Genomic DNA, 243,793 nt, shown 5'->3' with positions numbered 1-243,793 from the left:
TTTGGGTTGAAACTCAAGTTACCAACAGCATTATAGATCCTGCTGGTTTCCAGTTTTCTGTGTTCTCTGGTCACTCTGGGTCAGAGCCCGTTGCTGATGTGGAAAGCAGCATCTACAGCAGGTAGGTAAGAGAGAACTGTAAAACTTCCCATACCAGATTCCCCAAGTGTGTTTTGATTTCCCCCATAGCCAAGTGTTTTGTGGGCTTAACTCTGGACTCAGACAGGGGCTGAGGGGGATCTTTGTTACATGCATGCCATGGTGAGTCCTTACAGCTGAGCATCCATCTGGGGTCAGCAAGTCTTTATTGACGTCTTTTTAACCAACAGAACCAGGATTAAACATCTAAAATGTTTTTAGTCCAGTTTCACACTTTCTGAAATCTGAACAACTTTATTGTTAGCACTATGAACCACCAATCATTTGGGTTTTTTTCCCCTCAAGCCTTTTCTAAGAGACACAAATGGTTGGTTGGGTTTTGCAAGGAAACTTCACTGAAAATAACGTGGGCTATAAAATCCTTTGTGTGTGGGTTTTAAATAATCTTTATATCTGCTTCATTTCAGAGGTAAGGAGTTGCATTCTAAGAAATCATAATTTTTTCCCTCTGTGATCCATCTCTCTTTGTTTCCCACACTGTTCTAACATTGCTAAGATAATGGTCTGTAATGCTTTTCCTAGAAATTCTGCTGTTACCGACTCGGATAATGGAGGGACGTGGATGAAAGCAGCTCTTCCCTTGCCATAATACAGAGAAATGTAGTAGGTGTAATCACAAAGGTACCTGCAATATTAAGAACAAAACAAAACCAGAAACCTGAATTAAGGCTCAGTAAACCTTGATTAAATTTAAATATTCTAAGTAGCCAAACCAGATCTGGTTTATGAAATTATTAAGAACATATTTGCTAAGTGAATAAAGGAAATGCTGGAATAAACCAAGTTTGAGAAACAAATGTTGCTTATCTGATGGTTTGATTTCTCAGACACCCACCCACAAAGAACTTTAAGTAAAAAAAAAATATCACAAGGCAGGCATTCTTGTGGAGTGGGAAAAGTAACACACCCTGCTGGAAATTACAACCATGTAACACAGTTTTTGTCTAAGCCATAAAATCTCTCTGTCTAAAGATATTTTTCTAATCATTCTACCTTTTAAAATTCGGGTGAAAATCTTGAATTTAAGGGCCAATATTATCTGATTTTTATTTAAAATAAAATAAAAATTACTGGTTTGTTTTCCTTTCCAATGAAGACTAGCATAGTAGAAAATTGCTTCAGTGCTACTAGAATACATAATGAGATCACAGGCCTGGTTCTAACAGTACCTGTAATTGCTGTTCTCCAGTGTATGTATTTACATTTTGTATCCCTCCCGGTTGAGAAAAACAGATTAAAATCTGCTACTAGTCTGTATTGCCTTCAGACTCTCTTAATAGCTGAGGTTTACGGGAGTTGCTCATCACAGTGTGTTCTATGTTGGAACTTGTTTCTTTTGGAATTTATAAATCTAAGGAAAAATATCTACTGCCTGTAGCTTTTCATGGAGGCTGCTTTACAGAAAATTTAAAATCATCCCAGTTTCATATTTGTGCCTCTCTGAAGATTTTGCTTCTGAATGATTTTTGTTGGAGGAGAGCTCATGGCAAAGATTCTCCAGGGTTACATGAGCTGATTGAGTTGTTTTTGTGAGGCCCTGATACATGACATTTACCTTCCTGCATCTCTGGAAAGGATGATATCAATCCCTTCCACTGAGATGTTCTTCCAGAGAGTCTTCATGTTAATTGTAGATTCAATCTTTTCTGGGCCATCTAGCACGCAGCAGGAACCTTCTGGGTGAAAACCACAAGCATCCCTCTCCCGGTAGCCTTTGTTCTTCCCACACTGCTCCAGGATGATGAGTGCTGTGGTGGACGAAGCCAGCCCAACGTGAACTGTAAGCTGGTTTTTCCCACCAGAGTGAATAATAGGAAATCAGAAATGAGACCTGCTTTTTAAAAACATGTGATGCAAAAGTGCCAAGCATTATGTGAATTACTGGCTTCAAGGTGGGGAGCCTTGCTCATGTCTAAAGAAAATTTTGATAAGGTATTATAAATAAAAACCAAATTAGGCTGTAGTTTTTGTTGCGTTTAGTCAGGACTGCAGAGCAGCAGTACTTGTTTTGCAGTTTATGGTAGATATTTTCTTTTCCTTTGTTCAGCATCAGTTATGCTGTTTAACTGACACGGGGTTAAACCAGCATACTGATTAGTGTGTGCTCCGAATTTCAGCTTGGAACCTTGATCACAGTTTCAATAGTCACTTTCCAGAGTTGTTTGATGTTTTGCAATACTCTCTTGGAGAATTTTTCTTTGTATTCAGGGGAGGGGAAGAAATTGTTTAACTTCATCATTACCCACCAGTGGCTGAAGAGCTGTCCAGATCTTGCAGACTTGCTCCTTTGCTTTTTGGTAAACCACTGGCAGCTGCATGATCCGGAGATTGATGTTTTCTCCAAGACCCCTCTTGGACAGCTCCTGTGTTTACAAAAAAGCCATTGAGGACTTGAAGGAGTGTGGAGGGCAAGGACGCAGCAAAGAAGCATTGGATTTCTGACTGTGAAACTGGGCTGATTCAACTGAGAAAACACCTGAAAGGGCTACACCTTAGCCCATGGTTTCTGAATGAGATTTGTTTTATTGTTGCTGCCTCTCTTTTAGCTGGAAGAGGCTAAAATGTGCTAAGCAATTTCCTAATGTCACATCCGTCCATGTGGAGCCATTGTGGTCTTTTCCAAGGAGATGCTGTCTTCAGTGGGTGGGAGGGGTTATTGCCCTGGGGAGCCATGAGACAGCGTCTCAGAAAAGCTCCACCCTTGAAAGCATCTAAATAGGCTTTGCTGTAGGTAAGAGCTGGTAGAAAAACTGCACTGCCAAGAGACAAAACCAAGGAGAATTCACCTTAAGCATAACTTTTTCACTCCAGGGTCATGAGATCTGCTGGCTTGACCAGGTTCAGGTAAGCTGTGCTGAACGTCACTGTCAACACGAGGATGTCACATTTAGAATGAGTTTAATTTATTTTTCGGTCTAGAATGTTTCTCTGGTAAAAGGAAATGTCACTGAGATGTTACTTCTGTTAATTATGTACAGTTGAATCTCCACACAGGACCAAATTTCCCAAAGAAATAATTATGCCCAGAATTCAGGTGAATGGAACAAAGGCACCCTTCAAAGCAGCAGGTTGGCTAGGTGGTTGGAAGATGGTCTGGAGAATAAATGTCACATGGAAGTGACTTGAAAGGATTTTGTCAGCGGAACAGGGCTAACAAACCAGGCCTAGGCCTCAGCAGAAGGTAAGCAGCTGCAGTGGCAGGATGCAGAAGGAATTCATCTGAGGTGGGAAGCTTTGTCCCAGAAAATAGAATGGTGGTTGAAAATCCCTGTTCCACTACCAAAGGAGGGCACAGGTTAAGTTTTTAAGGGGGCACAGGCAAAAGTAGAGGTGTCTGATTAGCCCAGGAGACCTGTAACTGCAATCAGTGTCTTTGTCTTCTTAGGTTTTTGTTTCTCACTCAGGATACCCATGCAGAGAGGCCCAGAGTTCTGGGAAATTTGCCCTTCAACACTTGCTTCCTATATAAACTGTTCCAATTTTCTTGTCAGCGGAAGCATTGATTAGCTGTGCTCAATAAACTATTTGACAAAAGCAAGGAAACAATGCCTGCAGGGAAGTAAACACATTTGGAGAACAGTGCCAGCCTTTTTTCCTGTGGGCGCTGACAGTCTTTGAGAGCCCATTGCATCATCTTGCTGAAGAATGCTGTACTGTGCCTGAGCCTCCACACAAGAAAACCCCAGCTGGTTCACAATTAGCATTTTCTTTTCCAAAGCATTTCAAATTTTTACATTTAATGAGAGTCTTTCTCTTAAACTATAAGGCTTAGAGGACTTGACTACCCCAAACTTTGGTGCAGAACATGGAGACCCAAAGCCAGCTGTAATGCTGTTCTCCTCTCGTGCTCTCTGGGTCGAGGCATTCTGTTGTCACCAGCTGTCACAGCAGAAACATACAGAAATACTTTTGTGCAGGACCAAACTGAAGCTGGCCAATAGCAAATGGCTGAGGATTTGTGTCAAAGGAAGATGGTTCTCTATGTCCTAAGCAATTTCAGCGTGTTGTCAATAATGTGTATTACTGTGTTGTCTAACAATCCCAGCCATGGGCTTACACCCCATTAGACCAGATGTGTAAACATGGAGCAAAATGAAAAAAGGCTCCATGTCTCAGACTTAACCAGAACCAATTTTGCTTTTAAGGTGGGAGACTGAAGATGGTTAGAGGAGGGTGACTGCACCTGGAAACCAGAGCTCACACTGGTGAGTAAACAGGTGCCTGTTTTTTGTAGTTGAAACAGGAAAGGAAATTTCAAAGAAAGAGAAAAAATTTGGAGGTCTGTTTTGTGGGAAAAGTGATTGAAAAGAAAACATGAAAATTTTCTCTTTGGGAAGTTCTAGAAAGGAGAAGAAATCCAGCATTATCACTGCTGACCTTGAGCTGTTGTGAGTTGTGGTCATAGTTCAAGTCCATTGGTGTTCTGGTCCAATGAGAAGTGATTTGCACAGCACTGTCCTCAGGTTGGAAACTGTGTGTTAGAAATAGCTTGAACTTCTAGAAAACACTGGAAAACATCACTGATTTTGCCTGAGTTTTCACTGTTTGGGTTGCTGGGAAGGTGGTTGCATGTGTTAATTTTGTGAACTGCTTGTGCTGGTGCAGAAAGGAAACCAGAAGGTTTCAATTGGCCCAGCCAGACTGCAAGTACATTGCAAACAAAGTGTTTTGTGTGGCTGGTTAGTGGGGTTTTGTTTATGTGTTTGTTTTGGGTTTTTGGTTGTTTTAAGTTGTTGGGTTTTTTTCTAATCCTGTAGATAACCTTCTTAAAATTTCAGGGATGTAAGAAAGTTCCAACACAGAAATGAAGGCACTAAATAGCAATGTCTTAGTTTCACAGATGATGAAACTAAAGCAGAGAGGGAGAGAGATTAAATGACAGATTTCCAAAGATCACATGGTCAGTGGCAGGATGAAAAACTGTGCTGGGAGATCTGATCCTCATCTCCTGATAGCAGACATAGTTCCCAGAAGCAGTTGGAAATGTGACCTGTTTTTTGCACTAACAGTTTAATTACTATGAATGTTGTCACTCAACTTACATTTGTGCCCTATTAACTGGGGACTCTGACCTTGATGGTGGAGTGGCCTGATAGGTCATCTTGCTGCCAAGCTGCAGACAGGACTTTCTGGAGGAGACACTGCAACAGGGTTGGACCAAGGGTTATTAGGTGGGACCATTAATCTGTAGCTTGGTATAAATAAATCAGGGGATCTGGGATTCTGAAGGTCCCATGTGGTGCTGCAGCACTAACACATTGTGGTAACTCTTTGATTTGTCAAAAAATGCAGAGTAAATACCTGGTGGTGTTTTCCTTTAGTGAGAATGTCCTGCACTTCCAGAGTTAAAAGTGTTGCTGGCAGAGCTTTCGTGCATATTTTAGGAGGGTATTTCAGGTGAATGAAGTTATGAGAACCATGAAAAACTCAGTGAGACAGGTTTCTAAAAGATCAGCTGTCTTTCTGGTGCTAGACAACAATGCTGGGCCAGGTGATGGTGCTGTAAGAGTGCTGAAGCTTTTCTCCACGTCCTTGAATTGACAGGTTTGTCTGTGCTTTTGGGTACATTTGATCCCCTTTTCCCTGAACACTCGAGGGGTACCTGCTGAGGAACAAAATCTCCATGGGTGAAGAATGCAATGCTGATGAATGCCATGTGTGAGAGTCTCTGTCATGAGAACTTAGATCCATGCAAAAACAATGGGGTATTCCTCAAGTTTTTGGAAAATTACATCTTCATATTCTTAAAAAGGAAATTCAGGATAAATACCATTTTTAAACCAGTAGATATAGAGATTTGTAGAGTTTTACTCACATTTATCATTGGATTCCTGGGAACTTCAAGGGAAATTGGCTTATTCACCAAAAAGGCAGTAGTAGTACACAGTTAATTTGTAAGAGAAATAATATTTTTCTGTGTGCCCAATGAGGACATAGAAGGGATGAGGCATTGGAATGGGCTGTGCTCATTGGATCAATCTCTGATCCTCTCTACAGCAAGAAAAGAGGTTCAGGGGCACAGCTGATCACATCAGCAGCATCTTGTGGAGGAGCTTAAGGAAGCAGTTGTGAGTTTAGAGCAAGTATTGCTCATAGAAGGGCAGCCATGGTTCTTTGGCCAAGGATCCATTTCAAGAGCATGGAGAGTGAGGCTATACTTTGGAATTAGGACACTGCAACTGTTAAATGTATTTTTACAGGATTTCAGATGTTTTTGGTATGAGGACCCTTCTGGGATGTGAACTTCTAAGACTGTGTGTATCAGCATTACATCATCACTGAGGGGCTATCCAGGCTTTTGATAAGCACCTACTTAATTTTGGGGTGATAATTAGGATAGTTCTGGGTAATGCTACAAAGGCATTAAGCCTGACCAATGATATTTAGTATGTCTGTTCTGGCTGTTCAGCGTGTTCCTGAGGCTGAATGTGAGTGCACGCTTGCATGGTTCACAGCAAAGAGATTTGGCAGGAGGCTTTTATGTCACTCCAGTGATCTATGCAGGTACCCCAAGCCAAGCCAGGATTACTTCCAGATGTAAATACTAAATTTTGTTATCTTTAATACATGTGCATAAGCTTCCTGAAGATCACAGGAAGGCTTCCTGAAGATCACTCCTATGAATGAGGCCAATGGAACAATACTGTGAGATTGCTATTTAGTGTGGAGAAACCTATCAAAATTCAAAGTACTTCCAGATTTGGAGCAAATTTCTCTGAATTAACCACCTTTGCCAGGGAGTAGGAAACCAAAGCATCATCTCCAGTCTGAATACAAATTAATTTCACATAGAGGGTGCCACATCAGAGGGAAATGGATTTGTTCTCCTCCATACACAAGGACTGACATCTGTTTTGCTGTGGAATGCTGTGGTCCTTGTTACGTAACTCCCAGGCATAGCCAGCTCATGGCATTGTTACAGAAAACTCATCCCATTGGTGTGTTCTCGCTCGAGGCTGTTTTGCTTGCAGATAAAGAACATGCTCTATTTTCAGCCAGAAGAGGATGATCTTGCACCCAAAATTAGAACCAATAGGAATCAGGAAATAATGAGAAAGAACACTGTCAACTGACAAATATTTGTGGTTTAGGGTACATGTTGAGTTGGAGTTAAGATAATTTATGGGTCTCCTGTCATGACTGGGGTGTGGAAAGGTATCACAGAAATATTTTTGTTTCTTTTTAGCCTACAGGGATAACATCCCTCTTGACTTGGAAGGGGCAATAGATTTATTCTACCAAACACCAAGCTGCACTCAGCATTTTTCACCCAGCAAAGCTAGAATGGAAAAGATGTGTGTTTTGGTGGAATTGCTATTGCTTTGGTCTTTGGGAAAACATACTGGGTCCTTGTTTTTCAATCATCTTAACTTGAGTGCACTTCACTTTCAAAACAGATCTTCAGTAGCTGTCACCAAAATTTGTACTATTATTATAGTCCTGTAGAGCCATCACCTTTCTGTCATTACTAATGCTTTCCTATAGCTGACTTTCTCATTTCAGTGTCCAAAAGCATTAAAAAATATATGGACTTGTTTCAGCCTTCATAATAGAACACAGTCCCCTTGGTTTGTTTTACACGTCCTACTTTCCATTTTACCTATATTATCTGTCATTTCTTATATATTTTGGACCAATGCTCCAATTTAATTTTACTACTTTGACTGTTCCCCCACTAGTTTCAGATTTCACTGTGTACCCTTCTTTCTACCTTGGGATTGCTAAAAACTTACGTTGATGATCCTCTCACAATAACTCTGTTCATTGGTACCTTATGAGAATAACTGAACGCCAGGAAAGGCTCTTGTCTGCGGCAGGGAGAATGAATCAGTTGATGCTGAAAGCCAGGTATCCAATCATGCCTTTGTATCCTCCAGCTAAATTTGTTCTACTACACAGATTCAGGAAACAAGCAGGAAGTTTCAAGACTGCATCTGAGACTTGTTACTGCCAATCAAGGTGTATGGAGGAAAAAACTCCTCTGAATGACCTTGTTTTCAATTTAACTGTAGACTTCACTGTCATTTGAAAGTGGAAGCCAAAGCTGAAATGTGAACTCACACTTAGAGCTGGCACAGTTTAAGTTCTGTGTTCCTGAAGCAGGCAGTGAGATCTCAATAGGCTACACTTGTGTGAGAAGGAAATCACCTCACACAGGATAAAATGATGGTTCACTGAAGGCAGACATAACCTGTGGCACATGCAATAGTTGTAGAGAAGGCACCGTGAGTAAAAATAAATTTTTAAAATAAAGAATAATATTTTAAAGTGCTTAAAGAGCACAAAAAATAAAGCAAGTAAAATAATATTTCACTTAATTATCCTCTTTGTTCTATGTTGGGTGTCTGCTCCATGAGGCACAATTCTGTTTAATGAGTCATGAAAAAGGAATGGAAATCCTAAAACCAGTTTGTGTTGGGATGTCTAAAAAATAAAACACCTCCCTTCTTTTTTTTTTTTTTTATGCTTACCTTCACTGCTTCCCAGCTGGAATTAACCAGGTATTGTCTGAAGGGACCAAAACCTGAAAAGAAAGAAAGGTGGTTTTAACCTGTGCTTACTCTACAATTGCAGATTAGGTGCTGATGTGTGCACACACATATTTGATCTTTATCTTCCTATTTTTGGTTATGGAGGTTGAGTTTTTTAGATAGGATTTAGCTTTTATAACACTTAACATTTTCAATTTGTATATTCACTGATCAAAGAACTAATCCTGCAATCTTCATTCATGTCAAGGCTTTCTTATGAGAGAGCCTTAACTGGAGCTGGTTAAATGTACCTCCAGTAGGACAGATCATGTAAATGCTGATTTTGGGGGAGGGTCAGCATCCATAGAAATACCACTGCTAAAAGTTATGGTATTAAATACTCCTGGGTCACAGTCAATGTATCATTCTTATTGTTAAAACTCGTGAAGATGAAGATATGCATATTTAATGAAAATGTTTGAAAGAGTAAAATTTATTTAATCTGGGACTAATTTTAATCACAAGTAATGAAAACTTACAGTTTTCTATCTGGGAAAATGTGCTTCTTTTGTGATGCTGGGAAAAATGTCTTCACTTTTCCCCCCAGGAAAAGAGAGAAGAAAAGGGAAATAACACTTTGACTCCAAAGTATTACATTCAATTTTATGCATTCTTTTTTAGTTTATTTTTTTTTTAATAAAAAGGGGAAAGACTTAATTTTGAGCAGATGGGCATTTTGTCATTAAAAAGTTTGATGGAAAACTCCCACTATCTTTATTAATCTCAATTAATGTTCTCAATCCAGAGTGTTGCCAAGTCCTAGATACTGGGTGTCAGGAAAATGACTTTGTGAAATGGTTTTAATGCTATAATTCTTAAATATTTAAAATCCTTAAATGGACAAGTAAATACTTGACAGCACATGATTGCCATTTTGCACAGTGAAAGCTACTTGTATGTGGAGACAATTAAGCCTAAATGGAAGCTTGTGACAGCTTAATTAGTGCTAGACTGTAAGTGTTTCTTAATTTGTTAGTATTTATTTCATAACGGCTCCATCTTTTCTCTTTAATGTTATGAAAAGCTTATATTTTTGACAATATTTTCCCCAGGTTTGAGTTTCTCCTATGGGGAGGGAACAAAGAAAATGGTGCTCATTTCAGATTTCCAGGAAACACAAAACCTCATTAATCCCACTCTGCTTTGAGAACAAAATTCGGGTGGCACCTGCTCCATTTTGGAGCTGTAGTTGTACAAATTTCTGTGCCTGTGTGTGCAGAAATTCAGAATTATAATGAAGTTATTAGGTAGCTCACAATGAAACACTTCTGTCAGTGGTAGCCCTAAGAAACTACTGCTTAGGATAAAATTGCTATGAAAAATAACTAAATCTACGAGTGTTTTACTGCAATACCTACAGCAATGTGGAGAGGTAACTGGCTGAATGTTACTGGGCTCCATAAAATAAACTGGGCTCCCTGCCAGCAGGTTTGTATTCTGAGCAGGTGAAAATGTGACAGAGACATGCTGTGATAATCTATCTAGTAGATTAAAGATGCACATGTGTCTTAACTAGTCTAAAGCTTTTTGACCAAGGAGATTTCTGGACATAAATGGTGATCTAAAGGGAGGAAAAAACAAACAGGGTGCTAAGAAGTCCTCCCAACAAGGATATGTGCCATAAATATCATAGGAGAGAACCAGACTGTCAGCTTTTTAGGAGGTTAGCAAATACCTCCTGCCCTCTCCTGCACTCCCATCCAGCTCATCTGCAGTTACAGCTGGAGCAAGCCAGACTAGTTCTGCCCATCTTGCAGCTATTAAAAAAAAAAAAAAAAGTGTTTAATTGAAAACAGCAAGATGCAAATCTCTTTGATGTAGCTTCACCCTCGTCCCTATATCCTCAGATGACCTGCAGTGGAAAATTATCCAGCAACTCACATGTCAAGATATGTGTAATGATTGCCCTTAGATGAGCCAGTGGCAACAAGAGGAACAGCGAGCAGCAGCATTCCTTAGGAGCTTTAACCTTTTAAAGCTCAGCACTCTCTGAGCTGCTGGTTCTGCCTCTGTGATGCTGCACTTGTTGGAGCCAACAAGAGAAACTCCAAATTTGGTCCCCTTGTGCTGCATGTTCAGGCATGTTCCTTTGGTATATTTAAATGGAATGGTTTAGTTTAGCAGTGATGAGGCAGCATCTCCTGTTTAAAACTCCCTTACCTTGCCATGAAACTGAGCCCCTGAAAGTTGCCATGTGCTGCTCTAATTCTGGACACTGACTGTATGACATTGTGATGCAACCTGGTTTTCTTGCTTCAGAGCTTCTTTAGGGTAAGCTTTATCTAATAGTAGCCTGCACTGCCTTGAGCTATGTGGTTTGGATCAGAGATAATGTCAACAAAGTTTAAAACATGGAGAGAATGAACAACAAACCAAACTGGACGGCAGTAAGGAGGGCAGACTGCAGTCTGTTTCCTCTGACATGCATCTGATTTTTCTTAGGAAGGCACAGCAAGTTCTTTTCCATTTGGAAATGTTAGTATGAGCATTTGCCACTCTTCTTCCCCCTAGGAAACTGTTTATGACAAAGATCAAGCATGCGTGCATACCATCTCTGGCTCAAAGAATGAAATACAAATCTTACCAGTCACCACCACAGTGTTGGAATTTGAATCCATGACATCTATGCTCCAGAAGGTGGAATCGTCTTGTCTTTCAGTTCCAAACAGTATTATAATTCAGGTATCTGTAGCAAACTTCATTTGGGGCACCTTTTTTCTTCCAACTGTGATGAGTCTGGCTTCACATGGCAGGGATGATTTGTGACTCATGTAACTTTTAAAGGCAGAAATGATTATGTCTCTATTAAAGATAGAAGTCTGACTGACTGGCTGACTGGGACTGCCCAAGCTCTTTCCATTCCTGGGTGTGGAGTATCTAGGAAGAAGAGGAAAAGCTTTAAGAAATTTCTTGCAAAATATCCAGCAATATTTTTCATCACTTGTTTATGTACAAGTAAAGAGAAAATTATTTGAATCAGTTTGATTATAGCTCTGTGGGTATTCTGTTTTTAGCAGTTGTAACTCACTTTAATGATGAGGAATGACAACTACAAAAACTTATCTCTCCATTTCCACTCTTCTTGGACTTTTTCTTACCAGCTTAAGCTCAGGGGTAACTTTGCTGTTCCTCTTCACAGCACTTATCTGATTTACTACTCTTGATCTTTATCTCAGGCTTGTTATGAAAGAGTCCAAGCAGTGTACACTTTTCAAACAAAACACCAACAGGAAAATGTGTGTATTTGCTAGCCCAAAACATTTACTTGGTAATATCCTTTAGCAGGCAACATGTTAGAAAATCTCACTCCAACTTGCAAGGTCAGAGGAACTCTAGAAGCTGGGTTATAGCCTGCTGAAACTGGTGAGTTTAATAGCTGGTCTGTCTTCATTAGAGTGGAGCCTGAGAGCCAATGGGGGGGCCTGAAATCAAAACATATGCACATTGTCACTGCCCAAAACAAAAGCATATGCAAGTTCTCTTGGGAATTATAACTATGTGGGCAGAGGGTTTCACTGGGTCTTGTTTTGAGTAGGAAGTGTGTGTGTGTGTGTATGTGTGTGAGAGAGAGGGAGGGGAGAAATAAGCTAAGAATAGAAAGCCACTATATTATCTCAAGAGAGTTGCTAATTGAGAGACCTTAGGGGGAAAAAAAAAGAAAAATCTCTGAAGAAATCCCTTGGGTTGGGTGGTGGCTGAATGAGGTTTGGAGTGATGACCTGTGTCTGTCATTTAAATTGTCCCGTGCTGAAACACAAAAAGATGTGTGGGCTCTCTTTATTTAAAAGACCACCATCCATTTATTTAAAAGACCACTATCCATTTATTCCACCATCCATTTCTTCCCCTAACACAACTTGCAGAATTAACTTTTGCTAGCTGCTGGGGCTGAAGGAGCTTCTAATAGAGGAAACAGCTTTAAATAAGGCAGAATCTGCCATTGGCAGCACTGAATTACTTCTAAAATCTTACAGTCCTTCATACTCTTATGTCAAAGATTTTTATCCATTAATTTTTATGTTTGACCAGTCATTAAAACATTTCCTATGATTCTGAACAGGGCAGTGAATACCAGTCTTCTCATAGTTTTGATTTATGCTGGGTTTTTTAGGAAAAAAATCTAAGTACAGGGTGGTCTAATGAACAAAGAATTTGTAAGGAATAAGGCAAGATTTAAAGTCTTAATTAATTTCCAGAGTGAGAATTTCTATTTTCTTTGGGACATGAGAGCTGCTTTATACACATATATATGAAGGGTATTGCTTGAATGCTGTAAAATATTAGGTATTTCATGAGATATTCTTCCAGAGGGGAGATGTAAGTCTATTAGTTCCATGCACTCTGAAACAACTGATATGATCTTTTTGGAATGTAGTACTAATTTTTAAAGTTTTTACAGCTGGCAAAAGGGAGTAGAAGAAAATACAGAGTAGAAAAGATTAATTCACTAAGTCTTTATGAAGAAGCTAGTAGAAATTTGTAGTGGGGGAGAAGTATTGTCTTGAAAAGTTAAGTTATTCCCTTTTCTTAAGGAGATCTTTGTTGAATTGGAAGTAAAGATTCTGAGACCTGATTCTGATTCAGTGTTGGTAAATGCTTGTGCAAGTGTGGGAGGAATGCTAGTGGTTGAAATAAACCAGAATTTGACAGAGACCACTGAAATTAATTTTTGCACTGATTTAATTGGTTGCTCATGTTCCCAAGCTTTGTGGATGGCAGTATACTTGGAGTAATAATGCATTTATTGCAGCTGTGCCACACAGTTAAAAAAGAATTGAAATATTTGAATTGAGCCTTACTCAGAAATTATTCAGAAATGAAATTAAACCTCTTCTTTCCTAACATTTCTTCAGTTGAAGCAGAAGCTGCTCTTGAAGTTTTTGTTAAAATATGATTGTAGCTTTAATATTAGCACTCCCATGGGTATCTGTGCCCAAAACAATGGATTTGAGGGTCACTGGATATTTGAGGTCTGTGCAAATTAATCTCCCCATCCATAATTAAGAATCCAAGCCTTCGCTATTTGAAGGCAAGTCACAGACACAGCTGACTCAGCTAAACACTGGTTGTTTTTCTTCTTGCTACACACAGATGTGATTGGCATGGCAGTCATCTTGAGGTACAGAAGAAATGGAGGCAATTCAACTATGAAAATCCTGGTTATCACCTTGAATATTTTTCTCCACATTTATCTGATACGTTCAAAAATTGTTTGAACTGCTGCTGAGTAACAGAAAAATAAATTTTCTGCAAATGCATTCTGACCACACCGCAGAGCTGGCAGCACACTGCTTGAGTAGCTTTTTAGTAAAATTTTAAGAAGAACAGAATATGGCCCTTCATTTAGAAACTGCTCTTTAATTTTTATATCTTTTATTATTACTTACATATATTTATTTTATTTCTTGTTATTGGCAGCCACTGACCAATGTTTTAAACTGTGAAGTGGACTGTAATATATTCCAATTTTTATCTCAGCTGTTCAACACTTAATTGAGAGGAGGGAGAAATCAAGCTGTTATGCTATTTAACACTAAACTATAATGGGACTTTAAATAGAAATTTCAGGATTTAAAACTCCATATTTCTTTTCCATTCTAATAAAAATAAATGGTCCTCAGGAAAGACTGAATCTGGTTTTTATGTAGATAGAAAGCGATGTCACAAAAAGAGAGGATACAAACATTTCAGTGTAAAGCTCACTGTTCCCTGTGGAATGAGGCCTCTTCTACAGCAAAATCCATGGAAATGGTAAATTGAAAAATATAATGGTAGTTTCACTCAGTTTTTTTTTTTTTTTAGCAAAGACACCTTACACTATCCCAGGTTGCTCCAAACCCCATCCAACCTGGCCCTGAACACTTCAGAGAATGGGGCAGACACAGCTTCCCTGGGCAAGCTGTGCCAGGGTCTGTTTTTGGATAGGAACTGTCATGTGTTTTGTGCCATTTGATTATTTATTTTAGTTCTTCAGCAATTGAATCCATTGGTATACACCTATTTTTATGGGGAAAATTGCAACTGAATATGAGTTGAATATAGACATGCTGCTGAGTGGCTGTTACAGTATCAGTTCTAGTCTTCTTGCAGTATTATCAAAACTAATAGCTGTGTATGGACAGGTTTTTAATTTAATTTTTTGTTTATTATGGGGAAAAAGGATTTAGCAGGGCACATGCAATCCATGATCAACAGGTTGCTTTTTTCAGATGTCATTTACCAGCACAAAGAGCCTCTGCAAGCAGGATACACACAATTTAATTAACTGTTTATCAGCTAATATGTAAAATAGCTGCAACTAACATATTGCTGGGCTGAACAATAACATGCTTACCTCTGGTGATAAGAAAATGGATGAGTTTTAGCTAGCCAGGAAGTTTCTAATAGGCTGGAGAAAGTCTCTGATATTTATTGGTATGGGCTGATCTTCACCATTAGAGTTATCATCATGTTTTCTGGTTGATAATTTTTTTTTTTTTTTTTTCTTCTTTTGTATCTTTTCTCTTGAATCTTTTACCAGCTATTGTCAGCCCACCAACAGCACTTGTGTGGTTTCAGCTTCCTGTCTTTCCTGCTGTATCAAATGAGACCTTGGACCAGGTTTAGCCCAGGACCAAATTTCTGGGTGTGGGTGACATGGGAAGAGCTGGAATGTACAAAGCTTCGAGGGATCACGAGCATGTGCTGAAATCCACTGATGGTCTCTAAGGTGCGGGATGCGACATCTGCTCTTTGGAGCATCACTGGATGGGCTAAAACTTTGTCCTGTACAGGGGAAAAAAAAAAAAAATCAAATTTATTGTGTGTTTTAAAGCATTTGAAAGGAGGAGCAGTGCTAAGGGGTTTTTTTGGTTGTTGTGCTGACAGGCAATGGAGTCCCTGTTGAGTTGGGTCTCCAGGTCACAGCAGCGTACCTGGGAGCTCAAAGTGCAAAGATGAGTTTATTTCTTTGCAAATGTACTCTTATTTCCATGTATCTTAGACCTCTATGACTCTGATATTTGTGTCTATTATTTTAAATATAATTGAGTGACCCTACTATGGGGTTATTAAGGCTGCCCTGAATCCCATCCTGAATTTTACTTTAAATTTTGACAACTGTGTATTGGTTTTAGTCCCTGTACCTCAGTTTTATGGTTTGTGGTAATGAACGGCAGGCAGCTGCCTAGCTTTTCCAAAAGCCTCTTTCAGAGTAACAGTGGTCACTGCAGAATGCTATAAAAATGTTACTTTTGTACAACCTTTCCCCTCGTAAACCTTCTGCCTCACGCCACGCCGCGTTAACACAAACCGGCGCTAGGTTTATGGTTTGTCGTTCTGTGCCTTTTAAAGAAATAAGCTGAAATTTTTGACGGGAGTTTTGTGAGTTCAGATGCGGCGTGGGCAACTGAGCTCACGAAGGCAGCGCCTGGATAGCGGCGGCCGAGGGCATTCCCGGGGTCCGTGGGCATTCCCAGGGGCTGAGGGCATTCCCGGGGGCCGAGGGCATTCCCGGAGCCCGAGGGCATTCCCGGGGGCTGAGGGCATTCCCGGTGGTTGAGGGCATTCCCGGGGGCTGAGGGCATTCCCGGAGCCCGAGGGCATTCCCGGGGTCCGAGGGCATTCCCGGGGGCTGAGGGCATTCCCGGGGGCCGAGGGCATTCCCGGGGGCCGAGGGCATTCCCGGAGCCTGAGGGCATTCCCGGGGTCCGAGGGCATTCCCGGAGCCTGAGGGCATTCCCGGGGGCTGAGGGCATTCCCGGGGTCCGAGGGCATTCCCAGGGGCTGAGGGCATTCCCGGAGCCTGAGGGCATTCCCGGGGTCCGAGGGCATTCCCGGGGTCCGAGGGCATTCCCGGGGGCTGAGAGCATTCCCAGGGGCTGAGGGCATTCCCGGAGTCATGGACATTCCCGGAGCCCGTGGGCATTCCCGGAGCCCGAGGGCATTCTCGGAGTCCGTGGACATTCCCGGAGCTCATGGGCATTCCCGGAGTCATGGGCATTCCCGGAGCCCGTGGGCATTCCCGGAGCCCGAGGGCATTCCCGGAGTCATGGACATTCCCGGAGCTCATGGGCATTCCCGGGGTCCGAGGGCATTCCCGGAGCCCGAGGGCATTCCCGGAGTCATGGACATTCCCGGAGTCATGGACATTCCCGGAGCCCGTGGGCATTCCCGGAGCCCACAGCCGGTCTCGCCAGCCGCCCCTCGCCTCTCCGGGCACGGCCCCGCCGCTCGCCGCCTTCCGCCGCCCTCGGCCCGCTCCGGGCTGCCCGCGCCGCCCCGCAGGAAGTGATGGCGGCCGAGGGAGGAGGAAGAGCCGCCGTGGGTAAGAGGGAGGAGGCGGCTCGGGCCGGCCGAGGCGCCGCGAAACACTCGGGGCTTTGCCGGGACCTCTGCCCGCGGCCGTACCGCGCCGTGAGAGGCCGGGTCCCTGCCTGGGGAGCGGGCAGCCCGAGCCCTGCGCACAGGGTCGCCCACAGCAGCGTTTATTTTCCCCTTTTCCTGCGTCCAGGTGACTTTTCCAGGTGTTCGGCTAGTCCAAGCCTGCCCAGAGAGGGTCCTGCCCGCTGTGGTTCGGCAGGTGATGGTGGGGAGAGGATGATCCCCGACCTCCTGTTTGCAGTGTGTGTTCGGGGTTTCAGCAAGACTTCAGTAGATCTTAAGTACTCAGCCATTAAGGAGCACTGCATAAAAATATCCATTTTCAAAGGCACCATCGGCAGTTGTTTATCCAAACTGAGCAAAACCCGGGTTTAACAAAAGCAGCAGGGTTTAACAGGGACAAAGGAGCCATAAACACGTTGGTTCTTGACTACACAAAAATAGTTGGACTGTTTTGGTCTTGAGATGTAAAAGACTTTGTATACTGCAGAATAGTGTTCAAAGTATAGTATACTAATATATTGCTTATACATATACTATATAGTACCCTTCCTTTTAAAAGTACTCATTAAAGCTTTTCTTTGCTATTGACGAGGTGAGTAGAACAAGAAGCACGTAGACATAGAGGATGAACTTCCTTGTGAAAAAGCCATTCTCCCCTCGTCTCCTTTCAGCAGGAATTGATTTGCTGGTGTTCCTGGCAGTGGGTGAAGAGCTGCTCTGCCCAGCAGAACTCAGCCCTTCAGTACCTGGTGGAGTTACAGTGCTTTGAAATTAACAGACATCGTGTCAGTTCCCAAATGGCCAAGCTCCCAGTGCTTGGTAAGGGACGTGATTTTAGCACAGGTGGATCTTTTGCACATACACCACCATGGATTTCCAGAGGAGTCTGGCATGTGCAGTGTTCTGGGTTTGTGTTTGCCTAGGAGGACTTCCAACGATCTCTGTTCATGCACTTGTTTGGATAAGGGCCCGTTGCATCACATCAGTTAGCTTTTGCACTGCTTTCCCTCCTGCTCTGGTTTTATACTCTTCTTTCTTAATTTGTCACGCTAGCAGGTAAATGGAGAGAAAGTGAATTTATCTTCTGAAACACATTTTAAGTTGCTGCCATTTATCTAAAGCACCTACTTCATCCCCTTCAGTAAAATAATGATGTTGTTCATTAGTTCCTCTAGCTGCTCATGGCTAAATGCACTGCAGTCAGATTGCTCTATTTTCCCCCTCCTATCAACCACTTATGGAAATCAAACATTTGTAATAATGCTATTTTTTGGGGACAGTGAGGAAAGACTCTCAGTTCTACTGATTTTCTTGAATAAAATATCTCTAGATGAATAGAACTTGGGTTTTCATGTCCAAGGAAGCATTGTAGTGTTGGGCAGTTTGATTAATGTCTAGATTTTTCCCTTTTTCATCACCCTCAGGTTGAATTTTTAGAATAGTTGTTCTTCCATCCCCTTCCTCTTTTAGGACAACTGACGTTTTTAAGTATTGTCTGAGTTTTGGTGTAGTTATGTCATTGCATAAGTCTATGTTTAAAATAATTATGGAGCAGTTGTCAATAAGCGAGTTGAGTATGCAGTACACTTTAAGAGCACATAGAGCCAGCCATTAGCTCTTGTGCAAATACTGCTTTTCAGTTCATGTTGTGCTGTAATTGAGATGCTACAACTCGGTCTCTGGCTATTCCTGTAACTGTTTTTCACAGGGAAAGATTGTTTGCACTTCCAGGTTTCTAAGCCCCTTTACAGGTCCCAGGCAAACCTTGCTGTTAAGAAGCAGGCCAGCTGTTGACCTGGAACTTGAGGTACTTGTTTTAAATTCAGCCTTTTTGCAAATTCATTTTGATTCTAGAACACCTTGAAAGTCAGGTTTGTATGTATTAACCACCTAACAGAAGCAGTGAGCAACCATGTATATGCAGCTCTGGAGCCTGAGAAATAGTGAGTGAGAAACCTGTATATCTAGTTTGGTAATTGCATTAATGAAGCCTTAAATTTCCATCTGTCTCTCTAGGAAGATGGAAATCTCCCTGCCACCCATAAAATCCGTGCTAATCAGTTTATAGGAAGGAGGTCAGCAGCCTGGAAGGTGGAAACACAAAATTCAGGTAGTATATAGGCACTGTCAGGAACGTGGCCTCTGCATGTAAAAAAGCTTCTCAGAGCTCTAAGGTGAGACTGATTAACAACCAGACTCCTACAGTGAAACTAAAATCTCGTGTGTGGAACAGGTAGAATTTTGCTCAGACTGTGTGTACATAAGAGGTAAGGGTTGCCATAACATTGCCACAGCTAATGCAAGGTGTTGAAACCTTGCTGTCTTTAACATAAATATGTACTTAGATTCTAGAAAGAAAAGAAATCAGGAAACAAAATCCTAACTACTTCCCTCAAAGGAAAATTACAGCCCAAACCCAGCAAGCAAACCAGAGTCCCTTTTCATAGCAGCGTTTCAGTGAACACACTCCTTCCCTTGAGGGAAAGTTTGGGAAAACAAACAGCAGAGGAGAAAGTCTGGCCGGTTTCAATTTGCAAGTGGGAGGTGTGCAGGCATTATGGCTGTGAGTGTGTTATAGGAACCTACGTGATGAGGCTGGTATGTATTTGCCACATTGTGTAAAGGTTGCATACTGAGAGACTTCCAAACGTCTCGCCTGGCAATTCCCAGCCCTGGCGTGTTGGCTTTGCAGAATGATTGGCAGACCCTCAGGTTGCACATATCTCTGAAGGAAACTGTCCTGCTCAGTTACCCGGAGGTCTGTGGATGCTTAAAAACGTTGTGTTTGTAACCTTTGAAACTGCTGTCTGGTGGCTGGGCTTTATAGTATTACTGACAACAGATGGCAAATGGCTCTGCTGATGTAATTCTTGCTGGTGTTTCATTCCTGTGAAGTTGCACAGTTTCAAAATCTCAGAAAGTGCCTCCATATTTTTCCTGCATAATGATTTCAGGCCAAACTAAATAGAAACATTTTCTATTATTCGGATTCCAATGGTGTCATGTGACATTGTGGTAACGATTGCCTTGCAGCAGTTTCAGATAAGTGCACGTTTGGTAGCAACTTTAAGGCCTGTGTCCTTTAAGTAATGCTTATTAGGACGTAACAGATGCCGTTTAGAAACATTATGCCTTTTAATAGGCTCTGCTTTTAGCCTACATGTTCCCATACCAGGCAGACTGTGGATAAGGCAGGCTTGGAGGTATGCTGTCGTTTATGCAAAGCCTAAGTCAATTTTCTGCTCTGAAGTCAAGCCATGTGTTTTTCCTTGTTTCTTCCATTCTGGTCATAGCTGCCTTGCTGTGTTTTTCTCCCTAGTCATATCTTTGGCTGATTGTCAAGCAATTGCAATCAAAACCTTTTGCATTTTTAACCACCAGCAGTGGTTTCTTTTGTCCTTACAGAAGAGCCTGTGTAAACTGAATTTGAACACACTGAGCCTCACTATCAAGAGCACAGCAAGCGCAGAGTTAGCCCTCTGTTGCCAGCCTGTCTTTCCTTCTCTGCTTTTTCCTCCTCCCAAAAGGAGAAAAAGGGAAAAGCAGAGCCATGCTGATTTTGGAGCACCTTCAAAGACATGTAGAATAGCTGACACAATGGCACAGAGGAACAAGAGCGATGTTTACATATTTCCTCCACTACTGGCAGCTGTTTATTAAAGCAAGTTCTGAGACAGCCTTGTGATAGCTGGTGCAGGTGATGTATTAATTTGCAGCCATGTAATAAATTTAGCAAAGGGGAAATTAGTGGGGGAAGGGATTTTGATTCTTGTTTCTTTCCTTTTTTTCCCCCCTTCACCCCCTCCCTTCAAATTAATTGCTTTATTTTGAAATTATTCTGGCTGTGCAAATTGGTCCTTGCAAGTAATTTGGAGAAAGGCTGCTAGACTTTCTTAGGCAGACTTATGCTCTCTGCTGGTGGGAGCAGTAGGCGTGTCACATGTAAAGAATTTGCAGCTGAAATTATGTGGTATTTGAAGCTGGTATCTCTGAAAATCTAGACAGTTGTCTCATATTTTCATTGCTACTTTGCTTGGGGAATATTATCCTTTCTGATAGCAAAGCAGGGCTTTCAGGTGCTCCTGGTGTGCCACATTCTGCTGTGGTTTGTATGAGGTGATGTTAAGGGCTGTGTGTGGCATGACTTTAGGTTTCTCACACTTCCTTTGGGTGATGGTAGTAATGGGGAAATGTATTTGATGTGGTACTTAAATCCTAGCCCTGGTGCCAGGTTGTAACCATGTGTGTTTCGGTAATAACTTTTAATTACTCAAACACAGCCATTTTCAGAAAGTGTCCTGTCAGTCTGGCTGGCTTCTCCCCATGGGATGAATTCATCTCCATGCTAGACCATTTGTCAAACTCAGTTGTCATTTCCTGCCATTTCACCATTCGGTGTTCATCACAATGGGGGTCATTATTTTCCTCTTTCCCTCAAGTTACAAGATGCTTTTGAAGCAATGCATCTTCCTTTCTACCTTCCATCTTTGTAGAGGATTGAATTGCCACTATCTGCATTTACACTTGTGCTTCATAAAAGATCTACTGCTGTCCAAAGAACCTTTCCTGCCATTTTCCTTTCAAATCAGCCTCTTTCCAGTTGTTCTGGATTTTGTTTAGGGGATAGGCAAATAATTAAGTTGACAAATTCTTGCCATTTGAGTATTTGCTTCCATATGCAAGAAAAGACAAGTCTGACACCAGAGAAGCTGTGGCTGCCCCATCCCTGGAAGTCTCCAAGGCCAGTTTAGACCAGGCTTGGAGCAACCTGGGATAGTGGAAGGTGTCCCTGCCCATGGTAGAAAATTGATGATCTTTAAGGTCCCTTCCCACCTGAATCATTCTATAATTCCAAAATCCATACCTCTGCCCTGAGTAGTCAAAGTTAGACTTTTCCAGGAACACTTCTGCCCATTTCTTGATTGTGTGAAAGCCAATATTTATTAAGAACTTGATGCTGATGTTCACAAGTTCAGAGGTATTAGCAACAATCACACTGAATCATTATAATATCCTTGGAAAACCTGATGTAAATGTGAACCTCAAAGCCTGAATTAATGACAGTCCTGAATCTCCCTTTTCTCCAGCATTTTCCCCTGAATTATTCTGTAAGCTGCCTCTTTCTTTTTTACATCTAAGCTCTGTGAAAAACAAAGTTAAATGTGCAGAAATATGAATTCTGATATGTCATAGCTAGAGCTGGTAGCACTTCCATGGTTTAACAGTATGCTGCAGTTTTTATTTGTAAAGTCTGTTTCTGGGCTGTAATACCTCAGCTTTTTTAAATTACATTGGGTTAAAACTTTGTGCTAAACATGCCAGTCCAGATGTGCATTGTGTGTGTAATAGGACAGGGGTAGCCTGTTTACACAGATGTATTTTAGTTTATTTGTACTATGAGTAGGATGTGGCTTTATATTTTTAAGTGTAACAGTGCTAAAGAGCCATCTGAGAAAAAACAGATATAGTTGGAACTTATTTGCTGGAACTTTCATTGTGGGACTACTGCAGGTTAGAGTGGAGGAAATATCCCTTCAGTATGAACTCACCATTACGTGAGTCTCCTCAATATGCACTTGCTTTTCTAGCCTTCAAAACATTTTAATTAATGTGGTTTCAGCTAAATATTTTTATTTAAAAAGCTAAATAATTAAATCAGTTATTTAATTTCCTTGTCTATTTTTTTTTTCATTTCAAAAATTGTGGATTACCTTAAGTTTTGGGAAATGAAAAACATGTGTTTTATAGACCTGGTAATAGAAGGTTCAGAAGGCCTTCAGAGCTCATGGTAAAGTGTGAAAATTGAAGATGTTTTCCTTTTTCTCGTCTATGTTCAGCTAAAAATATCTATATACCTAAAGCATTTTTCTTCTCTTTTCTGAAATCAGTAGTAAAAATGTGTTTGTGGGAATGGCATGGTGAGTGGGATTGCAGGATTTGGTTTGCTCTCCATTTGAGTGGCAAAATTTGTAGTAATGACATATATAGCAAAGCTCATCTATTTAATCAAACAGGTTTCTTGATTGTGAGTGGCATTAGGATTATTTTTCCCCCCCTGCCTTAAAGTATTGATTCCACAGTTGAAGATTATTTACAGACAAACTTTTATTTACTTTGTCTCCTGAAGCCCTTCTGGCCATCTGACTTGTGACAGAATACTAAGTGATACATTAATGGAATTTTGGGATTGAAACATACAACCTTGAAACCTACATCCTGACTATTCCAAGAGTTCTTGTTCTATCAGAAATGGGGGAAAGCAGAGCAGTGGGAAGTGTTTTCATAAATGATGTGCAGCACATAGTGCAGAGCTGCCTTGCTGTGCTGGACAGATACCACAGCTCGGCATCGCCCGCTGGCTCAGCTGCCACCACATGCTGTTATGATACTGCACTTTCACTTCCACCAGAATTTGGGTTTTTGGCATGTATTTGCTCAGTGAAATTCAGGATGTGAGAGTCAGGTTCTGTGTGCACTCCCGGGAGCGTGCCAAAGACCTCTTCCTTCCTCTGAAAGGTTAAACAAATATGGTTGTCTAACGATAACCACATGCCTGGAGCTGTTCAGGCTCATGGGAAGGGAGAAGAGTTGATGTGAAGCCCTGCTGTTCATCACAGAGCTCCTGCTCCCGTGAGAGGGTGAGAGACAGCATTTCAGTCATGTGTGTATGGCTCAGAAGGCAAAAAAAAGTAGTTATTCAATCCTGGACACTGTCCTGGGTGTGCTTCTGTAGTATGGCAGTGGCAGTCCATGGAGAAGTGAGAACAATTTATGTTATGTGACTTCTTGGTCTTTTTACATAGTAGTTTCAGAGGCACCTATAAGGAAAACCTCACACCCTTTTGAAGTGGTAGATAAGACATAGACTTAACTGATAAGGAACCAGTCAGAAGATGCAGTGATTTGTTAAGGGCCACAAAAACACACCTGTGTTAAGAATAAAACTTAGGACTTCTAGTCTTAGTTGCATGGTTTAATTACAACACTCCCTCCTAAATATTGACATGTTATACTGTAATATTGTTTTGGTGCATGTTTGTCTCATATTGCAATGTGGTTTTTGAAATAAAAAGAAAAAAAAGGAAAAGACTTCTTGGACAAAACCCCTCAGAATATCATCAGAAACACTTAAAACCTGCTAAAGGTGGGTGGTTTTTTTGTTTTTGTTTTTGTTTTTTCTTTTTTTCTTTCTTTGTTATTGTGAAATATATTGGCATGAAAATAAAGCAAATAAACAAAGCCAGTGCTGCTATTGCAAGCATTAGAAATGGCAAAACTGAATTAAAAAATAATGAAACTTGAAAATTAGAAATGTTAAGTTTTTATCTCTCTTGTGCCTACACCACTAGAAATCTGACTGAGGTATTTTTCATATTTTTACATGTAAAATTATGCACAAATCTGTGCAAATGTACAAAATCCAGATACAAGCCCTGTGGTGACTGATGGCTCTTCTGTAAACATACAGCTCTTAATGGATGCATGTAGTATCCTTCTCTGTGTTTGTAGAACATGAAAAAGTAGTTGTAGGATAAATGATTAATTCACTTCAGACATAACACTTTTCATGCTTCATCTACAGTGAGGTTGATGTATTTTGCTTTACAATCTGGCTGCATCCTAAATGCCCTTACTCTGAAATGGGCATTTCAACAAGTCTGACTTTCCTGGAAGGACCAGCAATACCTCAGTGCATCTTAGTCAAGCCAGTGGTGTGTCTAGTCTGGAAAAAAATCTGCATTACCAACTTTGTTGGCTTAAAGGAACAATATTAATTACCTACAAGTGAATGCAGGAATAGAAGATTCTTAAGAATGAAAGCAAATACCCCCAGTTCTTGGAAGTGTCCAAGTTCAGGTTGGACAGGGCTTAGTGGAAGGTGTCCCTGCCCATGGCAGGGGGTTGGAATGAGGTGATCTTTACAGTCACTTTCCACCCACACCATTCGTGGTTCTAGGAAATATCTCTTGTTTAGTAAATTGTGTATTGTCTTCATGGTCAAGATTAACTTTGCAAAGAAGCTTCAGAGTATCTGATTAGATGGAAGGATGTCCTTTACCTCTGGACATTTCAACAGTCTGTAGCTTCACTTCTGGAATTTCACATATGACTTGTATGCACCATGTGTTTTCTGTTGTACTGAGAATAAATTCTTTTGCCCATGGAAAAATATTTCCTGCTTACTTTAACTGGTATAATGAAATCTTGCTGAGTCTGTAGTGATGGTGGTCTGTCTCTAATTCATAAAAAGTAATTCTACTTTAGGGTAGAATTTTGTCTTCCATTTTGTGATTGCATTTATTTACCTGATGCAGAACATGTGTGTGCTGATGAGATATATCTGGATTCCCACATATTGATCTTTTTGGGTCCTAAGTGAAGTAAAATTTGTCTGACTTTTACCTTTCAAGAAGGATATTTGTCCACTTGATGAAACTCCCATGAAATTCAGTTCTCTTGTCTAGAGGGGACAAGGGATAGAATAGCAGTGGGGGCAGAAAAAGCTGAATTTAGGGGTCTAAATTGAAGCAAGGGCCTTGGTTTATTCCTTTTTGTCAGAGTTGGACAATGTTTTAGGCTGAGGTTTTAGAGGGTAGAATCTCCTAAAGATGACTGAGTTGTATGGGCAGTGCATGCTGATATTTATAGCTGGTTTTAGCTGTAGCTTTTCACTTCAAAAAATCAAATTCTTAGTGCAAATTGATGACAGATCACCAGAGTGAGAGGAGATGTACTTGCACATCCTCGCTTGAGAATGTGGCCCAGACTGCTCCATGGAAACAAAAGAGAGAAGCAGATGCGCTGCTAGTTTTTACTTTAGAATCTCTACTGCACGCCTGAAATGGAAATGTGCTCGTTGGGTTTCTCATTTATTTGTCTCTAGATAATTTTTCCCTGTGGAATTGCAAAGCTTCCATGTCCTTTGCCCTGAAAGCAGGTGCCCTGCAGAAGACAAAGGCTGGTACCTGTCTGTCATCCCCTCCCTGTCATTGCTGCTGCACCATTCACCTCGAGGATGCCTTGACCTTGCTGAGCAGCTTTGGCTGTTTGAGATGTCAGTCCAGTGTCAGGAATCTCTCTGGTGCAGGAGGCCTCCCGTTCTAAATTTACTCTCCTGCTTTATGGTCCCTCCTCTGTGGCTGCAGCAGGAGGCCCCTCGGGTAACCCTTTGTGCACAGAGCCCCTTGCAGGAGCTGCTGGCAAGGTCCTGGCAGGCTGGCTGCCACCATGTGTTCTTTTGTTGCTGCTAGGTAAGATCAAATTAAAATAAAATCCTGTAACTCCAATTAGGTCAAAAGGCTGTCCTTGGAACATCATAATTTTGATATCCCAAGATGCTGATTGGGTCTCAGACTGAAGTACTCCTGCGAGAACAGCACTGCTTTTATTCTAAAGCAAAGTTATATTATTTTGCATTTGATTTAGCAACCTTTATAGCATCTTGTTATCCAGCAATAATTATGGCTTTAGTTGAATGCCTAATAACAATAGTTATGGATACACTTTGAGGGTTTTTTCTTGTGCCTATATACAATGGAAGGGTAAAAGGGACGTATACAGCAGGGTAAATGTTATTTTGTCACTTTATACTGGGAAAAAGTGGGAAGCACATTAGTTAACATAAAAAGAAATTCAGGTGACACTTCTGTTCCATATTGTTCTGAAAACAACTTCAGTCTCTCTCCCCATCAACAATTTTCTTCTTCACAAGAAATTTTTTATTCTGTTTGCATAGGAACATATGCTCCTAACTGACTTCAGCCTTTTCAGTGTATTGCACAGGAAAGACAAATTCACTGGAAACCTAAAAGCATCTTTTAAAGGAAAAGATTACTTCTATTCAAAGCTGTATTGATGGAAAGTTGGTCAGAAGTTTCCTCTAATGCCTCATTATTTAATCTGTGACCTTATTTTGTCCTTCAAGTGGTCCTTGTTACCTAGAGTACAAGCATATTATGTAGCAGAAAGTTAATTGCTCAGTTCAGTGAGGAGGAGACACGACTGTGCTGTTAAGTTGCATTGGCTGAACCATGGCAGGAGGCAGCCCTGTAAGCAGCACCTCATGAACAGTATTTATTAGCATGGCAAATATTTTTCTTTGTGCTAAACTCAAGTCTTACATGCTGCTCTTTTGTAAAGGATTAATTTACTAGTAAATTTGCTTTTGTGAATTACCAAAGTTTTGAATAATAATCTTTAATTTCTCTCCTGACATAAGTTCTTTGCTCAGTGATGTTTAAGTTCTGCCTGGGGTTTTATAATGTAACTTGACTTGCCAGTGCTGCTATGCTCTTTTCTCTCCCATTTTGTCACATAACAAACATGCTATGAAACCCATCTACAGAGTAGCTTCTCTTCAGCATTCTGAGTACACAGCTCTGCTGCCAAGCATTGAGATGGAAGCTGGTTGCTTGCAAAGGGCAGGAAAATAGTGTTTAAAGCATTTTAAGCATTTTAATTTTCTTATCTGTATGCTGAAGAATCAGATACTGATCACTGCTGGAGGGAGAGTGGAGGGACCATGGGTGAATAGTCTGAGCTGGTACTACAAATCCCATGCTCCTACTTTTATGTGGAAAGGTATCATTTTCAGTATGGTACCTATATGATTCATAGTTTGTTAATCTTAGTATAGACAGGTCTTGCACTGGTCCTTTCAAGACTCTTCCTTGTCTCAGCCATATACTTTACTACCAGTGCAGTTATTTCACATTTAACTTACTAAGGACAGTGCCATGTGAGACGAAACCATAATTAAAAAAGGAGGATTCAGAACTAAGATGCCAACTACAACTCTGTGGTAGAAGATTTGGTCCTCACTTGGGCTTACAAGAGTTGGAGGTGTAGCTTGTTGATTGAAAGCCCCTTAAATTGAAGCTACTTTATTCCTGTGATAGAACAGTGGCTGGACACTATTTGGGTGTCTTGTCTTGTTCTTCTTGGGCTGGTGATAGTGAGTCTGATTTGTTATATCAGAAGGAGGTTATTGCTTCTTCAGGAACACCAAGCAGCTGCTGGGGAAACAGAGGTTTTAAGACTTAGGTTTCTTATTTAATATGAAAAGTAAAAATACCTTGTGTTTTATTTTAATCACAGGTCGACTTTACTTGGTTGATACAGTAGCAGGAGATCCAGAGGTTCTGCAAGCAGATGCTGAAACATACTATGAAAAACTCTTGAAGAAGTCACTGTCCAGTCCTGATGTTTTTTGCATCCCTGGAAGAGGAGAGGTAGTAGGCTGATGTTTCTCATGCTGCTAGTTAGATTCTTGCAAATTAGTTTGTTGGTTGTGCTCATATATGCTAATAGGGGTAAACTGGTATGGGTAGATTGCAAAAAAAAAAATCAGTAAATCCTGCATTATTTCAAATAATTTACATGCTGTAAATGAGAGATAAGCTTAAACTCCAAGTCAGAGTGTTGAAGAGGGTTTGAAGTACTTTGGTGAACTTTGCATCTTGACCTGCCTCCTTACAGGACTAAATCAAAAGTGTATTTTAGAGATTTATACCATGGTGCTGCTCTGTATTCTGCCTCTGCTGTGCAGTTTACACAGTCTATCTTTTGTTTCCATTCTTTACAAAACTTTTATTGTTAATTTTGGATGTGGATTCTTCCAAAGGAATTCTAAGACACCTGGGTGGAATAGAGATGACTGAACAGGCTTATTAAACATTTTTACTGCAGTCAACCTATGAAACCTTTAATTCTGGCATTTGTAGATCATAAAAGGTGTGCTGAGGTACCTGTTATTATGTTATCAAAGCAGAAATTGGATTAGTTAAAATGATTGTTTGTAATACAGTAGCTTTTCTGCAATTTAGGAAAATATGATGCAGTAGTTTCCAGAAGAATGCTGTTCCAGGTGGGATCAGCTTCAGCTTTGAGCTGGGAATGTAACGTGGTTTAAATACTCTTTTAATGCCCTCTAGTGGAGCCTATGGGGCTAAATACAGAGTGAACATGCAAAGATCCCCCAGTTTAGAGCTTCTGTGTCCTTACCTTCCATGCCTGCTTGTACTTTGCTGTTCCAGTAGGAGGGAGAGGAGGTTAAAGTCCCAGGCAGATCTCTGTGTGTTCCTGCAAAAGCCACACACACTGAGATCAGTTAAAGGTGGACTTCTGGCTTCTGATTCACAGCTGTCTTGATTTTGTGGCTTGTCACCAGCCCTTAAGTATATCACATGACTGATTTGAGTCTCATAGCAACACATTTCTCTTTGGATTCATTTAATTCAGGTATAATCTAATCTGCTAGTCAGCCAGTCAAGGGCATAAGTAATGGTAGTGTTCTTGCTGTATTGTCTTTTTCCTTATAGCCTATAATAAATAGCTCAAAGAATGTTGATGTTTTGTAATTTAAAAGAATTCAAACATTATAAGGTAAAGCTTCCATTCATTCCCAGTGAAGATCCCAGCTAGCAGTCTCTTATAGACCCACAGCCTGAAGGATGGGGGGTTTGGTGTGTGAATAATGTCTGCATTACCAAACATTTTTTCCCCCTTCTGCATGTGAATTAAAGCAGGTATCAAGTGGCAGCAGTGTATAATCATTTAGCAGGAGTTAAGTGGCTGTCAGCCCACTTGCTGAGGTCACAGAACTTTTTGGTATGGCTTGGTCAAGCATTCAGGACACAAATAGCAAGGATTACTGCAAGTCAGGATGAGAGCCCCACAGGTTGGCAGCAGCCACACACAAAGCTGTGCTTGGCTCATGCTGCTCTTGTTAACACCTGTGAAAGTGCACATTACCTTATCAAACAAAATAACAATCATGGCAGTATTGGAAGTAGTCCTGGCCTTTTCATTATGGAAATGCTCCCAGGTGCCATAATGACATTGATGCTGTTATGTCTGAAGCATGCAAAGAGCAACTGAATCCTCAGATTTAGGCAAGCTCATGAATACAGATTTCAAGCAGTTTTCAACTTTTTTTCTTTCCCACTGGAGTCCAGTGTTTGCATAGATGCTTCCAGGATTCTGGCACTCATAACTAGTGAACACTGGTTTCAGCTTAGAGTTGTTATCCTGAATTATCCATATTCATATTTCTTCCATGTATCAAGAAATATTAAATGTAACACGTGACTGATTTGAGTTTCATAGCAAACTGACAAATGGGTGCAATTAGAGAGAGAGGCACACCCACACATACACAATGGACCAGATTTTGGAAAGTACAGTACATACTGTGCTAAGTCATGCACGCTCTTTGCCTGTACCTAAACTTACATGACAGCATTTGCAATATTCATATGGAAATCGTCATTTCTATGCATATAGAGCTGTTTGAGCACAGTAATTTTGTGTTTATGTGTCACATCATTTAAAAGTTTAGTCTAAGAGCAGAAGCTTGAGAGCTGCATTTTGATTTTAGCTTTGCCTTCAACTTAACCACCTTGTGCCAATTATCTACCCTCGCTGTGCCTCGAAGATAAACTGCCCAGGCACTGCCCTAATGCTTTGATACTCCCTGTACCCCGAGGCTTAATTCATTGTTTGCAAAACACCACAAAAACTCAGCTGGAGGATGCTGTAAGAAGTGCAAGTTGTATTTGTTTTCATTTTATGTGTCTGGTCTTTCATAACACCATTTGTCTGCGTGTGACAGTGCTCAAAGCCAGGTTATGTACTAACCAGGGCAAGTCAGCATAAAGGTCTTCACTAACATCAGTAGCTTGATTTCTTTTAAATTAACTTTCCTTATGGATAATATTAGAATATTATGTGTATTTCAGTACCTTGAAGTTGAGGATTGAGAGGGTGTTGTGCTAAGCTTGTACCATGCATGTCAGCAAAGCATGTCGATAAAACATAAGTGCATCTGATATGTGAAGTACTTATTGTGAGCTTTACAGTACAAAGAGCTACAGGGCTTGTTTGTTTTTTAGGTTAAACTTGAAGATTCCTGTGTGTGTTTTGTCCCTCTCTACCGAAATAATCCTACTTGCAAACTGTTGCTGTTAACTGATCCAAAGGATAAAGAGACAGGTTAGAATTGGTCAAAATATTTTGAAATTTGAGTAGCTGTAATTTCTTTACTTTTAAGATGGTCTGCTTGTTTATGTATTTAAATATTCTGGGTTTTGTTTTGAATATGAAGTGGTTTCAGTTTATCTGTCAAGAATTTGTGTCAGTGGGCTGCTGATTAGATGGAAGACTTGACAATCAGGGCTTTTAAATTCTATGCATAAATTCTCTGCTGGTAGCTGAAAAACCACCTTGGGTAAATCTCTTATTCTTTCTGACTTTATTCAACAGGATAATATTTTTCTAATTCAGAATGATGTGAAATTTAAACACATTATGGTTTGGATAGAATCCTGAAATCCTTAAACAATAAAATACAGGTATAAAATTGTATTGCTTCTTACTGATTCTTGTTAATATTAATTTTTTTCTTTTATGATTTTTTTTTTTTCAGTTCTAGGTTTAATTGCCTTTTTTTCCCAGTACTGGTGTGTGAGGGCTATCTACTGGTGTGTAGATTAAGTGAGGACTGTTGGTGTTGTGAAGCAATGAGTTGTAGAATTTTTGACATATCTGCAACAAGGACATGAACTTTTTTTTTGACTCACTGTGTCACTTAGGAAATACAGAACACATGAAACCTCTTAAACTTCCAGCTTCCAAATGTGGCGTCAAACTAACAACATCTGTCATTAAAAGTGTACTTTTTTTTAAAGGGTAAGCTATAAATTATGCCTGAAAGGCATTAATAGCCAGTATTCTTAATAACAAAGCAAAGGCAGAGCAAAATTCTCTGTTCGCTTCTAAGTGTGGCAGGTAATGATCTTGCACTCCTGGAACAGGTTCTGTTAGTGTAAGTGTTCATTGTTCAGTCCAACCCTGTAAGCAGGAAATGTCTTCAGAGGAACAAAAAGCAGATTAAGATTACCTGTGGTTACAGCTGAACTCTGCAGTTTTCCAGCTCCTTCTACACAGGATTTCAGGTGGACCTTTGCTAATGGACTATGGTCCACAGGAGAAGGTAGGAGACCTTTCCAAGCTCCTGGTGTAGTCAAAAGACTTTCTGGTCCCTCTAAAACTATTGATGTAGAATTACTCCTATATAAATTACTAATTTATATATTCCATTAGTGTTTTTCTGAAGAGAGATACACACTGGTGTGATAAAGGGGAGAAGCCTCTACACCAGAGGCCAGACTGGCTCTTGGTGAAGTTGTGCTCATCTCCTGACTCATGTTCAAAGGAACGTGGCTGAAAACAACACTGAGGTAGTTTAGGCTTCACAAGAGGAGTTGGGATCCAGTGCAGAAATAAAGACTTAATAAATAGATGCAGGTGAAAGTGCGTTTAGCACAGCTCTTCAGTTACATGATCTCATTTAGTATTGGGAACAAGAAGTATTAATGAGATAAAAGCACAGAAGGAAAAATGATTTCTCACAGGAACAAGTCAAGTCCAATTGGAGCCTAAATTACATGATAGCTGTCTTCATTAAAAGCTTAAACATAGCAGAATAAACACCTTATTATATTATAAACAACAGCCTAACTGACTGCTGTGACCCCACCCCTTGCAAAATTTCAGCTCAAGTTACCAGTCCAGAATCAGAGGTGCAGAGAGATCTCTAAGCCTGCTACATCACCTGGCTTTTGATATTGCTTTCCAAAAGTGTGATTTAAAGGATTTTCTGGAAGTTCTTTGTTTCTGGATTTTATATACTATAAATATGTGGCCAGTCTTCCTGCATACATCAAATTTGACTGGTGTGGTTTTTTTTTTTTTTCCTTCAGATGAGTGTTAATAAATTTTCATTAGTTCTTTAAAGACTGCTGGGATGTGTGTGCATACCTATACATATAGGTATATACTTTAGAAGTATTTTGTCCTAAAATTTTTCCAACAGCTCAGCAGATTTGGAATTGACTCTTAGGGTGGCAGACTGTGCTAATGGTGCAACTCCACCTGGATTTGCTCACCTACATGACCTTTTGTTCTGACCAGTGAACAGATCAAATTATTTCAAAACAAATTCCTTCAGAGAAGGGCAATATATTTTAACTTAGTCATTGTTACTTTAAGGACATTTGACTTTAAGGGCAGAGAATGAAAACATTTAGCAAGTTACATAATTTTATTTTCCTGACTTGAGTTTTTCTTGTGAAACAAGTTTCATCCAGATGGAAGAGGGAAACAGTTTTGCTATAGTTGATATTTTCTCTTCCTCTACCTGTCCACTGCCTCTGCATTTTAGTTTTTTTCCACAGCAGGAGCACTCTTAGAAGCAAATTTCCTGGTTGTCCCCAGATACTGTGTTTCAGTTTGATGATATGTAATTATTGAATACTGGTTTAAAGAGGGGTGGATTCCAGCACTGAGTTTTATTTCTGATCATCTTGATAAGATGGGTTGTCCTGAAGTGATGTGTAGCTTGTGGTTTGAAATGATCTGCATATTTCAAAGAGAAAATGGGTATGGCATCTTTTCTCTAGGGCTTGGTCTTGGTTGGAAGCATTTTAAATTTATTTTTGATGGGCTGAGTGTTGTGTTCTGTTAGTATATCTGTACAGATATTTTTATGAGAATGTAAATTGCATTGTAAGAGCTTACAGAGCATAACATGGGTGATTAACATCTTTATAACACTAAATAAACATACCTTATTGTGGCATTTTCTGTATGCTGCATGTAATAATTCACAATAACTGTGAGATGCCTTGGAACATTTATCACAAGACATTTGCAACAAATCATGGAGTGAAGCTTGAATTGTAGAAGAAAATGTAACTGGTTGCAGGAAAGATCTATCTGAGATACTTGAATGGCTGCCATTCCAGCAGGAATCTGCCTGCCTCCCAAGCTTTAATGTATTTGTTTTGATAACATTCCTAGAAAAGACTGAGAAATGCTCTTATTCTATTTTAAGGACAGGGAACTCTGGGACCCAGCTAGTTCAGGGTATGTCAATGCTGCAGAATGCAGTTCAGAGTAGGATTTCTGAGGATTTACCTTGCTCCAGTATCAGAGTATTTCCACAATGGAAGTCTTACAAATGAGATCTCTTTAAGTCTGTCAGCAATCTGAAACTGTGACAGGATTAAGCTAAAGTTGACTTTACAGGAAGTGCCACTACTTTATCTTAGATATTTATTAAATAAACTCTAATTACATCTCTCATAAGTAACATCACCTTTATTTAGTTTGTAACTGAGGGATGTCTTTCAGCAGTTCAGATGAGGCAGGGGAAAAAGAAGAGCCAAGCAGGATGTTGCTTTATTTTTTTCTTCTTTGCTCTGTGTGTAGAATCCTGATGTGCACATTTCATTTAAGTAGTTGCACACCAGTGTGGGAACATTTGGCCAGCATAGCCTAGGAAGTAAAAATATAATCCAGGCCTGAGTTGGGAAGGGATCCATGTTTGCCCAGCAAAAGTAGACATTTCATAATCACAATTGCATTATGCTTGGTGCCTAATTCAGTTCAGTCCTGGATTCCAAACACCCTGTGCTGTGGAATCCTGTGCTCCACTGCCTGTCAGCTTCTTGCAACACTCTGTGTTTGTCTGAGTGCAGGTGATGAAAGTGCTGAGGTTTAGCAAGCTGGTGCTTACAGAGCAAGCCACACACCTGAGCATGTGTAAACCGCATTAATTGTGACCTGAAATGCATTTCAACCTGGCCTTGCAACTGCACCATCAAGCACATCAGGTTTTGCAGTTGCAAGGTCACTGTAGTCACACACATCATGATTCACAGGGTTCAGGGGATGTGTGTTGGCAGTAACTCCATCTCCTGTGATCAGGTGAACTGGATGTTTTGGAAAGAATAACAAGACTGGGAAGGGAGAGAGAGGGAGCATGTGGTCTTACAAATCATGTTTGCATTTGAAGTAGTGTTCCTCAAAGTTGATTATAAAATGAAAATGAGAATATGGGGAAGCATGGATGGATTTAACTGCGGACCAGATGTTGACTTGAAAAATGATAACAAAAAGCAAAGTACATATGTTTGTGTGAAATCTGGAGAAATGTTTTTCCTTCAAGGAAGGCATCCATATAGATAAGGTTGCTCAAGTAATGTGATGTGACAGTTGCTATGTCAACTAGTGTTCCCTTCCACACATTTAAATTATTGAATAGCACAGTAAATGTTCTATAAAAGCAACTCCTTCTAACATGGTTATGCATCTTCCTGTTTTCCTCAAAGCTTTTAAAAACTTTTCTGACCTTTACTATGTGTCTTGTATGTCTGAACTGTGTGCCAAACCCCTTTGCAGCTCTTATTAAAGTCAGCATTTGGCCCATTATGTCCCCTTTGTGTGACTCAGCTCCCTTTGTAGCTGCATGTTTCATGGATGTGTAATGGAGCAGTGGCTGCTGCATTTGAAAGCAGAGGGAAGGGTTTGAGGGAACAGATTGAATCCATCACAGAAAGAGTATGAAAATCCCATGCAAGTAAGTGCATAATATTTAATGAATTGAGTCTGCTGCTATAAACAGGCATCTGCCCTTGCGTGCAATACTTCTTCCTTGTTAAACCAGCACACAATGTGTAATGCTTTTTGGCACATGCTTTAATAATTTATGGGAAATATAAGTTAGCTAAGCGGAATCTCCAGCCTTAAAACCAGCAGGATTAATAGAGTCTGGAGCAAAAAGGAAATTAACCTGTGTGCATCAGTGACAATCGTATAACCTGAGGCTAAAACAGGTAAATGATGAATCCTGTCCTTTAAATAATTTCATTTCTTCATGTGTGAATTTGTTGCTAACTCACAGATGGTTTTGAAGTTTCTTATATTTGTCCCTAGCTGAGTAGGTTAGAGCCAGTTGTTGGAGCACTCTTTTAGGACTCAAGGCATGTGAACTCTTTACTGCTCTTTGCAACATTCCTCCTATATTATAGTCTATCTTTCTATACAGAAATGAACATGGTAGGTGCCCTATTTGGAGATATTAAAAATACTGATATTCTTTAGCAGTCCTGAAATCATGGAAATGTACTTCAGGTGAATGTCACCATTGTACAGATACTAAAAGTTCTTTTGGCTGAAATACTTGCTGTTTGATGTGTTTGTTCCAAAACCTCACCTAAACCCTTAAAATTTATTCCCTATCCTTTGGAATGACCCCATGTCAAAGCTTTTCTTTCTGAACAAGGCTTGGAAGTAATTTCAGTGTCATTGTTGCTGCTTCAAGTATTTTCCTTATAAATCTATTGGCAGGCAATGAATTTTGTAGATGAACATGTAGGAGTAGGGTTTAAATACTTGTTCCTGCAAATGTGAAAAATTGAGGAAGGATGGGAAGAAGTGGGGTGCAAGTTTTGCATCACACCTACATGAGGACTTGACTTACGTGGGTTGCTGATAACACTTTTGCTTAGGGCAAACTCTATCTTATTATGTGTGTCTATGTCTGTCTTTTGTTGATAGGAACCTCTCTGTGTGCATTTGAACCTTGGAGAATATCTGTCCATGCAGAGATTTAGGAATCTGTACTCTAAAGCTACCCAGAGATAGAAATTCAATCACAGAGAGAGCTGCAAAGCTGTTTGATAAAGCAGATATGAGAATTTTCGTGTTTGACTTGCATGAGTGCAAATATGTGCACTCAAATATATGCAAATATGTGTGTGTGGGCAGGGGAAAGTTTGAAAGAAACTTGAAAACTGTAACCTTTATCCAGGTAGCTCCACTGTCCTAAATGCCACTCAAACCTTCTTTGCTACTGAACTTAGTATTAAGCAGGAAGTGCTTTATTCATATGGAACACAGGCTGTCACACCAAAGTCATATCAATTCCTGAGAAAAATTACCTTCACTTGATGCCTCGTGCAGCGCTGAAAATTGGATATCAAGGGACGTAGAGGTGAAATTGAAATACAATTGTTGTTCTTCTGTCTCACAGCAGAGCAGACTGGAGTCAGCTGGAGGGAGAAGTAGATCTGAGGCTGCCTGTGGAAAAAATTGAGAACCTACTTTGTATTTGCGGGTAACATGTTCCCCTGTTTTTGTTGTTGTAGTTTTGGCAGTTTATCTGAGCCAGCGTTGGTGGCCTGTGGAAGATGTTGTGAAGACAGCTGATCCTGCTAGAGATGGGCTCATTTTGGTGAGGATGCTGTTTTGAACTGTTGCCTTTACCCTGGAGCTTCCCAGTCAGAGCAATCATATGGAATTGTCTTTGGTCTCAAACAGCTCCTGCTCTGAAATTGTGGGATCTCGGCTCTGTGGCTCATCAAGTGCTTCATGTCTCCAGGACACAGTGACATGCACATTAGCCCTCTCTAAACAATTCTGTGCATGCAGCTTATGATTCATCTGTGGGATTTATTTTCTTTTGGTTTTTAGTTTACCCTTGCTGCCTACTAAAGGAATAATCATAAACTGAATTACTACATTAGCAATAATTTCTCACATTAACTGTCTGGTGGGAGGTGTTACTACCCTTTGGAACAATGTCTTGTTCTGATTTTTCTTTTCTCCTTGGTTAATGTTTATATTATATTCATTTTATGAAATGGTTGCTATTTAGTAATTTCTATATCCATAATTATTTTTCCAAATGAATTATTTTGGTAAGATAGAACTACTTTTTCATAATTTGAAGAATTTGGGTAGCTTGGAGTCTATTTGCAACCAAAAAGTCAGATGCCTGCTGCATATGAGCTTTGTGTTGCCATGAGGTTATTAAGTCAGTTTTGTTTCCTATTCAGCTCTCGGTATCTCTGGTCCTTAATGATTCCATTCCTTTATCATCTTTTCCTGTCACACATAGTATTTAATTATTTGCAGAATTAAGTAGGCTTTTTATGGGTAACTGAACTGGAGGGATATTGAGATACCAATCCTTGCAAGGTAGAACTTGGAGCAGGGACACAGGCCTTCAGGCTTTCAAGCATCTCTGTATTAACAGAGAATGAAAATAATGTCTGAAAAGAGAAATCTTACCCCCTCTAGCTCATTGCTAAAAGGTAAATTGCCATTATATGTGGAAACTCTCATTTCTTTTTCAGCATTTGTGTGAAGCTTGTTGGCAGCAGTTTTTACCTCAATTATCAATATAATCTTGTTCCTTTATATTCCTTCATCTCCCTGTCCTGTCAGTTGTCTCCTAAGAAGGCCAGGTGACCAGGCCCACAGTGTGAATCCAATCTTCATTTCACTTTTGAGCAGGATTAGATTGCCTTGATCCTAGTTCCAAATCTGTGGCTGCAATCAAGATACTTCTGCTGCTTTAGAATTCCTCTCTGTGACAACAAGAGATATGTCAAGCTTTATAAATAGTTACTAAATTATTCTATGCCCGCTGGATAGAGGGTGAAACACTAGGAAAAACTGTTTTTGTTATTCTAGCTGAACCAATTCAGGAGGTATTTTCCCCAAATTAAGTGTATGTGTTTCCTGACCTCCTCCTTCCCAGCCTCTTTTGATTTTGAAACCTTTTATGAGATGCAAAATACTATTCTCTGCCTCATTTTTCTTTGGTCTGTTTTTGTTTGTTCTCTTAGGTCCAGACATTTGGAGAAAGGATTGTCCTCTTTGTTCTGAACTGCATTATTTTTGGAATGCTGGAAGGGAGTTCAGCTAATGATGCATTCTTTTTACCTCACTCTGCCACCGAGTGTGCCAAGATACTCTGGAGAAACGGCGAGGCTGCTGCCTTTTACTCGGTCAAGATGAAAGGTAAGGTCATTTTAGAGACACATTTCCACTGGTTCCTAATAGCTAGAAATGTAATCCTTTTGTTTATCTTTCAGTATAAATAATCCTGGCTCTCATCTACATTTTTATATGAAATCTCCCTCAGAATTAATCTGGGGAACAAACCTTCCCAGAAGCCTTCCATATGGATGGCTTCCAAATTACTTTCATTTCAACATGATAGTTCCAAACCCTATTCTGATCTGAGGTACTGGCTTACTCCAATAAAATGTGCTTAATGCAGCCAAGTAGGAGGTTGTACATCTAGGAACAAAGAATGTAGGGCCTATCCACAGGATGCAGAACTGCATCCTGGAAAGAATCATACCTGAAAAAGGAGTGCAGTTCCCAGTGGTAAAACATATTGGGGGTTGGTGGGGGCAAGAAGAGAAAGGATCCTTGGATGTGTGAGGAGCAGTGGCTGCGTTGTGTAGAGGAAGGTATGTGCACTAGGTCAGTCCTGGAATTCTTTGGGCAGTTGTGGTACTCGCAGTTTAAAGGATGATGATTAATTGATTTCATAATTAATTGATTAAGTGACATAGAAAAGAAACAAAATGCGTTTTTAATTCCTTAGGGATACCTGATTAACTTTAGTAAAGGTCTTATTAAACACAGAGTCTGTATTAATGCAAATAATTGCTGTTAACCAGTCTGGAGTGGAAAAGGCTTAACTGGAATAACTTCAGTTATGCAGTTGAGCCTGTGCTCCCATGTGGGAGCTGGTTACCAGCCTGTGCTTAAAACTCATGGGAATTACCTTGATACCAGCAGCTTAAACACAGAGAAGGTGGGATCTTTGGAAGTAAAATATTGCTCAAGTCAGGACTCAATAGCTATCCATCCAAAATGGGAGAAAGAGAGCAGCTTGAGAGATGGGTTGGTTTGTATTCCAGAGGACACTCTGAAGGTGCCTTTTCTGCTGCAATGCCAAAGGCAGCAGCAATGGATGTTCTGCTCCTTGGAATGGAAAAATCCTGATACACACAGAGGTGGAGCTTGTACAGCACCATAAGTGAGGAATCAGGACTCAGCCTATGATCAAGGAGCCTTGTCTGTATCTCTGATTATGCTGATGAACTGGTTTGTAATGCCAAACACAAGTGCATTTTCCTTTAAGTCCATAAATATTCCTGAGCAAAGCTTTTGGAAAGAAACACTTGTAGGGGCTGTAATGATTCATGCTCCAGTAAAATGAATGTGCACAGTAGTCTGTTATGGGTGGAGTATTAGCTAAGTTGAAACTCTTTCTGAGTAAGCTGAGAGTCACAGCTTGGTTTTAAACCAGGTCCACATAAAATACAAATCCTTCAAGTCCAGATTTGTCAGCATCTGCCTTTTCTTGCCAGTGTTTTTTTTTCTCTGGGCAGCTATATTTGTTAGTCTTTGGCCTGTGTCACAAATTACTGCAGTCTTTTGCCAAACCTTTCGGGAACCTTGGAGCTGATTGTTTTTGCTGCTTTTTGCTATTTGATGTACGCATTTAGAAAATAATTCCTCTTTCTGAAGTTCTGTGATTTCCATTTCATAGCAGCCATGCTGTGGTTGATTCTATTCTCTCTATTTTTTAGAAGAGCCCTGGATTTATTAGGCCCAAAACAGACTAAGATAAATATCTTCCCTCAGAAGCTGTATTTCACAAGGTTGTTTTACATATTTTCATAATTTACTTTTTAAAATCGTAATGTAAGTTCTTTTTCCTTTTGCTGCCCTGGTCAGAACATTTAGTAGAGGCAGCTTTATATTGGACTTCAAATTGTGCTGGACCCTTGTTACAGCTTCTGGTCCTGGGAAAAAATTATTTTCCTTTGTGCCCACCATGTGATTCTGATTCCCTTTATTTCCATGCTCTGGAATTATGTGACCATTCTTTCCAGTTTGATTTTCTTCACTGCGTAATGGAGATTCTCATATTGATGTTGTATTCAACTGTATTTTTCGTCTGTGAATTTTTCATTATCTACAGCATGACAAAAAACATGCTTCAGTGGAGGCAAATAAGCCAGAAAAGGTCTGTGAAGCATGGCTCTTTCAAACATAAGTCTTCTGGGTGAATTACAGAAGTGGTGACCAAGGAGCAGTGAGTCTGTTCTATCTTTGCTACAGATTTAATGTGTCGTTATGCAAACTAAATTTTCAGTGGACTTCAGTGATTCCAATTAACTATCTTGGCAATTCTGTAATGTCGTTTCCATTTGCCAGTTCCTAGGTGGCCTGTACTAAGTGAACTTGGTAATTTTGGTTCAGTTCCATGCTTCCATCCATCTTATGACCATCCTTAACTGGATCTCTTTTAATAGTCCAGCTAAAGAGGCACAGATGGTCTCGAGCACCCGCCTTGCTCAGAGATGCAGTAACTACTGCAAGTCAAGGTTTTGAGACAATTTGGCCTCTTCTGGCACTGACCACCCTGCACCTGTTGTGTAGATAAAGTCTCATTCTTCAAGGCTATCACTTTTCGTGAGCATTAGACACCTTTATTAAAGCAAAATTTATTCATGACTGCACAGATCATCAACTTGGCCTCTCTGGAATGTGCCTATTCCTGTCCAATGACAGGCATGCAGCATTTACCACTGGGTGTACTAAAGATTGATGAGATGTACTAAGCCACTAATGAGGCTGATAAGACACTTTGTCACGTGCCAAGATAAATGTCTCCAATTTTATCTATGTCAGCAGCTTCCATATCAGACAGCTGAGCAGTTAGACCTCACTAAATGGAGCTACTTAAAGGTACAATAGGAAATGACAGTCCCTCTTCCTGTACCTTTCTCTGCAGGCAGCAGCCTGAAAATGAAATATTTTGCAGACAGCCTTCATATAGATACTTGGGGTTTGGGATCTATTTTATGTTGTTTAAAATATTTATTTCATGCTCTGTGTGAAAACCTCAGAAAGAATGTGTTCTGTGTAGTGATGTAGGATTAATTACCACAGTTACTGACACTTGTTTCTTGTGCAGTGAGACCATGTAATTCCCTGAAAGTTTTTCCTTTCTTATTTACTGAGGACTAGTAATTACTGAAAATGGACTTTACCACCTTCACATAAATGCCAGGAGAATGTAGAACATTCATGATGCAAATAAATCAATGAGGAAGTTGGAGGATGCAATGAGTGTCTTAGTGCTTTTAAGAACAAATCAGAACAAAATCCCTTTTTTATAGACCATTTTTTCCCCCCTATTGTTATGTATTACTGTCTGTGTAACACATATGAGCTGCCCAGCTGCAGACCAAGCTGTCTGTGGTATGAAAAACAAAAGAGTCAGATTGTCAAAGCTTGCCCCTTCCCTCCTGACAAATCTTAGTAGTAAAAGTGTGGAGTGATGTGAATCAAGCCAGCCTTAACCAAACTGAGTCCTCTGAGAAGGCTGTAAAACATACAGGTGTGTCAGGAGTAAGTGCATTGTTGGCTTCTCATTCATTCTTTAGAAATGCTCCACAAATCTCAGTTTGGGAACACCTGATGGCAAATACTCTAAAGCAGACATGGAGTAGGCAAAAAAGCAACCCTGGTCCTATCTCAGCTTTTTTCCTACACCAGAGCCTTTGAGATGGTCCTTGGAAGTGGCTTCCTGAGCTCAAATTCATTTCACACCTTTCTTCATACAAGCCTTTAGAAATACCTTTTGATTTTGGTGGCCCAGGTGCTATTCTGGAGAAAGAGATCCTTAAAAAGATAACAGGATTTTTATTTTTTCATCGATTACATACATTTATTTAAGGTAAAAAAAAAAAATCAGCATTGAAGTTAACCTGACAGACAATTAGCTGAAATCTTGTTGAATAATTGCTTTTGTCTCCCTCTGTTTGCTAGCAATAATATTTTTAATGTGCATTTCTGAGGTGGATTGAAGGTTCTGGCTGTAATGAAAATGAAATGACTACTACCAGTCCAGACATGAATTCATTTAATTTTATTGAAGCCAGAACCTTTGTTCGTCTTCTCACATACAAACTCACACAATGGGTTGACCTTGGGTTCTGCTCTGCAGAAATATTCCCCACCCTTTACACAAGTGCTCAGCCTGCTCCAGGCTTGTCCAAACATGTGTGTGCCAAGCCAAGTTGTTCAGCAGGGAAATAGTCAGCGTGCACAACCTTGTTTTGTTTGGGTCTGTTGGATGTGGGGACCGGATTGTTTTTTTTTCTGGTTTGTGGCTCTTTGGGAATGCTAATGGCTGTCTGCTTTCCTGCCCTTGCAATATCTGTTTGCCATTTTGCTGGCTCCTAAGTTGGTCATTTGGCACTCGTGACCTAACCAAGCAGATCAAAGGCTTTCAAAGGGCAGGCTGCATGAATGCTTCCCTCTCCATCACCAATGCCCTTATTTTCCCTGTCTCCTCCCTCACCTCAAAATTTTGCCTGTGTGTTCCAAACAAACCTTTCAACCAAATGTGTGAGAACCCAGTGGCCACCTCCGGGCCACCATTAGCTTACAGTAATCTCGTGCTATTTGATGGGAAACAGGGACAAAGTGGCCTTTGTTCCAAAGGTTGGTTTGTTTGTTTATTTTATTTCAAATGCCTGTGGGCTGTGACTCTCCTAATGTGTTTCCCAGGGACAAGGTGAAGAATGGCTTCATGGTTTCTTTATTTATAGTGCCTTTAGACATGACAAGTTTTTGTCATCTTCTCAACACAAAATTAGGAGCTCAGACATAAATCACTCAGCTCCTGGGATTGCTGCACAGCACTCTCATCAGGATTTATAGGAGACAGACTATATGAGATAATAATAAACTGAAAAGAACCCTTATAACATGGAGGAATTCTTAAAGACTTCATGAGGAAAATTGTGTCCCTTAGAACGTATGGTGCAATTCTGCTGGAATTTGACATCTCTGTTGCGTTGGCAGCTAACAATGGGACTGAGGATATACTCAATTTTTTGGCTCATGACAAAAAGAGTAACTACTCATCATGTGTTACAAATATTGGAAGGTTATAAACACCACCACAGCCCACCCTCTTCCAACAATGTGCTGGAACATGTGTTTGAAGTTAAGCATGAGCTTTGATTAAGCAGGAGTGAACCAAACTTAATCAAGATGTGAATGGATGGTTATGTAGCTACATACTCTTGTTGTATGGCTCAGTCTATGAGATGTGGATTCTTGCTAAATGGTGAGCTTTACAAATCAGGGTCTAGAATTAAAAAATAGTCATGTATACTGTGGTGAATTGGCATCCTAGAAAAGAGAGTAATAAAAGCCAGGCCTGTCCAGTGTTGGTGAAGGGTGCTGGACATCAATTGAAGGAGCAGAAATAGACCCCAGTTTAAGACAGTTGTGGGAATGTGGAAAAAAAAAAAAGGATCTGTTAAGTAGAAGTCTTTTATTGAAATTTAGGAATAGGCGTTGCTAAAACTGTGAAATAGGTCTTAGTGAAGTGATGAAAGCTTCATGTCGCAAAACACTGGAAACTAGACCGAGTCAGGTCCACTAGGAGAAAGACAAACTGAGAAGGTCCTGATGAGGCTTAAGCAGCAAAATATGAAAATGGAACCATTTTCTGTTATAAAGGTCTGGGTATCCATTTAACCTCCCATGTGCTCAGAAGCAGGATAAAATCTTCATAAATATTTTCTAAAAATTCAAATAAATTTGTGAGGTTTGCCTATGGGAGTCTTCTCCTTTATATAGGTGCTTGGGGAACTGATGTTGGTTATTCATTTCAGGACTGAGTGCTTATGCTGTAAAATAGCTTGAAGTTCTATTTTTAGGGTATTCTGCATGCAGCAATAGGACCCTTGGTTAGTTAGGGTGAACATCAAAATTTTGGATGCTGAATGTCTGTTCTTAATTCTCTCTTGACTACACTTTGAGTTTGTGATTTCTGATTGCAAAATAAATCCCTTGGTTCTATGTTTTAGGGTTATTTTGGACATTTTTCACTGAGAACTAGTTGTAATAGTTTGGAGGCTTATGCTTGAGTCTGTATTTTGTCCACATGTAGATCATTATGTCATGACCCCGTGATTTCAGTTAACTGACTTAATGTGTTTGTTAGCAAGAACTGTCCTTGGGTGAAACCTCTGGCTTAACACTGGCAGTGGTAGTTCAAGTGATGGAATAGAAGCACCTATGTGTGTGATAAATTATCACTCAGTGGAAATGGAGTGACTTACAAAGGAGCTCTTACAGTGCTTTCTTAAAATGCACCACTCAATTGTTTTTTTAAAGGAGTATACCAACATTGCATTCAGAATATCTATATGTCTTTGGTTTTAGACCATTTAAATCTTGGCAGTGAGCTTTCCTGTATACATTGCCTGTGTACCAAGATAGTGTGATGAAGAATCAGAGCCTGGAAAAGGCTCTAGTGAGACTTGTCAGCCACATTAGGCAGGTCGTCTCCATTTCATGGAAAAATCATCCTCCTGCAAAGTGTTTCACTGTCTGCAAGCACTTCAGCTGGGATCACCCTCACAGCTTGTGGAAAGGTACCAGGGCAGTGTGCGTGGCTGAAATCACACAGCAGTTACTGGTGCAATTCCTATTTTGTTTGCAAATGGATGTGTTTTTCCCTGTCTGTTTTTAGGGAGCCTGTGTGGTGGTACAACCAGTCAGTGTTACCTGCTGCCAGTTTTGGATACTATATTTGTCCAGAGAAAGTACAGAAGAGGTGGCCTAGGGATGAAAATGTTGCATGATTTCTGTCAGTCTTTCCTGGCTGAGGATGCCTTGGGGATCAGCTGCCCTATTTCTGCTGCCATGTATCAAGGTAAATCCTTTGATGTGGACACGTTAGGTAAGGGTCATGTATAATGTATAACTTTCAATATGGTCTTGGTAAGATTGTCCTCACTGTGTAAGAGTTCGGTGCCCTTGTCTGAACCAAACCATTGTTAGCCTGCCACTGGTTCCTTTTCTGGAGCCATCTGGAATTTCCTTTGGAAAGGTAGGCCAATATTTATGTAAGACAGCAAGAAGCACAAAACTCATGGTCCCTGTTTGACAGCTTGTGTTCCTAGAACTGTTCTCTCTTAGAACTCTGTCATTGCCCTAGACAGGGACTTACAGATTTTATTTGACACCACAGGGAAAAGACTCATAAGACCTTTTCAAGCCTACACTGTGCACATAACGCTGTGGTAAATCTTGCATTTTTAAGAAATTACATTTAATAAGCCAAATACCCAGGCTTTACTCAGTCATACAGTTACATCAGCACTTGTTTTGTGTCAACTGTCTTTGAACATTTGTCACTTTTAAAAGATCACAAAATAGTCATGTATCTTCTCTGTCTTCAGGTCAAAACTCTAGTTTTGCTAGTAAAATTCACAGAAGAAATCTGTGCTCACATTATTTATAAAACCATCTTCTTTAGAAAAGTACTTTTTTTCTGAGGTTGCTCTCTGTGTGGTGCAGTCTTCACCATCGTTTTTGGGGAGATGTTTTGATTGACTTACAGCTTTCTAGTTATTTCTTAGTAAGTGTCAACAAAATATTGGCCCCATCTGTTCTTTCTCTTACTGTGTGCCCTGGAATGTATTCAAAAACACCCGAGCAGGTATTGATGCTTCTGATTTCAGGGGGGAATAGTATTGACAGCATTCCTTCTCCCAGTAATATCCATTTTTCCTTTGGCAGACCTCAGGACTTTAGAAAGCCTGGAGGAGAAAGCTACATTTCTTATGTGTTAACACTAGCAGTATATTGGAAGACTGTGCTTTTGTCTCAATTAAGCTTAGAGCTAGTAGTGAATAAATTTGACTTGCATCATGTTTTAATTAGGTTTACTTTTATAAAAATACCAATACTGTTAGTTAAATTTTGAGTGTATTGAAGTCACTGTCTGTTTTTAATTTCATTGGAACCACATTTTCATGCTTTGACAAATGAATGCAACCTTTAAATCTCAGTACTTAAATCTCTGAAGCTGTGGACAGTTTATTTAACATGGACATGGTATTTAAGCTGCTGTAGAGACCTAGAAGGAAGGAAAAAGCTGTGTAGCAGATACCTGGATTTTAGTATATATGTTAGTTTTAGTAGCTTTTGTTGGAATGATTAATTGAATCTGGATATCCTTGGATAAAATTAATGTCTGCAATCTGCTCATTAGTGTAAGGCAAATGTTTACATACCAGAATTAGGGTTTTTGTTTCGACATCCCATTGTTAAACTCAACTGAATGTTGAAGATGAATTACCCATTCTGTAGTATGATGAACTACAGCGGACAGAGCATGATAGTAATTTTGTTGTTTACAGATCACTATCTTAGTGCAGTTGATGCAACTGATAGAGTGGTGGTTAAGGGAAGTTGAAAAATGCCCTTTAAATATTTTGAACTGTTTATTCTAGAGTATGTGCCTCCTCTTGACATTGCACGCATCCTAAGTATACCACTAAATAGAACATACTTCAGTTTGATAACATAAGCAGATCTAAATTTGATTGTTTATCCAAATTTTTGGATGGTCACTGTGTACTGACAGTGATAGGAATCTGTGGCAATATGTTTTTTAAAAGTGATTGTACATCTGTCACACATATCCTGTAATTTTTCTGTTGGTTCTTCCCAGTTTTTTTTCCCATATCCAAAGAAATAAATGAACCTAGCAGTGGGGAGTAGGGTATAGTAGTAGCAAAAAGGAGGGTGATTTTGGCCCAAAACCAAACTGAAGCAGAGCTTTTCTTTGTAAACAAAAAATAAAGTAGCATTCTGAATGGTTAAACGTGGAAGATAGAGGAACACCTTTCCTTTCAGAATAGTTAGGGTAAAAAACCCCACACAGCTGTGAAACCTACTGAGTGTCTGGACATTGTTCTGTGCTGCAGTGCCAGTAGAAGGTGCTCAGCAATAATTTCAAGTTCTTTATTTCTGCACTCACAAGGAAATAATCTAGACTGAAGCAGATGGCAGGATGCACTCATGAATGTGTAGGCCATTTCACATAGACTTTTACTAAAAGTTCCAGCTAAAACAAAGAGGAGGAAGATGAGAAGGGAGAAGAAAGATTTCTAAAGGAACTAATGAAAGTCAGTCTGAGAGAATTTCTGGGGTAGAACATGCTCCCTCTTCCAATGTACTTTTCACTCATTCATACTTTAACCCTTTGGTTTCTCCTTTCAGTATGCAAGAAATTCCTGCAGGCTCATCCTGAGGAGCAGAAGCGACTGTGGGAAGTGGAAGCACCAGGAGATTGGGGCCAGCGAGTGAATGTCTGGTTGAAAATTCAGATGGAGTCATCTCCTACAGGAAGTGAGTTAAAACAAGCAGTGTGAACTTGTCTGTGTAATAGTTCTATAAAGATAAGAAATGTAACCAAGGGTTAGGTAGTGAATATGGAGAGGTGTTGTCTCTGTTGTTTGCACATGGAGAAACTACTGAGTGTGCAGTCAGTTTCCTAATCTTTTCACAGTAAACAGGACAATTCTTAGAAATTATGAGGTAATGAAACTGGAACCACAGAGCATCTGAGAGATCCTGAACAAAGCACAGCCTTGGCATAAAGTGACTGGAACTCCTGTTGCAGTGCACTTAGAGCAGGGTAGAAGTTAGCGCAAAACGTCCCTGTTGCACAACACATTGTCTGGGTTATAGACAGGGGTTTGTTTCTCTGAAATTGTTATAAAGAAAAAAATTGTATGGCCAGTGGGCAGTGTGTTTAATTACCTTCATTGCTGCCAATACCATTCTTGGATAGAAACACAAAGGTTTTCATTATGGGTTTTGGAAGATTCCAAGTACTCTCCTACAGGGTAAATCCTTTTTGCTGGGAGCATTTTCTGCCTGTTTCACAAAAGATAGTGACAGAATGGGGAAACCTTTTCACAGTTCATATGGGGATCTCGTTGATGTAATCTGTTCAGGTGGTTGGAGGACCCAGACAGGCCCCTCTGCTGCATGCACAGAAGCTGTGATAAGCACTGGGCTCCAAAAAAAGGGCACACATTGTCTCTTTCTGGAAGTGCAGCAAATTTCTCCCATGCCTTCCCACATCCATCCTGCTCTGTTTTGGCTCGGGAACCTTCTGTTGAGACACCACGTTTCATCTTGTCTGCAGCACTCACAGGAGAGTTAAGTCAGACTTTAGCCTTAGGCTGGGTTCCTCTGAAGCCATTATATCTGTGTTCCTCTTGCTTTAAACCAGCAAAACCTTTAATCTCACTAAGTGAAGTTTATTAATGGCAACTGAACAAAACTATGATCAGATCAAAACTCAGCAGCTCCTGGGGGAGAGGATGCTTTCTTTTTTCTTTCTTCTTTTTGCCATCTTCTAGAAAAACAAATAGATGAATGACCCAAAGAATGGGGAAATATCATTCCACCAGAATTACTGTCAGCAAAAAATACACATGAAGCTGGGAAACTGGCTTGACTGCAGCTGTCCACTGCCTAAAGGGGGACATTGAGAAAGATGGGGCTAAAGATTTTAGCTGGGCTTGTTACCACAGGACAAGAGATAATGATTTTAAACTAAAAGAGGATAGATTTAGCCTAGATATAAGGAAATAAATGTTTACTATGAGGGTGTTGAGGCCCTGGTACAGGCTGCCTAGAGAAGCTGTGGCAGCCCATCTCTGGAAATGTACAAGGTCAGGTTGCATGGGCTCAGAGCAATATGGTCTTGTAGATGTCCCTGCTCCTTGGTGGGGGTTGGATTAGATGACCTTTAAAAGTCCTTTCCAATCCAAACTATTCTATGATTCCATGATTCTATCTTTAGGGGTGTCTCTTGGGAACAAGGTCTTCATTCCTACTTTCTCCGTTATGCAGAAAGCAAAACACAATGTAATTCAATATTGTCAGCTCCAATCAGGATCTATGGCAACAACTGTGAAAATAGACAAGTCTTATTCTGTTCTGATTTCTTAGATTCCTGTTGACATTTGCAATGCTATGCAATGCTGTGTTTTGGAACAAAATCACTGAGAAGAAAAATTGAATATTTTGCTCATATTATGGTTTTTTTTTTCCCCACAGCAGTACTCAGGATTGAATACCATTAATGTTCTTGTAGGAATCTACAGTTATACATATTCCAAAACAGATTTCTGTAATCCTGAGGTCAGAATGTTCAATTTTGCAAGGTGGTGTGGCTGCATCTAGTGGCAGCTCATATAAACTACAGCCCTCTGTTTGCTGCAGCTGATACTTCAGTTTGGATGTGCACAGATACATAGGCATGTACACACACATGCACATTTCTGTCTGCACATGCACATATATCTATAAAAATCAAGCTTTTTAGCATGTTGTCACACATAGCTGAAGTCATTTATTCTTACTGTTTGAAAAATTTAGGAGATTTAGTTTCATCAAATAATCTCAGCAACAGGAACATGGTGATATTTCTTGGACTGATTGGAGGAACAGAAATCATTTCACATGGTTTGGTCGTGGTTGCTAAATCTACCAGGCAGTGAACAGAGCTGTTTTGAAGTAGTTTAGTAAAATACATAAAGCATGTAAATGTGAAGCTAATGCAAAACCAAGCAGGCTGAGAAGAATTAAAATAAATTTCAAGTGATTGCTTTATCAGAATTGGTCAGAGTAGCTGTATTTTCTGAGAAGGAGAAAGGGATATAGGCTTTCCAGGTGTAAGAGGTGAGCAGATTATCTATTTAGCAGCACTTTCAAGATCCACAGACATTTTGTTTCTAGTATAGTTGTTCACCTTAAGTTTTTGTAGTAGTGTCATGGGGCACACTGGTTTGGTTAATTAACAAAAACAAGGCAAGTGGGATTGTAGGTAAGAGTCAGGTGGCTTTTTCTGGTGTTTTTTTTTTTTAATGGAAATAGCCATGGAAGTATGATCATGTTTTTTTCCTTTTTAATCTCTTTCTGGGGCAAAATATTCCCCCAATTTCTCCAGAGGCTGAAGTGGGCTCTTGTATGGAGAAGACTCCAACTACCAAACCCAGACAATTGGACCAGATGAATAAGGTACAGTAACTAATATGCTATCTTATGACCTTATTTTCCATTGGTGGCCTTTTCCCTTTTCAGTGGAGAGGTTTAAATGTGAGAGATTTCCATAGGTGTGTTGTGCTACTGACTCATTTATCTATGTAGGTAGTTGTTGGAATAAATCAGCTGAGACTCCATGCAGAAAGCCAATTCTTTATTCACAAAGTTCATATTTATAAGAATATCAGAAGGCACTGTGTTAAACCTAACTGATCAGCAATACAGTGAAATTCAGTTCATTGGACAGTAAGGGCTATTGTATATGTCTATCAAATTTTCTCTCTCTAAATATGTTTGCATTTTTCCTTTGTGGGTTCTCATGGGACAAATCTTATTGTTTATACAGGTGCATTTGTTCTTCACCCTCAGAACAGGTTGTTGTGTTAAAAAAACTTCTCATTCTCAAAAAAACTTCACATAGGAACTTGTAAATTGCTTTTTAGCTGCACTTAAAAGAAATGACAGGCCAGCTTTGGCAATTTTAGCAGAGTGGGGCCTGATTTCACAAGGCCTTTCTTTTATAATTCTTCTGCCTGTCTATGGCGTCCCTTTTCATTAATTTAAAAAATGCTCATATGTTCTGATGCTAAAACAGTTCGCTCTTAGGAGGCTATTATCTCATTAACCTTATCACTGGTTATCTGTTAGATATGGAATAAGAGACATAAAAGACTGATTACAATCAACAAAATTTATCAAATTCTATCATGTCGCTGACACAGATTTTCACAGCATGAGAAAACAAAAGAATAATATCCAATGTCTCTTAGGGAAATGGAAATAAATGACCATTGTTTAAAGTCCAAATAGTTGAGACTCAGGAGAAAGTGTATTAGGTGTAAATGTTGATGTTTGACATCACTGAATGTCCTCCTGGATCCTGGAACAGGGAATGACTGATGAAGATTAGTAGGAGCACAGTACCATGATGATGAGATCAGGCTTTTGTCAGTAAATGGGCTCTGTAGTTTGCAGACACAACTGTGTCTTGGTAGTCCTACTTCTGTTCCTGTTCTGGCTATGAAGACTGTATGGTGGTTTGGTTATTTCTCTTTCCACTGAGCCTCATTTTCTCAGAGGCCATCGGTGTCCGATTGAATGAACAGGTGATCGCTTTCAACCTGCTGATGATAAAACACAAGCACACCCTCTCTTCAAGTCAGTGAATCAATTAGGCTTTGCTGTGGCGCACTCAATTGTGATCTAGATTTGATGATCTCTTTTTCCAAATTTCTAATATTAATATTGCATTATTCAAAATGTTTTGTTGGCTAAATTTCTAATGTACGTATTACGTTATTTGGAAGTTCTTAAGGCACTAAATTCCCCTTTTAGTTTTTTAAAAATGGGATGCATGTCTTTGGTTATGAACATGAAGAAATATCAAGGCAAAACAGTACATGTAGCCAAAAAAACCTGACAGCAATCAGGAATAAGTCAGGTATAGCAATTAAGAATATTTCAGATAATATGCATAATTAATAATACATGAGAAATTAGGTAATTAGGAATCTCTGAAATTCTGTACCATCCTCCCAGAGTCTGCAAACAGCTGACAAACCTCAATTTAGTGAGGACTTGATAGTTATTTCTGGATAATAATTCCCAAACTCACTCTAAAAATAGATTCAGCTGTCATATAAAAAGGGTCAAATTGCCAAATCAAAGTGACTTGAATCTAGTTTTGATGCAGAAAACATCTGGGTTTATTGGGAAATTCTCCATCCAGGTAGAGCCAAGGCCTGGCCACTACTCAAGCTCCAACTGGGAGGGAATTCCCTAAGTACATTTTAAAACAAGGCTCTTAAGATTAGCAGTTATGAGTAAAGGCCTAGCAGTTGGATCCCTCTGAAGTTTCTTTCAGGATAGAGATGCTTCAAACACAGCAAACGGCTGGAGTGCTTCTGTAATAATTTGGAAAAACCACTGGACTAGCAGTTTGGAGGAGGCTTTCAACAAAGCTCAGATGTCTTTTCTTGGAACTCTGAAAAATACTTAAAATTATGAGGCAGAATTGGGTCAAACCATAGTGCAGGGACTAGCCAGAGAGCTAACCTGGTCTAAGAGATGCATAAGTAGCTAGAGTACAAAAAAGAAGGATCCTGAAATGACATGTGCCTTTTAGATAATTACACAAAGAGATGTTAAAGTATATAGGAAGCTGGCTATAAATACAGAAATACCTTATGAATAATGCCTATTTTAAAATAAGTAAATTCACTTAATGTAATTGATATATCAGTGGCAACAGTCTTAGGAAGTTGAGATAACACCTTTCTAAACTGTCACATACCTATGACAGTAAAATGAAACAAAGGAAAAGACCTTACAATCAATAACAGCAATAATGTAGAATCATCACTGACTCTTCTGTGTTATCTATGGAAGATAAAACAGCAGAGATTGTAACAAGCAATACAATCTTTGACAAAATCAAGGGTGAACACACTGTATCTTCTTTATCCACAAACAGGTGTTTTTCATTGTTTCATCACAGCTGTTTTAGTCAGAGTTGTTTTATCTCTTAAAAGAAAACAACTATATATCTTACAACATAGAAAAGTAATATTTAACTGTATTAGATTGCAATGTAAAATGTAAGCAAATGTATTTATCAATATCTGTTAAAACCAGGTGGGGCAGTGTTCTTTATCTCTTCCATGACCCATCCTCTCTCCAGGAGATATCTTCTGCTAATGGGCCATTTAGCCTTCCTGCATGACTGATAAAATTCCATCATCCCATTGTGAGAAGCTCTGCCCAGGGGGAGGAGCCAAGCATTCCTACCTGGATATAATCTGAGCTGTGGAACACCACAACAGCCTTTTCCCACTGCATTCCCAGAGGAAGACTGGACACTTCTACATCACCACTGGACTTTCAGAGGGAAACTCCACACTTCTAAATATCACTGCTACAACAGAACCATGCCAGAAGGACTGCAGCCATCATTTATTTAGACTGCTACCAACACCCTGAGCAACAGGGTGTCAGGTTGTATTCTGACTTTGTCTGCTTGAGCAGTAAAATTTTTTTTCATGAGCTAATTATTTCTAACTTTAAAGAACTGCTTTAGGAAAAAATCAAGGTTATAGGACTTAGTTAAGAACTTAAAATTAGTTGCTGCAAATAATCTTGGGAGAAGAGGAGAGTCAGGGGCAGGTCCTGCACTCACAGCAGCAGCAAGATGGCAGCTACAGTGGCTGGGAAGCAGCACATCCCCAAAGTGGCAAAGGTGAAAAACAAGGCACCTGACAAAGTTCAGATCACAGCGGAGCAGCTTCTGAGAGAGGCAAAGGAGAGGGAGCTTGAGCTTCTCCCACCACCTCTGCAGCAGAAGATCACAGATGCTGAAGAGCTAAATGACTATAAACTCCAGAAGAGGAAGACTTTTGAAGATAACATAAGGAAGAACAGGACTATTATCAGTAACTGGATAAAGTATGCACAATGGGAGGAAAGCCTGAAGAAAATCCAGAGATCCCATTCCATTTACGAGTGTGCCCTGGATGTGGACTACAGGAATGTCACTCTTTGGCTGAAGTATGCCGAGATGGAGATGAAGAACCACGAGGTGAATCACGCCAGGAACATCTGGGACTGGGCCATCACCATCTTGCCTAGGGTGAACCAGTTCTGGTACAAGTACACATACATGGAGGAGATGCTGGGGAATGTTGCTGGGTCACGCCAGGTGTTTGAACGATGGATGGAGTGGCAGCCAGAGGAGCAAGCCTGGCATTTCTACATCAACTTGGAGCTCAGATATAAGGAGGTGGACAGAGCACAAAGCATTTATGAGAGATTTGTCCTTGTTCACCCCAATGTGAAGAACTGGATCAACTACACGCTCTTTGAGGAGAAGCACAGCTACTTTGCCCATGTCAGGAAGGTGTATGAGAGAGTAGTGGAGTTCTTTGGGGAGGGGCATCTGGATGAGCACTTGTACGTGGCATTTGCCAAGTTTGAGGAGGACCAGAAAGAATTTGAAAGAGTGAGGGTTATCTACAAGTATGCCTTGGATAGAATTCCAAAGCAGGATGCCCAGAATCTCTTCAAGAATTACACCATCTTTGAGAAGAAGTTTGGAGACGGGAAGGGAATTGAAGACATCATTGTCAGCAAGAGGAGATTCCAGTATGAGGAGGAGGTGAAGGCAAACCCCCACAACTATGATGTGTGGTTTGACTACCTGCGGCTGATGGAGAGTGACACAGACGCCGAGACCGTGCGGGAGGTGTTTGAAAGAGCCATCACCAACGTGCCCCCCATCCAGGAGAAATGCCACTGGAAGAGGTACATCTACCTCTGGATTAACTATGCACTCTATGAAGAGCTAGAGGCCAAGGATGCAGAGCGAACCAGACAGGTGTACCAGGCATGCCTTGAGCTCCTGCCCCCCAAGAAATTTACAATTGCCAAAATGTGGCTGCTGTATGCACAGTTTGAAATTCGCCAGAAAAACCACCCGCTTGCCAGAAGGGCTTTGGGGACATCCATAGGTAAATGTCCAAAAAACAAACTGTTTAAAGCTTACATTGAGCTGGAGTTACAGCTCCGTGAATTTGACCGTTGCCGAAAGTTGTATGAAAAATTCCTGGAGTTTGCACCAGAAAACTGCATGTCCTGGATTAAGTTTGCTGAGCTGGAAACCATCCTTGGGGATACCGACTGTGCCCGGGCCATCTGTGAGCTGGCTATCGACCAGCCCCAGCTGGACATGCCAGAGGTGCTTTGGAAATCCTACATTGACTTTGAGATTGAGCAAGAGGAGTATGAGAAAACCAGGAGCCTTTACTGGTGGTTGCTGCAGCGCACGCAGCACATCACAGTCTGGATCAGCCCGGCGCAGTTGGAGCTGTCGGCGGGGCAGGAGGAGCGGCTGCCGCGCTGCCGGTGGATCTACGAGGAGGCCAACGAGGCCACGCGCAGCTGCGAGGAGAAGGAGGAGAGGGTCATGCTGCTCAAGTCCTGGAGGAGCTTTGAGGAGGAGTTTGGCACTGATGCCACTAAGGAGAGGATAGATAAATGGATGCCTAGAAAATAAAGAAGAGGCGAAAGCTGCAGGCCGAAGATGGGTCTGTTGCTGGATGGGAGGAGTACTATGATTATATTTTCCCAGAAGACACTGCCAGTCAGCCCAACCTGAAACTCCTGGCTATGGCAAAGCTCTGGAAAAAGCAGCAGCAGGAGAGCGAAGTTGCAGCCATGGATCCTGACAAGGACATTGGCTTTCATCAAACTTAATACCTTGCCTTTTCCATCCTTTTTCCTGGGGCATTGTACAGTATTTTCACTGGTGATAAACAGATGTATTTGAAGAGTTTTAGTAAAAAAAAAAAAAAAAAAAAAAAAGGACAGAGCTGCAGTGGCCAAGCTGTTATGGTGCTTGAGTTCTGCATTTTGGCCACAATAGCCCCCTGCAACACTCTAGGCTGGGAATAGTGTGGCTGGACAGTGCCCAGGCAGAAAGGGACCTGGGGGTATGGGTCAGCAGCTGACTGAACATGAGCCAGCAGTGTGCCCTGGTGGCCAAGGTGGTCAGCAGCATCCTGGCCCGTATCAGGAATGGTGTGGCCAGCAGGAGCAGGGAGATCATTCTTCCCCTGTACTTGGCACTGGTGAGGGCACACCTTGAGTGCTGTGTCCAGTTCTGGGCCCCTCCGTTTGGGAAGGATTTTGGGATATTTGAGTGCATCCAGAGGAGGCAACAAAGCTGGTGAGGGGTGGGAACACAAACCCTGTGAAGAACAACAGAGGGAGCTGGGGGTGCTCAGCCTGGAGAAAAGGAGTCTCAGGGGTGACCTTATCACTCTCTCTACAACTCCCTGAAAGGTGGTTGTAGTCAAGAGGGGTCGGTCTCTTTCTCCAAGCATCAGCTGATGGAACCAGGGAGCACAGTCTCAAGCTGCATCAAGGGAAATATGGGTTGGATATTACAAAAAAAGTTTTTCACAGGAAGAGTGATAAAGTTCTGGAATGGTCTGCCCAGGGAGGGGTGGAGTCATCATCCCTGGATGTGTTTAAACAAAGACTGGATGTGGCACTCAGTGCCATGGTTTAGTTGAGGTGTTAGGGCATGGGTTGGACTTGATCTTGAAGGTCTCTTCCAACTTAGTCAGTTTGTGAATTCTGTTTGCATATGGAATAACTTTCTGTACTCTACTTGTGATCTTTTCTGTGAAGAAGCTTGAGTGTGACTTCAGAATGAATAAGCCTAACTCTTTATTGTCCTAATTATTTTATCTCACTGCTGAGCTGCCGATCTGGCCATGTTTAGCTTTTTGTTTCACCAAGGCTTAAAACAGGCCATGAGGTTTAAATGAAGCCTAAGCCATGTATTTGAGAAAACAAATCGCAGGAATGAAGCTTTTTCAAGTAATAAAGAAAAAGGCGAGATGAGTGGAAGCACAACAGAGAGCTACAGGGGTTGTTTCCCCAGCACATTTTGGTTGACACACAATTAAATCAGTTTGTTTCCCTCAGCTCTGAGTGTCGCAGGGGAGCTGTGATGGCTCCAGCCCCTGTGGTGCATGCTCTTGTTGTGTGCTGTGGACACAGCTTCAGAGCCCACCCAGCCAGATCAAGGCTCCCTGTGCTCCCAGTTTTCCTTATGCTGACACTTTGGGAAGGGAGGCAGAGCAGCAGGAATGAAGCTGTTCTATACAAAAAATGCAGCTGAGTTTCTTGCCTTGCATGTTGATGGCAGCTGTGGCCAACAGAAGTGTTTGATAGATAGGATCAAGTCACTGTTTATTTTGTTTGTGTATAATTTGCTGTTCCTTCTGTCTTGTCTCTAATTTCAGGGTGTTGACTGCTTTCCTGGAGTTGGGCAAGTGGCAGGAGATGCCATGGAGAAAAAAGATGACACAACAGCAGCAGGGACTCTAAACTCACAAGGTCCTGAAGAGGAGGACTTGGAACAAAGTGCAGGCAATGCTCAGCAACATAAAGGACTCAGGAAAAGAGAAGGTCCTGGGGACTTAGTTGGAGACAAGGCCACCAAACAATTTAAAACTACACCATGATTACTATTTCAGAAATCAGAAAAATTCAGTATGATCTTAAAAATTGTAATTGACTGTTCTTAATTTGGAACAGTGAATAAATTTCTCCAGGTATGATGAAATTTTTTTGCAGTAGGCATTTTTCATTTTATGTTTTGTTTTAAATAAAGCTTTTGTTTAATAAGTGTGCTTTTCTTTTTCTTCTCACAAAGTAATTAAGTAGTAGCTGAGCTTAGTTATTTCCCTGCTCTGAAAAGATTTTATTGGATTGCATGAGGTGTCCAAAGGGGAATAATTGGAGGGCTTGTAGGTACTGATGTAAGAAGATATTTCTATGGAAACCACATCCTGCATTATGGAAGAGAGATACCACAACACACATTGGTATCAGAATGACAGTTGTAACCTTCCTTTCAGAGCAAACAATTGATCTTGAATTGCTTTCATTTGAGTTTTTGTAGCAGAAAAATCTGCCTTGAACCCTGTGGTGGACAGGATGGCACACAAAAGCCGTTCATGCAGAAAAAGTTTGGTGTGGAGAAGAAGAGTGAACAAGCTACAGGCATTAAACTGCCTTTCAGTTCAGGGACTGTGATAATTCTGTGTGCAAGCTCAGGGTGTGGAACTTCAAGTAGATTCCATATTGCATGTTTTATTTCCTAGAGGCTCTTTCCTTGTGTTTTGCATTCAATTAGCTTGGAAATATAACATACTTCACTAGATTACCATGCTGTGGCTTGATAAAGAAATTTTGCTCTTTTACCACAGGCTGGTTCTGTGTTAGAATATTTTAATTTTATTTTTAGTGGGGAATTTCAAAAGCCTGAATGTTGTGTTAATGAATTTCAGGTGAAACTCATAAGGATCAGATCTTTAGTCCAGTGACAGAGGAGGCTTTGCAAAGAGGTGAACAGCAGGAGGGTCCTGATTATCCTGAACAGATCCAACAACCTGTAATTCTTAAGTGGCTGCCTTGGAAAAGGAGAGGTAGTTGTTTCTTCCAGGGAGACAGATCTGTGGGCCGGCATTGTAGGTACACTGTGAAGATGTATATTTTTTCCCTGTACAGCACAATTGCTCACACATAGCCCCATTACCCTGTGTTTGTTTAAGGTTGTGATTTAATGTAGCATTTATTAATGTATCCAAGTAACTCCTTCCCTGTTGAGCTGCTCTGTAAACCATATGCCTGAGACACAGTGAAATCAGACCTTCCTGAGCATCTCTTAAAAAAAAAAAAGAAAAAGAAAAAAGAAATGCTATAATTGGAACTTACAAGTTTTTGCCAAGAGAATTAAAACACTGGATTGTGTGCCAGCATTAATCACGTTGCTATGGTTCTCTTGTTGCAGAGAAAGTGCATTTAGGACTAACTTTCAAGTCAGTTGATCTTAAGGTTGTTAAAAAGTCACCAAGATTGTGCTGTGAAGACTTCTTGAAACTCCATGTCTGCCTGTGGAACAGCCTATATTCTTATTAAAGGTATGGTTAAATACATACTTAAAAAAAATAAATTTGTGAAGATTTGCAGTACCAGTTGCTTTGAAATATGATAGAAAATTATTATATCTCTGCTCATGAAAGCTGGTCTGGACTTGCAGTGGCTTGGCAAAGTGAACTCATGCCCAGTTTCCACATTATATTATAATGGCAGAGTAAAGAAAACTGGGGTTGTTCCAGTCCGTGAGGAGCATTAAGAATTTTAATCTGGATTAAGTCTTTCAATAAAATTTTATCTAAGAAATCCCCAGAAACTCTAAATGAATTTATATGAGGATAAAGGAGAAATATAAGGTAGTGTCTGGAATGGGCAGATGACTAATTAGATTAAATCCATTCTATATCTGGAGACAGTTTTACTTAGATGGTAAAACCATCAATTTTTCAAAATCTCCAAAATTAATTTCTGTTTCACCTATTAGCCAGTGATCCACAGCTACATTATCAGCCACTTTGTCTAGGTTTGGAAAGACAGGTGTCTGCTAAGGAAGGTAGGAGCCTCCCCTGAAATGGAAAAATGTAGACCCCTTCCCTCTGAATTGTTATAAATTTGAAATTTAAGGGGTCTCTCAGGCAAAAATATGGGAGCAGGAATAACAGTTCTTTATTAGGGAAGAAAATAAAAAAATAAGATAAACAATGTAGTGAACCAAAACAACACTGACAGAGTCAGAATACAGCCAGACACCGTGTTGGACAGGGTGTTGGTAACAGTCCTGTTGGAATTGTGGCTGCAGTCCTCCTGGAGTGTCAGATGTGCTTCTGTTGGAGCAGTGATCCTGTAAAAAAGGTGTGTAGTCTTCCTGCAGTAGAAGAGGCAGCTGTTCCTCTGGGAAAATCCAGTGCAGAAAAAGCCATGATTCCAGAAACTCAAGATTATATCCAGGTAGGAATGCTTGGCTCCTTCCTCTGGGTGGAGCATCTCCCAATGGGATGTTCTAGTTCTCATCAGTCATGCAGTGACTTTCAATAGCCCATTATCAGCAGATGTCTCTCCAGAGGGAGGATTGATTATGGAAGAGATAAGGAACAATTGCCCACTTAACACGGGACAACTGCCATGCAGATGGCAAATAGAATGCATCTTGCTTTGCAATCTGGGACACACTTCCGGCTGTTCTCACAGAAAAGTTGCTTCTTTCCTCTGTACAAACCTCCTTCCTTGATTTTGGTTAGCATTTTTGTTTTCTAGGTACCAAAAATTCTCATGATGACAACTGAAGTAAGTAAAGATATATTTGCTGAGGTTGTGGTGGCAGGTGCTTGCAGGTGCTTGTTTCTCTCTAATCAAATAAAGAGATCATCCTTCTCATCAAAACTTGTGAAAAATAGAGCCAGGAATTCTGAGCTCCTACTTAACTGTACTAAACTCCAGGGCTACAGGTTCCAGGAGGGCATAGACTTCTTCCATGTTATTTCAGAAATGCTGATTTACAGAACAATTAGTCTGAATATTGATTTTGTTTCCCCTTTTTTTTTTTTGATTTTGTTATATTAGTGCTTTATTCTTAGCAGTCTGAAACACTGCTTGATGAGATCAGAAGAATCCTAAGAGGGTCTGAATCACAAACAAATCCAGTATTTTCACTGTCTTAATAGAACAGAGTAGAAAAAACACACCCAATAGCACAAACACAATTTTTTCTCTCAGTGGAAGATCTTTTATTTTGAACAAATCTGCATTTATATAGGGATAGGATTGTTTCAGTATGCTGAAAAAGTTGGCAAAGGCTTGAAAGAGCATTCCAGTTTTTGGAGGGAAGTTTTCAAAAGCTCAGATTTAATCTCTTTCTTAATCTACACTTTGGTCATGATGAGACACGGTGCTGGTTCTGCTCAGGAGACAAGGAGGTGAGTGTGTGTGTGTGTGTGTGTGTGTGAGAGGGGTGGCAGATGTGCTGAGAGGGAGGTTGTATCTACGGTTCTTACAAGCAGAGACACTGAAGTCTGGCCTGCAAATAAGATGTTAAACATCAAAATTAATGTTAGAAGTCATCTGGTGGGTGTGTGCCAACTGAAAAAAGGATTTGACTCAGTCTCAATACAAGTAAACATATGGATTTTAAGGCTAGAAATTTCATTAGGTTAATCTGTCATGTTTCACATAATGTAAGCCAGACAATTTCGTGCATGGTTGCTGTGTCAAAAAATCATTGGTTTTGGTTGAAACAATCCATTTTTTAGAGGGATTGTTTTGATTTGGCAGTTTTGATTTTCAGATGTAGATTTTCCACTGCCCAACGTTTGTTGGCAAGTTGTTCTAAAGTTTTGTCTTTACAAGTGCATCCAGTTTCCTTAGTCTGATTTAATTTTCTTTCAGCCTCCTGTGATGGATTTTGGTTTTCTGTTTAACACTTAGCTGTGGCTCTGGTACTGTCAAGATGCTTTCAAATGTGGGGATGGAGAGCTTGTGGTCTGTCATGATATCAGTGAACAGCACTGTTTTTTTGATCTGCCTCTGTGAGGCAGCTTTTCCTGACCTTGCTGCATTCTTCTTGTCCTTTCAGATAGATTTTCACTTTTTCAAGTTCCTTTTAGAAGCAGAAACATCGTCGGAGCCCCTGTTCTGGTCCTGGTCACACTGAGCAATGCGGGGCTGCTGTGACCTGTGCTTATAAATCATCACGGAATTCCCTTGTGCTTTTGGATGACCATGCCCTTGGTAAGGTCATAATTGGTAAAACTTAACCAATCTGTTTTGGTGTCTGGTTTGTGATATCTGCAGTGAAATTGTAGCCTTTGCAGCGTCCCCTGTCTCAGCACCACGAGATGGCACCATTACACAGCGTAACTTTGTCGTCATCTCTCGGGGCTGGAGACCCTGCCCGGGCTTTAAGTACATCCCGGGTTGGCTTGGCTTGCCCGGGAAGGAGGATGGGGATGTGGTAAAGCTTGTCTTGTGTTTGTTATTCAGGCTCGTTTGTCTCCAGTGGGCTCCAGGACGATTTTTTCAAACATTTGTGAAGTCAAAGTAGCACAAAATGCAAATTGCACCTAGATTTTGCCCTCGTCTCATCAGGAACCCTGGGTGTGACTTTCTATGTTGTTTCTCATTGTTTCCCAGCAGATGATTCTGGCTCTGTTGTGCAAAATTTTTAGATGTTTGGAATAGAAATTAGTGCTCAATAACTGCTTTGACTTGTATGACTTGATCCTGAGAAGTGAGCCATCCAAAAGTCTGCCAGACAAGTAGGTGTCAAAGTAGAAAAGAATCATGGATGTTCAGATTCACATTTTAGTGTCCTTTCCTATGGATGAAGAAGGGAGGAAACAGTGTAAACTTCATCAACCTGGGTACTTTTTAATATTTGCATATTAAGGATGTTGCAGAAAAAGGGGAAAGTAATGTTTCCAAATTTAATTTCTGCTCTGTCAACTTTATTGCTCAACTGCATAAACAAAGAATGCATCCCTCTGTAGTTCATTGTTTGTTACTGTCTTAGGCCTTTCTTTATGTGTTTCTTGTTACAGATGAGCATGCAATAAAATTAAAGTACATGGGAAAACAAATTAGGAGTTTGTAATTAGCTTGCTTTGCTATTTATTTCCTCTTGTAGTCCAGCTTGATGGTGAAGTCACAGTTTAATCTCCTCTATTTGCACTAGGCTTTATTGACTTTTTCTCTTTTGAAGGTTGGGGTTTTTTTTTTTTTTTTTTTTTGGTTGTTTTTTTTTTGGTGGTGTTTCTTTTAAGAAGTCTTTTTGGTTTTAATTTAAACTGAAGGCTCCATTTTTGGGAGATCAATAAACTCCATCTGGAAGAATTCTTTTCTCCCAGCCACCTGACACTTAGATGAAGTTGAACTTTTTTCTTTTTGTTTTTTTTTGCATTCTCAGGGAGGAGATCAGAGGTTGCATTCACCATGATGAGAGCATTTGGGGATGTCGGCATTCATTCACCAACACTGGATTTGTAAATTAATAGCTCAGCCTCTCTGGACTGTGGTATGTTAAAGGTCAGTGACCATGAGAGGAGAAACTTCAGAGCTGTGTGTGCCCTCTGGTCAGCACAGTGGCCTTGGCTTAATGGCTTTAATTTCATGCTGCTTTTAAAAGATACAGATGTGCAGCATACCTTCAATCATCCTACCTGGAACCAGTAATCCTGTCCCAGCTTTCTGCAAGGAGTGGGGAGGGAGAACACAGACACCCTTCCTAGAAGGATTAGTTGAACTGACTAATTTTCTGAGTTTCTCCTTGCTTGGAATGTCCCCTCTCATCCAGGCCTTTGATAAGTATCTTAACCAAGATGCCTTTTGGTAAATGCTGTCTTCAAGCCTCACGATATAAAAGAGCCTTCTGATTCCCCCGCCCTCTCCAGATCTTGGGGCTGGTTCAATCTTTTTTAAAGCTATTTCTCTTGTGCTGCATGCAGAGCCCATCTGCTGTAATACAGACTGAAATGCTGCTTTTATCCTTGTTTGCGTAGAAGGTTGATGGGTAAATCAATTGGAGTGAAAGACGCATTGTCCCTCTTTGCTCTATGTCACAAGCACAAATATCTTCCTTTTAAAGTGTCTCTTGGTAGAAGCCAAAGCCTTTGGCACAAGCCACCTCTGCTAGTTTGACCCCTTTTGTGCATCTGGGATGGAGGAGCAGCTCTGAGAAGCACAGAACAAAACCAGCAAAATAGCAAGAGAAAAGGTCAAGAAGGGGTCTTGCTCCCTGTAGACATCAGAAGTTTCTGCAAGATGATATTTAGCATGTCCTGCCTGAACAGTTAAGGCATCAAAGACATGAACACTTCGATAGGTAATATCCTCATGAGTTGTCAAATAGATTGCAAAGCACGTTGCTCTGCCATGCTGGGCATGGGAGGGAGGGACCTTGTGTCTTTCTTGTCATTGAGGTAACTGAGACTGAGAGCTTCAGAGAGCCTTTGCTTCCACAGATGGATATTCCATGCTGTGCTCTGCCCTTGCCTGGCTTTTGACTTACAGGCCTAAGCTCACGGAGTGGTGCTGTGGGCCTGCAGAGGAAGGGGAAGGCAGGCTTCTACCAAAGACACAGCTGGCATCAGTTCCCAGCAATAGAAGTGCTTGATTTTTGCCTCTGTATTTTTGACTTGTTGCAGCCTTGCAGTGGCTTACTCTCAGACCAGTCAGTCTCTTTGATGCAGTGTAATTACAGTGCAGAGATGATTCCAGCAATGGGATCTGAAGGGGACGTAACACATGCGTGGATAGTTCACCTCTCAACGCAGCAGGGTCAGGACAACCAGTATTGCCTCTCCTAGTCAAGCAAAAACGTCATTGGTATTAGAAATCTAGGAGGCAGGCAGAATCCTATTGCTCAGGACCTGGAAATGCAGGGAAGCACAAGCCTGGCAGCTTTGATACTGGATTATTCCCTGTATTTATGGCAGTGGGTTGGTATAACTCTGATCAGAAAGAATCCTCTCTGCCAAATCCCCTGGTCAGGACAATGAACTCATATGGTGGTGGCATGGGCTGAGCTGTGTTCTTCACTGTTGCTACAGAGTTTTCACAGCCCTCTGATTTTTTCTGCAGTTTTTGCTTCTCAGGCACAGTTCTGCTTTCCCCTCTTGTATCCTGCTCAGGAGTTACACAGATCCTTAGAGCAGGCTGCTCTCCCTCACAGAACCATGCCAGCGTCTGCAGTCAATTCAAAACGACAATCCTGGGATTCACTTGTCCTATAACATAAGCATGGACTGATAGCTTTTATAGATAAAGGCCCCCCCAAAAAAAAAAAAAAAAAGAAAGAAAGAAAAAGAAAACAAGGAAGCACAGAAGAGAACCCAGTTAGGACAAACAATATAGTGCCAGTTTGGCTAAAGTCTTTTCCTGAATGCTGGAGCTCATCCAGGGTGAAAGTCACAATATTGCTGCTTTCTGATGCTGACCTTGCTTGCTCAGCAGCCATACCAGGGCACATCAGTCCTGGCTGCTTGATCACAGCTTCTGGGTGGTTTGAGCCTCACCATGTCCTGGGTATTCCTGGGAGCCAGCATCCCACACCGTGCACTGCTGCCAAGGGAGCAGTTTGAACCCAGGGATGCTCAGGCTACAGTGAGAGGCCATCTAATAGCACCACTTATTGAGAAATACCAGTTGCATCTGTGGCTTCTGGTGCTGAGGAGTGAACTGATTGGGAGGGAAAATTACCCAGGGTGTATTTTAATTGTATTTATTAAATTCCTTAAAAGCTTCCAAGTCATTTGCAGAGGCATGGGTGAGAGCTTCAGTGAGATGGTGGTTAAGGAAGAGAATGAGAATGTTTACTTGAAGGAAAGCGGGTGAGGAATTACAGTGCCTTTGTGTAAGTAAGTCTCTTTCTGCATCAAACTGTAGTTTTTGACCTTTGTAATTAATGTTGTTGTTTTTCTTCTACTGCAGTGCAAGTGGTCCCAGGCTGACCTGTTGGTTCACAAGATAAAAGGGGTTAACTCATCAGAATGGAGATCCCCTCTATTGGCTTATCCAAATCTTTAGTAAAAGTGTGATATCCGTGAACACAAATAGAAAAATGCATCCAAGAATTATGTATGTGGGAGTTAAAAGAAGGGAGTGAAAAAAGGAAAAAAAAGTCTGTCTTGCTTTTAGGTTATTTTAAAAACTGAAACTGAATAGGTCAATACCCCTTAAGCTTTTTGGTCTTTAATTCTCTTAATGGTATGGCAGAAATCATTAATTGTATTATTAAAAAAGCTTTGAAGACTGTATTAATGTAATGTGACCTCGGATCAGTCAAGATCACATTTTCATTATGATTAAAAGATTCCTTGTCCTGAAACATTGATCTCATCTCCAGCTGGCTGTGTCAGCCAGAGAGGGGCTGGCTGCATGGCAGGGCAGTAGATGGCAATATTGCATTTCATTCTGCAGCTGCTCTGCGAGAAATGCTCACCTCAGAAAGGGGCCATGAACTTTTCCCCTCAGCTTCCAAGAGCAGGTTTATACTTACAGTCTGCATTAAGTATTCCAGAAGGGAAATTATTCAAAATTCCATTTTGAACACCAATTTCTTTAGTGACTGGAGTCAAGTACCTGAGCTATGAACTGCAGGACCCAGCCAGTCCTGATCCTTATTGTCAGTTCTGTGAATGGGCATTTGCATGGTAGGGACCATCAGCATTGTCTGTCCTGTGGCAGAGATTCAATGAGGCAGTATCTGACCCCTGGAAGTAACAGCTCCCACTTGCCTACTGTCATTTGTCTAGTTTTTTTTGGTAATTTTTCAATTTTTCAAACTTTTTTTTTTTTTTTTTTGTGATTCATCCTCCGTTTTGGTGACTTTCATACCTTTTCAGTGAATTTTTCACCTTTGCATCAAGGGAGTGAAAGCTGAATCAACTCATTTAGTTTATATCATATTTGGGGAAGGTCACCAGAGTGGTTTGTAGCTCACATGTTGTTTTCCTTTCAGCTGTAATATTTGACCAGACCTTGTAGCAAGTCCTGGAGAGGAAGAGAAGAGACACTTAGCAAAGAGCCAGGATGGGGGAAGGTGTGTTACAGGGTCTTGCACTGGCTGTGCTGTGCCCTAAGTGCTCTGCTGCTCGGTAGGCAGACAAGGATTTCAGAACGTGGGTGACATCTGGGGTCAGGGATTTATGAAAATGAAATTTGCTGTGGCAGCTCCAAGCTATGGTGTGTGTAAAGTGCTACTCCTTCCCTGTCCTGTGGGACACATGCCATGTGTCTCCACAGTCCTGGCAGGTACCAAGGTAACTGCCTTGCAAACTCCCCACCACACAGGGTGTTGCAGGATGCTGGTGCTCACACCCAGTGATGAGAAGCAGAGGGGTGTGCTGGCTGGTGTTAAAGCCTCAGTGCTGCTGACTTTTCTATAAATAACTGCTGTCTGCTGTAATTGGTCATATCACAGCCCATGGTGATCTTTTATATTATTGCTGGCTGCTGGAAAACTCCTGGAGGTGTAAAATAGATACCAGGAACTTCCTGCACCCAGCACTGCTTTTCCCCATGTAGCACAACAGGCTAGAACAGAAACAGTATTTATCAGGAGGCTGATGAAGAATTTTCTGCAGCAGGAAGGATGAAAAAAAAAAAGAAAAAATAAGAGATTGCACCTCTAAAATGATAGCAGCGGGTCATCTCTCCTGCAGGATATTGCTGGGTCTGTTGGAAAGAGAAAATCTTTGTAGGGTTTCCTAGTATGGAGCTGAATGGGTATTATTATTTGTCTGCAACTTAGGGGTATTTTTCAGCTCTCTATAAAATAACAGTGTCTTGCAAGAGATTGAAAACTAGAGAAAAATGTCAGTAGTTGACTTGTGTAGTGTGTGTGTGTTTATGTTTAAAATGTGTAGTGTGTTCTATCCTGAAGGGTTCAGAAACCTTTACAGAACAGGAGTGCTCTGTGCCACCCTCCCTTAAATTCAGCCAGCTGTATTTGATGTGGAACAAAACACTGAGGTGAAGCTGCCCAGCATCAGGAATTGCTGTCTTTATTAAAGGAGGGCAGGAAATGGTTTGAGTGGAAAGGGTTCAATTTCCAAGCTCAACAGTGACCAGTTGAAATAGCAAGTGGCTCTAAGGCCATCAGGTGAGTAAGGGTTGTGTGTTCCCCACTCTCTTAATTTCCACCTCTGTCTTAATCTGCATTTGCCCCTCAACAACAGTGTGCTACCCTGCATGCATTACAAAATTCATGCTTCACTGGCCTAATAAAAACTTTGCTCAAGTTGACAAAGAGTTTATTGGAACTGAAATCTTTCCAGTGTTGCACAGAAGCTGGCACGCAGAACAGGACTGTGGGGGAACTTGTCAACAGCCTCTCAATTGACTTTTGCTGACTGATACTTCAAGACTGGATGCTATTGTAGGGCATTTAATGTAAGAAAGGATTGTTGTGAGGTCTTAACTTCAGCCTGGTTATTTGCTATTGGTGGGAACTCCTTGGTTCCAGCAGTTTGGCTCTTTGTGATGTGGGAGAAGCATTGAAAGTCCACATATCTTTGGGTCAGAAGTGTATTTTCCTTGAAGATTTGCCAAGAAAGCGTCAATGTGACAGAAGCAGGGTGAAAAGGCTACAGGGAAGAGATCAGCAGGATGCCTTCTGTGGCCTCAGACAGCTCCCCCAAGTGAGTCTTGGGGCCTGGCTTGAAAGCAAGCTGTAGTGCTGCTGTAAGAAGGCATTGCTGATGGAAAAGTCTCATCTATTCTGTCTGGATACTGAAGTCTCCAAAGCAGTGAGGAGTCACTCCTGTGCAGCAGAGCACTCCAGTAACATCAGGCTAGGCCAGGACTTACACCTGCTGCTCTTCAGCCTCACTGTCAGCCCTGCTGTGTGACAGTATCAGTTTTTGTGTTGAAAATGCATACCCAGAGCCTGAGTCAGACCATTTGATCATGCTTAACTTTCCCTGGTTCCTCTTCTTCCAGCCACAGTCTCCTAACTCTCTGTAGAGTCATCTCAGTTGTTCATTGAGCTCATGCCTGGATTTATCTCAGGTGTCTTCATAAGCAGCCTGCATGTGGCCCGTGTGTATGGATTGGTCTTAAAATACTGCATTATCAATTTAATGGATAAAAAGCCAAACAAAATAGAAAAATTACAGAGATAATTGGCAATTGATAGAATACTCTGGAGAAATTGGAGGAAAATCTTTAGTGATACCTCAAAATTCAGGTGGAGAATTTCAGATGGTTGCCTTCATTTGAATAATACATGGATAGGAATTCATCACTGGGACTCCTCAAACTAAAAAGGAACAATGCTTAGTGGAGACATCATGCATTCAGAAAAAAGCAAAGTGAACTGTGGGAAGAAGGAAAGCTCTGGGAGTGTAAATCCCAGCTAAAACCAAGGCTGCAGTCAAGGAAATGAGCACACTTGGCTCCCTGAGTCCCAGCAGGGATCCTGAGTGACCATTTTCTGCTTGGAGAAGACTCTGGTCTGCAAACTGCAGTATAAAAGTTTTTCTCACCACTTGCTTTTGAGGACTGTGCACCAGGAAGAAGTCCCTCCATCCCAGTTCTCTGAAGGAAAATTGGTGCTTTCCACGCTGCCCTGTGCACCCCTGGCACCTTGCAGAGAGATGAAGGTAAGCTGGTGAGAACCCTTCTGGCTCTTTCTCTTATTCTAGCAGTTATTTCTCCTTCAGATGACTAGTTCTCACTACGAGGAGCTAAATTCATGAGGGAAGGGGAGGTTCAGCTCTTAAGATTGTTGGTGTGGAGTTAGATTTTTGTTTCACTGACAGGTTTTTTTATTTTCTCCAAGTATTAGGGTTCCAGGGAAAAATATGAACAAACCCCTGTGACACTAGTTTTCACCATGACAGTAATTTGAGTGGAAACAGCTTTGCCAGCAAAGAAATAAATAAATATAATATGAAAAGCTTTGGATGGAGCTGCCATGTTCATTCTTGTTTCTAAAGCCCCCACAGGCCATGTCACATATGTGGGTCATGGGGTCTATTGATTATGTGTCAGACCCTTAGGTGTCAGTAATCAATAACACTAACCTGCAGAAAATGCAGCAGAGGTTTGCTAAACCAACTCTTCACATTATTCTTTTTCTTGTATTTAAGTTTTCCGTGCCTCACTAACAATAACAGAATTCATAGCAGCAAAGACAGGGCAGACAAAAAGCTCATTTGGCTGCCAACTCATTTGCTGTCCATTTTCATCTGGTTCTGCATGGTTCTTGGTGAGAAAGCAGGATGAGGAGGGGCAAGACAGGAAAGGGTATTTCCAATTGAATGGCTTCTGAGAAGTAGAAATGAAAGTGATTGAGTCGGGAGGACCTAAACATTTTGACCCCGACAGCTTATTAATATTTAACAAGGTGCCAGATTTTTCTTTGACACTGGAAATTGTTGCGACTGTCTGTCTCCGGCAGCCCGAGTCTGCTTTCCCAGTCCACCATATCTAATGTACCTGCTTCCAGCCATGAATAGTCCTTATTCACAAATGCTTGCCTTTATTTGCTATTTCTGAGAATAAAGAAGGTAGCTTGGCAGATTAAGTTGTGAATTTTTTTTCATTCAAACTTCATATCTCTGTATGTTCTCAATGGGTCACTGAGCAGACTGTGGTTTCCTTGTGTTGATTGTGGTTTTTAGAATCATTCCTCAAATAACTTTTAACAAAACATTTATTTGCCTTTTTCGTTTGCAGATTGCTTCTGAGCTGTTCACTGTGACAGTTACATCTTTTAAATGTAAGCAGTTCTGATGAGATAAATACAACAATTTGGAATTCAGATTCTTACTTTTATTTGTATTAATGCAATTTTTCAGCATGGTTTATGAAATGGGGATCCTGTTGGGGGTGGGAGAAAAGTCTATGCCATAAAGATAATGCAGCATCGAACGAGCAATACTCAATAGAGCAGATGAAGAGTAGAAGAAAAAAATATGTTTATGTATTATTTAGGTGGTCTGCATCCCCACTCTTTTGGTGCCTGCCTCTGTCTCTCTGCATTGTCTAGGTGGATTAGCTGCCTAATGTGGATGTGCAGACCTGAATGATTTTGCCAAGGTCACACAGAATGTCCATGACAGAGCTGGATATTGAATTAGGGTTTGTTTTTTTTTTTAAAACCCACCCACACACACACACACAAACACACACACATGCATACACAATACTTTAAAACATCCATAAGCATTTATTGTTCTCTACTCCAAATTAAAAAAAAAAAAATTCCCTTTGCTAAAGAGTTAGCTTAGTGTCAAATTGAGAGAGAAGATACCCAGACTAGAGAGCTGCTTGTTGTGACTTTAGGAATTTCTAGTCAAGACTATGAGTTCCCAATGCTGTTTTAGTGAATTCCCCACAATGTGGGTATAAATTTTGAGATCTCAGTCTTTGGGGTTTTCTCTTGGAGGTGCTTGTCTGTCTACTTTGCTAATGTTTTCATTGCACCCCAAGATTGATGTCAAGGAACTTCTGTCTTTTTGGCTTGTTTGAAGAATAGTCCAGAATATATTTTAAAATTTTATTTTATTTTTTATTGCTCCAGCTGCTCTGTTAAATCTGATTCTGATAATTCATCTGTTCCCCTTAATAGAACTAGGCAAACATTTGGTGATGTGAGTTTACAATGTGTATTTATGCCTTGCCATTGGGGAATCAGCTTTCATTTTTGCAGTTTTAAAATGAAACCTGAAAATATTTTCCCTCTCTTTACAATGTTTAAATTGCAAAGCACCCTGTTGCTGCCTTGAGCTTTCTGCATTGGGCATAATCAGTAATTTCCATGATAATCCACTTACAACTGTGCTCAATTACCCACTTGGGCTGTGAGTTGCCAAGTATTTGCCTACTTGCAGAGGATAAAACCCATTTGGAAAAAAATGGGTAAAAAGTGAATGCCAGGGTGGGGTAAACCTGGAGGGAAAGGCTACCAGGGGAATTGGAATACTTGGAGTTGGAAACAAAGGCACTGGAGGAGAGAGAAGAAACGTGGTAAATGCTGAAAAGGCAGAGGATCATGAGAGGAAAAAAAAACCAAAAAACAAACGAAGAAGAGGGAATATGAAAACAATGTGACTTGGTGAATGAGGTCTGGTCTAGCAGATGGAGGAGGAGATTTATGGCCAGCTTTGCAGGTGAACTTCTGGGTGACCGTGGACCATCTGTATCACCTCCTTGTCCTCAGCCTCACCCTCTGGAAACAGGTCCTGTGGCACTTTCCCTCCTCTGAGGTGTGTGGATGAGAGGGGCTGGACAGAGCTACAGCAGCACTGGGTATCCTGATTTATTGCTTTTTCTTTGCTAAGGCAGCATTTAGCCAATGGCACTCTGCTCTTTTGTGTGCAGGAGAGCCAGAAGCCTGAAGAAAGAAAACCACACTCCTCCTCAGCTCTGTTTCAGGAAAGGAGGGAGGCTTTTAATTATTTAAGCATCTCCTTTTCACGTTGCTTCTGGTTTTGGAATCGTTATCATTATAGTTGTTAAGGTTATAGGCTCTACATAAATCATTTAAATAATAAATAAGTCATATCATTAAGTAATACACTGGTATTATTTATGGCTGTAGGGAGAGGGTAAGAATACACTGGATAAAATTGTGTTAAAAATGAAAAGCAGCCTTTGTGAGGCTCATTTCAAACACTGCCTTTTGGATATGGCATTAGCTTTTGGAAATTGTCCTGGGAGATGGATTTGGATGTTCCATTCCTGGAAGTGTTCAAGGCTGGGTTGGGCCACTGAGCAACCTGATGTAGTGAGTGTCCTCCCTCCCCATGGCAGAGGGCTGGAACTAGGTTATCTTTGAGGTCCCTTCCAACCCAAACCATTCTGTGATTCCATTATTTGCTCTGAAAGAATTAACAGCAAATTGTCTGTCTTAGATCCTCTCTCCCTCAATAAAACCACAACTAGTAATTTGAAACTGGAATATCTATCTATCTATCTATCTATCTATGTATAATATATAAACAAAGTTAGAAAGGTGTCACTTGAAACTCTTATTTATGAAATGAAAAATCAATTTAATTTTTACTTTATTGCAGTTAGAGAATATTCTAGTTTACTTTTGCTCTGAATTTTTGTTCATCTGTTTTTTTCTCCTTGGCTGAATTTTCCACACAATTTGAGTATTTGAAAGAAAAAAAAAAATCTTCCTTGTGCTTATCTTCCTTGTGGCTCATCATTGCCAAGTGGCTGGGAACCTATCAGTCCTGTAATTTGGTAAAAATAAGCAAGACAGTTGGGGAAGAATTATCTGTGGGTGATGAGAAGGATAATTTTAATAATAATTATTTTTCTGTGCAGGATGAGAAGACTTACCTTCCCCTGAGGAGTATAGTTTGTCACTGGCATGTCCTATCTGAAGGGTGTATAAACACAATTTCCTGGTCTATGCTTTTGAATTACCTTGGTGAACCTGGATGCAATGGGTGGAAAAATGGAAGTTTCCTTTGCCCTGGGGCAGGATCCACCTTTGCCAGTGAGGAATGCCATTGAGTCTGCATGACCAGTGCTGGGAACTTGCTGCTGTCCTTGGTGCACATCCCCAGCTGGGACAATCCCTGCACATGCAGGCAGAGATTCAGGGCATGAAAGCAGTAAGTGCATTTAGCCAGCACTTTCTGATCCCTCACCCAGCCCCACCAATCACTGATGCAGCTTCCTCCTGTTCATTCTAAATTGGCTTTAATTTTCCTTTAAATAATTCTTAAGTGTGACTTTTTCAGTACAAGGCTGGGAACTATGACTAATTATAAAATCATTACATGATTAAACTCAATTAACTTCAAATAACCCCTGAAATTTGCTTAATGTCAGCCCTTGGCCCTGCTTGAACCAATAAATATTGCTCACCTTTTGTAAAGGGGATGAAAAGAGGTGGCTGCAGAGCAGGATTGTTTGGAGTCAGGGAACAGCCTTAAAGGACTGGGTTAAACTGGTCCCACAGAGTGGAATGCTGCCACACTGAGAAAGGGGATAGAGTTTTCTGCTCCTAACAGGGATATTTTTTCCCCCAATATTTTTCTCTCAAATAATAAAGCTTTGAAAATTCCATGCAGCCCTTCCATTCAATGGTCCCAATCTGCTTTACAAATGTTAATAAGGGTTGAACCTCACAAAACCACCACAGCATGGGAAAGGGCTGTCATCTGCATTTAGGCAAGGGATACTGAGGCACAGATGAGTGAAGTAAATCAAGGATCAGTGGCAGGAACAAAATCCTAAGAGTTCTGGTGTCCTATTTTATATTTTAGCTAAAGCTGTTTATTGCATGATGCTGCAAGTTTCATGCAGCTGTATTAGAAGAAGGGACTTTTTTCTCAATTAGCTGCCCCATCTGGTCGATGGGGATTTTTGCTGTGGGTTTGTTTTTTGTTTGTTTGTTTTTCACCTTACGAAGCCATCTCTGGATCCAATCTGTGTTACAGCTAGATCCTGGCAAGAGAACTGGCAGGGGTGTGCAGAAGAATGCCAGCAGCTGTATTTCTATGCTGAGTTCCTGTGAGGACAGGAGGGGACAATGTCATTATTGCTGCTGTTCCTGGCACTCTGCTCTGACTGGCAAAAGGGAGCGGGCAGTTGCGTTGTTCTCATGGAAGGTAGGCAGGGGATGATGGATGGAATTTTTCTAAAAGGTAATTAGATGGGCATAGTAACTAGACAGTCATAAAGAGGCCTGATCATCTACTCACAAATGTCCCTTGTATGGCCATGAAATGTTATCCAAATTTTATTGATTTCAAGGCCTTCACCTTGAAAAATCTCTGCATTCTTGCTGCCTGAAAAATGGATTTAGAAGGTCTTGGGGAAAAGATTTCATTCTCCCCCTCCCTGTTTTTTTTTTTTTCCCTCCTGGAGGCAGCAGATATTTCTGCAGTTGCTGTTGAAATAACAGTATTTGTGAGCAGGCTTTTAGGGAAGCAGGAAAACAGGTGATTAATGCACCTATGTGCAATAAAGCAGCATATTTGGTCTTCAGAATCTTGGACACTTGATTTTTTTGGCATTTATGATGAATGTGAGTAGATCACTGGTGTGGACTGTTAACAGAATATCCTTTTTCTTTTGATTACTGGAACTCATGTAGCTCTTGATGGACTCTTGAACGATGTCATACGAGGTCTGAACCCATTTATTAAACAATAGCAGTAGTGAGAGGGACAGGATGTAAACACTCATCCCTAAACATGAGCATTTATGTCCCCACTTGCTGTTTGAGTCTGGTTTCATGGCTGGGAGTGCCCTCAGGTCATCATTGAGCAGCTTGTTCGACTGTGACTCCTGAATGATGAATGTCTCCTCTTAAATTACAGATCACTGCCCCGTAACAAAAATCAGCACAATTATTGGCCTCTGCAGGGGCACCAAAGGGTGACTGGGCAGTGGTGGAGGGCTTCACCTGCTACAGCACTGCTCTCTCCCTGGCAGTAAATGGGGATTTGTCAACAGTCTGGTTTGTGTGTTGGGGAAATTTGGCTCAGCTCTTGATGTTCTGTCTTCTTACTACAGACAGAGTTTTCCTGACTGTGCTACTGCCCAGCAAATTAGTTAGGGTCAAAAGCTGAATACTTGGATTTTTGACCTTTGGATGAACCTTACAAAAAATTAAGGCAAGAAAATAAGTTCTACAGTGCTTTGTCCAGGCCTTGAGGATGGATTTGAACATCAAAGGATGGGTAGTTCAGAAAGACAGAGAGGTAGTTGTGTTCTTGAAATCAGAAGAGTATATAAATTCACCTCATCAATTTGGGGGGAAAACCTCCCCCATTGGCCTAGCTCATGTTTGATGTTTGTATTGTGTTGCTCCTTTTGCCATTAAAAGTCCTGATAAAAACAATTTAACAGAAACAAGTTGGGGTCCAAGATGGCTGGGAAGTGAGGGGACCATTGTGTTTCATTAATTCCACTAAAACTGTTTCTAGGCTGGAATTAGTTTGGGAACGTCTGTCTCCCTGTTTAGATAAACAAAAACCTGGTTGTCATAGCTGATTGTTTGTGCTTTACCTACTGGGAGCTCAGTGAAGCTCTGTTTCCCCTCAAAGATGAGCTAGGGCAGCACAAGCAGCAATGGTGGGTGTGCAGGGCAGGTTTGGGCTGTTCTGGAACGTGCTGCAGCCACTGCAGAGCTGAGGCAAAGGTTTGGCTGCAATTTCCTGCCAGCAGCCTGTGGACCCCCCTGTGCTGGTCAGACGAGAGCCTGTTGCAGTGGTAATACCTCCCTGCTGCCCCTGACAGATTGATTTTGACCCTTAACTTCCCCTTCCACCTGCTAATTACTTGGTCATGTTCCCTCCCAGAGCCCTTTCCACCTGGCAGTTGCCTGGTTTTGTCATTCTCCAGTTCTGCTGTTGCCCTCTTCACCTCTTGGCTATTTAATCTTAAAATGCTCCCCTCCTCACTACCTTTCTTCCCTTACTGGTCATCCAAGGGTCATCATTAATATCCAAAAATATTTGTATATTTTGCTGCCTCTATTTCCCCAATTTTTTTTTTTTTTAAATTTTGCTGATGCCCATCAATCTGGTCTCTAATGCCTCCTGGTTGATAGGGGAGGGGGGTGTGAAAATCAGGGTTTTCCCTTTTAATTTGTGCTTTGTCACTGCTGGTTTGATCTTTAATCAGGTGTCTGGCTGTTGTTTGCTTGCTGATGGTTGTTACAGAATGGTCCCTTGTAAATATATACAGAAAGGGCAGGAGAGTAACTGGAGATTGTAACCACTCTTTTATTTCCTGGGAGCCTATTAAAGATGGTTTCAAGTTTATCCATCCTTCTCTTTGTCAAGCTGCCTCCTGTGTCCATCCACTTGTGCATTTATTTAGGAGTATATTAGGTACTGTATCATCCTCTAGGATGGTAACAGTGTGTTTGAGAATAAAGCCAGAGATACAAAGTGCACTGAACCCATTATAAAAAAATAAAAGGGCTTTCCTTGATGGCATTTAGCTCAATAAACACAGTTTGTCAGAGATGTCTTTATCTCCTTACATGTAAGCGATTAAATGTTGGTAAAAATAGCTTCAGAAATAAAACATGAAGAGAGCTTCTGGCAAAGCCCTGTCCAGTTTAATTCATACATTAAATATTTGCTAGTAGGGTCAAAAGCTGAATGCTTAGATATTTTGCCCTTTGAATGAACCTAGCTAAAATAAAGACAAGGAAATCGGTTCTGCAGAAGCTGTCTCCAGAATACCAGGATCAATTTAAACATCAAAGGATGGAGAGATCATACAGTCAGCCATATTATTCTGCACAATTAATACTCAGAGTGGTGTTTTCTGAATTCAGAATGTTGTGCAGGGAAGATAATGTGAAAATTTCAAATTTTTAATTATGTGAAATTCAGTCATTGATCCTTCGCTCTTGAACACCAGAGCAGTTTATTTTGTGTTAATGAATGTAAAAAACATCCTCCAGCCCAAATCTCTGCATCAAGGCAATCTTTTCCCAGTCAAATTAGCATTTCTATTTCTAAAGGTAATTTTTAGACAACACAATAAATAAATGATTTGCTGGGAATCTCCCGGCGGATAAAGTGGTGCTCGTGCAGCATTTCCAATGCAAATTGGCTGAAGATTACATAATGGTGAGCTCTGCTGATTTGGGGCAGCGATGAGCAGGGAGGGGAGAGGGGAGTTCTGGGTCAATCTTTGGGCTCCTCAACCCTGCAAACTCCTTGTGCCTAGGCAGGGGTGCCTTGCTCCTGCCTCTCTCCATGTGGAATTAACTACAGAGCACAAGGCTGGCATGGAGGGCATGACCTCTCCTGGCTTTAGGTTTGGCAGCAGGATCTGTGTCTCAGACCTCTAGGTTCAAAATGCACCATTAATATATGCTGTAGGGTTACATTCTGGAAGGGTTGCTCCAAATTGGAGCTTATTTATTTTGGGGTTGAGCTCTTTGAGGTGAGCTCACTTGGTTGGAGTGTGGTGCTGATAATGCCAAGGTTGTGGGTTCGGTCCCCATAGGGGCTGTTCACTGAATAAATGATCTCCTTGATCCTTGTGGGTCCTTTCTAACTCAGAATATTCTGTAATTCTTTGATTCTGTGGTCCTGAGAAGAAGGGAGAGAGTGACAGCCAATTGCTCTGAGCAATTAGAGCTGAACTTTGCCTGGAGTTTGATCTACGTCTGCACAGCTCCACATAGCCTGAGAGGCACACTTGTGATTTATGTTCCAATAGGGGCTTTAATCTGTTTATTAATTTCTGTAAGTGGCCTGTTTTAAAAAGATATTGAGCATGTTTTCTGTATTGATTTTTAGAGTTTAGAATCATCGTTTTAATGTTGGGATTTTTTGATAGTATGTAAGCTAACTTGAACTTTCTTTATGCGCCTAAATAAGTGTCCTCGTTTTAGATACATGATTTCAAGAGCTGCTGTACTATTAAAGATTGAACCATGACTTAGTAAGTTGCCTCACTTTAAGTATCAGTCTTGAAAATCTTAGCTATGATAATTTGCTCACTCTGTGTGTCCAAAACATTCTGTTTTTTAAAGTAGAGTACTGAATAGCATCATGTGGATTTTACTGTACCATTAAGTTTGGATGGTAAATGGTATTAGGAATGGATTGAAATAAATAAAATAAGGCCCAAGGTGTTGGTCTTTATCCACTGAAGTAGAGGAAAATTTTATCATTTACTTCCACTGGGTCTATCAGAGAAATTCAGTGAGGTGGTGAAGTATTTGCTTAGTTTGGCTCATGTGGCAGGCAATGGGGTGAGTTCAGCAGCAGAGCTGTGCTGTACATAATTAACATCACAGAGCTGGAGGTTCTGCATGTGAAAATCCAGGCTATTGTCAGTTGTGGTTTCCTTGCCAACCATATCTCAGCTCTCCCACTTCTGTAGTTGTCTCTATGATGCTTTGTGCAGTATTATTACCCCTCACCTAATGCTGGAGCTGGATGGAGCTGCAAAATATAGCTATTATTCTTTCCATTTGAAATACATTAATGTGAAAATAAAAATAAAATTTAAGATGTTTTCACTTCCTAAGTAATTCTATTCCGGAAATATTAAAATAAGCAGACTTGACATTGGGAATGTTTCAAAAATACATATTTTTTTTGGCAAGTGCTTGTAGCTAATGAATTTGCATTCATAAATGTAAGCATTTATAGCAGGATCATGATTAAAGCATGAAAATTGACTTGTCTGCCAGACTGTAGGTCATAGAGCTTGAATTTCATGTTTTGAAAATTTCATACTTGGAGCAAACCGCTTGCCAGCAAATTACAGGCCAAGACTTACTTCCAAGAATTACTTTCTGGTGCAGCTCAAATAATAAATATATGTTTGTGCCTGTAGAATGTGAGGAAGCTGATTTCACTACCAATGTCTTTCACTGCACATTATTTGGGCAAAAAGCCACAGAAAAAGCTTTCTTGAATTTATTCTCAGTTCTCTTTGACTTGTCCCCGGAAGATACTGATCTGGCTGGATCTGCAGGGATCACTGGTTCTCAACAAATTTTTGCATGTTCTTGGCAGTGTTTTCTGACTTGGAATTACCTGTTCAAAGGGCCAGTAAGAGCTGCAAGAGGCATGAGAGTGAAGGTGCTGCTCCTCTGTGCTTAGGGTGTCAGCAAGGTGCCAGTCCTGCTCTGTCCCTGTGGAGATAATTTGTTGCATTGTTTCTGTTCCTTTCATATATTATATTGATTGGGAGGTAAATCTTATTTCTTCTTTCTCAAGGTTGCTTTGCATGTGGAAGACCTCTCTAATCCAATTTATATCATTCACAGAATAGCTGAGGTTGGAGAAGACCTCCAAGACCGTGGAATCCAACCTGTGAGTGATCCTCACTTTGTCACCCAGACCAGAGCGCTGAGTGCCACATCCAGGCGTTCCTTGGACACCTCCAGGGATGGCGACTCCAGCACTGCCCTGGGCAGTCTGTTCCAATGCTTAACAATCCTTTCCATGAAGAAATTCTTCCTGAAGTTTTCCTGCACGATCCTCTAGGGATGAGTGGAGCATGGCAACTTTTCTCCCTCATGTTGACCTGGTACCATGCCACAAGCGTGGCAAAATTCAAGGAAAAGAGTGCAGGATCTGGCACCACTCTTGTGAAATCAAAGATCCTTTGTGCTCTTCTGATCTCTTCACAATCCCTGGATGAGACAGGGGTTTTTTGGCAAGCTTTTGAAGCCAGGTTGGTTGCTGGAGTGTGCTGTCATGAGGGTTGTGCCGTCCTGTGTGGACAGGAGCAAGGGGGGAGAGCTTGGAGTACCTTGGGCTGGTCCTGCTGCCAAGAGCAATGTTTTGTCAAATTATGGCCTAATTTTACTTACCTAGGGTGTGTTTAAAGAGGGATTGGCACCAGGAACAGGCCATTAAGCAATTGAAACTCTAATAGAAAAACATAACCTTATCACAGATTTTTTTAAAAAACCCTTGGAAAATAGCTCAAATATAAGGTTAATTGGAGCCAGAAATGTCAAACTAATGTAGCAATTTACCCTGGGAGACTGCCCTGGCCTTTGAGTATAGCAATAGTACAGACTACTGAGTAGGATAGTGAAGAAATATAATAGGATTTTATGTAGTCCCCTGTCATATTAAACGTTCTTTGCAATTAATTTCTTGTTGCAATGTTATTTTCACTGACCTATTTTTTTTTTGACCTCCTACAATCTTTAAGCTACCAAAGTAGGGCATACGGGAATTCACATTTCCTTAAAAAAAAAAAAAAATCTTAACTTAAACCACTATCAATATACATATTGCAGTGTAGACTAATATTAACTCAGTGCAGTACAAAAATGCCATTGGCTCATTCTAGAAGAGTCTTTAGTACTGAGCTGGACTGATCCATTCAGGAAAATTTTGCTTTTGAACAGCTCCTTCAGAAACAGGTGGGAGTTTTCTTGGACTGAGAGTCTGAGGATGTCTGCCCAGTGAATGGAACATGATAGGTGGTCCCTCTTTTCCTCCTTCTGGTTCCTGGCTCTGTTCCTTCTACTATTACCTGGACGTCATAACAAGATAGCCGGGTATAGTGCTATGCTCTGATTAATCCAAAACTGCTGGATGCAAAATTAATAATGGTGAAGTTCAAAAGCTGTGGAATAGCCAGGGATCCTGGCAGATTCCAGCTGCTCTGACTTCCAACTGAATCCCTTTCCACATGGGCTGGATACATAATCCATTTTTATTTTATAATCAAACGTTGCTGAAGTGATTTTCTCTATATATTTTTATATAAACGTTCCCAGTTTACAATACAGAAATGGCTGTATTTCTCTGGAGTTCTGATGTTTCCTGACAGCATCTCTTAGTCTGTAGGTGCGAGTGGGTAGGATAGTCAAATCTCAAAATAGATCATTCCAGGAGAGTGTGAAATCTCCATCACAAAGACAGATAGGTGTCTGCTAGAAACAATCAGGTAGTTTGGAAGTAAAGGGAGTGACAGGATCTCCAGAAATACGTTTCACTCCTATTTTTCTCTTGTCCTAAAAGGTGGAAAGTGCTACCCCAGGAGAGGGTACTTGGTGTCCAGGTTTGGAGTCGAGGTGACCAGCTCTAAGGAGAGAGAACAATACAGGCAAGAAAACTTTCTGATCTTGAATAAGAACTCATAACATAAGCCCAAGTGTTTCCCAAGCAAATGTCCTTAATATTTTCCCCTCTGGTAGTAAGGAAATTTTATTTTTAAAGTGGAGCTGGAACCAAATATCACTGAATCAAAGAAGGCAGCATTAATCAAAGTACATCAAAGATGTTCCTCATCAGTTGCCTGAAGCAACAGAATCTACAGCATATCATCTTTCTTATGCTAAACTGGAGAAATTCAGAGAAGAGAATTTTGTCTGTTTGCTCTCAGATGAACACAGAAATAGTATTTTCAAGGTTTCTTTAATATTTCAGTGATTTGGTCCCTTCAGCCATCATAATTTCTGAGTCCCAGACTTAGATTTCCCAGGAATGTTTTTCATATGAAAATCAATCAAACGAAGTTTTAAAACTAAATATGTTGTGAGCTGCCTCTCCCAACAAAATTACAGGGAATGTTTCCCTTTCTCAAAGTGTCTCTCTCTGTTCTCCCTCTCTAGGCCATGGCAATGGTACCCCATGGGCCCTCGGTGCCTCACTGCAGATGCATTTTCCTTGTGGTTTCATAGTACCTAGAAGGAACAAGCACCTCAGCTGGATAAACACACATCATTTCCTGTTCAAGTAAGAAAGTTGCCCTCAGTTCAATCTTTTCTGGTTTTCCCTAATGCAGAACTTATTGCTGCTTGTATTTACTACTGCTTTACAGAAGATCCAATTGTTACCTAAAAACTATTGGATACTGAGTACAATGAAGTGATTCTTATGCTGTATAGACATGCCTTATTTTTAGATCTTAATTACAATTACTCAAGCAGTTGATAAAACACACAGCAGCAAAACCTCTTGGTGCATCCTGAGGACTTTGGGTGCAGCTCTGGAAGATACCCAGGCCTTTCATGTGGATTACACAGAATTTCATGTGGATTGCCAGAAATAAAATCCAGCAATGTGAGAGCATGATCAACCTGCGGAGCCACCAAGGTCAGAGCTGTGGTTTTATGGTTTTCTAGGTCATTGTGCACCTCCTTACTAACGAGTCCCAGAGCATTTTGCAGAATGTGAGCCCATGGACTGAGTCCTGTTCCCTGCCTGGGACACGCTGGCATTTCAGTGCCAGCGACACTTTGCTCTGGTTGTTACAGGAGGAAGTGAGGAACAGAAGTTCCCCATCTGAAACTGCAGGGGGAAATTTAGTGTACTAGAATGTAATTATCCAAACTGGAGCACGGCCAGGATCCTGGAGTTAATAATACCCTCTGCTCTTGCAAAAAGTGTCATAGGAGCCTTAATGACTGTTAGTGGTCAGCAGGCTTCACATCACCTCTCCAAGACTGATATTAAACAATCAGAAATGTGGGTATTACAGTCTGTTGTGTAACACAAATATTTCTGGATGGCCTGTGGCTGCAGTCTTCAGGTTGAGGAGGGAATTAAGTCAAACAGCCAGGGAGGAGACATTAGTCTTAATAAAAATGATCCCATTAAAGGCAAATGACATGCAATTGCTGAAGAAGAGCTGAGATGTGCCCTGAAGTCTCCATAAGGTAGTTTTGGGTACACCAAATCACTAACCATCTTCAGTGACCATGGAGTTTGGGGGAACAGAATAAAAAGAAGTTTCCAGCATCCTTTGTATAATAGGGTCATCTCCTCTGGAAATCTGTAGTATGAATTGACCCTGATTTCTGTAGTAGTGGGAGCTATGTGCAAATGAGTTGGGAAGTGGGTGTAAGTGGCAAGATTACATTGTGCTAATTAGCCTGGCATTGATGAACTGTACAAAGCCTGGGAACTTCCACAGCAGGAAAGGGAGCACATCACAGAGAATCCCTTTCGTCACAACTGACTTGTGCCATGGGACTTCAATTAAAAACCAGACCAGGCCACTTTGACTTATGCTTTAATGAGAAATCAGGTTTTTTTTTTTTTTTTTTTTTTTTTTTTTTTTTAATAATATTTTAAAAATTGTCTGTCTGCTTCTAACAGTGCAGCCCATCCTGATGGGAGATGAGGTGCTAATTATCTCTCTTGGAGGCTTTTTCTGAGCACAAGGTTTGTTATTCTGTATTGCACCTGGCACCACAGGCTCTGGGTCTTGGGATTAGTGGCATTACTGCCAGCAGTAATAAAGAGTAGAAGGCCAATGATCCTGTATGTTGTTAAAATGAAGAAAGACTTGCACACTTCTCCCCCTTAGTACGTCCCAGTACATTGGTACTTACACCATAACAGTATTGTCTCAGGGAATATAAGTCTGCGACAGGATATTGCTGCTTTAACCACCTGAACTGCCTTTTAGTTCCAGTTTCAACTCAGTGTCACAAATATTACCCCTGTTTAAGATTAATTTGTGACAAAATGTCATATTAATACAGCTATATTTCCCAGGGGATAAATATGGCCTTTTGAAGAGCAGCCATGGCTGAATGCTATATAGGACTACAGAGAATTATCAACAGGCTTTTGCTTTAGCAAATGTCATGCTACCAGAAGAATGGTGCAGTTTGTGGGTAAGTATAGTCTATGAACCATTTTATTGTAAGAGGGAGGTTATGATATTTTCTTCCTATTAATCCATATCTCATCCCTAATTATATTAGCATCTCTCAGTGACACCTGATTAAGGATCTGAGGAGGAAACTGTCAGTTACCTATTACTCCATCAGCATTGTATCACATTTACTTTTGGCATCTTAGCTACTAAGATGTTTGCCTTGAGGTTTGTGTATCATTGGTAGAATTACTCCAGATTTACACCAATGGCTGTGCAATCACAGTTGATCTCTATGTGATGCTGAGGAGTTTTCTTGTAAGGAGTTAAATCCAGCACCAGTGGTAAGCATTGTAATTTCAGTGAAACCAATAACATCCGCACCTGCATGTGCTAAGGCTGATTTTGGAACAGTTTATCAGGTATTTTCTTTGAACTGAGGTAGAATAAACTTTGTATTTCATTGCACCTTCGGTACCTGTAGTATGCCTTGGATATGTCTGAGCTATTGAAACCAAACTTCTTAACAGCCCTCAGATGTAAGGAAAAAGAAGATGAAAAGAATCCTAAAACTAATCTCTTGCCTCATGGCATTCCACCAAGATGACTCAGAAAATGACAAGGGAACCAGACTGCAAATTAGGCTCTAGTGCTTGTTGGAGACATTTGCCACCAGTTAAAATGAGTTATTGAAACAGTAAAAGCTGAGGACTTCAGAGCAACTTTGATTGACAACAATAATTACACTTATTCGTGTTCTTCTAAGAAATACAGTGCAAGCTAGGCATAATAAATGTATGAAAATGATATTCAACATCTGAGCAGAAGTAGATGCAGGCCCAAACAGTTTAAATGTCTTCTGTACAAATTTCTGCACATTTTTATGTGTTAAAAGTAGCAGTAGTTACCAGGCAGGTGTGTAAGTTTGCTTTACAGGAGTAGTGAGCTAATCATTGAATGTTTCCTAAAGAAGCCTCTGTGAGTAAAGGCTGTCTTGCACCCAAAGCAGCCTGAGGGCTCAGGAGAGAAAATGCAGTTCATGGGGCACTCTCACCTGATCCTTGCAGGCTGTCTCTGCAGGAGTGCCTAATGATTCTTTGAATCACAGCCAGATACTGCCAGAGTGATCAAATGATGTCTTTGGTACCCAAGACTGAGACTCCACAATGGTCCTCACAGGCAGAGAGGAGGTGGAGCTGATGTGTGTGGACTTCTGTATCCACAAACAGCTTGGTGCCTTGGGTGGGGAACCCTCCAAAAAATCTAAAATTAGGAGCTCTTCCTTCTGGCTAACCAGGCTTACTCTCATCTGACAGGTGAGTGTTTCCAACATCAGGCTTTTCTAGACAATGCCTTAGGACAGGGCTGGGCACTAAAGGGTTGGGAGTACTCAAGTTTTAGGTGCCCTTTCTTGTGTGTCTGTGCTGTCTAATGCCATGATGGGCTAACACGTGACAATATAAAATAACCATTTTTTTGTAGCTAGTAACCATTTCTTTTTTCATCTTCCTAATTTGATATTTGCCTTGCATCTCCTCCTCCTGCTGCTGCAGTTATGATTGAAGACCCTGTACCCTCCCACCTCTCTCACACAGTGAAGCCAGGCTTGTAGCTGTGCTCTGCTAGCAGGTGCTTCCAATTTCTGCAGTAGATGTTTCTGCTGTGAGAAAATGACTTTCCCTCTCCCCTGTCCTGGTCAGGGAGCTGGATTCGTTTTATAACACCAGGCATAGTGTGGGAGAAGGCAGTGCTGTAGCTGACCCTTCTTACAAGGCCACAACAGTGCCAGGAAAGTGACTGGAGACCAGGGGTTTGTTCATTGACCCTCGTACATCACATTTCTGGGAGTTCATCAGCAGGGTTAACATTCACAGGGAAAGGGAAAATAAGAAGTTAGTCAATCCACAAGTGCCAATGAAGAGTTAAATTAATGGAGGAAAAGGAAAAAAAATTCTTAATGCTGGAGAATGGTTCTGCTGGCTTACTTATCAGGTTCATGCTGAGCCCAGTCATAATTGGAATGTACCCTTTGTAAAGTTTATTGGGTCCTGGGGCAGCTTGTTACTGAACCGGTCAATTAATCTATTTTTTTTTTTTAATGAGTTAGGGGATTTCCTTTTGTGGAAAATCACCAGGAAACCTGACCAAATGCCCACAGCTTTGGGAAAGTGTGGCCTTAACATATAGAAAGCCCTTCCTCCACAATTAAGAGAGGAAATAGACACCTCCCCTTATGGGCAGCATATCTGACCAATCCAGGAACAAAATAGATGGGATTTCACCATTGACTTGCAGGTTGTCAAGGGAGGATCACCATGAAACAAGATTACTTGAATGCAGCTTGGTGTTGAAGGAAATAAAACTGTTGAGTCTCCCTGCTGAGAGACAAATGATTTCCATTTAAAAACCTGTTTGTTCCATGCTGTAACTCCCAATGTAGCAATAATTAATGATATCAGAAGGTTACGAAAGACATTCTGTTGTGCTTGCTCTGTTCTAGGCATGAAATTGGATTAACATGAAGATAAACTTAGACTTTAAATCTGTTGAGGAAATCAGTAATTATGTCAAAATTCACAAATACTAATCTTTTTAAGTGTGGCAAGATACTGTTCATCTATCAGCAAAACATCCTCCTTTGTCAGAATTCTTTTGAAAGGTTAATTTCTTAAAATACTTGCATTTCCAGCATTAGAATATTGTGGAGATACAGCTTGTTGAATAAACACAAACAATCTTACCTCTGGAATCGTGGTTATTTCTGTTTCAGTGGCATCCAGCCAGTGCCCTCTCATGAGGAAGAATCAATTTGCAAAGTATTAACTCCTTGGGTTCTGCTGAGGAAAGGTGACCACCCATGAAAACAACTGACATGAAAAGAATGCAAGGTATGGCAGTGCATACTTATTAAAAGTGTATATTTGCTGGAAATGAGCACATGGAAACACCGTTGGCTTTAGGGATAAGAAATAGGTGCAATTACAAAGGCTCTGGAATTAATTTAGGTAGAAATTCACTGTGTGGTTGGAAGGAGAAGGGACTGCATGTCTTATATTTTCAAATATTTAATGAGTCCAGTGCTGGCCCTGATGATGCCATAGCTATTTTTAGAGAGCTTCTGTAAAACCACAGAGGTGACAGAGCTGTGTCAATGTGTGCAGTGATTCAGTCTGCAGAGGAACCTGCTCAGGTGTAGCTTTGTGTCTACTGATACTCCTGGGGTGGAAGCTGGGCCTGATGCACCCACTGAAGCTGTAGTCACACCTTCCCATTGCTATTTAGATCTACCCTGAGGGAGCACATGAGCTTTGAGCGCCCATTTAATTAAATAGCTTTGTAGAACAATTGTAGTAGAAATAGAAAAGAATAACCTTCAGTGCTTGATTCCCTTCTCAGAGGGAATGCAGGTAGTGAACACTTGTATAAATCTATTAGGAAGGGTCCTCAATACCATCAACCATGAAATGTCCATCCAAAACCACTTGAGAGTTAGAAATCTTACTGCAAGAAAATGAAAGTAGTTTCATTCTTTCTTCATTCTTTTAAAATGCAGGTGAAAAAGAAAAGGTTTCAAATCAGGAAGGTGTTTGGGAGGCTGAGGAGGCTGTCTGTAGGTATGTGCTGCTGGGGCAGCACAGAGGTGCTGTAGTTCAAAAGGCTGGCAAGTGTCTCAGTGAAATGTTGCTTTGCTTTAGTGCACAGTGCTGGCAATAAGAGAGGCTGTTTGTAGCATCAAGTGGGTAGCATGTGAGAAAGGTGAGTTTGGCATCTGAATGGTAGGAAAATCTGAGCTGAAGGCTAACAGATAATTTCAGTATTTTGGTGAACAGAGTTTTGAACAGAGAACTGGATTTTTTTTTTCCCTTAGGTAGAAAAAAAGATAAGGAAATAATTCTACAATTCTACATTTTAAATGTTATTATTTGTAGAATTATTTTAAATGTGTTTGCATAAAGCAAAACAAGTCCCCCATCTTTTATATACACCCAGCCACATCTAGCCTCTTCATAAAAGTCTGTGTTGAAAAAGAGTATGCAACCTATACAGGTATTTCTTGTAGCCATACAGTAGTTTCTCAACACTTGAAAATCTCACATTCTGCTTACCTGCACATTAACCTAACTCCTTTTTCTAATGGGGATCATTTAGTTCTTCTAATCTATAAAACTCTTTCAATTTTTGGATGATATTTACAAAATCTCTCTCTTCTGTTTTCTACGAGAGCTGTCATCATGGTAAACATGAAGAAACAGGATATGAATGCAGAGAGTGGCTGTGGCTGACCTGTGGTGCAGGGACAGCAGCTCCTGTTCAGCAGGTCTGGTCTCTGCATCTGCCTGATCCATGGGCAGAACATGGCTTTTTCCATTTCCTGGCTGGCGGAGTCAAACCAGCACACCCTGAGCTGTGGCATGTAGCCTTACTGGTCAGTTGGGTCAAACATAAGGATACTGGTTCATTATTTTTCATGTTATTATATATTCCTTCATTTTACCAATTTCTTTTTTATTTTTTCCTATGCCTCTTTCTTTATCATAGGCTGCTTGTATGGGCTCAGCCATAAAATCATCTATCCATGAAAGAAACATCCTTCTATTTATTGTGTCTATTTTTTATGACAACTTCTACTTTGAATTTATTTTATTTAACAATACTCTACTTCTTTCCTTTCAGTACATTATAACTACTCCTTCCTGTGTCATTTGGAACTGGCCAAAGTTGGCAGATCTCAAATTTCTTTTTGCTCTTTGAAATGTGCAGTTTCTTTCTCCTTCAGTGATAATGGGCATTGTGTTTCCTTAGAAATATTTTTGGGGGCCTATTATACCTCAGCCACTTCAGTTGGCAAACTGAAGGCTTGGAAACAAATTAGCTTGGATGGCAGCCCAAGCTGTCAAAATGAGCCTTCCATTCATTACTGAATCATCCACCTCCTGCATTTAGATCTTCAGCCCCACTTTTCCAGTAAGCTTCTCAGTAGAGTTCTTGGAATTCTTTTTTCTGTCACTTTTGAACTAAACTCCTCCACTCTACTTCATTTACGACCACACAGCAAAGCTACTTCCCCATTATCTGAAAGCAGTGAACTAATAACGCCAGTATAGAGGGCAGAGCTGGTCATCGTTTTTGGTAGAAGACATTAAAATTATATTTTTCTCACATATTATTCCTCTATGAATTACCTGAGGCCGAGGCCTTGATCATTTTGTCAGGCAAGAAATTCCAGGTAGAAAAACTGATTCCTACATGGGTGTCATTAAAATTGTATTATTAGCATTGCTCTGAAATGATCTGGAGATGAGGTAGGAAGGTCTTGTATCACTTACGGCCTTCAAATACTCTCCCCCACTTCTTTCTGGGCTTTGGGGTTTCTTTGTGTGGTTTTTTTTTTCTGCTTGGTTTTTCTTCTCCCCTTTCTTTGTCAATAAACATTTTCTTAGAGGAATAAATCTCTCAGAAATATTTTATAGCACCTTTTCCCTCTTTTCACTTGGTGTTAATATGGACTTTGTTAAGAGAATTTTCAGAACAAAACATTTTGGTTTTGTGCATTAATTTTTTCCCCCCACCATTGTAGGAAAATCTTTTTGTGTTTCTATTTCAAGCAGTATTTTTTAAAATACAAAAACTATTCCAATTGTAAGTGAAAGGTAGTTAAAACAAGTTAGCATGTTTGGAGGTTCCAGTACAGTCTGGAAATTATCGGAACTGTGTGGGAGATTTGTGGAGGAGAGCAGTGTCCAGGCAGAGGCATATTCTTGGCACTCCTTCTGTGGGGTAGACAAGGAGAGCTGGTGTAAAGACCAGGAGGCTTCAGATTTCTACTGGATATTTCTTCAAAAATCCATGAAATAACCTTGATTCTACAGTAAAATTCTGTCTGACTGAAATCCAACAGAATGATAGGGAAGGAGGCAAATTTCTTGGTCAAAACCCACATTCTCAGAATGTACAGTGTTACTATTAGAGATTCTGGAGAAATTTCCACTGGCAATGTAGCTGTTGGGATGAAGTGTCCAGGAAGGAACAAGTGTAAAACCTTGTAAAGTTTTAGAAGGAACTTAGAAAGTTAGGAAAAATACATATATATTTGTAGCAGAAAGGGAACTTTAGTTCTTCATTATTAGGTTTGAAGCTGGACCAGAAAAGGTGTTTAGACTTTTCTCATGGGAAGGGTCACACCTTTATTTCTTATTTCTCACTAAAATCATGTGTGCCCCTCCAGTCTGAATATAGACCAGCATGACTTGTGGCTTGGAGAACAAAAGCCTTGGACCACAAGGACTTCAGATATCTGGAAAAACACGGAGAGAGTGTGGGGACAGCTGCTAGGCTGTGTAAGTCTAGAAGGTACCTATTCACTTGGTCACTACTGCCTTGCTTTGGTCTCAAGCAATGTTTTGCTGCTCTGGAGCTGCACTCTTTATTCAGTCACTTCTTATCTTCCTAAGCCCAAGTTGGGCCAATAACCCCAGCAACTCTATTTTTGCTATGCTTGTCAGCTGGGAAGTGAAGAATAATCTGGAAAACTGCTTTTTAGATTCAAGTTCAGTTGTAAATAACTGCTGCTGCACACAAAAAGTTGAATAATAATGGCATGGGATGAACTGAATTTTGCAGAAAGTGTAATAAGGTTTTTTTCCCCAAATAACAGAACTCCTGATTTATGGACAAAGCAGATTAGAAGAGACAGGACACCCACAGGCCTCTCTCACTTTCAATAGCAGCAGAGTAATTCAGATGTGGCCTAAAACAGGTACAGCATCAAGGCAGCTGAGGTTCTGTGATTCTGTCATCAGGTGAAAACAAGCACATAAAGCAGCAAATTGACAGGGAGAAGCCAAGCCCAGCAGGGCACACAGGGGTTTTCTGTGATATATCCTACAAACTGAGGTCATTTTCTAAGCCATTTTCTACTGCCCCACATGAAGATGGATACTAGTGAGTTAGCAAAGCAGATTTGATTGCAGTAGCACTTCTTGTGATACAACTTCATGTCTTTTTTTTCCTTAACCAACTTCTCTGGGATTCTGACACAATTACAATTCTGTTACAAAAATTAAAAAAAAAATCTATAGTATTGTTCTTCTAAGCAGGTAAGTCTATTTTCCTCTTTTGTCGTGCAGGAATGTTGCCTCCCAAATTAAATATGCATTTAGCAAAAGTACACTGTGGTGATTATTGCAATTCAGGGACTAACGATTTCCTTTCTCTCAAGCTTTCCTGCTATGCAGTTGGTTGTGTTTCCACACTTCTGGTGGTGAATTAACTCCCTGTGGATAACATAGCTTCACTTGCAGCAGATGTCAAGACTCTTAATCAGAATTTAAGTAGCTTCAATTACATTTACTTAATTCACTTTGGAAGTGGAGTAAGTTAAATTGAATTAGACCTACTTTAATTCTGAATATGTCCACACAGATATTCAATGCATTTCAGCTAATTTGTTCTAAAAATTAATTCAGGTTCTGTTTGCAAGCACTCTCCAAAGTACAGACACAGAGCCTGTGGGTGCTGGAGATAAGGAGTAGGGAGGGACAGACAATGCTGGGTATGAAAGGCATGGCTGGGGACATTTGGGTGCAATAAGTGCAATTCCATAGCAAACAAGAAATGTATTTAGCCCCTGTACTATAAATCTTAGATCTTTTTGTGCCTGGTTAGAATGAAATGTGCTTGGAGAGCAGGCGCCCCCATGCCTGGGTTTGCTCTTTGGAATGCAACTGCAATCAAGGTGGTTGAAATTGTAATATATAGACAGATGTCATGGTAAATGGAACAAAAAAATGTATGTGTTGGCAACTGTGGCCAACTGCAGAGCTTCTGAGGAGGATAAAACTCTGCACTAATCCCTGGTGCCTTCCCCCAGCAGAAGTTAGCAGGGGTTCAGGATTTCCTGAGTCAGAAATGGAGTTTTAGAGCAATTATTAATTGCTCATAATGGATTTTTCCCATGACTTGCTGAGCACTTTAGCACTTTACTAAAACAGAAATGTTTACTATTGCCTGCATGGTCTCTGTCATTTGTATTACCTACCCATCATTTGTAGAATGCAGTTCTGGGATTAATCCTGCAGGTACATGGCCAACAAAATAAAGAATGGCCTTATGAAGCTTGCAAAGTTATTATCCACCATGTCCTGAACAAGCACACAGTCCTGATCATCCTCTCTCAAAAAGGATGTGATAGAAAAGGAGAAGATACAGAGCGGGGCAACAAGGATGTGTAAAGTTTTTAAATGGATTTCCTGGAAGAGATGAAATAGAATAGGGCAGTTAGGTTTGGAAGAGAGACAGGTAATACAGGTGTGTGTGAAGTCATAAATGGCATGGCAAAAATGAACTGGAAATTACTATCCCCTGTTATAATGTAAGACTAAAGGGGCAATGAAGGAAATTTTAAGGTAGCTACTTTAGACCAGAACAAACAGAACTGCTTTTTCACACAGTGCATAATTCAGTTGTGGAACTTATTGCTGACAGATATAGATTCAAGAAGCAATTAGACAAAGTCATGGAAAATAGGTCCATCAGGGGCTATTAAAAACGCTGATGCAGATGCAACCTCTGGCTCAGGAAATCCCCATCTGGCAGATTGCCAGAAGCTGGAAGGTGGAAGAAGCATCACTCTAGGCCTGATGTGTTTCTCTGGTCTTTCTCTAAGTAACCAGCAGTGGGTTGCTGTTTACTGCGAGTTTCAAACCTCTATGGAAGGTTGTGCCTTCTTAGGCTTTTATTTATCCCTTCTTGGGCATTGCTGGTATTCCATGTATCCTATTGTTTACTTCCCTTTCTTTACCAGGGCAGTGTTATAATTTGGATGTTTGATTTTTGGCAATAGTTGAGTTGTGCTGTCTGAAGCATAAAGTGTCAGCCTGCTGTTGTGACAGTACAGTAATGCATAAGCCACCATAATTAACCCTGTGACAAAACACAGGTTCCACATCCCCATCCCTACCCACATGGGTGAATGGGAATGATTAGCAGTTCAGTGCTTACAGGAAGCAATTGATGGTCTGGCAGAAAAAAGGAGGGAGTGAATTCCAGAGTGCCTACCTCCATCCTTTTAAGCCACTTTAAGATTAACAGTCACTGGTGGGGCTGTCCAGGCTGCCTAGCACCATTATAAAGAAAGGTGTTACATTTCTAGGCTGGACTTTTCTCTTGTAATTTTCAGTTGTAGAAATCTGTGGGTTGCATTAATTCATCTGTAGAGGCTGAGTTAAAGGAGAGAGATTGGTTTGCTGGAATCATGCCCCTGAAATGGGGAACAGCAGGGAAGTGGCCCCTGCCAGAGCAGTGTGATAGGAGCAAGAAATAGCAGGTACAGTCCTGGAAATACAGAGCCAGCTCCTGCCTCAGCACTAATTTCTGGCACAACATTGAGCAAATCCTTTGTTCTTCAAAAAAACTGGTTCCCAAGGGTGAATATACCTCTGTATATTCAGCTGCAGAAAGACCACGGCTTCTTCCCTTTGTCTGCCTTTTCATTCCTCTTGGGTTTGGGCTTCACAGAGCTCCACAAACCCCCCAACTATAGATCAATGTATCTGATACTCTTATTAATGCTGTATTCAGGTTCCAATTCTATGCTGAATGATACCCCACTGCTTCTGGGGGAAAATCTTTGTCTTTTTCCTTCTGTGACTAAGAAATGGCTCATGGTGCATTGAGCTCATAGATTCTCTTTGATTGTGAGTGCAACCTTTCAGCGTGAGGCTGCTGGTGCAAGTGAAATCAAAAAGCCTTTGTGAAAGTGTCTTAACAAGCCAGTGGTGTGATGGTCTAAGCTCTCACCTGGCTCCCAGTCAGCCTGAGCTTGACCAGGTTCTTAAGACTGCTAAAAGGAGATTTCAGGCATATTGGGCTTTCTGATTACTTGCCACAAAATAATTAAAGCATTGGTTTTGCACTCCTAGAGTGAAAAACTGTCTAAATTAATCATGTGCTGTTTTTCTTAACCCAAATGGGTTAGATTTGGAGTTATACTGTGATAACTCCTGAGTATAATAAATAGAAAAATATAAAGGCAACCCCTTTTCTCATCACAACCTCCTAAAGGGAAAAAGCACAAGTGCTACAGTGTCTTTGCAGAATGAAAACAGTTGATGCCCAGGGCTTGCTGTAAGTGAGGGAGAATAAGAAAATCTACATTCAAGATAAACAAAAGTGAGCTACTTGCCATATAGATGAACCTGTTCCTCGGGGAGGAACTCACCACTTTACACCTGTAATGCCTCTGTGCCTTTGCCCTGAAATGCTTTCAGCATTTGCATTTTTGTCATCTAAAGCTGTTGCTTTGAGTTCTGTGACTATATCTACATAGCACTAAAGGAGAATGAAAAGCTCTTCTGTGACTGTAAAAGTGCCTAAATCAATCAATAAATATTGGTTTAAATGAGTGTTAGGTGCTACACAAGCAGTATTGATGTGAACTGGGGAGGAAAAGAGAAGCCTTGAGAGATGCAGGTCTGTTCCCCTAGGATGTGTCCAAGTGTACTTATTTTCCTGTACTTTCAGCTTCTATAGTGAAAATAAGTACCTAAATTCCTTTGAACAGCTGAACTTATGTTAATTGAATTGGAAGAGATGCTAGTACCTGCATGAAGCTGCTGCTAGAACTGCCTTAATAAGTTATTTTTTTCAGCTAATCTTCCTGCTCGTCAGGTTTAAGACAAAGGTAGAGAGGGTCAGTGACTTTCCAGAGATCTCATAGTGGAATTGTTGTAGGACTGTTGTAAGAACCCAGACCCATCAGTTCTGAGGTCTGAGCACCATGGGCTATTTGTTTTAAGGCTGCTCATTTGAAATGCAGTATTTACCAATAACTAGGAAATATCAATGGGACATCTTGTAGGGCACATAAAAATATTCTGTATTGTGTCCCGCCCAGTTGAAATGAATTCAACTGCTGTATTGTGGAGGATTTTCTATCCACATGTGAACCCTGTGAGATTCCAAAGGGAGATCCTGAGAAAAGGGAAGGAAGGCTGTCAGATACAGGCTCTTCTGCAGGGTAGGAGGGAAAAGGATCAGATACATGCAGTGCATGTAAAGGAACAAAGGTGTGTGTTAGGTTAATTATTTGGGTCGAAAATATATTTTCTGTGCTGCCTTGGAAAAAGTGGCAGCGGAAGGAGATGTAGGAAAATACAGCTTGGCACTCATGGGCACTGTGGCACAGTGGAGAGGAGGCCTGGGTGCCAGGGGAAGATGGAGAAGGACACCAGTAAAGAGCTTCCAGCTCTGAGGCTCTGTTCTCAACTGTTCAGCTGCTTTGCACATTGCAAAAATAATAATTATTGTTTATTAGGAGCCTATCCATCAGCTGATGCCTCAGCAGCCTCTTGAGATCAGAATATAAACCAAATTGAGCTGCTGCTCTCAATAAAGAGATTTTTTAATCTGTTTCAGAGCAACTGTGTGACACTGAAGTCATTCTAAGGTTAACTGGGAAGGAGTTCTGGGAAACTGAGGTTGTAGGAGAATTATTTGTACAAACAGTGTCTTTTTTCAAATAAAACCAGTCTGAGGGCTATGCCTGTGCTTATTAAGGCAGAACAGTATGAAAAGAGTTTGAAGATTGGAAGCAGATCTTGGTGCCTGCCCATTAAATGCCTGAGATGTGAGAACCAACTTTTTAAACTCTACTTTTATGATCGTCAAGTCTGTGACAGGTCAGTGTTTAGTCTATTATCTTATCAGCTAGTGGCTACATATTCATTGGAGAGAGATGAGCTGTCCATTATATGTATTTTGTACTTTTATGATGAAAGATAATTTGTGTAAAAGCATCCAAAGCGTAGGCATTTTGGGATGCTTTTAACATATCAAAAGAATCTGATCTGTATCTGTCTTTTTCCTCTAGCCAAATTACTCACCAGGAATACTGATTCTTTTATTTCCTTTTCATTCATTTTCCATGCAGTCCGTGTTAAAAAAAAAAAAATCAATTTTCTTTATTTTCTTTTTATTTTTTTATATAAGGGGTGCAGAATAGGGAGTGGAAGGTAAGACACAAACCAAAACCACAGAAATAAGTGCTTTTTCTATTGTCTTTTAACATATTTGTTCTAATTATTTATTGCATCAAATGTTGGTATAGAGGGAACATTTTTCTACTCCCTCTATAAATTTTCTTCTAATGTTCCCTCATATTTCCCAGACTGGGAAATTTTTCAGTAGCAAAACAATCTGGAAGGGACTGGCTTCTTTATAAACCTCTGCTTTGTTATCAGGCTGTTTTGAATGAATTGATGTTAGCATGTGTCTCCAGCTATCCAATAGAGAATCTGCCAGACTGGAAGCTTGGAGCAGTGTTAAGCAGCGAGTTAGGTCCTGGGGTTGAAAATCTCTTTTTTCTGGAGATTTTTTGGTGAAGCAAGGATAGTTTGGAAGGATGTTCAGTCTTTTGAGTCATGTGGGGTTGTGGAGCTATGCCACAATAAAATCTTTGACCAGGAAAAGATATTCTTTGACTGGGAAGCTGTCTTCCACCGTTCCTTCTTTTCCATATGTGGAAATACACGGTTGCCATGGAGTTGTAGCAGACTGGTCTACTCATTTTGCAAGTGTCTCAAAGTTTTAACCCTTTTCAACTTGCCAATCTGCCCCTTTTTTCTTCTTGGACAGAAATTCTTGGGTTTAAGCCTTTTGACAGCTCTCTTACTTTGTTGTTTTTTTTTTTTTTTTTTTTTTTTTAATTAAATTACATAGATGTATTTCCAAGGGAACCATGAATACCACGGGCTCTGAAGACCAGAGATTAAAATCACCAGATAAAAGATCTAGAAAGGTCCAGAGCCTTTCTAGAAAGGTTAATCAGCCTGGTAATGATGATGTCAGTGGTTATTGTGTTTACTTTCAGATGTTTTGGAGAGCATACACAGTATGTCTAATATGTTGTTTTGAGGAATATATCAGGAATATATCATAGAAATCGCTGGTGGCTTCACAAAGCAAGGGGAGTTGTAGCTGTGAGCTTGAAGTGTTTGTTTATGCTCAAGGTCTTTGTGTTTTAAGAAAATGCTTTGTTATCTTATAGCACCTTTTGCTCCCAAGGGCTTGCTCTTGATCAGTCAGGATGAGGAGTAACTGCTTGATTTAAGCCAGAGATTCATGGCACTTTAAATCCATGGTGAGTCTCTGGCTCAAGCAGGTGAGGTTTTCCAAGAAGCTTTAGCTTCAGTCTGCCGGCCAGGGAAAAGGAGAATCTCAGTGGAGCACAGTTTCCTGGTTCCTCTCCTCCTTTCTCAAATCTATCTCTTCCCAAAGCCATGGAGTTGTGCTGCTCAGGTGTGATGGCTGAGCTCACCCTTGTTCTTCCTCCAAGTGCTCATTCCACAGGGCTCATTCCATAGCTCCTCCTAAGCTTCTCTCAACTCCCTGTAGCTCTTTGCTTGTTGAATCTGATCCCTTGCTCATTGGCCTTGTGGGTTTGTGTGAGGTTTGGGGCTGGCTTCTCCAATTATTACCTTCTTTCAGAGGGCCATCCATCAGAACAATTAACCAGCTCTCCTTCCCATTGCAATCAGGAGGAAAGGTGTTCCTATCACTCCATAAGTGCTTGCTTTACATGCAAAAGTGCATGTCTGCATTTTGCCTTCTGTAAATAGTGCTGCATTTTTAATGAGCTTGTCCCTAAGTAACAGATTGTGCCGCCAAATGCTTTAAATTTCTGTCTTTTCAGATTCTAAAATAAGTTTTTGCTGACTTTTTGTTGGTAATGGCTGAAGGCGATGGTTTTCAAAATATGCATGGCTGGCACCAGCTGAAGATTGCTTTTTATTTTCCTCATGCTGAGTGTGCTGGCTCTTTTCTCTCATTTATCCCAGGGAAGCTTGTTTAAATGTCCCTTGCATACAGTAATTGAATCCACTGTAGGAACTCAAGCTTGTAGCATCTTTCTCTGGGCCTCTTGAACTTCCTGGGGGTGAAAAATCTGCGTTTAATGATGAACTCTGCAGTCTGAAGCCTTGTGTGAGAGACTACCCAAGGAGTAAGACAGGAAATGTGTCACTATGCTCTTTTTAAATTCAGGAGGTAAATGAGGGCAGCTGGGTCATGGCCATAGGTGCCAGCTCCAGGCTGAAAGGCTCAGCTGAGCTCCTTGGCTCAGCAGTTTGAACAGCAGCCTGTGTGGAGCCTCTGCCTAGAGCTTGTTCTGAACTGAGAATTCAGAGTGAAGAGAAACATGTTCTTACTCTTGAGTTTCCGAAAGTGGTTTGGCAGTGTGAAATCCCAGGGCTGCAGTGGTGCCTTTGTAATTGAACTCAGAATTAGTGACTTAAATCTATTCAACTGTTTGGTTGTGGGGTCAACTTTCCAGCTGATGTTGTTCAACACACTTTAATAAAGCCAGTTATCCTTCATGGTTTTCAACAAAGTCTTATCAGATTTTGCTTTTTAAGAATCCAATCCCACAGTGTTTACAGATATTTCGTTTTAAGCACTGTAATATGGGAAAATGATTTAAGGTTTTGCTTTGAAACAGAGAGCTCAAATAGTTTTAGATGAAATAGAAGAAATAGATTTTAGGGAGTTGTTAATGCTTGTATAACTCTGTTAGGCCCAAAAGGTGTGAAACCTGAGAATAACAGCTTGTCACCTGAAGCCAGTGGGAGCATGAGGCTGGGATATAACTGAAGTAAACAGAAAAGTGTACCATTAATTTTATTTTTCATGGTGGTAGTGGTTATTTTGATGTTGCAAAGTGAGAAAGAACTAAACTTACTCAAAGACATAAAATATAAGGATCTGACCTGGTAGAGAACTGTAGACTGATCAGGTTTCTGGCATATACAAGAAACTCTGGTATGAGATTGGAAGAAAGTGATGAACAAATTGTCTCCTGGGAGAGCTGAGGAGGGTCAGGATGAAAGGGAAAAGAGGGGGAAGTGGAAAGAGTCAAGAGAAAAGTTGTGCAAGGTGCTGAATGTGAAAACAATAAGCTTTGATGTGATGAACATTGGCTGGGAAGCAGAAGGATCTGAGGATGGCAGAGAAGGTAGGTGACTCTGGATAAATGGACTGGAGGGGATGAGGGCAGAAGCCTGGAGGGGAGAAAGCTTCAGTGAGACAGGCGTGAGATGACTGAGCCTTGGCTGAAAGGCTTCAGCATTGTAAATTGGGCAGGAGGATTTAATGGCAGCTTTGACATCTGGGAGAAGAGGGAGGAAGAGCTGAAAATGCCCCCAAGAATTCAGATCTGTGAGAAGGACATCGCCACTGGCAATGTGGGGAGGAAGGAGAAAATGCATTAAGCCCCCAAGGCTGACACTTCAGAGGCTGAAATTCTGAGCACACACGAGGAGTTTGGGGGCAGCAGGCACTGACTGCCCCATGAAGCCCCTCTGGAGCTGGTGCAGTGCGTGGGTGGTGAGCAGCTTTTCCTTCATTGGGACAGGAGGGTCACACTGGTGTCAGGTCACTGTGCCAGCCACAGAGCTCACAGGGAGGTGGGAAGGAGGTATTTAAAGGCTAAAGTGGATTCCCACTCCCAGAGCAAAAGGGATGTCAGCGAAATAACGTGGCTCCCTGTGACAGCAGCTTACTCTGCACCTGGAGTTCTGTTCTCATGCACTGTCCTCATCTCCTCTGCCCTGGCTCCTCTCCCTGCTCCTGTGGAAGCAGGCTGCTGCTTCCAGGCTGCACCTCCTGTGGGGAAGGGGTGCCAAGGCTCTGCCTTTCCTCCAGCCTGTGTGACACTGCAGTCCCTTGAGTGCCTCCTTCCCTTGCTCTTCACTCTGCACTTCTGGTCCTGGTTTTAAAGCTCCAGACCTGATCTGGTACTCTGAGGGAGATCCTCGTCCCCATCGTGTTGTGGGTGCTGGGAGTGTGCACGTAGAAGGACATTCAATGCCAGGCTTGGGGACTGTGCTCCTCTTCTGGCACCACCCAGAGCTTCTGTCTTCGGGGTACATCACAAACAATTTTTCTTCTTTTTTTTTTTTTCCTGTTTTGTTAAGCATTATATGGCTTTTCTTAGGCCACATGCAGTGCACAGAATAAAACATCAGCTGTGAGAAGGAGACCAAGGTTGACCTTAGGACCCTGAAATTTTTGTGCCTTTTTGCTGTGGATTTCCCAGGCTGTGACTGTAACAAAGCTGCAGATCCTTTTCCCCTGCTCTTTTTCCACATCTGGTGTATTTTCTCTGGTTCACATAGACCAGAGGCTGCCCCTCTCCCTCTTCCAATGCACACCTGGCCCTGCCCAACCTGCACCTCTGCAGGGCACTAATTTTCAGTGCAGCTGTTGTCAGTCTGGGTCTTTTAAGCTCAAAACTTTGAGGCCCACAATGTGTCAATGCCTTTGAAAAACTTGGCTAAATGGCTTTATAAATGCAAGGAAATGAAACGGTAAATGTCAATATGTCTATGGTGAAAATGTGAGTGTTCAGGGATACTGAAGGATGGCATTTCACAGGGAGCTTCTCCCACTCCTTTTTTCTTTTCTAAGAATGCCCAGTTTTTTTCAGCAAGCCACTTTCAAGCATGCAGACAGTGCAAGATCCTGAGTTAAATTTATCCTTTCCACAACTCCACCGGCTTCAATAGAGTTGCACCAACACTTGTCCCATCTTTTGTAGCTGATTAATTTATGTTCATTTTACTTTTCCAGTGCCAGTGGAAGAATTTAATAGACTCTTATTGTTCCCTGCAGATTCTCCCCCTCTGTGCAGAGAGGCATCAAGCTCTTCTGTGGGTTGGCATTGTTGTTCTTTCTCTTTTTGATTTCCTTCATGGAACAGAAAGAGATTACACCAGGGGAGCTAACTGTGTACTTGGCTCTCCAGGGAATTCAATACACGCGTGCAATTAACCTGCATTGAACTGGCCATTGGATGTTGCTATTCCCCCACAATAAACACAGATGGGAGGCAGTTTTGCCTGAGTATTTGTATACTGCAGGTTGGCACAGCTCAAGGCAAAATAAATACAATTTCCAGACGGTTCTGATCCCTGCCTTTCCTTTCTGATTTTTTTTTCTTTTTTCTTTTTTTCTTTTTTTTTTTTTTTTTGACAGAGGAGAGGAAAAATCTGAATAGTATAAAAAAGCCCTTCTTGTTTGTCCCCCAAAATAAATATTTCACCTAAAAGCTGAATTTATTTTAGATCTCAGCTCCATCAGTCTGTCAGGGAGACAGTAAAAGGGGAGAAAAATTTTAATCAGGATTTAGCAGCGAAAATAATTCAGTGGGAGGGAAAGTACAGTTTGGATTGCACTTAATATCACAAGCTCTCATCTTGCTGGTGCTTGGAACATTGTACAGCTTTGCTTGTCTCATGGGCAGCTTGAATTCCGAGGATTAAAATAAGATCTGAAGGTTTGTGGGCGAAAATACATCTTTATGTGTTTCTCAGGCTAGAAAGTGAAGAGAATATGTTCCAACTGAAACAGTTTTTTCTTTACTTGTTTGGTCAGGGAAGGCTGTGGGTTGGAATGAGCACCTCATTAGCTATTAATTATTTTCCTCATTCACAAAAACAAGAGGTTACTCCATTGCCAAAAATGGGTTGTCTGTAGGAAAACCTGAGTTCTGGGAAGATTAAAAAAAAAAAAAGTAAGCAAAACAAAACACAATTGTTTAGTTTAAAGAAATTGAGCTAAGCATATAAAAAATCTGCCACCAGGGTCAGACTTGATGCCATGTGTATTTTTTTTTTTCATTAAAGGAGTGCAGATTTTGAGCCCAAGCTATTATTTCAGGTGACTTGAGGCCCTCCGGGGGCAGCAGTGAAATGGAAAAGAGCACGGCAGCCTGCTCTTGGAACTGATGCTCACTGAATCTGAAAGGTCATGTCATGTTTTCTGGCAATTGACTCAATGGGTTTGGATTCTACAACATAAGGTCGGGCCGTTTTCACTCAGCACATGTTTACTGGGGAATGTGCCTTCCAGTTGTTTTCACATTGACCTTATTACCCTGCCACACTGATGAGCCTGGCACAAAACCTACTTCTTGTATTGCTGTGTGCACCACATTCCCTCTCCCTTTCCTGCCCTCCACCATTGTTACTTCGGGCTGCAGATGGAGGATTTGGTGTCTGCTTTTCCCCTCGCTTCCCGTGCCTCTGTGACAGCACAGATGTGCAGCAGCCCCTTGACTGCACACTTTGGAGGAGCAAGAGGGTGCAGAGGGATTGCCGGGTGTTTGGCTGCCAGGTTCAGCAGTAGGAAAGCTCAGGAGGAAGGAGACACGGGCTCTGGGCTGTACACTCGAGCAGGAGGGTTCCTGCAGGAGATGCTGGGCAGGCACTGGCAGGGCAGGACTCCCAGCCCAGGGCTGGGATGGGTTCCACACTGAGCAATGTTTGAAGGGATGGAGGCAGCACTTCCCTCCCTCTTGGTAAATCTGCTCCTTCTTGCAAATAGGCTGGCCAAGCTTTGCAGGGATAAATAAAATACTGCTGCTATTTCTGCAAGCGCATTGGCAGCTCTCTCTCCTCGCAGCCACACAAGTTCTTGTGCTGAGAAGACAATATGTGTCTCTGCCACCTTTTCAGGCTTAGAAAAGTGTTTCGGGCTTCTGTCAATTTTAGGAGTTACAAATTAAAGACAAGGAGTTTATTATTACTTGGAATGCTCCCATGTTTTAAGCAGTTTGAGACAAAAAGGAGCTGAGACATTTGAAAAGCGTTGGTAGAGGGAAGGAAATAAGCCCATGAGTGCTTTCTTCTGTGAACACATTGCTTAACCTTGCCCTGCCACCTGGTTGTCAACCCTGTGGCTGCCCCAAGAAGGAAAAAATGTTGTGGTGCTTTGTCGTTGCTCTTTCAGTAAGGTCAGAGCACACTTGCAGCAAGTCCACAAGTCAGAGAGCGAGGCACACTGTGATCTTACATGCCAGTGTCAGGACCTTGAGAGATGAGAGGTTTGATTCTGGCTTGGACTTTGCAGTCTGAGCATGGCACTGACAGGTTATTTTTGGAGACAACCTCACAGTCTGCAGCTCAGGAATGCTGTGTAAGATGTAGGCATCAGTTATTACCCTGGGCATCTTTCTGTCAATAAAATGAGAGCCTGCCTTGAGAGAGGCTTCAAGAGTGGCTGCTACAGTTACCAGGATGAGGGCAGTGGCAGTGGTCTTTGCCACTGACCAGGAGGATTTTAAACCAGAAAGTGTCCCTGTTATTATTTGCTATCATTGTAGCTTTTATCTGAGTGTTGCACTTCGGGAGGAAAGTCACTGGAGAAAGTGAAGGAGGCTTTCTGGATGCTGTGGATTCCCAATGCAGCTATGTCCTGCACATGCTTTGTGCTGGTGTTTCAGTATCTTGTCAGGGTGCAAAGCTCCTTCTGGACATACCCAGTGAAGCACTGGAACAGGAGCATCGAGCTGTGTCAGGCTCTTGCTGTGTCTCAGGTCCATGCACAGGCTAAAGGGCTGGGAATTGCTGAGGAGGAGGAGGAGGGTTAAGGCATTAACTTAGCTCAGAAGGTGCTGATCATGCTGAGGAGACACAACAGCCTCTTTGGCACTGGCTTCCTTCCCACAAAGCCAGTGGGCTGTGTAGAGAAGCCTGTAATGGCAGATTGTTCCCAAAGTGTCACCCAGAATGTGGCTGCTCATCCAGTTTAGAACCTTAATTTTTGCACGACATGCAGGCTCACCTGGTTCTGCAAGTCCACCTTGGGTAAACCACTGCCTGACTTAAACCCTCAAGTGAAACTTTCTTGAACAAAATCCTGGCTTTTATGTTTACAAAGTGAACCTTGTTCACTGAAGACTGTGGACTGTGTGAGCAGAGTAGCTCTAGAAAATACTTGTAAAACTGTGTTTGCTGAAGTCTGGAAATTAGTATTCATCTCAGCAAGAGGACGAAGGCAAGGCTTGACAAACACATGCCCATTTTAAACAGAAATAAAGAGTCAGTATAAAATTCCCTTATTTTACAGTCATATCCATTATACTATTTACTTTGACTCCTAGAGTTCAAACCTGTTTTCCCAACAATTTTGAGTGCTGCATAATGTATTCACTCTGGGTGGAAGCCATTTTAGTGGATCGACCTGCTGATTTCACAAAGGCCTAAAGGGTAAAACTTCTTGGAAGAATGTTCAGGATTCAAGTAGTTTGTCTTGGTAGGAAAAATCCAGTTTAAATGGTGCAATAGCCTTTCTTAACTAAGATTGCAAATGCCCTGTGGCTGGCTGTTCTGTTCTCACTTTAGGTGATGGCTGTGGATTAAGAGCCTGAGGCTTTGGCTAACATCTATAGGCAAGGCAGTGCATCCCCAGGGTCTAATTCAAGGAAAGTTGTGCAGGTGTGATAATTAGCAGTTTCCTGTTAAAGCTCCACAAATAAGCTCTAATCCTCAAGGCACTAGTCTCCAAAACCCCTTGCAGGTTTGTTTTTAGACCAAGTAATATTCATCTGTAACCTTTTTTTTTTTTTTTTTAATTGCCCAAGCTGCACATTTAACTACCCTGGGCCCACTGGCTTAGATTTTGCTGAAAATCAGATGTGAGCAGGGATTAATGGTTCCAGTTGCTCACACCACCAAGCCACCATGCCGAGTGCAACCTGCCCTTAAATGAGGCCGAGGTGTACAATAGTTGAGTCAGAGCTGAACGGGGCACTTTGGTTTCCTCTGTTATCCCTCCTCGCCCTCCAAGGCCAGTAAACATGTCATAAAGGGAGGAAAAAGTGTGAAAAGTTAGGAAGCAAAACACAGCCCTTAATGGTCTCTACATGTGCTGCAGCCACCTCCAAGTGAAAGTTGAGGTACCAGATTTTTTAGCACTTGGAGAAAAGCCTGGCTCCCCCTCCCAAGCACAACAGAACGGAGACTCCGAACACAAGTGTTCCTGGACAGAATAACTGTTGTAATTCCCTACAAATAACATTGGGAATGTGTGTGCACAAGTGTGTGTGTGCACATCTGCAGCCAGGGAAAAGAGAGGGAGGAGTGTGCTAATTGCAGTGTGAGCACATGTCAGGCAGCGAAGGGAAAGTTTCTCAGATCCTGAGATCAGCAGGGCATCTGAGGACTTTAATGTTTTTCACAGTACAATAAAACCACCAGTGCCAGCTGGAGTCTCCAGCCAAGCTGTGTGCCTTGGAGCTTAGATGTTTCACATCACTGAAGGCTACATAATACTTTCAGCTGGCACTGCATTCCGTTTGATATGTCTGGGGAGGGAGATAGTTACTTAAATAATCACATTGGCTGATGTGGTAGCTCAAACAATGGGCCCTTCCCCCTCTCTCCAAACACGTTTTGGGAATATTAATTTGGGAAGAGGGGCACCAAAGCTTTCCATATCTGTTTTCTTGATCTGTTTCTTTCGTTGTTTAGCCTCTAAGTGTTGACAGGTTGTGGTGATGTCACTTCTCTTGGTGTGAATTTTTGTGAGACAAAAAGAAGGATCTGGGCAGGTCTTTCAAACAGATGAGACATAAGTCAGAGAGAAATGAGAACTTTGAGGCTTCTCTGTGCTGAAGTGGAGAATTTAGCCTCGGTAGTGGATAGTGTGGGTTCAGGAGGTTGACTAGGAAACCATTTAAAATAAATTCAGTATGTGCTATCTTTTCATGTTGCAAGGTAAAAAAACAGAAGTTGTAAACATGCAAAGCACATGGCAAAATAATAATAATTTTACTATTTAAATGTAAATAAAATATACTTTGACCAGCCAGGACCAAATCCTTGGTCTTCCAAAGTTCCCTTAAACCATGAAAATAGCACTGGTGTGCTGAGGTATTTATGGAAATATCTGCCTGGTGTTGTGACTCTGGCAGGTTTTGGTCATGCCATTGTTTAGGTGATCATAAGCCAAGCAGAGATGAAGAGAGAGGTGCTGCAGGGACTGTGGCTAATCATCACAAATAGTTCTCTAGTATTTTATTATCTAGAGCCTTTGTTGAAGTTCAAGATATGTTTTACAGTGTTTCAAATACACAAGATTATAATTCTAGAGACAGATTTATGGGTCTGTGGCTTTTGGTGTATGGAACTGGAGGTGATGGATAATTTTCTTTTCAGAAGTACTGAACTACTCCATCATCTGCATGAGGATTGTATAGCTGTGCCTTTTCTTTCTTCTGGAGTTTTCCTATGGGGATTTTGTAGAACCTTGACAACCTAGACAGATGACATAAAAGAAGCCATCTAGCCATCCTTGGACTTGTTTTCTTTTTATTTCTTTCATGTCTCCAGACTTCAGTGTTGCTAAAACATAAGTTGTAAGTGTGTGCTTTTCCCTGACACAGAGAATTTTCTTGCAAACTTTTGACAAGGTGATAAAACCTGTTTTCTTGACTTCACTTTGTTGTACAGTACTGTGAGAGTGCATGTAACCAATGAAAATCCATTGCAGTCTCTGAACTGATGTTATGCAAACAGTTCTACACCTTCCTGTTTATTTTCTGTGCAGGGAATCACTCTATAAACAAGTACAGATCACGACTATAAAACTGTGAAACACTGAGTCTCTTGACATTGCCTGTAGGTGATAGGTTAGAAGGCCAGTTCCTCCTTGATTCCTATCTAATCAGTGGAGAAACCTGAACTTGCTTTTAATATCAGGTTTTGAATCACTCTTTGGAGAAGCCTGTGTCTTTCCACTGTTAGGTGAGGATCTCCCAGGTGAGACACCTACAGTCATGCCAAATTCAGGTGGTGTGCATTCAGTTGTACCTATCCTGTCCACATCTGTCTGTAGAACTGAAACATTAATCTGATTACAAGGAGGATCCTGTGAAGAAAATGAAGGATTTCAATGAAGTGTTGAAGTTGTTCACCTCTCACAGTGTCTGCTCACTGCCCGCATGGCCAAGTGTGCCCTGTCACACTCTGAAATCACCTGTGCACATGCAGTCACAAGCTCTATTGAGTTGTAAGGCATGACATGATACTTAAGAACAGCATTAAGAGTTATGCATGAAAGACAGGACACTCCTTACTTCCTGGCAGCCCTTCAAGTCTTGACCTTGTTCCAGGAAGAATGCAACCTGTGAAAACATCAGCTCCTGTCAGCAGTCGCAGCTCGCAGAGAGCAGCACATGCTCCATATCCTGGAGGAGTTGTGAAAATCCGCACAGCAGCATGTGCTCGTGCTTAAGGAGCAGCTGTCCCTACACCTCCACTCTGATGGCAGTGCCACTCTTCACTTGATATTCTCCAGCTCCACACCTTGGGGTGTTGGGGCTTCCTTCCCCCAGGTTTCAGCAGGAGTTTCACCATCAGCAGCCTTCTGGGTCAAGGCAAATATTCAAGTGATCAACTCTCATTTATCTTACCCCTGGAAGCTCCTGATACCAAAGGATTGCATGGGAAAGCAGCTGATGAGGTGGTGCTGAGTCACACAGGTCTGAACAAAGGACCTGGGATTGTCTCAGTTCACCCTCAATGTCTGTCTGGAATTGGGAATATCTTCTCCTTCAGACTTCAGCAGCTTGTCACATGAGGCTGTATAGTGTCCAGTTAGGTCACTCTGGAACCCCATCGGATGCCCTTTATATTTTTGCACTGACTGATTTAAAGGGTCAATCAATGAAATCAATGGCAATGAATATGGGGCAGCAAAAAAGAAATGTTTTCTCACTCAGCACAGGAACTTGCTGTCATAGAAGGTTACAGAAACAAATGCTGTGGATGGATATCAAGACCTGAACTGTTTAGTGAGATTGCTGATCTTTGGAAAAAGTTACTTATACAGAAATATCTCTAACATGTCTGTTCTGCTATTACTTTTTTATTTTTTTTAATGGTATTGTGTAACATAATGTATATTAAGAATAATTAATTTTGTTCTGAAACTTCAGGCATAGGTTGCTCTGAAAGGCAGGTCAATGGCCTTCATGCCCTCCAGAGCATGAACTGTGGTGAATGTGATGTACTTGTCCAAAACCTACTAGTCTTTAATGCAAGAATGTTTTTCCACCCCCCCATAATCTACAGTAAACATCCCCTCTCTGTCTCTGCATTGCTGAGAAATTCTGTGAGCAAAAGGCACCTTTGGATCATCAGTGCAGTGTTTCTCTTGCAGCTACTAGATGTGAACAATAAGACATTTTCCTTGAGTTCTATAAAGAAAATTCCTTCTTGAATTCCTGAGTTTGAGTTATTCAGTACCTCTCTGCATCTCCTTTAGGTTTTTCAGAGTTTGTGAAGCCATTTTGATGGACTGGAAGTTATCCTGCCCTGACCTAGACACTGTTTTGCTCCAGGCTCAGTGTGTCCCTTGTTATTAATCTTATCATAGGAAGCCTTGAATAACCTGGCTGGAGTCTCTCAGTGATGAGCAGCAGCAGGTTATGCACCATTTTGGTCATGAACTCTTGTACACGGAACTACCCTGTGATTGTTGGCTTTGACTCTGTGTATGTGCAGAATTACAAGATCCACAGTTTCTGACTTCTGGATCTACAGGGAAAAATCTTAAGTTTAGCAGAGAACTCTACCTTTTTTTTTTTTTTTCCCTGCTACTGAATCATCTTCCAGCTTGTAAACAAAGTATTTTATCAGAAACAGGCAATACTTCCTGACTTCAGAATTTCTTCTCCCAAAAATTCATGTGTTGCAACATAAACATTCTTCCCCTATGCACTTCTGTCCTGAGGCATTTCTTGTTACTAACTACCCTTCAAAGAACTCCTAATTTCAGAAAAGAATTAACTCATCTCCCGGGCAATTTTTGTTTTCCTTAAGCCTCCTTCTCATGCTTGAATACTACTAATCTGCTCAAAGTTGCTGAAATCCCCTTTGAAGTCCTTAATTATATCAGTGTGTGACCTCTTACATTACAAGCATTGAGGTTGCTATAAGAGACAAAAGTGAGAAGAAGAGAAATCTTCATTTGATCCCTGTCCTTGATAAGCACAGGCTCTGGCATTCTGGGCTATCAGAGACAGAGGTACCATTTAAGTGAGAGCAACAAAAGCTATTTGGAATCAGGTGACCTGCTACATACTGGGGAAAATGCTCTGGCAGGCTGCAGATCTCAAGCCACTGATGGAGGTGGGTAAATTCAGAATCTCTAGGTTGGATCTCTTTTCACAGTCATAGCTCAGCCTCCCTCTGAAGTTGTGTAAATTCTTTGTGTTCAGAATGCCTTTGGTGGAGTTCCACAGGTTTGTTTTCTTTTACTTGAAGAACAATCTCCTTTTACTTGTTCAAATGTAGCTTTCATAAGCTTTATCTTATGGCCTCTCATTTTTACATTGGAAGAAATACTGAACAATCCATTTCTGTCCAAGCCCTCCAGACCACTCATGATTTTATAGACTCCTAGAATAAATTGCTTGTCATCTCTTTTTGAAGCTAGAGTCCTAAAGAGTCTGTGTGATCCCTCCTGATGGAGGTTTTCCCTTCTGTCTTCCCTGAATCTTTCAAATTCCCTTTCTGATGTGAGTTGTCCTCATTGGAGAAAAGTGGGATTAGAATCTGCATTTCCTTGTTGTGGGTTTTGACTATAAGGATTTGTGATAGTCCCCTCTAATATCATCATGTCCACATTTGTGTTCTGAGGAGTGCACTTTGTCAGTGGTGACAGATAGCCCTTGTTAGGTTATTCTCCATCAGTTTTTAGGACACAGAGCCAACCCAAAGGAAGATGAAGGTGAAAGCTCTGATGACACCCTGATCACAAATCCTTGAAAATGAGCTGGGACTGATGATGTTTTTTAAATTGGGCTCCACTAATGACCTGAGCAGCTTTAATCTCAGAGCCAGTTTCACAAGCAATCCTTTTGAATGGTTTCAGCAGGACCTGCTGACCAGGGACCATCTGCAGGGGAGATGTGCGATGCGCTGGGTAAATGCAGTTTGTTTTCTCAAGTCTTGTGTCAGCCATCTGCAGCCATTTATCTTGGTTCCATCCCTCTGCATGCAAAACACTGCAAAAATGAAAAAGCCTGCCACTGGCACAGTGTAATCTTTATGCTGCCAGCACATCCCAGAATGTGGAAGTGCCCTAAGGTGTTTTTTTTCCTGTGGGAGACTTCATTCCACAGCAACTAAAACACAACTGGATCCCAAAAAACATCCTAAGTATTAAAAGACTCTGGCCTGTATGCTAATTGAATCTCCAGCTTCTATGCTACTTGTTAAAACCCTTGAGCTAATAAAGCACTCGCCCAAACTCTGACCTTGGGCTGACAAATGCATAAAATCATCCAAACCCGATCGAAATCAGTTTAAAGATTGAATTCTGGAGCAATTAAAAAGATAAATAGCTGAAACTTAAAAATCAAATCATAGCCTAAGTAATGTTCACTATTTAAAACTTATTTGAAGCCCTCAAAGTTTTCATGGCAAAGACAATTTTTAGCACTGGAAGTTCAATCTCACTGTAAACTTGGCTGAATGAGATGAGTTACATACTGGCACCTCTTGTGTAATTTGAACAAGCAACCGTGGCATTAAGGATCAATAAAACCTGGGATTGTTTCCATTAATAACCTTCACTGATTAAATGAGAGATAAGGAATGAAGGGCTTCAGAAATGGAAGTCATTGGATGGACCATTCAGACTATCTTTTCTCTGCTTCTGAATTGTCTTTGGCAGTAGGAAATATTATTACAGCTTTCAGATTTACAGACCAAACATGAACAAACAATGACAAACCTGCTGCCTGCAATTCTAATCAACCACTGGGCTTACAAAAGGAATCTCGGACTCTTTTCTCATAGCTAAATTTTTTTCCAGTCTCAGTTGTGTTTGGGAACAATCCACAGTTTGATGATTTAGGCTGCTCTGTGAGCCAACTAATCTTAACTCTTCTGATTTTTTTTCAGTGCTAGCTGGGTAATACTTGCATTTAGTTATAGCAGCCTCTTGCAACCCCTTTTCCACTTCATTGGTGTGGAGGTATTTCAGGTTCCTCAAACCTTCTACAGCCTCAGGGTAAGACAGGGAAAGGCATTGGCTGTTCCACGTGTTCCAAATGCTCTAAACATTGTGCTAAAATGATTGAGGCCTAAGTCCCAACAACACTGTGTTCTGTTGTCCTTTTCAGTCTGTCCTGCTCATGAAGTTCCTTTTTCAGAGCCCACTCTCAGTGTGTCACCAGTACTTGGCTGTTCCCTCCCTGTTGGCTCATATTTGCCCCTTCTGAAGTGAATTTGCCTCTTCTGAAGTGGCCCTGCTCCTGCACCAGAGCCTTGTATTTCCACTGCATCACTTCCCTGACTTGCCTGGCCAGCCTTGCTGGGACAGCTGCACCAAATCTTCATTTCTGACCCCCAAAACCTGGAGAAGATGAGGCTGCTCCATGACAGTACTGGTACAAACCTATTTTTGTAGAAATGACAACAGTGATAAAGTAATGTGTTCTCTGCAGAGACTTTGCCAAATGCAGTGTTGTGACTGGCTATTTATCAGAGCTAGAGGCTATTTATCTGTGATGTTACCCACACAATTTTTTTTTCTAGGAAAAAGACATTTCTATTAAAACTTTCTTTTATTTAAACCCAAATACCCACAGAGCTCTTCTACTTCCAACATGGGGAATTTTTACCCAGTCCTACTTTTTCTTTATCTATTTCTGTAGACTTTATTTACCTGGTAGCATTTTTTGCTGTGTGTGATTTTTTAAGTCCTACTTAATTCAAATTATAATTAAGTTACTTTGGAGACTTGGAGTTGACTCCCATCCTTGCCAGAAATTTCGTGCTCTCAGTTGTTGACCTTGAAATGAGGGACAGAAAGAATTCCTTTGTCCTTTTGTGAGATCAGAGGATGATTTTTCTAGGTTTTACAACTCCCATTGCTCATCATAGGCATGTGGTGCCAAATTTAACAGAATTTCTGTTGTTGGTACTTCTCTCTGCTGTGGTAACCTGAGAAATACTTCAATAAGGTGGGACAGGGTGTGCTTTCAGTAAAGGGTGAAAGTGAAGATGGCTCTTACCTTCCCTTGAGACCATTAATTATTGTTGATGAGCTTTCCAGAGTCTGGATTTTCACAAGCTTCTTTCAGAGCTGGGGACAGAATTTGGGGACAGAAGAGGACAATGGATTGCTCAGCCCCTGCTAGTGCAAGAAGTTTGGCATCCCAGTTTAGTTTACAGCATTTATTTCACTGCAAAATGGTTTCATGGCAAGCAGTTTCTTGTTGTCAAAGGTACTTTCCATCCATGTCATAAATTACAATGAGCTTTGACAAGTCCTTCAAATTTGGTTTCCCCTCTCCTCGCCCCAATGTGTTGCAAAAATGGCTTGATGGATATTTTGGAAGTTGACAGGCCAGAGGATGTTTCTGAATTAAAATACATTCTGGGTTTAGTGGCATTACAGAAACCAAGAGGGAGAAAAGGGAATGATATGAAATGTTATTCAAGGATGTTTTTGTTCTACAGCAACAGACTGTGAGCTTTTGAATATTATCTTTGATGAGAGGAGAAATCTGGGTTTAAAACCACAATTCTGATATCATCAGTGAAGCTCTGTTAAAAATACAGCCTGCTGTGTTTTTTAAAAATATTTTTTATTACTTTTTAATTATGTACATATTTTGTGTATTTAAAGCAGTGAGATTCTTACTAATTGATTTTTAACTCTTCTTTCTCTGTTGCATTACAGTATTTTCCAGTACTGTGTGCTTACTAACTCTGAGTATTCAGGAACAGTGAGATTAGACTGTGATTTTAGCTTCTAATCACTGTTCTTCTTGTGTGTTTTTTTTTTTTTTTTGTAATTTCATTTTTCAAATGTATAATTTATTTGGTTCATTGTTATACATCAGGAAGATGCCTTGATTATCTTCTTTTCATCAAACCAGAGCACATGTTCTTCATATGAATCTCTGCTTTGATGTCATTAAAATTGCATTTTCCCCTTATAAAAGGTTTTCTTTAAGTTATAATTTCTTTTGACATGAATTTAATGCATTAACATCACTTCTATTAATGTAGCTGGATGCAACATATAATAAAATCCAGTGAGGTCAATGCCTAGCAAAGAATTTTACGAGAAAAGGCATGTGAAATGTGATGTTTGAAAGTATGTATTTATTTCCTTATCAGTGGTTCTAACAACAGTTAGGCCCAGCTGACAAGTTGAAGTAGACTCCTCAATTTAAACCTTAATTCTAATGTCTTTTGGTCCTCTTTCAGCTTCAGCTGCCTTCCTGCTGAAGGCAACAGCCTCCAGAAATGGGGTTTTTAGTAAGAAAATGTGCCAGGGCAAGGGGAATCCTCAGCATTTACTGGGCACTTCACCCAAGCAGAATCTGAGTAGGAACATTGGGGTGTGCCCCATGATCCAGGGTAATAATGGGGATGGTGCTTTAGGGAAAAGCAGAATGTGTTTCCAGGGAATTCACAGGCCAGGACATATCCCTGCAGTAAGCACAGAATTTTGGTCAAGCCACCAGCACTGTCCCCTGTGCTTTTTAAAGAGTGTCATGCTCTCTTTAGTGTCCATCTGGATGAGCAGGAGAAACCCAGATTGGACAAGTGTTTAATTGGTCATTTGAAGGGTGTCACTTCCTCATCGTGATGCTGGCACACACGGAGCCTTCTGGAGCTCTGAGAGAGGGAGGGAGGGAGGGAGTTACCAGTCAGCAGCATCAAAACTTTGTTTCCAGATTTTCTTTTCTTAGGTTCCTAATTCCTAACTGAAAGGTTCCTAATTAGACATTCCTAATGTCTGGAAATGCAAATATGAAACATGACTGAGGTGAAAGGAGAAACTTCTCCTCGAGTTGATGTACTGGGGTATCAGCAGATGGAGAACAGAACCCAGGCCCTGATAAGTGCCTGCTGGGAATCCATCCTGTGCTCTGCTTTGCCACTCTTTTGCTCTGTAAATCTCAATGGGGGCTTTTCTTCAGTTTTATTTTCTTGATTTTAATTTCTTGATTTTATTTGTTGCCGTGGCACTGTAGCTTACATGACTGGACAGCTTTCATGAAGTCCCTTGCGAAGTCTCAGCCTGGTGAGGTGCTAATTAAATGAAAGTTGTGATTAAAGTGGGAGAGGGAGGGAGAGTTCAGGGCTACCTCATTTGTACACTCGTTTAACTGATGGCTTCAGTGAAACTAAGCAGGAATGCTTCAAACACTTATGAAATCACAAAACTTCTGCTAACTCCTATTAGATAATTCTGAAAGTTTTATTGATTCAGTTGGGATGCATCCTCAAATGCCAGGGATGGATCTTGGGTAAGATCTCTTGGGTCTCCAGGAGTGTGTAAAAACAATAGCAGCTCCAAGGTCTTGGGTATAGAGTCAGTCCTTCCTGCCTTCAGCACAGTAACAAATTTCACCAAAACTGTCCTCATCTTAACTCTTCTCTTTTGTAGATGCTTTGTTTCACACTGCTGTTACCACTCTGCACAATTAAAATGGCCTTGTGACTGCCTGCTATTGAGAGCCAGCTGAAATTCTAAGGTCCAAGAAAGCTATTCAACAAATTTTTCTATTCATATCTCTAATCTCCTAACAGTTCCTGGAAGCATATTTCACATTGGCCTGTGCATCTTACTTTATAAAATCACTTCAGGTCACTCAGAATGCATCACTAAATTTCATGCTCTTAAAATTGTAATTGCAATAAAAAAAGGGTTATTTGTTCTGAGTCCTGAAAGGAAGAGACTCAGCCATTTGTATTCACCTGGTGCTTTGTAAACAAAGCTTTACCCTTGGGGTGGTCTATGTAATGTCTTTAGATGAAAATGGAGATCACAACTTGTTAGGTGGTAAGAGAGTCAAGTAAACGCCCTGCATTCTGAAAGCTTTATGTAAAGGACTTATATGTGTGTGTGTGTTTTTAGTTTTTTTTTTAAATTAATGTGTTTTTAAAATTGGCTGTAGAGCTTAATGCAAAAGCTGGTGGAGTAAGAAGAGTAACTTTGTAAACTGCTGAAAGGGCACGAGCTTCTCTTTCACTGAGGTGAAAAAAAGAAAAATGGTATACTGATTACCTTGGGTCTTGGTTTTGAATTTGCTTTGAATTCTGGACGAACTTTGTCAGTTGCTGGATTCATTTTTGCCATGGTACATATAAAAAAAGATCCAACAATTTAGTATTTGGTTCTATATCTCAGCAGTATCTGGAGCACTGATAAGTTGGGCTGAACTAGCTTTGCTACATAAAAGGTGAGACAGGTGGAAAAGGTGAGACAGCCCTTTTGGGTACTTAGATCTGAGGCTGGAAGAAGGAGACATGGGGAGCCAATCAGTAATCAGAGACGGGAACCAAAGCAAAAGTGAAGGGTCAGGACAGGGGCTTGAACAGGCACAGATCTCTCAGCTTCTCCTGGGGTGGAAGAAGCTTCAGAAAATCTGTGTTTTCCAGTCTGACTTACTCCTCTGCCTGGATTATGCATCCCAGAGATGCTGGTGGCTGTGGCCTCAATGAAACAAAAGATGTTTCTTCACTTACCGTGGCCTCTTAGCTGGAGAGGGTGGTTTGACCATTTGTAAATAAATCTTTGGTGTTGCTGCTCTTCCCTTTATCTATATAATCTAAGAACTAAGGAGTTTTATTCTGGTGTTTTAGAAAGATCAATGTAGGCAATAGGTCGAAATGGCACAGACAGCATGGCATGACAAAAGCCAAGAACAAATGTGAGATGGAATTTGGGAGTTCACTTTGAATCTGCCACTGTTACCAGAGTTTGGGTCTTGCTTTTTTATGTCCCCTGCTCCCTCCAGGACCTGCAGCTTTCCATCATCTTGTCTTCTTAGTGATGGATATTGCATTTGCACAAAGGAAAAAGCCCAGCACATCATAGTGAGAGGAGGCCCAGTATAGGTTTTTTTTTTTCCCTCAACACTGTTTTCAGGACCTGAAATCTGGTAGATACAGGGGCCCAGAGCTGTTACATGAGGACAGGATCGATTCAGTCAATCAGAGGGAAAACCTACTGTCAGGCTCCCAGACCTTTAACCTGCTCCTCAGAATTATTAGAACTCCCAAATCTCTTTGCAGGCCTTTTCTATTAGACAGATATTCCCATGTTTTGATTTTTTTGCTCCAGAAGTAATTTTTTTTATAATTACCTTCATTGAACTGCACTTACCATCTGTGAAGTGAGAGGCACTTAAATGATTTATTAGCCTGGGTTCCTAAAATGTGCTGAACAGCATGGGATTGATCTTGGCTAGTGACAACCATGGGATACATGACAACGGGTAGGTGGCCAGTGTTTGATGGAGCATCGTGCTGTGCTCTGGGTCTTGCTCTGGGGGAGTGTGTTGGCTCCCTTCCAGTTGTACAGATCAATAAAAGGCAGGTGTGCCTTGGCTCAGAAATACAAAGAAATGTCTTGAGGTACAGATCTCCTCCTGAAAAAAATATCATGGGGCACTGTACCTCTTGTTTCTGAGATAACTCCTCCAGAAAAGGTTCTAAAAAGCTTTTGGCAGCAAAGTAAACCTTTCTGGAGTAAAAAAAATGGATTCAAATTTGTTCTTCTCTGTGTGCTGATTGAAATCCTGAAGGCTGATTTTCGTTCTTACTGTATTTCTTCTCTTGCAAGTAGTGTCCATGGAACATAAGAGGCTTTCACAGCTTTCCTTTAGCCTGTACAAGTGGTTAATGCTCAGTGGGGCTTGGCAGAGATAGCACAGTGTGGAGCACAAAGTGGGTCTAGCTATGAACATCACTGGCAGGAAGTGAAAGGCTGCAGGTGTAAGCACTGCTCAGGAGGGGAATGTGGTTCCTAGAGAAGCAGGACACGGGGAAGAGGAGTATCTGCCTTTCATGCAAGCAAAATCCTGTCTCTGGTAACAGGCAGGGGCTCCTGACTTACATCTCCAGCTGCCATCTCATCTGAGCAGAGGCTGTGAGACCCTGCTACTCACTGAGCTTCCTCTTGTAGCAGAGACTCACAACTTCTGCTGACCTCAGAACTCTGCAGGAGCTGAGATGAAGCAGCTCCAGCCCTTCACAGGGATGAGATGCCACCAAGCAGCTGATCTCACAGATGCAAGTGACTGCAGGTGAGCCAGAGCCTGCTCAGTGCAGATTGCCTGGAGGATCTTCACAGGAACATTGGCAAGGAAGAGGAGGATGCAAAGCTGACTTTAGTGGTGGGACCCTGCTGGGGGTTAAGCATCTGCCTTCCCCCTTCACTCAGAACAAGCTAACAGAAAAAATCCAATTCAGACACAGTGCTAATCTTCTCTTCCCCACGCAGTTTAACATATGCAGAGAGACACAGGACTGAGCTTAGAAAGAATAACTAAAGGGATGTGTTGGTTCAATCCAAGCCAGGGAATAGCTTGGACCAGCACTAGGATTTCACAAGAGGGCTCCAGCTCTGGCTGTGTGTTGCAGTGGTAAACAGGAGCTGTCCTGTGGCTGGCAGCTGGCAGGAGGTGATGTGTGAGGCTCTCTGAGGACAGGCTGCAGGAGCAGACAGCTCTGTGGCTGAAATGATGCAGGTTGACAGGGATCAGCTACAAAGCCACCCCAGGGCGTTTCTGTGCCCCCAGCACTCCCCTGCAGCCGTGGCAGTACAGCCCATGTGTGGTGTCCTGCTGGCAGGGCAGGCACTGGCACAGGGAGGCCACAGAGCTAAATCAGGCAGCAAATGAGCCAGGAGAGCAAAAGGAGGTGTGAGAAGGCTGGATGGAGAGGGTGGGGTTGGTAGGGAGCTCTTCCTGTGCCTTGGGCTCAGCTTTGCATTTGCAGGGTGGTTAAAGGCCTGGAGGTGAGTAGGAGGAAAGCCTCGCCATGGGAAGTTGTGCAGTGTGAAAGGTCTGATCTGAGCTGCTGAAATGTCTGGGATTTATGTGTCATGCAGAGCTGCACAAACTGGCACAGCTGTTACTATGTTTGTACTCTGTACTCTGATGATACTAATCCAGGTTTTGGAATCTGAGCATCCATGTCTATGTAGATACAGGACATTCCTCTGTCTTCTAGGGACTGCTCCTAGAAGCTCAGTTGCACCACTTTTACTTTAATCAATATAGAGCTTCACCTGCCAGACAGTAGATGTTGATGAATTTGCTCCTCCACTTTTTCCACGGTTATCTCTCCTAAAGCAAAGGTTCTCTTGCCTTGCACTACCTGCACTGTAGTTGTTTTTCCTCTATCCTCAGACAGAGGAATATCTATTTTTCCTATCCTTTGAACTTGGAGTTAGTTCAAACTCAGGTCTGTGTTTATGAGGGTCAGGAGAGGTCAGACTTGGTTACCCTAAGGAAGCACAGAAAGGAAAGAGGGAGAAGGAAACCTCAGGTAATGCTCTTCTCTGCTGGCTGATCCATCCATATGCCCTAAAGAGTGGCATGTGGCCAGACAGAGTTGGTGAGAAGCAGAGACAGATGGCAACCTGTGATCTGGAAGGAACACAGGGTTTTACACCCAGTCAGAGATGCTAAACCAGAGCCCTGAATACTCACAATTCTTTTGGTAGTTGACATCATTGGATTCATTATCCAAATATCAAGATACAGGCTGGCCTCTACTCCAAGGATTGATTTGGTTTCCTCTTTATTGAAAATTTGGCCTCCTGCAGTAAAATGCTATTCCTTCTGACCTCCAAATGAATGAGCAGGTCCAGTCACAGTGGACAGCAGCCCAGAGGAGCCAAATGGTGAAAAGGAGAGGTTTTTGCAGGTGGCAGTTGAAAACTTTAGAGAATATTTTGGCCAAAACTCAGATCTTCTCTCTTTCATTTCACAGGTTTTCCTCTGGCCCCTCCTGGCTCTACAGCCTGGGCTGCAGGAGCTGATGTACCAGTGGAGTTGTGTTTACTCAAGAAATTGTTGCCAGCAGTGGTTGTGGAGTGACACAATCCATCCCATTCCTGGGTGAGTGATGGACACATGATTTACTGCAGCTGGGCCCTTCCTTCCCCTGAGCTGGGTCAGCACCAAGCTCAGGTGAGAGGAGCAGGAGGATTAGCAGATCCTTCCTGACCTGGGCAGGCCAGGGGTGAGAGGGGAGGCAGCACAGCTGCCAGCTTTATTCAGGTTTCCTTCCTGCTGCTCACTGTCCTCAGACTCAGAGGGCTTGGGAGTTCAAGGGAGGAGAAAAAAAATAACCAAACAAAGATGTGAGAAATGGCTGAAGAAAGAAAGCAAAATATTTTTGAAGCTCTGCAACATCAACTCACGAACGCTGCATCTGCAGGGCACAACCCAGTGTGAGCTGTTCTTGGGAGGGTGGCTCACTTATCCTTAATAATTAAAGGAGTGATTTTTCCCTACTTGCTGCACTGAAGATGAGGGAGGTTTTATCTGTGCCCTGCTAACAGTGCCAGTGACGTGTTCAGAATGCTGTAGCACATTTCTCTGCACAGGCAGCAGAGGAGAAGGCTCGTGGCAATGGGCCAGAACCACTTAGATCATTTTACCAGGGACACACCAGAGACCAGGGAACCCCATCAAGGAGTTTGTGTTTCCAGTCTGTAGCACCCCATGTTGTGACATTCTATTTTACCCCCACCTCCCCCATTTCTACTGATGGCACCAAAAATCATTGTTGTCTTCAGCTATGAAAAATAGTTTAACTCAAGGCAGGGTCAAGCTGCTGTCAGCATACTCAGAAAATGTTTCAATTTTGTTTTGTCACCCTGTGAGTTGGAAAACTGCAGATCTAAGTGAGGTGAAGCCAGGATTGTAAACTTTATCTGTGAGTGTGAAATAAAATTGGATTTCCATGGATATTGGTAGTGTTGGGCTGTATCCCCCTCCTCTTTAATGTGCAATCCTGCTTCTCTATATTGGTTTTAAATAATTCCATTTTGCAAAGCAGGAGGGCTCAAGAAATTTCAAAAATAATGTAAGGCAAAATCAGGCTTTCATGCTGCTGCTGTCCATGGGATTCTGCTGCATCCTGGTGTGATGTGTGGGTGTGTGTGTCCATGTGATTTTTTTGTACTTGCCTGCAAATACACACACCCCTCCTCTGTCTGTATGAATTGTTTATGTTACCCAAATACCTCCTAGGGAACTCTCTCTCTTTCTGTGGCTCTGGTACAATTTGTTATTGAAATTACTCTAGGAATTGTACAATCCCATGTTAAACACCCCCAGCCTGACACAGATACAGATGGAAAGCTGATGCATATTAAGAAGTGATGTTTAAGCAATTGTTTTTTCTGCTCTCAGAATATTTTCTCCTGATAATTTGTTTCTCAGGCCCTTTCTTGGACCAGGAGGAAGAACTGGATGACCCCATGTGGGGTTCCTTAAAACCTGTGCATCAGTAATTTTAAACAGAGTAAAAACTGATGTGTTCCAGCAGAGCTTTCCAGGTCCTCACTCAGTTCCACCCCTCAGACATGGGCCAGTCTCAGCTCGTGGTGCTGCTGCTGTGGCTGCTTGTCACAGATCCATCACAGCTTCTGCAGTGTCCCCGAGGGGCTGACCAGGGCCAGCATGGCCCAAGCTGATGGGACTGCTGGACAAAGGGCATGCAGAAACCAAGGAGACAAAGTGGAGAAGCTCCTCAAAAGAACAGTTCTTCTTGCCAGCAGGGGAGAGGTGTAAAGACAAGCTGTGCAGAGGTGAGAACTTGTAAACTCTCAGCTCCCCATGTCAGTCACCATTTCAAGTGTTGTTTCCTCATCTCCTGGGGCTGGACACCTGCTGATGTTAACCTTTCAGTAATATACTGCCCACCATGGCATGTTAGTGTATTATTTCTGTTTTATAGGATTAATGTATTTCCCAAACTGCCAGTCTCTTCTCCAGCTCAAACCACTTGCATTTAGCCTTTGTTCTGATGGCATGGGAAGTGTGTTGCATTCAGTAGTGACAACCCTTGCATGCTGAACATGACCCAAATGCTACTTAGAGGTGGCAGCATCTCCCAGGGGAGGTACTGAGTGCACCCAGGCACAAACCCTGCTTTTGTGCCTTAATTCTGCTGCCAGAACACTGCTGATGCATCTAGAATGGAACAAATATTAGCCATTGGGCATTTCTCCCAGAATATCTTTTCTTGTGCATGGAGAAAATCACCCCATATTTATCTTATTTGTGCATAAATGGAGTGGGTGGTATGTGGGGAGAATATTTCAGGTTGTCTTCTGTCCTCCAAATTTGTCAAATACACATTTAGCTGATGTCCCCACCTAATGAAGATATTTCAGATTTCCAACTTACTCAATTTCTGGCATTTTGTATCATTGGTTTGGTTTCCATAGTACTTTGCACAAATGGCACCTACTCTGTTTTCTGTTATCCTGTCTGACTTGTTCTGTTTCCTGCTGTGTCCTCTACATGAAAATACATAATTTCTGTGGCTTTGTCATCAAAGAAGCACTGGCCAAAGCTGTTTGTGCCTCTGCACATGTTTGCTTCCCTTGGCTCCTACCGGTTTGAGCTGTCCATAAGATTATTGGGCAGTAGAGCAGAGACATCTGTCCTTTTAGCATGAGCTTCCTCCCTTGCACAAGCATCCCAGTTCCTGACAAATCTTCTCCTTCAGCCTTCTTCTCAGCCAGGTATTAAACCTTGGCTTTTTTGCTTCCTTTTCCAGTCCTGCACAGTTACTGGGAGTGTTTTCAGAGAACACTCCTTGTCTCCAGTTTCCTTTTCCCAGAGCCTTAATTTTCCTTCCAGGATCTCTTTCCTGCCTTTCTGTATAGCATTTGTGCCAACATGGACTAGGTTTTTCTGCAGTAGCTCCTGGAAGCCAGCTCAGGCTCCCGTGAGATCTGCTGCCTTAGCCTTGGCAGTCAAGTCCCCGTGCCACCCTCCCTGGAGTCCCAGTGCCAGCTGTCCCTCTGCTGATGGTGGCACTCAGCTGCAGGCCTGCCCTGTGCCTTTTCAGAGGAGCTTTCTGTCTGGCTGTGGGAGAGGCTGGGTTCCAGGGGTTTGCTCCTGCATGGCACTCCTGTTGTGCTGGCTCTCGTGTCTCAGACCTGGGTCCTGCTCAGGGCTGTGCATTAAGGCTCAAGTGCCTGAGTCACTTTCTTGAGTGCTGGCACGACTGATTTGAAACCAGAACCAATGGAGTGATGCCCTGATTGCCTTTGGCAGAAGGCCTTGGCTTAGCAGCCCACCCTCTGTATTTTGTGACTCCTGGAGCAGTTCTTACCAGGCTGTTCTCCAAGCAGAAACCTGCAACTGATGGCAAGGCTCCACCTTGCCTGCTCCTGGAGGTGTCACAACCTCACCTCAGCAGCCCTGTGTGGCTGAAGTCTGGTATCTCCTGCTGCAGGAGGTGAGCTGGGCTGTGACCTGAGCACAGGGATGTGTCCAAGGCAGTCTGGCACTCTGGTAGTCACTGGTTTTCTGCAGGATTTGTATTGTTTTGGGATTTCTGACAATGTCCCATTGGGTTGTATAGACTGTTGATTTTTTTAATGAGCTGACCTGTAGTCAGACATACCTAAAGCAGATCCACTTAATCTAAACTCAAAGGTAGAATTTGTGGTCTTCTCTTGTTTACAGTCACTTCAAGGTGTGCAGGATCCTCTGTTTTCTGTGACAAATTTATGTCAGTGTGCAACTGTGCTTTTTACATTTTTCTTCCCTTTTTATCTGTATTCTCTTCCCTTCCTCCAAGCTGCAAACTATGTACAGAGTCCCTTGCAGAGTCCTACCAGCCTTGAAGGCTCATTTGAATTCAGCACACCCCATTGTCCTGCTGAGTGTTCTATCAATGTGCCAACTCTGCTGTATTAACCCAGGAGCAGGGGAAACTGCAAGTCAGTCAATCCTTGGGCTACAACAGGTTTATTTTATTTAATGAATTTTGAGTCATTTTATGGTAGAACTGGGCTGCAATTCCAGCTGAGCCCTTTGTAGCCTGCACATTCCTCTCTGCTGCACACCTCTGGGGTGTGCAGCCAAAAATGTAAATTAATGAAGACAAAGAGGAGACATGTTCCTGACATGGCTATTCTTCTCTCTTGTTAGGGCACTGATGCTCAGGCAGTACTCAGGAGAAGCTGCAATATTATCACTTCCCTCATCAGAATAACCTTAGTCTTTTTCTTGGGGAGTTCAGTGGCAAGTAGCTATTGACCAGCTTAACATTTTTTAGAATGTCTGTCTCTCAACAAAATCACCATTTCCTTCAGTACTTTGCTATGCAATATCATAAATTATCTCGTAAAATGTTTTTTCCTTCTAGACATATATAAAACATTAAAGGTATCTTGCTGGAAAAATAAGTCAAGAAACAATGAGCCAAAATCAGAGAGATGCACAACTGGCATATGTCTGTGATGGTGGTCCAAGTTGATTTCTTTTTTAACTTTGCCATGTTTCTCTGTCTCATGTAATCATAAATAAGTTAAGTACTTTGCAATCTGTAGAATGTGTTTTTTCACATGACCACCATCTGGGCTGCTACTTCTCTGCCCTGTTGTACCTCTCTGTTTGGGTTACTGATAGTTGTCTGTCTGGTACTGTTTGATTTTAGCTTTTTCCCTTGGTTCCTTAACAAGTTACAAGTAAACACTTTCCCTAATTTTATCCTCGAGGTTTACACTTCTCTTAGCCCTAACAAATGTATCTGAATTCTACAGTTTATTCCTGTCAATACACTGTGTTTTGCTGTTAACAAGTGTTTGTCTACAGGAGGAGATATCAGTCAGGAATAACTCTGGATTATCACTCCATGGAAGCTCCTTTGCCCTTTGGAAATGGATGCAGGGTATTTGTGCTGTTATTCCAGAATCTGTGTCTTGCCAGGGAGCCTTCAGACATACTTAATTTTCCTCCCTCCTATTTGAACTCAGTGCCCTGTGTTGAACAAGCCTTAATTTCAGCCTTCACCAAACCTGCTTTCTCTTTCAGCTGAGATTATTCTAGGTGCAGTGGTACCTGAGGTATGGTGGAGATCCATCTGTCAGACTGGTTGTGTGTTAAGGGCTCCCTGAAGTTGAAGGAAGCCACTCCAAGGACAATTGAGCCAATCCCTGAGAACACTGAGCCAAGCAATTACCAGATGTATTCCAGGCTGACACTTCCTTAACCCTTCTTTTATTCTATTCCTCATCCCTGTATGATATCAGAATATCTTTTTTTTTTTTTTCCTCTGAGCAGCGTGTTCCTTTTGTGGCTTTTACGATTCTGAGAGGAGAACAGGTAATTTTGAACACTGAGTCACTCTCTTATGCCTAACTACAATATTTCTTCCCCCCAGCTGAGGACAGGGAGTTCCGAAGCTTCCTCAGGCCTTGGTTCTTGGTTTGGTGTGTGTGAATGTGTTGTGCTGCTCCACTTGGCTTGCTCTGCTCATGGGTAATTTGATAAGTGACAATCATGGTCTGCAAGGAATGCCAGCCCTGTTGTTCATGCTACTCCAGCTCATGTCTTCATTTTGTCTGGAAAAGCCACTGTGCCAGCTGCTGGTGGGCTTTCTGGCCTTCTCTGCTTAAAATAGGCACTTGTCCCTTCAACTCCTTTGTGTAGGTGAAAGGAGTTGGACAAGGTTTCAAAATTAAATGTTTTTGTTTATTTTATTATGTTTTTTTTTTTTCATTCCATGATCTGGAGATCTGTGTATCACAGGCTGTTGGTCTGTGGAAGCCTGCTCATATATTTAAGTAGACTGTCAGAACTCAAAAGTGGTCTGAGGTGCCCTTACAGATGAGGGAAAGGACAGAAAAGGTAGCAGCTAAAAGCACAGATGAATCAGAAATGCCAAAGAAGCCTCTGTAAGCCCTGACTTCATTCCAGCAGTGCAAATCTGCTTATCTCAGTTGCCCATCCAAGTGAAAATACTTGCATTAATTTTTGTTACAAGAAAAGCTGAAACTGTAAGATTCCATGACTATAGTAACAGCCAGTGTGACAACATCCTGACCACTGCTCTTCAGCCTTTTCCCCTTCCCCTGTGAGCTTTTGGTACCTCTGTACTCCCACCCTAACATTAATTCCTACCATTCCCATTTACCCTTTGCCTTTCAGCTATTGGCATGTTAATTATTCAAATTTTGCTAGTTCAGGATGTTCTTTTTAGGGAGGGGATGTGAACCTTGTGAGACTGCAGAGGAGAGGTTTTACTGCACATCACTGAAAGGCACACATGGAGATTTGGTGCTGGACTTGCCCTCCTAGAGGGGCTCCTGAATCTTCAGGCACCTGAACTGACTGTGGTGTCAAGTTTTGAGAACATTTTGTGGTCACCTCAGAAAGACCTGCTTGAACTTGGCTTATGTTATTTAGTGCTGTATTATACTTATGGCCCTTCTGATAAGATCTGGAGGGTTTGTCTGAAGTGTAGTTTTCTCCTGCTCCATGGAAGTCCAGTGTCCATGGTTACTGGGGACAGTAACTGATAAGAAGGAAGATTCAAAGCTATTTCTTTCTTTCTGTGATCAGAAATGCAGCACCTAGCCCAAAGGGAGCTGTGCAGAAAAAGACAATCTGCTGCAGGGTTGATTGTCAGGAGGTGTGTGACAATGTTCACTCCCAGCATTTGTTCCTGTGCAGTGATTCAGTGACTTTTACTTGTCTTGGTCTGGGTGCTCAGTGCTCATCCAGACTCAGACAGAAAGCCAGGCTGAGGAGGTGCCAGTGTCTGTCCCCTCCTGGCAGTGTGCTGGAGCTCCTGGGTTTCCAGATTGGATTGGAAAGATGCAGGAATAAGCAGCCTTTGGAGGATGCTGCTGTTTTGGTATCCTATCCAGGTCTGTTTAGTTGCTTACAGACACCTGGGCTCTGCAGGAAATAGATTTAAACCTGTTTGTTCAGCTCTGGTTTACCTTTCTGCACTAACATTCTTCAGCGTTTCAAAAACTCATTAAAACTTGTGTGTGCCAATTAGTAAGAGGAGCAGATTGCTCTCACGAGTGGGGAAGCAGAAGACAGAGGAAAGGAGTGTTCAAGGCTGGGTTGGATGGGTCTTTGAGCACCCTGGTCTGGTGGAAGGCGTGGAAGATGAGCTGTAAGGTCTCCTCTAACCCAAAGCAGTCTGGGATTCTGTGATTAGGCTCAACCACAAGTTTTTGAGTACTTCTCCGTCATCCTGCCGTGGAAGCGAGTGCAGCACAGCTGGAGCAGGCTGCGGGAGTGTTTGCTGCCCTGATGCGGCACAGAGAGCTCCGGGAGCTGGCGGGAGCTGCTCGCAGCCCCTGGGCTCAGCCGGATCTGCAGCGACACTAGAGGTCACTCTGTGACCAGGGATGGAGCCTGCAGCCTTCGGGGGCTTGGGAAGGTCAGCGGCTGCTAATCCATATAAATTGCTGAACTACAAGCAAAATTTGTAGCTCATTATGAAGCGCTTTGATGCAGCATCGCTTCTATCCTTCAGATGCCAATTTCCTAGGGGGAACACCTCCCTCCCTGCAGTGCCGTGTTCATGTGAGCACCGGGGCAGGGCTGGGGTTTTAGCACAGTTTGGGGACATTTCTGCCCCGCTGGGCTGGGCAGGGTCCCCAAAAGCAGCACCTTTCCAAGCGGCTGTACCTGCCTCGCTCCCCTCCGGCTGTCAGGAATTCATTTGGCTGATGCTGCCTGGCCAGCCTGGGGGTAAAGATGGATTTAACACAGTCACTAGACAGCTGTGTGCTAACCTCACTGGCTGTGGAACCTATAACGAAAGGATTTAATTTTATTCCCTCATAATCCCTTTTCTCTCAAACAGGTCAGACTAGAGAGGCTGCTGCTACTGCTGCAGCTTTCAGCCTCCCTGGTGTTATTGCTGGTCAGTCAGGCAAGACATTTCATCCTGGGGAAAAGTTTTCCTTTTAGTATTATTTTATTGAACTTGTTTACTTGGGACACTCATACAAAATGGAAAGAACTGATAATTCTGGGTCAGCTGAACCTATTTGCAAGTTGGTTGCATAGTTAGCAATTAAATTCTGGTTGAAAAGTAAGGAATTAAAAAATAATATTAACATTTTCCATTGAAAAATATGCCTCATTTTGACCATAAAGCAAGTTCTCACCCTTCCCCCAGTCTCCAAAGGTGATCACCTGTGATCAAAGGTGAAACACCTGATATTGGGTTGGACTCAATCTTAAAGTTCTCTTCCAACCTGGTGATTCTCTGTGCTTCTGTGTGTGAGATGAGACTGAACAAAATATTTTACTTGACCTGTAGCAGTTTTGGGAAGTTCATTTTTCCACTTTGGTCATAAAAGGCAAAGCTGGTTATTTGCAGAACTTCATTTGTAAACTTTCTCTTAGCTCCTGTGGAGGCCAGGTGTCTGCTGGCAGGGGAGAGAATATGCCCCACATCCCTTTTTCTCCATGGAACATGCTATTAATGACCAAATTTTGCTGGAGGTCTCTAATGCTCTTTCCAAGGTTTCATGGCATGGGGAGGCTTTGCACTTGCCCCATTAGGGCAGGTACCTGTTTGTGGCTGGATTCCATGGTAGTGCAAACATCTCACAAATCTAGTCAGAATTAATTGGGATAACAGGGACTCCTTAGTCTTCGTTCACTCGAGGGTCACAGGATGTCAGATTTGACTTTGCTATTGAAGTCAGCTAATGTACTGGAAATGCCTTCATTTTCCCCCTCTGGAGGCATGGTTCAAATCTGCCATAAATTACAAGTGACACAGGTTCAGTGGTCTTAATTAAATCTCACAAGGTTATTTTTGTGTGTCAACACTCCCCTTCTCCTCCCTTCTGCAGCGTTTGGAGCAGCTGAAGGGCAGGGAGGACTCCAGCACTGCAGGTGGAAGTTCTGGGTGTGGTTTTCAAGTGCTGGAGTTGGTTCTGGGCTGGGGTACAGCCAGAGCCTGACTGAGCCTGGTATCAATCTCCATTGAACTTGTGATGTAGTGGATATTCCTCGTAGATTTAAAGGATTCAAGTCTGTGCAGGATCGTTATTGCTTGTAGGGAGATAACTGGCTATAGAGGATTTCTGTTACCCACAGCATCTCTCCAGCCTGCAATTCATTGATTTCCAATCGACTTTGTAAAGGTGCAGAATAGGGGTGATCAATGCTACAGTGCTGATGTGAATAAAGTGTGTCCCCTAATCTGCCTTGCCAACAGCCCTCTTCTGATATCCTGAGCTGACCTGGTCATGGCTGTCTCTTACACACATAAATATGCTGGCTGTTGCTAACTTGCCTTGAAAGCCTTTGGAATTGGAAGGAATCAGATCCAGTGCAGCTTTTCCAGGGTGTGGCTAGGCTGATCCAAACTTCTTTTAGGCTAATCCTTTTGTAAAGGCGCTATATGTTGCTAACATTTCTCTTAGCTTGGGTTTAAATTAAAAGCTTTAATTGGTCTTCTGATTCTCCTAGAATCATGTTTAAAAAAGAACCAAAAGAAAAAAAAAGAAAAAGAAAGCTAGGAAAAAAACCCCCAAGCCCCAAAACATACCATTTAGAGAAGAACTGTTTAGAGAGCAGGTTTTTATTTAATAAACAGTGATCAATTGAATTGATTAACCATGAACACATTACAGCAGAGTTTGTTGTTGCTGCTGCTGATAATTGCAGTTCACGTGCATGAGAATATTAAATGGCTGTTTGCAGGATCATTTCCATGCTCTTCTCATTTAACAGAATGGAGAAAACAACAACTGTTGACAGTGATTTTGGTTAGGACTGGAGTGCTGCAGACTGTGCCCTCAGGATGCCTGTGCAATAACTCCATCAATTGTGGCCATTTACTCTGCACTTCCAGACATTTCTGCAAACCTTGCAGCTGTTTTTTTACTAATTCGCTTGGTAATTAGATCTTATCATGCTGGCTCCATGGCTTTACATAAACTGTAAGCATTTGGAGCTGCCATCTGAGACATTTTAGAGTTGTCTGTGTTGTTTTGCACTGCTCTGCAGAGACCAAGGTGCTCTCAAACACAGTAGAGACAGGGAAGCAGTTTTAACAAACGAGTTCCTGCTGATTTGAGAAGGTTTCCATAGAAGATAAGAGTTCCTTCTCTCAAATTAACAACTGGAAGCCAAGTGGCAATGATGGATTCATCCTGCTGGATTCTGAGCACAAACTGGGATCTCTGCTTCTACTCTTTCTTTCTCCCTCCAGTACAAATCTTTGATTTTAGGAGGAGTTGGGGGCTTCAGTAAAAGTGTTTTACTGTCTTAGATATCCCATTGATGTTAAGGAGAGGAAAACCATGGTCCTGTGAGCTCAGGGTCAGAAGTTGGTACCAGTCATGCCCAAATAATGTGAATGGAAAGACACGAGCAGCAGGCTACCTTGGAATGGCCTCATGCAGTGCTGCAGTTTGGGAACTGTGGATGTAGGTGCCACTGCTGCTGGAATGGCCTGACTGACACAGACCCACTGATCTCAGAGGAGAAGGTGCTCTGCCAGTGGCTGCTCAGCTGGTCAAACATCAGAGCATCTGATCAGCTTCCCTTACCAAAAGGAGAGGAGTCACTCGTGTGAAAACTAATGATTTGCAGTGAAAGAATTTTGTTTCATGGCTAAAGATGTTGAGGTCTCAAAGATCTTTGCCATTTTGATCTCTGCACTGTGGTGAGATTGTAGAGCACATTTCTTTAATGTTATGTGTACACTGGTGTGTCCAGCCATGCCAAAACTTGGGGCAATGGAGATGGGGAGGAAATATTTTGGAAAGGAGGTGCAAGGCATCTGAGAGCCTGATTCAGAGCTCACTGTGTGAAGAGACCCAGCCCTGGGCTAACATGGCTAAACAGTGATAAATCTCTGGGGGTGGCAGGGGACTCTGAACTCAAAAGCTTTCTATTTTCAGATCACATCTTTGTTCTGATGGGTCTGTGCTGTGCCAGTGAGGGGCAGAAGATGGTTTAGGTTCAGGGGTACTGTTCACTGTCTCTGGGTGACTTCAGTCACAATCTGGTTTTTGTGTTTGCACTCTGTGTGCTTTGCACTTCCTCTGGGAGGACAAGCCAGGCTGGGTGAGCTGCAGAGAACTGCTCTTGCTCTTAGGAGTTGAGAGAGGTGCCTGTAATTTCAGTGCAGGTCCCATAAATAGCAAGTTTGCAAGGTTTGCATCTCTAGAATTCCATCTAGTTAGGGATGGAACTTGGTTAACAGGACCCCAAAGAGAGTTTGAACGTAACAGATGTCAGTGTAACATGCAACTCTTCAGCTTTTTTTTTTTTTTTGTGTTAAACAAATCATTAAAAAATTTTGCAAGAAAATCTCATGAAGTATGCAAAAGTATTATGGGGAGAGGCAGCTTTTCCAGATGGGCTTTGGTGCTTGTGTCTGTCAGGTGATACTGGCAGATGTCATCATAAAGGTACTTTTGGCACTTGTAAAAGTAGTGGTAGTAATGCAATAGCAGTGAAGGTCTAAAGAAGGATGTGAGACAATGTCTGTGTGGAGAAGGGACACATTTTACTGGGTAACTGATATAGATGGGGGAAAAATGTGAACTTTTGGGGACAGGACCCCTCCCAAACTTTCTGGAAGTTTTCTGGAGTTCTGAAAAGAGACAGCTCAAGGGCTATATAGGTGTAGGCATTTAAAAGAAAAAAATAAAGCAGAACTCTTGTACCATGCCCTTAAATTGGTGCTTAAAAATTAGTGCTCCAGTGGAGCTGATCTCTTAAGACTGACTGAGATTTCAGCAGCACAGTGGAAGAATGCCTTTGGAACCCCTAGGGCTGGTCCCCTCAGAGGAACTTCTCCTTCATTCCCTTTTTGCCATGAAGGATACCAGTAAAAATGGCAGAGGTGTTCCATTAACAGCATTAGAAAAGTCTGCAGAGGTGATCTTTTCTCCTTCAGAACTTCATAAAAGTTGCTGTAACGTGTTTTATGCGGTATCGTCATCTCTGTGAAATCATGGCTATAACTTAGTTTGTACTTGTGCCAAAAATGATATTATGGGCCCTTGGGTGAATTTACTGAATTTACACTGTAAAGTGTAATAATTTCAGAAACAGACAAATTTGGACCAAGTGAATGTGCTCTGCTTACAGCTGTGTTACAGACCTTGGCGTCTGCCAGCAGCCCATGCAGTAACGGGCCATGCATGTGCATTTTTACCCCCTTCAGCCCCAGTGCAGTAGAAATCTAAAGTTTAGTTTGAAATTTTTAAATTAGCGCTACATACTACACAAATAAATCCTCCAAGTCACTAATGGCTGATGTGCCCATAAATTTCAGGGTTGGTGGTGAAGCAGACACTGCAGGTAGATGGATCTCAGGACACCTGAATGGTGACAGTAGCATATGCCTCTGGGATTTTAATAATAGCAGCAATAATAACAACAATAATATCTCTTAAAGCATGGATATATAATTTAAATAAGTGGATTCAAACATGTGGGGTATATATCTGTTCAGCAGAACACAGACATAGTTATTGTGGCTCAGGATAAATGACGATGTGGTCGGGCCTGCATGACAAATTAATTACCCCAGGAAGTAAATGCTTTAATTTGGAGGTAACTCTGTGCTATGTAGACATCTTGGGTCATTTGAAGGGACCTGGGAAGTGAGTCTGTGGCAGGACATGTCCCTGTGGATGTGGTTCTGGGGTCCAAGCCTGGGTCTTTAATCAGGCTCACATCTCCCCTCCGCGGCAGTGCCGGCGGCCGTGGGGAGGGTGCTCGTTTCTCCATTATGTGGGAACATGTGGAGAGAGAATTTACTCCTCAGGTTCTGAAAGCTCTGTGTGAACTTCAATATAACAGTGCCAATTTTAATCAAAGAAATGTACTGTGGATGTCACCTGCATTTTTATCCAGTTCTCTTTGACAGAAATAGAATTCTGAGTCCTGCTAGCGATAGAAAGGGCAGAAAAGCCCACTCCTAGGCTCATTTTGCTTGCTGTTATTCTGCTACCATAATTACCTCTAAACATAATTATGGGCAAGACAAATGACATTTTTAGCTTTGGTCTTTAAAGACAAGAGTTAATTTCAGGCTTTGACCAGAACTATGTTAATTAGCCTCTACTCACTCTCTTTGTATGGAATTACATCACCCAGGACTTAGCATAGGTTGCCTTTCCTGTATCTTTGAGTAATGAAAGGACACGGCATGGCAACCAAATCAAGGGCTGCTGCATTAACAAGGCCACTTTTCTGCCCATTTATCATCTATTAAAGGTGCACTAGTTTGTAAAGTAACACCACCTTCAGCAGGGCCGCCAAGAACAGCTCCTCATTTATTTTCTGCATGGTTTAAGTTGGAGTTAGACCCACCTTGTAGCTCAGAGGTGACAGCCAGTAAGAAAAAGTACACTAATTGAGACATCTCAAGGGAGAAATAGAAGAAAACTGAAAAGGTAATTAGAATGAGAGGGTTTCAAGCTGGGTAAGTAAAATCGAATGGAGGTGCATATTAGGGGCTGTTACAGATGGGAAAGAAAGTACTTGGAGAATAAAAAAAGAAAAATGAATATTAGAGAACAGAGCACCCTTTTCACACATGAAGAATAGAGGATAGAGATAAAAAATAATGTAACAGTGGAGATACAGGCTGGGGAAAAAAACCCTCCAGAAGTATGAAGGACATATTTAAATGTAAGAGAGGAAGAATGGGGAAAAATAATAGAGCATATCAATTACTAGCGCTGTAGCCAAGGGAAGAGAAACTGTCAAATGAATATTTCTGGAGCTGTGGAAAAGTCTCCTTCCTTTGTGGGAAATGTAGCATGTGTTTAGTCTGTGTGGGAGGGGTTTCTTTTGGGGGCTAACTCAGTATTTAAATTTGCTGCAGTGTTAGTAGCTCAATTGGAGTGTTGGGGTGAATGCCAGCCTGGACAGAATTGGGTTAATGAGATGTAATTTGGCAGAGTTTGTAGCTGATACTAGACCTTCTTCTAGTGGTTGAAGTTTTTGCCCCTCAGTGATTTTCCCTGTGTGTTTCTCGTGTCCATAGTTAGGGACATGTTAAGGTCCAATTTCATTTTTTCCCATTTTAAGCCTTCCCTTATCTCCCTTATCTGCCTGAAAAGAATCACCCAGCTTACCCCAAGGGCATTTCCACCCCCACACAGGGAAGCTGAAGTTGCTCTGTTGCCCTCAGGCAGATGCACACCCACACCAAAGCGGTCACGGTTTTTGGTTGAGTGGAAGATGACCATTGCTTCCCATTAAGGTCACAAGTGGTTAAGGAGGATTTCTCCTTTTGCCTCTGCCAGAAGCAGGAGGCTGGAAGTGAAGAACTTCTTCATCAGGAGGTAGAGAAGTTGGAGCTTCCTCTGGCTGCAAGGCAGGAATCACAGAATCACAGAATGGTTTGGGTTGTAAGAGACCTTAAAGCCCATCTTGTCCCCCCCCCTGCCATCAGCAGGGACATTTTTCACTGTCCCAGGTGCTCCAAGCCCTGTCCAACCTGGCCTTCGGCACTCCCAGGGATCCAGGGGCAGCCACAGCTTCTCTGGGCACCTGTGCCATGACCTCACACCCTCGCAGGGCAAACTTTATTTTGAATAGTTAAGTTATATCCACTGCCTTTCAGTCTGAAGGAATCTAAATCTTCCCCTTTCAGGGAGGTGGGACCCCAGAGCCAGGACCAGGTGACTTATTAACCCTAAAATACTCGTGGGCTCAGAATCCAGTGGGCTGGAAGGACCTAATTGCAGCTCTGTATCCCGAGAAGTTCTGCACAGAGGGACCTGAGTGACTCCAACTGAGAAAATCACCCTTGCACCCTTGAGTTAGGCGGTCAGGGGAAGTCAGCAAGAGCTTTGTTTGTGGTTCTCTTGGTGGGGCTGCACCAGCACTGCTTGTCCTCATTAGAGCTTGTTCGTAAAATGTAATGTACAGCAACCTTGGGGTGTCCTGTGCAGGGCCACGAGTAGGACTCGATGATTCTCATGGGTCCTTTCCCAGTCAGGCTATTCTGTGATTCATTTAATGCTGTTTATAGTTAAAGTTGCATCTTTGAAATTAATATCCACTCACTGTGGAATTTTCTGAGCCAAGTATTTGGCTCAGAAAATACAGTATTCGTGGTTTTAATTGATAGTCTCACTGTTTTTCCTGTGCATTGTCTGTTAGATCTTTCTTTTATAAGCTTCACTGATAAAAATTGCCAGAAAAGGGTTTCTTGCTTCATAAAAGTTCTGCTGGATTCTGATTAAAAATTGGAAAACTTTGAAGCTGTTAATAACACTGTCTTTTTTTAGCCACTGAAAATTTTGAACACTTGAGCAAAACCTATTTTCATATTTCCATTTTCTTTTGTTTTGTATTTAAGAAAATTAGCCTAGAAACTTAAAAAATTCTAATTGCATATCATAGCCTGATTCTGTTCTTCCTGAGAAATAACTAAGAGCTTTTGGGAATTTGCTAAACTGAAAGAAGAAAAATCACCCCAAAATTAAAAAAGTAAAACCTTCAGACATTTCAAAGAGCAAAGGTGTGAGAAATTTAAAACAAAACAGAAAACCAGTATGTGAAGTTAGACATACCCTGGCTATTTCCCTTGATTACAAAAGCCATTTGTGTGGCAGGAATGTTCATGGACAGTCAGGACTGCAGAGTTTGGTATTGGTTATTGCTGCCTGAAGAAAGGAAAAAAGTAGATCTTTGCTCCAGACTGATTACCTGAGTTATGGAAATGCTCTGGCCAGGTACTTCCAGGATAATCTTTTCTTTTGCAAGACATAGCCAACTTTCTGCAGAAGGAAACGGTGGCAAGTTCAGTGGGAAATGACTGAGCTCTCAGTGCCAGAGTTTCAAAGATCACAAACTCCCTCTGAGGATTTGAAAAACAAAGAAAACCCTGTGACAGAGAATATTCTTCTTCATTCATCATTTGAAACCCTGCCTCTAAAAGTGTTAAGAACAAGTTATTTTCAATATGAGTTAGCCCCAGGGGATTTGATAAAAGGCACTTTTCTTTTCCAGCTGGCTAATCAAAAGTGGTCTGCAGAAGACTTTAGTGACTTGGAAGGCAGTTCTGAGACTCCCCCAGACTCAGCAAACTTTCCTGATCCAAGGAACCAAAAAACAAAGATGTGTCACAGGCCTGACTGAATATGGGAGCTGGGAAGATGGAGCTCATTTATCAGCAAGCCTGGAAATCTCCTGGGAAAAGGTGGAAAACAAATTAATATCTCATCTGCAAGCTCCTATAGGTTCTCCAGTACTGAACTGTTCTAAGTAAGGAAAACAGCTTTCATGTTTGAGAGACATTTGTCTCACTTCCTCTCCAGAGAGTGTTACACAGAGAGAGCTGGAGGACTCACAGTTTGTTTTTCTCAGGCAGAGCCTGTTCTGCTAGGGCTAAATGAGCATTTACTAGAGCCTTCTTCTGAGGTTGGTGCTGAAGATTTGGGATTTGCAAAGTTGGCTTTCCTTTCTTGGAAGGAGAGGCAGACCTCTTTTGTCAAAACCCTTCAAAACCTCCTGTTCCTTGTGGACATCTCCCCCTGACACCAGCTGGGGATCCACTCACAGGCAAGGAGATGGATAACTGAGGAAAAGCCAGCAGGCACCAGTGATTGGTTTCCACATCAAGGCGTCCTAAACATAGAAATTTTTCTCTCATGTCAACAATTTTGTTATTTGCTTCCTTATGCTGCTCTAGGGTGGTCCCTCAGACCAGTCAGTACATAGGATTAATTTGAACATATTTTTATTTCCTGCAGTATTGGTTCATGCGATCAGACCACTAATACCACTGTAGATGGCTGTGGGCATATATATACATATTCAAATTGGCTGTTTTATTGATAAAGATCAATTAATGTGATTCCATCTTCAACAATCACTGCTTGGTTACGCTCACAAAAAAACTGAATTAGAGCAACATGTGTCTGAATAGGCCCAATGTATTTCAAGGTTCACTTATGATCCAATTTAGATTTAATAATCAGGGAGTTGCTAAATGAACTTCTCTGTTCTCAGAGCAGACAAGTGCCTGGCAGGGACTGTGACCCTGTCACCAGCCTGTCCCTGGTAACATTCACTTTGTGTGGAATTTGTGACCCACATTCCTCAAAGTACCTTCTTTTTCCATCTGTCTATTGTTATCCATGTTTCTGCTAGGGAATTTCATAAATTATTTCCTAATACTTGACGTCTGCTTTTTGTTTGGGTTTTATTTCTTATGCACAATCATGTATAGTATATATATAGAATATGTTTTTATGTTTGTGTATTTATTTTCTCCATGCTCTGATGTTATTGTGTCCTTCCATGTCCAGACCTAGGCAGACAAATGAGATGAACAAATCTAAAATGTCATTAAATATCTGCAAAAGCTTCACCCAAATGTTGTTAACAGGTGGAGAGAACAGATACCATGTGCCCTCTCTGACTTCATGGCTGGAGGGGGACACATGCAATAGGGTTTGATGCCCTTCAGCAGATAATCTTGTGATTTCTCATCTCATCAAAAAACCTGTCTGGCTTTGAATTTCTGCCTGCCCTTTTGAAGAGCTTAGCTTAAACATCATCATTAATTGGTCTTTACAGTCCAATAATAATTACTAATATTTGGCATCACTGCCTGTCAGCCTGTTTATTCCCAGAAACCCGACTGCCTTAGAGGTTCTCTCTTCTTTTTTTTTTCTTTTTTTTTTTGTTGAACAGTGGGAAAAGCCCCTGAATAATTCATCAAGAACCTTTTACATTATGAAAAATATAATCAGCTGGCAGTCCTGAGATATCTTATTTCTACAGGATGCTAACACAAGTATTACAAGTGACTGCAGGATTGATGCCAGAACGCAGTAGGTGTGGATTCACAGAGCCCTCTTTGTTCCAGGCAGCCTCAGCCCATGTGCAGGGCTCAGAGAAGGCTGGGTATTCCTCACCATGCCTACCTAGTGCCAATTAATAATTTAAATCCATTAATCGGTTAAGATGAACACTTAGTGTTGCTTGACTCACCACCACCAAGTGGAGAGGGTTTTTCCAGGTTAAATAAAAGATCTAAATTTTGTCTTCTTGTGAAGGAGCTGGGAGTGCCACAGCTTCCTTCGTGAGAGGCTTCAGTTTTTATTTGGGAGGTGGGGGTGGGTGTTACTATGCCAAAAGTGCTTAAGTAAACAGTAATATCCGTACATCATAAGTAGATGTCTGAGAATATTAGCTGTTTATTTCCCTGACACACTCTGAGGAGTCTATGGGGGGCTCTTGCAGGAGTCAGGACCTCGATGTAACATACAAGCTTTGATTCTGATATTTCCCTTGATAACCGTGCTCTACCATATTGGGGTCGGAAGTCAGCAAAGGTTCATTGGCTGTTGTAATGCTCACTGTCACCAGTAATAAGTACAAAGGACTTGCTTTAAAAGCTGGCTTATAAAACTTTAAGGAAACTTGGATTGCTTAAGTGAACTTCCAAGGCTCTTCAGGGGCCAAGTGCACTTTGGTTGTCTACTTATATTAATTTCACAGAGTTTAAAGGGTCAAGCAATGCAGTTGGTGATGCTTATTAATTTATGAAACACAGAACCTTGCACTATCTTGCTTTGACCACTTTCGCTCTCCTTTTAGAAAATTTAATATACATTAAAGCTTGCTAGACAGGGGCGCCCTAAAGGATTAAGCCCAAAGTTCACAGCTGGACTAAAAGGTTCAAAGACGTTGTATCTGCAACACTGATTTGATTCCAAGTGACGTTCAAACAACAGAACCAAATTGGAGATGTTTGAATGTGTAAGGAAACAGCAATTAGAGGAATACCACAGAACAGCAAAGGATTAGGATTTATTTTCCTCAAAATAGTAAAACTGATTACAGCCTTGTTCTTTCTTTGGTGGGGGGATGTGTTTGATCATATCAGCTTTTGGGGTCAGTGGTTGTCAAGAGCATATTTTGGTGTTCCAATACAGCTTGCCAAGCTCTGGACATTCATGAAGACTTAGCAACTTTACAGAATATTTTTGATTGCTGGGTAGGAAAATATTAGCCAGAAGGGAAGAAGGAAAGGAAGAATGCATAACTACTGGAGAACCAGGGTTAGTGTTTAGGAACATGATGTACTCCTGTTCAGGGGTATTTCTGCATTCTGTCTACTTGCCTTTGAATTGCTTTGGAGTCTTGTCCAGGGGAGATAATTCCAGAAGCCGTTCACACCCAGGCTGCAAATTCCATATGCTGCGTTCAGGTGACAAAGGGAATGTGATTGCAAAGCTACTGGGAAAATTGGAAACCAAATTGGCCCTGATGGTTGGTCTTTATAGTGTCCTTTTGGAATCAACAAGAGGGAGAAGAGAATGAAGGACAGGGAAATGAAGTGTCCCACTGTAAAGAAAATGAGTTTATTTAGCCAGTTTGTAAAGGGAGAAGCAAATTTCATGTTATGCCAGGTCTGATTCCTGAGGCTTTAAGGAGCCTCAAGGCAGCAGTTGTACTGGAAATTTGCAGCTGCAAAGAGAGACTCTAAACCCTGTAAGGGAGTCCCAGTGGTGAGGAGTGTTTACATTGCAGCTGGGCCCAAAGAGCCTCAGATAAGATTGTGGGGCCCTGTGGTGCATCACATGCTGGGCGACTCTGTGGCTGGAGATGATTCATAGCTTTTATGGGTGAAAAAGGACAAAAATGTGGGGGAACAAAATAGCCAGGAAGAATTTTGTGTGATCTGTGGCACTTCATTTCCAGCCAGAGAACAGAATTCACATGTCCAGGCCTTCCCTTGTATTTTAAACCCTTTAAACTGAGAGAACAATGCAGAAAATCCCAGAGGACACATGAGAAAGGGGGTTGTACCTAATCCCTTTATCATTTCTTTGCATTTACTTGCTAACAAAATATATTTTTCTTTAGAATGGCCTCTGAGATTTTATACTATGGGGTATTTGGTTTAAAATATACTGTAACCTTCCTCTTTTTAAATTGATCAGATCAGCCTTGAACACTCAAAGAAAAATCTGCCTGCTCTGAATATTGCCTGAGGATTTAGAAAGGTCTTTCTTGGAAACAGAAGAACAAGATGAAACAATTATCTGTAAAGCATGGTAAGAGAGAAAAAGAATAAAGAAACGAGTTATGTTTGACTTGTCTTCTTCCAAGAGACAGGGTTTTTTTTGGTTTTTTAGAGTAGAGTTTAGATGTGGGAGATTTGCAGTGTCTTGCTAGAACAAGTTTCAAAACACAAGCAGTTTTCCTCCTGCTCTGGTAACTTGTAGACCAGAGAAAGTCTTTGTTTTGGCAATTTGGTTTGCAGTCAGGCTGTATTATTTGCTGCTTCAGTTGTAGGAGAAACTTTCCTAATGACAGGTGTCAATTAAATAAATGTTATCTTCCACCTGAGCAGAGCAACACTAAAATTTCAACTGAGTTATTAATAAACAAGGAGCCAATGGATGTGATCCCTTACTCTGAAGGGATGATTGTCAGTCACACCTCAATGGCATCTGCTTGCAGATATAATGAAGAAAGATTATCATTGCTGTAAGTGACTGCAGTGACTCTGGTCAGCAAATAATAAAGACATTGTCACAGTGATCAGCCCTGCCTCCCAGGTGCTGACACTGTTAAGTGATATCTCTGTGGGATTTGGGTCCTCATTTATGTAACTGTGGTTGAAAACCAGAAAAAAAAATACCCTTCTTAATAATTAATTTCATGCCATTCTCTGCATGTCTAAATGGAAAACTCAGTCATGACCAAAGTCAGCTTATTTGTGCACTGATGAGTTAGAGAAGCAGCAGTGAAAGACCTTTAAAGCGACATCCTTGGTTTAGTATTGAGAATGCAAACTGTTGGCAATATATGAGTTTCTCCAGAGCTGATTTTGGATCCTGATGGGGTGAAGGAGGAACGAGCCATTTCCTGTGTCCTTTGGAAATATAGAAATAAAATATTCTTTTAGTATTCCAGCTTTCCTGTGGTGCTAGCTGCTGTTGGGAATTGTACAGGATCCAGAATCCTTCTGTGTCTGTCCTTACCTTAATTTGTAGCTTCAATTAAAGGTGTGTGAGAGGAGGTTGGATGCATAGCCCCATCTGCACAGAAAGGGACAGATGTGAATAATGAAATGGACCAGGCCAGTTGTGATAGAGCTTAGCCAAAGTGAGAAGGGAGGAGACTTCAAGACCTTCTCCTCTTTCATAGAGTGCCAAGCACCCCAAAGGCTGCCTTATTTAGCTGGCAGTGTCCCCTGATTTTCCTGGGAAGGGTACTTCAGTGTCTGTGTATGTTTCCAAGACTTAAAAAGCAGACTGAAAAATATAAAAGGTGCAAAGGAAGTTTCTGACTTTTAAATCTTTTTACCATCCCCAAATTTCTGTTGCAGTCACAGATGATACAATACAGAGTTGATAAATTCACCTGCTTCGACATCAGGCAAGTGTAAAAATTCTAGGTTTTGCTTTGGATTTCTTGCCTTCCCATATTCCATCTCAGTCCAGAACAAAGGGCTGAATCCTGCTGAAACAATTGATCCCCAGGGGCTGGATGCTATTGTCTCTAATACACAGATAAAAGTCAGTCATATCAGCTGCAGATGAAATCACAGATGAAATCTTACTAATTAATTGCATGAACTTTGTTTCTGCCTGGTTTGAGATTCTCTCAGCCTTGCAGAAAGATCTGGGCACCCATACTGTACACCTCAATGGGGCTGTTGATTTTCCAAGGAAGACTAACAATTTTTTTTTTCTGCCTAAAATAGCCCTGCAATTACTCCTGCTCGCATGGTTTTGCAGTTACAAAATGGTTTCTGAAAACTGGTTTTGTTCACACGTGATTGAAAAGATGCCCTACGTTGTTCTGCCAAGTTAGGCACTGATTCAGGTTTATGACCATATCATTAATATTTTAGTACTGCATCAGTAACTGGTTGCTATTAATATGTAGTGAAACAGTGATATAAAAAGGGAGATGTTCCCAATCATTTGGCAGAATTTGCATTACAGCTGGATGAAATTTATAACACATCTCCCGCAACCTACCAGTCTGAACTCCTGTTATTAATTTCTGCTGTGTTTATTCCTCCTTTATGTTCTCTTTGGGCGATATTCTGTCAAGTTTCCTGGCAAGCACCACGGTGGATATAGCTAATTTCAGCTGACTGCAGGGGAAGGACTTTGCAGAAAGTGAATTTTGAATTAGCACTAGTATTTGCAGCAAAAATCTCCCCCTGAGAAGCCTATTCCCCTCGGCCTGGCGTCAGCAGCACTTAAGTGCATGTGAATGGCCCTATTGACTTCAGGTAGGCAGCTGTTTAATTACCTTCCTGAATCCAGGCCAGAGCAGGAAACAACTCCCAGCACAGACCGGGGCGCCTGCTCTCCCAGTGCTGGACTTCTGAGAGTGACCCACGCACTGTTTGACTTGGTAATTTGGCAAATCCTTTCCAGTCGAGAATAAATTTGAGGAAATCATCATTTGACGCACGGAGAGGTGAAATTTGTGCAGTGTATTTTTCATGACGAGGCAGCTATTGCCCGGATTTATTCAGCCTGCTTGGCTTTTCCTGTTCCAATAGTCCCAGCAATCACATTTTTTTCCTCCCCCACGTTTTATTTAGGAACTGTGAGATGACAGGTCTCTTGCCTCTCTACCAGGAAAGCGGAGTGCTGCACGCAGCGTGCTGCACACAGGAGCAGGAGGATAAAGAATGACATGCTACTCTCTAAGCTACAACTATTTTTTTTTTCCCCAGCTCGCATCTGCTCTTGTCCCTCTTCTGTTCTCAGATCACTCTTCAGCTTCCCTTAGGAATCCAGCTGTGTCATCACATTGTGTGGCATCCTAATATTTCATACTAAGCTGTAAGCCAATTAGGAATGACTACTTACCATGCTGAATCATAGGAAGAGAAAAGGATAATGTGTCCTTCATATAACGAACCTCCTCTTTTTTGGCAAGACAGATCACCTACACCTTACATTTATAAGCCCTGTGGCTTTTCACTCTACCCAATTAGGGTGCAGCTTCCTCTCACACTTCTGCAATATTTTAAGGGACTTATTTACAGATGGATGCTTATTGAAAATGCTGACCTGCTACCATTTTACCTCATGGCACCTTTCATCTTCAGAGACTGAAACACTGGACAAAACTTGATGTTGTAATCACCTTTACAGGATAAGAACATGAGTGCAGCAAGATATAAATACCTTGTCCTGAGCTTCTAAATGAACTGGTGACCCTGCATGAGGGTAGGGTAGTGTAACACTATCAGATGTTACACAGGGTTCAGGGAGATGTTGATTAAAGTCAAACTGTAAAATAAAGCCTGTTAACATCTAAAAGGCAGAAGAACAAACCATTGATGTGCATTTGGGAGCACGTGAATTGTTTAGTAATGAGCATCGAAGATATTAAAATATATTTCCCATGCTGATGTAATTAATGGGCTATTATGCCAGGTGTCTAAGCTGTTCAGGGGTCTGGGATAAATTGCGTTCCAGCAGAAAATGTGAAGTGTGATTTAAATGGAATAATGTTAGTTGTAGTGGAGCCTTTAGGATGCCCCCTTTCCTCCAACTGGTGTTTCCTTTTCCCAAGCTGCTTAAGGAGCTATTGGTGGTGTTTATTGTCCAGGAAGAGATGTACTCCTTTAAATTTGTCTTTTCACCCTGGTAGCGTTGCAAACTGAGGACTCTGGTGACCTGTGGCTGGTACCTGCCATCCTTCAAACCTTGCCCAGCCTTGTTAGTCCTCACTGCAAGCCAGCAGGGCTGCTCAGAAGCCAGTCAAACCTCCCTCAGGTGACAGATTTTGGGTGCAGTCATGGCAGGGACTGCAGCCATCTAAGAGCCCTGGCTGTGGATACCTCTAGGAAGAAAGGACAGCCTTGGATTTGGCTCCTCAAAAGGCATTTTCCAGACCAAGTCCAGGCATTTTTGTTTTTGTTGCCTCTGCTGCTTGGACAGGTTGTAGCTAAAGAAAACGTGGGAACCACTGGTTTCAGACTTCTTCAGTGAGGTCCAGCCATACCCTGCTAGGGTTCAATTTCTGCCTTGCTATTCACATCCCTTTGTTTTTACCCTCAGATACCTCTGGGACAAAGAAGTTCTCCCACAGCCTGCCAGGACGGGGAAGTGGTGAGTCAAAACACCAACATGTGGGGCTGAAGCACAGAGCCAGGCAGCTGTAGAGGACCCCTCTGCTTCCCAGGGTAACTAATCCCACCTCTGCTGAGCCCACTGGAGGGCTCTGATGCTAAGGTAGAGCTGAGGATGTTGCAGTACAAGAGATTTTGCAAGTAGAGGATGAAGATTTATTATATTTTTCTTGCTAAGACAAGTCTTGAGTAAGTTGAAGTTAGTTTTACTATAAAGGTTTTGTGCTTTATCTTGTTTTATCTAATGCTTGTTTTATGAACATAGGGGTTTAGAAACCTTTTGATCTTCAAGAGAAAATTGCCTGTTTAGGAGCTATACCTTTTGTATTGTTATTCAAAAATGTCTCAGTTAATCATTAGTAAAGGCCTTGCCAGCATGTGTTGCAAATTCTTTTTTTTTTTTTTTAAATGCAGCCTGTATATAATTTATATGGTTCCTTTCCACATAGATAAGGATTCATCTCAAATGTCAGGGTGGGGGAGGAAAAGATACATGACCCAGAGGGCAAAAATATTGAATGCACTGGTGCTGGACTTGACATTCCCCTAGTATTCCCTGTGATAACATCAATCTTAAGGAACCCTCCTGGTATAAATACAGAGCTGCTGTGCTTAATATATATTTCCAAAGGAATTTCATAGTAATTGAGCATTAAATGATGTCCACTTATTGTAAAGTGCTACTGTTTTTATTAAAAATTATAAATGGGCTTTAGCAGAACAGAATATACCAGATTCACACCACTGTCTCTATTAGTCTTTATGTTACAATTGTCATTGACCAGCTTTACTGCATTATTTTTAGACAGTTCATAATTTCCCCCGCTGATCAAATGAAGATCTGTGAGCACAGAAAGGCACTGGCTAAATTATGTAGTGCCATTGATTTTTATTCTCCTTATTTCACAGAACACACTTTAAAATCTCCCTGTGTCTGTGATGGGCCTCAGGAGCACCTGGAGGAGCTGGTGTGGCTGGAACACGTGGGCTGCACTGGGAATCTCAGAAATTGTGGCAGATGTTGGTGGAAATTGAGAAATTGTGGCAGAGAGAAATGGTGGCAGATGTTCCACCTGTGGAGCTGTTCAAGGCCAGGTTGGACTGGGCTTGGAGCTGCTTGGTGTGGTGGAAGGTGTCCCTGCCCAGGGAAGGGCTGGATCTCAAAGGGGAGCTTTAAGGTCCTTTTCAACCCCAATCATCTATGACTCTGAAATATTGGCATTTCCCTTCTCTACAGACAATGACTCTTGCATGGGGTACCAATTCACCCACTCACTCAGCCTCTCCTCGTTGTGACTTTCAAACATTTTCAAGTTTGAAGAACAAAACCAAAGTAAACGTGATGAATGTTTGGTTCAGTTTGTGGGGAATGTTGGTTATTTCACCGTGCTACTTTGGGGATATTTGGGGATGCTTGCACATTACAAATTGCTGGAAAATATGTTAACTGAAAAATGTTTTCTGAGATTAAGGAAGTAAGGTTTGAAAATTGAAAACTGATATTTATTTGCAAAGTTTGACCCAAATATGTTAATTATTTTAGCCCTCCCAAGATTAGAAAAGAGGTCATTAGGTGTTCATAGCAGAAATGATCTTACAGTACATTGCTACTCTATTTTATTGTCAACTGGGAACTGTGAATGAAAGTTATGGCAAGATTCATTATTTTTGTGTTTGTTCTTGAGGCTTGAAAGAAATGACATGTGTGGGCTAGAAATACAGCTCCTTCTATCCTTCAGTTGAGTCTGGTGTGGTAGCATTTACCTCTTACATATGTTTTATTGGATTTTGATGCATTATGTAGTTTAGATTAGTATTTTGGCTTTTTAATTAGCAGGACTTCACTATGGCCTGTTTGCTGCTTGTCTTATCTGTAGAATACAGCCCATGGGAAGATGACCAGGAATGGCTAAAACTTTGTACAAAGCATTAAATGTTCTTTCTGTATCATGACAAAGAGAACAAACACTCTCATACCAATACAGGAGTTTCTGTGAATTTTCTGGAGTTCTCTTACAACTCAAAAGGGGAAATGCCTGCCCAGGCACTGGAAATGAAAGAAGGTATTTTCTGGCCATGGGAGTAAGGAGAGTTACAAATGCAGCCCTATCTTTGCCCTTATTGTTTATTAATGCAGCCAATGCTCACCCAGCCCCTGCTCCTGCTGAAAGCCACAACTGTCCTGTGTGCTCTGGTTTGTATATGAAGTGACAGCAGTTACACAATCTCACTCCACAGACCAAACTTTTCACACAGCTCGGGTAGAAATGAGCCCCTGGGGACTCAGGATGCTGCCAGTGCTCTGTGAGATGCTGTGATGGCAAAGCCAGCTATCAGTTGTTAATCCCAGCACATCATAGGAGACACTTGCTATCTCCTCCTGTAATGTTAATGCAGCCGGAATTCCATAAATCAAATCTCAGCAGTAAAAAGGTTAATAAGTTTACACTATATAATTGAAAGCCATATTGGTGATTAAAAGGATTTTATATATCAGTTTTCTGGGTCACCAACTAATTATTTTCAGTGGCCTGTAATAAAACATAGCACCATAGGCAGATAGAGGCTGTAATCACATAATATATGAAAAAAAGCGTTCATATTTATTTGAGATGAGGTGGTGTACACCAGCTTGTTGAATAGCCTTTGAGGTCTCTCTCCTAGTTTGGAGACAATGGGAGAAGTGCATGCTCTGTGTAGTTGGTGAGGTTCATCCCAAGTTATTGGGTTGAGTTTTGAAGTCTGGCACTCTCTCTCCAGAGCTGACCCAAGGGAACCAGCTGTCACCTGTGATGGAAAGGTTCTGCCAAGGCACTGGGGATCAGATTGCTATTATAATTCATTTTAATGCATTCTGCACATACTAATCATTTATTGGAACAAGATCTTCTGTAATAGGGACATGACTAGCAAGAGACAGGGACAATTGATCATTCTTGCCCAGAAAGGATAGTTGAAAAAACAAACAAAACCCCCTCCCTTCTGTACAAGGGGCAGGTGTGTGTGCGTGTATGAGGGATTGGGTATTCAGTGTGGAGATGGAGAAAAATTGAACCCAAAGCTTGTATTGAAATCTCTACAGTAAAAAGGAACCCTTCTGTACAAGGGGCAGGTGTTTGAATGGGCATTGTGCATTCAGTGTGGAGAGGGAGAAATTCTGAACTCAAAACTTGAATTTGAATTTCTACTGTTCTGTCAGGCTGAAATGCCCTTTCTGGAGCCAGAAATTCAGGCACAGACATTCCAAACTCATGCCTGTGTTCTGCAGGTTTTATGTTTTTAGAGCTTTTCTCTGATTGCATCAAGAAGCAGCTGAGGGCAGGGGTGGACGTGGGGTGCGCAGGTGGATTTGCAGGGAGGTGCTGTGCAGGGGGTGTTTGCATAAATAATTCACAGGTCACTTCTGTAGTCTCTGGAGCCTCCTGTGGTCCTGTGTGAGGTGACATAGCCACAGCCCTTCTAATGGTTAAACAAGCCACTGCTGGTCTCTGTTTTGCTTGGTGAGCAAAGGGCAAACAGCACAATACGGTGAGTGCTGGGCACATCGTTCCTGTGGTCAGGGCAGGACCAGAGATGTGACCAAAACCAAATGACCTGATGTTCAAATCCCTCCTGACATGGCTTGCAGAACCACTTAAGAGAGCAGGACCTTCTGTGACAACTGCTTCTGTAATATTTGTTAGATCTTCTGGCTACAGCTGTTTAATTGAAAAAATCATTAACTCTTAAATGCCCATTGCAAAAAATCAGTGCCATGATATATTATACTGCAATGAGTAAAGGTTCAAGTCCTCTGCCACTAAAATAATTTGCTTGTCATCTCCTATATCTAAATAGAAAATTTTTCTGCACTGAAAAGACCATATTTTTATTCAAATGAAGCTCTTAATGTGTTTCCTAGCAGCATAGCTACAGGGTGTGATACTCAGTTTTAAACACAGGCTGGGGAGGTTAAAAGTGGAATGGCAGTTGGGTGAGTAATGGCCTGTGAGTCAGCTGCTAAACTTGACTTGACAACCTCCATGTCACCACCAAGTCAGAAGTCATTCGTGTGACACTTTTGAGGGTAAAGAAGTAAAAAATAAGCTGGTAGTTTCCACTGGTAGAAGGCCATATCCTGACCCTCTGAACAAAGACTGAGAAGGGGGCAAGGTAAGCAGCAGCAATTGTGCAAATTAAGAAAGCGAGAATATAAATTGCATCCACAATTATGGGAGGATATCTACACAACTGTAGATAATTCAAATACCTTAGGTGTGCCCCTCTGAAGTTCGGAGGAAAAGCAGTGTGGTTAAAGGGTCTGAGTGCTGGGAGGGAGTGTCTTGTCTGATGCTGAGCAGGCTTCCTCCCAGGGCTCTTTGCAGCTGGAGCTTTCATAGGTTTGAGTTGGCCAATCTGGGGCTAAGAAAGCCAAATTACACTTCTGCAATCTGCTGCTGTTCCGGGCTGGAACAGCAGAAATTCTTGCCTTGCTGTCACTGTGTTCAGCCTTTCTCTTTGGAGAGATTTTTGTCACTGGATTGGTAATATCAGGAAGTTGTTATTTTTTCACACATAATCAGCAGCAGAAAGTGCACAGTCCTGTTTCAGCCTCCAGGTGCTTACAGACATCTCTGTTAAAATTGACAAAGAGAGTGAGAACGGAATGGAAAGAGATGACGAGGTGACCTTGACACAGCCTAGTGCTAAGGGAGTGCATGGGAAAAGAGGGATCTCATGGCTATCCTGGGAAAGAGCTTCTTCTGCCCCTGACACAGACGGTCTGGCTCTTCTGAAGAATAAAATCACAACAATATCTCGAGGGAAATAACATATCCTGTTTGATAGCACTGATAGAGATAACCAAAAGGAATTTGAGCATCCGCTGAGTTTAGTTCTCTCCTTGTGACATGTATAGAGTGGTGTCCTCTGGATGGAGCTTCTGGGTGATATATTTTAGGTAGCATAGGCAAAGCAGGGAGGATCCCAACAACTATTCTGTATCTGACCTAGAACAAGAGGTCAGGACCATAATATGGCCTCTAGTACTCCTTGTCACCGAAATCCTTTCACTTCACGCCTTATTGCATAAGTTCAATATACTTTTGGGCTAAAGCTCTCCCCAGCACTTAGCTCTCTAAACTCCCTGCTCAGCAGGTGGCTTATTTAAATGTGGCTGTCAGCTTGGCCAGTGGCCAAAAGCAAATGGCTCGATGCGTGAACCGCAGTGTTTGGGTTTAATCCTGCTCTGTTCCTGCCAGCACAATCCTCCTGGCTCCGGTGGGGTTGTGTGGGGTACAAGTGAGTGCAGTATAGGGCTGTCTGCTCAACTGTTTGTCAAATAAATCTATGGCCAGTCTCTTGCATTATGTCAGCTAAACATTTGCCTGGCACTTTTGCGTCTGCGAGCCAAGGAGGAATTTTTGGTTGTTTGAAATGAAAACCATCATTGTCAAGTGTCACTTAACCAGCAAGCTTTTCTTCCGTCATGTGTAAGTAACTTATTTTGCAGCCCACAGACTCGAAGAGGAAATGTAAAGTTTTTCTAAACATCCAGTACAAATGAGGATATTAGCTGCTCAATTGATTCTTCAAAATTTGGGTCTTATGACTGAGCAGGTGAGATGGAGGGAGAGGGGAAGCACATGGTTTAAATTAAATATATGGAAAAAACTGCCAAATGATAAAAATATATTTTAAAAGTAAGCAAACCTGTTTTTCCTCTGCCTCTCCATTAAATGTGTCAGGAAAGGGCCTTTACAACTAGGTGGTAATTAGAGAGGAAAAAGCAATGCTGTCAGAGCAGTCAATCTATCACATCCTCTACTGCCTAAATGTTACCAGCAATTAAACAAGTTAGTAGGGGAAAAACTTGACAAGCAAGTTTTATCACCGAATCATCTTGGTAGCAAAGTATGTGGGTGCTCTTATTAGATTCCCCTGTGTAACCCCAAAGATTTAAAATCCAGCCCCAGGAATGCATGTTCAGACCAAAGAGACTATTTTCTTTCCCAGACTACTCAGACGCAGGGAAGATTAGAATGCTAAAAATAAAACAACCTTTCCCACCTCCCCCTTCCTCTCCCCTCCAAAGTCAAATCTGTCCAGGTTGACTGCTCCATTAAATTCAAGAACAAAAAGTTATAAATTGAACATAGGGAGAGCAGTGCCTTTTCTTAAAGTGATGTTTCCTCTCCTTAATGGATTTAGCTATGGCAGGGAGTCAGAGAGAAGCTGTCTTAACTAAATCTTTGACTGATTATGCATTTTTTTTTCTATTCATACAAGATAGATTCATCATTCCAATTTGTCAAGCTGGCGAAGTTCCAATTAATTACACCAGGAAAAGCTCAAGCTGCATTAGGCCTCTGTCAGGCCTAATCTAGTGCTTCATTTACTGGAGCCCCAAATGAAGAGATATCAGAGGTGTTGTTCCTCTTGGTACTTAATTTGATGAATGCCCTAGCAGCACGATCGGTGGCAGAGGTGTGTATGTGTGTGTCTCTTCATCAGCCACACTGCTGAAGTCGTCATGCTTTCTCTACTAATTTGAGGGCTCATCTGTATACTGGATGTTTTTTTGGAAGGTCTATTCTTCATCGATATGCCAAAAGGTTTCTTCTGCCTGTGCATGTGTCTGGCTGCCTTTCCAGAGCTGCTGGACCCGATTCTGAGCTCAGTGGTGTGATGAGCTGGGATTCAAAGCCTTGGGTGTGAATGTAAGGCAATATCAGCTAGATTGGATGCTGCAAAGGGTTGTAAATTTTGACATCCCTGTTGCATGTTTGCAGGGGAAGGGCAGCTTTGCACATTGCTCACAAGGAAGTCGGGTTACTGTCCATGTCCACTGTAAAGAGGTGTTGAAAATGCTTGAGTAGCCTGAACCACTTGTTTGCTAAATGGATTTGAATCTTTGATATAAATATATATGTGCTCTATCAACAGAGTGAAGGAGTATATAAAGGTACAGATAGACTCTGACACCACACTGGTGGGCTGCTATTGACTATATACATCCTATGCTAATTCTTAAATATTTTACAGTAAAGACACTATGGACCAAGAACATATGTTTCTTTTCTGCAGCACTTTACGTATGAATTATTCAGCATAAGGTGCCAGAATGCCAATATGTTTAGCTTACTTTTGGCTTTTAACCACTGCTGTGATTAAAGATGTAACTGCAGCAGTGCTGTCACTTTGCACGTAGGTTTAGGTGTCTCAGAAAGGAGGAGGCATTAGCCAAGAGTAAAGTAGCTGTGTACTTTGGCTGAGTAAAATGCTAAAAGTCTTCATTTGCCAGCAGTTCCCATGCTGGGTTCCTGAGTTTATTTTCCACTGCCCGTGTTTGAGGGACTGGTGTGTGCAATGATGATTTTTAATGGCAGCTATCAGACATGCATATGGTGCTCAGCAGGAGCTCATATTCAGAGCAAGCAAGGAGAGAATTGATGCACTGATGGCTGTACTACGACAACTCTGGAGACAGTTTGGGCCTCAACTGATGCTCATTTTTGGAAGAAGGGTCTTTGTATCTGTTAATACATCAAATTTGCATCTGCCATTAGTGTGTCAAAATGAGATGAGCTGAGTTGTAGGGCAACAGGGATAATACCCTAAATCTTGTCTAAGGTGAGATTTTTGTGAGCCTTTCTCTTTAGCTTCGGGCCAAAATCAAATAAAGACATTTAAATCTCTGTGGGAAATGTTGAGGGAAGAGACAGATAGTGGTTGTAATGATCTCTTCTCATCCTGCACAAGAAGGCTTTTGCTGGACTTATACATTTGAGATTGGTTCTTAAGTGTTCTGCTTAAAAAGTCACTGAGGACCAAAACCATATGTTTCTTTTCTGCAGTACCTTATGTATGAATTATTCAGCATAAGGTGCCAGAATGCCAATATGTTTAGCTTACTTCTGGTTTTTAGCCTTATGTTTTGTGTTAGGCAGGTTGTTTAAACTCACCTGTTGAACTTGAAATAACTAAAAGCCTTTGTGTAGTCTGGGCCAGACAACAGTGAGCTCTTGTAGTTTCCAAGGCTCTGGGCTGGGCCCTTGGTTTTTGTAGTTGTACCCATATGCCATAGGCTGCCTTGGCTTTGCACCTGGCAGTTCCTTTACATTTGCTGGTATTTGTCTCTGGTTACAAGGCTGCTGGGGTATTTTGTGAGTGGTTTCAATGTATATTAATGCCAGTAGGTACCTGAGGCTGTCCAGAACTGTCAAGAGCAATGTACCCATTCTAGGCAGAGATTGTCTTGACTGGTTCTTTTTCATATGCACCACTAAGGTGGAGTTGGAGAGAGATGGTGTTGTTCTCTCTGTCCTTTAGAGAAATGGGAAATGCTTGTTTGTCCTTCTGCTGAGGAGGCACAAGGTTGGAGGCTCAGTGGATGTGGCCATGGGCTGTCTTTTCCTATCATTGTGTGTTGATTTACCTCAGGGCTTAGCAGAAATCTGTCCCTGGAGCTGTATTGGACTTGTGCTGCTGCAAATTAAAAGTAACAAAAGGGATTGCATGTGACATACTACCAAAGATCATATTTACCCGTGCTCTCCTTGCTCTGGCACCAAAATGAGGTTCATTCACTGCTAAAATCCCACTTAACCTTTGAAAATGTAGCCTACACAGTGCAATCATCTCACTCAGTGGCTTAAAGACTCTGATGACTCCTGAGTTATTTAGACAAGGCAGAAGTGATCTCTTATGGACACAAGAAGTCCTGAAAAGGCCATAATCCAACAGAAATTTCTCTCTTCAGGGGCATGACCCAGAGAGCTAAAACTGCTCTTCCTTGGGTTCTCGGTTCATTTGCATCCAACACTGAATGCAAACTCTGCAGTAGTTTGGGTCATCATATGAGCATCTGTCTCTGAGGAATGATTATAGATGATGAGTTATTACCTTTAAATAAGGGGTAATTAATGCTTTCCACTCTGACTTTAATGAAAGGATTTCCTGATGGAGGCAAGGGGGAAACACAAGGAATATATTGTATCAGTAATGCCCCTTTGGGAGTTGTTGGCACAGTCTATGGTTAATAATTTGGAGTAACAAATAAATGTGGGCAACTTGTGATATATGTATGAAAGAATAAGTGTCAAATTATTCATTATGAATTATTCTGCCAGTTCTAATAATAACCCAGCTGTTGAGGAGGAAACGAAAGCTAGATCTGTCAGTGCAGACAGACCCTTTTGCAGTAATTCTATCTCTTTCAAATGGAAAAATATAAACTTCCTCTGAGAACAGAAAATTAGATAAGAGAAAAAGAATGGAATCCCTGCGCCAAATTAATTTTTTTTTAGCTTAATGCACACTAATGGATAATAAAAATGGTTGATTAACGAACAACCGGCACACCAACCAGCTGAAAAAACACATTTTGGCAGTCAGCACTTGCAAAATCCATAGGTTAAAAACAAATTCAACCTCTGTCTCTGTTCTCAGTATGGTCAGGTGCCTTTACCAAGTAGGAGTATTTTCATGAAGAAAGACTCTGTGTGTGTTAGAATACATGTGTGTAGATCCACACACATTGCCAGCTATACCTTTGGGTTTTGGGACACTGTGTTTACATGTAATACCTCAAGAAACATGATTGAGTAGCAAACCAGTGTCTGGAAAAACAGGAGGAAACCTGGGAATTGAGAGAGATCAGTCCCAAGGCACATCCCCAGGTTGCCATATGACTTCAGTCAGGTTCTTGTTCCCTTCTTGAGCTTTTTCTCTTCCCCTTCTCAAAGAAGGGGGTGAAACATCTCCCGTTAGTAGTTAGAAGCTGCTTTCCTTCTTTCAGATAATGACAGGAATAGATTGTGCTTTTTTTGAGAGGATGGTGCAATTAATTCCTTTTTTATCAACCTTGATGCCATTTGTGATGTCCTGAGCCACCAAAGATGTAAGTGAGCAGAGTCTCTGGATTTGGTGAGTGAGTCTCTCTCTGGATTTGGTAATTTGGTCCCAATCTCAAGGCAACAAAGGAGATTTTGCTCAGCTTTTTTAACTCTGAAGAAAGCTAGCACAGCCTGAGCCAAAGCCATCAATCTGAAACCATGTGAGTGAAGAGAAAATAATTAGAATTTTTTTTGTGGGGTTTTGTCCTGTTTGAATATATTGCCTTTAAAAATGTGGGGGGAAAAACATCTCTGCTATATGATGCTTGGTCAGGTTTAACACTCTCATGCCAAAGGGTCAGAAAACATTAATACTACTTTACTGATGAACCCTTTTATAAAATATTAATAGACTCACCTGGCAGCCTGTATGGCATCCCTGCTTTGCCTCTTGCACACTGTGCTCATGTCTGATTAAAACATGAGCTGTCCAGGACAGGACCCAGTGTGTTCAGTGCTGGCTTGCTTACTGGTGCTATTATAAATAATTAAGATAATTATCCAATGTGTTTATAGCAACTGACTGCTTTGGGTCAGCTTCTCTGAGGACTTCTGTCATCAATGAAAATTTTGCAAATGGAAGGGTTTGCAGGCTCTGGTGCCAAAGATGGATTACCTGGAAGCTTTCAGAGCAATAAACAATGCATTTTCCATTTGCCTCTCCATCCTGTATGGAAATGATCAGAAACTGTAATTTTATAGTGCAAGTAAATGAGAGGCATCAACAGCACGAGTGAGACAGAGGCATTGTCTTTCCTGATGCCAAATCCCAGAATATTAAGAGTTTGCCAAAGGCATTTCAGAGATAGGTTTCCTATCCTCATCAATAATTTAAAACATTCCCAAGCATCCCCTGCATAGCTTGGAATAAGAGCTGAAGGCACGGATGTCAGAAGGCAGAGTGACTCCCAATTAGTCAGGTAGAGTGCTTTCTTGTTGACTCAGCCAGGGCAAGGGTAGCTATAAAACCCAGCCTTACGTCCTTCTAGATCCCTTAATAGTTTTTCTTCTTTAAATCTGTGGTAATTTGCAGGAGATGAGTGGGCAGTGCAGTCTCTAATCCACCGGGGTGCTCATTAGTACCACGGAAAAAACTCTGGGGCAGGCAGGGAAGTTGGAGGATGAAGCTGCTGACGGAAGATGGGCTGAGGAATCAGCACCATATTGTACATGAGCCAGGCCCAGAAAGAGGGAGCAGATTTTAAAACCTGCTGGAAACCATGTCCTGACTTGTGGGCATGGCATTACCAGCCAAGGAGAGTTTGCAGCGATGCCTTCTAAACTTGTAAGGATTGGTCTATCTATGTGGAGTTTTGAGAGAGTGATTGAGTTTTCTCCACATAAGGGTGGGTCCTATTAGAACTTTTTGGTATCATGCAGAAAATTGCTTGTGGAGCCCTAAAACTGGGCCACGTGAAAGAGTTGCCCCAAATCAAGCAATTTGCAGCAGTTCTGTGGCTGTGTCTATCTGGATGTATCATAAAACTCTTGAATGTCCTATCTGACCAGGCTAAACGTGTTTATTTACCACACAGCTTATTGTGCACTAAACTCATCCACATGGCAGGCAATTTTCTAGTGCTTAGGCCACGATTTGACCCAGCTGCCATGGAGAAGACTGTATTAAGTCCAGCTGATCAGGGCTGTCTCCACAGTGGAACAGGAAATTAGCCTCTATAGCTATGTGACTCTGTCAGCTTTTTTGCGCATTTCACACAACTCATTTCCTATAATGTGCAGCTCTTTCCTACCGTCTTTTTCCCTGCTGTGAGTAATATTATTTTGCTATTGCATTCCCCAATGTGGTATTCAAATCTTGAGCTGACGCTAATTATGTGTTATTGTTTTTTATTCTTTAAAATTTTTCCCTGGCATTGCTGACTGCACCTGTTTATGCCTTAGTGTCTCTAAGTGCATGTGATTCCATTCAAAACATCCTGGTTCCTTGCACTTGGTTTGGAATTGTGTTTTGCAGCACACTTCTACATTTAATTGCAGCTTTGCAGTGCTTGTCTGGCCCAGTAGCAGTGTTTGAGTGAATCTTTCATCCTTTGAAAAAAAGTGGATTTCTCAAAGCTGTACCTTTTACTGTTGATATCAAATTTTTAAAGAGTTGGCTACTAAGAAAAAAGTTCCTAGTGCCTTGAAAATAGAAATTTTAGGGATTAGAGGAGCTCTGGAAAACTGCAAGTGAAGGGAGAATGAAAAAGATGGGGTTGCAGGGAAGTGGGGATTTGTTTTCCGCTGTAGGCTCATGTTCCAGCACTGACTTCAGCCGTTTTGCAGATATTATTGCCCAGGCCTTGAGTTCTTATTGAATAGTTATTATATCTGGATAAAACTGGGGATCTCATTCCAAGAGGAACAGATCTTCAGCTCTGCAACTTGGGTTTTCAAGGACTGGGCTGTTCTCGGTGGTGCAGTGATGCAAGAGTTGAAGCAGTGTCCAACATGTGGATTGAGTTGTGTAGGCAAAACCACTCAGTGGTTCATTTCTGCTCCTAGCTGATGGCAAAGGCGAGGTAATTCACTCATCTTGCACCAAAACTCCAGATATTTGATGCTCCAGGTCTTGTTCATTGCTTCTGTTAAGATGACAGAATTTAGCCAGCTGCAAAATATGGTTTGATGTTCAGTCCCTTTGTCCTACATCCTTAAACTCCTGTGAAGCTGTGTGATCTTTGTCAGGCCAAATTCTCACCTAAATTGCACTGCTTTAAGTCTAAGGCAACGCCTCTACACTGCAAGGATTTTGTCCCTGCTGTAGAATGCCAATGTGCCTGTGCCTTATGCCTGGGATTTTACTGATCAGGTGGCTGGAGAGCTGGTAATATGCCACTGGGCCAGTGGCTTAATGCAGGAATTACTGGAAGCAGCAATCTTGGAGTGCTTTTTATGAGGATAACAAGGCTTTTGCAGACATAAAAAGCAGGAGAAATGCTTATTAGTTATGGGGAAGGTGAAAGGCTTAGAAAACTGATTAGTGTAGCAGTGTGGTCAGATTGAAATGAAAGCTCAGTGGCATAATCGTTAATTGGGTGCTTACTTACCTACTAATTTGAGCTTGGATGTCAGCAGTACTGCACTTCATCTCAAACCAGAGGTCAGGCTTTAATGCTACATCATAAATTACGTAAAGGCACAACACTAACAATTAGATAATTATGGAGACCCATGCTGTTGCAATTTAACTGGGCAAGTTCAGGGCAATCATGACAGGAATAGTGCTTAACCCTGAATCTGCTGCCTCTCTTTCAACATGACAGCCAAATATATGTGGCTGAGGAGGTAACCAGCTGTCTGGCAGCCCACAGGTTAAAAGCATCTTCCCCTATTAGTCAGATTCATCAGATGGCCCGGGCGAACTCTGAGGCAATATTGTAAAAACATTAATTATGGTTCAGAAAGAAAAGCCTGCGTTTCAGTCTGCAGGAGATTCTGGGCAGGGTGCAGCAGTCAGAACAGTTTTTGCGTTCAAGGCACTGTTGTGGTTTTTCATTTGTTTCTAAGCCAAGCCTAAATATATCTTTGGTTTGTTTACTTAGGCTAAATAAACCAACAAGCCAAAAATAAGTTTATCTGCAGGGATTTCTTTCCATGCTGCACAGGACAGACCCAGCAGATCTCTCATTTCCAGTTCTGGAGCCATTCCACTGCCCACAGCTTGTATCTGCCCAGCTGCAGTGCTGCTTTCTGGTCACTGTAGAGCAGAGACAAGGCCACTGCAGAAAGTGTTTTTTTTCCCAGCTGTTTTCCTGCTCCAGCCATGCTGGAAGACACTTTACCCACCTGCAGCCTCTGGTGGCTCTTGCCTGCCATTCCCCAGGGCATTCAGCATGGATCCTCTTGGTGCCCATGATGGCTTTAATGGGGAGAGTTTGATCAGTGCTGAATGTCTGAACATTCAATCCACAAGAAAGATATGGGAGATGAGGGTGGAAAACCCCAGTCAGGTAATTGAAAAGTGATTGACAGTGGGATGAGATTAATCACATACCAATCCTGAGTTGTTTGGCCATTTGGCCACGTGGTTTTAGACATAAGCAATGTACCCTGATTGAGAAATACGTGATGAACAGTGGTTTCTGTGGGGTCTTAGAAGCCTACAGGCTTTATTGGATTTAGGCCTGGGACTTTTTCTAGTGCTGTCCTTTTACTTTTGTTCCTGATCCTTTTGGTAATCAGGAAAGTTGCTCACACCATGATATTTTATTACCTCTGTAAACATTGGGTTTTTCTCCTGTGCTTGGCCAGGGCTGAGTAAACTCTGTGCATAAAAATAAACAAAAAACAAACCTGCCCATTGCTGTCACTTTGGCACCATTTTCGTTATTCAGGACATTTTTTATAATCAACAGAAAACATGTCCTTGGAGAAAATATCTCCTATTAATAGAAATGGTGTCTTATGGTGTACTGTGCACTGTTGTATGCTGACATTTTCATCTTTGTGTTGAAGGACTGTGTGCTTTAGCTTTAGCCATGTTTTGCTTTAGCCTTGGTAGGTAAAATTCCTTCAGGTGCTAAGTGTGTTATAAAAGTGCTAGGAAACCCTTAGCAGTGGCACATTGCTTTGAAAAATAATCTTATAACCTTTATATATGTGCTGCAATATAGCATGGTCAAGTAATGACACATCTGGTTACCTATTATTAAGGGCTGAGTTATGGTATGCTTTTTGTTTTAATTAGTTTGTGATAAACAAAAACTCGGGGGCTGTTCTGCTCTGGTAGTTCTCATTTTTCCTGCAGCCTTCCCTGCCCTTATGGGTTTATTAGTGTAGAAAAAGTGCCATGCTGTACTTGCAATGTCTAGACTGCTGTGATAGACCAAGCAAAAGGCTTGGTCTGAACCAATTGTCCATCATGCAGTGCTGGGGGGCTCTGGGTAGGACAATGTTACATTTAATTTGGTAGCTAGAGGCTGTGTCCATGCCCAAATTCCCCACCAGACCTCCAGGACAGGCTGTGTGGGTCTGGTTATCCCATTTTGGGATGCTTTAGAAGCATGACGAGAGGAGATGGACTAATTTGCTCTTACTGCCCGAGAACTGGATTTTAAAAAATGCTTTTTTTCCTACTGGTACCTTTAAAATAGGAAGGAAAAGCTAAATTCTACCATGGCTGGGCTACACCTGGCTGTGTGAGTCTGAGAGCTGGGTGTGAATGTTCCTGGGCTCAGTCCTGCAGTGACCAGGAGGGATTTTCTGGCCTTTGGAAAGAGAAATCTCAGTGTAGAGGCATCAGCCCTCCCTCCAAGCAGTAAAATCAATCCCAGCCTTTGGCTGCCATCCTCCCAGCTCTGCCCAGGGCCGAGCCAGGCCGATGGGTGTTGGGAATGGCCACGTAAAAAAGGTTCATGCTGGGTCTGAATCCAGGCCTTAAAAAGCCTTTAATGGGTTGGAAATGATCTTCAGTGCAGGGGACATGCAGGAGCAGCCTGGCAGGCATGTTGACAGCTTTTGCCTCCTAACAAACGTGACACTGCTCTCCTGCAGCGTTGGAGGGTTTTTATTGCTGTACTTCGTGGCATGAATCCTTTTCCAAAGGGGCTGATGCCTTGGGTCTGTGACAATCTGATCAGCCCTTTGGACCATGACATAAAAAGACCAGCAGATCCTCCTGGCAGGCTTTCCTAGCAAAAACCCACTTTATAAATAAACCCTCTTATGAGAGCTGCAAGAGAAAACTCTGTCCTAAAGGCAGAGCAGACCCAGCGGAGCTGCTGTGCCTGCACGTGTGGCTCCAGGGGCAGCTGCTCACAGCTGGCTGCAGGCCACAGCCCCAGCTCACAGCTTGCCCAGGCAGCCAGGGACAAACCTCTGCCAACCCTGGGAACTTCACTGCACTGTTTGGCCTTTCTCTGGAAGCTGCAGCTGCTGGCTGGAAGAGAAGGAACTAGAGTTACAGCTCTCATTTCAAAAGGCACAAGTTTCTGGAGCAGAGAAGGAAAGCTGAGCAGCATAAAGCAAGTGTGCCCTCAAGGTTCAGGAAGCTGAAGGTGAATGAAAGGCACCTGCAGTGATTTCTTTAGAAGGATCACTTGATGTTTCACCTTTTCATGTGGCTTCCTAACACTGGTGTCAGGACTTTTGCATCCTTGGAACTGGTGCCCGTGTTCACAGAGCAAAGAGCAGAGGCTGGTGCCATGGTTCACTTATCTGGGCAAGATCCCAGGCAAATGTGACAGTGAAGTGCTGTGCCTGAAGCAAATAAAATGTTTGCACTGTGGATTAAAGGCACAGTGTTGACAAAGCACTTAATTCTCACATAGCTTGGTGCACCACAGCCCTGGTACCCAATCATGGGCTTGAGTCTCTACCAGGCATTGAAAATCCTGGCCATGCTTTAGTTATATCCCTTTCCTCTCACAGAAAATATCCATAAAGTTAACTTTCATCAGTCTCTCTTCAGAACCATGGATCACTCCCACTGTAGTGTCTTGATGCTGATTGCTATGGGATTTATTGCTGGTGGCTTGGGAATTGGGTTGAACTGAAGAACACCTCAGCTGTACAGCTGGCCAGGCACATTGTGTCATCTCTGCACATTGGGAATAAAACTACAGGAACAGATTGCTCAGTATCTGCACAGACCTGAAAGCTGTGGCTTGTTCCTTGTTCATCCCCAAACTCTTTGGGCTACACTTCAGCACTGATAGTGCAGGAGATCACCAGCTCTCTGGGATTTTAGCAACCCCAGCACACAAAGCAAGGAGAAGAACATTGGCAGATTTACTGGGAACTTTTTTCCTTTAATCTGTGTTTTGCTATTCCTGTGTACAGCAAGGCTCTCATACAAAGTAAAGACCATTTGGATCCTCTCTCTGGAGATAAGTTATACCTCCACAGGCTTCTGGAGTTTGGTGTTTCAGTGTAAAGTCACCTGGGTGAACAGTGGCATTGCCAGATGGTTGGACTCTGTCACTGAGGAGGATTTAGGTGAGAGGGGAGTATCCTGGTGAGACCTGCAAATGGTCTTGGCAGAGCCAGGGGCATGAGATCAATGTCTCAGCTCCTCTTGCACAGACAAGGTGATTCCAGCCAGTGTAAGATTTATCACTCACCTCCTAAGCCAGGGAGTCATGCCCTTCCCTGAATCTTGGAGGGATAGGCAGGCCAAAACCTAAATCTTGTCCTCTGCTGCTTGGAAGGGCAAAGGGCTGATTTCCACCCAGGCTGACTGTGCCTCACAGGGCATTACCTGACAGGTTTTTACCAAGACTCACTTTTTGCTCCCAGAGGCAGGGCAGCATTTCATGCCCTGTGCTGTGACCCCTCTGTCCAGTCAGGATTCCACCTCTGCACACTGCTGGAGCTGGGGACTGGGCTCCAAAGGGCTCCTAGCTACAAAAGAGCCTCAGTAAGAGTGCAGTGACCCTGGCTATAGCCCTGGCTAAACCCCTCCTGTGCTGCAGGGTCAGCTCCTGTGACTCTGCAGAGCCTTACCCAGTGTCTCAGAAGAATGTTCAAGGTTAATGGACTGGTTTAACTTACACAAAATATTGGTACTCTGGAACAATTGCTTGCTAAATATAAAGCTCTATGTGGACATTCTCGCTCATCATTGGATATTTGCTTACAATCAAATCTGAAACTTTAACCATTTGGCCTTCAAAAAGCTGAGAATAATGTTTTCTTGCAGAACCAAGTTCTGTTTAATGCATAAAGCAGAGATGTACCACTGTATACCAGTGTGACTTAAATGTGCATTGATTTTCCAAGTGAGCCTCCAGTAAGGAAATCCCATACCATTGCCACTTTCTTACAGGTGCAATGCTGCATGCACTGAAATTGAAGTTATCTTTAAGAAACTTGGCTCTATGAAGCTTTTCTGTGGTTGCAAACAGTAACAGCAGTGCTGCTTCTAGCAGTGCTACTGCTCCATCTGTGACAGAGGGAGTGGGGAATTTAAACTGGACTTTGGTGCCCAAATGCAGTAACTGCATGGCCTGAGAGAACAAATTCTGTGTTTTGCTGGTACAGCTGCCTCTGAATCAAAAACCTCCTGACTGGTCTGGCCAGACTGGGACTGAAGATCAAGCAACATCATCTAGGGCTTGATTTCACTTCTTGGTGATTAAAAAAATTAAGAATTCCTATTGCATTAATGTTTATTTGTGCTACAAAGGGCAAAACAGTCCAGCAAAACAGAATCTTTGCAGCTGAGAGATTGAGTAACAAGGGGAAGAAAATGTCAATGCAAGTTAAAGCAAATTTAATAAAGCAAATAAAAACAACATACTGACACTGAAATATAATCTTAACGCTCTGACTGCATCTGACTGAAGCCAGGAAATTCTCAGCTAAGTGTTCCCTCAGCCCTCTTAAATCAGCCCAGTTTGCTTAGGCATTGTTGCACATAAGCGCCTTTATGAGCCGGCCCCAAAACACTGGATGATAATAGGAGCACTAAGAAGATATTTATTTTGTCAGCTGCGTGTTTGGATGGATCTCTGATGGATGTATCAACCCTGATTCTGCCAACCCTGGAGAAGCCAGCCCCGCTGTCAGTTTGTGCTCTCACACTTTGCAGAATCGAGGTCACCGTGTGATCCATGGGGTGGGACTGAAGGCACCACCTCAGGTGCCTCTGTAGATCCTCTAATGCTGCTTTTCACAGGCTAGAGAATAGCTCTTCACCAAATCTACACATTGAGGAGCCTCCCTTTGCCAGATGAGAGGCTGAACTCAGAGAGGTTGTGATTTACAGCAGAAAAGTGTGTGTGGCAGTGCCAAGATCTGATCGTGCACTCTCGGTGCCTCCCCTGGGTGTTTTCTCTCTGAGATGTCCTCCTCATGGACTGCAAGAAATGAAGAGGTTCAAAACTTGAGGGATCTGCACTTCCCTGCAGGTGCAGTGTGATTTGGTGGATTTTAGGTAGAGCTGAGAGGGGGCTCACCATTTGCTTTTGCGAACTGAGGGCCTCCAGAACCAGAACTGCTGGAGTCCCACTTGAATTGAAGACTCAGGATGAGGGCTGGGTCAGGATGGAGCTGCTGCACACACCTACTTTGAAGCTAGGAGAGGACAGTGAGAGGGCTGGTGAGCTTTTTAAGAAGCATGGCTTGCTCTATAGCAATCTTTTTTTTCCCTAAAAGAATTACCAAAGAAAATGCTGGCCTGGGAAAGGGCAATAAAGATTGCCACCTTCACCTTTTCTCCATCTTTTACCAGAAATCTGGCCCTTAAAATATATTTGGAGTTCTGAATATTTATTTTTTGTGCAAAAAGAAGGTCTTTCTCACACAAGTAATTCTGTGAAAGCCTTTAGATTCTGCTTGAGTTGTTAGGTCTGCAGGTCTTCTGGGTGAGATAATATAAGCAATGGTTTGTGCCAAGTGCTGGTGCTTTTGTTCCCCCCACCTCTAAGGAGTCAGATCAGCCAAATTTGAACTTCCTGATACTGTTTGCAGTTGATTAAGAAAACACAGATATCAGCCAAATATCTGCCTTGGTTGTTCTTCTCGCTTATGTCCAGAAAATGCACCCAATATTTCTCTCCTAGAAGCAGGAACAAACAGATTTCTTGCCCAGATTTGCTGGCTTCCACATCCAAGGAGCTTTGACCTGCTTCTGCCTCCCAGGTCCTCATTGCTAGTCCTGACCACCTCTTTATTGAAGAGCCTTCACAGTCCATATCCATCCTGCTTATCACTCTTACTCAGTATTGACAAATCTGTGCCCACTTCTGACAGGCCACAACTAATTGATTTTCTACCAGCCAAGTTTTCTAGCGAAAGCTTTTGCAGTATCTGGCCTTATGAGTTCCCCCTGGGCTCAGGGAAAGGTGGGCAGTATCTTCAAAAGGAGGTGTTTTTGTAATATTTAAATCCTAAAAGCCTGTGAAAGACAGTGGCTGTGACATGGCACCGATCAAAATTTCTGAATTACTTTTTTTGTTTTCCCAGGTTTTTTTTTCTATTTCTCATGCTCAGGCTGTGAGATCTGTGGGGCTGGGGCTGACATGTTGTGCAGGCCCCAGAATACTGAGGTCTTAATCTGTGCTTAGGGCTCCCCATGTGTGGCAGTACATGCATTAACCAGTCTCCTCTGCTTGCGTGCAGGAAAATCCAGTAAACCCATCTGGATACAGCTCAGCCCTGCTTTTTAATTCCTTGCTGGTGGCCCACAGTGTCCCTGATGGGCTGCTGTGGGAAGGCTCCGAGTGCTCCTCCTGCTTCCCAGTGATGTGGGGAGGGTTTGGCTGCCCTGCTGAAAGGGTCAGATGCAAAAATAAATATTAGCACCTTTCTCGCTCCTGTAGTCTCAGGTTAGGAAACTATTTTCTTTCCTAAAACCCCATTTATTCACTGTAGTAATTCAGAACCTGACTATACTTAGCTTTTACCTTTCTGTATCTATAGGACCACAGGGCTGGGCCAAATCAGAGCATAGCCCCGGCTGTCAGTCATTTTAGTAATTATTATGAACCTCCTGCTGATGCTTTTCCACATGAAAGTAAAGGGTTCTTTGGCACTTTTCTTACTTTTCTTTAAAAGATGGAAAGTGGAATAACAAAGTTCTTAATTAGCTGAGCTGGTGTTGAAAAGCTCAGTGTCAGATTTCCAGGTCAGTGTTTGATGGAGGAATGATAGTGGGAAGTGATGCATCGACATTGATTAAAGAGCAGTGATGAAGCAAGATAAAATTGACATTTCATTCTTCCCAGCTAAATAAATGTGACTGACAATACTTAAAGGTGAACAGGCTTATTTCTTGAATCAACAATGCAACCTGTAAAAACATCCATCACAGCAGTCTTTTCTTAATTACTAACATCTAATTAGCCCCAAATCACTGTGGTGCACTGATTACATTAAAAGGTGCCTGCCACTCTTCCTATTTTGGGCATAGCTGAGGAGGGTAAAGGATGTGAAATTAACTGGCACTTCCAATTGTTTCATCTGGAGACCCTGCAAAGAGTCCTCAGCTTTTCTCTCTCTTCTCCATTCCTTAGTCAAACAGAGCAGTAATCCCAGGTGAGTGCTGGATGCTGACTGGGGAGAGCTCCCTGGAAGCACCAGGAAGCTCCAAGAGGGGTGTGAGGATGATGCAAAAAGCCAAGCTGCTGCCTTTCCTGCGATTAATAATGGGGGGGATTCATATTTTATAGAACTAAACTTGTTATTGTTGGCTTTTTTTTTTTTAATGTAGTACACTTTCAAGCTTCTTTAAAACAGCAATTTAATATTTCCTCACTTTAGTCTAAAACCAACCCAGCCTCCTTTCTTCAAGTTGACAAAGGGCTTTGGATGATTGTTTCCCATCCTTTAGTTTTCTTCCCTTGAAAGAAACAAAGGAAGTAACAAATACAAATGCCCCAAAACCTTCTTTCCTACAAGGGGTCTGGAATGCAGCTGAAGCCTCCGTGAGCGTGTTTGTGCTGCAGAAAAGACCATTCAGGTGCTGAGGCTTGGAGCAGCAGTTAAATGCTCATTTTCGAGCTCTGATGGAGTTGAAATTCTGCTTGTTGCACCAAGGTGATGAGGACAGGAGGTAAAATCCCAGAGAAGTAGCATCCTTTTATCAGTAGATGGTAGTATAACAACGCGGAAGGAGTGCAGCTGCCCCGAGCTTGTCCCAAGTTCTAAGCTGTTGTACTCAAATCCTAAGTGAAAAACAAGACAAAGAGAGGCAGAGGATAAGTTCAGGCTCCTGTCATGTTCTACTTTTCTCCAAATCGTAGTTTACAGCAGAGGGAATGAATGTATGTTTTCATTCATGATTTATACATGGTTTATCTAGAGCAGTGTGAATAATTGATTATTCTTGTTCTCTGACAGTTAAAAATATTTTTTTTAAGCAAAATGAAAAAAAAAAAAGTTAGGAAATCAAATAGTAAAAGAGAAGGAGCAGACTCCTGTGTCAAAATAAGTATTTTATTTTTCTTCAAAACAACTGTTTTGTTCTATAAAATGCTTTGCTTTGAAGGATGGTTTTAATCATTTAACATAAAGGAAATTGCCAAGCAAAACAGTTGTAGTTTAGTTCTGGCTTGTACATATCAAAATAACTGTTTTTAAACATTATTTCCTCTGATATCTGTAATGCAATGAATTTAGTGAAACTGGCACAAGCTTCCCAGAAGATGGTGCTGCCAAAACTGAAATTATCATGAAGATGTTTCTACCAAGGCAGTCACCATCCAGGCTCTTAGTTAGGCCATGAATTGTTTCCTATGAAAATACAAATAAATTAAAATAAACCTGCAGAGGGGTCTTCTCCCTCTGTAAGCTCACCTTTGTAAAGCCTTTTAGTTTTGGTTTTTCCTTTTTTATTTATTTATTTTTTTTAATGAAAAGCAGACTTTTCCTGCATGTGAGCTCGGGGATCCCAGGGGCCGGATTCACAGTGTAAATGCACTTAGGCTAAAGAGATCCATATTGATTTGTACCAGCAGAGGATCTGGCCCAGTAGGAGCAAACTCTGTTTTTCGAGGTGGTATTGAATTTGTATGTGTTGAATTCTGTGCTTTGGAATTTAAATCAAGGATTTGATGGCAAAAAAAAAAAAAAGGAGAAAAGGAGGGATTTGTAGAGATGTGGCATCCACTGTTTTCACTCTCCATGTCATCTTGTTAGCAAAAGCACTGTGGTAGGGGTGATGTTGATGAAGATAAAGGGCTTTTTGGTTACAACTGGGTTCTAATCCAAGCCCTAATCTATGTATGTGCTAATAATTGACAAATGACAATTCTGAGGGGGAATGGAATCTATGAGAATTTTAGATTTCAAGCACATTGAGTGGGTCTGAAGCTCATTGTAGAGTGATGCTGTTTTTCTTCACCAACATTTTTTTTGCTCTTTTTCTCTCTTGAATTCTTTACTGCTAAAAATACATTAGAAATAATATCTATTCTTAAATCCACTAATAAACAGACCTGTGAATTAAAAGCAATACTACAGTGCAAATGTATGAATACTCTGGGAGGTGGAGTGTGACCTTCTGTGCAGAGCTGAGAATTTGTCATTTGATTAAAACTGCACTTTTTAAAAGTTTATGCAGTGAGGCCTGTAATTTCAGAGCAGGAGCCTCTTTCCAAAGTGTCCAGGGCTGGGATTCTGTGACCAAAAGGAGAATGGGGAGATCTTGAATGTTCTCCAGTGAGGGGGTGGCTCTTTGTAGTGAGCCTGGACTTGTAGCCACAGGGGTCCCTTCACTATCACAGCAGGATTTTACTTTGTCTTGTGTTACAGAACAGTTTGGGTTGGAAGGAACCTTAGGGATTTGGTGAACATACCTGAAACGGCTAATTCTGCTGTGATGGGTTGGGATGCAACGAGAAATAGTTCTTTATCCTTGGTTACTTTGTGGGTTGAGGTTATTGTGTGTGTATGAGGTGTGTGTAAATATGTGCATGTATTTATATATATATATATATATCTCCCATATTTATTTATTTATTGCCACTCAAAGACACCCTGTGAGGAACACTCTGTACAAGCTCCCATTGCATTTATTTTCCCTGTGCTCTCCCCTGTCTCACTCTGCCTTCGCCAGGCCTGTGCCAAGGGTTTGCTGCAGACCTGTGATGTGATTGCAGGAGCTATGGTGATCTGGAGGGGGAGGCAGGGGAGATCTTCCCCCAGCAGCATCTTTCTCTGTGCCCAAGAGGAGCTGATTAATGTTTCACTTAGTGCTGGGGCTGGGGAACAAATCCTGCAGAGCCGTGGTGGAGCAGTGGCTCAGGGCTGGGCAGGGGCTGGCAAACTGTGTCTGAGAGAGTTTGGCACTTTGGGCTGCAGGTGACAGAATCCATCAAAGTGCAGATCCATCCAGAGCGTGTGGGAAGGGAGAAGGCCACAGGAAGGCATTTCAGAATACTGGAGTGTTGCTCTGATTCTTAAGATTTTCTAAAGCCTTCTGAGTTTACATTCTTGTAGAGAACTTTCTCACACAACTTTCTGCAAACAATCTATTGTTTTGCATTTCTCCATAGAGGCGGAGAAACTTGATGTACTAGTAGTTTGTCCAATGTCATTGGAGAGGTGGCACATTCACCCTCCAATCCACTGTCACCTTTGGAAAAGTATAAATGCTGGAGTCAGAAAATAAACTTCCTCTCTTTCACCTTTGCAATAGCAGCGGCTCATGTTTTGCCTTCACGTGTCCTACAGCGACACTGGAGTGCATCAAAAGTGCCACTGTGGGGTACATGAAGCACTTATGGGGACACTCAGGCTGGGTAAGAGGTACAGTAACAGCACAACCCATCTGCAAATGCATCCTGACTGTGCCACACAAAAGCTGTGACAGGAAATTTTCTCTTAATGTATTTCCATCTAAAGGCACAACACACAGGTCAAGGGTTTGCTGCAAAATGTAAACAAGTGCTCTGGCAAGTATTATGTTAATAATTTGCTAAATCAGTTGTCTTTATATCTTAAAAAAATAGTTAAAAACTATCCAGAAAAAACAAAAGCACACCAAACTAGCTGGTCATGGCCAAGCTGTCCCAGCTTACAGTAGACTGGATGGGAATTTGTGTTACTGATGCCCCAACCCCAGCCTCATCTGGGTGGAGATGTGTGATGCACCTACAGTGAGAACCCCAGGAGATGGAGGAGGTTTATGTCTCTCTGCATGGAGACACAAACCCAGAGCAGAAAGAAGGGAGCAGCTGAAGACGAAGACTCAGTAATTTCAAGTGGCTTTAATTAGGGTGAGACTGATGGCACCACTCCTGACTGCCTGTTTGTGCTAGAAGGCAAACTGCAGGAACATGGAGTGTCTTGTTCCCAGGATTAAATCCAGCTTGGCAAGAACCTCCCTGTTCCTTTCCAAAGGGTGAACGTGTGGGTGTGCACATCTGGGGGGTGTCTGTGTGCACATCTGGGACAGACAAGCACAACCTGGCAAACCTGTGCTGGGGAACCACAGCCTTATGGCTCTTGCAGGGGCTCAGGTGAAGGAGATGCAATAAATCCTTCTTCCTGTTCAGGCAGGGAACCTTCAGATGACAGAATGCCTAAAACAATTCAGTTCTGATGTCTCAATCCTAAAACCAGCTGTCCAGTCCTATGAAAGATGAACTTTTCCAAGAGAAACTGGATGAAAGGTGCATGTGCTTCTGGATATTCCTGACAGGAGAGCAAAGAGACTTTGTGTCTGAGGCTGGAGAAAGTGTTTTATAATTGCATGTGAGAGCTTGGTCATCTCCAGGGAAGCTGGGTTTCGTGCACAAGGTGCCAGGGCATGAGCAAGGCAGCAAAACTGTGCTGGGAATAGATAAAAATGCAGCTCCCAGCAGGGATGGATGCTTGTGGTGTGAATGGGCCAGGTGGAGAGCAGTGGGATCTCCTCAGCAGGGGCTCTGTGCTGAGATATTTCAGCCCTAGTGTGGCTTTGCTGGTTAATTTAACAGAAGCTGCTGTTGGAGTGCTTCGTGGGCAGGTAGGCAGAAGTGCAGGCTTTTACAGCACAGAGGTCAGCAAAGAGAAAACTGATAAAAGAGGACACTGCAGAGGAGGGAGGGGAGATGAGAGACCCATGGACCCTCCACAGCCCGTGTGAAGAGAGGACATTGCCCTGCTCACAGCAGTCTCCCCTCAGCTCAGGTGTTACTCCACAGCTCTGGGGACAATAACAGAAGGAAACATTCCAGGAAGAAATAAGTCTGAGGTGACCAATAGTATTTGTTGAACTGGATTCTTTTTGTCTTTGTTGGGGGAAAGAGGAGATGTCCATGTCTGGAGGCCCTGGGAAGAGGCAGTTCCCAGGTCTGATGAGGTGGGACTCTGGCAGGATGTTTGCCCAAGGGAAGAGAGAAAGAGAGAGGGCTCCTGGTTTTTATTTGTGCAGGTGCAGAGCAGAGCTTTTCCAGAGAAACTGATCTCCTTGCAAAGAGAAGGAGTGCAGGAACTCAATAGGAATTTCCATTTCCTTCACTCCTGAGCCTGTCCCATTCAAACTGCAGGAGGTTTTGCAGCTCCTCTGCTGCACTCACTGGCTACAATAATGAAAAGAGATTGCCCAGGTATATCCAAACCCAAACTTTGATATGGCATCTTAGATACATTATTCATTATACATTACACAGAGCATAGGCAAAGATGAGGAGCAGTTCAAATCCAGGGCAAAATTCCTGTCATGCAGGTGGGTGCTGAAAAACAGGACTGGCTTGTGTGTCAGCTGCCTTCAGTAACAGAAAGCCTGGGATGAAAGTGTTTCACAGACTTCCCTGTCTCACTGAAGGCTTGACTGAGAACATAAAACTCTATGTGTAGACAGAAGTTGTTTAACATCACATTTAAATACAGTCAAATTAGTAATTTCCTCTGTAATTTTTCCAGCTGTTTGTGTGTAAGTCACGTCTGGAGAGCACTTTCTGTGCTCTCAAAATCAGGAGCTAAGTTATATTGCTGAACTAGCTACACATAAGGAAGTATTTTCATTTACACCATAAGAGCTAAATATTTTTTGTCTGATAATCACTAGAACATGAAAGTGTGGCATGTTTATGCAAAGTCTGATATTGGGTCTGATTTGCTATCATTCCTGAATATTTGATGGTGTGGGTGGTGTTTTAGCTTAGAAACCTGAGCAGCCACTACATGACTGCTGTTCATCAATAACAACTGCATTAATTACAAGATCAGGTATCACAAGACTTACCTAAATTCTCCTCCCTGAAGTCCTCTCTCCCCTTACAGTGGCAGTCCCTAACTCCAGGGATGGGATCCTTTTCATCTGTGGTAGGATTCCTCCTCTGGTGGACCTCCACAGCTTGAACAAGTCCAGAGGAATCCTGGTCTAGTCTTCTGAGAGAAAAAAGCACTTCTAAGGTGTTATTAATATTATCCAAAAATAGCCATTTGAAGGATAGAGATGAATTGCAGTCTAGGAGTGCTTGTTTTGGTCCTGCTGTTTTGGTCCTTAGATGTAGCATTCACAACGTCTAAATATAGATGTGATGAATTTGATCTTTGGTGTCTCCCTGTTAGATCTGATGTAAGGACTGTAGCAGCTGATGGAAATACTCTCATGGAGGTGTAGTTAGACACTGCATTGATCTTACTCCCCATGCCTTACTGTGCATTTTAATTTGAGCCAATGCTGCCTCCCCTTTCAAGTGGTGGAGAGAAAACACAGTCAATTACACCATGAAAACCACAGAGCACCTTCAGTAATCCAAACTGACTGGAAGTTCCATTTGAAACCATTCACCCATTCCATTAAAAAAATACCAGGGAGCGTGCATCCCTATGAAATAATGATGGGCAGAATAAACTGTCTGGAAGTATCTTGCCTACTCCACACCATTTAATCAGGAAGCAGTGAGTGGAACTGGCCTAACATTTACAAAGGGAGAACTGACACAATGCATATTTGAACACCATGAGAAATAGCATCACCGGGGACAGAGAGTAAGTTTAGTTAATAATGAATGGCACATCCTATAAAATACCATTACACAGTGTTCAAGGCCCAAGAATGATGACATAATTATTAGGAGACTGGGAGATTAAGATATAATTTAAAAAAACATGACAGGGGAGGGTGTAATTGGGGAGACAAAATACACAGGAAGTTTGTAATTTACATGTCAAAATACCTTTTTCATGTTTTGATTGGATTGGACGCCGCCTTTCCACTTCATTTATCTTGGCTTCAATTAGAGGCAGGAGAAATGACATCTCATGTTCATATTCTTGACACACACTGCTCATAGACACTTTCTAATTCTAACAGACAGTGAGGGGAAAAGGAAAACTTGATTCTGCCTCTGTCATGGACTTCTTAGTTAACCCCTAATTTGTTTCCAAATGAGGCTGTCACTGTGGCTCAAATGAATATGCACTTAGGCTTTGGGGTGTGTGTTTGGGTATTTACTCATAGGCTGGGCTTTGCACGTGGCATGGCTGGGTGGACCCAAAGACTGCTTTTCTGAGGGAAAAGAAAAAACCAGAAGCTAAGAACATTTATCCCCCAAAGAAGAGCTTTCCTGTGTGAACGGTGCAGACTGTTTTTATCAGAACAGCCATATTCACAGCGTGCTTGTAATCATACAGAGCCATCTCCAAAGCAGAGGATGTGAGTTGTGATTTTCCCCTTTGGCAGAATTTTTGCTCTTTTTATTTTCTGTCTGTCTCTTTTATCTGGTGTCACCATGTGTTTCCCAATTGACTCTGAAGCCTGCTTCCATTTTTTACAGGAACTGTGCTCTGTTTTACACCCATTCCCACCCAGACACATACACTAGAAATGTCAAAGGTGTGTTTGAGATAAAGCCATATGTTTCATCAGTGCTGAAGTATCTGCTCACCTGAAGGCATGTACTGAAGTCTTTCCTCTCTTGGCAGCTGTCATTACCCTTTTAATTCTTGTGCTTAATCTCAAAATCAGTGTTTTAGGTTTTTCCAAAAGTTGTTGATTTTGGTTTCTTTTCCTTGCACTGTTTGAGGTGTGGAAAGAGGGTAAAAGTTTTCCCCTCTCTAGGACTTCTGACAGCTAAAACTGGGGGGGCCTTTAAAGCATCTTGAAATGTCCAGCTGTAGTCAGAGGTACTCAAAACCATCAGTCGCTTTTGAAATCTTGGGAAGCAAGTTTTCAGGCTTACCAGTGACTCTGTTCACTGCATTTTCCTTATAAAGCAAAATTGCTCCTGGAAATGCTAGTCAGGAAATATCAGATAAATAGTCTTTGAGATATCTCCTCTGCGAGGGACTTTGACTCCCCAGATGGAGACAGATCTCAGAGCAGCTGTATGAGGTCTCTGCATGTTCCATGCGTGTCCTGAACTCAGAAACCCCAGGAGTGACATGAAGTGGGCAGTGCTGCTGTGTTAATGCTATTATGTTTTTGGTATTTAAACCACCTGCAGTCATGCTGGGATCATTCCACCATCAGGCTCCCTCCAATTCTGGCAGGAGCTCACTACTCCTGCCAAATACACTCAGGTCTGACTTCAATTGCAAGGTAAATAAATAAATAAATAAAATTTTAAAAAGCTTTGGGATAAACAACTGGCTTAGGAAACACAGGTTGGATCAGAGCAATCAATCATCCAGCCTGGGTGTCTTAAACTTCCCCCAAAATTGTCCAGAAGGAGGGTGTGAGTCCAGCCACTTTCTGCAGCCTTTTCCCTTCATGTGCCCCCAGCATCTGCAATCATTGGATTAAGGGTGTTTGAGGGTACATTCCTGCCTGTGCCTCTGCTGGACCTGCTGTCCATGAGTTTCTCTAATCCCTTTAAACACTGCAGATCCCTCTGCCTCCACAGCCTCCTGTGGCAGCAAGTTCCACAAGTTCACTGCCAGTGTTGCTTCACACAGTTTTGCAAACTGTTTTTGAGCAGTGGCCCAAGGTGCATGGAACACTCTACTGACCACACCTTGAGAGGCTGCACTGAAGGTCTTTGGAGTAAAACACTGTCTGGCTTTTGAATTTATAATAGTTTGAGTCAGAGAAATATCCCATCCTCTGCAATCTCCAGGGTAACAGCAGCTGATTCCCTCAGTGTGTATTCTTTGTAATATAAACCATGCAGGTAGGCTGTAGGAACTCTGTGTAAAGTTAATAAGGTACATATTTGATACTTGAGGAATTGTCTGGCTTTTTCTGCAAGAATTGATTAGCACTGACTCTGCTGTTCCAGGTCCATAACAAGCAAAGTAAGTAAATAAAAACTACTGATACTAAACCCACCCTGAGACAGCTTTGGCTGTCAGGCAGAATGTTGCTGTGGTACAGGGAGATGGCCTCAGGTGTTCTACAGTCTCACAGGCACTTTGGTAGGTTGTGGGTTTTACATGAGCAGGTTTCAGATCATTTGTGAGCACATGAGTGGGTGAACACCAGGTCCAGCTGCAGAAATAACTCATGGGGTAGCCAAGGCACCAAATCCATTTTCAACTCACATTAGCTGAGCTGACTGAACTCTGAACAACGTTGCTCAGTCCTCTTAATATGGAATAGAATATTTTTAGCTGTCTCATGGGTTCAGTCTCTATTCAGTTTGCAGTGCACCCCTCTGAAGGTCTCAGGGCAGCAAAAAGACTTTCAGGTCTCTACAGGTGCACAAGTGTTACATATTGGCAACTCCTGTGCTAATATGCAATATCTGGAATCCCCAAAGCTAAAAATTGCTGCTTCATGAGTTATTCACATGCAATCATCCCATTTCTGCTTAAATGACATGCACAACAGCCCCTTTCAATGTGACTACTTCTGTGATTGATTTTGACTTTTCCTGAGTCTCTGATGGTATTTGAGAGATCAGTATAGCCTTGTGTTGACTGTTCTAATAAGAATTACACAAAAGAGGAGAGAGCTGGCAATAGAGTCTCCTTGGGGGATGCAGAGTTTACTATGAAGATGCTTCTGGCAGCAAAAATTATATTTGCCACAGTGTTGTGTGACCCACTTTGAGCAGGGACAGATTGATCATCTGGAAAAAGCCCTGGAATAGCTGAAAGAGGGAATGTGCAATAGAAATCAGTATGTCTTTATTTCAGTATTCATGGTGACAAGGACAAAATGGAAAATACAGGCCAAGGGCCTGAAGTGAAGGCTGTGGTACCCCAAAGGCTCAGGCTAGCACACACTGCATCATTAAGCCACTGGCAGCAACACACTGAAGCCCTGCCCAAGTTTCAATTCTTACACTTCAAATAGTCTCAGCTCTCACCAGATAAATTAATATTTAATGCACAAGTGCCCGCTGTAATATTCCCAACTGTGCAATCTAATATTAACAGCTATTTCATAAACCAACAAGGCCCATTCAATTGGTGACCATTTAAACTATAACACACCATTAAACTACAAAAGCAGCCATGAAAACATGATTGAGATACATGTTTGTCAGTCCATTTCTAAAAATGGGACTGCAACAATGTCAGTGCAAAAAATCAGGGAGTAATTCCATCCAGAAAAAAGGGAGTGGTGAAGCAAACTCCTTCTTGGACCTGCAGTTGGTTATCAGGGCAAAGTAGATCCTGTCCACAAGAATATATAGGTTTAATAACCTTAAACGAATCCATAACGATATGTGGAACTTTTTGCTTCCCTTTCCTTCCCTATGGATGTGTCTGTGTGTCTGCAGAGTCCCCCTGCTCCTGTGCTAATCCTGAAGGGCTGCAGGAGCCATAGATATTTAATCCAGGAGGCATTGAAGTGGGGAGGCAACTTCACCCTGTCTTTAGGAAGCCAGTGGTGCTCTGCTTTATCTTGATTCTCCTCATGCTCCCATTCTGAAAAATATACTGGTAAATTGGAGAGGAGGCAGGAAAGAGGTGCTGGGGAAAATGCTTTGCCACGAGATACTCTCAATCTTTTTAACTCATCAGAAATAAGATTGAGAGATGACTTGTCTTCAGTGTTAAGTGCCTCCACAGCAGGAAAACACTACTTGTAAGAGGTTCTTTAATCTATCTGTGAAGTTATAACAAGAACCAGTGTTTGGATGCTGAAGTGAAATGACTCAGGCATGTGTTTATCTCAACAAGGGTAAATAAGCAGTGACAAGTTAATGGTAATAGTGATATTTTTTCCCCTTGTCTCCATATCAAGACAGAAAGCTTTTCTGAAAAACACACTTATTCTTTGGTGTTTTCTTGTTAGGGATGGGAGAGAGGGGCCCTGTGCATTATACAAACCTAAGCAGTCATTCTCCTTTCTTTTCTTTTGTAGTCCAGGCTTTCGAGTGAGTCAAATCTGAGTTCACAAAAGAATGTGGAATTTGATGTTGAAAGTATTGGAACAAATTTCAAGACTTTAGCCTAAGCAATTAAAGTCCTTTAAAAATATTATTAAGTAATGTCATGTGAAATGCCTTCAGGTGGCTGAGTTTTAATTTTAGAAATGAAGGGAAAATGACCTGTAAGTAGGTAGAATTGCAGGGTGAAATGATGAAGACAAGTGTGGTGCTGATGTGTGATGTTAGAGAAGAGGAGAGATCTGGTGGGCACAGATCAAACAAGGCAGGTCTGTTCCAGCATCATCACACTTTAGGGCCTTTTTAACATGGCAGTGAGTGAGTGCTGGGAAACCAGGACATTGCAGGCCTCCTCCTTCTGTATGGACAATGTTTTCCGTCTTTATCAGCTTCTAAACATTCCTGAGCTGCATAAACCCACTTTTATGGTGCTCTCAAATCTGTGAAGGCTCATTGTGCACAGTGCAGGTATTTAATTGCAGGGGCAGTCATTACATCTTTGCAAACCCCACCTTTGGTGCTCTGGTGTTCTTGATTTCCCCATTCTGCTCAGACTGAATGAGTTGAAAGCAAGATCTTGGGGGGGTCTGTGTGTGCAAGCACTTGTGATGGAGAGCCATGGGGGAAAAAAGGTTGTCTGAGTTGCACTTCAGCATTTCATTACCATGTGCTGTTTTGCCTGACACTGAATTTTAGCATTTTTAATATAGTTGCCTTTTGTTTATATTCTTTGGGTTTTTTTTCCCAAATCCACCCCTCTTCACCAATAAAACAAACAAGGTTCTTGTGAGGTAGTGGATTAATAAAAAAGGCCCTAAAATCTTTCCTTAAATAGTCTTCATTTAAATATGTATTTTAAAGCCTACAGGGGCTAAGACTGTGGTTTACTACATGAATGATTGAACCTGGTGTTTTTGGAGGGAGGAACAATCTGTTGATAGATGACTTGCAAATGACAGGTTGTAGTCAAATGGGACCCAGGCCAGAAGTGACCAAAACCTGGTGAGGTTTGATGTCTAATCTGAAATGACCTGTTTGTCTCATTGGAAGGATGAGAAGTTATTCAGATCCGAAAAATCAGCACTGCAGATGGTACCAGCTGTCAGTCTGTGTTGACAATCACATTAGAGAGGGCAAGAACCTGAGCAAAGCTGCTCAGGGGAGGATTGCAGCTATTTGCCTGCTTGTCTGGTGGAGCAGGTAAAAAAGGTAAATCAGTTTTGTGGGGAAAAAAAAAGTTCGAGAATGCTCAAAAGTTATTCACTGCATACTTAAAAAAACCCCAAAATGTTGAATATAAAAGATCATTTTTTTCTGGCTTGATTTTCAGTTCCTGATTTTTCTTCCCATACTCTGGGTCCCCATTTTGTTTTCATTTTTTTTTCTGCTTGGTTTTGACTCTGAACTAAGGAAGGAGAGAGTAAAAGGAGGAAAATTATTTCTGTTGAACAAGGCTCTGTGTATTGTAACTACTTAGTGGAGCTACAATAGGACTGGGTGATAGTGGAGAGTTTTGTAAACTTTCTTTATGCTCTGAATTAATCTGTTCCCTTCTGAAAAATCCTCCTGAGAGGAATCCCATTGCCAGCTTTGTAACCCTTGGTGGAGAGCACTGAACTTCCCTGGTGTAGCTTGACACAAGCCACAGGGACAACTGAGGGTCAGCTGATAGAAATAAACTCATTTGACCTGAGATCTGAAACAATTGAGGAATCTCTGGGTGGACTGGAATGTTGAAAACAGTGATCACATTCCTCTTCATTCAGTCAAAGCAAATTAGAGTGATTCAGCAGACAAAAAACAACGAAAACAAAAAACCAAAAAACGTATGGACCAGTCCTTGCTAAGATGAAGGAACATTATTTCACTACATGAGGGAGCTGAAATGATGGTGATATCACCAGCTGGAAACAGCCCAGGTTTTCATATCACTATGACAAGTAGGAAGAGAGATGCCTCAGGTAAAGCAAACAGTGAGTCAGATGTCTCTTCAAATCAGAGAAGGCAGCTCAGGGGATCTTTTGTTAGAGGATGGTGGAGCAGCAGCTCAGAGGCACCACCAGTGCACAGAGCTGGGAGCACCTCTGGCCTGCCAGACCTGTCTGAGCTTCCAGGCTGGGTACAGGGGCCACACATCCCTCCTTGGGTCTCCTGTCCCTGCCTGCACTTTGCTTTCCACTGAACAGAAGAAATGTGGCTACATGAATCTTAGAAGCTGTAACACATCCTGGCTAGGGGCCCTCAGTGGCTGAGTGGGTCTGGAGCCCTGTGAGCTGCAGGTGCTCACTGCTCACTTGGGAGGTCACCAGAACCCTTTGATCTCACCCTGTTTTGCAGGTGGATGATCACAGGCAGTTCACTTCATCTCCCCTTGCTATGATTTCCACACCTGTAAATAGCAGGCAAGGATTTTCCCTCCTTTTAGAAAATATTTGATAATCTCCTTCCAAAAAGTGTGAAGTAATAAGTAGAATATTAGTAATATCCTGGTTATCCTACAAAGAGCTCCACAAAAGTATTTTCTGATTCTTGTTGGCATTGTCTGGGTTAATTGTGAGCTGTCAGTCTGTTCCTTGGGAGATGGTCTTTTGCACAGACTTCATAATATTGCTGCGGGGAAAGTATTGTGCTTTTGTACAGGATTATTATTGGCTTGGAAAAAACCAACACGAAATGATTTCTCTGGGTTTTCTAGCAGGAATCCCAGTTATTCTCTTCTGCTGCATTACACAATTATGCAACATGTGATGCTACCAAGTGATGGGAGACAGCAGCCTTATAAATAAATGCAAATGATAGAGACAGGAGATGTTCTGCAGCACTAAAGCTGTGCCTGTAGAGGCATTGGTATTACTAGGAATTGGTGGCTTTATTTTCATCTGTATATGAGAGTGACACTGGAATTTTTAAAGTATCTAAGAGAAAAGGGGGATGATTTTCAGGGAGATTGTTACCTTTAATAGTAATTTGTGGAAATTTGGCTTTGAGTTTCAAACCTGTGGCTTTAGGGGGCTGTATTTTTTTATGGGCTAAGGAGAATATTCCCTTTCCTTGGCAGCTGAAGCTTTTCCCTGTTCCTTGGATACGTCACTGAGCCGAGCCAGACCTCGGTGTGCAGTCAATTATACACTCATGCTGCTTTCAGATTCACTTACCCAGCAATGATGACTGTGAGCAAAATCCATCAGAGAGTTATTATCTCCAAAGCAAAAGCCTCAAATGTTCAGGCATCTAATCTGCCCCTGAAAATCAGTACCTGTTCTTGAAAACACAAGACCTCAAATGACTTATTATTTTGGATGCCTGAAGGCTGGAAACACTTTTGAAATCTTGTCTGTAGCTTAACAACTCGGGGTTGTCTCAGGTCTGTTGGCCAGAATTAGGCAGTGCAAGAGGCACAATGTATTACCTGTGGTACAGGAGGTCACCTGGATCATGTTATAATTACATGAACCTCTTCATTGTGTGCTGTGAAACCCACAGTAATGCTAGATAATGGTCTAGGCAGCATGCTAATTGGCTGCATAAAATGAGTGTTTTAAGCAGTGAGTCTCCAGCTATCCCAGTATTTATGACATGCACACAATTAGCAAATGTGCTTCTTCATCCTTCTGGTGATTCTAGCCAGTTTTACATCTGGTCTTGTATTTCTTTTTGTGCTTTCACAACTTGGGGTATCCAGGCTTAGATTGCTTCTCTGTGGCTATTTTCCCTTCTTGCCTCCAGCACCGACTTTTTCATGTCACAGTTTAAAAGCAGCTAGACCTGATCGTGGTGGTCCATAGGGCAGCACTAAATAGGCAGTGTGGCTGCTCCTGTAGCACCATGAGGAAACATTTGGTGTTCCAAGGGTAACTTCTGTCTCAGGTTACTCTGAGAAAATGCAAAAAACATAAAGATCCTGATGAACTGATCAGTTTTCCTTTGGTCATCTTGCAATATTTTTTAATCACAGGTGATAAGCTTAGAGATATTTCCCTGCCATAGTTCTCAAGGGTCTTGGCACTTGTTGGGTCATTGCGTTCAGCTGCCATACAAGAAACTTGTCTGAAAGTTGGAGCCTATTTATCCAGGCTTCACTTACTGTCCGTGGAGAGGGACAGGGCTGTCTGGAGGCAAGTTTGGTTATTTGGGATGAATTACCATGAACAGGCTGTTAGCTGAGCTACAGTGAGATGAATCCCATCTATTGTGGAGAGAAGTCAGGAGAGTATCTTCACTTGCCTTCCCACTCTGCAGGCCAGAATACATCTCCCAGCACCTTCTCACAACATACTGAACAACAAGGAGCTCTCCTGTGTGGCAGGAAGGATTCCTGGAGGGGTCAAGCTTTCTGTGACCTGTATTCCTGTAAAGTGGGGAGCTTTTTACATTTTCAGGTGGAGCAAGGAGTGGATTGTGCCCATATTTTATAAGAATCCAAACCCTTCTCTGCAGTACTTGCCAGATTACCCTGAGAAAAGAACCTTTCTTGACCACCACCCAAATAATCCAATTTCTCTTGATGCAATTTCCAAGGGGAAGACTCAGGGGCTTGACTAGCTGTCTTCAGATGGCCACCTTTCAGAACAACTGCTGCTTTGTTACAGCTTCTGAAATGATTGGGAAAAATTGGTCCAGAAATATGGCTTTCCTTCTGTGATCATCTTATGGTGTAACTTTTTAAGGCCAGAACATCTTAACCTGAGAATATTAGAGAAGATCCCACAAATTATGAAGATGTATGGCACAGATAAGTTAGGGTTTTTTGGGTATTTTTTCAATTGACAGAGCAATTAACTTCCTAATGAAATGAAGGCTCAGTTATTTATCATCCTCCTTAAAAGGGGGTTGGCCCTTTGGGACACCTTCCTCTCTAGCCATTGTGGTGAAGGAGAATTCCACACCTCCTGCATCACCTCTGCACCAGTGCAAATGACTGTGCAGGTCCAGCATTGCAGCAAAGCCAAAACCAGCTCAGCTGAGTCTGTGCCACTGCAGCTCAGGATTTCTTGCTGCTGGGCTGCCCATGCTGACGTGCCTGTGCCCCTCCAGGCACCAATGCCCTCTGCAGTGGGAGCAGAGAGCAGGGTCTGACCATCCTCCCATGCAGGACTGCACGGAACCTACAGGGACTCCATGACAATCCTTTTAGAAATCAGGATGGGATGGAGCAAAACAGGGACATCTGGCAGGTTCAGCAGAATGGATCAACTGCAGATTCCCCTGTTGGTGAACTTGGCCAGCAAGCCATTTCAGCAGATGTTTGTCCTTAGGCATTGAATGCTTTCTGGATGCTTCTTCCCTCTGCCTCTCAGGAGCAAATGGCAGCACAATGGAAATTCACATGAGCTCACTGGCCAGCATTAGGAACTGTTGACCTGCTGATGAGCTTCACTAGGTGAACTGGGTTCCTTGAAAGAGCAGAAGCTAATGCCTCCTCTGGGGAGTTTTAATAAAGAACTGCAGAGTATAAGGAGCATTTGGGTAGTGTTTGTCAGCAGTGGTTAGGTACAGTTCATCTTCCCTGACGCCTGTGATTTGAATGCTGTATTGACTCTGCTTCATATACTCTCAAGCAGGTATATTAAAAATGCAAGAGGAACTGCATTTTGAAGAGAGGGGGAGAGAAAAGAAAGAAAATAATTATTGTTACACATTGGAGCATATTAATGAATACATTAATAATTGATCCACTGTTATGTTTTCCCCTAATAGTCATCAAAATCTGTATAAACCTGCACTACAATACATAACATCTCATTACAACGTTTGCTCAAAAAATCAATGCATATCTAAGTTATTTGTGTCAAAACTCATTTATTTCCACAATAACATGGACTGTCAAACCTTGACATCCTGTTAATAACATCCAGTGCATTTGCATATTATTCAAATATTTCCTTTTATGAAATGGGGGACTTTTACTTACACCGTCCCACTTGCAGTGCTTCGTATATTTGCACATTAGCTCAATTCACACAGTTATAGAAGGGTTACCTGTGGCAACTAATTATACTGCACTTTATGCATATTAATGAGCCTGGTGAGCAGCCGTCCTCTGTTCTATGTTGAGATGAGGGGGGAAAAAATAACAGTGTAAGTGGGAGACCTATTACAGGCAAAATGCAGGCGAGTGGAAGACAGATATTTTATAATGTTTTCTCTTTGATGCCCACAGCCTTTTAGAGCAGACTAACCCGAGTGGGAAAAATACCTCACAGCAGTCCCAGCAGCTTTGAGGTCAGATGTGAAAAATATTACTTTTTTTTTTCTTGATTTATTTTCTGGTTTTGTTTTTTATTTTTATTTTACTTTTCTTCTCTCCCTCTCTTCCCCCCCTCTGCAGTTTCTGGATTGTGTCTCTGCAAGGTGCTGAGTGCTGCTCTCACCCAGGAATGAGAGCAGCACCTCATTCCCTCAGCCTTTTGAGGGGTAGCCTAAAGCCACCATCTGCCCTCTGCTGAAGCCATCCTGAAAAAGGCCTTTTCACCTGCACAGATGAGAGGGACACGTTTTGTTCTGAAGGAGTGGAGACCCAGCTGGAAGCTGCTGGAGATCCCTGTGACCAGGTGTCACAAGGACAATGGGAAGGGTTGGCAGCCCCAGTGCAGTGCAGGGAAGGGCCACATCCTCTGCATGCAAATGCACAGAGGAGAGAGAGATAAAGCTGTGCCCTGCTGGGAAAATGGGCAAGCTGTCAGCCCAGGGCTCTGCAGAGGGCAAAAACCACCACCGGGTGTGTCCTCAGCCAAAGGCTGGGCTGTGCTGCCTTCCTGGGGTGCTCCTTGAGATCATCTCCTCCTCGTTGAAAAAAACAGAGAAAAGCTCTGGCATTGTCACAATGGAAGACAGAAAGGGAAGATTTGATTTTATGCAGCAGCAGATGTCTCCTAAGCAGTAATCACAGTGTCAGATAGAAGAACTAATCATATTTCAGTAGCTCGTTCAGATCTCTGATTAAAATTCAGTGATACCATTCCTGGATCCTAAAATGCAACAGTCATCAGAAACAAAAGAGAATGTATCATAATTAATGCAATTAAAAGAGCCCTTTCCTTTCTCTCTCTTTTTTTTTTTTTTTTTTTTTTTCTCAGTAAGCTGTGCTGACCTTACCAGAGATTAAAACCCCTCTCCTAGGACTGAAACCTGACTCAGTGTGGCAGTAATAAACCCTAACCCCTCAGAGCCATCTCCAGGCTGTGAGTCCATGGGATCTTGTGCACTTGGGAAAATAAAGAGTCTTGGTTGCTTGTGCCTTTCAGAAGAGGGGGAAAGCAGATGGAGCTGTGATCCAGCCTCCCTGGTTCTCTGCTGCAGACAGTGCTGTCAGGAATATGGTTATTTACAGGACTGGCACTTAGCACCCCAATCTGCCCTTTCCTAGGACGAGCCAAATCTCCAGATAATGAATTTTTTCACAGTCAGGCCCTGGGCTTCCTGCCATGCAAATCAGAATTTGCTGAGTAATCCTGTCGTGAGCCAGAGCAGGGCCTGTATTTTGGGTGTTCAAGGAGTGCTGGGGGCTCCACGGATGGTGCTGGGCATCCCTGGGGCATCCCTGGCCATCAGCTGGCCTAGGCAAGATTTGGATCAATTCACAAGGACGAGGAGTGAAATTAGACTGTGCTATTTTATTCCAATTTTGATTTTAGGTCTGATAATTAGAGAGTTTTGACAGGGAAAATATTCCCAGTGAGGATTTATTTGGCTTTGGATATGAATTATCTTTGATGAAAACCAGAATGAAAATTATTGAAATGATGCACATTAAAAATAAATATAAAATAAATAAACATTTTATCCCAGCTGAATGTAGGATAATATTTTTTTGTAGAAAAACAGCTTTATCAATTTTGCAACCTAGGACTTGGGGAGAGGGTCCAGCAACAAAGAGGATTTTTGATCATCCGTTCCCTGTTTATACCAGCTGGAATGTCAATGCCCACTTCATTTAAAGCAGGACTATAAAAATTCCTTTTTACTTTACAATGGCACTTGAGGACTTCTATGGACTCTATATGGTTTAATTTAGCATCTTGGGTAGGTGGAAAGCTCCATTTGCTTGTTGTTATGAGAGCTTTGCTCTGGTGGTCTCCAGAGTAATTATTTTGTGCTGTATCCCACACCAGCTCTGAGAAAAGCAGTATGAGTGAAAGGCTATTTAAGAGGTACAAGCATTTATTTTATTCCAGAGCTTCTGAACTCCGAATTGCTACTATTAGGTGTTAAAAGAAAATACTCTGGTACTTCACTGGAAAAGCTGACAACCTGCTGTCTTATTAACATAACTCTAACATGTCTGAGAGATCCAGTGCAGCAGATTGATTATGTTCATGTCTCAGCCTCAGTACTGATGATGATATGCTGGTAAATACATCAATGCATCACCAGCTTCCAGCACAGTCTTGCTGTGACATTTTCTGAATGAGGTATGAGAATGAGAAGGGTTTGTGCCTCTCCTCAAGCAGCCAAGTGGAGCAGGCTGCACTGTTTGGCAGAAGAGCACCTGGCGTGGTGATTAACTGTGGGGTCTCTCAAGTGCCTCTGTTGCAGAGGTGTCACTCAGACAAGCAACACAATAGGTTCATCTGCAGATCCCCAGAATTAGAAAATGTCAATTTATGATGACTGTGTTCTTCCTGAAGGAGCAGTAAGTGAATCGTGCCTAAGCCTGGCTGCACTGGTTCTGTTCTGCTCCTGGTGGAGTGGAGCCTGTCAGGCCAGGAGAGGAAAGTGGGTAATTATTGCCATGGTGAGGAGCATGGCTACAATCAAAAATACCTGTTTGATTCTTTTATAGACTTCCTACCTGATCAGACAATTCATGTAGGTTTTTTATTTGAACCAAGGTGTAAAATGAGAATAACAGTGTTTGCTTTCTGCTGTTCTCTATCTACCCTCCTCGTCTTTAGCACGAGGGATCTCAGAGCACAGCTGACTTCTCCAAGTGCTGAAACAGTGGCTGGATAGGTACAAAAATGGCAGCATTTTGGGGCATCCTGCACAGGTTATTGCCAAAAAGCTCAGGAATGAACGTTTCAGCTGGCCAAGACTTTATAGAATCACATTATAGAATGGTTTGGGTAAGAAGGGACTGTAGGGATCATCGAGTTCACCTCCCCACCATGGGCAGTGATGCCACACACTGGATCAGGATGCTCAGACCCCCACCCAACCTGGCCTGAACACTTCCAGGGGTTGGGCATCAACTCCATGGAAATGACAGAGGACTTGACTCTGAACTGGCAGGTTTGAAGTCCCAAGGGACTTTGTAACCAGGCACAGGGCAGGAAGTGGCAGGCAGTGGCCTGGAGAGCCCTAGAGCAGAGATCCCATTTCATTTTTGGTTTGTGACAGTTGAAATATTCCACTAAGGCCATCAGTTCTCTGGACACCCGTGCTCAGGAAATGAATCAGGGCTGTTCATACAGGTAAATCTAAGGCACCTAACCAATTTATTTATTTATACATCTATATACATATTTATTTATTCTTCTTCTTCTTCTTCTTCTTCTTATTATTATTATTATTATTATTTGTTATTGTTATTATAGTTTCTTTAGCATCATGATATAACTGAAGTAGAAAGCTCCCCCACTGCAACAGTTTTATCTTGTTTGTCTTCAGGAACAGCATTTCCCTCCACTGTCAGAGCACTGTGGGAGACCAGGCTTTTACCTTTGCATCAGTGCTAGCAGATGTGAACTCCTCAGAGATTTTGGGATGATGGGTAGCTGTGGTTGACCCCGTAGCAAATCCTTGGGGCAGGTTCACCCCAAGAGGCAGTCAGTGAAGTAACAGGCATCCTCACCACTGCAGGGAGGCAGAACTCATATGACATTTAAACATTATTTTGGCTTTGAGTTTCCTTTTAAACAGCAGCCAATACCTCTCTATGTCAATGACAGCGGGAGAGGAAGTAAACACCCTGAGAAATGTGGAAATCCAGACAGGAAATTGAAGACAGAATAGAGACTGGGGTCATTCAGGAGTCCATGTGTTCTGCTCGTGTGTCCTTGAAGGAGCTCACTCTCTGCTTAGGCCTGAGCTGCCAAGGACATGTTGGTGCTGCAGACTTGGTGACATCCTTGGCTTCTTGGGGAGCCGAGGGCTTCTGCAAACAGCAGACACTTCTGCACTGCTGACACTTCCAGGATTTTACTGCCCTTGGTAGCAATTCTTCCCTAATGTCAAACTGAGCTGCTGTATCTTACAGGAAAGGACCTAAACAATGATGTATTCAGGCTGATGGGACTGGATTAACCCATTAATAAATAGGAGGTGAAGAGAGCAATCTTGTTGAACGTAATGTATGCTAATGATGTGACCTGGCTAATGGAGCCCTTTTCTATATTCTGTCATTGCGCACATCAATTATGCAGCCTCAATTATCATACTGTTTTTGTATCATGTGGCTGAGAAATGAGACTTAATAGAGATGTTTCACCCAGTAAAATGCCTGATTAGGTTATGAAAGCAGAAACTCAAGGAAGAGAAGGAAAAAAAAAAACCTTTGTTACATTATATCCTGATTTAATTAGCCAAAAGATATTATTCTTTGTAAGGGCTTTGAAGTTGTAGAAATATGGCTGCAGGCTCAGCAGCAGGGATGACTAATGCCTCATACCTACAGCAAATTCCCTGACATAGCGCTTGCAGACAGACAGATCTTTACTAAATGCTGCAAATCAGGCCAAGATCTCTGTGTGGCTGAGATTCCCAATGAATGGGGAAAGAAAGAGAGGGAATTCTGAGAGTCAGAGCTCCAGTTACATCTGGGAGGGGAATGGCAGCAAACCCATGCTACTGAGTGGCATCTTGGTGCATGTGGTGCATTTCGGGGTGTGTGTGGCTTTTGGTAGCAGTTCTTATATAAATGTTCCCTTCTCTTTGCTGGGTCATCCTGTCCCTTGCTCCTTTTCTTTGTTTTTTTAGTTGTGGGTTACACTAAATTTCTGTAAGTTTACTTTTTGGGGCCTTTTGTGTTCCTAATGCAAGCCTGGTTAATGGGGATTCATCAGGTTAATTGAAATCTGTCAGGTTCCTCCTGCTTACTTCAGGATGGTTTCAGGCATTTCTTGTGTTTCTGATACAGCTCAAAGGACAGGAGAGGGCCTTGAAGACAACCCATTGTGTGCTGAGAAGTGACCAGAGGGGGGGGGGAAGGGAAACCCTTGCATTTTTTAATTTTTTTTTTTTTTGCAGTAGCTGAATCCATGCAGGAAGTTGTGACACCTGGCTTGTGCTAGCAAGACAAGACCTGTAGCTTTTGACAAGGTAGGAAAAAATGTGGTGGAGAAGGACCTAAAGAGAGGGATGAAGGTGACTGTTAGGTGATCTCTGGAGTCCTGAAGGCAGATCAGACTCCATTGCCTTCAGCAGTGTGGTGACTTTGCATCAGGGGGAGATCTGTCCTTTTCAGACCCATCTGAAGACACCTCTGAGTTCTCATCCATGATGGCAGGACCACGACTATAAACTCCATTTTTCATTTTATTTGAGACATAACCAGGCAGCCAGATCCCTGATAAAACCACAGGTCTGATTCACACAGGTTTTGACTGAAGTGCAGGGCACAGAAAGCTGGTGCAGAGCAGGGGTGAATCAGGTCCTTGGCATGTGAGAGCTCTTTGCTCTTTCCTTCCCTCAGGGTCTCCCTGCCACGGCAAGGAATGATGCCAGGCTCATTCAGAGCATGATTGGAATGACAAAACGCCCAGGGTGCAACATTTACTCATCTGTTCTTGGCCAGAACATCTTCTAGTGTCAGTAAATAATTTGGGAGACCTGGGGGAAATGAGCATCTGGGCCCCACTTCCAGCTGTAGCTGTGCCTCCACTTTTGGGTGTGTGGCTGGAGAAGCGTGTTCATGACCTGACTCCGAAGCTGAAGCTGCTCTTCTTCACATGATGCTTCTAAAAGTGGTTGATATTGACCTCAGCTTTGGAGGGCTGCCTCTGCAGCAGCCAAAGAAAATAGTGACAATCCTGTGACTTGCTAACATGGAGCAGCATCTTGCCACAAGCTGTGCTGTGTCACAGGTGCTGGCAGCTATGGAACTCAGTATTAAATTTCCTTTTGTCATCTGCTTTTGTGGATGGCTTAGCCATCTTCTGATGCTCTGCTCATCCCCAGTGCTGTGCACCTAATGTGGTCTAATGTGCACAGGTGGAGGCCCCAGCCAGCAGGAGTCGAGTACATTATGTGGTTGAAATTGGTAAGGTCACTCACTGTCTGTCTAAGGAATGGTGTTTAAAGATTAGGGATTATGGAAAAATTAATTTCATTGATTTTGTTTTCTTTAATGTACCTTTGAACATGTCCTGCACTGGTGAGCTAACTTGGTGCAGAAAAGAGATAGCTGAACCTAAAGTGGCTATAATAATTTCAAATTTGAAAAAAAAAAATCAAGGTTTTTGCATTAAGGAAGTTATTGTAAGGAGCAGTGAGGTGGAATAATTTTTTTCTCCTACAGACTTTTGAGTGATGACATTTAAATAGTAGAAATTGGTTGGTTTCAATTTCCATATCCTCCTTGCCCACATACACTCCTTACAAGTTTTATGCAAACTTCAGTTTGATTCTGAGTGCCTCTGTGGACAGGAATGGCATTGTGCTTTTGAAGCGAGTGCTTCATTATTGCTTTGTGTACTTTCCTGTTAACTTCCATGCAGTATCCAGCTTATCCTTGCTTGATCCTTGGTGCATCTCAAATGCAACACAAACTGCTTGGCTGCATGTGTTTCCTGCCCTCTTTTCATTTCTCTACAATGTCCACATGATCTATCATAGCTTTGAAAATTCAACTGCAGGGTAGAGATTTCTTTGCCAGAATTGATCCTTCTCTTTTCCTCAGAAGCCATCAGATAAAGGAATACTTGTGACAAATAACCATGAGAAAGATCACCACATTAGAAATCTCTTGCTTTGTGCTGCGCTAGCTCTGTGTAATTTGGATGGGTCCTCAGTTACTTGTCTTTCACCTTTGGGGTAATTATTTGCTTGTGAGTGACGAAGATTCTTGATCCCATTTTGACCTGCAGAACTCGTGATAAGGAAAGATTTGCCTTCAGGCTTTAGTCCACAAAAGCCTGATATTCCCTTTTTCTCCTCATCACATTATATTCCTTGCAGAAGCTGTGTGAGATGAGAAGCTCGTTATAGCTTTAGGGTCATTTCTGAGTGACTTTATCCAGTGGCTTTTTAGCACTTCCACAAGGGGATTAATATCATCCCCATTGTAATAATCTTGTATACATTGTTTTAATTTCTATATCCTTTTAATCTAGCTGCTGAGGGAAGAATGTTTTACAACTCTTAATGTACTTAGCCTTGAAGCTTCATAGTTAGAGAAAACTTCATTATGCCTAGGGCAGGGGTGGGAGAACTGAGGAGCAGAGAAAGTGTTTGCTAATTCTCACTCTGTGAGTGAGTCAGCAATGAATAAAATCAGGGATAATATGGCTTCAAGCAGTTCTTTCGTGCACTGTTCTGCTGTGTGATGATATAATTTTTGTTTCACTAAGAATTGTTCTATGCCTCTTGGCTGGAAGAGGTTGGGTTTTGCTAAACTTGAACAATTTGAAGTTTTCTGATAAAAATGAAAATATATCAAATATTTAGAAGGAAACCAAAATGTTGGGATTCTAAATGAAATTCAGAAGAGCTGCAATCCAGGCACAGTGCTCTCCCATTCCCTTCCCTGTGGGGACTTGCTGCAGTAGCACACTGCAGTGAGAAATGCCTCCCAATTTTGAGGTGATCATTAAAGCTGAGCGTTCACCAGACAGATTCTCTTACAGGCAGAGCCCAGACAAAACTGCCCCAAGTGCCACCATCAGTGCCTTGCCACAGTGCTGGCTCTGTCAGGAGGGGACTGAATTTAAAATTCAGCCCATGCACTTTCCATTCCAGAGTTTTGTGGGCTGCACAAGAAGGGTTATTGATAGTTTATCCAAATGTTTTTTGACAGACCCTTTCACACATCCCTCCTAGGTGGCACAGCATGCAGGGCTGCCTTTTATCACTGTTGGCTGGATGTTACCCAAGGTGGCTGTTCTGCCCTTGTTCATCACAAAATGATCCATAAAGCAAATTGGGATATCTAAATGCACCAGGCTGTTCACAGATCCCTCAGCAATTATTCTGGAGTGTTGCATGTAGAACTGTTTGCCAGAGGTGGAAAGCAAATTGTACAAAATCTGCTCTCTGCAAGTAATGCCTGTCTCAGTCTACTCTCATTTGCTCAAGGAGAAGGATGCTCTTGGCAAGCCCTTCAGTACTAGGCAGAAGACGTATTTGGACCTGAAATACTAAGTGCAGCCCATCATGGATGGTCCAAATTGGACTAAAGGACAAAATAATCTCTTTCAGCCTTACTGTTTGCACATTCACCAGGCTTTGGCAGCCAGCACAAGGGCTCCTGGGCTGGAGCTCCTTTGGCCACTGGTTATTATTCAGTGGTGGGGATATGCTGAACCCCCTGTCACTGGCTGATGATTTAGGGCTTGGATATTGAGCTGACATCTTCTTTTTCCTTCTGACACTGTGGAATTGTCCCAATGACCAGCTAGCTTTCTGCAGACCACAGCCAAGAAATACTTGTCCCACATGAGACCTACAGGTTGCAGTCTGGGAATGGGGGATTAGGGCTCTGAATGCCAACCCAGATGCATAGATGTGCATACAGATACATTTACAGTGCATGGCTCTGTGGGATGTATGTTTTTGTGCATACATTGCATGTAGAGGTGGTTATTTGGTACGTGGCTCCTGAGTAATGTGGGTGCTGATGATCTCTCTGTGTCTGTGCCTGCACACGTGGGCACAGTGAATTCTCTCTCTTTGTGCCTGTCTGTGTGAAATTTGGACCTCTGCTTTCCAGTGAAACATTACCAGATCATTCCTTTGCTGAACTGGTTGATCTGATTAGAGGTGGCTTAAAAAAGGAAAGTGAAGTGAACAGGTGGCAGACATAAATACACAGCTGTGCATTATTGCTGATTTTATTGCTACTTTATAATGCTGTCCACCATTATTTTACAACAATTTTCTCTACTGGTGACATTGCTGTAAATCTCACTGTGAAATGGTCCTAAATGTGCAATGAATTCTATTAAGCAAGGTGAAGAAACTTGGAGAATCCCTCTTTTGTGATGAAAAGAGAGACAGGGAGAGAGATGCTGCTGGGGGAACAGCAGAAAGCCACGGGGAAAGAATTAGGGGAGCAAAAGGCTTGTTACATAAGGAGGCTAAATCTCCTCGTGTGGTGCTGTAAGAGGGATAAAGCAATGGCTCGTCAGACCCACTAGATGGAGATGGAAAGAAGCATTTTCTCCACGATGATATTCCTGCAGCTGCCTGCTTGTACTTTGCTGGCATATTCAATGCCTTTCACTTACAGTATCTTAAACCTGTCCTTAAAGCAATTACAGGATTTCTCCAGAGTCATATTTGGCATGTGCAGGCTATATCCAGGCTTTTAGCACTGGCTAATTTGCCTGGCCTAATTTTGTATATGTTCCCATTTATATTCATGGTCACTATCTATTGTAGTTACAGGCTTTTTCATATAAAAGGCACCTCATTCTTTTCTTAATTTTATTGAGAATTAATACAGCTTCTTGTATGTCAGCAAGATGAGGCTAGAGAATTGGAAATATTTTTCCTTCTGAAAATCAATTTCTCATTGGCTCTATCAGGCTTTAACTCTGGTTACATTTTTTTTCTTTAATGCCTACAAAGTCTTTTGGGGTTGAGTCCTCTGCCTTGGACTGTGTGAAATATAGAATTCCTTCTCCTTTGAGAAGTTCAGAACCCTTGCTTGCCCCTAAGTCCAATGGAAACCTTAAAAATGTCCTGCCATGAAAAATGTCAGAGTCTTTGAAATGCTTTCTTGGTGATACATTCACCTGCTTCTTCTGAAAGGTCATTTTTATCACAAAGTGAAGCCAAAAGTTTAGAAAGTGTCTCAAACACAAAAATGTTGGGATTGAGGGAAAAACAACCAGAACTTCTGGAAGGAAATATCTCTGAGATGAAAGGCCATGGGATGCCCAGGGATGGTCTGTGCCACGTGGCTGCACTATGGCCACTCCTGGAGGCTCTCAGCTCCTGCATGCTCCTGCTTTTTCAGCCTTCCCACAGAGGCCCTGGAAGCCCAGCTTTGCTAGCAAAGCCTGAGGAGAGCAGGATTCCCATACAGCAGTGCTGGTGAAATCCATGCCCATGGACCCACTGTGATGTGTTGGAAGTTTACAGGAAATTTCAGCTAAGGAGGATCTTCCACTGACATGGTGTGTTGCCTGAAAATGTCTGACCAATTGCTTTGGGCGACAATTTAATGAAAACCAGAAAGTCAGGAAGTATCTTCTGTGCTGGGAGCTGACTGTCCTTGACTGTCCTCATCATGCTCTGGAGGTGGAACAGCGTTTGCTGTATTTTCAGAGAATCTCTTTATTGAGGTTTAGCTAACAGAGCTGTCTGTGTGACCAGGGCAGGCTGAGAGCCCACAGTTCAGCAGCTGGGGCCATCCACTGATGGATGGAGAAGCACAGAGCTGCTGCTGTTCATTCATCCTTGACTCCACGACCATCTCTCCAGCACTGGCCTGGCTCACTGACCCCTTCAGCTGGGCTTTAACCTGAATTCCTGCACTGTGCCTGCTCTGTTGCTTGTAAACACTCTGATATTGAGCAGAAAGCACGTTTGAACATGGCCATGACTGTTGCCCAGCTCCATCAACATCAGCCCACAGGGCTGTGCTCGAGCCCCTGAGGTTGTGAATCTCCCACCTGAAATATTTGCTCCAACCTCTTGCAACCCCCAAAGGACTGGCAGCTCCAGAGCAGCACTTTTTCTTTCAGTCTTTGCTTTCCTTGCCCCCAGCTGTCTCTGACTGTGTGGGCAGAGATGTGTGCTCAGGTTTCTGTACCCTCTGTTTGGGACTGTGTGTCCCAGGGCTTGATGTGCTGCACACCTGCAGCTCCCAGGCTTTGCAGGGCAGAACCTAAGACACTTGCTAAGCTGTTTATTCAGTGTTTCTGTCACTGTTCATTCCTCAAAAGAGTGAGATCAGGACCCACTTCAGCAGACCCTTCTCTCTCCACAACCACCTCCATCAATCGCTTCTGAGCCTGACAAATCTCAGCAGTGGGAATGGGACTTGTAATATTTGGGGCTGCTCTTGCAGAGGAGCTTTCCCACACACAGGCTTTGTCTCCCATACGAGATTTGCACGATTTTTTTAGGAGGTGATGATATACAGGATGCCAAAGTAAATGCACTAATGGTCTGCTGTGGGCTTCAATGCTTGGACCCCACAAGGGAGAGAAGCAGTGCAAGTGTCACTCTTCTAGCAGGGACTTTTGTCACTCTTGGGTGGGGGTTTTGTCCTGACCATGATCAGGACACATCCGTTAGAATAAAATGGGTTTTCATTAGGTGGAGTTGCCTGTAGGCTTGAGTGGATGCTGAGCTGTGGGGAGGGCAGGTAGCACTGCTGAGTGACCAGCACTTTGTCACACTGTCTCATTGGCTCCAGCCCCAGGCAATTGCCCTGGTCACTTGTCCCTAAAACTGCCTGGGAGGCTCTCTGCAGTTAGCAATCTTTTTTAATCCCCAGAGAGATTATTTACTCTCATACTTCAGCTCTCACAGCTGAGCCTGTGCCTGGCCTTCATTCCAGAGCTGCCCAAGGGCTCTGTGTAACAGCTGCCTCCTTGGAGGTGAATTTTCAGCTGTGCCAGAAGAGACTTGCAAAGAAGTTTGTGTTGTACTTAGTCATGCTGCTTGGTTCCAGCAGTGTTATTTGTCCCACAAGACCACAATTGCAAAAATCACTTACAAATGTATAAAAGCCCCCAAACCACTAAGCACCAGGTAGAAACACTCTCTTACAAGCTACTGATTGCTCCAAGGGTCTCTCTGGTATTGAAAACCCACCATTTGTTGGCCTGTTGGAACCAAATTCACAAACTACATCTCTCAGGTGGCCAGGGGAGTTTGTTTCCAAATCTAAGTGCTGTCACCAAGTGTATGTTAGAGTAGTGGAAAATAGGTATTTGTTTAAAGGGGGATTACTCTTCCCCACTCAGAAATATGTAGTGTTTTTCAAACTGATTGCAGCTCTGTTTCTTTCTCAGGAGAGGACAAGTGTGTTTTCTGGTTATAAGCTGAAGTGGAAGGAAATTGCTGTAACAGTTTTTTGATGGCATTTGAATGATATCTTTAGAAAGCCCCCGGACTGGTGGCAAATATGTCCTTGCAAAGGATGGTCAGGGTTCACTAGCTCTGCAAAATCCTGCTTTCCTACTGGGAACTTCAGCCACTGAATGGCATGGGGGACAGGCCAGGGGCTCTACACATCAGCTGTTTTCTCTGTGATAGGTGTGGGTACTTTTAATTACAGAAATTAAGTTTGCATAACAGGTGCAGGGTAGCAAAGGTGGATTGCTCAGTTTATTTTATCTGTGTGATGTCATGGACGAAACTAATCCTTCTGAACTCCAGATTCTTGTGAACTATTATTTTATGTATTTTATTTCTCTGCTAGAAATGACTGGGAACATTCTTGGTCCCAGCACAGCAAAGCAGCGAAGGGGGACAGGGAAAGGGATGATCAGACAGGATTAGGAGGAGGAGTCACCTTGTGATGAGAGCAGACCCAGAAAATTTCTCCTGTGTTTAAATAAGTGGAAGTACTCCAATGGAAAGAGTTTGAGATGGCTGGCATTATGTACAGGAAGAAGTTGGAGGGTGGAAAATATCTTATTGAGGGCATGGAGAGAAGGGGAATAATCTGTCCTCTGTGAGGAAATTACTGGGGAGTCGTGTTTGGTGGCCTCTGCCAAAGGAAAGGCTTTGAAATGGAAATCTGCAGATCAGCCTGACCTCCCAAAGTGGCACAAGCAGCATTTTGGTCCCTTTCCTGTGTGGTGGCAGCTCTGTGTGCTGGGGGAGCACAACCCTGGCCATCTCCAGTACCCCCACGCACGACAGACATGGGTAACGTGTCTATTGAAGGATCTGTCTTTTGCATGTTGTACACCCATGTATCTATTTCAGGGTAGAGCAGCTTCATTTAAACTGCCTGGGAAGATTAAATTATGTTATTCTCTTACCATGACAAGAGGGTGACAGAGTCCTGTTTCTCTGCAGAGTGGGACACAGCCAAGCGGAACTGGGAACGTGTTCCTCTCCCGGCCGGGGAGAGCCATCGATCCCAGAGCCCTGCAGGGCATGAGGAGGGGGAGAAAGCAGGGATTAATTTCAGCATCCTGATGTAAAACACGAGCATCCCCTCCTTGAGCTAAATCACAAAGAAGGGTTCTGAGCCTGTCAGGTGTCACAGCACAGGCAGAGCAGGGGACTCCGTGGTGCTGAGGGGGGTGGAGGAGCAGCAGAGCAGCAGCTTTGGGTTTTTTAATCTTTGTTTTGTTGTCAGCTTCTGGCCTCACAGCAAATAAATGCAGCTATGCATAAATAGTCCATCTTATTTTCCAGATGGGAGCAATAACAGTCCCTTGTTTGAGGATTAGCTGAGGGAACTAACAGAATTTTGCTTCTCCCTGTTTTTTGGCAGACTTGCATTGCTAAATTTTGATTTTGATGAAAGTCTTGCAAAGATCATCTCTGTGCCTCCTTTTCTTGTTATCAAACCATCTTTTCCCTACCTTACAGGAATGTTTGACAGTTCATGCATGGAAGACTGTGAGATGCTCAGGTTTGGGGGTAATTTATACAGGTGACTTAGACACACCTTTCAATTTCCCCCAGGGATGATCACTCCGGCACTGCCTTGGGCAGCCTGTTCCAATGCTTGACATCTTTTGGTGATGAAAATTTTCCAAATATCCAATCTAAACCTTCCCTGGCACAACCTGAGGCCACTTCTTCTTCCATCCCTCTTTACCTGGGAGAAGAGGCCAATCCCCATCTGGCTGCAATCTTCTTCAGGGAGTTGTAGAGGGTGGTAAGGTCTTCCCTGAGCCTCTTTTTCTCAAGTCTAAACAAACCCTGCCCCATCTCTTTACTCTCCTCTGGACACCCTCCAGCACCCCAATGCCTTCCTTGCAATGAGGGCCCTAAAACTGAGCACAGGATTCCTGGGCTGTTTCCTCTATGCTCTGCTGTATTTTCAGCTGTCTGCTAAGTTAGTAACAAGTCTCCAGCTCCTCCTGCCCATGCTGCCTGCACTGGGCAGATTGATCTCATCATCTTCATCTAGGCTATTGATCTTTTCACCTTTTTGGTGGGTAGAAATGTTTAATTCCTCTGTGACCATTCTCAGGCAGGTCTGTGGTTTCTAACACATCAATAACCCCTGTGTCTTTGCTGCCACTGTTACCAAAGCTCTGGGAGAAATTCATATTTGGCTTGAAAATCTGTCTGTTCTCCTCAGTTTTGGCAGGACCTTTAAGCCTTTCAAGCTTTGCTCTAACAACATAACAAAGTCTTTCCAGTGCAAGTTTTCACATGTGCTGAGGAAATATTTATTCTACTGTGAAGAAACTGTGGAGCTGTGTTGATGGCTTAAGCTCCTCAAGGCATCCATACAGTGGGAAAATCAGGCCCTAAGTTATCTCTGACAGTAAATCCTGCAGATTTTCACAGCTTATATCAGAGGTTCTGCAGACTTTCTTATATCCCCTGTTGCTTACAGTTCTTTAAGGAACAGGAACACCAAGGGCTGGCTCATACACAGTCACTTTGATGTTGGAATAAGCTCTTGCTCAACACTGAAGGGACCCAGTTGCTCTGGGATGCTCTCTCAATTAGATGTTTGATTTGTTCTCAGGAGGAGGAGGAGGAAGAGGGGTTTTTTTCCTTGCTGCTTCTTTCACACCCAGCTTTAAACAACTTCCTGGGAACACCAGCCCTCTGCATGCTTCCTCACAGGTGAACACATCAGGGTCTGACTGTGGGACAACAACTGCCAGCCTGCAGAGCTTAGAGCATGAAGCATTTAGGAATAATAAGACCTCATTTTCTATTTTCTTACTCAGAGTCACTTCATGACATCAGGGGAATTCTCCTTTAAAACCTGACATCACAGCTTTGCTCAGCCACTGCTGGCTTGCCTAAGTAGCTACAACAGGTCCACGTGAAAGCCAGTTTGTTTCGGGAGGCTGAATTCCTAAAATACTCAAATCACACACCCAAGTGCTTACACAAAGCATTAATTATGCTTAGTTCACTGACAAGATTTACGTGTGCACTGTGCTAAAGGCAGGGAGAGCAAACTCTGCCACCAGAGCTGCTCTCCGACAACGGCACCGCGCTCTCGGGCCGGGTGCGGGGGTTCCTCACAAAGGCCTGACAAATTTAACCATACATTTAGATTTAACCATAGATTTACTCTCACTCTGAGCTTATTGGTCCTCATTCTCTTATGTGGGAATCCAAGGCTTCCCTCTGGCTGCCCTGGCAGGTCTGGGACCCTGGCAGGGGTCAGGAACCCCCTGGACAGAGCCCTCAGAGACACTGGCTGTGATCTCTGTCCATGGAAAAGAGTTTTCAATCTTACAGGATGAATTACCAGCTCTGAGTGTTTGATATAAGTAATAATTAAGTGTGGCACTGGTGCAAAAGTAAAATTTTAGGATTCTAGATTAGGGGTCCAAAGGGGACAAGATGGAGGAAATTGGGTGTGTCTTGTCCTTTTTCTCCTTCTTCATGCCCTCCATGTCTCACTGTGGTGTTGGCATTTTTCTGTTGGTTCAGGCTGGGGACACACTGTCCAACGTAGGTGACAGATATTGGCACGTTATTGTAAATCCAGCCCAGGGAGTTTCTGGTATTTAATGTTTGTAACATCCCAGGACAGACCTGCGGCAGGGCAGCAGAACATGCTATAGATAAGCAAAAATAAACAACCTTGAAAAGCAGCACAGACGAATTATGGCTTCTTCTTTGGCAGCGGGGCTGAAAGACAGAGACTTTCTACAATCTTGGAATCATCAGTACCACAGATTTCAACATTCTTATGTTCTAGAAATGCTCCTCTGGCGAGGCTGGAGGCTGGGAAGCTGCCTCAGAGGTGTAATGGGCCTCACTCATGGCCATCATCAAATTGAAAATTGTTCCTTTGAATATTGTCTGCAGCCTTTAAGATTCAGGCTGCAAGAATCTAATGCCACCAAGGTGTTTTTCTTGGTAACGAAAAGTCTCCTTCTTGATATTCAGCAGTTTCTTTATGGGGTTGTTTGGTCTTTAGACATGAGAGAATCCTGGCAATTTTGATCACTTGAAGAGAATGAGCAATGCGTGGTGCTTAGTACAGTGTGTCACTCTTCACATCACTGATTATGCTTTATTTTCTATTATATTGGAGGGAGTGATTCTATTATGGACTACAATTTTCTCTTTTTACTGTGGTTTAGTTCAAGGATTCCTGCTGGAAATGTTCTACAGAACATTTCTAGATTACAACTGACTATCTAAGACTGTTTCAGGAATACTTAATAGGCCAACTCAAAGTAGCCAATCTGAAGAAGTGAATTTCGGCCTTGAGAGCTCTCTGAACATGTGCCATTCTGCTAGCAAAGGGAAAAGGCTGTCTGCTGTCAAAGTTTCAGTAGGTGTCAGTGTGGATTTTAAGCTGGATGCTCAGCCTGACTATTTAAATCCCTTTCTTTGTGAATTTACCATGGTCCTGTTCTGTTATCAGCCCTTGGTTCAGTTTAACCTCCTATTTCCACACGTTGATTAAAGATTGCTGCTGATAGGTGATCACTAACTTAGATAACAGGCAGGACTCAGGGGGTGAGTGGTCATAAGTCTCCACAAACCCATGACCCAAATATCCTGATGGTGTAGCTGGGGGCTGTAAGAGACACACATCTGGGTGAGGCACAGGCTTCACATCCATCCTGGTGCGACCTTCAAAGTCCTTATCTGGCAGGAATTGCTAAGCCTGCATGGGAAGATCAAAAGAGCTCATCTCATTCAGCTCATCAACATTAGGGCCTGACTCTGGCTGCTGGCAGGAACACATCAAAGATAAACATGAGAACAAATAAGCAAATAATGGCCAAGAAGAAGGATGGGCTGCCAGCAAGAAGCCATCTAATCCTCCAGGAATGATATTCCCAAAGAGCCTTCAGGGAGGACCTTAGGATGGTTAGAGCAAACACTGAGCAAAGTAGAAGGCAGCAAGTGGTCAGTTTCTGGCAGATAATTCCTGATTTTGGGCAGTGTTTCAGCACATTTTGCCTTTATCATTATTAAAATACTGAAGAATAATTTTGTTTTCTTTCTGCATAGTTTCATTTTCTCATCTGCTTGAGACATAATTGTTTGTGTGTGTATAAAGTTACAGTTGAAAGTGCATTGAGCACTCAGGGTCTGGGAGATAAAAATGCCAAAGCCTTTCTGAGCTATTTTTAGGTGGCCTTATTGAGTGGTGTTTATCAAGTAGAGAGAGCACCAGAAGGGTGATATCCATTCTGGGGCAATGTTCTCAAGAAAATGGGACAGCAAGTTCAGAAAGTGAGGTGCATCCTGGCCAGGGCTCTTTACATAAAGTTTCTGAGTCCTGCAGAAGAGTGTGGGTTGGGCTGGGGGACCAACAAAGTCCCCCTGACAGCTGCCCACCATGACAGTGAATCCAACCCACAGCCTGGGGATGTGCTTCCCTCTCCTCTCTGCTGCCCAGAGCTGTTGTGCCTTTAACTGGTGCCTTTTGCTCCAGAGATGGTGGATTTCAGGGCTGGTTTTGGCACTGGATCCCCTCTTTGGGGAAGGGCATAACTACTTCAGTAATGGTGTGAAGCAAAGCTTTTTTGTTTGTTTGCTTGTTTAAATGAAGAAGGAGTTAAGTGCATGCTTAAGTGATTTCCTGGTGGAGGATCCAAGTTACAACTTTGTGATGGTAATTAAGAAGCCATTAGCAACAGAAAATTAAAAAGAGAAAGGTTAGCCTGTATTTTACAGCAGCCCAAAGAAGAGTGTGAGTGCTCCTCTTACTATTAAAATATTCCAGTGCTTTCCCTGGTCGTGCTTTGGGAAACAGCACTTCACAGAGAGGCCTCAATGTGTGTACCTGTAAAATCTCTGCTGTGTTTGATGTTGGCACTTCTCTGAAGATGTGTTCTTCCAACACAAGCCTGAGTCAGTAACAGAGAGCTCAGAGGAAAGGCTGAGCTCCAGGAACAAACAGAGCTTTCGTCTCCTCTCTTTGAGGGCTTTGGATGGCAAAAAGAAGCACAACCTGGCTGTTCAGTGTGCTTCTGTGCCACGTTCCAAAGTCTGACCTGGAGGAGAGCAGGGGCTGTAATCGGAATTGAGTTAATTCCTGCCTTCATCCTCGCTGCCTTGCAGACATCAAAGCAGCAGAGCTCCTCTCTTTGCACCTGCGAGCATCACTGCCAGAGCTGAGCACGGTAATTTTCACATGCAAATTCAAGAGGGGAGCTGGCCTTATCTGAGAAGGTGGACAGCAGCTTCATGGGACAACAGCACCTCCTTGTCTTTCCAGAAGGAGGGCAAGGCAGCAGAAATAAGATTTCCTTTTGCTGTTGTCTTAGGGGAAAATGCCACCTTGTGCTTTGTTTCTACACTTTGAATTGTGTTGAATGCTCGAAAAATAGAATGCAGTTTGCCATGTAGAGCTTTGTATTGCATCTTTCACAAGCTGTTGGAAGCATAATGCAGGAATCAGACTTGGCAAACATACAGGTCAGCTTTACTATTCCCCTCATCCTCAGGCATTTGAAATACTCAGATTTGTGGACATTAATCCTAATATATTGATGTAGTGGGAAAACAGGGAGCAAATTTATGGTATGTACAGTCCTCACTGCTGTTTTTTGTCATATTCTCTTTGGGACAGTAATTTCTGACATTTGTTATTTCAAAAGCTGCCTCCTTGGTCTTGAATTTTGGTTGATTTTTTTTTCATTGACTGTAACAGCAGAAGCATTGGGAAGCTATTCAAGCCAAAGAGAAGTGAGTGCCAGGGGACCAGGCAGGACAATAACTGATGTGGCCATTTAGGCAGGTCACTTTGCCACTGCTGCTAAGACACCTAAGAAATTGACACACCTGTAGCTTGGTGGTTTTTTTTTTGTTTGTTTGGTGGTGGTTTTTTTGGTTTTTTTTTATGCTTTTGGGGTTTTTTGGTTTTTTGTTTTGGGGTTTTTTTGTTTTGTTTTGTTTTGTTTTTGTTTGGTTGGTTTTTTTGTTTGGTTTTTTTTTGGTTTTTTTTGTTTGTTTGTTTGTTTTTTTAGCAGTTTCACAAAGCCTGCTGGGATTTTTCAGTGCAGAAGTGTGACTCTCATGCTTCCTTTTCTCGATTCTGTCTCTAGCTGTGCTGTCTGTGGCACATTGAGCAGGTTAAGTGTGGCCTCAGGTGTCCCTTGACTCTGCAGCACAACCCTGGCTGCAGGATGCTGTGTATAAACACACAAACAGCTGAAGCTCACAGCCACTTGCAAATTCTCATTTTCACTGCATCAGTTTCCCATGTGGGTTGTCAGGAGTGTGTGCTCAGGAAACAACCCCAGTGCAGGATGGTTTTGGGTGAGGGCAGCACTTGTCACTGAATTGACAATTTCTGAGGTTCAGTGTCCCCAATAGGGTGCAGGGAATGTGTGATGCTCCCTGATCCAGCCTGGCTCAGCTGCCACCTCCCTGCACCCCCCACATCTCGCCCAGCTGTCTGTGAGAGACACCACTGACCTCTGCAGAAACTGAGGACTTAATTGCTAATTGCTATGAACTCTAAGTCTGATTAAAATCAGCCATTATTAAATTAAATAAGCTCCATCTGTCAATAGAGTGAGTGCCCTTCCACTAGAGACAGGGAAAGCAATTCAAAGCAGCATCTTCCAGATGATATTCCTGTTCCAGTTAAGGTGCAGAACAGAGAAGTGGCTCAGTCCCAAAATCTAAGCCAGATCTCCTATCTCTAATGAATCAAACCCAGCTCCAGGTGCTGTGTGAAATGGAAATTATAATCCATCCAATGGAGTGAACCTCAGTGGTGTGGGCCTCACTCTTCAGTGCTGATAATAAATGAGAGCCAGGAACTTGCCTGGAATCATACTACAGGTGAAATAGACTTGCAGTTTCAATCTCATTCTTCTTTGTAAGATTTAGATTGAGATGACATTTTTCCTGGGGTTTTCAGGTACCCCTGTGGGAATCTGAGTGTGAAGACAGATGTGATCTGGCTGGATGCTTTACTCCCATGGCTTTGTTGTGCTTTTTCGTGCCACTCAGATCCCAAAGTCAATGAAGTACAGAGGACTTGACATTTGTTTTTGCACGTATGCACCTCCCCTCCCCATGAAGCTTTTGACTCACCCTTTGATGTGCAACCAAAATGATGCAGAACAGAGGCCTAAGTATGGAGAAACCTTGGTAAAATAAACCCTAAGAAAGGAAGCTTAGCAGAGTTACAACAGAGCTGATAAGATAATGATGCCTGTGCTCCAAATCTCCTTTCCCTTCCTCAAACAGCCTCTTGGGGTATTTGGACTCTGGCTCTGAGAGGGTTGTTTGTCATCATTTATAAATCAGCCCAAATAACTTGCTGATAAGAGTGACCCCTGGCCAGCTTTCTGATAGATGTGAGATGCTAAAAACCTTTGGATGGTAAAAAGAGCTCTGGAGAGCACGAGGCATCTCTGGGTAGTGATCCTGTCACCTACACTCTGTCACCTGTCTTTCTGTGACAGTGGCAAAGCAACATGGGGACTTTGTAATGCAATATCCACAAAAGGGCTGTGTGGTACCTGGGGCAGGCCTTGAGGGACACGGTGGCCTTTGGTGGGAGAAGACAAAAATCCCAACCAATGCACAAATATCTCTTTCAATTGTAGTTTTTGTTGCCAGGCCTATATTCCAGTTTACTGTATGCAGAGGTGTGAAAAATATCATGCCTGAGATGTCCATCTCTATTTTAAATAGAAGTTCCTCAGCCTCACTGGAGTTCTGCTGACAGATAATTCAGCAGCTGCCCAGGGCTCTGAGGGAAGGCTTGGATGTTGGTAGGGAGATTGCCTGGAGCAGCTGGGGCTGCCCCATCCCTGGAAGTGCCCAAGGCCAGGTTGGATGGTGCAGCCTGGAATAGTGGAAGGTGTCCCTACCCATGGCAGGGGGTGGAACAAGATAGTCTGTAAGGTCCTTCCCAACCCAAAACTGTCTATGATTCTATAAGAAACCAAAAGCAGTAAGGTTAGGGGAGAAAATGGGGAACCAGTCCTAGTTTTCTTTGAGCCAGGCCTGACCAGCAGTTGGATAGATGGGTAAACCATATTTCTGAAGAGTTTGGGAAAGGTAATTTATCCCAAGGCGGCTTCTGGATATTTGCTTGCAATTACAGTTGTTTTAGCAAAGTGAATAGAATTTGCTCTTTGGATTTTCATTTCCATGCCTGGAGTTTAGAGTTGCAGGTTCCACCTGTTAACACTGTGCAAACAAAATATAATTGACTCCCGCAGGAATCCCTCTGAAAGGCAGCACCTTGGGATTAAAGTTGCAGAGCCATCTATCTAAAATGATGTGGCAGATTTAATTAACGTGTCTAAAAATACACAGGCTGCAATCAAGCCTTTGCTTCTGCCCGTGTCTGTTCCCTGAAGAGAAATGCACATAATTTTCAAAATCTTGGGTTCTGTCAGCCACCTGTGAGTTGAATTTACTGATGCATGAGATTATCATAAAATTAATTTGGACACTGCTGAATTATGAGGTTGAAAACAGGTTGAGAAGTAGCTGCTCACCCAGTTTAAGCAATATGCTGTCAATAATGTTCTTTCAAGCCCATATGTAGAGCATTACCAGACAGCTCCAGTTGCACACTGCAAATGTCTGGAGATGGGATGCACACAGCCCCTCGTGGCAGGGAAAAAGAGCCCTGGAGTGTGGGGCTGGGGAGCATTTGGAATCTGAGTGGCAGAGAACCACAGCCATCAAATGGATCTCGCTTCTTGCCACTCAGGAGACAGATCTTTGCCACACAGTGGCACAGCAAGGAAACTGAGGAGCCTGCAATCAGAATGTCTGTCTGTCTGTCTGTCCATCACTAAGGGTTTCAGGCTTTGTAGCCACTTTTTAATTAAAAGAACTTGTTTTTTGTTAAAGCTGTAGTGGGCAGTGATGAAATGCAGTCTGCTAAGACCGCAGTGAAGATGTTAAGGGAAAGAACAAACAACATTTGTTACAGAGCTAATATGGTCTGCTTAGGAGTTGTTCCCTTCTCCTGCTGGTGCTTTTGGCATGGCTTTTTGTCAGTCCTTCACTGGCTTTTTGTCAGTCCCTTAACCCTGTGGGGTAAAATAGTGGGCCTGGAGTTAAATGCCTGTGGTCTGGCTGAACTGGGGGCTTTGCTCAGAAGCCCAGGTGGGTGATTTCAGGTGAGAATTTTCTCTGGTAGAACTTCAGTGAGTTCAGTGACACTATCTAACCTAACCAGCAGTAATAACCCCTGGAACTGAAATAATACTCTTCATCCAGAGACTTCTTAAACACATGCATGGAAATGGAGTGGAGAAAGAGAGTGCAAATAGTGGGCACAGACATCCTTGGTCAAATTTTAAAGATTCCCCATGGTGCTGCACACCATGGGACAGGATGAAGTGCTGCTGAGAAGAGGCTTAAAGGAATTCAGGATGTGAAGCTTCTAACTCAGGCTCTTGGCAGAGCCAAGGAGATATTTCAAGGTTATGTTACATCTGGAGACCGAAAAAGCCACTTTTGAGCAGCTGAAAATTTGGGATCTGCTGGATCAGGTGCCTGTGCCTCTTGGAACAGGACTGTAGTGCACAGACCTGACATTTCAGCCTGGTTGTGAGTGCCAGTGCCTGCTGATTATCTGCCCTCTTTAATGTCACAGGCTGGCAGTGTCCTGGTAGCTCAGGTGGCCTCCCCAGCCATTTCTAGAGCCACACTTCAGGAAACAGAGGTGGGTGCCAAGGTGACTGTTCAGCTTTAAAGCCCAGCAAGATAAGATGCTTGAGAAAGCTTTAAATAAAAGCTAACCTGTGGCAATCCCTTGGTAAATCATCCGTTTGTGAACTTTTACTTCCTTAATCTCCTCCGTCAGACAGGCTAAAGAAAGTCCAAGGGTAAAAGAGAACTGTTCTAATTTAGACCATCAACCTCATCCCCATTAACTGCTGGGGCTGTCTTCAAAGGCCTTCTATATGTGGGATAGCATGTGTCAGAGGGCTGGAAATCCTTCAAAATGGAGTTAAAATTCAAATGAAAAACTGTAAAATATTCCCTTCTGATAAACGGGGAGCAGAGAACTTGTGTGATGAAAATGTAAATTCATGTCTCTGCTGCTGGATTCTTTGCCATTAGCAGAGGCCTGTGCTAAACTTTAAATGTACATTTATGCCTCTGTCATTGCCAGCAATTGTTTTGTTCTGTGTTTGGGATCAGTGGGATTTCACAGGTATTTTAGGGTGCCTGCAATTATGTGAACTAATCTAACGAGGTCTGGTGAGGAGCTGCCATCCCCATTACCAGATCAGGGCTGTGTGCAGTCGGTGTTGTGAGGCTTAATGACTTTGCACAATGTTAAATTGTGCATCCTCTTGGAGAGAGGGTTCTGGCTCTTTTTCAAGATCTATAAATACTCTGGAAGTTGGCCTGGTTTCTTGTGGAGGACTGTGGGCACGGCGCAGGCTGGGTGTGTGCACACGTGTGCTCCCTGGTACTGAGCCTGCAGTCAGCCAGGCAGAGCAAACCACCACAGAGGGAAACATCCCCAGGCACCAGGGCTTTATTTACTTTTTCACCTTTCAAATTGCCTTGCAAGAATGTCAGGAGGCCATTACATAGCTCATCTGTCCCCCAGTGGGTGTCCTTCCCTGAGGTGGAGAGGAAAATGTTCAGACCTGGGTTGGATGTAAACAAGTTGAGTCTTTTGGAGAAGGAGTGGGGATGTAAAGATGAGGAAAACAGCCAGGACTGTGACTAACAGGGTGAGCTGTGGGATGTAACAGCCTTTGTGTCACTAAATCTGCCCGGGGGCATTCATCAAGGACACATGGAAGGGGACAGTGATGCTCTGCAGGGTGATATGATAAGACAGAAACAGCTCTTGTATGGGGGATTTACCTACTGCAGTTCTGAGGGGAAGAAATTATTACTGCAGCTTCCAGGAAATGCACTTTATTAATTTATTTTGCTGCTTTTCCCCCCACGGGCAGGGGACTGAGAACAAGCACACAGCTGATGGCTGGGAAGCCATCCATGGTTGTGGGTCTGTCTGGAGCAGCAGGAGGCACAGGGAAGCACACCAGGGCGACCACCAGTTCACATAAATAAGTTCTCAAAATTCTTTTTATAGCAGAGCCTGAATTAGTCTTTTGGACTCCAAAGTAAATGCTGCTTCTGGAACTTCTCAGTGGATTTTTATTAGAGCTGGCTGGGGCTGGAGGAAACAGTCCCTCTGACGTCAGAGGTTTTATATCAGGCTGTTTCCATTTTTATACTGTGCTCCTCTGGGCATTTAAGGCATTTCCTCTACAGAGCAGATCTGCCTGGAACTGCTTCATTCCCTTTTGCTCTGATTTACAGCAGATAAAGTTCTAGCCCTGTTGCAAATTACTCAGCCTAATTCCAGGTATCACCGGCGGTTTATGTCAGTGGATATTTAGCTCTTTGGAGCATGAACCCTGGGCAGAACAGGTCTCCCATAAATAAGGGAGAAGAGGTGCTGAGCCTGTTGCTGGGGATGCCTGGCCACACTCCCTGTCTCTGCATGTCGTAAAACGCGTGGTGCTGCATCTGCTGGCTCCCATCCAGGGGGCTGAGGCTGTTTGGCTGCAGCCAGACTTGCTGCATGTGTTCTCCATTCATCACGAGCCATGCCTGGGCTTGGCAGGGCTGCCTTGGCCAGGGCAGAGCTCTGCCAGGTGAGCCAATGGCGGCTGGGCTCGGCTGGGGCTCCCTTCCCTTCCCTTCCCTTCCCTTCCCTTCCCTTCCCTTCCCTTCCCTTCCCTTCCCTTCCCTTCCCTTCCCTTCCCTTCCCTTCCCTTCCCTTCCCTTCCCTTCCCTTCCCTTCCCTTCCCTTCCCTTCCCTTCCCTTCCCTTCCCTTCCCTTCCCTTCCCTTCCCTTCCCTTCCCTTCCCTTCCCTTCCCTTCCCTTCCCTTCCCTTCCCTTCCCTTCCCTTCCCGGGACCAGCTGGCCAATGTGCTCATCAGCCCCCGTGCTGTAATCCCAGATCCAAGCTTGGCTTTCCACGGGAGCAGGAGTGAAATGTAGAGAGTTAAATACAAAGCAAAGCAGAACCACTCCAGTGTAACCTGCAGTGATGGGAATTCAGAGCTGCTTTTAAGCAGCAGGGTTCTTAACTCCAGGCATTTTCTATCTGGTTTTATTTCCCAAACCCTGCATTATCTTGTGTTGTGGCTTGATCCAGGACATCTTGTTAGGAGAAACATTATTTCCCTTTGGCAATTTCTCTTCTCGTCCTCAACTCTCCCACATTTTTTAAGTTTGCAGTGGGGAGATTAATATTAATACTTTTTGGAGCTCTGTCTGCTTTTATTTCCCCCCTTTCCTAATTTAAGTAATCATGTTCAAATACCACTAATTAAATCTATTCTCGCTTAAAATGCAGTCCTGCCTTCAGCAGGCAAAACTACACCTGGACTTTTATGAACTGGTGGCTGGATTTAATGGCATGGGATGTTTTTTTACCCTCCTTCCAGAGGTTTTGGTACCAACTATTGGACTCCTTCCCAAAGAAGAGCCAGAGATTCTGCAAACTCCCCGTGGGAATTTGTGGTTGCAATTGGCCCATGATGGAGCAGCAATTTCATATGCTGAGATAGATATTCAGGTAGTAAATAGCTTTGAGAATTCTTTGAAATAAAAGATACATGTCCCATACAAATGTAATAGAACTAATTATTTTTATTGCTAGGACTATGCCGTTCTATTTCTCTTGGGATAGGAGACTTGCTTAGACCCAAGAAAAACTTCTACTGCCTCTGTGCCTGCCTCAGATTCCTGCTGCACAGATAAATACCATGGGAAAGCACTTGTAATACAAACACTTGTTTATAGGCAGACATTTAATTATCATACTACAGAATTCTGGAGACCAGCTGCCACATGAGATTTCTGGCTGGGACACTGAACATAAAATTCAAACAGTGTCACATGCCCATGGAGCTGAAAGCCTCAGCACGGTATTTGCACATTCCCTTTCTCCGTAAAGAGCTTCCTGGGTGATATTTCTGTGCAGATTATTCACGAGGAGTTGGAGTGCTGTAAGCTCGATGACGTCTTTGTGACTGGATCAGAGAACAAATATTGTGATCTTTTCAGCATCAGCTCCCTGTGAGTGATTAAATTTCTTCTCCCAGGAATCTAGGTCATTTGCCAGGATCAGGGCACTGGGCATCTACAGAAAGGAAAGATAAAGTGGATTGTTTTTGTGCTTTTGAATCCTAAATTATTGATAGTCCTGCATCTTTTGGGGAAATGCATGATAGTGCAATATGGAGAATAATGCTACATGTAAATGCCTCTGTGTAAAGGAAAGCATGGAAGCTCCTTCTAATCCTCATATGGTTTGCAAGACTGAATCATTTTCTCAGGCAAGTAAGGATTGTATTTGTGAGTAAGAGTGTTCAGGGCTGTGTTTTCTCTCCTCATCCCTCTCTGCTTTTCCCTGCACCCACCATGACTGCCTGCTGAGTCGCATTCCTGTCTCCAATGCTCCCTGTGCCCAGAGCACTTGTTCCCTTCCCTTCTTTTCCTGCCAGTTCAATTTAGTCCCAGTGTCCAGGTTGAGATGGGCTTCCAGCAAGGGCTCACTAATCATGGGGAAACTCACCAGGAGAGACTCAGGAACTCCCAAATATGCAGGAATTCTGAAGCAATCAGTCATTCTCTGTCCTCTTTCGGTGTTCACCTGTGACAGTGGCTACAGGAGTGAGATGCTTGGGTTTCTAAAATAGTGGCACTGGAAAACACAGTGATGGCAGCAAAGAAATTCCTTCCCTACAGGTAGATCCAGGAGAAATCTCTTGGTTTCCTGGTCTGTTTCAGTGTGAGTTGTCAGGAAATCAGCCTACACCTTCCTACTCTGAGAACAGGAGATGAACTGGCAGAAACGTTTCACTAACATATTTTTGGAACAAAATCCTGTTTATCCTGCAGTGAAAGTGTCTTAAATGCCATCTGAAAATTTCAAAGTGTCACTGCCTTGCCACTGTGCTGTGCTATAGGATGGGTAAGGACAGCACATGTGCATCCCTCAGGACCTGCTATCCTTTTTTACTCCTCACCTCTGTCCTGCCTCTGGGTCTGGTCTTTGCCCATGAAGCCAAAACCAAGCTGAAATGCTGTTCTTTTCCAGATGATAAAGCCATAGCTGTGGGACTCCCAGGAGCAGATATGGAGGTTTGTAACTGCAGATTTTCGGGGCTGTGGCTCATGAGCCAGCACTCCTGAGTTAAACCTGGAGCTAGGTGGGCTTTTGCACTGCTGCTCCAAAGCCAGGTAAGGCATGAAGTGTGCTGCACCCTTCCAGCACTGGCTCAGGGCTTCTCAGCAGTGTTGGCAAAATGTGATCACAGCCTGGATGAGAGCCCCAGAGCACTGCTCTGCTGAGAAGCTTCTGCTAAGCAGTGTCCCCTCTCAGAAAACAGTATTTTAATATGCCTCTGTCATTTCTGGTGCCAGGAAGCAGGAAGATTGCTTCTGGATTTTTAGATACCCTGTGGTAGCAGAGACGGTCTCTTTTTTTAATTCAGCATGTGTAAAGCAGCTTATTACCAGGGTCAGTGGCCATCCTGGGCAGTGGCTCTCATGTCCACTCAGAGCTGGAGCAGTATTTTCACTGCAAATGAGGCTTTCCCAAGCTGCTTGCCTGGTACTGCAATGCCTGAGCTCACCAGAGACCTGAGAACATCAGAGTGCAAAACTGAAAGTGGAAAAAAGGACAGGGGAAGGAGGATCCCACAGCTTAAGGGAGGGGTTGTGTCATTTGTTTGTTGTAGTTTTTGTAAGATCCTTCCCCCTTTATCCTGAGGTCATGAAATGTTTTTATTCCAGCAGTGTCATAGTATGAAGAAACAAAACCACAGAGTTCTGTTGCAATATAATCTGTTGGTGGAAATCATGTGTGTGTTTTGAAAGACAGTAAGTTTCTTCACAGATCCCACTGATTAGTGTGTCTGAACAGTGAGCAGAGCTCTGGGCATCTGCCCTGCATTGCCACAGTGGAGATGGTGAAAAATGACCCATCATCCACCAGAAAACAATTAATTCTGTGGCACACTGGGCAAATGTCTTGGGATTTTGAGAAAAACACTTCAGAGATGGGGGAGAGGGAAGGAAGATAAAGGTAGAAAATACCCCATTAAGTTCCAGTTATAGGACTTTGGAAAAATAGTCTGAAGACAGTCTTCACAGCTGCTCTTTGGTGATGCCAGAGTTGTAGCACCCCTGGCACACACCTTGGCACAGCAGAAAGTTCTGCACTGGAAGCAGAAAGCTCATTTCCACTGGGTTCCCCAGGGAAGCCTGAAGACTCTGAGAGTTTCTTATGCAGATGGGGTGAAGGGAAGGGACAAGGGATGTGGCTTCAGAGGCTGTATCAGGAGGAGGAGGTGCAGTCTGTGCAGGAGTGTTGCTGTTGCCATTCCTGCTGCAAGCAGAAACCCCAGAAAGAGCTGAGTGTGCCTGGTGCAGTTGTGGGATTGGACCCTCAGGTTTCCCAGGGACAGTCTGCCCTGTGGTTTTGGTCTTTGAGAGGAGAAAGAGCCAGTGCTGGTGTTTCTGGGATGCTGGCTGGATCTCCAAGTGGCCAGTGAGCTTGGAAAGGAGGGGATTCACACTGTGCTGCTGTGATGGCTTACATGTCCTAGCTCTTTCCAGGAGTGAAAGCATTGATTCTCCAAAAGTCAGGCTTTTACTTGCAATAACTGAGAAATTTGTCTTGCTAGGCTGGCCAAGATACCACCCAGGAAATCTCTTCTGGGAAGTGACCTCACAGATGGGCCTTGTGAGAAAGAAATTATTTTTTTTCCCAGTAATCATCCCTGGTTTCCGTTCTGCTTTGTGACTGCTGTGGGCACTGTATGAGCTTGTGTGGAATCCCTGATGTCCCCAGGCTTGCAGGAGCCACATGGCCACGAGGACTGGTGGCCACCAGAGGTACTGGCCACGTGTCCAGGAGCACGGCCAGGATCAGCCACACACAGGCACAGTGTGAATGAATGGGCAGCCTCGACATGTGAGGTTGATGTAAACACTTGTGGCTTTCCACATCTCTGAGGCTCACTGTGAGGTTTGGTGCAAATCTTCTTCCTTTTTTTTTTTTTTTTTTTTTTTTGTTTTAGGTTTTTCCCCCCAAATTCTCTAGTTACTGTAGCCTCACAAATGAAATTTTTAAGGAGAACTATTTGACACCAGCACCAAGTGGCACAGGATCAGGGGTTCAGATTTGCTTCCAGAAGACTCTCTTAGAAGTGCTTAAAATCAGAGGCTCATTTTTATTCTGATGCGTTATTTAACATTGAAATTCTTCTGAGGTTGTTTTTTTGAGGTTTTTTTTTGTTTGTTTGTTTTGTTTTGTTTTTTTTTTAACAGAATAATTAAACAGCCAAGGATTTCTTTAGGATTATATTTGATGAATCTTATACTATTCAGAAATGTTCTACAAAAGATTATACTGTTCAGTTGTATCTAAATCCCAAACAACTTCTGGACCAAGCAGTATTATTTCAACATTTCCCATATTTTAAAAAAATCTCATCTCATCTCAGTATTTTCAGCCAGTCAGAAAAGGCTTTGTATTGAACTTGTAAAATCTGGGAGATTTGCAGTCCCTTACTCTGCTCTGTCAGGTCCTTCTGTTTTCAGCTGATTGCATTTAATAATGGTAATATTCAGTGTTAATGACTGGGGAAGCATTTTTTGTTTTCCAATGGTGGTTTTGGAACTTGGGGGGGATTAATCCAGCCGGGGTCACGCTCTAAACTCTGTGAGACCAAAGGAGACCTCCTGGATCTCTTTGCTTTGCACAGAGCCATGGAAATCCAGACTGTGAAATGTTTGTATCTTCTCAGCTGGCCTGTGTGACTCTGAAAGCATTAACAGGGCAGTTAAAGGATGTTTAAGCCACCTGAGGGTTCAGGTGGTGCAGAAGTGAAACCCCCACGGGCTCCCCCTCCCCGGGCTCCCCACTCCGGCAGCGGAGCCGTGGGACAGCTCACCGCGACGGAAACGCAAACAGGGCTGCCAGGGCATTTCTGCTCAAAGGTCACTGGCAAATGAGAGACACTTAAATGCTGTTTTGTCTCTGTTCCACAAGCTGGAAAATAATAGGATTGGATTTTGATCAAGAGCTCTGTTTTATTCCCTCCAGTCATCAGCTTTGTGGTGTCCCAGACACTAAGACGAAGCATAGCTGATGGTAAAGGGAGAAGAACTCTGAGGGTTCATTGTTTTTTTGGATTATTTTGGAGTTCAGCTCTTTATATACAGTGAGCACTGCTGTCTTTGGGACATGGCATCTGTTTTTTCTGATGCTTTCCAACCTGTGAGGCTGCTGGCCCCAGGCTTGCTGAGGCAGCCCTTGTGACACCCCAGCTCCCTGAGTGCCCCAGTGCTGGCAGCTGGGGCAGAACAACACTCAACACTCAGCCAGAGAAAATCTGAATTTTCTGATCATTTGATACAAGCACAGCTCTTCTGCAGGAAGGCAGTTTCTTTTCCAACAGAGAGCCATGAGTGATCCTCACCCCTCTGAGATGGGGAGAGGAGTCTCCTGGCCAGCAGGATTGGATGCAGAGTCATGTTAGCCCCGGGCTCAACATGTGGGAATGTGATCTTGATGTGCAGAATTACAAGGTCCTTACTGTTATGTTCCCAGCTATTTAAAATTAATATTTGCTGAACCCTTATGCAGTCCAGTGTCCATCCTTGATGAGAACAATGGAGTGCCATGTTTGGGGTAAGCAAAGGCTGCTGCTGTCAGTCCTCACCCTGCAATGTACCCTTTGCTCAATGTGCCTCAGTGGATGGAGACTTCACCCTGTGCTTGAGCATTTTTTGGTCATTTAATTTCATTCCTGATAGCCTTTTCACTTCCATGATATCCCCTGAATAATTCCTGTTTGGAGGACAGTGCAGTAAGTGACTTCTCCCTAATCTGATTTCTGATTCTTAGTGGCCTGGATAGACCAGCATTAGTTTGCTATTTCAATCTGATCCATCAGAGTCCTCTGCTGTACAGGGTTGCTCTTTTATATCACGTAGGTGGCAAAACCACAGCTTGATGCAGCTGGTGTCCAATGCAGAGCCAAGCAGGTCATGTGTGTGTGGAGCCCAGAGGATTATCAGCCTCCCCCTGTGCCAAAACCAGGGCAGGGGCTGAGCACAGAGGTCTGGTGTTGACCAGAGCTGCTGAGGAGGAAAGGGTCCTCTGCAGCCTGAGAACAGGGTGTGTGAGGCAATGCAATAACTTTATGTATCAAATGAATACTTCGTTGTCTGGATGCTGGAAAGGTTCCTTTGACCTCCTTTGTCACCCCAGTTCTGCCAATAATGGACTGTTTTGGGGTGTAACTGGAAATAGAAATCCCCTAAAACAATTAGTTTAACGTGTCTGGTGGAAGCTGCAGTGCAGCCAGTCATCAGCCACGGCTGAACGAGGTGAGCAGTGTCAGGGAGGGATTGGCATGGCCTTTGGGCTGGAAAATCATTCCACTCTCCTTTATGAAGTGCCACACTGCTCCTCGCTGCCCAAACCCTCACTGATGGATTCTGGCCTGGAAAGAGAGCTGAAAAGAGAGAGGTACAGTGGTCTTCTCCTGAACTGAGGGACCTGAATGTGGTAGGAAGAAGCTGCATCTGCCATTCCATTGGAAAATCCTTTCTGGGAGTTGGGTGAGGTTAGGAATGCTTTGGGGATATGCCAGACTCGTGGGCTCCCTGGAAAGGCCTTGCAGCCAGATGTGGCCTCCCACCTTTGCTCCAGAGCACCTGGTTCAGGGAAAGCACAACACAAATCACTGGCAGGGTAATGAGGAGAGGGTCAGGCTGGGAAGAGCTTTGGGACTGGTGGTTGTTGGATTCTGGAAAATGACTCCATGAGTCTTATGGAGTTTGAATATATTCTTCATCCTTTTGGGGTTTCCCTTTCTCCTGGTACCCTGTCAGATGTGTTCATTGCACAAACCCAATGAGATTTCTTGACTTGGCATTGCAAGGCTGCGTGTCCAAACCCAATCCGAAATTCCACCATCCTCCCTAGCTCTCTCCACCAGCCTCAACCTGCAGGAGAGCACATGATCCTGCTCACATCTCTCAGATTGTGGTTAGCAGGGCAGGAAGATGAAGAAAACAGGCTGTTTTTTCCACAGTTCAGCATGTGACAGAGGTGGTGTTTTGTTTGTTTTATTTGCCAGCAAGTAACAGCGACGTGGTTGAGCTGACTTTTCAAGGGCTGCAATTCTCAAAGGCCTCTTGCTGCTTTGCAAACTCTTTTGCAAAAATCCCAAAGCTTTGGAAACCGCTGGATATGATTGCACAAATCTCAGAGCAGCATGTGCAAAAGCCAGTTGTTCTGCTGCCCTTGCCACCAGCTTAGAGAAACTGAGCAGCAGCGGTGCCTGCCCCCAGGCAGAGGTGTCAGTGGGAAAGGTGCACACTGGGACACGGTGGATTTTCCCAGGAAGTGTTGAATGTCTCTCTCTGTCGTGCACCACCATCACAGCTTTCTGCTGTCACCTTTTGTCACAGCATAGCCCCAGCTGGCAGCAAAGTACAGCACAGCCACTCACTCATTCTCTCCCTGGTGGGCAGGAGCATCAGAAAGAAAAACTTGTGAGCTGAGATAAGAAGCGTTTATTAATTGAAACAAAACGTAATATATTCATGCTAATTGTAGCAGTAGTAATTGTAAGGACAAAGAGAGAGGAGTAAAACCCAACACAACTGATCACCATGTGCTGACTGATGCCCAGCCTGTCCCCAGGCATCTCCCAGCACACTCCCCCCAGTTTATATGGTGATTCTGAGATTCTCTAGTAGAGAATATCCCTTTGGTCAGTTCTCTTGGCTGTGCTTCCCCCTGTTTCTTGTTCACCTGCTCACTGGCAGAGCACTGGAAACTGAAAGTCCTTGATTTAGAGTAAGCATTTGTAAGTAACAAAACATCAGGGTGTTATCTACATTATTCCCATGCTAAATCCAAAACACAGCACTGTACCAGGTAATAACAAGAAAATTAACTCTATCCCAGCTGAAAACATCTTGGAGGAGAAGTGAGTTTAGCATGAGGATAAAACTACAAGTGTGAGAAATATCCCTGTGAACTGCATCCTGCTGCTCTGGTGGGACCCTGGCTTAGGTCTGAGTGTGCTGAGGGGTCACTCCAGCAGAGTCAGGAGTAAGCTGGTTTAAGCCAGAAGCTTTCTGGGTGCCTCCTCCACTGAGGTTTTCTCCAGCTTGGCAGCTTCCAGTGCTCCTGAAATGTGCCTGATGTAGGCACAGGGTGAAATGGTTCCTTGGCTACACAGGAACTACTGCAGCTCCTGGCCTGTCCCCTGTCTCCTCTGGTGTTAGAGAGCAAAGCAGGGATTCACTGACTCCTGAATCCCCCAGGAAAACTGCTGTGATGTGTACAGATCGTAGGCTGACTGTAGGGCTGATGGGGATTACTGTAGTGCTTATTGAGTGTTTGGAGATTTTGGTATAAAGGCTTAAATATTTTATTCTTATAAAAGGATTGAGTGTTTGAAGCTAAAAGCAGAAGGTTCTTCTATCTGAAATAAAGAGCTATGAGGTAGGTAAAACTGGTAGCAGGTTTGTGTGCTTGGTGACTTCAGCACAAAAAGCAGTAAAGACTGATTGGTCAGTAGCATTTGGAGAGTTTTCCAGGACAAGCTTATTAGAAGTACAGAGTGATTGGTAACTACAGCTTTAACTCTGCCTGGTGGGAGATGTTTTCACAAGCTGGCTGTGGGCACAGAGGCAGGTGACCCTCTGTCCTTTCTACATCCTGCTGAATCCAGCCTTGTTGAAACCATGTCTGGTTCTGGACCAGAAGGCTGAATTCCAGACAGATGTCAAAATCTTTGTTGCCTTTTTGTGCCTGTCCCTGACACCAGGAGTTTCGGGGTACAGTGAAAACGTGCATGAATCTTGTGGTGCTCACTAGGTCTGGAGCCAAGGTCTAAGCAGGGAGCATTCCTCTGTCATATCCTGATTTTCTTCCCCAAAACTCCTGCATTGGTTGCCTCCAGTCAGAGGTAGTGAGAAGGGTATCCAGTATCCTACAAAGCAGCATGGTCTGTTCTCCATTTCCAAACCTTTGCCACTGTTGTTCTACTTAGGGGTGGATCACAAAAATAATTACCTAAATGAACCAGGCGCCGAAACACCGTAAGTGATCGTGTACTGATCATGTACTCCACAGAATAACAATGATTAGGTCACCCTCCTTGCTTATCTCAGGTTCCCACCCTTAAAATAAGGGCAGCAATATCTTTCATTTTAAAAGAGCAGGATTAACTTGTTCATGTGTGAAGTTTTAATCGTTGTTATTATTATTACTCATATGGATGGCAGGGAAGCACCTAATGAATTCTGGTAATGTTATAATAGGCTGTGGCTGCTATTGGCATGACTAACCCTGGACAAATTTACTGGGTTGCCTGTTTATTCTAAAGCAAACTGCACCAAGTACTTGTGGTCCCTCACCAAGAGATCACCGTGGCCATGAGGTCTGTATGGTGCTGATGGTTTTGTGTTGCCCCTTCATCCCTTCCAGCCTGGCTCATTCAGTAGAGAGTCTCAGATGTACCTCTCCAAATAGGAGCTGCCCAGGGTGTTTCTGTGCTGCCCAGCAGTGGCAGGGTCTCTCCAGAGCCATTCCTTCCCTTCTGCTTTAAAAGACAGAGAGAAGCAACTCAAACTTCCAGCTGTGGATTTTGGATGCTTTCCAAAAAGTGAGTCCTTTGGCTATCAGAGAACTGATGCAGAAAAACAAATTCCTTCCAAATGTGTCCTTGATGGAGACTAAATAATGTTTCACCGTTTTTTCTTGATAGTGTTTGTAATTACATTCCTTAAAAATCTGCCAGAAGTGCCCTGGGGTGCCTGGGGTGAGAGAACAGGATGCCACATGTGTATATTTGAGTAGGTAGGAGTGAGAGTTGTCTCTGCTGTTGGCTCTCAGGCAGGTGTGACACCATTTACCCCCTTCCCAGCCATCACTCAGGGAAGGAGCAGCATTCCAAGTGAGCTGTCCTGCCCAGGAGCTCTGCCTAATCCTCCACGAGGCTGTGGAAGCCACACACCCCTTTCTGGTTAGGGCCACCTCTTCCCGGCTGCTGCTGGCCTGGAGCCCACACTGTACCCACAGATGCTTTTGGTGCTCACCTCTCCCTCCTCCCAGTGAATTTTCAGCCAAAGGCCACCTCTGGAAGTTGACTGTGGGGTGTGTTGTGTCACTCCCTGTGCAGCTCATGACTCAGCAGTTGTACAAGTTTCGTACCTGTCAAAGACATGCCAGAAACCACAAACGTTCCTAAGCCAGCAACAGCAAAAGCATCTGGGAGTTTCCAGTCAGCTGAAGACAACAATGTCTGCAATAGATTTTCTTGCAAATTGGTTTCATTTCATTGCCAAGAGATGAGAGCAGGAAAAGGATGCCAAGGGATGAGGGCAGCAAAGCCAACATCTGGAATTCCAGAGCCTGGAAAGCTCGAGATCATCAGGAGAACAAGTGACACGTCACCGTGCCCTGCAGTCTGTTGAAGGGGAACAAAAACACTCCTGGAAGCAAGGCCGTGAAACCACTGAATATTTTAGGAAAATCTCAGGCTGCGAGATCAATTAAAACACTGAGGTGCAAGAGAGCAAAATGCAAACGCCTCTGCAGGTGTCAGCCTGAAAATGGCATTATTCAAACAAGCGCTGGCACGGCAGCGGTCCCGCGGTGTGCGAGCCGTGTGCTGCTGCCAGAGCCTGGGCAGGAGGGTGCCCTGCTGCTCCTGCAATGGTGGCTCACCCAAGAAGGGGCATCTCCTGGCATCCCAGCACGCCTCCCACAGCCCTGCCAGCCAGAGAGCCAGGAACGAGTGCCAGCCGTGGCAGGATGGTTGGCACAGCCTGGATGGTTTCATTTCTGGCTCACAGGAGTGGAGCTGGCAAGGACAGCTGTGACAGCAAGAGCACAGCAAGCCCTGTTCCCTGCCTTCCCCTGCCACCCCTGCCCTGAGCAGGGATTTTGGGATCCATGTGATTTAGGTGTGAGGGGGCAGGGAAGGGTTGAACAGCTGAGGTCTGGCGATAGAGCAGCCCTCTTTGCTCAGGGATTGGAGCTGTGGTGCAGCCAAGATAAGAATGACTGGCGTGCCCTTGTCTGGGAAGAAGGGAGTAGCCAGGGTACAGTTGGAGTGGGAGGAATTGCTGCCTGCTCAGGCCTGTGGCTGATGGCTGATACCCGGGAAAAGTGACACCACTGTAAATGGATGGAGAGCGTGGGTGGGGGAGAGAAAGAGGGATGGTAAACAACCAAGCCTGGTCCATCCTGGATCGCCATCCTGCTCTAAATTAAAACATTCCAAGGCTGATGATGTTGAACTCCATGTCAGGCCATTCTCTGTCATGCTTTTCCCTTCCCAAAGGAAAATTTTCCAGCAGCATGTGTTTAACAGCGAGTGTTGCAGGCAGAGATGGGGATCCCCTTGAGCTGTGAACTGTTGTAGGCATGGGAACCTCTCTAAACAGCCTTGAAGTAATTTTCCCAACATGCCTGGATCCCAAGTGTGTGCCAGATCCCCATGAGGACAGTCTAGCTGGGGTAAAACAGGCAGCTTAATGACAGGAGATGCAAGTGATTGCTGTGATTGCTTTCTGAGCAGAAGGGGGAGGCTGAGTCCTCATGGAAATTCTCTGCTTTGCACTGGCCTGAGGTGGGGGTTGGAGATGGGCTGAGGGAGGATTCAGCCTATGATGTGCCAAATGCATCAGGGGGTGACAGAACAGCTCAGTTTAGCATGGGGATAAAATATCTGTGCATGGCTTGAGCTCTGCTCAGTGTTTGGTGTGGATTACAGAAAGTTGCATTCGATAAATTATTTTAAGCAAGACAAATTACTTGAGTGCAAGAGGGAAGGGTGGTGGTCTTAGCACTGCTTGGGTTTTCCTACCAACTCACACGATGCACAACCAGCAGATCCCCTCCCTCTGCCCGTGTCCCTGTCCTGGTGTGCCATGCTTGACTGTCAAGTATTTCACTGCTAGATTTGGGCTTCTGCCTGGGAAAAATACATCCCTGGCACCCTCCCAAGAGCTATTTATAGCAGGACCTCCTAGAAGACAGTGTGGCAGCTTCAGAAAACAAGGAATTGCCAAATCATCCTGCAGCAAGCAGCAAATTAACCCCTCGCCACACACAGCCGTGGGAGCCACGCATGCCCAGAGCCCCAAATCCTGCTGAAGATTGGTACCAAGTGACTTCATGAAGGAAATGCTGTGAAGAACCAACAAGGACAGCTTGGGATTCCTGCACAAAATGCCATGTCATGAGCAAGAGCCCCTGAGATTTTTACCCTTCTGTCAAGTCCCATGGAAAGAAAACCTGAGGACACGATGAGCTGCTTGTCCAGCGACACGGCATACGTGGTGTCTGCAAAACACCTCCACTGCAGGAATACTGATCTCTGACACTCCTTAAAAAAAGGATGTACTGAAGAAGGCAGCACCTCTCCAGTGTGACCAGTGACAGATACCTACATGTCAATAGGGTAGATGCAATGTTTGCATCGAAAGTTGTTTCCCTTTTCATAACTCCCCAACAGCAGATGTTTCTTTTGCCCTGTCAGGAACAGGTGGGCAGAGCTCTGCAGGACAATCCAGGCTTTTCTTGCCTCTGGCTGGCTGGGCATTGCAAAGGGGTGACCTTGAGCCTTGCTGTGTGAAGGGAGTTCATTGTATAATTGAGCACTGAGCCCAAATCCATCAAAAACAACAATAACAACAGAACCCCAAGGCACGCAGACATTACCCAACTTCAGTGTGGAGCAGAGTGTCCTGTCCAGTGTATCATCCTGCCTCCTTCCTCATACTTCTCTGTAAACACCATTTACGTGTGGGTTTATACAATCCATGTGTTCCCTGCAGTTCTGGGATCCCTTCACTTGTTCCACCCACTGGACTAGTTGTAACAGGCACTAAATTGTGGGGGTTTTGTTGCTTGCTTAGTTTATACACCTGCAATTTCCTGGTTTATATGTCCAGAGGTTTTAGTCTTTAATTTAATATTATTCATAGATTTTATTGAGTATTAGTTCACTTTGTAAAGCACCTTAATGGGCGATGTCTGTTTAATTATATGTGGCAAAACCTATAGAAACAAAGGAAAATTGACCCAATTTGTTACAGCTGGTTTACAAAGATTCCCTGAGGTGACTGAGCATTACTTTTCCTTTTTATTGTACTTCACACATTTCCAAACTCGTGTCAGTTCAGTTCTCATCTAACCCCTCCCTCTGAAGCAGCCTCAGCGTGGCTGTCCCTCCTCCCTGCAGCCCCAAACCCAGCTGTCTGAGGCAGGAGGGAGACTGACTCAGTTCTGTGAGTTGTTTTTTCCTTGCTGCTACTGGAAACGTGCAAAATGCTGACCACATTGGTTGTGGAGGTGACTAATAAGCATTTTTCAACAAGTGAACCATGGCTAAATGTCTCTGGATTGGTGAAGGTACCCCCTTTATGCAGGAAAAGCTGCCACAGGCACTGAGATGCTGTGTGCCCTTGTGCAGGTGCTCAGCACAGGCTGGCTGGGGGTGGGTGAGGTGCAGCTCTGGTTTGTGTTGCTGGAATCTGTTTGAGCATCAGCTCCATTAATTCAACAGAATGGCCCCGCTCCAGGCCCCAGTGGACAAGCATCCACATGGCAACTGTGAGCCTTGTCAGCAGCAAGAGATTAAGGAATTAATTGGCAGGGTTAATCTTTGTGTCAGGGTTGGAAATGAATTGTTAATTTGTTTGGATGAGTGTAAAGTCCTCTCACAGAGATGGCAGGTGGGATCACACGAGGGAAAGCCTGCAAAGCTGCCCCTCCTGGGGACCTTTCTTCTTCACACCTCTGTGATCAGACATCTCCAGCTCTTTGCCCCCGAAGTGTGAGGCTCCCAGGCAGGGTTGGAGGAGCTCCTTGTGTCACCCCCATCCTTGCAGGTGACAGCACAGCTGCTCCAGCCCCTGACGTGGGAGAAGGTCTGGCTGCAGCTTGGGAGGGCCCCTTTGAATTCCAGAGTTTCTGATCTTGCTGCCTGTGCATGGCAGGTGCTGGGTGAGGCCAACCTGCTCCAGGATCTGAGTGAAGGAGAGATGTGCTCACACCAAAATGCCACTTTTGGGGCACAGTGTTAAAAACTTGATCAGCCTGTGTGGACACTAAACCCTCTCAGATACTTCTCTTCCAGGACACTGTAGAAAGTCTGTCAGGTCAGACAATGTTTTCCCTTTCTGCTCTCATTTTACACTCAGGACAGCAGAATATTTCCTTTGGTGTCTAATTTCTTAAGGCTACTGAATTGGTCACATCACATTAAGACATGGGAGAAAAACACTTTAGGCCTTAAATTATTTATATGAAATTGTAACTTTTGTCACTTGTGCTCTCTTTTGTGCATTGATTAGTCTAATTAGTTCAGCAATAAGAATCACTTTCTCCTCCTGCTGGGGTCTGATATGTTGTGACCAACACAACCTGATTCTAGAGACATCAGAGGACTGACCTATGCAGAGACCTGGAATCTTTCAGGGTGTGCAACAATCCTGTTTAAGACCTCGCAGTCAAAATCCTACTTCTGTTCTCACCTCTGTCAATGCCCAGTGCCTCATTTATGGGGAGGCTGATGCTGTTCCAAGGTGCTGTAAAAAACCGAGATTTTCATTGCCAAAAATTGGCTGGGTTTATCCTAATTGCTCCAACTTTCACCCTTTCTTTCGTCTCCTCAACCTACAGGCAGCCAGGTGGCTGAATGTCAGCCAAAACTAAGAAGGATCTCTTTTCTTTTGAAGGGATGGGTGTTTGGAGATTTATCAGCAGCACAGTTGAATCTGCCCTGTGTAGCTTAGAAGGCCCACAGCATGTCGCTGGCATGAGCAGCTACTCCAGTGAGCTCCCACCTGAGTTGCCATTTTCTATTCCACATAAAACCACCCTTTGCAGTTTTTCGACATTAAATTATTATTAGTCACTTGTCCTAAAAGGTCAATGATGCAGTGATATTCTAGCAGAGTTTTTCTGTACTGTCATTTCCTATTAATTGCTTAGAAATAACGACAACATAATTTAGAACAAGACTGTCACCTTGTCTATGCCATATATAAAATGTTAATACTAAAAGTGGACTGGGTTCATCCTAGACCTAATTAGTTCTTTGGAGAATTTACTTTGTGCAGCAGCCTGGACTGTCCATATTGATGTTAACATATTATATAATCAGCTTTGGAACAGGCAGCAATCTGAAGGCCAGGTTCTGTGTCCCTGTTCTAAGTCACTACCCTGAGGAGAGCACTGAAAATCAGCAGAATTTGACTGGAAAATAGAGCACAAATGCCTGGGTTTTCTAAGGAGGTGCAGAACAACTGATTATCTCCAAATCAACATTGTTTGCAAACTGTGCTCTTCAAGCATATTTTTATTGCTATATATATAGCAGAGATTTTACAAAATTAGTTAGATGTTCCCTTTTGCTGTCCAAAGTGGGTGGTGAAGTCATGGAACATGCTATTTTGGTAATTTGGAGCATGCCCCAGGAGCTGATTAAATGATCTCTCTTGCTCTGTATGTAAACTGTGCATTTCTATGCAAACACCAGAAGGGTCAGAGCTGCAAACATGAGCTTGTAGGATCTGCTCTATCTCAGTCTGGCTTTTTACTACCTGTTTATAAACACCAAACATATTTTAATAGACAATTACAGCTTGTCAACTGAAATACTCCCCTATAAAAGCAAACAGTGGATGAAGTGGAATTGCTACTGTGAACTTAATGGTAAGACATTTAACTATTATTTAGTGAGAGAGCTTTTTAAAAAAATCAAAGACCAATATTTGAGGTTTTGAAATTTCCTTTGCATGAATCATGTCTCCTCTGCTGGTTCTGGGCTTGAATAGGCCCAAGAAATTCCTCCCTGGCACAGATGGCCCAGAGAAGCTGTGGCTGCCCCTGGATCCCTGGAAGTGTCCAAGGTCAGGCTGGACAGGGCTTGGAGCAACCTGGGATAGTGGAAAGTGTCCCTGCCCATGGCAGGGGGTGGGATGGGCTTTAAGGTGCCTTTCAAACCAAACTATTCTGCAATTCCAGGGGTGGGATAGTGTGGCAAGAACATTTCTCTCCATCTTAGGATTTTTCATAAAGGTGCACAGAGAAATAAAAGTGAAAACAATTTCTATTTCTGCTCCTTGTTTTTCCTATGAAAATGTGTTTGAAGAATTGTTTACCTGGGGTGAGTGCTTGATTGGATTCTGGTTAGGATTGTTTGATGGCCAATCCAACCCACCTGGGGCTGGACTCTCAAGAGAGGGTCACAAGTTGTATTAAGAGTTAGAGTCAGGAAAAGTAGTATGTAGTTTTAGTACCCTCCTTTTTATATATGTTATTAATATATTAATATATTTTAGCATAGTTACAATAAATAATTAATTCAGTCTTCTGAATTAAGTCAAACATCGTCATTTCTTCCCATTAAGTTCATCTACATTTACAATAGGATAGGATGGGCTTTAAGGTCCCTTTCAATAGGTTCCAAACTATTCTGTGATCCCATGATCCTGAACAGCATCTTCACCTCGACTTCCCATGGAGAAATTTGCCATCTTCCCTCAGAAATGGAAACAGGAAGAAGAAATCAACTGTTGTTTGTTTGTTCCTCAAACCCCTGGGAGGCAGGACCCTGATGGAGATTTATCATCCCACTCCTGGCTCAGGGGAGCATGGGGCAGGTACAGTTTGTCACCTCTTTCCCCACAGCAGCAGGTTCTCTGCTTCCGTCACTCTGCACTCTAGTTCTAAGGTTGTTCTGATGTATTTATCTTTACTTTGTTGCTCTAATCTTGTCTAAAGGAAACAAAATATCCTCAAAAATTAATCTGTGAGATGAAAGATGCAATTAGAGCTCCCATCCTTCAATCCTTACAGGTAAGTCCCTGTTACATAATAACTACGGGTGGGAGTAGGCCCTGTTTGATCCATTTGTTCCAGTTCTCGGTTATGAATAGTTCAGGGAACTGAAACAGTGACACATGAAGGAATAATTCCCAGATCAGAGAAGAATTAGAGATCCGTAGGGTAGAATACAGGTATTTTTTGACATAGCACCAAACCAGAGATAAACAGCACAAAGTAGATTTGACACTTTTATTAACAAAGAACCCATGGGGCTCATTCATTAGTAGAAAATACAATCATGTTCCTGTATGTTAAACAGCTTTTTTTATTTTGTCTCTTTTAAACTGTTTCACAGTTATCAAAACAAAGCCCCTGCATATTGAACTTATTATTGTGCAAACAGTAATTATTTTTAAGGATCAATTTCTGCACTAAGCCAAGTGCCAGAGAGCAGAACTTAATCTTGTTTTCACCCCTCCTTTGAAGGGCCATGTGTGCTTCCTAAGAAACACATAATAGTTGACTTTTTTTGCAGCAAACAATCTAAGGCCACAGTTTATCTGCAAAGAATAGAAAACAACTCAAAGATTTTAGAAAAAAAAAAAAAAAAAGCACACCTTTACCCTTCATACTGCTGTTTGCTTGACCATTATTATACCAGGTAGCACACATTATCATGTATTACAGTCCAAAAAAGCACCTAATGTTCTTTAAGCTAATATTTTAAATTATTACCATGCAAGTTATTACAAGACCAAATTACTTTTCAAGTAACTATAATGGTATCTGTTTAAGGAAAAGATGCTTGTTCCCTTTCCAGAGGATGTAAATGAAAATCCTGCATTGATTGTATGGGCAGGCCCTCACTAGAATAAATAAAAAGGCATGAGAGCTACACCTTGAAACTTAAATAATAATTTTTGGAATGTCCTTTCTAAATCATGCACTCAAATTTTGGTTAAAGCTGCATTTGCTATAGAAGACAATACTAAATATTGCAAATGAAAGGAGTAACTGCAGTTTAGAAATGTGAATCTCCAGCAGTCTGTCTTTCACACTAATGCAAAAGGGATTTGAGGTGCAGTGCTAGAAATTAGACAATGTAAGGAAGTTAAACTAAAAGAAGACTAAATATACGCATGTGTGTATGCCTGTAGAAAAATCCCTGCTTCTTAAGTGAAGAGACAGATTTCATAAAAAACATTTAGACTTTGTTTAAACTGCAGTTATTCATGGAATGAATTGCTATTTTTGTAGTTATCAGAAAGTACAGTTTGACCACATGAAGCACCGGGGTTTAACCCCAAACCCTTCTGTAAGACATATGGAGTATTTCTAGGAGTCCAAAATCCCCTGTATTTCAAAGACAGGACTGTAAACATGCATGTTGACAATGCTGTTTTCTGCTCCTGTAAGTGATCTGTTGGTGATTGTTTACTGATCCCAATTGATGGCTGGCAGGAAGCAAACACTCTACTTTTAAATGAAGGCAGCAGAAGGGCAAGTAAATGCTGTGCCTTCACTCTTAGCAGCAACAAACTCTCACTGTTCTAAATGACCTGAGGAAGAAAACATTAAAATATTGCACCAAAACAAAATTAAACAGCAAAAACAAACAAGGAAACACACCATCATATATAGTATGGATAGCAATTGACCAGTGCAGCCCCTGACAATAGATCTTTAGACAAAAATGCAGGAGTAATGAAAAGCTTTGTGCCATTACCAGAGGATTTTGTTCCCCTGATATCTGCTTTCACTTCAGTTATAAGCTATGTCTATTCTGGGTATATTTACACCTCTCCCTACACCTCATATCTCATTCACTAACCACAGAAACCATTTAGGGTCCCTTTTAGAACCTTGAAGTATACTGGAGCTTTAACAAGACTTTTTTTTGGTCTCAAATCTGACCGTAAGTAAATATCCAAAACAGAGGTAGGCTTATAAAGGCTTTTGAATAAATAAATATTGTCCACTTTGCCAAGTATACCTGCTGCTGGCAAAAGGTTTCTCCCTTGCCAAGCTTCCCCTTATCATGCTATCCATAGGCTTAAGATGCAGAAGAAGAACTCACAGTAGAAGAGGTTAGAGTAATTCCCTTAAGAAATCCCTTGAAAGAAAGCATAGTGCATAAGCTCATCTCAAAGTTCAGTTTGTTCCACACTTGTGTCTTGCATTCAGGAAATGGTTGCCTTTGTAATATTGAGTAACAGCCATTCTGTCATCCACAGCGGGTGTCCTCAGGATCGTGATGAATGAGGAAATAGTACCACTTGGCAGTTGTGAGAAGGGCAGGCTCCCATCAAACATGAAGTTAAGACTTCACTCTGTGTTGCAGTAGTGCTCCTTTTTTGGATGCAGACAGTGCAAAGCTGAAGCCCCTTGAACACTGGAATCTTTTGGAAATGTTTTCTCACCCCACATTCTGTTCTACTACAGGAGCTCTCAATGTCACTATGTACATTCTTCCAGAGCGTTGCCAACAAAATATAAATTCTTTTCCCCTCAGAAGATCCACACATCTCCTCCTCCTCGTACTTTGTGTAGTGTATCCACTTTTTGAAAAACATTCAGTATTTCACTGATGCATTTTTGTTTTATTATTTTCAGGTACTTCTCAAGTATCCCAAGCTCAGCTGCTCCTGTTATCCTCTGTGCAGACTAATCCAGCAGGTTCTCTTTTATCACCAAACGTGCTCATACCTCCTTCTCCATTTTCCTTTGCCTTTCTCATACACAGACTCAAGTTTTGAAAAAGAAAACTGTTTCCTTTTTAGCTGCACTACCAGCTTAAGCAGCAGAAAGATTAAGACATTCATCACAATGATGCTCATTACAAATCCTCAGAGCATGAATGAAACAGGCTGAACTTCTTCTACATCAGTTGGATGTGGATCAATCTAAGGAGAGAAGAAAGACAACAGTTACTGCCTGCAATTCTTGCATTTAGGTATGTTTGGGGTTTTTTTTTGCCATATGACAATAAAAACACCACCTGCTATTTATTTTCTTACCTCTGAATAAAGAGGTGGAGGCTGAAACCGGAACTCTTGTATGTAAGCAAATACAGGACAACACAACTGTTCCTCACAGTCAATGGGAGGTGGATAAGCAGGAACATGTCTGGAAAACTCTTCCTCAGACACTACATCAGCATAATTTGGTGGTGCTGAAACACAAGAGATGCTTCTGTCATACTGCAACCTATTCACTCACTCACAGCGAGAACATTACAGTATATCCAGGACTACAAAAACTTTATTGCAAGTGCACTGAACTCAGAAATACTGTAACTAAAAATATTTTTTCAGTAAACTCAAGTGATTCAGCAGGAATAGAGAGTGCTGTGCTTTTAGGACAACTCCAGCAGCAAACCTGTGTTGTATCAAGATATATTCAGTAATGAGTAGAATATTCCCACCATCAGAAGTTGGTTGTTTCAGTCAGATGGGGTACAGAGAGACTTCAGGAAGACTGGAGTTGGGGTAACCTCACCAATCATTCTGGATCTCAATTTAAGAACTCTGAGTCGTATTTCCATTGTCTACATCCCTGGCAGTGCCCTTAAACTGGCACTGCACCCATCTGCTGCAGACAGTGCTGTGCTGGATTAGAGACAGTTCAATATGTATTTATTACCTTCAGGGTGTTCAGGCATGGTCAATGCCAGCCAACTCATATCCATACTAAACTGGCTGGTAATGCTGGAGTTTCTGCTTGAAAATCCAATACATGGAATAGTGCCAATCACCACAGGCATTTCAATCATCAATTTCTTAGCACCAGGAATATGGATATACACCTATGTGACAACCCCCAAACAGAAGAAAAAAACATCATGAGACCCCATTGAATGCTGCCCTTAGAAGCTGCCCTACTCTCTACACTGCAAATTTTAAAATTAAGAGCTTTGTCATCCCAGATATGCTTAGCTAATACTCTGGCAGCTTTCCTTATTTTACTGCAGTTTCCTTCTTTCCGTAACTTATCTCTAAGTGACATTAAAAAATAAAAACCATCCTGACAAACATAATTACAGACTTGACTTTCAGTCTTATCTTCCCATTTCTGGAAAGAATCACTTGAGCTTGAAATGCTCTCCCAAAATGTCTGAAACTAAGCTGCTTTTTCCTCAGAAACATTTCTCCCTTTTCCACATTATTCCCATCTTTCCATCTCAGAATCTCTTTCTGACCTTCAGTCTCTCATGTATGTGGTTGATGATATTTATTTTTCATAGAGTCATAGAATGGTGTGGGTTAGAAGGAATCTTAAAGATCATCTAGTTCTAACCCTCCACCACAGGCTAGGACACCTTTCTCTAGATTTGTATTTATTGTAGTTCCCAAGTTAAAAACCTAACAGCTACTCCATAAATTCTTCTATTCCCAATTGAATACACTATCTAAATTTTGTACATTTGAAAACCCAATACTTACAGCTAATGAATATTCTACTCTAATAATGCAGCAGTCAAGTATAGATGGGGATACAGGTGGGATTTTCAGAGTTTTCCCATTCCAGGTATCTGTACTCCCAGAGGCAATGTGGTTTCCTCGGACATTGGCAACCATCTGACGGAAGGTTTTTGTCTTCCCACTGGCCAGGTAAGTTTGTGTTTGGAAAATGGCAGCTTTTGGAACAATCAAACGAGAAGAGCAGTTCTCAATTTCTGCATAGATTGGGATGGCTTCCCCTTAGAAACAGAAAAAGTCCAATGAATAATTGGTATTTACCAACTTTCCTCTGGGAGTATCAAAGCATGTTACACAGCACGTACATCATCTGCACTGTTATGAGAACAATACTTGCTAAGTTTCCTCAAGCCAGTTTATTTTTTTCAGAGTGGTATCCAGGCAAAATTATAGCCAGCTACTATGTTTTACACATAAACAATGATTCATTTTGAAACATTAAGCATAATATGAACAAGCTATAAAAGCTTTATTTGCAAATTATGCCCCAATCTTCCTTTTATATAGTACTAAATGAATTTCAGGATGTTTTATTTTCTCAATGTATCTAATGTTATCAAGATGAAGAAGCTGCTAAAGCTCATTCTTATGAAAGTGTAAATCTACAAAAATAGGATGTAAAAACCTAATTACATCCCAGTTAAGTATTTTATCCCAGATAAAAATATTTTGTTGTTCTTTACACACAAATGTACATGGATTTCCCAAAAAATTAACAGGACTTCCTTTCAATTTATATTCCCAAGGGGAAAGATAAGATTATTTTTTTTTAAAAAATCAAATTCATATGGATCTTAACTTACTTCTATTAAAGAAAACTATTTTTTGAACTACAAAGTGTTGGCTTCACTAAGATTAAAAAAACCCCAAACCTATTAGGTGCTTAGTATTCGTATTTTTAAGATAACTATTCTTACCATTACAGTATCCCTTCCTCTCAATTTTGGCACTGAGAGACACTGGCCCAGAGGTGAAAAACCAACAGCCAACCATCTTCTCCTGACTTCTTAGAACAGGTGTCTATAAAATATACAGTATTTTTCATTTTATGGGATAAAGCTCTCAATCACTTGCAGTTTAGTGTTATGCATATCAGTCATTGCAACCCAGCTCTAAAATCTATGTGATCTGAATCCCTGAACTGCTCAGTGCAACTGTAGTTTTTGCCACCATGTGAAATGGAACCAAGGTTTGGCAATCTGAACATTTATCTTTTCAAATTTCAGTCTGTATTTAGACTGAGATTTAAATACAAGCCAGTGTGTCTTCAAAACTAACTTTTTAAAGGTCTCATGAAATACTGTGGTGTTTATCTCCATTTTTCTCAGTGCAGAAGAATGCAGAATTAATTTTATGTGCAAACAACTAACAGTTAAGCAGGTAATATTTTTACTTTTTTATCTTTAAGAAAGGATAAAGATATGTAGACACTGGGCTAAGGGGATGCACCTTCATTACCTGCAAGCCACAAAACCCTCCCAAAAATGTAGAGGCATGACAAAAACCATCTTAGTTATTCAAGGACTGTCACACTGGATGACATTTACACTGCCTGTAACGTTTTCATTAGAATAAACTCACAAGCACACATGTCAAGTGTCCAAGCCAGGATTAAAGCTACTCAAAATGGTTTACTGGGAAGTGGCATTCAGTCAATACAATAATGCAAATTGCTTTTGTATTTTGTTTATTAGAATGAAAAAAGCCCTGTTGTTTTGCACTTTTGGTGGTAGCCTTGGAATCCATTAAGATTGGCACTGCCTTCCTGATGTGTCCCACAGGCCTCCTCTGTAAATAACCTATGGTCTGCTTTGTCCTTACAGAACATGGCTATGATGCCTTCAAACTCCTGAATAGAAATTCTGCTTACAGATGTCACTGCCAAAATACCCTAAGTTCTCTCTAGAATGGATTAAAATGTAAGCATGTAATGAGGGGGGAAAAAAAAGCCTGCTCAAAACATCTCTTTTCTATGTTCACGTCATGATGTTAAAATTATCCTACCATTTTAAATAAAACAGAAATTACTCATTCATATTTAAATGAATAACCATTTAGATCCAGTTGCTATCATGAAAGTGCAAGGTATAATTTTATATTATTTTCATAATATGGGTTGAGATAAAAGAATCCAGCTCATTAGCTTCCATCTTGCCTATTTACTCATTACTTAATGCCTGATCTTTCTTATTACTCTACAGTATTTCCAGTGATTATTAAAAACTCAATGCTTTAATGTGGCCAAATCTGTCATAGGGAAATAACTGAAAGGATCTCTGGAGCAGCTGCTGCACACACTTCATGTTAGAAAACGACATGCAAAATGCAGGGATACGTAACATAATGGCCAGAGCCTAAATGACAGGCTGGGCATGATTAATACTCTTCTCTAATTACTGCTCCTCAACCTACTATTATTGTAGAGTTTAGGACACTGCAGCCCTGTGAATGTAGTTGCTCTGGTAAGAGTAACTACTCTGCACACATACATTACTATTATTAAGCCTTATTTATGCATCTGAAGCCTGCCTAACTTTTTGGCAGGAGCATCTCTGCCAGCAGGGATGTAATCAATGGTATTAAAAAAGCCACTCTGTTTGCTATTCACCCAACCTAAGATAATCTATTTATAGAAAAAAGCTTAGGGAGCTTATATGCTTTCAGAAGTCAGAAAATGATGCTCTGCAATAACATGGGAAGGGTTATGGCTGGATGGGAATGCTGCTTGGAAATGGTTTATTTGCAGCTGGTTTTACAGCGGGGAGGAGGAGTGGGGGACCCTCTTACCAAGAGAGCTGGTGAGTTGACATCGATATGGCTGATGATCTGCAGCTCTGTCTGCACACTCTGGTCAGGCACAGCAGGCCTCTCCAGAACTGCTTTCACATAGTACTGGATACTGCCATACTTCCCAGTAAAAGAGGTCACCAGAGGTCTGCAACAAGGAGTCATAAAACCATTACCTTCAATTAATAATTCAGCTTCAAACATTAACACTTCCTGCACACATCAATGTTTCCCAATTTACAGCTTGTACTTTTAGGGCCTTGGGGAAGAAGCTGAAGCAAGCAAGGCCTGTCTACACAGTGCTTGATTAAGACAAACATATAAAGCTGATACTAAAAAAAACACAAGTCAAACTACATTAAGTTAATGTTCCCCTAGAAGCAGCATCCAGCACAATCCCTTCAGGTTGGATTACTGAACTTACTCTTGAGGGAGCTGAAAGCTGAACGGAAATTCGTGTCTTCCATCTAGAAGAATTAAGTTTTCCTCACCTGTAGGATAAGAATGAATACTATGTTTTAGTTATTCCAGAAATAGAACAAAGCAGACACTTTTATAAATTATTTATGTATGAAAACACCCAGATGCAAGAAGTTTTTATTGATCCCAGTGGGTTCTGGACTGTGGCCCACACTTTATTTATGCTGTGATGTGATTTCAATGAAAAACAAAAATCAAGGAAACATGGGAGACCTTGAGATTCAGCTCAGGACTCTGGCCAATTTCTAATCCAAAATGGCTTCTGCAAAGCATAAAGTAAGTTTATTTTCAGCAGGACAGCAATTAATCTACTTTTCCAATTAACAAATCAACTTATGTCTGAAAAAATTGCAAGTTAAAGTCAGCACGACAAAATACTATAAATACATGAGCTCCCAATTTATTCATACAGGGCCTACTGTTACACAATTTACAAGGCCTGAATCTCCTTTTCCTACAGTTCATCCTGAGCTGCGTTTCACCCGTACAGAACGAAATGTCGTTCTTCTGTCTTTAATTTTTTTCCCCGCTGCCGTAGTGCTGCAGTGTCTGAGCGACAGCGAGTTCCCCTGCCTCTCCTTAACCCACTGGATGAGCCTGGCTGCTTCCAGGGTCTTCCACGGCAGCTTCCAGGAGCTGCTGCTTGTGCCGCACACCCAGCGCGGAGGGATGGGCGCACGGAAGGGCCGAGCCCCTGCACGACTGGCACACAGCGCAGGGAACCGAGTGCGGCTTTTATTTTATTTCCATTTTACTTTATTCCAGTCCCGCTCGGCATTTGTCAGCCCGCACAGAGGGAATCGCGGATGAGGCAGCGATCCTCCGCGGGCACACGGCAGCGCTGCCCGGCCGTGCCCGCTCCTTCGGGCGCCGCTGGAGCGATCCCGCTCCGCCTCCCCTCGCCGCCTTCCCGCGGCGCCGCTCCCCCGCTCCCACCCGCCGCGGCTGCGGCAGGGCCGGGCCCGCGCCGCGCTCACCTTCGGGCGGGTCCCGCAGGAGGCTCTGCCGGATGTCCAGGTACCGCACCTCCGCCTCCCGCCGCGGCCCCGGGCCCGGCGCCCGCACTGCCACCCCCCAGGTGCCCGCCCCGGGCACCGCGCCCGGGCTCTCGCTCCAAGCGACGCGCGCCCGGCCCGCGGCCTCCAGGCGCAGCCCGCGGAGCGGCAGCGGCCCCGCCAGCTCCAGCAGCACCTGCCCGGACACCGTGTCCCCGCTGCAGTAGCCGCCGCCGCCGCCGCCGCGCCGGGCCTCGTCCTCCAGCACCAGGGCCAGCGTCTTCACCGCGCCGCCGGCCCCGGGGCCCGGCCCGGCCGCCGCCATCGCTCCCCGGCCGCGGGGGAACCGCGCCCGCCCTCGCCCAGCGCTTTAAACGCGCCCGTCTCCGCCTGCGCCCGCGGCGCCGCGTCCCGCCCCCGCGCGCCGCCCATTGGCCGCGCCGCGGCCCCGCGCGCCGCCATTCGCCGCGGGCCGCCCCTGCGCCCCCGCCTCATTGGTACGCGGCGGGCGCACGCCCGGAGTGCGTCACGCTGCGTGATCGCCGCGCCGGGGCCAATCGGGCGCGGGCAGGAGCGCGTGGACAGCGCGGCGATTGGCGGGGCGGCGGCAGGGCCCCGGCGCGCCGACCAATGGCGCGGCGCGGCCACCACGTGCACAGCCTGTGGGTAAACAGGGAGCGGGGGCGGGGCCGGGGCGGGGCTCTCGCCCCTCGGCCCTTCACGCCCCGCCGTGACGGGCCCCGGGCGGCGGCGGCTCGGGCGGTCTGTGCCTCGCTTCGGCTGCTCCTGGTCACTGCCCGCCCGCCCAGCGCTGTGGGAAAGCCGTGTGCCCTCGGTGACCCCGCGCTCAGGGGAGATCGTGTCTCTCGGTGTGCCCCGGGTGCTGCCGCGGGAGAGAGGGAGGCAGCGCGGCGCTCTGGGTCTGTCTCACCCTCGCCCGCTGGCAGCCGGGCTGGCTGGGACTGTTAAGTTCGGGAAAGCGATGGTGGTGCTGTTAAATTCGCAAAAGCGGTGCTGCTGTTCTCCCCCCGCGTTTTGCCTGGATGTTACCTACCCCTTTTCACCCCACTGAAGGGCAGGAGGTCAAGGGGTTTAGCTCTAAATAAACCGTCCTGGACAGCGTGGAAACCCTCGTGCCCGGCGCACAAATACTGTGTTTCTGCACATTATAAAGCAAAAAGCTCCCTGGTTCAACAACTTGCTCTTACAGCCCCGCTTGGTACCTGGGCAGTGAAGTGGGTGCACCCTGCTGTGTGCTGTCCCACCTGAGCACATCATCCATAGGTGACACTTGGGAGGTAGAATAAAGAATAAATGCAAAGTTTTGCTGTTCTGTTTAGAAGCAGAAGCTTAGGAAACCCCTGCAGACAGTGGAAGAGCGGTGAGTATGTCAGAGTTGCTGGAGGGGTTGAGTATGTCCAAGTCGCCCACCTCCAGCCAACCCAAGCCCTGCTGCAAACCAAAATGCTTTGATTCTGCTGGACACATGCTGCAATTAATGCTGTTCTTGGCCTTGTGTTGTTTTACGGTGGCCCAGGCTGACAGCAAAGCATCTCCCAGGAGGTGTGTGAGGTGGGTGATCTGCCGGCTTTTCCATGGGTGACCAAGGAGTCATTTCCTGCTCCGTCACCTGCGTGCTCGAAGCTTCTGACAGCTGCATCTTCCTGCATTCCTCCATCCCTCTGGGGCGCTGCAAAACACTGGCCTGGTGCTTCCCAGCTGACTCAGTTAATTACTGAAATTAGCAAAACTCGTCTTCAGCCCTTGGCTTTTAAATAAATAACCAATAAGATAAATCCAGGTTTCCTCAGAACACTTGTGGGTCCTGTGAAATGTAGCCTCCTATTGAGAGTTCCTTCTGTGAGGAACTTGCCAAAAGCCAGGTAGGCCTTTGGAACACTTTTTGTTGGCTACAGGTTCATGCACACATGCATGTTAATCAATTGTGACCTGGGGAAAATGAATGTGCTTACAGATGGGGTGAACTCATGGGCTTTGTTTCAACCTTTGGCCATGCATTCTCCAGCTTGTGATGAAAATTATGTAAAGAAAATAACTCTGTTATGATAGTGGTTGGTCAAATATTGACAGAATTGTTGCCTGTTCACGTCCCTTTGTGCATTTGAAATAATTCTTTACATAAACTGCAAATGTTGCATTGTAGTTGGGATTTGTGGGGTATAAAGTTGTGCTATTTTGGTATTTTTTTAAGTTCAATTAAACTCAGACGTGGTTAGTTTTGCATCAATCTTTTCCTTGTATGCAGTTTTTCACATTGTCAAGTATCAGGTTAGTTTTGTAGTCAGCCAAGAGACCATGCTTGGATGTGCAGATTGAATATTTGCTTATTTGATGAATTTCATTAGGTACAATATGTGTATGTGCAGACTGATTTTGAGAGTACGATACAGAGGGGAAAAAAAAATCGGAATCCCACAACTCCCTTTTTTCTGCATGATTTAGATCCTGTATAAAAGTAATTAATTCTCTTATGGGATTATGCGACTATTCAAACATTGCCTCTCTTTCATTCTTTGCAAGTGCAAATGAGCTAGATAGGGAAATGAATAAACATGGCAAATTGCTTATGAAACAAAACATTACCCAGAATTAGAGAGAGCTGGGAGGCTTCAGTAACTCCAGCAATTAGCCTGTAGAGGACACAGTTAATAGGCACATTCTGTCACAGTCAGGTGGTACTTGTTCCAGATTTTGTTTGCCCTTTAATATATCTTTTTTTTTTTTTTCCAACAAGAATCAAAAACCAGGACTTGTTGTAATTATCATGGAGTGATTGGTTTTCTCATCTACCCATCTTTCTGGTGTTTGAGGCATTTTAGCTGACCCACACACAGTGATGTTGTAGCATGAATGGTGGAAACCACTACATGGCTATTTTAGTCTCTGGCAAGCCAGAAGGAAGGAAGAAGAGATGAACACTCACAGCATGGGTGTTTGTGTGTGCCTGGTTATCTGAGTGTGGGAGTAGGTGTGACAGAGCAAGAGATATATTAACATGCCTGGTTATATATCATTCTACTCATTTTGCTGCTTTATTCAGGACTGTGTTAGAAAGAGCTGCCTGAGAAAACTTGGATATTGCAAAAATTAGCTTGTAAGAGTAGAGAATAGGCAAAGAAAGGTCTCGTTGGCGAGTATCCACAAAGCTGTGAACACCTCTAGCAATAATCACAGATTCATCATGAAGGGAAAGGAAGTAGAACATCTTCCTAGAGTAACTGGTGATATCCTTGCTCTGCTGGTTAATTTAGAAATGGCTGCTGTGGCCAGGTCACTGAATTTAGATGGATAGTTTCTACATGCAGTAATCATGTTTTAACTCATTTCACTGCACATGTTGAAAACAGGGCTATCAGGGCTTGAACCTGACAGAAGAGTTCTGGAAAGTGTGAAAGTGTGGAATTGATTCCAACTTTCCACAACGGAAGGACACGCAATATGTAAATAACTTTTTTTTTTTTTTTTTTTTTGGTGGAAGATAGAAGATAAGAAATGGTCTCAGTAACAGCTTCTTGTGCCAAGGTTTCTGTTTTCCAAGAATCCAAGCTGTAACTGGGAAGGAAGTGAGAAACTTGATGAGTATTTGCTGTCTTCCTCCTGCTTGAGGGGAGCTGAGACACAGCTCTTCATCATGAGTCAGGCACCAGCAGTTTGCCAACTAAGCCTTTCTGTTCTTAAGAGCCTGGCAGTTTACAGAGTGAAGAGCTATTTCTGCTACTGGAAGAGGACTTGGGGAAGTGTTTATGAGAGCTGCTAACAGCTAATTTACAAATTGCAGCTCTTATTTGAGATTGTTGTGCTTTAACATCCATTCAAGCATCTTTCTTAGCCAGGACCAAACACAAGGGGCAAAATCCCAGTGTCTGAGCTGCAGCTGAGCTCAGTGGAAGAGCCATGAGCCAGGATGTGTGTGGGTGAACAGTACGCAAATCCTGACTTTTTTGCATGGGAGGGGAGATTTGTCCATTTACCTCATCCTTTATGTGCAAAGAACTTCAGCTATCTCAGTGGCTCTGACAGATGTTAGGAAGCAGTTGGCTGAGAGCAACGCTTACCCCTGAAAGCAGATATTAGAGGCACTGGAGTTCCACAAAAACCCTCAGAATATAACGCCTTTTGTTATCCCAGATACCCAGGAATCCTCATCCTGGAGTTGTTTGTGGAGTCAGGACAGGGAGGCATGAGAGACAATTCCTTTTTTTCCCTAGTTCTTGGCCTTTTACCAGCGAGTTCCTTTATCAGCATTGTGCCAGAACTGCAGCCCTGAGTGGAGCATGAATTCTCTCTGGCCTCCCAATCAGCACGAGAAGGCAGCAAATGGGTGCTGGTGACACTTGCTGTCATGGACAGTCTTTTATTGCTTTTATTTTATTACCAGTAATTGAAAGGTCAGCCAAATTTTTCTTAGACAATTAAGTGACATTTACAGAGAGGAGATTGAGAGGAGGCAGAGATGCTTTTCTAAGTGATGCTGCCCAGCTAGTCGGATGTGTTACTACAGCCAGTGTGTAAAGCACCAGGATGGATGTTTTTAAGGGTTGTGCTGTATGGGGTACATTGCGAAAAACAAATTCTGAGGTACTTTCCCAGTAATCTGAGGGTTTTATCTGGGCAGGTGTTAGTTCACACAGCCCAGTTTGACAAAGCACAATTGCCTTGAAGGGCAAAAGACCAATTTGAGTTAAAGGTTATGTCTGAAAACAGAAAATCACAAATGAGAGTAGGGGAGCCCATGCAGAATCTGAGGCAGAGGAAGGACAGAGTAGGTTGCCACGAGGCTGATGACAGAGAACCAAACCATCAAGGCTCATGCACTGAGTCATGGGCTCACACAACTGCCACACATCCCATCCTTACCTTCCAAGGGCTGGGAGAGGTGTGTCCCATCCCTGCCTCAGGAGGCTGGGGCAGAGGGGAAGGTGGTGCAAGCTGCAGAGGGTCCTTTCTACAGAGCCAGGACTGTCTGTGTCACCTCATGAGGTGGCAGCACCAAGCAGGCCCACAGGATAAATGTCCCCAGTGTGTCAGTTCTGTGCATCCCAACATGTGATGGATCATCATGTTGTTTCATGTGCTGCTAAAGAAAACACTGGAGTGACCTGTTGTTTACTTAAATATTTATATAGTGATTCAGAGTGCAGGATCTGTTACAGCTTGTTCTGGCATACAAAAGTGATCTAAATCCAGCTGGGCAGCAGAGGACTGCTCCAGGGTGGTTTTGGATGTTTACAGCTGCTATAGGTTTTGCAAGGAGCGTGAGTAGAGAAAAATAATGGATGTGGTTAGAACATCTCTTCATCCTGCTGTCTCCTGAGGACAGAAAGATTTACTGGGGTTGTGGCTCCTACACAATTAGAGTGGCTCTCTGGAAGTGCTCTTCTGGAGGAAGAGCTTCCTACAATTGTATCATGCACCCCTCTGCATTTCAGTGACTTCAAAGCAAGGTGGTCAGGAATATTCCTGTGAATATCTGACACGGAGAGAGGATACAAATTTCTGTTGTTGAATCAGCTCTTAAACAGCAGCTGCATTATTCATGTGTGGATGGTGGTTTGGTGTTCCAGCTCAAGGGAATGAAGCCAGAAAAGGAAAGGGGAATTAACAGACTCGTTTGGGTTCTTAGTTATGTGCTGCTTTAGCTGGTTCATTGTATGAGCTGTAATTTGAGGGTTTGAGGTCTTTGTGAAGTGCGTTTTAGAAAAAATATTTAAACTTTAAAAAATTGAACTTGGGATGAACCTGAATCTCATACCAGGAAACCTCACACGGAAGGGAAATGCATGCCTGGATCTGAACTCACCTTTTGGCAGAGCATTCCTGTAAACAGGAATGTGAGCCTTGTGGTGCCACTTCAGCCTTACGAGTTCACACCAAGCAATGATGTGGATCATAACTCTGAGCAAACACAGGTGACATATCCAGAATCTTTGTAAAGATTGTTCCAAGTGAGATATTTACTGGAAGCACGTGGGTGAAGCTATCACCTTTGTGACGTGGTTCAGCAACACAGCAATTGCAGATGCAGAGATGCTCCAGATGAAGCCTTTTCTTTACAATCTGGGCTGTTGTTGTTGCCCAGGCTTAGGAGAAGCATTACCTCAGCAGAAAATGGAGATAATGGAATGCTTTATGCCAAAAGGGAATGCAGAGGAAGAGCTACAATGGATGGAAAGTGGAATCAGCAGCCTGAGATAACACGAATGATGGGCAGGACAGCGAGCAGCCTAGGATCACAGTGGAGCTTTGCTGATGGGAATGTGTGCTTTTACTTGGAACAGGGCTATTCAGCCTTTGCTGCTATTTCAGCATGATTTAAGATGTAGACACTGCGTGATTCTGTCCTTATGATCCGTGCATTGTCAGGTGCTCCAGCATGATGTCGGATTGTGGGATATTAAGAGAGAAGGAGGGGATGTTAGGAAAGCTGTACAAATGCATTCACATACTGAACCTCCTATGCCTGGAGTAGCCAAATTTGCTTCAGGATGTAGAATCTTTTTTCTCATAACACTGTGAGAGGGTTTGGAGTTTCACAGTAACTGCTTTGTTAGGTCCATCTAGTCAAGCTAACCCAGGATCACAAGCTGCTACTAGAAATGCAAGTTTTCCTTGCTTGCTTTTTCTCAAGTTTAAACCCCAAGACAGTATTTCCACAGTGTTTGCCACAGGAGAGGAACAAGTAAAGCAGGGCCGTGTCACTGGTGAGGGGTGTGGAGAGGGAAATTAACCCTGGATGGCAAAAGAAGGCAGAAAAGTGTGGCTATCCCAAAACAATCCAACTTTTTTAGCAATCTTTCCCTAACATTTGGTGACCAGAATAACCTTGAACCCATAAGCAAGGCATGTCATTGGATCCACCAAGGACATTCTTGGTGTTAAAGAGAAGACATGGAGCTCCTGGCTCAGTGCTTTGGAGGGAGGTAGAACACCTCCAGCAATGGAGCTGTGCTGACTGACACATCCAGGGGGGAAATAATCCTCTTACATTTATGGGTAAATAAATGCTGCAAGGCACAGAACCTGATCATAATGATTGTCTTAGGGTAGAGCTGTACCTTCCACGAGCATGTCCCACTGTGGAAGTGACACTGAATCTCTCCCAAATCTTTTCATTGACCCTGTGGAGACCAGAGCTTTTTCAGTCACATCTTCCTCCCTCTGCATATGCCCACAAGCAAAGACTCTCACAAACACTGAAGCAGAGCATCCTAGAAAGTTGTAGAATCTTGCCATAAAGGTGCCAAGACATGGCAGCACATTCTCTCTAGTCCCTGTTGTTGTTTTCCATCTTACTTCAAGGCAATGGTGTCTTAATTCAAGGTAGAAATTACTGTTTTCTAAATAGCAAATTCTTAATTTTTTTTTTTTGCTGCTTTGTATGAGGTTGAATCATTCCCTTTACAGAATTTTTCTAGATGCTTATCAAGAGTTATAACCCTCTCAACATTTCCTTAGATAAGCTGAAGAACTGGAACCTTTTATGCCTCCTATTATGAGGCTCATTTCCCAAAATCCAGGAGTCTGTGCTTAAGCTGGTGACTTTTAAAAACAGTTAGTGGCTTAACCACATTTAAAAAATATTTCAACATTTCCTGGAGAAGTGTTTCAGTAACCAGTTCAAGCTGTGATTAAACAGAAATGAAACAGCTATACTAGGCATGGCTCATTAAACCTGTATTTCCTTTTAAAGTGAAGTGCACAACATATCCTGAGATATAAGAAAAGGTTAGGACTTTATTGCATGCATCTATGTGTTATGGCCATGCTCCTATACATATATGTGTAAATATAAATGTATTAAAGAAAAAGAGAACACATCAAACTCACTTGCCGTGTTAACTGTTTTTGTGGAAACCAGCAGTGGTCATCTGGCTGTGAAAAGCCTGAGAGGTAAAAAGACACCATTGATACTGTTCATTTTTAGACATGCACACAATGAAGCAGTTACTTTTGCAGTTTCTTTTTCTAAAATATGAAATATTAGGCATTGCCAGAACCCGGATATAGGGCTAGATGGATTTTTAACTACCTGCTGCTGTGATTCTTATCTTCCTCTACAGGTTGAATTAGAATTATTTGGATCAATGAATGTACACAGGCTTTTCTTGTATCAGAATAACATTACACATCCTCTTGTCATTATAGCATACCAGAAGATTATTTTCAATGATAATGACAAGACCATGTCAATCACAGGACTTTTGTTGTAGGAATTTGCTCCTTATTACATCTTTCACGTGGGAAATTTTTCTCTTTCTTCATCATGAATTACTACTCAGAACTTGGTAGCAAAAATGTTCCAAATTAAAAAAAAAAAAGAAAATGTCTCACTTGTGCTGCCACCAATGCTCTAAGTTATGCAGGCATTAACTTCTGCTGTGCCTCCAAGATTATAAAAATAACATAGGCAGAGCCTACATTTTGTTCTGCTTAAATATCTGCAGAGATCACAGCTTTTTTCTGATTGGCACTATTGTTGGAAAACATTAGTATGCACTACCTGTATTTTCCCATGTTCAAAGGACACAATCACAGAGTTCTTCATTTATTTTACTAAGAGCTCAGTAAATGCTGCACTGTTGCCATTCTGTGAAGAATGTATTTTCATGTAGAGGCATTATCATTAACAGATTCTTTTCAAATTCCAGGAAGAGTGTGATAATTTTATTTGGCATAATGAAGTCTGAGCACTTACAAAATTTGATTGTTTTAAGGCCTTTAATTTCCCTCCACACTTCATTTTTTAAACTTAATTAGGTTCACTGGAAATTTCTTCTGTTTATAAAAGTTCTTCCAGGCCCAGTGTTCCAACCTGGGCTCGGTGTGTAACTCATGGGGACACTGACTGTTGGTGTCCACAGGATCTGAAAAATGGAGAAATGGATAAGACAGGAGATACCAATTGTAAAGCAGCTGCACCAGGAAGTTAATTACAGAGAGAAAGGATTTAGTTCAAGTGCTGAGGGAGCAACTGACTTGAGGAAACTGGAGTTAAGCAATCTGGATCCTCTTAGTGTCTCTGGAGAAAAAAGGAGGATTTTTAGATACATTTTAGACAATGACTTGGATTTAGAAATCAATCTTGCTCTAAAATTTTAGGAAGTTAATTCAAGTTTTCCACTTTGAGGGATAAAAGTCTGCCTGAAAGTCAGTAGGATTTTGGTGATGAGTCGGGAAGATGCTTTAGAAATGGGGCTGATTACCACCTTCATCATGTTTTCATTATCTTTATTTTAGTCATTCTGTATATTTTGCTAGAGACTATTTGTTCTTCGAGTGAAGAACCATTTAAAATTAATGATAATTGATTAATTGCTTCTAAGTCTTCAGTTGTCATACTTGGCTGATGTGTAAAACTTCCCAAGAAAAATGATGTCATAACTGCAACATTGTGCACCTTGACATTAAGCATGTATTTCACTCTGGCTAATTTAAAAATCAAAATAGAAACTTTGTAATAATCTCCTTTTACAGTTTAGGTTATGAGAAGCTGAGAATTCCCTTAGGCTTGATTGATAAAACATGGCATTTATCCTATTCCTAGGATGATGTTCAGCAAACTTTATGATGGAAGGAAACAGCTGGTAAAGTGGGTTCATGGAAAGGTGAAGGTAATATAGACATAAAAAACAAGAGGATAATGATTTTAAAAGGGATAATAGTTGTAATAACACCATTAACCTTTTGCTTCAAATTATTGAATGTGTGGTCTCTTCAGCAGGCTAATCAAAGGTTTGCATTAACCACGATGCAAGAGGAAGTGGCACTATACAACCTGAGGTGATTTTTTCCCCTCTTCCAATTATTCACTATCAAACCCTTCCTAGAAAAAAAAAAAAAAAAGGAAGAAAATACCCTTTGACCATTGAAGACCCCTTCTGATTTTGAATTGAAACTGACTTGCTTTCAGAAGGAGCAAACTTCAGCTTCCCTCCTGCTTTGTAAGGGGTGGATTTTGCTAGGGAAAAAAAGAAAGGAAAAGAATTATAAGTTGTTATGGATACATAGAAATTAGAGGCAGAGTTGTGTACAGGTAGCCAAGTGTTACAGGGCAGATTGTTGGTAATAGTGAGCGCTGAGCTGCTGGGGGATCAGCAGCAGGAGCACCCTTGGAGCAGCCACATCTCTTCCTCAGCAGCATAGGCAGGTCCCTGCAGAGCTCTGATCTCAGCCTTTCCAGGCCACTGCTGCTGTCTAAAGAGTAAAATCAGCCTGGAACAGAGCAGAAATGCCTTTTTTATTTCCCTGTTCTGTGCGCCTGTGGTTGCCTACCAGAGGCAGACCTGTGCTTTGACAGTTTACTCATGTGCAAAGAGGCAAATGCATTAATGGTGGAAAATTGCCACAGATGATGGAAAAGCTCATGGTGACTTGATGGATTTTGTCAAGAATTTGTCTGGTTGGGCAAATATGCTCCATTATACAATTTCACAGGTGGTGGTCCTTATTGTTCACTTTAGGCATCTGAACAGGTTGCACAGAGCAGCTGTGGCTGCCTCATCCCTGGAAGTGCTCAAGGCCAGGTTGGACAGGGCTTGGAGCACCCTGGGAGAGTGGAAGGTTCCTTGCCCATGGCAGGGAGGTTGGAGCAAGATGCCCTCTAAGGCCCCTTGAACCCAAATTATTCTGTGGTTCTGTGATTCAGTGGAGAGAGAAGCCCCTGTGAGAAAAAACAAGATTGCCTGACTGGCCCAGGATGTGTCCTGTCAATCTAAGGTGAAAGGAAGAAGTGTACAGGGAAGTTTTGCACTGCTCCTGGCTGACAAAACCCCATAGCATTACCAGCCCTGTTCTGTGCAATCAGAAATGGTGAAAGACTTCAGGAGCAGCGTGCCCTGAATTTCAATTAACCAGATTGAATTTAAAATCAACAAGCTGAAAGGGTCTGAGATAAGAAGTCAGAACATTCAGAGGAAATGAGAACTGTTCTGGGAACTAAAGGTGAGAGAAACACTAAGTCACATAAAAAAATATTCAGCAAGAACAGAGATACCTTTTCTTTTTCTGGACACCTTTTCTTAGAAGCTGTCTGTAATCAGTAACCTTTCCCAGGCACTTTCCCAGGCTGTTTTTAGTAGCTGAATCCTTTGTTTCAAAACCACCCATTGATTCAGTGCCCTAAGTGGAGAAGTAATTAAGGTGGGCAGAAATCTTGCCTGCTGTATGGATGTATGATGTGTAGGAGGTAGAGGCAGGGAGGGGGTGAATGAATTTTTCAAGGTATCTCTCAGAACACGTGAGGCTGTGTAGAGTATCATTAAATACACGTGTGTGGAGATGTGCAGCTCTCAATCAATTTTCTGTCTACTGATGTCTTTATTTCCATACACACACATGCTGATGTACATACAAGTGAGTTCCTGGAACATAATGAACTCTTTAGGCAGTACTTTGTCAGAATATCATTTAAAGAGTTACATCCTTTTAATGCACAGTAGTTTAAGCAAACTCCAAGGTTCTTACTCAGCAATAAACCCATTAAATCATCTTAAATACCATGTCATAATGACAATTTGATGCCACCAGATGTGGCACTAGGGATTTTTTTTTTCCTTTAAATGCTTTCCTGGAGATACAGCTTCCTGAATTTTAAATTCTCTAGCCTGTTTGCACAGCTGTTAGATCCCAGAGCTCTGCCATCTTTTTGCCTTGTATCAGTTATTCACTAAATCATGTATGGCATGACTACAAACTCACTGCATCTAAAACATTTAGGCTCATAACCACTTCACCCTCATAAAGGCTGAATGGGAGAGGGGTTGGGCATTAAATTCTGTGAGCAGTATCCACTCCAGCTGTGGAACTCCCTTATGGGGAGATTTCAGAGCCGGAGTCACAAGAATACCCTTCACACACCACTTTTCACTAGCAGCTTATCCTCTAGGATCTGTGGAAAACAGAGATGCCTGGCCACCTTCCTGTCTTTTCTCACCTTGTTAGCCAACAGGCAACCAGATTGGTAGTCCAGCACCACTTCTACCTGAGGAAGACTGGGGAAAGTGGATACTTTATCAGGATACAATGGAGTCCAGAAACCCTCTCAGAAATAAATGTTATTTCATACCATGTGTATTTAGATAGTGGAACAAGCCATAGAAGGCTGTGGAAAAATTCTGAGGCAAACAACAGAAATATGTTAAATGAGAAGCAAAGGGAGGGGAGGGAAGGTGATCTCCTGACCACAAGACATGGTGGTCCAGAAGCAGCTCCTAATCCAGGAAGTCCCTAATTCTGATTGACAGAAAGCAGGAGACCATCTCATGAGCTGGCTGTCAATTTACCTGCCAGCAGCACTGGAGCCATCACAGATGGGTCCTTGGGTCTTTGCTCCAACCTGTATGGGGGGAACCACATCGGTTTTTGCCTGTTGTGAGTTTGTGTGGGTGGGTGCTGCAGGATCTGAGAAGGCCTTGCCCCTCTGGGACCTTTTGTAAAACATGAATTTTCCCCTAAGGGCAGTGGGAGAGTCCCACCGAGATGCACTAAGAGTGTTGGCAAGGATTTGAAGTGAGGTTGTGAATTTTGATCATACAATTAGATTATACTAATTAATGTGATCATGTCTGAGGTGCAAGTGTTGCTGGTGGGATTTAGCTCTGCTCTTGTGTGGGTCAGAATCAGGATCTGGGACCCAAGGGGATTATTGGGACATTCCCTGGGGGTTGGGAAGGTGGCACAAGACACTGACAGTCTAGAGCTCACAAACACCTGCTCAGCCAGAGTGTGATTAGGTGTCATTGCCATCCTGATCTCTTACCAGTGCTGAAGGATTATTAAATCCTCATTTAGAGTGAATTAAGAATATTCCTGAAAAGACTGATTCAGAAAGATTGCCCTTGTATTGCATGGAGTCTTGGTTTGATTTGCTGTTCAGCTTCATGGCTGGAACATGGATGTTTGAACAGCTCAGTATTGAAGAGGGCATTCAATGCTCTCTAGATTACCCTCCACTGAAGTGTAATATTTGATAACATCAGTAAATACAAAACAGAAACAAAATGACAACAGCATTTGAGCATCTTGTGAAAGCAAATGAGGTGGAGAAGTTAAATGGATAT

General features: G+C 42.5%; 3 protein-coding genes, 1 long non-coding RNA gene and 1 pseudogene across 25 annotated transcripts; 3 read left to right on the top strand and 2 right to left on the bottom strand.

Moving 5' to 3' along the window:
- Positions 1-288: 288 nt before the first annotated feature.
- On the bottom strand, positions 289-16,195 carry PGPEP1L (pyroglutamyl-peptidase I like). Of its 2 annotated transcripts, XM_085588928.1 has the most exons (7): positions 15,932-16,195; positions 15,025-15,455; positions 11,275-11,567; positions 8,631-8,683; positions 2,406-2,522; positions 1,715-1,944; positions 289-784 (listed from the first exon to the last, which is right to left on the bottom strand). In XM_085588928.1, the coding sequence occupies exons 3-7, from the start codon at positions 11,306-11,308 to the stop codon at positions 592-594; spliced, it is 627 nt and encodes a 208-aa protein (XP_085445054.1). In that variant the 5' UTR covers positions 11,309-11,567; positions 15,025-15,455; positions 15,932-16,195; the 3' UTR covers positions 289-591. The 2 variants fall into 2 exon arrangements, with proteins under 2 accessions (XP_085445054.1, XP_085445053.1); XM_085588927.1 differs by having other exon boundaries at positions 11,789-16,195.
- A 742-nt stretch (positions 16,196-16,937) lies between these two features.
- On the top strand, positions 16,938-123,736 carry FAM169B (Protein). Of its 21 annotated transcripts, none has more exons than XR_014957703.1 (19): positions 16,938-16,995; positions 28,152-28,285; positions 30,947-31,046; positions 37,046-37,131; positions 38,531-38,705; positions 45,271-45,453; positions 47,811-47,939; positions 50,557-50,627; positions 57,458-57,769; positions 58,508-58,691; positions 59,011-59,140; positions 61,666-62,347; positions 62,995-63,113; positions 65,327-69,190; positions 70,269-70,311; positions 79,315-81,116; positions 81,625-83,637; positions 86,389-86,506; positions 118,211-123,736. XR_014957703.1 is itself a non-coding variant. In XM_085588926.1 (9 exons), the coding sequence occupies exons 1-9, from the start codon at positions 16,962-16,964 to the stop codon at positions 57,677-57,679; spliced, it is 1,134 nt and encodes a 377-aa protein (XP_085445052.1). In that variant the 5' UTR covers positions 16,938-16,961; the 3' UTR covers positions 57,680-57,843. The 21 variants fall into 21 exon arrangements, 1 of the variants encoding a protein (XP_085445052.1); XR_014957695.1 differs by having other exon boundaries at positions 72,873-81,116; XR_014957700.1 differs by having other exon boundaries at positions 65,327-81,116; positions 81,625-82,108; positions 83,114-83,179; positions 83,516-83,637.
- LOC146766554 (crooked neck-like protein 1 pseudogene) lies at positions 50,634-57,451 on the top strand (annotated as a pseudogene).
- A 75,311-nt stretch (positions 123,737-199,047) lies between the features above and the next one.
- Positions 199,048-221,809, top strand: LOC146766553 (uncharacterized). Its single transcript, XR_014957683.1, has 2 exons — positions 199,048-206,166; positions 221,646-221,809. It is a non-coding gene; the product is annotated as an uncharacterized LOC146766553 (long non-coding RNA).
- Positions 221,810-222,209: 400 nt separating this feature from the next.
- Positions 222,210-231,054, bottom strand: ARRDC4 (arrestin domain containing 4). The gene is made up of 8 exons (XM_021552604.3): positions 230,697-231,054; positions 229,664-229,730; positions 229,240-229,387; positions 227,370-227,472; positions 226,417-226,673; positions 225,617-225,779; positions 224,992-225,146; positions 222,210-224,877 (listed from the first exon to the last, which is right to left on the bottom strand). The coding sequence occupies exons 1-8, from the start codon at positions 231,037-231,039 to the stop codon at positions 224,821-224,823; spliced, it is 1,293 nt and encodes a 430-aa protein (XP_021408279.2). The 5' UTR covers positions 231,040-231,054; the 3' UTR covers positions 222,210-224,820.
- Between the last annotated feature and the right edge of the window lie 12,739 nt (positions 231,055-243,793).

Source organism: Lonchura striata, chromosome 10, assembly GCF_050655825.1.
Source record: "Lonchura striata isolate lonStrDom1 chromosome 10, ASM5065582v1, whole genome shotgun sequence".
In the NCBI taxonomy this organism is placed as follows: Eukaryota; Metazoa; Chordata; class Aves; order Passeriformes; family Estrildidae; genus Lonchura; species Lonchura striata.
Note: the sequence above shows the minus strand (reverse complement) of the source record. Positions and strands in the feature narration are given on the sequence as shown.

Coding starts and splice junctions, on each gene's coding strand:
- PGPEP1L (XM_085588927.1), bottom strand. CDS start 11,308: ATGGATTCAAATTCCAACACTGTGGTGGTGACTG. Junction 1,945..2,405: donor GGACAGCTCTTCAGCCACTG/GTGGGTAATGAT, acceptor GGGAAAAACCAG/CTTACAGTTCACGTTGGGCT. Junction 785..1,714: donor CTTTCCAGAGATGCAGGAAG/GTAAATGTCATG, acceptor TTAATATTGCAG/GTACCTTTGTGATTACACCT.
- FAM169B (XM_085588926.1), top strand. CDS start 16,962: ATGGCGGCCGAGGGAGGAGGAAGAGCCGCCGTGG. Junction 38,706..45,270: donor TTACTCGGTCAAGATGAAAG/GTAAGGTCATTT, acceptor GTCTGTTTTTAG/GGAGCCTGTGTGGTGGTACA. Junction 45,454..47,810: donor TTCTGCTGCCATGTATCAAG/GTAAATCCTTTG, acceptor TTCTCCTTTCAG/TATGCAAGAAATTCCTGCAG.
- ARRDC4 (XM_021552604.3), bottom strand. CDS start 231,039: ATGGCGGCGGCCGGGCCGGGCCCCGGGGCCGGCGGCGCGGTGAAGACG. Junction 229,388..229,663: donor AGCTTTCAGCTCCCTCAAGA/GTAAGTTCAGTA, acceptor TCCTTGTTGCAG/ACCTCTGGTGACCTCTTTTA. Junction 225,147..225,616: donor CATGCCTGAACACCCTGAAG/GTAATAAATACA, acceptor CTTGTGTTTCAG/CACCACCAAATTATGCTGAT.